Raw genomic sequence first — 249,286 nt, forward strand, 5'->3', positions numbered from 1 at the left:
AACAGTGATAATGTACACAAAGTTATGCAATTGATGACAAATGCTCCCGAAAAAAAGTTGCACTTTTGTATATGTGCAAGGTGAGTGTGAACCACAACTTGCATGTATACAGAAGTGCAACTGTTTTCGGTATGATTTGTCATACTTTGCATAATTTCGTACACATTTTCACTATTTTGGGTCAAATAAAGAGTATGACTGGATTGCTAAGGAATTTCTGTACTGATTAGTCGTTTGCAAATTTTTGATTTTTGTTGGCAAATATGATTCATAATATTGTGCTGAAATTATAAACAAAAAATATTAACTTTAGTTGTCTCTACATGAAAGTGGTTTATTTTATTTCATGATGTGTCTCAATTCTTTTAAACACATGGTTTAAGTTTAAGTAAGCAAGAATTTAAAAATGAATTTCAAATATGACTCATTCAGACCCACTCATTTTCTGTTGAAGACGATCAACTTGCATCCATTCACACAACTGAGCAATCGACATTGTTGCAAGTAAATAAAATATCTGTTGGGTACGATCAGTGGAAATGCGTTATCGGTCGATCCTGTAAAAATTCTCAGGCTTTACTTCCTTTTTTCAAACGCAAGTTGGAAAGAAAATGAGATCGATTGATGGCGGTGATATCGACCGATGAGGGCACGATTGACCGCTCACGTAGAATAGATCCATCGATCGCGTCCAACATATCCAAACATTTTTTTTCATAATTAATGCGTACATTGGCATAATTTAAAGATACAACACAAAATAAGTTTACTTTTTTTGGGGTGGGGGCGAGGAGAAATTTGGAAGAGTACTTTGAACATCTTTTCACATTTCAAAAATGATTATGTACAATTCATCTTTACAGAGCACAACTATGCCCCAACCCCTTCCAAAACTGGTTTCAAAGGCACTTATTAATAGAAATAATACAGGTGACCTTCCTTGTTGCTCAGGTACAAAACTATGCCCTCAAGAGTTGAAAAGATATTTCTGTAAAATGAAAACCAGGATATTGTGACTAAAAATGCATCATGTATTGTGTTGTAATCGAGTCCATCACGAGTCCTTATTAACAAATCCTGAAAAGTCTCTTCCAGTCTCGATCAAGTCAAATAACAAGCTATTCAAATGAACTGTGACAAAATAAATTCTTTGTTATTGTCCATCACATGTCAAACTTGTAACTGGACTTCCAGACTTGTGATGGATTTGACTAGAACAATTCGATCAAGTCAAGTACATGTAACACGATTTCAAATGAACTGTGACAAAATAAATTCTTTGTTATTGTCCATCACATGTCATTCTTGTAACTGGACTTCCAGATTTGTGATGGATTTGACTAGAACAATGGAAGAGACTCTGAAGCTAATCCCAAGTTTTGGGGAAGATATCGCCGCCATCAATCGATCACATTTTCACGGAAGTCTTCTCCCAAAGCTTGGAGTAGCTTCTGAATCTCTTCTCATGAGGTTCTAAACTTTCAGCGATGTAAAATCACAACCACCACGACCGAGATGATGATTTCATATCTTCTGGGCTGGAGTCTGGCCCCCATTTTCCCTCGCTGTGCAGCGACGCAACCTGCATGTCCTTAGTGGAGGAAACAAGCTGGAGGAAGGGGTTGCTCTCCTTCGGCTCCACTGGCGTTGCACTCTTCTGGCGTCTGCCACCGTGTGTGCCACTAGATCTGCTGTGGTGTCTGTCTCTCTGTGTGTTGCCGTGCCGGTCTCGCTCATGATAGGGTCTGTCTACCGATTTCTGCTCATAACTCCTGGGGCCTCTGTGGTGATGTCTCTCGGGTGCAGATCTGTGATTTCCAGGGTGTCTTCCACCGACTCTGTCATGATGTCTTCTCTCATATCTGTAATCCATCTTCTCATCACTCGTACATCTCTGTCTCTCATGGTAACTGCCACTCTGTCCATGCTGATAATCAACAACGGGGACCTTAGAGGCACTTTTATTTGCATCAACATTTTTGCTTTCACTGTGGTCATGTCTTGTGCCATAAGTCCTAAAATCTGAACTCTCACCCCTCGGCCTGTCACGTGACCTTTCACCTCTGCTACTGTGATGACCTCTGTGTCTCGGTAAATCCTCACTTATTTGGCAACTGTGCTCACGTGATTCCTTGATCAGTTTTTCTATTTCAAGCGCACTGCCTCCTGTACAATCCATGCCATGTGTCTGAATGTGTCTTACAGAGCCTGTTGGCAAGCCTGAAACGAATGCCTCTCTCTCCCGATAATCTTCAGGTTCAATGTCAAAGGAGGAGCTGATGTCTTTTCCATGTTGGTAGTCAATTGAAATCGGGATGGGTTTACTATCAGCAAAGAAAAACTCACTTCCTCCTAGATGTCCAGAATCAAAACCTCCGTCTTCGGGTATCTTGACGTCCCATCTACCAGTACCTCTTCTATTTCTGGCGTGGTGATCATCAAAAGACGGATTGGTTCCATCAAACGTTTCCTGATGGTTATCGCTTTGCCCAAATATATCACTGGACCGATGAGTCATAATGACCCCTATTTGATGACCCTGTACTGGATTTGTGACCTCTGATGACCCTTGAACTTGATCTCTTTCATGTTTTTGATGGTACTGTGCAGGGTTTGCATCAACAGGCTTCTCTGAAGAGGCTGCGTGTGAAGTTTCTTGACGAGTTTGGGCCAGCTGTTTTGAAATAGAATCTAAGACAGATAACTGTTCCGGAGTAAATGTTTGAGAGGGTTCCACCTCGTAAGCCCTTCCAGTTGAACTTCTGTGAGAGGTTATTATTTTATCCTGGAGAGACATACCAGCTGGTCCTGATCTATGGCCCTTCGATCCAGAGGTGAAAGGCTGTTGGTTTTCAGACACTGAATGCTGCTGCTGCTGATGGATCGTATCAGCTCTTCCAGCTATATGTGGAAATCTGTCAAGTACTGCTGGCTGTTCTTCAACTTCTTGTTTCCTTTTAGCCGACTGGTTGAGGCCAATAATTGGAGCTCTTGACTGAGCGATGCCGACATTAGGACCTGGTGACTGATGCTGGACTGCTTGTATATGAGGTTCTAAACCCCGGTTGGGTGCAGGCAAAAGAGATGAATAAACACTAGCTGCGTGGGAACTTTCTTTGAGAGAACTGACGGTGGCCACAGTCCTGGATGGAGGAGGCAGATGTACATTTACAGGAACCTTAGAATCACCTTTTGGAGGAGGGACAGCTTCTGACCTGGATCCCTTTTGTGACTCCTTTTTTCCATGCGAGAAGGAAGCTATCTTTTCCTTCTTGTCATCGTCAGAAGTCTCTTTTCCTCTCCTCTTTTCAGGCTTTATCTTTTTGTCGCTCACAACTTCATCCTCATCTGATCTCAATCTCTTCTTCCGCTTCAGGGGTGAAACATCATCTTCCTTCTTGAGCTGATAGCTCTTGCTGTCCATATACATTTCCAGATGGTCCCTGGAGATTTCATAGATACCGGTATCCACATCGCTATCACTGTCATCTTCTTCATCGCTGCCTGGTTCATTTCTATATCTGTCTTCTCTCACTTCGGATGTCTTTGATTTCGATGCAGGTTTGTTGGTTTGCTTAAAGCAGCTCTTTGATTTGTCAGACTTATGTCTAGAGTCCTTGCGACTGTCATCCGAGTCGCTGTATGACCCTGAGCTGCTGTAGCTACTGTAACTGTAGGAGCGGCTTCCAGATACACTGTAACTGGAGTAGCTTGAGTTCGAATAGCTTCCATCTGATGAGAAGCTCCTGGATCTACTTCGACGATGGTGATCTCCAAGGCTTGGTCTTCTGTCTCCTCTTCTGTCATGGGACTTTGCACCTTGAGAGCTTTGTGCACTGTTTTTAGATCTATCTGAGGTAGAATGGAAAGAGTGCTGAGAAGCAGTTTTCCTAAGATGCTTCTTACTCTGATCCTTATCACTCTCTTTACTGCTACTTTCTGTGTCTGAGTGAGTGCACCTTCTGTCTAGACCTGTCCTTTTCTTTTCCACCCTTGCCCTTTCTCCGGTTTCAGTTGTAGACTGGTGCCTATATTTGCCGTCTTTAAGTTTCACTTTGTCAAGTTCTTCACTTTCCTGGAATTCTCCCCTCTTTTTGAGTCTCCTAGAAGCTTTGTCATCATCTGAAACATCATGTACATCTTGTTTTCTTTTTAGAGAGGAACTTTTCACGGTGGATGTCTCAAGATTTTTGTTCATTTTACTTTTGAATGTCCCATCTGTGGGATTGTCTTCTCTATCATCTGTTCTGGAAGAGTGCTGTCTGGAATCTGACTTGGATCTTGATTGGCTACTTTCTTTTGTTTCTCGAACACCCGATGCTGCTTTAAGTTTCTTAACCAACGAGTGTCCACCATGTGCTTTCATAGAGTCAGTTTTACTACTTCTTGATTCTTTAGAACCTCCAGAAAGAGTTCTATGTCTGGTTCCTGGAGATATGGAATGAGAGGGACTTCTTCCAGTAGTTTTAGATTCATTTCTAGTACTTCTGCTGCCTCGCTCTTCTGTCCTACTCTTTCTTCTGCTACGGTCAAGACTTCTAGATTTGGACCTCTGAGGAGACAAAGAGCTTTCACTGACTGTGTATGGTGAGCGAGACCTACTTCTTGACACAGAGTGCCGACCTGTTGGTTTTACCTCCAACTTTCTCTTGGATGAAGATTTTGTATGTTTTGTACTGGCTATAAGGTGCCGATTTTTGGATCTTGATCTAGATCTGTAGCGAGGGGATTGAGAACTACCAGAGCTACTGCTCCTTGAGATTGAAGAAGACCGCCTGCCTTTTCGTTTCTTAGCATGTTTGGAAGCCTTCCTTCCACTCAGCTGGTGACTCCTTGATCTCAAACTCTGAGATCGGGACCTATCAGAGCTGCTGCTTCTGGAATAAGACGCAGACTGCCTGCTTACTCTCCTTTTGGCTTCTTTCTTGCTCTCTCTTGAGAGCGACTTGTCATATTTTCTCCCATCTCCTGAATCCTTTTTACCACTTCTATTACGACTTCTTGACCTCGCGCTTGGAGTTTCGGAAGACTCAGGGCTGGAGTACCTCCCCTCCTTTTTGACAGATCTGCTTTGACTCCTTCCTTGTTTGTCCTCTTTATCCTTCTTCCTGGACGATCTGTCCTTTTCATGTTCTTTCCTTTTCTTCTTCTTCTTGGTTTTCACAGTGCTTTTCTTGGCCGACTTTGAGACCTCATTCTCAGGATCAACTAGTTGTCGGAGGGCTGCTACTGACAACTTAACCTCAGGTGAGTTAGGGGAGGGGGACGAGATGGATGTAGGTGAGGTGACCTTTTTTGCAGGCCTCTACCAATGCATGGAAGTTCAATATGAGAAAATCACATACCGGCACACCATCAGTAAAAACAGTTTGGCATAAGAGGTGTATTCATTAACAATACGGATTAAAAGCAGTTCCAAGATTTAGGCAAGTGTATGAAGTAAGTCATATATCGATACACAAGAACATTCATTGTAGGTATTTCAAAACAAATAATATGTAAAATATACCAATTCATTTTTTTGGAAAAATTAAACAAAAACAAAAATAAAAATCATAAATGGGAATTTCCCAATTTTTTAACACAAAGGATACGTGCAGATCATCCCATAAAAGTGTTGACAATAAACGCATCAGAACCAGAACCCATACGTCAAAGGTTGCAAGGCAATAGGTCAGAGTTCAAAGGGTATTATGAGGTCAATGGTGTTTGAGGGGGTACATCGCAGTCCAACGTCCAATGGTAGATTCCAAGAATGTTGCCATGCGAAAAGACAAGAGAAACAAAAAGAACACAGTGTAGCAAGAAAATACAAGCTAGGATGGTTTCTGTAAAGTCTACAAGGAAATTAATTTTGTCTAAGTGGAGCTCATACATGTGTCGAGGAATTCAGTGAGAAGAAACAGATTACCAGATTTTGGATGCCATCAAGTGCACAGCTGATAGCATCTTAGCTGAATTTTGCTAAGACTTGCCAAGCGTTCTGCGCTTTAAGCTGAGGTATTTCCACGAGGTCTTTCTTTGTTTAGAAGTGGATTCTCACCCGTGTTTTATTGATGTTGTCCAGGCAAAGCTGTGCTTCTAGAAAATCTGGCTTGATGTCGACGGCCGTCTGATAACATTCGGCTGCCCTCTTTTTTTCTCCAGCTTCCTCGTGCCTAAAATAGTAGGATCAAAGTCAAAGAAAGTGGTTGACTTTTTGGCACTGAAATGGTCTGTCCCGAACATGCCACACTTTCTTTTTCCTTGTAACACTTTACCAGAATGGTAGTTTAACCCCAGCTAAACATAAAGTGATAGGTTTAAAGTTTGATGGATTCAAAATATCCCTGTTCATAAATCTCAAGTTAACTGGTGTTACAAAGCGACAAGGAAAATATTATTTGGACCTGATTTCCAATTTTCCTTTTTTTTCTTCTAAATTTCCTTAAAAAAATACAAAAATATTTTTTTGTCCAAAGACATAATCAAAAGCAATTTAGCAGAAGTTTTTCTTGACACTCACTGTTTTCCTCTTTCGACGAGAGTCTGGCACATGTACCTGTTGGCGTTGCGATGGTTGGGATTGATCTTGAGTGCTTTACCAAAGTCTTGGAGAGCCTTGGAAAGCAGGTCTTTGTTTGCATAGCTGCGGTCATGGGAAAAAGCAAGCAAGAATGTGACATATTTTACTGAAGTGAGGAACTATCAAACACAAGATTGCCTTGAGCTCCTATTGGTAAACAAGGCTAACATTTTCATGCGTACACAACATGTGCAATGTACTTACATTGTAAATTGACATGGGTTTAGCTACCCAGTACCCACAATGCACAGCATTTCCTTTACAATCCTTGAATATTAAGTTAGGGGAGAATGCTACATTAAACAGGCCATAACTTGGGGTTCCACAAGGTTTTATGAGGATTTACAACCCTTGAGGTTTCCTTGAGGTTTCCTTGAGGTTTTTTTAAGGCTTTTATGTGGTACCTCAAGAGTCAACCTCGAGTTACTGCTTGGTTAATTTTCCATCTCCCTTAGCAACTCACAGAGCTCCTCTTGCCACTAGCGCTTCCACGTTCTCCTCATCAATCTCCAAGGCTTTGTTGAGATGCTGCATGGCGTCAAGTAACCGACCAGCTTTGAAATGCTCTACTCCTTTAGCAACACTACAATCGAGATTAGAGAAAAACAGTTTGGAATAAAAATACAAACAGTAAACAACTCACACAGCTTAAGCACAGAACAACTGAAAAAGTTTCCGATATGGAAATTTATGAAGTTGTTCACGTTGAAATAATTGAATAGCGATCTACCTCTCCATTGACCAACGATTCGTCTGCCATTTTCTGAGCGGTTCTGCATACTCCTTCTCCGGGAAGTTACTCCTGTATTAAAGATGCCAACAATTCATTTCAATGACACTGTTATGAGAATATTTAAAAAGCAACAGTTAAATATGGGAATCTTTTTAACCCTAACCATCCTCAATCTTCCAAAATCCTCCAGGTGTTTTGGACGATTTTGGAGGATTGAGGCTGAATGGCTAAAAAGTGTAGGTTCATTTTGGAAGATGCATTGTGTTGAGTCGGTAAGCTATCCAGCATTGCTTATGTTCAGCCATGCATAACTGAGCCCTGCATTATGCTCGATTTCATCCGCACTGCTTCTGAATGTCATCGGCACTGCCTCAACGCATTATGAGTGATCGTTGGAGGATTTCGAAGGATTGAGGCAATGGTCACCCCTCCACGGAACAAATTCAAGAAATAAGGGATGGTTTTAGAGGATTGAGGTTGAATCCAATTGTACATGGTGGTAATTGGAGGATTTTGGAGGATTGAGGGTGGTTCCTAGCCAAAAGGGCCTGGGGGGTTAGGGTTATTGTGAATTATCCAACCTTTGTAAGCCTCTCATGAGGGACAATGGGCAGGTGTCTTTCAGCCCAAGTTTGTCCCCGAGGTATGCCACATTGAAAGGGTTGTCGAACCCGACGGAGTTATGCAGCATGTCTTGGTACGCCTCTTGAGTGTCTATTTGCAGCACGCTGCGACGGTAGTAAACCGGAAGCTCTGATTCTGTGATGAGGCCCTGTGGATGGGAGAAAGCAAAATGGCAAAAACGGAAAGTAGAGAGTATTTTGATTGAAAGTTGAAACCTCACTCTTACATGTAGTTGGGTCTCCAACTTTGGCCTTTGGCTTCAAGAGATTGACTTTTTTTGGGGGGGGGGGGGAAGGGAAATCTTGCTAAATACATGTTGCTAAATACATGTATCATGAAAATTAAATCCTCCAATATGAGGCCGAAGTTTAGACTTCATATTAACATCTGCTTTGATATGATTTATAAAATGGAAAATTTATACTCCCATTGAAAAATCTAATTTTGACTGATGTAATGAAAGTGCTTTAAACAGTTTCAGGTAGACACAGGTTAAACTCTAAAGGACGGGTCACGCAAGAATGATATGAAGGGTACTTTCTTCGTAAGTATGAATGTTATAGTGTCTTCTCACCAAGCTTCCAACATCTTGAGAATCGTCTTTGGCATGCAAAGAAATGATGACTTTCTGCTCCTCAGCGTTGACCTTGATCACTAACGCTCGCAGGAGGTCGCCAATTTGAAAATCGTCGATGGATGCCACGTGGGAAAATTTGTCCCTCAGTTCCCCAGTTGGCAGTAAAGCGACGACCTCACACTCGTCCAGGAAGCGTGGCGTATCTTGGCACAGAGCCAGGAGCTTGACGAAGATGCCAAAATTCTTCGTGCTGAGGATTTGACCGACGACGGCATCACCTACTTTGAGAATGTCAAAGAGTCTCTCTTGGGAAACATCCGGATCGACTTCCAGAAACTGCTCTAACGGAGGGAGGATTGCATAGTAGTCCAATTTCTCAGCGTCTTTTGCTGATGGAATTTTATCAGCGATTGCATCTTCATCATGTTCATCATCGTTTTGTTGTCTAAATAGCAGGTCAGCCTTTTTTGCAATGAAGCCGTGTAGTTTGTTTGTGAAGTCGTCTCTGGAAAGTGGAATAGAAATAAATTAAAAGAAAATTTAATTTAAAAATGTATGTAAAAACGGTAAGACCTGTTCACGCCATCACGGCTAGAATAGCTAGATTAATAATTTGTTCTTTTTGCCGTTCTGATATTGACAAATATTTGTTTTACCCGAGTTTTTCATCTCTGCTTCTTTTCCTCTCAGCTTTAACTTTTACAATTACAGAAGAAATTGGCAGTCCCTTTGATTTAGTATTCTCATCGTTGAGGGCGCCCATTACATCTTCGGTAACGTTAATTTCTTTCACATCGTCAAGGAAACTCGCCCCTTGCTCTTCTTTCACCAAGCGGTCCAACTTCAAACCATGCAGTTTTACCGCCCCCTCAAACAAAGACCGATCCATGGTGAGTTTCACCAAATGTTAAGTTTCAAAAAGACTAGAAAATGTCCGTTTTGACCGCAACGCTTGATTAGTTCCGACGACGTGGAAAGCGCCATGTTTTGGTTTTTCGTGATCATCAAAGTGGTCGCAGGATACATAGATCAAAAGGTGGTGCAAATATCTGCTTATCGTATTATTATTCATAATCCTTACGCAGCATGGATTCTAAAAAGCTCCAACTGGCTTCAACAAATGGTGGCGCCCTTTCATCAACACCGCGCCGCTGCTGCTTAAACTTCCACATCATCAGATTGAGAAAAATGTCCTTTATTCCTAAAATGAAATGCTATATTAGCCCTGTTTAAGGGCTATCCTTTAAGTTGAAACATTAATCAATTGAGGCAGAGAGATGGTAAGAGGTTTTCATTATCAGTAGTAGGCCCAATCACATTTTGAAAAGAGAATGAAAATTAAACTTGGCCAAGTTGGTGGGGGGGGGGGGGGGTAGAGGGGGGCGGGGCCGGGGGGGGGGGGCGAGGGGTGGTTCACGTCGTGAGAAGCCAAATCAAAATTGCATAGTAAATATGGTAAATGCATGTATTACATTTGATTACACCTTTCTTTGAAGGATTTCTCCAAGTTTCTGGATGCTAATTTTGATGCTAAAGATTGGGTGAATGCTGCATTCAGAGCCCAAAAAGATGCTCCTGAACAGAAAGATGTAAGTATAAAACTCATTAAAAAAAGACTGAATAGATCTATCCTTTTTGACATTTAAGTTTTAACGTCAGGCCTGATCGCTTCATTTTTGTTGAAATTGACTCATTTGCTTTTGTCATCACAGGCCCATGCTGCAACACTGGTCATGAAGCTACAGCTTTTCATTCAGGTAATTTAAAAAGTGTCAAAAGCCAGGCTTTTGAAGAAGCTATCGAAAATGTATAAAACATAATTTTTACTTTGAACAGCTCCATCTCTTGATTTAGGATCCTGTACCGTGTTCAATCTTTATCCATTTCCAAACAAATCATAATTTTCATCATTACTTTTCTTGATATCTTCTTCATCTTCTGCTCCCCCGCCCCATCTCTCCCCTCCCCTCTTTCTATAGGAGGTGAATAATTCTCTTGAGGAGACGAGTCAACAGGCGGTGCAGAACCTTCCTCGTGTCTTGAGGGAGGTAGAGGCAGTCCGACAGGAGGCGACGTTCCTCAAGGATCAGATGCAGCTTGTCAAGGATGACATCAAGAAGGTTCATCTTACGATTTATTTTTAGTGAACATTTGTAAGATACTGTTACGGGAACATCAATTTAGGGGTGGAACAAACATGCAAACAAAATGGAGAGAGTGTGTTTTATTTGTTTGTTTGTATTTTACAGGTTGAAGAAGACACATCCCAATCCATGAAGATGCTGTTGGACATTGACGCCATCAAGTCTCGCATGAAAGCCGCCTCGGATGCATTGCAGGTATAGCAGCACCTAGCTTGAGAAACTCCAGCTCAATTGCTCATCGGGAATTCGACATGTAGAGCTAGAGGTCAATGTCGAAATGATTTCAGCGGCTGTGTTGAGGCCAAATTTCATGGCCTCCGCCATTTTTGGAGCGCTGGCTACAATGTACATGAAACTCCAGCTCAAATTAAACTCCATGTCGAATTCCAGATGAGTATTGGAGCTGGAGTTTCTCAAGCTAAGCAGCACCCATAAATACTCATAATCAAACCAAACCCCTTAACTCTAACCTTTCCAAAGTCTTCAAAGCCTACAAGGAGAATGTTACAACATCCAGAGAAAGGTACAACATGTAGAGCCAATCCATTATTATTTTACATGGGGCTAAATGTTCCATGAAAAGATGAAGTATAGAGAATGTAATGTTGGTGTCCTTCACAGTGGTCGATCTTGAAGGTTTCTAGCAAAAAATTCAAGGAGTAAGGATTTATTAAATCTGTCTTCACATTTTGCAATTTCTAGGAAGCTGATAATTGGACGACGCTGATGGCTGATGTTGATGAAGTCTTCCAGAGCAAGAACACCCAAGCGGTAAGATAAAACAGTTGCTCTTATTTTGAACTCCTAATTAAACATTTTCACAATGTGGCAATTTTACTCTAGCTGGACTGAATTTGTAATTTTAATATAGGCCTGCCATGTCATTGAAAAATATTTTTTTTCTTCAGTTTTTGATCACTTCTACTTTTTTTTATTTTTGCAGATTGCAGATAAACTAATGGCGATGCAGCACAGCCTGGTAAGTTGACCTACTGGAATATAAAGAGCCAATGCCTACTAGACCTCAGGCTAGACTGGTATCCTGTTGAGATGCACAATAGGAATGAGATGGCAGTTAGGTTGCCGGTGCAAAAAAAATCTTTTAACAGGGGGTGGAGCGAACCATTACCTGAGTGGTCTTACAATTAACAATATCAGGCAGCAGCCCCCAAAGAGTTCATGCACAAAGTCAGTAGAGTTTTTTTGCATAACATTTTACTTTGTGTCACAGAATATGTTGGCGCATTGCGGTGACTATGAGGAGAGATGCCAACATCTTGAGACACTGAAGAACCGTTTGGAAGCCATGCTGAGTCCGCAACTCGTCAGTGCCTTCAACACTCACTCACTTGGTGAGTTTTGAATTTCGAAAATAAGGACTGATTCATTTTTGCTGGAAGCTAAGGCCAGCGTGTAGTCCTCTGACCGACTGAGCCACTGACTGACTATCTTATATCGATAAATAAATGTTGTTGGTCCCATCTCCAGAAGCTGCCCAGAGTTACGTGAAAATCTTCCTGGACATCGACAGACTGCCCCAACTCTACAACTACTACTATAAATGTCACAAGGCAAGTAATGTCAGTGTATTTGTTCAGTGTCAGCGTATTCAAAGCAGTAAACCCATTAGCACTTGTGTTATAATTACACTGTATAGCACTTAGTCCTGGGCGAGTAACCCGAGTTCTCGAGAGTTGTGTTTGCTACTCCTTGTTCAACTCGTGTTTTTTTATCTACTCGAATACTCGTCCTGGCGCGAGTAGAAGTTGGTACTCGTGAGTACTCGACTACTCGCGAGTAATTTCTCTGCGAGTACTCGAGTAGGAAAATACACTACTCGCCCAGGTCTAATAACATTGTATTTACTTCTTGATGAATCCAGAAAACCATAGAGTGCACGGGCGTTTTGGGGAGGTATAAGGAGTCGTTTGGGCACGTGGGGCCGCTACAGGGACTAACGGGTCATTCAATTACTATACTATACTAAAATTAATCCAAGGGGGTACCATTTTCACTTCTCAAACTTTTCTTGAGCATGTGATAGTTAATGTGCTTAATTGTCTTCCCATTCTGTTTCAGAGCTCCTTGTTACAGCAATGGCAGCACTTACAAGGCGAGAATCTTGACAAGCCACTCACAGAATGGTTGCCCAACTTCTACGATACGCTGCTGTCAACGTGGCACAAAGAGGTAGGAATCTTTCGGGCATCTTCAATTTTTTTTTTTTTTTCAATTTAGCAATTTTCTCTTTGATTTTGTTTTGCTATTTTGTCAATGTAACGCTCAGTCTTGAAGTCAGGAAATGCAGGCTTGGGACGTAGGAATGAAAACAGAGTTCATTCTGTATTGTTGTCTGTGTTTCATCAGGTTTGTGTAGTGGTGACTTTCTTTGCCTTCCACATCTATGACCCAGGTTCGATTCCCACCCAACCCACATTGAAGACTTTCGTTCCTTTGAAATCCTCGGACTCCTTAGGAAAATAAACCCGTCGTTTTCTCTCCAAAAGATCAAGTGGTGTGAGCAGGTTTTTCCTGAGGCAGTCAGGGTGGTGAGCGAGCTCCTAACCCAAACACTGATGGGGCTACAACCGTCCCTACCAGCGTGTATGGACACCGCATTGCAAGACAACACACTGCCCAACTTGCTGGAACTAAGACAGGTTAGTGTGTTTTTTTTTCTGTATCTGCAGAAATCTTTGTCAGTGGATTAGGCTTTTTTTAACCAGTTCGCGCCGGATGACGTGTTTACCTTCAAAGGTTTTACGGTACTCGGAACATATGACCGATAAACACGCAGGGAGCGAGGCTGGAAAATATATGTCAGCGACCCGCTCGCAGCGAGCGAGGCTGGAAATATGAGTGAGCTGCCCGAGGGTGATGGCTTCAACCCGCCTGGCTTGAGGTCGAGTGAAAAGTAATCCAGCGCCTCGTTCTGTTATAATCAAAATAATCCCGGCGTGAACTGGTTAAAGAATCTTTTGTGAATAATTTATCTTGAGTTCTTAGCCAATGCGTCGAGTCATTCTTCCTGTTTCTACGGGAATTGTGAGTACCTTGCTCGCGATTTAGGTGCAAGTTCATGGAATTTAAATATTTTGGTTTAAACCTCCTAAGGGTGTGTCTTCTGGCCCATTTTTATCTGCAACTCAAACCAACAAAAGCTCTGAAAGGATTTTTTTCAGAATCTATCAAATTCCGCACTGTGCAGTAACCTAATGGCAGAATCTTTGCTTTCACTTTATCATTACTTTTTGAAATATTTGTTTCCAGATAACAAACAGATTTACCAAGAATCTTGAAAGTGCAATCCAGACGTCTGCAGGTGAGAGTCAAAATTCGTCAAATTTAAAGAAAAGTTTTCTTCCAAAGACTTTTTAGCAGTATATGAATACCCTTTTGTCATTTCCCATTTGTAATGATCACTTTTAAGTTTCTCATGACATGACAGGCACCAGACTATTTTGAATTTTTATTTTTTCAGTTACTTTTGTCCAAAAAAAAAATCTATTTAAAAGCTTGCATCTTGAAGAATGTTTTTTTTTTGTTTTCTGTCCTTTAATAAGGCTCTCCATCTGGCCGGCATTTTGAGGATTTGGTGAATGCCATTCATGCTCCCTATGTTCCTTATCTGTTGCAATATGGCCGGCTGGAGAAGGAATACTTACTGCAGGAGCTGAGCTGTACTCAGATGGTAGGTTTAAATTACCAGTAATCTACCTATCTCAAATTTAACGTCATAGTTGAGAATGGGAATATTGAACATTTGGTCTAAGTTCAAGATTTCTAACAGGTCTAACTTTGTTGCAAGCCTTCTACCCTTCAACATAGAAGATTACGTTATTTTTAATTCAACTTGAAATGTTTATTTTTCAGGAAAGGCGCGACTTGATAGACTGCGCCCAGTTCTTGTCCGATTCTGTCAGTAAACTCTTCAAAAATGCACATGAGGTAAGATAAGTACAAACTGCTATAAAACTCTGCTTGGTTCACGACACAATAAGCCTCTGTACTAATGACGTCACACTTTGTTTACATGTGCGCTTTCCTATATGGAGCCAGTGGGGGCCCACGGTCCACTGAGCACCATAGGAAAGTGCACATGTAAACAAAGTGTGACGTCATCAGTACAGAGGCTTATTCCAGAGTTGTTAGAAATGACCATCAAATGTGAGTTTTACATTATTTTACAAATTTTGCAACTGCTTTATTTCTGTAGGCCGTGGAGAGGTGTATGGGTCTTACGGATGGCTGCGGCATCGTAGGATTACTGGATGCATTGAAGGTGGGTGGAATATGTCCTTGGGCAACGTACTTAACCTGCATTGCTTCTCAAAATAAGGATAAATTCATGTACCTGGAAAGTAGGGCTGTCCACTTTCGAATAATTTAGTATTCAATTAAATCTAAAAATTAATGTGGCCTGATGTTGCGAACTTAGCAAGTTCTTCTTCAGAAGAAGAACTTGCTAAGTTCGCAACGTCAGGCCACATTAATTTTTAGATTTATATATTTCAGGTCCATCCAGTCAGTAAGTAGTTTGCAGCAGTCTTACTTTTTTTCATAGTATTCAATTACTCGAAACTGTGTTTGACCAAATATTCGGATATTCGAAACTGCCTGCTACAACTGTGTAAAAAGTTACACCAGTTGAAATTTGCGTGCGACGATCATTATGGGGCACTAGAGTGTTTTGCATTAAGTATCCAAGTTATAACCGTAAAAGGGCTTTAACCTGCTAAAAGGATGTGAACAATGAACCGCCATCAAAAAAAAGGTAACGTGAAAGTGGCACCTGACAATAAAGCGCTGCAACTTTGCGATAAATGACATCACAGTCATGTGTGCGTGTGTGGGTATTTTTTTTTATTTTTAAATATTTAAACCAGCAAAAAGCTATTTGATTATTCGGTTGAAGATTGAAATCATAAAATATTCAACTATTTGGTATATTCGTGACAGCCTTGAAGAGACTTGACAAGAATTCAGAAATGATTATAAGCGTGACAATCAGGAATAGTAACAGCCACGATTGATATAAGCGTATTAGTGGGGGTAATAATATTTCTTGTGATATACTACGATCTACTAGTTGTAACACTGTGTTAAAATTACTAATTAAAATTCGATTTATTTTTTGTGAACTTTGCAGGCAATGTTCCAGAACTACTGTCAGAAGTTCCACGCGGCACTCGACACCCTACACACTGCTGGAGGGCTCGATAGCACAGCGCCCTCACAGGCCGAGTTGGGAGAGGACTGGAGCAAGTTCCAACACGCGCTCAAGATCATACAGACATGTGGTACGGTATATCAAAATGCGGACTTTTCAGTCAGTTGTCACTGAACCAGTGGAGAGCAAGATGTTGCAGGTTTGGAAAAAAATGAGAATATTCCTCAAAATATGTTAATTATTTTTTTGTTTGCAGGTGAACTTTTACTTCAGAGTGAAGAATTTGAGCTGGAGCTGATTGGCTCAATATTGAACACGGCGACCAATCACGTGGCAGAAGCATTCTCACCGACCAAAATCACCAGCATCAATCTCACGTAAGAAAGACGTCAACAAATTTTTTTTATAAAAAAGTCAATTACACTGCAACTCTTTGAAACAGTTTTGTTGTTTTTCGCTTCCTTGAACATTTTTTTATTTTTTATTTTAATAACAATGTATTTCTATTTTGGGTATTTGTGTGTCTAGCCCGCTTTCCGCCAATCCGTTTAAGGAATACAACTACTTGGTCATAGAAGATCCAGGTCAGCATGCAGCATTTGTGGATCTTGTCGTCAAACTTAAACAAGGTCAGATGATTTTTTTTTTACAAAATTTTCCAATCGTTAACATTTTTAATGTGACTTGTCAGGAAAAATATTTGAAAATATATGAAACAGTTCATTTTTGTTAACAATTTTTTTATTTTGTAAAAAACAAACTTTGCAAAGTTAGACACAATTTCTTTTAATTTTTTTTTTAATAGATGAGGTGTCTCTTTTGAAAGAGGTCACGGACTACATGCAGAAGGTCAACGAGCATGCTCACAAGTTCACATTCAGCATCGTGTTCCATCAGTTGGAGGCACAGCTGATGCAGATATCTGACATGGAGGTAAAGCAGTCGGGGTACCAGACTTGAGTAAAGTGTCATGAGTTGCAACATAATTACACTGAAATAGTGGGCATATGGGCAGAAAATGGAATTTTGCATTTTAGAAATGTAACGTTTTTACTGGGTTTTATCCTTCACCACCGTCGTATGATAAGTACTGTTTACTCAGTGACGTCTGAGAAATGCCTAACTTTGGATGGGACTCGAACCCATGACCTGCTTACTAGTGCAGATGTCTCAACCACTCAACCAACGAGCTTGCTGGGTCGGCTGGCTGGTTCATATCTGATGTAGGGCCAGGTACTCACATTTAGTGAATTAAACATAAAATGGGCCAATAGTGCAATATTTCAGAATTACAGAAACTCAACGAATTTTCTTTAGTCGTTGAGTATCATTTCATTTGTCAAGGTTTGGACAGCAGAGGGAGGTATGCTAGCTGCTGAGTTGCCTGAGTACAGTCTGTCGCCGCAGGAATACATCACCAAGGTAACAGATTATTCAACTCCAAATTGTGATGATGTAAGTCTTCACAAGGCATTTATTTTTCAATGAAGTGGCAAACCTTTGGAGTTCAATATCAATTGTGGCAAAGGCATTCCTTTGTCTGGAGTTGTCACATTTGACTTGTGCTGTCACTTGTGATTGACTCAATTACAACTCTTTCAAAGTTCTTTATCACACATTTAACTTCGATTCTAGATTGGCCAATACCTGATGACCCTACCACAGCAACTGGAACCCTTCACCTCCCAGGAGCATCCGAGCTTAGAGAAGGCCCTGGAGACGGGCAAGCTACCCTTCCCTCCAGAAACAGGTATGAGATGGAGTAGACAACATTACTACCCCTGACCAGCATGCTTACAAAAGAATAGACCATCTTTCATCCCAGGAACATCCTGGGCCCGAAGTCATGATGCTGCTAAGCACACGATTTTCTGCTAACAGGGCCTCCGCCTATTTCATGGAGACCGCAAGCAGTAAGCACAGAAAAGGCATGCTTACCTCAGAAGAAAGCAAGTTGCTGAAATTAGTGATGCAACAGTATAAAATGTCCATGCGCGCGCAACCGTTTGCATGTCCACGCCATGAAGGAGTGCTAATTAAGGTTAGCACAATTTTCTGCTATGGTAAGCGCAACTTTTCTGCTAACTGTTGAGCAGCGCCATGAAATTGGGCCCTGACGTAGAGGAAGCACCGAGTTTTTCAAACTATCCACCCCCTGCTGAAACAGCTAAGTGACGGAGGATATGTATTTATTACCCCGATCATCAGGATTATATGGAGAATTCCTGAGAACAGCACAGATGCTAGTAAACACACAGAGCTTTTGACTGCATCCGAATCTGTGAATCGCTCAATAGCTGTTGTCTAGGCCTTCACCCATTTACAACTATATGGCAACATTCTGACAGTAAACATAGCCATAGCTCTAGACATAGTCTTTTGACTTTTCACTTTACAGGCTCGGCCACGCCCGATCACCTGGCCGACTATTGGCTGGGAGCCATAGCCCGGGGAACCATGCACACCTACGTGGAAGCCATCTTGAAGATCACGGAGCTCACACCTAATGCAACAAGGCAGCTGGCCACAGATATTGGTAATGGTTTAAATAGACTTGGGGTAACTAAAACAAAAAGTATTCCAATACAAAACAATTCGTAATTTTGACAGATTTGAGAATTACTATTTTGCATGAGGTGACTTTCACTACATTTTAACGTTGTACTTAAAAATAGTGCGTTACTCTGTTTAAAATTTCATCTCTATGTAATTTTTTATTGAAAAAAAAGTAAGACTGCTGCAAACTGCTTACTGACTGGATGGACCTGAAATATATAAATCTAAAAATTAATGTGGCCTGACGTTGCGAACTTAGCAAGTTCTTCTTCAGAGGCTAAAAGAAGAACTCTGAAGAAGAACTTGCTAAGTTCGCAAAGTCAGGCCACGTTAATTTTTAGATTCAATTTTTTATTGGTTCAATTCCCACTGAATATGATTTTTTTTTTCAGACTATCTGTGCAATGTATTAGATGCATTGGGAGTCCACGCTTCAGAGTCGCTGAGACACATCGAGACGCTACTGAAATTACCTCTCTCACAGTGAGTACAGCCCATTGTTGAAATTGGTTATTTTTTGGACTGTCCCTATTTGCAAATGGGCAGGACATTTAGCCCATTTGAGAACACCGTATCAACCCTTTAAATAATGTTTGCAATTTGGAAAATTTGTTTTGTACAAGGCGCTCTACAAAAGTGCCCCTTTAATTTTGAAAAACTTTGAAAAATTCATATTTTGGAAATGTTTTTTTTAGGTACGGAGAGACAAGAGGTACGATGCCGGATCGCTTCGTTCACATCATTGGATCCATCCGAAGTGCACATGAAACCTAGCCAGTGATGGCTCTTTAAATGAATACACTCTCACAGGAGAAAATAGTTGTCCTGAACTAGGGATTGTCTACCAGCCCCCCCCCCCCCCTCCCTAGCCACACCCCCTATAGACCTATAAGCCATAATGATGTCAGGGGCGGATCCAGCAATTTTTGCAGGGGGGTCAGGCCTGTCAGATTTGTTTATGTCCGATTGTTGCGGACAGGCAGACATATAGGTTATGTAGCACATTGTTATAATTTTAGTTTTTTGGTGTCAGAGCGGGGGGGGGGGGGGGGGGGGGGGGGGGGGAGGGTTGACCTTCAAAACCCCCTCTGGATCTGTGCCAGCTGTGTTTACATGTGCCCTTTCCTATGGGAGCCAGGTGGTGACGAGAGCTCCACCTGGTTCCCATAAGAAAGTGCACATGTAAACAAATTGTGACGTCATTATGTCTAAGGTTGATTGTACCCTTATTTCTGCCACTGCACATCCATGACAAGTGCCTCCCCCCTCCCAGTAATTTACAACCCATCTCCGCCCCCTTACTTTTCCTCGAGTTGAGATGTTTAATAATACATTTTTGGCATCATGGGAATTTTGAACATGGTATTTGATCAGAAAAATAACTTTTCTGCTTCTTGGCGTTAGTTGGAGAATTAAAGTATCTGTAAATTAACATGTCTTTTATTAAATGTATTTAGACACAGATGTTTATTTCTTTTCATTATTTTACTACCCTCATTTTATTCAGATGTATATTTCATTCACATAAATGAAATCGACACCAATGTGTTCACCATGCTGCAGATGTACATCCCGAATCATAATACCCACATTTACCAAAAGGTCGACAATGACGACACGGATATAAAGAAACACAGGGGAACGTTTTATTATATTTGTACAAAAATCAACACCGATCATCGCGTACAATACTGATATACAATTTAGAATATTTAGGCTTCTTGAGAACCAATAAATCTCAAAATGTTTAAAAGGATCGTCTTTGACTTGTTTTTATTCCTTCATAGTATCTGTTATGTTCCCTTATTCACTTGAGAGATAAAGCCATAAAATACAAATCATGATTCATCGCTAAATAAACATTACTTGAAATAAAACATCCAGAAATATCTTTCTAACATTTACTGACACCAACGCACTACACCTGTTTATGCATCGATATTTTCTACGTTTTCCCGCCAAGTGAGACTTCCGTTATTTAAAGATCAGACTCGCTATAACGCCGGCGAGAAATCAATTTTCTGATCCACGTTCGGAAATAATAAGTTCCCTGCAAACTCTTTTCGCAGTTTTTTTTTTCGCTGTCATTCACAATCTACGATTCCAACTAATGCACGGTTCACACTGATACTCTTTTATTACTTGCAATAAATTACACTTCTGTCGTCTTAATTCTTGCCTAAACTATCTTCGACGTGTACACGTTCAGAACTGAGAACAGAATACCGCCGAATTGAAATTTACAGTGAAGAGTCAAACTTTGAAATGAAATGAAATTTTTACAAGAACTGCCCGTAATTATTAATTTGCTAGATTTCACAAATTCTCGAAGGTTTTGTGCTTTCCTTTCTTCACAATATAGCAATAATATTAATATTCACAATTTCGACTTGTCTTTATTTTTTTGTAAGTGAATGTGTTAATGTTATCGTGTTACATGCTTTAGTTTAACCTTTATACCCATAATTTCGTTCAGACTATATTTACCATGTTTTTTTTTTTTTGGTTTTTAAGAATTTGTTTCTCTAAATGCTTGTTATTCTACAACATTTTCTATCTTGGTTGTAAATGTGAAAATAATTAGGTCCGTTGCAATATTGCTATTTGCCAATAAAACTTTTACATAAATTGCATATTATTACAATTATTTACTTGTCAACAATAAATATACTTATACAGTACTTGTTACACTGAGGGTACATTCAAAAGCTGGGTAAGTATATTATATATTTTTTGTCGAGTTGCAACTATTAACTAAACGTCAAAAACAATTTACAAAAATTATGTTTCTACACCAATTCCTGCACGTTTCTTATCAAAGACGAAAACAATTATATCAATAATTGTGAGGGGATTAGCTCATTTTCTTAATCCAGATAATATCAGGTTTAAATGGAATAATGCATACATGTATACTGAAACTTAATTAAATTGTAAGTTAATTGTAAGTTAGCCCACATTTAATGAAAATCATCTTTCAAAACTTAATCCCATATTTTAACTCATCACGGGTATTGACACACAAAAATTATATCCTAAACAGATCAGTAAATGATTTCAAAAAAATATCACATCTCTATGAGGACTATCGCATTGCTGGGGATTACTAATTAATCTATTTTCATCTTTCATTACGACTAATCCCTTGGATTATGAATGAGTAAAAATTAATATCCTATGATACACCACAAATGGAATGACTTCAAAAGAGGATTACCGTATATCCTTGACAGGATTAAGCTAATCTGAGGATTATCCTTAATCTATTTTCATCCTCTGGCTAGTCATCCGGTAGATGATCGTGTCTCCAGGATCCAAATTCCATAAGCTGTAAGCCACTGCGTAAATGGCTAGGGCTAGGACTATGGCAAACCATAGGATTATGTTGAAGATGACAGGATAATCCTCGTCGTAGGGCGTGGCTTTGTTGCCAATTTGCCCCTGTGATGGTGGGAGGCTGGTAGCGGCAACCTGAAGTTAAAGCGAAATAAGCGTTAATGAAAGACGAGAAATTAAGGATTCTCCCTCGGAAGCAAATATTTAAAAGTGGGCATAATTTCATGAGCTGCTTAGCTGAAATATTCTGCAACAGATGTCCATGCTAAGCGTGAATGAGAGGAGTACCAGTCATCAGGATACTCAATGTACAGAATACAAATCTGAAATGTCCAAACGCCGAGTAAGAAAGCAGATCTTTTTTGTCTTATCCCTTACACGCTCTCAGCATTTTTCTTGTTTTAATCTAGATAGGCCTACCTACCTGTAGTAAAGATCTACTCTGCCGATTCACGAACGGTTCTTCGTGTGACGTCATCACCTCTACCAGCAAATCACCGTCATATAGGTTGGCCATTTCGGTCGAAAACTGAAAATAATGACAGGAATGCCACGATAACAGTCAAAATCACGAAAAGTTGGACATTTTGTTTTTGTCACCTTGGTTACGTTTGAGAACACTATTAATAAGCGTTGCCACTATATAAATCATGGTCATCACACAGAACCAAATTTGGCCGTAGTTTTAAAAATGATCTGCAAGTTATGACTAAACCATTGTAAGAATGAAGGGTTTCTGTAGTGCCGAGAATACATTTTAAATTCTACATGTAAAACTGTCTCTTTAAATTTGCTGCCGTATTGGAAACAATCTACACGAACTTGGTAATAACATTGTGCAAGCGTGCGATGGATCAGCGGAGAAAACATTCCGCGGCGTGTCAGCAAAATGTCACAGGTTTTCATTTCCAACTTAACTGTCGTCAATTTGAAGCGTGGTACATAGTACAGTATAAATGATCCATATGGTACAAGCAAAACATGTTCGCAAACCTACACCGATATAGAAAAAGCAGCATTTTTATCGTAATCGAAACGAGCCTTTGGGATACGTGTGGTTTGAAGAGAGGATCGAATTTTCTAAATTGACACTTAACTGGGCATGTTTAATAGGGTTTTGCAATTCACTTACTATATACGAGAGCCCGCGAGAAAACGGTGCGTTGAGGATTGTACAATCTCCGGGAGGCTCGTTTAATGAATAGCTAATTAAGATAATACCCCACGCGAACCAGGTACATGTACACGTAGTCAATTAATGGCAATTATGAGGGTTCGCGCACATTACAAATTGCTGTGTTAAAGGAGGATGCACACAGCTGGTTCTTTCTTTAAGTACATGACGCACACGTTTTAATTGTGAAAAGACTCGTAGTTTCTGTATCAACCCTCCTATATGCAAACATACAGTCTGCGCTAAGTTGTCCTTTCAGTCAAAATCATTTCAACAGTTAAGAGCTCCCAGCCTACATAAAACAGGCTTGACTGGCTGTGACTGTTTATGTAACTTGATACAGCTGTGCCTTGACTGTAGGTGATTGATAAGCCAGCGGTGCCATCAGTTTCCTGCTATTGTCTGTTGACCGAATTTGACTAGTCACAGTGCTTGCTTAAAATATGACTGTTGGTGACTAGCCTGTAGTAAAAGGCATGGCAGGGGAAGTAGATGGAATTTTTGACTGTCTGTGACTGTTTAAACAGTAAGAGGGTTCGTCTTAATAACAAAGAATTTCAAAACCCGTTGAAAGTTTTCATTAGATTTTCATTTATTAATTTGAGATCCCCCAACCGAAATGGGAAATGGCGGAAATTCCGTTAGTCGTGACATTGCAATGAAAGTGATCTCCATAATTATGAAATGGTTATTTTACAGGGTACAATATTATAGTAGGCCTACACAGCTCTCTGTTATTTTTTTTCCGATTATTTATTATTTTCTTTTGCAAAATTTCTGAGGAACAACTCCTGTCACCGCCGGGCACCGCAAAACCAATCACTCTACATTGACGGTATAATAATGAACTAGGGGCCTACAGTGTATAACTTTCCTCTTTTTGCGTGTGTAATAATTTGAGCAATTTTCAATTTGCAGTGACATGTTGGCGCTGGACCGTCGCGGCGTAAATAATTTTGCGATCTTTAATTCTCTTATACTGTCTAAAAGAAAAAAAATGTTTCATTTTTTTCATTTTGATTTTTCTTCTATTTGTTTTCAGTTTTGACACTTTTGTATACTTGGATACTTTCCAAACCAAACGGTCACACTCAAGACCGATTTATTCATACGCACTCCGAATCTCAATGACATGAAATTGACAAAACGAGGCGCTAAAGCATCGGTGATTTATATTCTAATTTTGACATCGATTGGTGACGTCAGTGTGTCGCCATAGCAACCGCTCTGCCTTGGTTACCAAAGCGCGGAATGTCTGGTTTTAGCGCGGGAAACGAGGACAGAATGGAATTGGTAATTGGTTTATGTTGCGTGGACACACACACACACACACACACACTGCGGGGATAACAACATCGTGAATAATGAAAATGATCATGATTTCGATGTTTCGATTAAAGTAAGCCGGCCGACTTTGATCGGCTGATGTTTCCGTCAAATTTAACGTAGATGGCTGCCAACGATTCGCCGATGCTCTGAAAAGTCGGATACAGTTTAACATGATTATTTATTCGAACACGATTCCAAATAATGTGAACTGACAACTCGGAAAGAAAAGAGTGAAATCAATCGAGCAAACGCAAACTAGCTGCCAACAAAATCTTAACACGATTTAACAAAAAACAGCTGTATGCTTTCAACTCCGTTTTATAATTTAGCACGCCTTGTTTGCATTTTGACAGGGATCCGATGATTTTGAACTGGAGAATTTCGAAATACATGTAATTGTTTTCACCTTCAAATTCAATTAATTAAAACTTCACCACTTCATGCAGGCCTATCACTTCCAGCAATGGTAGCTTATAATCAATTTCACATAGTATAATTTTTAATGACAAATTCATACCCGTATAAGAGTTCACAAAATTACGAGCGGACGTTGCACTGTAGATGACGTACGAAACTTGCATGCCGATTCAATCATACTGTTTGTTTTTCTTGTAGTATTTTTGACACGTGCGTGACCAAGACATTACGGTAAACGCGCCGTGTTTTCTTGATCAATGGCCCGCCGTATTAGGCCCCCGAAATGGACGATCGCCGCGAGCATCGAAAGCCAAGAATGATACTTTGCGGCGTGCGTGCGGTAGACGTACGTACGTATACCGACAGCGTCTCATCAGTGGGCGTTTTTAAAACCGTGGCTTCTTCCAAGTTCGGGTTAAGATTTTTCTTCTGATATACGGGGGAGACTAGCTTAAAATGTTCCGTGTATCGTTCAGAAACATCAAACCTTAGGCCCCCCCCCCAAAAAAAAATAATCGGTCTCTGGTCAGACCGAAGTTCCGGAATTGATGCGGTGTTTTTTTTTTTCAAGCTTGTATTGTACAGACAAGGTGGGTACTATTTTGCTTTTTTGTGTCCTCATTATACATTGGTGTCCTCCATAATTTGCCTTGGTGCCCTTTATCATTTGCTTTGGTGCAATTTCCCCATTCCTTGATGCTCCTTGGTACAAAAATTTGAGAAGGCCCGGCAATAGAGGGCGCTGTTGTAGCTTCCGTGTTAATTTGAAAAAAAAAGGTTGACGCGCATGATTAAAATCGACGCGCGCGCTGACCAGAGACCGAGTATTTTTTATTTTGGCCTTAACTCTCTATATTTTTTTAGCGTAGAGTATTCACGTTTGATTCGGAGATGTAACAGTTCTGTGATTCTAAGCAAGTGATGTAGCCGATACCGGAACGAGGACATGGTTTCGTAATCGACAATTTATGAACCTTACGTATGTCTCGCCTCTGTCTACGTGACGTGAATGCCCGACCTTTTAACACACACGCAGCATTTTCCCTTGCGGCGCCTCCATAGGTATTTTTTGTCTATTTATAAATCGATTTACGACGAATAGAGTGTATAGCGTGGCCCTGGATTAACATTAAGTGGTCATGTTGTCGTTGCTGAAGATGATAATGATCTTCCCAGACCACAGTAACTTAACGGTCGATATTCTGAGGTTCCCTGAAGAATTTTATGCAGTTCTCTTCTAACTTTAAGAAATCAAATCAACGATAAGGTCGGTGTAAGAAAAATAATGTTGGAACCGACACCTCATCTCACCCTGCTCCCTCCAAAAAAAAAAAATCCACACCATTGTCAACAGACAATTTACAAAAAAAACAGAAAAAAAACCCTCTTCATTCAAATGTTAGTCATCACTTTCCCTTTAATACTCTAGGCTCTTTATTGAAAACACACAACTTTTAAACGTTTTAGTTCCAAAATAACAATTTGGTATATTTTATACGATCATTCACAGGAATAAAGAAAAATAGCTCAAACGAATCGTTTTGAATCAATCATGCCTTTGTGCTGAAACGCTAGTCACTTTTTAATGTTGTCAAAGCCACAACGCGCAGCCCAGTTCATTCAATATTAAACAATGCGGCAGAATCGAAGTAAATGCGATGCGAGAATGAAAAGTGTATACTGCCAAACAACATTGTTTTTGAGGAGCCACATTTTAATGCGGCAATGAATCTAAAAATAGCCACCGCGGCTGTGCGCGAACTACATGTACAGCTGGCTAAGCCACATGTATGTCACTGTGCGACTAGTTCATTTTCTAGATCCATCATTCCCATATCACATTTCGTAGCACAAAAAAAACAAGGCTGTGCCCTTTCCCCTCTAAAGACTGAAAGACCAACGTAACAGGTGAAATGCTATGTGACAAGAAGACAGGGTACAAGATAGGTGATCTGTCTGAGGTCATTTGGGGTCACGGAGGAATATCCGGTGTCAGATAATGACTTGGGTAGCAAGGTCTTGGGTTACCGATGAACACGAAAAAAAAAACTGTTAGAAGGTGAGGGAAAGTTGATAAAGAAACGAGGCTTCCCAGAAACAGAGTGGCTATATTTGGGTTAGTAAACAGCAAGATTGGGCAATGAGAACGAGGGAAAAATGGGCTTTATGCAGGAGCTTGGCATGTATAATGATGAGATTCTTTTGGTGTGCGAAGTGATGACCTATGTACGTTTACACCAAGTCTATAGGATTGCACAAAAAAGGGTTCTCTTTAGTTTTTAAAAGCTCAAAAAGAACCTAGGTATCAAGTCGATGTGTCTTTTCAGTAATTAATTATTGTCATCAGATTTTTTTTAACAATAAATGGACCAAGAAAGGCTTTACACTACCAACAAAATTAAGGTACAAGTCTGGAAAGCCTTTTGTAGCAGCCATGGAACGGTCCGTATTTGACCATAAGCCCCGCCCACTTCTGGCTTGCGGACATGGTCACGTGACCAAAACTCATGATCTGATTGGTCAATGTATTTGATCGGCGGGCAGGAAGGTTCCATTATGAAGCACTCACCTGGGATATGAAAGATTCCACCAACTTGGCTGCATCTTGGGCCTGTATGGAGTCGACTCCGTACTTGCTCTGAATGACTCTTAAACCAGCCAGCGTAAAGGAATAGAGGTCTGGAAAACCGTCTGTCACTAGCTCGGGGTTCTCTCGCAGCTGTTCGGGGACAAAGACCCAAAACAAATTGTCAATCAAAGACAGAAACCTGATAAAGTCGTCTTCAACATTCCTTTGAAGAACTTTATATTTGTACGTCAACCCGAATTGCCACCATTTATATCAAGTATTACTGTACCTATAGAACATGTCCTTTATAGCCATTAGTAAAACAACTTTATAGTTATTAGCCCAATGGCAGCTTAAGGTGCAATCTTCAGTCATTTTGATTTTTCGCCGAGGTCAAACTTCATTTTGATCAAGAAAAAAACTTTCTAGATATATTTGTTTTACAACGAACCTTGTGGGCAACCTCTCTCAGGAACTGCAGTTCGCCAAGCAGAGCCACATCAGCCGAGTTGGTCAGATTTAGAGAGCCCAGTTGGCTGTCAGCAATTACGGACCTATCGCCCTTGAGTAGCGGCAGCACATCGCTTAGCGTGTCCGGCAGAGACTTAAAAACACTCTGGTACTCCGTGGAAACGTGGACGCCCTAAAAAGGGATTTTTTTAAAAATGATTTATTTCCATTCTTTCATTAATGAAACTATGGGTTTCTCAGACGTTCACGGTGATGTAGCTCGCAAGTCTGAGACACCGAAAGAAAAGGGAGATGAAGGAATGTCTAGTTTTGCAGGAAATCCAGGGAATGTTAATATAATTTTCCACGGAAAACCAACATAATCGGCCAGGAGCTGAACATTCCCCATGTTGGCCCAGGCGGGATTCAAGTAGGATTTAAATAGGAGTCAAATAAAATACACCAAAACAACCCAGAGAATGTCATATTTTGAGGTATGGACCCGGGTTTAGTGCGTCTCGGACAAAATTCGTGGTCTTACATATTCGATTTTTCTTTTCATCTTAGTTGAGATTATTTGACATTTACGATTACAAAAAAGTTCAAGATGTGCCAACTTTTTCTTTTCAACATGCTGTATACATTCTTAATCTTTGTCTGACAGTGCTGGCCATCATAATTATGCGTAACTCCACTGCAACTGTTATCAACTCAACTGAATTTTATTCCCCAAACACTTGAAAGATTCACAACATCTGAAATTTGCATTGTAATTTATCGTCTCGCCGCGGCAAAGCTCCTTCAACTTAAAACCGTAACTCCTGGCTATCCTTATAAAAAAGCAAAGCTCTTTCCACATGGGAGAGCTTTCGACATTCCTTAAAAGCTCTATGACTGTCTTCAGATCCCTTAAGAGAAGGGTTTTTCACGACACCTCGGGTTTGTTTGACGTCATCATGACGTAAGCTTACCTTTACTTCTGGGGTGAGTTCAAGGAACAACGGCCGATCGCCGAACATTAAAGTGAGTGTGTCAGCTAGCGTCTGTAGGCCGACCACTCCGCTCTTCGGATGTAAACAACATAAAATTTTGTTTATTTTTCAAATTTGCTCAATGGCTTACTGTCATAATAGTGACACAACAATGAATTACAAGACCTGGAAATTTACGAAATCAAAAAAAATCCAAGATTCTGGCAAGCTTGCGCTGTAGTTCTGCCTTCAGTGATTTCACACGTTTGCTCATGAATATAGAAATTGAATTTGCATCAAAACCAAAAAGGTCTCAAATGCCCCCGAAAATGGCAACATGAAGATTGAAAATAAAGTTTCAAATTCTGGAAATCAAGCAAACGGACTTACACCATGCAAGAGATATTGGAGTTGGGCATCACTTCCTAAATTTAGAGACAACGAATCGTCTGTGGTCTCAACGGTGATAAAGACGTTAGCTCTGGGTCTACGGAATAAATCCCCCACCGCTAACCCTGTCCATTTCAACTCCTGACAAAAAACAAACGAAAATTATAGAAGATCGTTAATACATCTCCCGCGAAATTCAAGGAGAAAACATACCTAACGCTGCACACATTCGGTTCGCCAATATAAAAACATGACCTTATTTGTAATTCGATTCCAGAGAGAAAATTCGACATCGTTCGTTCGTTGATCTTCGAATACATGTACTTTTTAAAAGTAATAAAAAATAATCTCGACTTACTTTTGAACTTGAGAATCCCAGGGCTAGAGACAACATATCCGGGACTTCTGTGACGTCAATCGGCCCGGCGTCTTTCTGAAACTCTACATAGCTAGGTGAGTGCGTGATGTACAAAGTGTCCTCGCAATAAACTGTCAAAGAAATTTATAATGCAGTCAGTAAAATACAGAGCCAATATTAATCAAATGAAGGCTCGGCCCATGGGCGTCGCGAGGGGGGGGGGGGGGGGGGGCGAGGGGGGGGGGGGGGTACTTGCCCCCCCCCCCGGAAAAGCAAAAACAGAAAAAGAGGCGCGAAGACAAAGTGGTGTAAATTTAATGAGTTGGGGGGGGGGGGGCAAAATGTCCCTGCCCCCTCCAAGACTGATAAATCGATGTGTTGAGAAATACAAGCATTTTTTGTCCCAAATTTTTTTTGCCCCCCTCTAGAAAAAAATCCTGGCGACGCCCATGGCTCGGCCGCCATTTTTTTCACACGAAGTTCGGCGAGGGCACACATACACTTCGCAATACAATCAAACATCATTCAAACAATCAGAAACCATCGCAGCGCTTTCATTAAATCATGCTTTTCCCTATAGACTTGATAGGTTTTGCAGCGTGAAAACATTTTTTTTCTGCGTAAATTTAATTTCCTCGCAGGCGGTAGACCTTGCCCTTCGCCATGGCATTGCTGGCCATTGCCCTAGGTCCGTAACCCCAATATAGGCCTGACACTAAACAGTATTCCTGAAAGGATATGATTGCAACGAAGTGGCTTGCTTATGGACAATGAGCAGCCATTACGGGGGGGGGGGGGGGTAACGATGCCAATGCAATGTGCGGCACGTGTTTTGCAAGTAGAAAACGTGCTATATGTGCTTGGTTGGAGGGGTACCGAGTGCGCGCGTACGTATAAAGCGTGGTTCAACGCCATGCCCAGTGATGATTCCTGCGGCTGGATTATAGTCTACAACAGTGTTTAAACTATGCATATCGAACCACTGGCCTGAAGCTTGCTGGTGACCACAGCGTACAAGTATAAATGCATTTTAACGCATTAAAATGCATTACGCCAGGGACCAACGAGATGGTCATAACAACATCTCCACACCATTTTTTTTTGGCTGTTTGGACATCTGCCAATTAGCCACTTCTACTGCCTCATTAATTCAGCCGGGGATATATGGCTAATGCTTTAATCGCTTCGGGGGTTGCTGTGTTTTGACCAGTATTCCGATCGACCGAAACCCCCCGAGGTGATATACATAAAAAATAATGCTCAATTATGTTTCTCGGGGAGTCTTTCCTTTGAAAAAGGCATGCAGATAATCCTCATCTCCCGAGTAAAGGGTATCATTGTCAGTGGGGCATTCAATTGTATTTGTTTGTAGCGTCCCCGAATAATTTTATTTAAATTTACAACAGTAAGCATTTTTTTCATGTAAGATAAATTTGTCTAAAATTATGTCGGCATCCATTGATTGAATTCCGCTTGACGGCTGTCGGAAACAACAACTAATAATACAATTAAATTTTACAATTATAAATAAGTGAAAATAGTAAACATCAAATCAATAAGTATTTCGTACAGGTGTGTTATAATTTCTTTGAACAATTTTGCCGATGATATATTTTGATAATTTGAAAGTGGTACTTTTTTCAGCAGTTTACTTTTTAAGTCAAGTTTGTTACTTTGTAAATTATTGCTTGAGTTACTTATTTTTTATACTGATATTGTTCTTTTGCAAATAGTACTTTATTCGTTTTACTTTATTCTACCCCAATATTGTTATTGCACCACTCGATTATAGTTAGTTTGTTAATACACGTATTTTTGTTCTTTCTGCGTTTCTCGAGTCTTGTCAAATTGTTTTCTATTTTCGTTTCTTTGAGTCTTGATATTGTCTCTGTGTATGTTGATGTCAACCATGAACTAGGTTGCATTTTTTTTATTGGATTTAATCTTGGTTCGTGGTTGTTTAGTTTTTGTGTTTTATTTTGCATTGCATGTTCATAGTTTTTTTCATAATTTTATATATAGGCCTAATGTATTATATTTTCCTGTTTTAATAATAATTCTAACGCGATTGTGGAGTTTTATATGGATTATGTAACCTTTTCCACAACCCGCGACAGAAACGTGAAGTAAATTAATATAAATACATGTAATATTGTACAGCCAACTGTGGCTGCAACTTGACTCAAAATGGAAGCGTTTTGTTTTGTTTCATGTAAAACAATGTTCGACAGGTTTGGGTAATGAACTTGGTGATTATCGTACATACAGAACGGAAACCGGATTGTCACAGATAGAAAAGCACACGATTAAAACCAACTCTGGTGTATCAATAAAGATGGCTAAGGGATTTTTGAGGGGGTTGGTTCTATTTTCTGAGCTGACGTTCACGGGATGTGTGTGTCAATTATGGCATCCGGAAAGGATATTTGATTTGGCTCACACACAACACGGATCACAGTCAAGTTTCAAAACAGAACTCCAAATTGAGGAGTTTGATTTCGAAAAACAATTACAATATGTTATCAAAAACGTGTCTATTTTTTTTAGGTCAAGGCAGGGGACCCAGACCCCGTCTGTGGGATAAAAATCTATTCAAAAATATAAACATGTAAGAAAAACATCGACAAAATATGTTATGAGCGAGATGGAATCACTATTTCACAATATCCTTTTTACAATTTTTTTTTTGCAAATTAAATCTATGTCATATTTACAAAACAAAGTAAATATTACAACTTTTCTTTAAAAAAAGCTACGAATCACAATAGTGGGATCTACAATTAATGTTGTTTTTTTAAGGACTGAATATTTAGCGATCAACAAAGGAAAAATCCCAAATTTATATAAGTAACAGATCATGTAAAAAATAAATCGCTTAAAGGGAAAAGATACATCATAATATATTGCAGCTACATATTAAAGTCTGAATACTTCGATATCACTAGGCTGTGTATTTTTTGCTTTACTAATGTTCTTACTCTTAAGCTTCCACTGAATAATTAAATCAAAATAGTAAAGGTTTTAGTTTCAATTTCAAAGAATAATCAAGGAAACCGTTCATTATGTTTATACTTAATCTGTTGCAAATCTGTTGAATATGATATCTAATTTTCCCCTTAAGATATTTTAGTTTAACAACAAATCACAAAACATTTTCTGCCTGGAAACATTCGGAATCCTCCGAAATCCTCCACTCTGCAGGAAACCAATGGCGCCATCTTTGTACCTACCAAGTTTCAAGTGGTATCAAGCTCTACGTAATGAAATAGTGACTGGACTCTACCTTCCTCAATCCTACGAAATCCTCAACTGTCATTGAAACCAATGGCACACTCTCTGTATCTACCAAGTTTCAAGTGGTATCAAGCCCCATGTAATGTTGTAGTGGCTGGGCTCTACCTTCCTCAATCCTACAAAATCCTCCACTGTGCAGGAACCAACTGGCACACTCTTAGTACCTACCAAGTTTCAAGGAGCATCAAGCCCCATTTAAGTTATAGTGGCTGGAATCTACCTTCCTCAATCCTACAAAATCCTCCACGTGTATGAAACCAATGGCACACTCGTTGTATCAAGCCCCATGTAATATCATAGTGGCTGGGCTCTACCTTTCTCAACCCTACAAAATCCTCCACTCTGAAGGAAAGCAATGGCACTTTCTTTGTACTTAAACTTTTGTTTGGCATCAAGCCCCATGTCCAGTAATGGTGGCCAGGCTGTCCTCCTCAATCCTACAAAATCCTCCAACTCCAGCTCCAACTCTTCCCAGTAGAATCGTTGGATCTTACAGGCCTGACTGGCATCTAAGGGGTACTCTAATGGCCTTTTCACACTACACAAATCTTGGGGTTGATGCGAGCTTGGCGCAGGGTTGAAAACATGCGGCATTTCACACTTGAAAATTTTCAGCCCTGCGTCAACCTTGAGGTTGATTTTGCCCTGGTTTGAACAAAACCCTGCTCTAGACCAGGGTTGAGATTGTCAACCTTGGTTGAAACTCTCGCCACAGCTCAAAACAGTACTTACTTAGTGAAATAAGCTCGGTTTGCATGATTCACGAAGTAAGTGCAAAATGATGCGGGGTCGAACGCAGGGTTGAAAAATTAAAAAAACTCAACTCGGGTGGCACCAGGTTCACCCAGGGTTGAGTTCGACCCCGGTTGAGAGGCTCTAGTGTAAAAAGGTTTTAATACAGTCTGCAACAAACAGCCTGGTCGGGCTAAGTACAATAATACTCGAAAGCGGGGATGTAGTAGAGTCCACCACAAATCCAGTCACAAGTAAATTACAAACTTGTCCACTCACAAATCCAGCACGAGAAACAGTGGCTGAAGAACAACAAAGCAATGCTTTGTCCATAGCTCATTTAATAGCTTGTGAGTTTCATTGGAACTGAAGGACTTGTGATGGACTTGCAGGGACTTGCAGGGACTTGTGACGGACTTGTGATGGACTCGACTACATCCCTGCTTGAAAGGGTTCGCACTGAAGCACTTGGGCCGATGTCTAAAGCTAAATGCCTCGTCCAATCCATAAATTGTGAAACAAATTTGAATTCACGAAGGATTTAAAACTGCCGCAATCTCACCGTGTCTAAGATTGAGACAATTGTCAATCCAAAATCTAAACAATTCGTCAAGTCTTCATCAAGTTCATGCTCCAAATTTGCTTCCAAGTAATTGCGCGAACACGTTTAATTATTTTAAAAAAAATAGAGACAAATTATGGCATTAAAATAATTATAACATTAACATCATCATGCCAATAATAATAATATAGTATTGCTGAATTTATGAATATTATAGCATTCAGCTCTGAGTCTCATTCATGTTTGGTTTTACTACCATACATGTACATATCATGACATGTACATGTACTGTACATGTACATGCACAATATGCGTATACGTGTGTATTGTACATGTACAGTCAGTATGAGTATATAGAAAAACACGTAAAAAAATTTACGTCATTTTTACACCCCGAATTCAAAGTGATCAAAACAGAAAATACCCAGCCAAACGCATGGACTAAAAAGCTATATATACGATACGCTTTAATCCAAAATATGAAACTTTTATACCCACCGAATGTGCAAAAACAAGCATAAAATGCGAAGAGAATGTTTCTCAATCGAGCGGCAGCCATCTTGCTTGTCATGGGACTGGTCACGTGATGACACACACGCAAGATATCCGTCCTAGCGTTTATGCAGCACGTTCGACTCGATCGATCGTCCAGTTCCGAAACTCCGTGTGATTTTACAAGCAAATGAAGCCTTCTTCTGGCGAAATTGTTTCAGATAATGGCAGCTTGGTGGTCCAGCTTCGGGTGACTAAGTCATCCCCGGTCCAGAAATCTGTCAAAGTTTTTTGTGGACACCCGGAAACTGGAGTCGTGGTAGGAGTTGTGTAATGACGTCACCGCGGAGGCCATTGAATTGTATTAACACAACGTGTGTGTTGCCTGCTTTTGTATGACACGATGTATTAAAAACGATCGTTCGGCTTTGCAGTGTCGGTCTCGTTAAAAGAAAAAAACCGAGACAGCTCGAGAGAGACAATATCGACACATATGTTTCGGAACTGATGGAACTTCCCCCTTGGTTTCATATTGTGAAACCATGTCGGCTTATGTTCCAAAGGAGGCGGGGGTAAGCCTGCCAGTGCCCGGGGGTACCGTGGGGACCGAGGCTAGCCATTCCGCTGGGGTTGTGTCACCGGGTCTCGAAGCGACGTAAGTTGACCGAAATGCTCTTTAGAGGGGGATATATATCCCGATTTTCCATTAACTGTGTTTTGACGCCGGATGTTTCGTTTATCGATGTTCGCTGACAATGTTTTCAGTTCCGTGAAAATTGTGTCAGCGTGTAGGTTTAGGCTTTAGCCTAGCCTATCCTCCCTAGCCCAGGCTCACCATACCAGCGGAAACACCAATCTGGCAAAACTCGATGACTCAATAAATAAGTTTCTTTCGATTCTCAGATAATCTTTCAAGACTTTGGTTTCGATTTCAGGGTTTCTTCTAAGTCGGGAGATTCTAGGCCTCCCCTGCCCCCCGGTGCAGAGGCGGAGTCAGAAAATGGCAGTTTGCCGAAGACAGAACGTATTGGACAGGAGGAGAAAGTACCAGAACCTGACTCCGGAAGTCACGAAGAGGTGTGTTGTGTTCGAAATAATTTCGTTGTTAGTGACTATAGTGCATCCATTTTGCTTGTTTCTGTGCCATTTTGCACAAGAGTAAACCGTACGGTCTTTGAACTTCATAAATAATATACGCCAGATGTTAACACGTAAAACAGCTTCATGGCGGTTCGGTTATGCGGGGGAGGGATTCGGACCACCGCCCAGTTCTATATTCAGATTCAAGGTGAAGCGCTGTTGTTTATCCAAGATTTCGTGACTGTCGTGACTTAATACTCGATCGGGACCGGATTTTCAGCACCACCGGTACCGTTGAAAAAATCGTGCATAATTCAGTACTAGCTTGAGGCATGATTTGCGTGATGATTGTATAACTGAATTTATCTCCACGCTGTCGTAGGCCTACTCAGCAAGCTGACTGATGTTTTGTTTTATGACACTTGTGTCCATGACCCGTATTTCCTTCCCCCGTTAAATTGAGAAATCGTGCCGACCCAAAAAATAATGATGGATATTTTGAGACGGTTGTCGTGTGCGGGTATATGGACCGCGAGGTTATTTTAATCTCGATGTTGAGTATGAAGAAGTCTGCAGACCCACGGTCAGTCATGATCAAACACAAGCCTTATATTAAATAAGTCATCTTCATAAACATATTCTCCCCATGATTTCAAAAGTTTCCGAAAGTGCAGTAAATAGTTATACGTATATTTTGGGCTACCATCGGCGACCAGGCCCATACCCAGTCCCCCTTGGAGGAAACAGAAGAAACTTTTCTCTTCGGAGTTTTACAAAACAATAAACTTACATAAAACAGAGAATGGATCCCATTTCACTTCAAGTTTAGCAAATTTACCATTTTTAATCACTATAAATGTTTCTGTATCATGGTACATTTTACCGCCGTGTATGTCATTCGTAAATAATATAAAAAACGGTTTATACCATTCATCTTCATTTCATAAATATGGTAACGGCATAGGAGAAGAATTAGGTTAAGGGCAATCCAAATTTTGTTATAAGTAATTATGCCTAATAAAATCGTCTCATGATCTAAAAGTACATTTACAAGATGTGTATTCAAGATCTTTTTAATCCATTCACAAGTTTGGGTCCAGAACAATAAAGAAATCTCGCAAGTGCGAAATAAGTGCATTGACGATTTGCCAAGTTCTACTCGGCAGAAGGGACACATCGAGTCCCCTTTCTCTATCGTTACTACAACGCCCAAGACTTCAACTACTCCTAATATAACGCCACATTTATTATCTGACCGTTCAAAACCGAAGTTCATCAAACCATTTACAGTGAATTGGCCCCATCTTATACAGTTATAGATCGATCCGAGCACGCTTCATCTCCAGTACGGTGGCCCCCGTCCATGGCGAAAAGCATTGAGCTAGCTGTTGTTCAGATCATCCCATAATCCATCACGGGCGGTTCACAATGGTTACACCATTAAAGGGCCGGGAGCCTCGTTAGGGAACCGTGATCAGTCGGAACGTCTGTACCCGACAGCGATCTTTTTGGACAGTCACGATAGTTCCTTGATTAAATCTTCTTGGATGTCCCAGTTTACATAATACACTTGCCGGTACGAATCTTAAATCTCTTCATTCTCTGAAGTATCGTTATTTTTTTCCCCTTATTTGCTCGATGTGACATTGATTAATGTTCCACATTAATTTCATTTGGATAATCAGGAAAGTTTATATACATCTGGGTTTCCCCGAATCCGTCCGTGGCATATCTGTCTTCGTTGATCAATAATACATTTTTTAGCGACGCCTGTTACTGTACATGTATAGGCCCTTGCAGTGTTACTATCTATAGCTACGCTACGTAGACTGGTTAGCTATAACATAGCTCCATGGTTATACTTTTATCCATGTGCAACCATGCATGAAGTACCGACCGTGGTAACGTCTAACGACGTTTAGAAAACAGTCCCAAGAGCAATGAGATTTTAAGGACAGATCTGTAGAATGTTGCATGTTTAATTGCAGTTTCAGAGCCACTCTGTTTTGAATAGAATAAACCATTTTTCGCGGTATCTGCCGGGGTTGACTCTTTTTGTGTGGGTATCCACAACGACCGACTTTGTGGTCCTGAATACATACGTAAATATGTACAAACGACGATCGAGTGCATTGTATGCAGTCAGCTAGCTATCGGCGAGATTGGAATGAGGTCATTTTACACACAGCTATAGTGGTCAAGGTTGTCGATATGAACGTATATCGTGACGGCCATTTTTCTGTTGGCGTAGGAATTAATTGATTCTAACATCTCTTGAATTAGCAATTTCATATCAGATTGATGACAGGTGCAGAACCACAAAATAGAATACGTGCAAGAAATTGATGGCAATGACTTCTACTGATAAGTGATCAGTGCTTCATCGCACACAAGGAGCCACGTACAACATGATATCGCTCGATCGCTGAGCTGAGCGTGGCTTCTCGTTCGCCGTCTGAATTTTTATTGATGACATGAGCGTATACACGCTGTCTGGTGGTGCGTATCGATGCTATTAATCTCATTTATACATTACAACATGACGACAATGCGTAGCTAATATAAATGACTAACGCAATGAATGTATTCCGCAACCGCTGAAAACAAATCCCACTCGTTCAAATCTATCGAATTGAAGGTATAGCTTCAATTTAGGTTCGTATCCTGCATGACCTTGAATTCCTCGGATGAAACTACCCGATGAAAAATAAGCAGTATTTCCGACTTACAAACATTATTAGACCTACTGATTTTATCATTATAGTTGGTTCCGTCGGCATCTTTAAATTGACGTCTAATTTTCTTGCGATCATCAAGGTTCACCTTTTATTACCACCTATTTTATAGGCCCACATAGCAGGAGTGTTCATCCTTTTATTAATTTGGGCCGGATGGGGCGTGTCTAGCCCAACACGTAGCTTCCTCGCGAACTGTATCTGGGGCGTCTCGCTCTAAATCGTGCTATGCAAGATATCTTAAAGGGGCTGTCATGCACAATTGGATCTCCTTGTAGGTCCTCTCGCTAGAGAGAGCCCTCCCTCGTTTATTTTAGGAATCGTTATGTAAGCCATTTTGTTTGACTGAATTGTTGAGTGCAAGTCCCAACGCCTGTTGCTTGAGTAAGATTTTGTTTCTGCTGAGGAACATTCATTAAGTGTCTGTTTGTTTATGTTCGTTTGATTGTCTGGTTTCTTGTTGTGCGGGGTGCCAGTACAAAAAACCCCCAAAATTCCGAATCTTTTTAAATGTTGACTGGAGCGTGATAGCTGTATGATTTGTGATGAAGTGTCAACCATGGAACGTTCGATAGCTCCTTAGTGCTAACTGTGGCTGGAGCAGACAATGTCACATTTTCCTGCAGGGGACTTCAGCGTTGTGACTCAACTCGCGGGAATGTCTCGTTTCCTCACATGTCGTGCTGTATTCTGATTCCGCTGCTAAACGCGCGGTGACGTCATCTGTGGTAACCATCACTGGAAAACCTCTACGGGTTGTGGATTTTTCTCTGAAGAAAAATAATAACACGATGAATCGGACACGCGATCTGATGGCCAATATAGTGTCAATGTCAGTTTTATTATGTGTTTTCAGTGGTGATGTACATGTTGCTATAAAATACACAATCACCTTTTTTCTGCATTCTGTAGAGTATGATAGTTCCAGATTGTACACTCAATGGTGCGTGTATGCAAGTCCGCCACACTTTTTTTTTTATATTTGATGGGTCCGGTCTGGAAATAAATCTGGCACTAACCGTTCGCTTATTTTTAGCACTGCGCTCTCGCCGGGTAACGCAATCTTCTCCACGATAACAATCTTGGCATAAAAGCTGTGTTTGGCCGACAATTTAAACTAGGATCCTAATGTCGTTGGTAACTTAGAATAAGAGTGAAACAAGACGGGATTTTTTTCCAGTGGATCAAGACGTGTGTTAGTTTGTCCTTAGGAAGTCGTTATGCACAGAAGATATAGGGCTAAGGCTGTGAAAATTAAACGTTGAAACTTTACATTATTGATATCCGTTTAGAGTTTTGTTAGCATAAACGTTTAAACACTTGTTTGTATATCGACACCGTTTCCGTAAAATCCTTGCAGATTGCGTGGAGTTGCTAATATCATGGTTGTTGATCTGTCGATCCCGGAAGTAAAGTTTGTGCACTGCAAACGACAAAAAAAGCCACGTCAGATAGACTTTCCTCGTAACCAGGGGTCAGTACCACGGTTCGGTAGCTCACGCATGTCAGTGCGTGACGTTTCATTAAACGTACGAGGAAAGTCAAGGTGTGAATGCCTGGTTAGACTGGTACCATGCCTTTAATGCATAACGCGGAAGTTGGTACAAAGTCCGCCGACGAAACGCAAACTAGTTTACACTTCGCTGTATTTATTGTTTGTATTCCTCAAGTCATCAGTCACTAGTACTACAGACGACTGGAGGCAAGTCTAATCTAGTTACACGAGTGCTAAAATTTACGTAATAGGCCTACTCACCATTGGAATTATGTCATCTGATATGGCCTTCACTTATGTTTGGGCATGCAATCATTACTGTGAACGGATTACAGATTGGAAAAAAAACATTGAGCAACTACTCGGGTGGCTGAGATGTTTTTGTCAGCTTAATTCGGTCGAACTTTTTTAAATGAACGATCATAGGGCTAATAATTGTAGGCCGTGACGCTGTGCTTGATTTTTTTTTTTCACGAATCGAACGAACAGTGAACTTTCCCGGTTTCAGAAACGAGTTGTCGTTTTATTGCAGAATATAGGAATACAAGTTCATAACATTGTCAAAAGAACAAAAAAAAAATGAGGAACATCCGTGGAAGTGCAAAATAATTATATAATCGAATGTAGACTCGTGAATCTGTTTTAGTGAAGTCCGATAATAATGTTTGCAATTTTTGCAATCACGAAATAGGAGAAATTGTTAGTGAGTGGATCGTGGGAGAAATCTTTTAATTTGAAAATAAAAAATAAAAGAAGAATCTTTCACTGTACATTGCTGCTTAACTCAGTTAACTTGGAAATAAAAGTCTGTTCTAAAAGGATCCGTGAACAATAACAGGGCGCCACCAAGAGTTTGCCCCTGAAGTCACTTTTCAACTAGAAGTCGTCCGACACTGCCACGCAAACACAAATGCGTTCGGAAGCGCGCGTATATAAGGTAAAACCTGCTCAGTCGTGATCCTCGCTTCTTTAAAGTTCAAAGTCAGTATCGCTGTCATAATCGGACTTCTATGAAAATCGGACTTTACCCTACTATCTCATAAGTGACCAGTCACTCTCCTAATTATCCTCACTTAGGCATGCGCAATGAGTGGAAACAAAAGAAACGTGAATAAGATAGGAAGGCAGAAAGACCAGGAGATCTCGGCAGAGTTCATTCTAGAGGTAACTGGGGGAAGCAGGATTTTCAAGAAAAACTGTCCGTATTTCATAGAGTCCTAAAATCACGCTATACTTTTGGCAACGGGATTGCTGCGGGTAAAGCGCCATCAACGACAGGTTTTTTTACCGTCAGTGCGTGGTGTTGTGTTAATAAATCTGTAAGGTCTTGTTAAAACAAATTCATTGGCACACCAGTAAAGGTTAGCCTTGCCAATTTTCTGTTATCTTTCATTATCTTGTCAATTACTGATACATGTATGATACAAAAAAATAATAATAAAGTGTCCCATATCGCTCGTGCCGTTGTCGTGGGATACCGTTGCCAGACAACGCCAGTTCCTCTTCATTTTGTCCTCGCGGATATAAACGACAAGAATTAGCCCTGCTAATTTTTCTTGTTGGGAGATGTATGCTGTCGTTCATGTACTTCGAAAGGCATTTTGGCAACTGACAGAGCATCCTGTTTAGAAAAAATTATGATGCAGCACTTCCCTTAATGAGCTGAGCAACATATTTTGTAAAAACCTTATTTTACGAACAGTCATAGAATCTAAAGAAAGAAAGCGACATCGCATATATTTGTTGGAAGGCGCATTCCTCCTGGAATTTGCATTCTCAATGCTTTAATAAAAAAAAATACCGATAAAACTTCCAACTGAAACCAACGCGCTTATTTATTTGTATATATTTTTCTGTATCTTCTCAGATAATGTTACCACTTTAACCACTCGATAACCCTGCTTATTTTTGAACATAGAGAGCTATCGAACTTCAACATCAAAATTATTTGAACGAACTGTTCAAATATCGCACTTATTGTTTTAAAAGTGTGTGGCAGTTAAACTCTCAAGTGATAATTCCTAAACGTAAAACGCAATATGATTTATTTCCGCAGCCGCTACAATTTTGACAACAAGCTTTCCATAATAATGCCCATCTTAAATGTTATTTAAAGCCATTAAAGAACCACTTTAGCTTAAGTGCGAGTACCGAACCCGTCATGTCAAAACTGCCCTGGATACGGCGCGCCTTTCATTATCCGCCATTGATCCGTGGTTGCCTGGCAACCAGGCTATTACGTCATGCGACGTGACGATCTCTTTTACCTGGGTGATGATTGTAACCGGGCATTGTGTCCCGTTGTTTGTCGATTTCTGTTCCTGTCTGATGATCGTGGTCTTATAAATCAAATCTACGTTGAGCGTCACATCAGAACTTACAACACACGATATTTCGTAAATTCGAGGGGACTATAGCTTTTGCGGGGAATGAACCGTTTTGTAATCCATGTTACAGAATTGAAAGGGAATTTTACTTCCATTAAAAGGAAGAGTTCGTGTTGCATTAACATCGTTCCTGTTGCAGAGGGTTATTTTCAACTTAAATTATATTTTGTTCATGATCCTTAGTACAACGTTCGTTTTCATAACGTATAGGGCCTACAGATTGCGTTGCGCAATGTCTTTGTCCCGAAAACTACCCTTTTTTTCAAAACTGCTTGTTGAAAAGTGTACCGAATGGATTATGGAAGAATTAAGCCCGGTTCATACTTCACGCGAAAGGCATAGGCCTACAAAGGGTTACCACGTTTTCGCGTTGTACAAGGGGTACATTAAATGGTGTGCTGGGGTGGGGGCAATCGACTGAAGCGCAAAAAAAAATGAAGCCTTTGCTACGTGGGAAATGACGCATGATCGCATTGTAGTTGAAAAAAATTGTATGGCAAAATACAATTAATGTATAGGGGGCCTAATGGCTGACTGATATTTGCAATAGCGCCCCTAGCTTTTGTACGCGTGACCTTCGTGAGAGAATCCGGGTGCTTTGAAGGGTGAATAATAATACACGTATAATGGTAGTGTACATGCCGAATGGTGAGTTATCTTGCACGAACCGAATACATGCAGGCTTGTACTGTCATCCGTACCTAATATAAAATACGGATATAATTCAGGATTGATGATTTTTGAATACCGTCTGTCAATACAGACATAATGAAATGCATAATTAATTTCGTATGGATAATAATCGGTGGTTGTTTTGCTATTTCTGTCCTAGTAAGCAATATTTTTAATGCAGTTGAAACTGAGTCTTGGTGTAGCATTTCCTTCGCATTTCAATGACAAAAACCAGCAGGATAGCCTTATTGTATAGACGCACGGAGACGTGGATTTGCACATAAAAATTATAGGTCTAGCCGTTCGTTTTGGAGTCATCGAGCTGTGTTTAAAACAGAATCGAACGTGCATGTAGCTTAGGTGATACTCAGTTGCTTGCCTTAACGGCCAAAATGACGTAACCATGCAGAAACCTGCACAATGCGGCCAGTCTGGCCGTTTTGGCTGGGACCATGAACTTGAACACAATGATGTCATGTACTTTCCTGTGTAACCGTAAATTGCATCATTATGCGCGTGAACAACATTAATAACAGCTAGTATTTCATAGAAAAGTACCATTAGTTGCCCAATTTCCGGCTTGTATTTGATGCTAATGATCTCCTTTCTGTCCAATTACTCGTGCAGCACTATGGAATGTGTAGTTGAAAACTGACGCATGCGCGTCATGATCATACGCACTGTTAACTTGGTTGCAGAGAAAAAAAATCTGGCGGAGTAGCCAACTTTTAAGCGGTATGAAATTAGTACATATATCTTTTTTCGTTTTGTACCCATAATCGACAGGAATCCCGTCGCCCTCAAAAATGCTAGTTTTCCTTCGTGATATCGCTGCGTGCAGTGCGTCAAAAATCCCTCGAGAATACATGACGGAAATAACATATCGATTTCAGAATTATTTATATATATTTTTTTTCAGACTCATTTTTGGATTTATTGGTCACATAGTCCCATTGGGACCTTTGATTTGACGTAAAGAGAGCATAACTGTCGGAAAAACTCCATCTCGAAATGTCAGTGAGTTGAGTTATAATAACGAGTTGTTTTGCTGTCATGTACGTGCTTTTGCCCTTTTTGAGGAAGGAAAATGAAGTGTTCTATATTCGTCCCCTTTAATCAAATAATTGTATTCCTTGAGTTTCTTAGTTCCCCTCGGCCTCAGAGTAAAAAAAAAGAACGATTTTCCATCGAGAACCATGAACTTCTGGCGGGTCAAACAGTCATTTACGTACCAAGGTCAGAATTAGGTGATGGATTTTAAAGAGAAACCCGCCTTAGCTTAAAAAAAAACTATTATGCACAAATCGAAATGGGGCATCCCCTTCATACAGGGTATCCCCCAAAAAGTTGTGCGAGCAGATATCCTTCTATTTCTCAAAAACTACTTAACATGAGTATTTCATGTTAGTGGAGCATATTAATTATACTCTTGTGTATAATCAGTGAAAATTCCCTGGACATCCGTTCATGCAAACCGGAGATCTAACAATTGTAATGGGTTAGTGATATCAGTGCATCAGATTGTCATGCGCCTTTTCACTCCGAGTGTGAATTAAGTTAACTGTGTATAAATCCCATCCCACGGATTTCCATGGCATTTTTAATGAATATACACAAAGAGTATAATTAATAATGCTCCAGCATCAAGATGAGATACTCATGTTAAGAAGTTTTTGAGAGGCTGGTTTTCGTTCTCTTTAATTTCTAAATTTCTGATACACTTCCAACTTCCCATCGATCAAATTTTATACACTTGTCATATTCATATTGTTATAAGTGTTCGTCAGTTGTGTGTCTCAATTTTACGGTTGTGACCTCCCCTTTAATGTCTCTGACGTAGGCCCAGGCTATATCATAATTGGTGACCAGCGGTTGTTACGCTGCTGTGTGTATAAAGTTACATGATAGGCCTTCGCGTGATGTTGTCTAAACCTCACTAAGTGTTACGCTGATAAAGCAAACTCTTTTCCCCTCACTTGTTATGTCTGTGTTTATAACATTACAGTCGACTCTCGTTAGTACAAACTCTGTTAATACAAAATTCTGGTTATAACAAACATAAAGCCTTGGTCCCGACTGAGCATTTATATGCACAATGAATGGGACTGATTTTCCTCTTAATACAAAATTCTGATACAATGTATAACAAACAATTTGGCTAGGTCCGAACGAGTTTGTTATAATGAGACTCGACTGTATATTGATCTCATGTGGGATTCACATGCATTGAGCCTGTTTTGCACTTGGATTTAAGAGCTTTTCGGTACCTTTTCCACTTAATGCATTGACACTTCCTTATACCGTGAATTGATTCTTGTATGCTCAGTTCAAACATTACAATGGGATTAAACATTAATGCTTTCAAAAGGGGATTGGCACATCAGAGTTCATAATATAAGCGCAATAAAATTATAATGTTTATCTGTGAATTTCTTTTATAGAGTATACAATCATGGTGCATTGTAAACAAGTTCCGTTCATCGATCAGACTTCTTGGATTTTTGTTCTTCCCAATCTCACAATTTCACGCCTCGTATTTCACCTCCAATTTTCTCCAAGTTTCATTCGCTAAATAAAAACCGAAATCGCCGCGGGACACACTTTGCAAGCCACGCGGGAAGTTTCGTCCGTACTTGTATAGCTTTTCCGACAGTTGACTATTTCTGCCGCGAATTAAGATTCTCCGCTGTGTGTTACAGCAGTTACCAAGCAAATAAAATAACCTTTTATCTACGAAATCGATAAAACAAAATTTGCTGTCTTGGAAATGTCATTTCATGATTTCTTTGAAGTCAATCTGTGTCTTTGTCCTTGCGTCAGTCTTAAAGCCCCCTTCTTTCCTTATGTTCTTAACGACATCATTAGGCCTAGGTCATCTGGGAATTGGGAGGATTTGTATTTTCCCCCATAACATTCCCTTGCCAAACAAATCTGTTGAAGACGGATCCAGTTTTGCTGATACATATCGGCGAATGCTTCACCGGAAATATGAAGTTTGGCGAAGGTTAAACTGTATCCGTGCATGGGTCGAGCAGTGCGAAACAAGGAAGTACATTGTAATTATTGTGTATAGGGTTCGCCTCTGCTGAAGAGAGCCATACATCTTCCTTGTTCACTCATAAATGTGACGATGTTCATTATTCCAAATCACATTATCGATACTACTGGTCGATTATGTGTCTGTCGTGTGCAACGCTTCGGACACTGAGGTACTGCCGAAGGAGAAGATTATCCCCTTCACTTCGCTAATATCTTTCAGATCACGGACTGTCAAATTGTAGCAACGATCCGCAGACGTGGCATTATTGTGCACGCGATATTATCGACAATTCGGCGATCTGCAAGTTATTTTTAGACTAGACTCATACTATTGTGGAATAAATGCACTTGGCCTCCAGTGTCGCCATTTCCGACATCGAGAAGTTGCCCCTTTTATCGCCATGGTGATTATCTCGTGCTCTTGGCGGTCACCGGGCAACTGTTTCCCGTAGCAACTGCGCGAAAGGTGTGGTATGTGAGCGATTTGGGTGGTTACGTGCGGATGCTGCAACATTTCGTGACCCGTGCACGCGCGCCCCCGCGCGGCAAGAATGGAGCAGGGCTCCCGGATGTTTACACACCGCCGATAGTGCAGACTGATAAAACGCTGTCATTACCATACCAAAGATGTCCGTTTTACTATCACAAAATTTCGAGCGCAACCAACCAAGGCCGTTACTACTAAATATGGAAACCCAGGCATACTTAAACAGTATATTATCCATAGTTCGTTACAAAATATCGCTTTATGTCCAGCTATGCCTACCTACGTTAGTTCAGTGTAAAAATCTGAACTCATTGTACTGCATTCAATGATAATGGAAATCGATTACTTCGGGGAAACCAAGAATTCGAGAGCCACGCCACCTAAAAATCCCAATCAATACTATCGATTGAAGTTATCTAATGCATATTGATTACCCCGAGGAAAATATACAACATCAAGTGTCTATTGCAGTCAACAACGTAAACTGGATGGGATTTCGAAAATTGAAACTGTTGTTTTGGTGTTGCGTTCCTTGTATTGCTAAGATATGATTTTACAGTAAGTGCATGCTCTTCATTGTGGTTCAGCCTGAGGCATTTTTTTGGCAATCAGCTTTCAATAACGTGCGTGTGAAATGACATTTTCTGTACACATTGTTTGTAGCAAATGTTTAAATGTCATCACAGGTTGGATGCCCGTCTTTATAAGGAAGCGAGCTTTTATGTCTGTATCGTTTTAGGTAGGCAGGGGCAAAAAAAAGTTATGTGTTGTGCATGTTGTATCATCAGTCACACTCAACATAACAAACACGGTTCCGCTTGACTGCGTGCTTTGAATGCAATTCGCCGCTTCTTTTAGTAAGCCAATTATGGTCATGCCTGATCGATCACACGCAGTGCACCGTAATAAATGTGTCTCCTTACCAAGGACAAGGTCTGTAACCTACCACAAGCAATCCTTAAATAATATCCTTCTTTTTTTTCTGCAATTAAAAAAGGTCGAGAAGAAGCAACTTTATACAAAAATGTTCTTACAACAATTTTTGCGCAAAATGAACAGGTAAACATCGTTTTTTTTCCCGTGAGGCTGACGCCCACAGCTCCAAAACGAGCTCCTATACTAATGGGATACACTTGTGGTAATTGTAATTTCATCGCATATTGCTGGTATCGCCGTTGGACTCATATTTACTTGCTAAATAATAAAACAATTATGGAAAAAAAGATGCGGGTTTCAAGCAAGACGGAATCAGTTAAGCGATGACTGAAAAATTAACTGAACGCGGACGCAAAAGAAAAACATTTGAGAGTCCTCGTTCGAAATTCATGCATAGATCGGTTGATTCGGGGCATGGAATGTATTAATCGATATCCATCAATAATATCGAAAGTGGTGTTTGTGGGCATTTTAAATTGCATGCTTGCTTTGTTTTGGTTTAATACATGGCCGTGGATTTTGGTTCGATCAGTGATCGATGACATTTTCGTTGGAAAGTACGAACGAAATGCTATACCATGGGAGCTGTTAAGCCCCCCCCCCCAAAAAAAATAATAATAAATGCTTATTAAGTTAGAAAAACCAAACGAGTACCAGTTACAGGATGCATTCATTGCATTACATTCTGATTGGTAACCTGGGTTTGTTTTCCTTCTTGTTTTGCTATGCAAATTTATGTGCTTAACAGTTCCGTTTGATATAGTGGTATTACTGTGCAGATGACGAACAAAGACGCGTCACTTGTCTGTCGTTTTTTTTTTTTTTTGATTATTTTTATTACTAGTATTTTTATTCATTATTACGTCTAGCCATTGCGTCCTTGGAATTTTAAAATCTCCAGGGACAGGATTTTTTATTACACTAATGAAATTTAATTCGGTCCTATGTAACGGCCGTGCCTTATGGATTTGGTGATGGCCTAGGCATACGGCATACTGAATGGGAATTGAGAACCATGGCTGACAAAAAAATAACGTGTTTTTGAAATGCTTGTCCTCAAAAAATCTCTAACCTGCGATGTAATCTAATCAGCGCTCAGCTCACGCCTACTGTCGGTAAAAATCGATTTTAAAATGCTGTAGGTTTTTTTTAATTTAGTTTTTTTGGGGGGAGGGACAAAAATGAAAAGCAAGGTTGGCGCAGCTTTCAATGTGTTTAACGCAAGAGTGGACATTATCTCATTTGGTTTTCGTTAAATCCATTTCGTTTCAACAGCTATAGCGAAAATCCAAGAAGCGATGCCCTAGTGGATTGAATACCGTGAAACATTCGTGTTGTCTTCTTCAATAGTCAGGATATCATATTGTAAGAGTTGCAGCAAAATACTCTCACCTTTTTTATTTTATAGATTCAGTGCCAGCCTGAGTGTGTATGTGTGAACGCATCTGTGTAATTGCTTAACTCGCGTCCGCATAAACCAGTGAGTCTGATATCTCGCCGCTAGGGGCTAGATGTGAAATGATTATCATAACTACTTTCCAGGGTCAAAATGTATGACATACCATCATAATTATCTGATTTCCCAACTGCAAATTACATGTACTTAATTTTGCCGCGCTGAACGTAATGTCATTGTGTACATGTTGTGTGGTAGAACGACTTTCTTTGTTATGCAGTTTTTTTTCTGTGTAGGTTTGCACCCAGTATGAACTAGGTTCAGACGGGTTGTCTGTGCCGTATGAAGTGAGGGTGCCGGGTACAGCAGCCCTCCTGTACCCACGGACACGAGACCTCAAGGTTCACTTGACAACTAACCCTAAATCGGCATTGTTCGTTTGCGGATTACCAACCACTATACAATGATCGCGCCGCACGGCGGCGCGCAGTACCCTAGGGACTAATTTCGGCGGTAAACCATCGCTCTAGTTTTTTTTGGCTATATCTCTCAATGGGTACGGCGGATGGACGTCATGACGCGTTCTGCGAGTGGTGTGTATTTTATACCCCGGATTGTGATGTGATGACCAGCATCGACTTCAGAATCTAAAAATAGATTTGGACGGCTGTGAGATATCTTACGGTCTGGGCAACTGCCGTTCTAGCGGCTGTTTTTAGTGACTTCGCGGCGACCAAAGCATTTAATTCTTCGAGTCTACTACGAAGCGTGCTACAAAGGAAGGAATACGCAAAGGCAAGTGAAAACTAAAAAAATGCAGTCTGTGTTTCGGCGTGTGTACATTGGGGGGGGGGGGGGGAGACAACGGGGACAGACTGGATTGATTGTGGCGGTTGCACAAACACACGGCGGCCACGTGCCGTGGTTTAGCGGTGACCGGCCGTTTGTCACGATGTGTATAATGTAAAATCGTACCGCGGCGAACCAACAACAGTACTAACGCTTCAATCTACGATCATAAAAAATGGAGGATTTGGTCTTGATATTTCGCGCTCTTTCAGTTGCAAATGTCATATTATGTCGAGGTTCACCTTTTTATAAGTATCTTTAGGGAAGATTATCTTTTCAGTAAATTGTCGTGACATCTGCGTTGCGGCTAAGATCGATCCTACAAATGGATCCTATCATACAGCTTTCCTTGCTTTAATAGTCCTTTTGTGACTAATAGCCATAACGTTTGTGTTGTCCAAAGCGTTTCTGAGCAGAACAGACGCGTGTGCCTTTAATAAATATCGTTGCGAAAATGGTTTCGGATGATTGACGAACTCGACACAATAGCAAAGCTGCCAGCAAATTTTGGCGAGAGGCCAAATTAATTCTTCACCCGAAATTAATAATGGCATACTATAATTCTACGGTTGTTCTGCTATCGAATGTAGATCACAGCGTGGAACCTAACAAACGGGCTCCCAATTAAAGTTTATATTCGAATCGCACGAAATGGCGCGCTTATACGATCTTTTGGTAGGTAGTTTCTCCACAATTTCACTATTTTTGTTTTACCATAGGTAGATATATGCTTCTGTATATCGAGTTACTTTGCAATTCTTATCCGTCTTTCGGTCTGCTGTCTGTCTGTACCCAAGGAATCTAGTTACATTAGACCTTGTTTGTCGCGACATTAGGTATAGCATTTCTCATCACGTTACCTGTGACGTCATGCCTATTGAATACCGTCTGGAAAAACAGGCACCAAACTTTGTCATTCTCGTTTTTTCCATTCTCGTGTTTTTTAAACCACTCATATTTCAACAGATAAACATGCAATACCGGGTTCACGTTTTTTAGGTTAAAGCCGGCGTCACGCGACCATAACTTGCAATTTGTGTTACCCAAGTGAGACGTGATCTTCGTGCAGCGTGGTCCTGTGGCTTTGTTAAATGGCTCCGCGTCACTTGATTTTATTTGAAAGATCTCTCTGTTGTTAATTTTTTCTTCGCTTTGAAAGTCACGCCCACAAGCTTGAACGTATTATTAAAACCTCTTTAATGGACTCTGCCTTTGTCTGGGAACGAGACGAGGAATTGTATGAGTGATCACAAACCGATGTGCCAATTCGTGGATTCTCGTCCCTCCCTAGGGCACTGACACCGAACATGAACTCTGAAATGTGCAAGCATGCGCAAAAGCACCAGCCTCTATTGTCTATGCACAGAGCCAAACCATTCATCTTGCCACTCCTAAAAATGATGTTGTCGTTTGGAGTCAACCGATACGCCGTGTGCTGTTCGATTCAGGTTTTCATTCGAGATTGCAGCGTCACAAAGCTACTTTTATTTTGACAACATAGCTTTGTATAATAAGGCTGCACCGTAAAATCTGTGCACATAGTCGCCATATTTGAAAAATCATATCGAGGCTGTATCTGAAGAGCCAAGGCTCTTTCGTGTCTTTACTATTTAGGTCTGCAAAGCTATATTACATGAGTGTCCATTCATGTAACCGAACATTCTAAAAACTCACGGGTCAGAATGTTGACCCGGAATCTGGGTCCTGCGGGGCCTGACACTTTTTAAAAAAAGTATTACACAATTACACTTCTTTACCGGGTCATTTTGAAAAGTGTCATTTTGACCCAGTAAAAGTCATTCTGACCCGAAGAGTATCATATTGACCCGAAAAGTGTAATTTTGACCCGGAAAGTGTCATATTGACCCGGAAAGTGTCATATTGACCCGGAAAAGTGTCAGGCCCAATAGAACCTAGATTTCTCGTCAAATCTTATGTGGGACTTTTTGGGTTGACAGTTTCGCCTCGCTTTCATCCTATCCCCGTAAAGGGTCCACAAAGGTATAGCCGACCATTTGCAGACTGGAGACGATTCGATCCACAGAGCTCAGCTAAGCACAGAAAACACTTGCTGATTAGAAATGGGTTACCAGCGAAATTGTCATGCATGTACATGTATATTAATCGTGGCTGGTTCTCTGCGGATTTTTGCTTTGCACATAAATTTGCTAGGTCCAGATCAGATTTGACCCAGAATCCGGGTCATTTATGGGGCCTGACTCTTTTGACACTTCTCCGGGTCAAAATGACCCAGAAAAGGAGTCAAAGGGTCAAAAAAATGTCATTTTGACCCAGAAAGTGTCAGGCACTACAGGACCTGGATTCCAGGTCATATTTTTTTAGCGAATGTAAGCAAGATTTTCTGCTAAGCAGCTCCATGGAATTGGGCCCTGCTTTTAGATTGTTTTTATACAAGTTTTACTGTAAAGGTATAATGTTTTAATGGGAAGGAGAGGGCCGTTCGGATTACTCGACGTACTCCCTCTGCGAATGGCCTTTGCAATGTGTGAACACGATCGGGAGAGAAAAATCGGAACTTCGATTCCAATCGCTCGAGTGTTGTCGAGATCAAGTATCGATTATAGTAGCTCGAAAGGTTGTTTCGGGCTTGGCTTGTTTTGCATGACTCGTTCGATCGTGAAATTAAAAAAAGAAAGTTGTTATCAATTCGTGATGCGACGTTGCAGATAATGGAACTTGGTGGGGGTAACAGCTATAGCGTGCGGGATCGTCTTGTTTGTATCGAATGGTAGCAAATTAATTAAGTCCTCGTGATAATTTTCAACTTCAGAACGAAATCTCAGTGTCAGTTCTTTCCTGTTTACCGCTTTAGTTTTCCGTTGGTGCAGGTGAAGTCATTATTAAGTCACAACGCTAGAAGCATGGATGCTGGAAGTTAGCTCCTGAAAAAAACCGCTTCCTGGGCATTACATGTCGCTCTTAGGTTGGCATTAAGTCTTGTTTTTCCCAATAAGTCTTTTTTTTATCAAGTAAGTGGCGCTGCCACGCTTTTTTCCTCTCTTCCCGTTCCAAGTGTTTTTCCACGTATTCATCCACGCTAATCTGTTTTCCCGGGGAGATGTGTTTCGTTGCCTGGCAGATGGGAGTCATTACAAAACATGAGGGCGTTTTGAGTTCAAGGTTGAATAGACATTAGACTTAATGCCCAGTCCTCTGACTATCGGGGTTTATTTTAAACGTGTGGTGACGCAACGTTGTTTTTTTCACCTCTGCTTCATTCCTCAATGGTTTCACCGACAGAAAGTGAATTTTTATGCGTGGGAATAAGCGTAGGTCATCACGGTTGAATCACCTTGTCGCAGCTATTATTGTGCTTTCAAAAAGACCTACCATTGTTAAGAAGTCATGAACAGGATGGAATCTGCAGCAACGCTAACAATATCGGAAACGATTTCGCCAGCATTTTCTTTCAGCTTAGTTCAAGCTAATATACCTTCTGCATCTGGGTTCAGCGCGTTGAATTACAAACTATGAGTTTCTCAATAGGGGTTCATTAGAAAATCTTGTTTTAACTCAAAACGAAAGTCCTACATTTTCAGTGATTTAAGTGTTTACTTGTTTTTCGTGGTGTTAGATGCTTTACGAAAGTCATGGTTATTGGCCTAGAATCTCAGTTAAAAAATGGTTATGGCTTCGAAAGTAAAGCCATAGCCAGAAACGACATTCTGGAATTTAACGGTGTTTTGTCTTTTTTAAAATCATTGGAAATCGAGGTGACTCGTATTGATGTCATCACGTGATTTCATACAGATTTCTGAAATTGATTTCTGAAATTTTGACGATTATCGTCATATCTCACGAACACACTACATTATGATAAAATTCAAATTCGTGTAGTAATAGGTTTGTGAGGTCATAGATATTTGCACAAAAATGTGGAAATGTGTTACGTCATCATGACGTCATAAAAAACACCATTTTTCAAAACACATATAAGGGAAGGTCCGATCGTCTTGAAACTTGATGGAAAGTTAGATAATCATATACAAAGTTCGACATGGCGCCAAGATGACGTCATCCACTGATTTGTAATACATGTCAAAACTTTTTTATTTTATATTGAATGCACTTTGTACACAAAATATAATTTACATGACTCCACATCGCCAAAAAGGCATAAACTAATTTTAAAAAATCATAATCGAAAAAGCCCTTTGTCCTGTTATCAAAATAATAAACATAAACATCTAGTTTGTTTTATTATCCTCTCATAAATCTAAGCAAGAATGTACCCTTCGTTAGTAATTTCCCAATAGGCAACTTCTCACTGGTGTTCGCGTCCGTCAGGCTTTGTATATTGTCAATTGCCGCAACGGCACAAATAGACACAGATGTCGATTTTTTCCGACAGTTGCCATAGAAACATGTAGATGTGTCCACCAAAACTGGGCTGAGGTAGTATAATTAAACGATGCACGAACTGCGCAGTGGTGCGTGTGACGAGTTTTATAATCGGCAGTTGCCAATGACAGTGTGGGTAATAATGATGAATTATGTCCGAAGTACGCGTGCGTGGTTCGCCGCACCCATTTTTTTTTATTTTGGGGCCGAAATCTCGGGATTTAGCTCTCTATAAAAAAAAAAATCCCTTGAGATCCTGGAATGGGCTCTTGTTAGTCGCCTTTCAAACAAAAACAATGATTGGGACACCCTTTTAGGTATATTGATAGAAAAAAACCAGATAGACAAGAGAGATATAACCACAGCAAAAACCCACATATCCCAGCAACATTTGAGACCGAAGCGATTGCAACAGCTTCAAAGATTGTGCCCTGTTGAATATGCATGGCCACAATAATTAGCATACAATCCAATGGCCTTCACTCTATAACTTCAATGGAAAGACTAACAAACAACACACATTTACAAAAGACTCACATTTGCAAATCAACGATTTTTTTTTAATGTTCACATTTCTGGCCCTTTAAGCGGTATTGTCTTTTTTTCTGTCCTGTTCCTATTATGTTTCACTATCACACATAAAACAGACGGTATTCTAATTATAATTTTTGTTAGTGTTTCATTTTGTTTGGGGCTGCATATTGATATGAGATAGGCTCACAGACGTTATAGGGCTTGATGTATCTGATGGCATCAACATCATTTAAAGGTTAATTGACACAATTTGTATTAATATTGGATGCAAGAATATAAACAAAAATGTCAGGCGAGCGACAGGAACAAAGGCCGTTGAAATATGCGGCTTAGTTCATGCGTTGCTTAATCGTTCATGGCTGTTCCTTATGTTTGCATTGAACGTGCAGCTTTATAGCCATTTACTCTTTTCCTCATATGTACGTTTTTGTTTTCTCAAATTAAAGGGGTCCATGTAATGTTATTTTCTTCAGCCCTTGAAAATGCACCGTTGTGCCATATTTAAGTGTTTTTTTTTCAATTTTCGTTTTGTCATTTTCAAGGGTATTTTGGTGCATTTTTGTTTCTTATGCTAATGGGAAATTCTGTATTCATGAGCAAAAGTGTGATTTCATTTCAGGCAGAAACCTCCATGTTACAGCTATATCAGCACTAAAAGTTACCAGAATTGGAAATATTTTGCTGTCAAGAAATTCGTTCTTTTGTGATTCATTGTTGTGTCAGTACATGGCAGTAAGCCAATGAGAAAACTTTTCTCAAAGATATCTTCAATGAGCATTTTTGGGGGTTCACAATGTGATCAGAAACCCCTAAAACTGAACACTGTCAGTGTCCTCCTCAAATGACATCACAGCAACAGAGCCCTCAAGTGTCCGGAAAAAACATGGACACTTTTAACATTAATGTTTAAAAAAGTGCAATTTTCCAAATACGTTAAGCAAACAGGGATGTCAATAGTTTCCATATATTTAATAGGAGTAGAAAGTTGCACAAATTGTGTTCCTAAGAAAAACTTACCTCTCGTACCCTTTAAATCTAAACACAAAATTATAGTAAATACGTCGTCAAGAGTAAAGAGTTAACTGGGCCTATATGCAAGTTTATGGATTTTGTCACATAAAATCTAATTCTGTTTCACAACCCATCGAAACATTCCCAATGTGGCGCCGCAATTGGATCAATATGTTTTTAATATAAGAGTGACAGTTATTCCAAATGCTGTATTATTGAACGTTATCAATAATTTATGTCCGGGTACGGTGACGATTTCACCATCTACCCACGAGGAAATTAACGATATTAATTACTTTGTATTATATTTCCTGGTACGCCGAATGGAGGATCCAAGCAGTGTGACCGGGCGTGCTGTCTGCAAGTATAAAAATTGGACGAGACAATGTGTGTAATACTTCGGGTGTCGCATCGGGTGTGGCTATGGACCTAAGTACGGAGTACTGTTACAGTACCCGCTTTATGTTGCTCAAATTTCATTTCAGTGGAACACTCGAATTACCAAGTGGATCTGATGCCATACGAAATATCGAACATATGGTAAATAGTCCGTGTTTACTTTTTTTTTGCCGGTTACATTTTATAACATCGACGATTTGGGAGGATGCACTGGAGTGCCTGACAAAAAAAACCGGATTGTTTTGAGTCTACTTACGGGCGTATCCGACACGCTTCGCTGCGAGCTACTCGTTTCCGTTGCACGTTTTTGGCCTTTGTTCCAGTGGTACATCGTTTCTATATCACTTGCCTTTGCTTTTATTTTTTGACTGGTGGGAGAGACAACGCTAAATTCATCCGATGCTGCCTTGAAGAGCAGAAACTGGTCTATTTTTATCACAATTGGATACCATTTTGGCGTGCCTTATACAATGGTTAAAATGAAAATGATTACTTTGGTTGAGACGCAACGTCGGCGTATACAAGAGTGTACAGTGTGTCGCTGATTGGTAAGATATTTATTTTTTAAAAAATGTTACATTAGTACGCAGTCATACATTTTCTGATGGGTGATAGTAATTGTTTTGTTCGTGCATTAGATCATTGTCTGCGGTGTACTGCATAATCATACCCACGTGCTGTATAATCTTGGCTTCCATTAAATGATGTAAGACACTTACGCGTTTCAATTAGATTACAGTTCGGTGTTCACATTAATGATAATTATACTCGGTATAAATCGAGCCGAAATGCATCCGCTTCCGCCTTTTTGGCGTCGAGATGCGCCAAGTGATTATTTACCGCATTAACACAAACGGCAGTCAGTGTAGGGTGTCACTCAAAACGAATCGCGATAACGGTGCGAGAACATGAGGATATTATCACTGGGAGAATAACATGCATTTCTGGCGGTATGTCTCGGAGACGATTTCGGAAAATTGCAACATTTGATATCGACTGGTTTAGGTAACAAAGCAGAGTGATGTTTACGGAGCGAGCGCGACCGGTCGATGGAATGACGTCATCGGGAGCTTAGAAGAGGCGTTTGGCCTGGCCGGCTCGTGTTGCCTCGGACGGGTAAAAGAAAAAACCACGGCAATTGCTTCATGAGACTTGAAGCCAGGAACCAAACTCGGAATGCGCGTGTGTTTGTGAAGACGTGCCGAGGTGACCAATCTAGACCGTGTTGGCGAAGATGATATGATCGGTCCCGCTAGGCGCGAGCTTTATCTTCTGAATTACGGTAACGCATGATGGCCTTCTATAACATGCGAAGGGTAAGTCAATGGCGTTCGACATCGATCTTCTAAAATGTATAGCGCGTGTGATTGAATCTCCAGTAGATCCTAAGGGGCATCGGGCGGACTTGTAGGCTATATGCACAGCATGTAGCGCGTGGAGATACTAAAACACTCCCTCTCCCAAATAGGTTCTTAATCGGTGCGTGGTGGCAAATTCCATAATATATTTTTTTTCGGACGGTGACGCATCGTGAATGTTGCCGATGTATTTTGCATGTACTGCTTCCGCGAAAACGTCCGAGGTTGTTTTTTTTCTAACACTCGCGATTTACGAGCTTTGGACGGATCGAAACGAACATTTTTGTTTTGCAGCTCGGATGTAATTCCCATGCTTGGATTTATTAATATAATCATGGAGATTGATGTTGAAACTGTTGGATTCATTACAGATTTACCTTTTAAAAACACAAACAATGTAAACCATGTTCCTGAAGGCATCCGTTTGTTTTTCAGGATAACGTGCCAGATGTGTAAGCTGATTTAACCTCTCTTTGTTTGTCTGTTTTGTTGACCTATTTCCTATTTTTTTTCTTCGTTTTTATCAATATTCGCGGCATTGTCCTCACCGTAGGCGGGGAAAATAATTGTTCCCTCATTTTCCGCCTTGCGCAATAATGCACCGCCAAATATAAATATGGGCGAGTTTCCTTATATTTTATGACTAAACATTATATGAAGTTTTTATTTATATGTTAATATTTTTAGATAACAAGACAATATATTTGTTTCACTTTCATTTTTAGAGATAACAAACTAAATGTCAAAGTGATAATGAAACATTTTTACGGATTGATTATACCGATAACCATTTCCGTCTTTGCCATATTGATTTTTTTTCTTGAAGTATTTTTGTTCAACCCTGAGATGACGTCTTACGTTGTATTTCAAATTAAAACCTCCGTTTTATCCTTTGTTGACCTTTTGCCTGTTATTTTAACCGTTTTCGTTTTCGAACTCTTTGTTTGAGCTATCTATATACACGATATTGTTTGTTGCCGATCGCATTAGGTCTTCAAATATGCTATCGTCCTTTTCAACTTTACTGTAATGTTTGATTATACTCGCGTGTTTATTCCTGTAATGACCATTTACCTTTTAGTTTCATTAACCTGTGGGATATTAACATAATATCATTCAATTTAAAAATATCATGAGTTCGTGCACGCCTTATTGATAAAAACGCTCTTGAAGCATTTGCGAGGGTTTTTCGCAGTAATCTATAGTTGTGGCATTGGAAATCGTCATGTCCTTTCTTCATAAAACGCTGCGCCGTTAAATGCACGGAACGGCGCATAAAGGGAATGATGTTTTTATAACTAATGCGCCGTTCGGTGTATGGGTAAAACAGCGCTCATAGGTAGAATTACATGAGGACGAAATGCGCCTGTCACAAAGACGTGTACATCGCGCAGCGTGCAATGCACATCCTGCCTCATGTGGGGTTGCGGCAATTATTACGTGCCCTGGCATATCACGTGCGAGTCGTGCCCGATTTTTATATAAAGACATAACCAGTTATAAAACCGCTTCTCTGCACAATGTTAAAAACTGCTGTTTGCAGTTTATTTCCGCGTCTTTGCGCTTGTTACATACCCAAGCAGTATTTTTTTTACAGTGGAGTGCTGGACTGTATGGGTTTCGATCGTAAGTGCTATAAGCTTTGATTAGTATACAACTGGCGTTAAGAGCTTGGTGAGCTATAGGGCTTTTCGTCGACAGTGCCTCGTGAAAATGTTCACTGCTGCCTTCGTTGGCATATAACGAGTTCTAATAGGTGGCTTTGCCGACTATGTCAACGCCGTGAGGGACCGTGAACATGATGTGATGACTGGCGTGTATAGAGGTAAGCGATCGCCGTGGATCTTTTTGTCTTGGTAAGACGGTTCGGATTGAACGTTCGTCCTCGCCACTTGAAACAACAGAGGTTTCACTGATGTGGTTAGATGTCGCGAGGTATGTTAATTGACTTTTACGGCTCTGGAATGTTGGCGATGAAAACTGTTCATTGTTGCAACATGGTTTGCAACGCCGCTGATGTTGTCAACATTGTTTTGAGCCCGGCCATTTCGATGCCGAATGGTTTAATGATAAATGTCCACAGATATGAATTATTCTTTGGTTGGTATTATTGTATTATCACCGATGAATCAAAAAGAAGGCTCTGGGGCTGAAATCCTCTCAGAGTTCCTCCTAGTTGAGTTTGAGACAAAAAATAAATTAAGAATGTTGACTTGAAGATCATTGAGAACACTTTTTTTGTCATTAAGATGGAGATTTAATACGCCAGTTTAGTCGGCCCATTCATCTCATTTCGGGCTTTGCCATGATTGCCGTTAATTTATAAGTCATGCATGCATTTTGATTTTAAATTTTCACCACCAAAACCTCATAATTTCTTGTCACTTATTATTGTTTTTCGTTCCTCGAAAATTACGAATACAATTTGCCATTTATGTTTCATCTATTAATCCCCGACTTCCGTGATTATATCCATTCCGTAAGAAACATTCCACCGGAAATGCGACATCAATCCGATAATAGCAACACAAGGGTATACGGTCAATCGACGTCACGGGTCTCGCATTTGGTTTCAAGATTTGGACGAAAGAGTCTAACCAGGTTTCATGCGCTGCGGGAAGCAAAGGGGAAAACACATAGGTATTCGATCGTACAGTAAAAGAAAGAGGGAAACCATAAGCATCTTTAGTAATGTACACCGCATCGCTTGTATCGTTTCTGTTGGAGGGGAAATCGATTTTATCGTTTCGGTAGAGGACAACTGTGTATACACTTGTGTAGGCTATTTAGGAGCGGAAAATATATACTGGTTGGTGTTTGACGACAGTAATTATACATCTTCTGATTGTCTAGCTTCCTGAGGTATGGCTCCTCAGATCGTCTAAAATCAACCGCAGGGGTACCAGCCTGTGTCTTTTAGCAAGAACCTCCGTTTGAGCTTCGTATTACATGTATTGACTGTCATAAGGAAATCACTGACCGTCAAGCAATAAGGAAATATAGGCCTACTGGGTGTTATTCAATTCAATTCAATGCAATAAACATTTATTTCATACTCCTTTAGAGAAATACATCAAATAAAAGATATCCCGATGTTCCCCATTACAATACCTAACCTATGTTCCCCAATACCTATGTTCCCCAAAATCCTTAGGGTTAGGGTTAGGGTTGGGGAACATATAGGTATTGGGGAACATAGGTATGCACCCAAATATATAGACGAATGGAGAAATGCATGCCTATACTCTTCGTCATTGTGCTGTCCTTCGTACCCTGAAAGTGGATGTTATCTTGAAGAGATGCTACATGTACTTAGAAAAATGACCGCCATGTCCTTTGCGATATATCCAAAAAGGTTAAACCTGCGCTTGCTTTTGTTGTTTTTAATATGCACTTGTCAGAAACGGCACGTGCATGGTTTTCCTGCCATCAAAAATAGCACATGATATGCGATAACCTCATGAACTGACCGCTTTTTTTTGTCTTGCGAATTTTTTTGTTCCTTCTGATTATGATCAAAATAGAATCGGGCACGATCGTGACTGCTAGGAATTCAGTCGACAAAATCTAACAAGCAGCTACCTTCCGGCTTAGTTTAATTTCCCTAAAGCAGATTTTGTTTTTGGTCACGTGGTGCGAATGACGTCACGGGTTGCTCTGCCGCGCAGGTGCCTGTGTAGCAGTGACATCCAATGCAGCCTCACGGCGATAAGTGTTATTAGAAAATGTAAGGTCACTCATTAAAACTGTCGCGCTTGACGAGGATAGCTGTTAAACAAATTACCATTTGAAACCGGCTCGAGAAGAGTTTACCCTGAGGATATCCTTGCAGCAGGGCGAATGTCACTGCCCTTTGTGATGTGCACGATTTTTCCCATAGAGTTGCCTCCTTTCCTTCCGTTTTTAGTAGAATAAATCACCGGTCGCGGTGCAAAAGACGCATCAGGAAGATGTCAATTTATACGGAACGCTGATTATTTTGGCCAGTTATCGGGAAAAACAAGCCGCCCAAAACACAAACGTCATCGACCGTTGTTTGTGAGGTGAAAGACACGCGTTCTTATCATCTCGTAAACATGCCTCTTTTTAATGCAGTGATTTTATTTATTCATCGTCTTTTGTCATGAGAATAGATCAAAATACATTGACGTCACAGTATAGAGATAGAACAGTACCGTCGTCATCTTAACTTTGGTTTTTGCTTTACGAACTTACAACTTCAAGCAGGAGGTTATCATGATATTTGTCTTTGTTTGTTCCAATACATTGGCAATGAAAGCCTGCGTACACTTTCAATAACCTTTTTTTTATATAAACCTCTAACAACTTGAGGAAACCATAAGTGACGTTTTCAATTCAAGACCCATCAAAATGACCGTGATGTTATTAATTCTCTCGCCGTTATATCGCCATCCACGTCACAAGTGGACGCAAAGTTAGGTGCGCGAACACTCAGTTCTAATGCCTTTTCATAAGAAACAGTCTAGAAAAGCCGGAAGTGCTTGCGAAGCCAGACATTGCAGCGTCTCTACAATCTTTTGAATAAATCGTTATTGCTTGATAATGGCTGTCGTGATGGTATTTCTCTGTGAAAAGCACTTCCTCTTGTTTGAATTTACGCCAAAATTGTCTCGCACTTGCAGCATATTAGATTAAGTTTCGATTTTGGGGAGATCATATTATTTTTGTAATGTCCTGCAGAGCGAACGGCTGGTGATTTCATGCGTTGAACGCACATGGCAAACTTGACAAAAAGTTGTTGTGTTCCCTTCTGTTTGATGTCACGAACCCGCCATGCGGTAAAACACCATGTTGCCTTTAATATGTGCGTCGTAAATACGAAATAACATGCTTGACACCCTCCAAAGCCTTTCATTTCTCGGAAGCAAAACCACTTTTACCTTTGAAAGGAAGTTGGATCGTTTTTAATTCGCACGTCAGGAAATTGGTGCTTTGGGCAAATTAATGGCCCAGCTACCAAGCAGAAAGTATAGTTCTGTAAATGGGTACGGGTCACCATTCACATATGACAGGCCAATTGTATGGTGCTGACCACGGCATGCCGTGCTTACGGTCACCGTTTTGAGCTAACAGCGCTAGCAGAAAATTCTGCGCTAACCCTGTATTAAGCACAGAATCCTTAGTTAGGGGATGTACGCTTGCGCAGAAGCAAAATTCCTTGTTAACCTATGAAATACGCTTAAGCATGGATTTTTTTCGCTAACGGTTAGCAGAGCCATGGAATTGGGCCCTGCTATTGGTGTAAGGACAGGAAACATTAGCAAAAATAGGTTACCAGCCAAAGCGCCACGTGATTATACGTTGTGTAACTCTCGTAACTGGTTCTCACCAATTCTGCGACAAAGACATCGTACGATGTCTATATGTTCTATGCAGTATTTTTGTGCATGCTTACCAATACCAGCCCATGAAATTTGGCTCTCTGTTTATAAGCACAACTTCTGATTATTTTTTGTGCGTATATGCATTCATAGCAGCACCGTAAAATTGCCCCCTGTGGGTAAAGAAGTAAAAGCCATCGACTCTCGATGTGTCATATTTCAGCGGATCAGGTTGCAACTCGATATTAAATCCATCTCCCGCGTTAACAGAAAAGATAGCCAAACAATCACGGACACCAAGGAAATAACGTTAGCAAATCTATAGCAGATGGAAGTGTGACTGTTAGTTCATCAAACAATTTACTGTTTCCCGAAATCTGTTTTATATTATTTTTCATGAAGGTATTGGTTCGTGTGTTATTAGTGAAGGAATGATGCCCTCCCGACGGGTTTTTATGACGATACGTCTGATGTTTAACATAAAATGCACGCGGAAACTCATTCTCAAGTCTTGTTTTATTTCCTTTGAGGCATAATGGAAACGAATCCATTTCTTTCTATTTACCCTATTTACGACCCACGCCCGTGGGATCATCACAACGCTGATACACAAAAGCAGTAACGCCGATATACAAAAGCAGTTTCGCATTACCCACGTCATGTAGTCATCTCTAATTGAAATCGATACTTATAGCATAAATACGTCGCTATAAAGATGAGTGGTTTATGATTAATTTTCCAAGACGACCATAAACCATGTAATTGTTAGCATCAATGTTGTGCCTTACGTGCGTGGTTTCTTTTTCTTTGTTTCTAAGACGTCCGTAAACTATGCCATTGTTCGCATGCATGTCATGTACTTCTTCATTTGCGCAGTTCCTTTTTTCTTTGTTTCTAAGACGTCCGCCAACCATGCAGTTATACGCCCTTGTGCTCGTTTTCTCTTTATTTCTTAGACGTCCGCAAACGATACCAATATTCAGCGTTCATTTTACGTTCCGCGCCACGCGCGTGGTTTCCAGGTATTTTCAGACCAGCGCTGCGCGAGCGATTACCTCCCTTCGTCTCGGGGATGCGGCGTTGCCTAGTGATGCCTCTTGCTGCATTTAGCCTTGCCCGGCTGTTTCCTTATAATCAGCGGAGCATGAAGGCGATGCACGATCTTCTGAATGCCGAATGCCGACTCAGTGGGCTTGTTATCCATCTACAGTCGATATTCTGGTGAAGATTGTCATGCCATTTTAAGAGTGGTATTGAGATATGATGATAGCACGTAAACTCAATGCCTGAAATGTGCCCGTATAAGAGAAGTCGTGGAGCACTCATAAAACCTATCCAAGCATACAGTCGATATATTACCGTGATGATGTTATCATGTCGTTTTTATGACTGGTGTTTTAGTATGTGATCGTAAGCATGCACCCGTTGCGTGAGTTAAGCTTGCAAGCAAACTCGTGGAACATTTTTTTAATTTCTTTCCAAATTTGACTGTATAAAGTAGCAAAACATGAATTTAGGTACATTTATACTACATAACCCTAGTGGACCGACACACAAAAAGGGAGACCAAAAGATCCTTTCAGTCCTCGAACGTTGGGGCTTTGTTGAAAGCGGTCCTTGATCGTACGGTTATGTGCTTAGTCTATGGGAGAGTGTTATACTACAGCGACAAAGGGAAATACAAAGCATTGTCCTCGGACGTATAGGAAAACATGACTGTATGGTCTGCTTATTGCAAGTGTATCTGATAATCATCAGGCTAAATTATAATGATTCTAGTCAGAAGATTGAAACGTTTGGCGTGTGAATGTTTGTTTCTGCATTCAATATGGGACGTTGAACAATAGAGGACAATAGGGTCCCCAATTCCCGACAGGTTCCCAATTTGGATTCGTGTACAAAACATATGGGAGGTCTTCCTAAAAAAGTATAAACAAAAGAGGGACAATATGGGGGTCCCCGATTGCAGGCAAATACACACCTGTGTGTGTTTTGTTGTTGTTGTTGTTGTTGTTGTGTTTTTTTTTGAGCGGCTACGTTAATTTTTCATTCGAATCAGGATCGCCTTTCTTATTATGCCTATGGCTTTGACGCTTACTTTGTCGTACAGCGCATGCGCGGTTGTAATCCATCTGTCGAGCACGGTGAAGTCCAAACGCGATCCATGTGTCACGACGATAATTCGATTTTCGTTCCGATCTCGGTCATACCGCGGGACCCAGAGTGATTTGTTTTGTCTGGTGCGTGCTCCGGCTGCGCCTTATTTTTATGCGATATTAGCGTTTATCGCGCGTAATGGATTGAAGCATCGCGAGTCGGCAATGACTCATGCAATTTTATGCCTGTAGTTCAAGCGGACGGGATTGTAAATCAGCCAGCGGAAACGAACACCATCGCTTACTTAAGAAATTCGTCGACGCGTTCGTGATCTTTGAAATAACATTTTTCACCGAGATCGTCGTTTGTTGTGATAATAAACTAGAAAACAGTTTTATTGATTAACACCAACCGATTTAGTATTCGTTGCACATGGTTGATACTGATTCATTAATTGCAGATCTCTAGCGATATATAATCAATTTAAATTTTAAAAATGTCAAAATTAATAGAACATGCTTCCCATATTTGTAAGTGCAAGATGCCGTTCAGTTTAGGTAATGATGAATGAAAATGTTACTTCGAGCTAAAAATCGCTCGTCACACCTTCTGCACCTGTACTCCCACGCCTCACCCTATTGTTGACAGCCTTAGGTTCGGGTCGACGGAAAGTAGAGTATTGCACTTTGACTGACACGCTTCGTCACAGATTCGTGGGCCCCGGGTCTAAACCAAGACAATAATGCATTGTCTGGTTTTGAGTTAACTCCTGTGGGCGGGGCTAGTGCCTGCAGGAAGGGGGAGGAGGGCCCACACTGCAACAGTCCTGACAATCGGTAATTATATAATCTCATTTTGTACCGGTTGCAATTTTAGGTTGAACAGAGCCGACTTAGGCCTAATTGTCCAAACTTAAAGTTATGAATAATTGGCTTTGAGTGGATTTGAACTTGCGACCTCAGGAAACTTGAAAAGTAAACGTATTTAAGAGTCTTTTGCAGTGTATACCAACACTAAACAATTTTGCTTGGATCAGATACGCATGGGGGACAATGGAAACTATAATTTTCATGGTCCCAAAGTTTATCAAAGGTGTCCTCAAACACCATCAATCATTTGCTTTCTGTTGAGTAATATTTTGATATAATATCTGTGCCATCAAAGCACAGTAGTTGCCTTGAAATCAGTAGACTTTATCCTTCACTTGTTTTCCCCCCAAAAGTAACCGCATGTCGCACGAAAGGTAAAGGACGATTTCCTCTAACGAACAACACTGGACATGTGACTGTTCGCGGTATTCGAGCATGATCGCCGTGACGCGTCCTATAAACTGTACCAACGAAAAGTATTTCTGACTGAACAGTGCTGGCGTAACAGGGGTTCACTTTGCAGGAGAGGGGGGCTGATTTTGTGGAGGGGCACCCAGTGGGGATTAAACAACTCAAAGTTCGTTTCTGTCTTGTCCCCATAACTGAGCATGGGGGGGGGGGGGGGCTGGGGGCACAAGGAAGGGGTGTTGCATTGCTTCGAAGGGGCCTTGCCCCCCCCCCCCCCCCAGCTTAGGTAAGCCACTATTTCAGTGAAACGGATACCGGTCATTTACGGAGTGATATAACCCTAATTCGATCTGCTTTCCTTTCTCTAATCGTGTTCTAATTTTACCATCGGCTCAAATACATCCTCCTGTATAATCTCGTTAATCCCACCCCCAGCAGTACCGCAGTGTTTTCATATAGTTACGTGAGACTGAGTCGGTCAAGGACTCCGTATTTACGGAGTTCCGTTTTTCCCACTACACCGTCAGAGGCAAAACCACTCAAAGGAAAACTTTGACAACAATGGGGTTTGATGGAAACCGCATCACACAAACATTTCATCAATTTGGAGGAATTTCTGTCTTGTGTCTTGTGACTCAAAAAGTATAATTATCGTTGCATGTTAGGCGCCCCGAACTTGACCTGTTGCATATGCATGAGTTGAATTCGCCGCGTCACCGTGCAGCTGAATACAACCAATGAAGCGTGAGGAATGTCAAGCATGGTGGGGCCCCCCCCCCCCCCCCCCCCCAAACAAAAAAATCTCGCCTCACCCCTCGAAGTTTAAAAGTGACAAAAAGCAGCTTAGGCCCAAAAAAAAAGTCTCCGGTTTCTGGTATGGAGCTTGCCCAAAAAGTGGTGCGGCGACGCGGTTTTTTTTTTTTTTACCTGATTTTTTTGCTTCAAATGTCTGCTGATGACTGCAAATGGTGCCCGACTAAACTTAGTGCAAATATATGGGAGTCCAGAGAGGCCACATAAAGCTTATTCTCGACCGTAACCCAATCTAAAAACATGTTAAAATTGTGCAGCAGCAGGATTCCAGTCAAACCAGTGAGTTTGGCGGTTTTGAGACATCATCTTTCATTGAAAAAAAAACTTTTTCATTTTGCCGACGCGCATGGCTACGGCGACGCGCCCGCATACCAGAAACCGGAGACTTTTTTTTTTTGGCCTAAGGAAGGAAATGTGTTTCCCATGCACGCAAACCTATTGTAAAGCTTTAATGGCCTCACACGAATGATCCTAACTTGACTGTTGTTGTTTGTCTGTGAACTGCATAACAATATGTTCAGACAGTGGTAGTCGTGTAGTTCCGGGTTCGGTGCTAGGTCCTGAAGTTTACATGGTTTAGTCGGGTTTATTGTGGATCTTTAAAGCACACGGATTCTACAAGAAGTTCCTGATAAGTTTTAACGAAAATGTAGAAGTTTGCGGATGAAAATCATTTCAATTATTACTTCTCTTCTACAAAGAAATATTCGTTCTGAAAGAACCAGCGGTTCGAGTTTATTTTTTTTCTCAGAACCAACGTTTCTTCATTTAAGAGCTAGAGGTTCGTGTTGATAAACCTAATTCTATCATCCATACCACTTTTTGTTTAAATTCCGGTTTTGCGAGCAGCTAGCGAACACCAGCCTATCTGTCTGTAAGCCAAGCCGACACGCAATCTACAAGAGGCGTTTACCGTGAACTTGTTACCTGTCTTTCAGCGTTTACCCGCGCGACCTGCCGCCCGCCGCTCGCTACAACAATAGCACACACGGTGATTCATCATCGCGCTAGCATGAGTCGCCTGGTCCAACTGACCTTTTTTATATTCCACGCTTTACATATTTTGTGTCCCGGCTGCTGGCGTATTTAGGATGTACTCGGGATCTGATATCGAACTTCAGGTTTGAAGATGGACTCGGGAGATAAGATTTAAGGGTTGGTCCAGTTTCGTGATCTCGTGATTTTGCCATAAGCTCCGCCCACATGTGGTGCGTGTGTATATTTTCTCACAACCACGGTGACCGAGTTGGATCGAACTACCGTAGTCACCTGACTAAAAGTTTGATTGACGGAGGGAAGGGTCCGTTCTGAAGACCGATTTAACATGTTACGTAAGGCGATCTGATTCATGATCATGTGGTCGTCGGCAGTTGTCGCAGACAATCGGCAACTGCTATTTAATTTAGATGTTCGTCTTTGTCAGTCCAATCTGTCTGCCATCGACCCCTGACACACTGTTTCCATTATCAGCGCTGCGATATCTGGGCGTTCCCGATGACGTCATTGTGAATTAATGCAACTTATATTAACACGACAGTGCAGGATACGGCACAAGAAATTTTCCCGAAAAAAATACATTTCCCGAAGTTAATTTGATTTTCCCAGAAATAAGCTGAGTAAAGTATTGTCAATTTTTGCAACGAGATATCTATCCTTTTTTCTTTCTGGTAATTTCTTTAAATTAAGAAAAAATGTCCTCGCAAGCACAAAAAGGCTGGGAAATCCCCTAACTAAATGTTCCAGGGACATCCCACAGAATCAGGCAGGGACAGAAACCCCAATCCGCAAGTCAACCCGGGCGGTATTCGAACCTAGGTCATGGCGGGGGAAGGCGAGGAAAGTACCGCTATACCACCTTTCTTCCCACTCCTCAATTAGTACATGTAATTGATTGTGTTGGTTTTTTTACACCTTTCCTTTCAGATTCCTGAGGCATTGACCAAGTACAAAGTCGAGGACAACGGGGACCTCCACGGCCAGGACATGTTGCATTACGTGGGCCGACCGATGGGAGAGGAAATGGAGTATGTAGTCGGCACAAACGGCGAACTCACAAGGTAGGACAACGAAAAACTAGATAATCATTCATATATATATGAACAGTCTGGGTGTGGTGCCCGCTGCTATATCAGATTCGAACCAACCACCCAGCCCTGGCAAGCTCGGTTTTCGAGTGGTAAGACGTCTGCACTAGTAAGCAGGAGGTCGTGGGTTCGAGTCTCACCCGAGTGGTTGTGAATTTGTATCTCAAGCACTCGGACAACACTGAGTATATAGTGTTTATAAAATACCTCGGTGACGGGCATAAGCCAATCTTGAAGGAAAAAAAATTGAATCATTGGTAACTAAAAGTAATTCTGCACGATCCACATTGTTTATATCCGACCGTGCTGCGTAAACCGTCAGTCTTGGTGTATATGTTCAAATTGGAATTTACGTTGATTTCAAAGTGAACTTTGGGCTCACTCGAATTTCCTCACATTTGTGCTATTATACAATAATTGAAACATAGGAGGCAATCACTTACAAAATTGACGCACTTAAATGTACGTCCAGAAATGTACCTAGACCTACCATGGTTTAGTTCCATCCTTAAATACACGATCCTAAAAAACATCTTATTGTGATAATTTTTTTTCAACAAACTGCATTCGAAGCTTCTGTTCTTATAAATATCACGTGAAAAAAAAATCATCTATACCCAATCCAACTCTGCCTGACAAAATAATGACTAATTTATGAAATAAAAAAATGCCTGGTACTTTGGAAATTGACGCAAACCATATTGTAAATATGTAAATGAGTTCTTTGTTCGCTTCGCTATACAAATGACCTTCATTCGCCCTATCCTTCAGTGATATAATCCTTCAGTGATATAACATTATTGGTCACGGACAAATCTTCATATATTATACACGTACAGCCTCGCACGGTTCCTTAGTATGATTGCGTGAATGCCAAAGCAAACGATTAATCAAGTATTATACCCGAAAGGATCGAGTAGTTGAGGTATTGGTTTACTGAGTTTGTTGCATGACGAGCATCGAAGTGCAGAAGAGATTTCTTGACGAACATGGCGTCGGGGAGCACTCGGTAAAAAAAAACAATTGTTATTATTGGTTTTTTTGTAGGAAACTTACCATTTTCAGAACCTGGATTTTAAACACCACAAAGAGGAAAAATTTAGTGTGCTCGCCTTTTGGTTATAACAATCTTTCTCAAAAAAACTTTTGTTTTTGAGAATTTATTAAAGCCCGAAAATTGTTCATTTTTGGGGGAAAGGCGATCTTACACAACGCAATGACATTTTGTTGATTATTAGTTCTTCAGTTTGCGTTTAGTTTGAATTCATCTTGTTTGTACTTGGTTTATCAATTATTTTCAGTACATTTCAGTTTTTATTTGATTTTATTCACTGTATATTTTCGTTGGGAGGGGCTATCGGCCCTGAACCCTGAAGCGAACTTTACGAACAGAGAGAACCAAAAGTGGTTTATACGTGTAAATATCAAGCAAATTGTTTGTTATTTGCCCTTTTCCCACCACTATATTTTCACCTCTTTCTCTTGCTTTTGATTGATTGTTTGATTTTCGGTTGATTGCCCAGCGAGTTCCTGCAGTAATTGAGTTATTTTGTTTGTCAGCCATGGTTGTTTTTTTCCCCTTTTTTCTTTTATCAAACGACGGTTGGGATACTTCGACCTCTACGACCCTCGCCCACGTGATATTGATACCAGTGGGTGCAATCGTCGACTCTGGAAATGTCTGTGCCAAAAAAAATGATATCTGTCGAATGCGTATAAATATATGTCACTCTACATCACAACCCATTTGAGTATGCAGGCGTTATTTAGGCATGTACCGCTAATATTGTACATGTCAGGAAAGTTCCTGTTTTAGTTTGTGTTGTTGGCATCAAAGTACGGGTCACTACGCCCAGGCGTACATTTACTCTTTGAAAGCACCGTATTAGTCTGTGACGAAGCAGAAATTTTATGGATAGTCATTCTGTCAGCTTAATTAATAGACATAGTGACGGACGGCGTGGCTGTGCTCGCGGCGTCATCAGGACAAATCGAGAATAAACGGTATAAATTACAGAGTACTGTTCGTTGCTGTGTTTTTATTGCGTGAGTGGTTGTCTCAGCAAAACACAGTAATTTTGTACATGACTTGTACAGAGAAACTTTGGTTTTGGAGTCAGTAACTTTCCAAATCAGGACAGAGATTGTACCGGTCGTACAATTTTGCCGCGGTGGAGCTAGTGAGCTACTGGGAAATCGGTTCTTCAATGCATGCAAACGGCCCTGACCGCGTTGAAATGTACTTTGTTGAGCGGCCTGCGTATTCATCTTGTCAAACCCTGCCGGCAGTCTCTTTTGTTGTGGAATTTGCTGCTTTTTTTTCCAAATGAGATCGCACCATACAGCAAATGACGATAATTTGGAACGACGGTGTTTTTTGGCTGGGTGAATATGGTGCCATCATAATCGCTGCTTGGAGGGCTATTTTTAGCGTAACCACCTGTTTTCCAAAGTGACTGCCTCGCTGTAAATTAATTGAAGACTATAGCAATAATGGTTATTGCGCTATATATAAATACAGTGTATCGTTCTTCTAATATATTTTTGGTATTTGTGTGTGTTTCAGAGAGCGGCTCCGGCAGTTGGCTTCGACTAGGCTGGCCGAGCAGGGACGCATAGGGATGCAAGAAGCCAATCTAATGTATCACAGAGAGGCTGCGGCTATGCAGCACAAAGTAAGCACGGTGATTATGAAGCGTCCTTTCAATGAAGAACCGCATTTCAGCATGTCAGTTCAAACAAGTAGAAAGCAGAAAATAAAAACTAAGCAAAAAAATAAGCGACAAATTAAAGAATATTCATCTGAGGGCTGAAGCATGTCAATTTGTCTGCCAGTGCTTGGCAAGATTAAGACTACTTGAGCTAAGCAGATTGATCAAAATGGTTCCAAGGTTGTTTTTGTAATTGGGTTATTTTAATATAAATTGGGTATATTCTCATATTTTTGTGTCTGATACCGGCTTTGTACACATTTTAACCTTGAATTTGGGGAATTTTCCGGTACCCGGATGTCCTGAATGCATGCATACACAAGTTGGAACCAGTGCCTGTTTGCTTAAAATGAAGTAGCAGATGTTTCTACGTGTATTTGAATCTTTGTGAATCCGTGGGAAAAAAAAGTTAATCCACCTTAATGAAAGTTTTGTTAAATTTTGAACAAACGAACTATTACCGTTGATAATACATGTGTAAAGGTTTGACCCCGTGCATTTTTTTGATTGTCTATTTCCGAACTTAGATATCTATAGCCTCATTCAGTAAACTTATGTAGGCAGTTCAAGATATTTACCAACGGAAGTACAAAATGTCAGTTGTTTGATTATCGTTTAGAATGTAAAGTCCACAAATATGGGCATAAGCGGTGAAACGCATTCCAACGGCCGGCGTTTATCATTTATTATTTTTAAAATGACGACAAAGACTAGTGTGTCGGTTCAAAGTCCGCTCTCAATTGATATTGGCGTGGTACTATACAGTGGAATATGGATATAGCAATACGCTGGCCAGCATTCACAGTGCCGTATCGATTAAGCAATTAACCAACATTTATCGAAAGAGGTACGGGTCATACGAACAGAACTGCCCTGCGACCTTTTGCTGACAACAGAAAATTCTCGCGTATTTTTTTCCGAACGAATGGTCCAATAATCCATATAACAGCAGCCTGTGAATAGCAGTTATGCAGTAACTCGGAAGCTATTGATTATTGTACGATAACATTGGGTAGTGTATTACATAAAGCTCTTTTATTTTATTTTTTTTCGTTTCGTGCGCACAGTTCAATGCAGCCGTTGCGGCCAAGCCTCTGTATTCCATCGGCGACCCACAACGCATCAGAATGCCGAGGCCGCCTCCGCGATTCGCCGAGCAGCTCCCCCGCCATCCCCTCTACGATGGCCCGTTAAATCTGGTCAACCGACACACCGTGCCGGGCCACCTGTACGCCGGGGTCACCCACCCGTCATTGGACGGTCACATTGACCTCAGCAAGCCGCTGGATTTATCCATGAAGTCGCAGAGACTGTCTGTGTCCAGGCCGCCAAAGACAATGGTAGATCCCAGGTTGATTTCAATGGCGAACGCCGAAATGCTTGCAAAGCAGTCGCACTCTGTCAGGAGCAATGGACACGATGTGACGTCAAAGGTTACGTCAGCGCCGACTATGTACAGACCCCCACCCATGATGAGCTACAGTAAACCTGGTCGGCATGGCAATGGCATCAACCCAAGTCAGCTAATGCATGGTCAGCACTCAGTCCTCTCTAAGGAGGTGACGATGACACAAGGTCATCTCCACCCGCTCTCGTCCTCAGCCAGCGTGGCCTCACATATCCGACTGGGCCGTACTGCGCTCAAACGGCCTCCACCCGTCCTGGCGCGCTCCGCATCGGACATTCCTTTGAAGCGCGCCGTCTTGGACAAACTCTCGACAGAGCGTCTGAAAATTGCCCCGTCTTCCAATCCCCCTACCTCTGTGGGTGTTAAGACTTACCCAGACGCAAGCAGTAGGGCTGCGCTGTTAGCTTATGAGCCTGGAAGAAGTCACGCAGTTTCAATGATCAACCAACCGGAGTCTGAATCCCAATTACGAATCACGGACGTTCGGTCTATTGCATCCCGCGCGGGTACCAGTCATCCAGCCCCAGTGCCAACATCGACGCCTTCCCGACCGCGTACGAATAAAGCAGACGGGGCACCAGTGTTTCACCACATACATCACCACCACCATCACCACCACGTACCGCAACCGGACGAAGAAGTGTTACGACAGGGCACCAATGGAGCACAAGTAGTTCACGCGCATGGTGCAGTACCAGTGCATGGAGGAGTGCTGGCAACGGGTGGTGCAGGACCAGCGAATGGTTTACCAACTCATGATATCCCAAGTCACCGATTAGCGCCTCGTATGGTAACCGGCCATGAGGTACCAACAATGGCTGCACCGAACATGGCGTCTTCACGCGGGGATCGTCTGCATGGCGTCTTGATCAAACACACTACAACCCCAGTCTCTACCATAACTAGCCCACACCTGAGACGAGCTCACTACCACACCCGACGGCGCAGCGCCAAGAGCATTAGCCCACCGACTCTGGTCTCTCATGCTGGCCTGACGCCGCTGCGATTAGACTCAACGGGCGTGGCGTCTACACCGATCCGCGCGCACCAGCATGCCCGCGCCACCTCGCCTCTCAAACTGGTCGCCTCGTCCATAGCCGCCGGGGCCAAAATGAACGAATTATTGAAACCCTTGGACGGACCGGAACAGCCATCGGCGAGTGGACACAACGTGACAAACAATAACAACAACAACAAGGTTGTGTTGCCCGAGAAGCTGGCGAGACCTTTAAGGGTCGATATACCGGATGACAGTGCTTTCGTCAGCCACTTAGGCGATGTATACACGGGGCAGTCTAACCCCGTGCCTTTAGTACGACAAGTCAGCAATGCAGCAAATATCACAAAATGTCCGACGAGCGAGGCATGCTCGTCCCCTAAGAAATCCAATTCATCCGGCAATGAGTCTCCAACAATGCCGGTTTTGACGCCGCAGAGTGTCTACTCACCCTGCTTCGCTACTGAATCGGCAACTAATCTTACTCACATTTCCTCGAACGTCGAACCTCAACCAACATCCTCTCCAATGTTTTACAGTGCACTCACCCTTCCCCTGTATTCGCGCAAACAGGACACCGAAGCTGTTCAGAAACTGCTCCGAGCTAAGGACGAGTCACCCCCTAATCTGAACGAGACAAGTCCGGAGCAGCTTGTACCCGATCAACGGGTACCGAATACAATGGATAGGTTTGGGACTCTTATTCAGCAAAAAATCGACATACACGTCCTAGAAAAAGCGGCTGCAGTGGATAAGAGCAAACGAGAACAAAAACTACAGAGGGAAAGGATGCAAGAAGAGCGTGATGTTTATCATCGTTATTTCCAGGAGTTTCGCAGAGCCCCCTTGGACAAGCCAAGAAAGAGGCGCATGCATGGGCACGGTTTGAAAGCAAGTATGGACAGGCTAAAGGCTCAGCAACCCAAGCGGGTGAGAGAGAGAATCCAGCCAACCGGAAATCACGATGACAGGAACATCTTTGCTGAGTTGATGTTGCAACGCCATTGGTACGAAGGCAAGATGCATAGTAATCAAGCAAAGGAGGCCCATAGACAACTCCAACATGCAGACGTGATTGATCTGACCTCTCCTTCCTCCTCGCCAGCACCAGATGCTCCAGGAAGCTCTGACAACAAAACTGGTGGCAGCGGTGGGATAGGTAGGGAGAAACCCAAGACAATCGATAGGAATGTCAACGATTTTTTTAGTAAACGTATAATCTCTGCCTACGAAGAGGGGAGGACAGTCTCCATGAGTGACGCAATTGAAGCAGTCTTAGCAGCTCATATGCCAATCATCCCCGGCGATACGCCCGACATGGAGCAGAAACATCGAGACTCGAGCCCTAAGAAGCTCAATCCTGACACTCAACAGCTTAGACGAGTGCCTCAAGGATTGATTGATCTGAAAGATCAACCGCCAAAACTCGTAAGGGTTCAGGAGTCTCCATTGGTTTCCTCGTCCGTCACGGCACCGGTAGCAAACGCATGCGCGGTAATTACATCAGCCAGGAGTTCAACAGTACCTTCTCCTTTTTCCACAACCAACGACTTCATCAAATCCGAAACTGCCTCTGTGATATCTACCAATCCCTTGTCGTCGACCAAACAGACAGAATCCTTCCTGACTTCCTCACCATTCTTCACCAACTATCATCTCTCCACAACAGTCGCGGAAACATCCCAAGCTCTTCAGTTGGGTAGCGCACCCGCAACGCTTTCGACCACATCATCGTTGGCATCACTGCCCCATCACTTGAGATTCTCTCCAACGGAGAAGACGTTCTCCCACGATCCCCGGAAGAAACTCCTGGCCGCCATGAACGTCCAAACCTCAGCCGTGCCATCGTCAGCTGCCGTCTCGCCAGCATCTATAGCTGCTAGCCTCTGTTCAACCGTCAGTCCCTCTAGCGGAAGGAGCACACCGTCGAAGGGCTCCTCTAGAAAACGATCGTTAGAGATCAGTCGTCTTGAGAACACGTCTAGCTACGTCGCTGCAATACCAAAGAGAAGACAAAGTGTTGACCCGTCGACGGATCCGGCGCTGTTGGATCGTGAGGAACGAGCGTTACAAGTAAGAAAATTCATTAAACAATATTATTATTATTATGTATTATTACGATTATAACAATTTGTGTTGATTACGCTCGCTGAAATCTTTAACAATCACAGCAACTATATTATTCAAAAACAAATCAATGTAAATCTATGGATGGATTATAAAAACATTACGAACGCGATCGAACTTAAGGATATTCAGTTGGAAGTGTTATACAAAACAATACGAGGAATGATCATAACATTTTGTGTGATTTTAATATTCCTGTCGTGTAGCGAGCGATGAAACGGTTCAACGAAATGGAGAAACGAGAAAAGGGAATTCCGTCAGACACACAGACAGACCCCCTGATAGACCCCCTGACAAACAACAAGAAACATAACCGCTTCATGTTCAGCAAGCACTCCCCGATCTTCAGAAAGGGGAGGGGGCGTGGTCGGAAGTTCATGGGTTTTCAGCGGAAGCATCACACTCACAAAGGTAAACGAAAAGTGGTTCTTATCAAAATTCAAAAGTCATAGCGGGTACCAACGAAATATATGTGCACAAACTTGCTTGAGTGAAAATTATCTGTTGGAAGATGCGTCTATAAATAGTATTTAAAAATATGCAGTATCATTTTCCCCTTATATCTCATCTTTGTTTATTTGGTTCACAAGCAGATGTTTTCTCGTCGTCTCTGTCTTCGCACAAGGACCGGCGCACCTTCTCACGAGGGATGCGCCGTTTGACAAACCAAGGCGGTAGAAGCTCCTTCCAAGACTTCGTTCCCATGGTGCTTGAAGAACGAACCAGACACTCTCTAGCTACAAGTAAGTGAAATCAAATATTTCAGTTTGCTGAAATGGGAATCAAACCTACGACTGCTTGCGTACCAGTCTCAACTACTCGACCGACGGCATTGCTTGGGATCGTTTGCTAATTTGCATCTGATAAGGCAGTGGCACGCGGAAAAAGAGAAGAAAAAAAGAGAAAGGAAAACTTAAGTTAAAAATATTTTCGAACGTATTTTAAAAGCTTTTTAAAAACGTTTCCTGGAATCTTTTTTAATTACAATTTGCATCGCTACAGGATCGAGCGCGAGAGAAAGAAAGGTTTACCACAAGAACGCCCGCTACGAGATGGAAATCGAGAAGGAGGAACGAAAGTACCTGGAACGGAAGCGGCAGAAGCGATCTCTGAGTGGTTCCACGAGTGGAGAAGACGAGGCATCTTCCGTGAAGGGTAAGAATGTGCCCGGACGACGCCGTAAAGGTACCGAAGATGTCACCAAGAAATCGAACGACGACACCTTGATGACAGAGAAATCGATGGCGCCGGGCGGCAAACCGAACGCTTCCGGCGAGTGGAACTCTTCCGGAGAAGCTCCGGAAAAGACCGACGTCTCGGCCGAGAGTGAAAGCGTGGTTAAATCGCCCGGGATGGACGCGCCCCTTCATGTCGTTCTCGATCCCACCAACCACACCAAGATGCGGTTCATGACGTCCTCGGCCTACGAGCTGCACCGCAAGGACTCTGGGAAGGAGAACAAGGACATCGAGGCCAAGCCAGGAGGAAAGCGAAAGTTTAAGGCGAAACATATTGGCCCTGCTACAGAGGACGATGTACGGCATGATGACAGCGTGACTGTGAAGACAGAGGTACGGGGAAAACACAGGGATACCATTTGAAGATGTTTCATTGCCGTATGCAATATTTGTCAAAGGTGTTTGCTAAGGCCTTTGAAGTCCAGGATTTTGTCAAAATTGCGTCAACATATTGGCCTACATTGACTAAAAGGCCTTAGGCAAGTTCCAATGAACTTACATTTTCAATAAAGCATGATGTTATTGATAGTAATAATTATATAAGTTTTTCAGTGTGTAAAAACTTACTATGTTAATCATTTTTTAATTATCATTTTTAATAATCACCTTTTTATTAATTGCAATTATGCCATAGGTCTTTGAGAATCTTCCCATCGCGAGCCAACCGGAGCCTAGTCCCGTTAAAGTGGTCCGACCAGAGCCCCCTGCCGGTGAGTAAAGACCAAAGTTTAATAAGATGGCACCACGGCTATCGCACGCGTGTGGTACACGCGCACTCAGTGCTCCTTCGACCAATAGGATTTTCATATTACACACGCGCATCAAAATAAAGAACGCGTGCGACATGCGCGTGAGCGTGAAGATTCGGTGATGGAAATGGCCGGATTAAGGTCTAATTCGTACTTCACGCAGAATGCGAATAAGAAACGAATTAGACGTCGCGAAATGCTTGCGTTGGTATTCGCCGGAGTTGAAATCGCAGCGCGGAAACTTGTTGTGACGTAACGAATTTGCTTTTGAGTTCGCTTCTGCGTTCACTTTCGTACCGATATCGAACAGCCCTTCACAACCAACGGGAGGAGCGGATAGCACTCCAACTCCCGCCCCCCCCCCCCCAAAAAAAGATGAGGAACCCACGCACGTTACATCATACTTTCCAAGTTTTTAATACCGTCAATTTTATAATTCATAGGACTACTACTTGCCTTGGATATGAGCACGTTCGCTGTTCATGATCAATGGGATTTCATGATCGACCATAATGAACGGAGTGATGAATGTTCATGATGAATGTTCATGATCAATGGGAAAAATTGGTTTTTGACATTTGCAACAACTCCAGGTCGACCTTATCTGATTCCTTCAAAATGTTTGGTTTTTTTGGACAGAGATGAAGCGATTAATGGTCAACAAGAAGTTGGGTGAAACGATCCTGCACCGAGCCGCCAGGCTGGCCTATGACGTGAGTATATCAGTGGGCTACACTGTACACTGTACACCGCCATGAAAAATAAACACATCGTTGTACGTAATAAATACACTTGTATTAAAAGGTCGGAAAAGAACTGTTCTCAGTCAGCCCATGCTGAGGAAACAGGACATAAACACCGGCCTGACTAGTCATATTTTACTTGACACATGACTCAAGAACCGAATTCTATTGTTTTGCGGCCATATACGGAAACGGAGCATGAGCTGTCGTTCATCACGAGACAGATAATTAAATTGAAGGCCAAATTCATGTAAAATTCTGACCTATTCCACCTTCAATATCCTCAGTTTCCTGAAGTCTTGTACAGTAGATTATACATGTGCATGTACGTACGTACATGATAAAGTAAACACTCCTTTGTACTCTAGTTTCGATCTACGCGGTTTAATGAAAACACTTTTTTTGGCGTTTGCTGACACAGGGCTATTTATACGCCAGGATTATCCACAGTCGGGCCGCCTCAGTATATGCGTTTGAAATGCGATATCGACTTTATTTCCCTAGGTGTCTGTGGTGTGTTTATGGTGTAAAACGTAGGTTTTGCTATAATATATGACACAGGGGGTCTATATCGGTAGGTTCTGTATACGTATGTTATTGTAGCTATCGTAGTTCATCTGTGTGTGGAAACCCTGCTATAATTATCTTGAGGTGAATTTTCGAAACAAATATTCTGAACTGATCGACTGATGGCTTTGTTGCGTTAGAAAAAATCCAACTTTTTTAAGTGCCTTTAACTTCTGTTGTGTGAATATTTTTTTTATCAAAATAAGGTTTTGCCCTTCACCGACGTATAAACACTTTATACTGAGCTTGTTACCTCCCGAGTGAAAGTTGGAAAAAATGCTTACAGTTCGAATTTCTCTTCTTTTCTGACCGTTTTCATATTTTACCATGAAGCAAGCACATTTTATATTTTACGCAATATTTATTTCAGTGTTATTTTAACACTGTGGAGTATCTTTTTGACAGACGAGGTTTTTTAATGACAAAAATACTACACCGTAGGCCTATACACGAATTTAATTTCAACAATGTATTCTAGTATTTTCACACGCGCGTTGACCTCAGTGGTTTGCCCTCGCCAAGTTTCCCGATTCCATCAATTCCTGTTCAGAATCACATACAATGGGTCGTAAAGCCGCCGTATGCTTCAGTAATTCCCCGTATTTCTGTTGTGTCATGTTCCCACATTAGGGGCCTCTGCAAGTTGAATTTATACCAGTTTCCTTCCTCATTGATATGAGAGAACTACATATTGTGTTTGAACCAGGATATAAAAACGGGATAACAAATGTGCTTCACTGCAAAATAAATCATACGTATGCATTGTACCAAAAGGTAAATAACGAATTGCAGTCGTACAAAGAGGCATACACGTTTGACCTTCCTGCAAAGGGCATGCAGCTGCATTTTCAATCGATTAAAGGGACTTTTGAAGCTTTTTTTTTTAATTTCTTGTGCTGCAAATTCGTTGGGTAAATTACTACGGTTATTCTACATGCACACCCACAGGAAATCGGTGTGTTTACACCGAGTGAATGATGAAATACTCTCGAAACCGAAACTAAATTTCGTGCCGCCATTTTTTCTTGATAGAAATTGTTTGCGATTTAGCGATAAGTTGTGGTTATCATTTGTACAGAGAAAAATTGCTTTCGTTTTCGTTGTAAAATTCAGTAAAAGTAACTGGAACTAAATCCAATATGATGAATTGTAACATGTTCGATCGAAATTACCTTCTTCTTTTTTAAATTGACCACCAAATTTTATCGACTTGATGAACGAATGTTTGGAAATTCTCGCTAAATTTATTAATAATTAATCGATAAGACATAAACAAAGCATGTACACATCACAAATGCTGTGAGAATAAAACCATGGTGTATTTTCATTTACATGTAGGACCAATAACACTTGTAGTGTTTAAGGTATGTAGCGTATATTATCAATTAAATATCGATATTTTTATGAGGACGTTGCCAATTACTGAGCACATTGGTGTTATTTAACACTCAAGCTTTTGTGGTGCATGGTATCAATTAAGAAATCGATATTTGTATTTTAATCAGGACGTGGCCATCTACTGTATCGATTATGACGTGGTTGACATCAATGCGAAGGATAACGCCGGGTATACGCCGCTGCACGAGTGCTGCGTGCACGGGCGTCTACGGGTCGCGTTGTACCTGTTGCAGCATGGTGCGGACGTAAATGCTAGTGCGTCAGACGGCACGAGGTAGGTCTAAATACGCCCTCAGCGGTGATAAGGAGAGATTGAAGGACAGTTTTAGCACCATTGCAGCCGTGGACTTGCATTCCTCTATACGTAGACGCCGTGCACATTCAGATTACTGTGTTTTAATGGTCGTGCGTACTGCGCGCGTCATAATACGCATGAATGCATGCGCACACCGTGTCCATAATTCACGCACCGAACCTCGTGTCCTTTTAAACTGGTTCTTAAACACAGTGATAACTGCTTTTTCCTAGACGGAGTCAACTCATTTTAATGGACCTGGGAAGTAATGACGTCAAGATTTGTTTACCGGTGCGCTTTCTTATGGGAACCAGGTTTGGACGAGATCCACCAAACTGCCGTAAGAAAGCGCACATGTAACAAAACATGATGTCATAACATCGTATAGGTCTTTAGATCAGCTTGTATTAAAATTGTCAACATTTTTGTTGAAGTACGTGTACTTCAACATAATTAAGCGTGATTTACCGGCCGGATAGGAAAGGGACACAAATATCAGTTTGTGAAGCAACAAAAAAAATAGAGAAAATGCAAATACATGTACATCTCTTTTGTGGATACATTATGAGAATGTCTCCCGAAGACGGTTAGAGTATCCTGTCCGAAACGTCAACTTAACACCTGTCCACTTGACCCGTTAACTTGACGTTAATAACCCCCTCTTCTTCTTTTTTTCTGGAGTTTTAGTCTTTTAACATCCTGTATCAGAAAATCTCTTCAAAAAGTGTTTTTTTTCCCTCAGACCAATTCATGATGCGGTTGATAACAACTGGTTGGCCCTGGTGCGTCTGCTCCTGACGTACGGCGCCGATCCACTCATTTCCACCTACTCCGGAAGGACGACCATCAAATTGGCGCGGACTCAAGCCATGAAAACATTCATCATCGGTGAGTTAATCAGCAAAACAAAACCGTCGTCATGGCAACGTGCTGTTGAACCTTCAAAATGGCTTACAAAATTACCGCATCATCCAGCAATAATATTATGAAAGTGACAGTATTTTGAATGTAGATACATTGATTCGTGACTTTATGGTTTCTTGTGATGTCTCGACGTCACATTCTTATTGCAATGAGAGATTAGCCACTATTCCAATGCCACGCGGTACAAGCTTCGCCGTTTTTTTACGTAAAAATAATGTTGTTTTAGTAAATTGTTGAGCTTGCTTTTGGTGTTTATTTTGTCACTTCGACTTTTCACGCCGGCATATTGGTTTCGTATCCCTCCGCAGGTTATCTCAGCGATATAAATGGAGACTGGGATCTAGACGAGGGTGATCCGTATCAAAGCAATCTGGACCTGCGCTGGCACCTTACCGGAACACATTCTTTTGGTACGTCAAAGCCAAAGTAGTCAAAATCGCTTCTGTACCGGTATAATTATGTGACTTTTAAATCACTGCTTCACTTGATACGCACAGCCCATCTTTTATAAAATTCTCTGATTTATATTCGGTCGTTTTAACGTGATTTTTCTTTATAATATTTTTTTCACCTTTCACTATAAAGATGCAAATGGCCTGCCGGTATCTGATATCTTTCAAGACGTTCCGGAGGAGAAGAGAGAACAAAGTAAAGAAGAGTTCTTGTTTGAAGTCAGTGACACGCCGCATCTCACAAGCTACAACTTTAGTCTTCCAAACGACCGAAGGTATGTGACTGTATTATCAAACTGACAAGTTGTACCAAATTGTAATCAAATTTGTGAATACAAAGTTTATACATTGTATAACAGCTAGTCTTTATTCTCAAAGTACTTGAGTAATTAGGACAAAGATTACTAGATGAATTCGAAGCAATCATAATGCTGACCAATAGTAAACTCTCTTTGTTTAAACGAACCATTCTTTTCGTTTGTACAGGCCTCGCAATTGGCTGTTGCTGCCTGACGTCACCAACCAACTGAACACCACGCGCGCGGACTTTCTGGCCAGCAACCGGAGCATGCGCAGTGCCACGCTGACCCTGACAGAGTTCACGGCGGCCATTAGCAGATCGCAGCTGAACTGTACCCCTCCGGAGAAATCAGGGATGATGCTCGACGAGACGTCAGGGGACCACGTCGTGGAGTTGCTTGAACTGACGAGCGAACTCCGGAAAACTCTTCAAATTGAAGAGGTTTATATTTAGGGGGAAAATTGCTTCTCTCATTATAAGGTGATGTCAAGTGTCGGCTTGTCTGCATTATTCATCACTCTGCCGGGATTTCGGTAGTCTAATGATCTACTCTATGTCTTCATTGTTCCTGCTTGTTGATGCTTGGAGTTGGAAAAGTACACCTTGCCAAGATTTGAAAGGTCTTGACTTGGAATTGTATGATTTCCTGAGAGATCTTCCAACTTAGCCCAATGAAATGAGGCAGAGATTGTTTTAATCTTCAACACAAAGCGTCATCACTCGGTGTCCATGCTTTATGCACAAGTCTATCAGAGTCAGAAGGAAGCTACTGGACCAAATAGGCTGGTGCTTCCAATGCGGTGTTCAGCTCCATTGCAATGTGCACTACGTACTAAGGGTGCATGACCAAGATGGCGTCAGAGGATAATAATTCTTTCTTGACGTCCCATTTTGACATTTTTGAAATTGATTTGGGAAGACTACATGTGATTCATGGTGCTTTCAAAACTAGTTTTCTAAACGGTGGAACTATAGCCGTACTTCTTACAATTACAACTTAACGATCGCTCCAAAGATTTCACAACTTTGGTGATCGTCACTGTGATAAGGTTCACAAGTCATGAAAATGGATCATGTATAGCACGACTACCACGCGTTCTCGCGTGAGTCTACGAGACTTGAAACTTGACCCGAGTGTCAAAAGTTACTGGTAACTGGTTCAGACTCCGTCGACAGTACTAATTGGTTGCAGTTGTATCATGAAAAGAGGCTGCTGCCGGCAACCAGTGATCAACGAGGAAATCATGAAACGCAAAGTTTGTTTTTAAAATGCAATTTATCTTTTTTGTTTAAAGGTTGTCAATTACACAGTAGTATACAATATTTTTGTAATAATTTCTCATTTTTCAGAAGTTGATTTTTTTTACTTGTAAATCTGGGTTTTTTCTACTTTAATCCGTTAATAACCTCTTTGGGTTTTTTGTGTGGAAAACGAGTGGGAAAATGGCTCGTTGGATGATGCAGAGAGGATAGCGGGACAGGATAATTATTTTTCCTTTTTGTTAAACTCTGTGCTTCCTCGTTAATTATAACGTGTCAGTTCTCAAAATATTAAGAAGCTGTGCTTATAGGACCGCACGAACTATTTATCGCACTTATCATTAAAACTTAAAAAAAAATTGGACCTAATGTTCAGTGTTCCAGGGCTTTAAGCAAAGATATCTATTAATTTTAATCACGCATTACGCAAATATTTCTAGTAATGTTATTAATCACTGTTATCATTTTGAGCGGTATTCGTGTGACGTTTATGTACGTGACACCAGTTTGTATTCCAACGCATTAAGATTTAGTCTTTGTTTCAATGCAGTGTCCCAGACATTATGGAGATTTAACTTACCCAGATATAGTAAGGAAAAGACAAGTTCTTGCTCATTGTTTGTATGAATTCTCACGGCCACGTGTCAGACCATAAAAGGCTAACGAGACCTAAAGGGGACTTTACTTTGTTCATGTTATCATTCAGATCTATACGTAATTTGCAGCCGAAAGTTGTGTTTTCCTCACTTTTGCTGTTAGGCTTACCTATATTTTGCCTTCTGGTGCACAAAATCTTTTCACTGATGCATGGGCAAATTTTGGAGTTTTCATTCGTATAGTAAAGGTTATATTAAGATGATTATGGAACGGGCCCTGAGAAGAAGCCGGAGCGGAAACCGAAGCCCAGATTTGAGAAATGGCTTTCAATTAAGTAGGTCCGAATTATGAAAAAGGAATAGTTGCAAAACCAGCAGCACCTAAAATGCAAGATGGTAAGAAAAAACTCGATAAACGATTATGCCAAATTTTGATTGCAGATCGAGGTCGGAGATTGTTTTGTATGAGAGCAAACAAGTTTTATTTTCATCGTTCACTTTCAAACACATAACTGAATATATATATACATTAAAGCATTTTTCTGTAACTTTTGTAAAAACGTTCTTGTTATTGGTTTGGGAAATAAACGCTAAAGTTGTCCCATAATGGGTGTTTTACAACAATTGACGTTTTGTTTGTGGTTTGATTCTCCTACATGGAATTATATGGGAAAACTTTTACTTTATTACTGTCCTACGAGGTTTCTTTGCAAAGTTGGGGGGGGGGTGTTAAAGGTGGGACCGGAAGTGCTGGGTAAAATTTCAAATTAGTTCATATTTTAAGAAAATAAACCCACGCAGGCAAGTGGGATTAGGCCTAACTACAAGAGAGCGAATTAGTTTTGTGTCAAGCTCGTTTTCCCAAACCCCTTATCGCTTGCAACCAACGATCTGCAACAAATTTAGACCAAGAAATTCCACTTTAAATGACCCAAAATTGTGGTTTATTGGAGTCAGACTTGATGAACAGGACTTTGCCAAACTAAATTCGTCTAGACTTTTTGTGTGCAAAATTAAAAATATCGACGACACACACAAGGGTGCACACCTGTAGGCTTAAACCCATCCGCCAAGCACATGAATAACAGTTATACCCTCAGAATATTCTGTATTAGAGAGTTCTGAAAGCCATAGAATTGGGGAATTGAAGAGATATGACAATTAACCTCTGGTCCGGACTTGGGGCTTCCAATTCTGAGCATTTTGGGCTCGAAAGTGGAGCTATTTTACCACGTCGTAGAGGGATCGTTTTTCAGGACGGCTATACTTTTCCGCTTTGGGAAAAATAGGGGTCGTCTTCTTTTGGTGAGAATTTCTCGTAAAGTCCATGGTCAACCCACCAAAAATTGAAAAGAAAATGAAAGATGACATGTTGATCATCCTTTTCCTGTACAGCTTAAATACCTGTGAGAGTTCTGAGTATTTTTTAAAGAATTTTGAAATATGGGCATGTATAGCACTGGTGTCTATGGGAATTTTATGACGGGGTGCATCCACAAAATGCACACTGCAAAGTTTATTTAGCGCCCTCTATTGGTCAACCAAAGTCAGTATCCACCATTTTGTTTTTCGGCTGCAACTTTTTGGAAGCCGGAGGGACACATGATTGTACAAATTTGAAGAATTCAACACTTTAAGAAACCGCGGTACTGACGACAAAATGAAGTTGACATCAGCAGGTATGGTTTTTTTATATCATTTAAAAATATGTGTTAGAATAATTAGAGGAAAATAAATAACCGTGTTTTTATGTGGAGCATTTTTGCCGTGTCTCGCTGAGTCATTGGCATTTGCACATGTACATTGTGCACCATTGTGCGATTCTAATCTTTTCATTCAATAATTTCACTTCTGTCATTGCCAATGCCAAGTTACTTTTTAAATCGTTCTGATTTTTAACCCATTTCGTTATTTTACAATCAACATAGCTTATTACTTACTGGCGTTTCTCTCTTTTCTTAAGACTATCTCTGTCAGTATGCCTGGCTACTTTACTGGGTCTGGGGCAATTTTTGGGAATTTTTTGTGAGGAATGCAAACAAAGCTCTTTGGGCATGTTGGGTAATCATGATCGTGTATTTTAGGACCTTGATATAATACTAGTAACAGTTAATACTAATCAAAATTACCAAAACCTAGAGTTAATGTAAATAAAAAAGACTGTTTGGGCCTTAAATATTCATTTTGGAAAATTTGACACTCATTTGCAAACATCATTTTTGAACGGAACAAGTACAAATAAAAAGGGAGGTGTCCCAAACTACACAATTACCACATTACCGCTTTTTGGTTGTGTTCAAAGTTCTGTGCTAGCAGCAGAAGTCATCGTAGAACAAAAGTGGAAATTATTCTCCCGTTTGACTCAATTTACAAAGATAATGCATTTTTCCAATCTGAAATTAATAAGAGGTAATTTTAACCATTACAAATTTCAGGTTTTTTTTCCTTACTCAGTTTTGTAGTTGGCAGCTTAAACAAACGGCAGTTGAATACGGCATTCTTTCCTGTTTCTGTACCCTCTCTATCCATCATTAACTTAAGTTTTTTTTCCAGATATTTGTGGATTAAAGTCTGTTACAATTTGTTTTCGTTTTCCTTTTTTTTTTAGGGGGTGTTATTTCCCTCCTTGATGAACCAGATACAAAGCTAAAGGTATTGTGGAAATTTTCTCTTGAAAACTTTGTTTCAATTCATCTTGAAATATTTTAATGTAAATTACTTTTACAGTATCTGCCCTTGTTTTATCAATTCCTCTGACAGAAAAAATAGAGACATGATAATTATGATGTCTGACTTTTTGAGTAACATATCCCTTGATACCAAAATATGTCTTTTGATTTCCATCTAGATCTTTGCTCTGGAGAAACTCAATCTACTTGTGGACGACTTCTGGGCGGAGATCGCTGATGCTGTCGAAAAAATGTAAAATTTGGGGGGACAACTTTTAATATCTAGAAAACTTAATTAGGCAGTGGATATTTGACCATGAACCTGTCCCCGATCGTTTTCAGTATTGTACCGGCGCGGCACTGAACACGCGCAGCGACTGTTTTTTGTGGTGACTTAGAAATTTTTACCATGATGAGGCTTAGTCTGGTTCCACTCTAACATTGTCATTGTGACTTCGTGTTAAAGAGATGGGAATCAGACCTATTACAATTTTGGACTTTATTTCCCTTTAAATAAAATACTCCAGAGCCACGAATCAGAAAAAGAAGATGAAATACTTCGGCAATTAAATGTAGGATTCGATTTAAAACAACAAAAGAAGACGATTCTTACATTTTGGGACACAAAACAAATCGGTCACGCTGGTACTCGAACTCGAGTGGCGTTGCTTGCGAGGTGTTGCTTGCGAGCAGCGTGCGAGGTGTTGCTTGCGAGCAGTGTGCTATCCACGGCCATGCGTTCTCTCTACGTGAAATGCTAATTTAATATCTTAAATGGTGTACATTGTAGGCCTACTTGTATACATGTGCATGAGGGCGCTATAAGATCTGCCGGCTTATTAACGGAAAAAACGGAAAGTAACACTTCAAATTAATTAACCCAGATTCCCTAGAGTGTGTGAAAAATAATATCAAAATTGGAAGATTCAGGACAGTTAATTATAAATGTAGTTTATATGTTTAATTACACAGACAATAGTGACAAGTTAAACAAGCAAATTCTCTTTTAAAATTACAATTTTTGTTCCCAAGACGTCAGAATTATTAAAATGTTTTAATTTTCTTCTTGTGTCATTCCAGTGAGATGTTTTATGAAGACACCACTTTTCCAGAAAGAGAACTAGCTGCACTGGTTGCATCTAAGGTAAATCTTGTCTCAATATGATTCTCATTAATGGTGAGGAAATGCTACAATAATGCCCTCTTGAATGACAAAAATATAAGTATCGATGTTTTAATTAAAGTTCTGATTATAACCAAAACCAGACCTTTTGTATATTAAAAATTCTACGCACTATTCAACTACTTTTTAAGAGGCAAAGTGAAGGAGAGTTCCTTTTCCTTAAAGGGAAAATACAACATTTGCAAACATCAAAAAATAAAACTACCAAATCATTTTGAAATACCTTGCTGGACTGTTAGTGAAGGACAGTGTAAAGCATCCTGTAAAATCATGGCACCTGGTATACTGTCATTTTCAAGAAAAGTGGTATTTTTGTATCAATTTCCAAAGCTGATCGGCCGACCAGCGTTGGAAAAAAACTGGCTTTTTTTCAAATACTGGCCCCAATTGACCATCGCACTTGTTTGCAATCGATTACACACCTATGAACGGGTACAAGCCAGCTAGACTAGTTCCCTGACCTTACAATTCCCCAATGTATGTAAACTGCTCTGTTTCTTCTTAAATGGAGTCAGGGAACCAGTCTACAGGAAATGATTGTTTTTCTTGGTTTTTATAGCATTTTTGAACCCAAAAACCTCAAAAAAGTCAGTGTTACTATATTTGCTTTATATTTCCAACCCCCAATTCCATCCATTTCTGAAAATTACAGCAAAAGCAAATGATGTATATTCCCTTTAAACCCATTGTAGTTGTCTTTGTGTTTTTGTTCTCAGGTTTACTATCATTTAGGAGCCTTTGAGGAATCACTGACGTACGCTCTAGGTGCAGGGAAGCTGTTTGACGTGAATGCATCCTCCGAATATGTAGACACCACAATATGTGAGTAAAGTGAAATTTGATTGTTTTTCTTTCTTCTATTTTGTACACTCATTTTTTTCCCAGAAAAAAAACTAATGAAGAATTAATTTAAACTCCCAAGATTTTTTTTCTCGGTATTGTCCTATGTTCAACAATATTGTATGAGATTGACGTTTTTCCTCCAAATCCTGTTTAATCTCACATCAAATTGTAGACAGTCCAAAATCAAATTAAATTTTTTGCTTTTGAAAATTCTTACGGCCTGACAATAAATTTTTCTTTTTTTTAGCCAAATGCATCGACCATTACACCAAGCTGCGTGTGCACAACTTGGAGCACGTGGACGACCCTAAAGACATTGACCCACGTCTGGAGAACGTCGTGGACAGGATGTTCCAGCGTTGCTATGACGACATGGAGTTCAAGCAGGTGGTCGGGATCGCGTTGGAGACGCGGCGGATCGACTCCTTTGAGAAGGCCATCATGAAAGCGGTAAGACTGCAAACTGGCATCACAAGTTTAATCAGAAGCCAATCACAAGCTAATCACAAGCCTATCACAATCCAATCACAAGGCAATCACAAGCCAATCACAAGCCAATCACGAGCCAATCATGAGCCAATCACGAGCCAATCACAGGCCAATCACAAGCCAATCAAAAGCCAATCATGAGCCAATCACGAGCCAATCACAAGCCAATCACAAGCCAATCACAAGCCAGTCACAAGTCATCCAGTATACTGTTACAACTTGGGCGTTCCTTTGTCGTTCTTCCACTGTCACTTTTAAATTGACCTAAGGTCTGAAAAGTTTTTTGACTTATGATTGGCTTGTGACTGACTTGTGACTGGCTTGTGACTGGCTTGTGACTGACTTGTGACTAAGTTGTGACTGGCTTGTGACTGACTAGTGACTGGCTTGGGAATGGCTTGCGACTGACTTGTGATTGGCTTGTGACTGACTTGTGATTGGCTTGTGACTGACTTGTGCCTGACCTGTGACTGGCTTGTGACTGACTTGTGACTAAGTTGTGACTGGCTTGTGACTGACTTGTAATTGGCTTGTGACTGACTTGTGACTGATTTGTGACTGATTTGTGACTTGTGACTGATTTGTGACTTGCTTGTGACTGATTTGTGATTGATTTGTGATTTGGTTGTAATTCCTCATTAATTGGCTTGTGATTGACAACCCTGATTGAATCAGGATAATGAGAAGTAAAATTTAAATTTTCCGCAGGATGATGTTGGCGGTATGCTCAGTTACAGTCTGAAAGTCGTCTTGGCGCTCCTCCAACAAAGACAGTTCAGAAATGAGGTGAGTTTTCGTTAAATGAAGATTTGAAATATTTTCACTGTCAAGTTGATTATGGTTGGATAAGCTGGGTGGACTTTAGAATGTGTGCAAGAACAGATTCAAAGACATTATGTTTAAATGTTGAAGGCTTCCATGAATATCTTGCTGGAGGCGAACCATAGTCAGTGCCATAGTTTCGTAAACCCCTATAGACTCAGCTCAAGCCGTTGCTGATAACTCTCACTCTTCTTTCATTCCATCTGTTCAGGTTTTACGCATTCTCCTGCGTCTGTACATGAACCTGGCAGTACCAGACTACATCAACGTCTGCCAGTGCCTCATCTTTCTTGACGATGCCCAAGCTGTCGCAGACATCCTCAGCAAACTCCTCAAGGAGAGTCAAGTAAGTCATGGAATCCCACAACTTCTGAACAAAGTCGCTAGAAATGTGACAAATGTTGAAGACAAAAATAAATTTGCGTTAAAATTTTTCGTAATTGAATGTGATTTTTTTCTCCAGTCAGTACATGGAGTGTAGTGTCGTGAAGCTTACTTTGCAGAAATGTTGCTTAGTAAATTTTTGTGCTAAGTGGAAATATGCATAGAACCAGCCAAAGGCAGTGTTAAATAAAAGATGTTTTGGCTGGTAACCTGGTTTTGCTTAGCAATTATTTTCCGTGCTTAGCAGACTTCTATAAGTTGGTTTATTGCTTAAAAATCATATTGCAGCCAAAGGCTGAATTACATAAAATATACAATGAAACTTACAAGGACACTCTATGCTTCCTTGCTCCATGATGGTACAAGTCATGTTGGTACAGCGCCAACAAATATTAAAATGAAAATTAGAATTAATTGTATTTCTTTTTCCCAGGACCAGACTTTGATGGCATATCAGATTGGGTTTGACCTGTACGCTAGCGCCACTCAGCAGTTCTTGGCCAGGGTTCAGGGCTCACTTCGCTCCTCTGGTCCCGTCTCTGACACAACGAGTAAGACAGAAACAGAGACCAAAGATGGGTAAGGTCCTATATCTCTGCCTAATAGGACTAAGCTTAAAAAAAACCTGCTTAACAAATCTGTATGCTAAGCCAAATCAAATGCCACATTGGTAACCTGTATAACCTGTTCCTGATTCAATCATGCTTATTCTCCACTTTGCTAACCCACCAGGGAAGAAATGGAGACGGATGATACAAAACCAGAAACAAATGGCACAGCTGATGAAGGCACATCTGTGGATGGCCCTGCACCTGCTCATAAGGTAAACTAGCCAATCTTTTAATTGGGAAAAACACCTGTTGTTGCCCTGTTTCGATATTTTGTTAAAGAACCACCAAATTCAACCTTTCTCTTGCCTTTTACAGGCATGAGATTTTTCAGACTTTTGTGTGAAATCAGACTTTTGAATCTGAGCCAAGGATTCTATCAGTATAGAAGGAAATGCACCTTTCAGATCTTACATCCAATTGTCAGGCTTCTTAAAAATGGACAATATCCTCCTTGCATTCTCAGGAGGAGGACAAGGTGTACGCAGATCGGCTGAGCAAGCTGATGGAGATTCTCAGTGGGAGCATTACCATAGGCATCCACCTACAGTTCTTGATACGCAGCAACAAAACAGACCTACAAATCCTGAAAAACACAAAGGTAAAGATCACAGAAATTTCAATCTAAATCGGTTTTGAGTCGTCTCTTGTTTTTGAGGTTTTAAGATCGAAATTGAAGACTCTAGGATTTTTGGAGGTTATATCTTTTCACTAGAATAATATTCTAAGTAGACTCGGAAGAAAACCTGTACCAATTCATATTTTCCAATGCCTATCCCCTTTTTCTCTAATTTCCTGTGACGGTCTGTTTTCAATTCAATTTGAAAACTGTTGAGACGCTTCACTCATTTTTTGTTTGGTTTTTATGTTGTATTTTCTACGGCAGGATATTGTGAGGAATTCAGTATGTCACAACGCTACCGTCATTGCCAACTCCTTCATGCACTGTGGCACCACGTGCGATTCTTTCTTGCGGTAGGACGTCAGTCTGTGTTTTATTACACCGTGCCGATGTGGTCCGTTCACAACTGCAACTAGCAAATTTGAGCAATTATCTGAAAATTCCTGATGTCCCCTAATTTTTTAGTCCCTGATAAAGAGTTTGATAAATCTTTGGGTCAATGCTAAAAGTCCTTAGCATCAAGCTATTCCTGGCCGACACTTTTATCTTCGCTTCAAGCTTGAAAAAAAAGTCAAAACAACTTCCAGAATACTTAAAATTGTGAAGTGATTTTGTTTGTTGCAATTTACCTACATAATTAATTGCTGTTTTTAAAATTTTGCTGCTTAATTTGACAAATCCAGCATAAAGTTGCCTTTCTTTCTATGGCCTTACAGAGCACTGGGGAACAGTATTCAAACTTTACAAAATAAATCTTTAGTGGTAGTATATATTAATAAGTTTTTATTATTAATTTTTGGAAACCAGAGATAATCTGGACTGGTTATCCCGAGCCACCAACTGGGCCAAGTTTACGGCCACGGCCAGCCTAGGGGTCATCCACCGCGGCCACGAGAAGGAGGCCCTAAGCCTGATGTCCACCTACCTGCCTAAAGACACGGGGCCTGGCAGTGCTTACCAGGAAGGGGGTGGTCTGTACGCGCTGGGGCTGATCCATGCTAACCACGGCGCTAACATCATTGAGTATCTGCTGGGGCAACTCAAAGAGGCAACAACAGATGTGAGTAGTAGACTGCTCGCTCCGCCCACTGAACAAAATAGGCAACAACACATGCACCTTTCTAATATGCATATTCATTTTAGTATTACATATTCAAATAATTGACTGCTCTGTTTCGCCCCGCCCACTGAACAAAATGGGCAACAACCCCTGCACCTTTCTAATATGCATATTCATTTTAGTATTACATATTCAAATCACTGACTGATCTGTTTTGCCCCGCCCACTAAACAAAATGGGCAACAACACAAGCACCTTTCTAATATGCATATTCATTTTAGTATTACATATTCAAATAAATGACTGCTCTGTTGCCCCGCCCACTAAACATATGGGCAACAACATATGTGCCTTTTTAATATGCATATTCATTTTAGTATTACATATTCGTGTTGAGTATTCATTTCTTTTTGATGGTGCGGCATGGTGGCTGTCTAGGGGTGAGTTCAGTTGTCGTGGCAAGATGTCAATGGGCAGCTAAAGTTGCAAATTTTGCATGTTTGTGTTACATATTCATGATGTACTGAATATTTATTTTTTGTAGATGGTACGGCATGGTGGCTCTCTGGGCTTAGGCCTGGCAGCAATGGGCACAGCAAGGCAAGATGTGTACGAACAGCTGAAGTTTAATCTTTACGAGGATGATGCAGTCACGGGTCGGTATACATTTCCAATAAAATAAACTCTTCACTAACTTCCTAAGCATTCAAAAGGAAGAACCCTTAAAAATCAAACACTCCGTAGTGGAGGAATGGCACATTATTTGTACAGTGAAATCTCGATGAGTCAAACTCTGATAACTCAAAACAACTGTTAAGTCAAACAAAGAATCCATTGCCTTCAGTAGTATAACAATGATATACAACCCTGCTTAACTCAAAACTCTGCTTAAGTCAAATTTTGAACCTGTTCCCTTGAGGTTTGAAACAAAAAAGGGACAGTAACAACAATCGGGCTGTCTGCAGTTCTTGATCTTTCAGAATCAGGATGTGGATTTTGAAGAATTTGTGGTTGTTTTATTATTATTATTATAATTTATTTAGCCATTCTTAGAACATAACAAAGAAAGGCAAGGAACAGCAAATTTAAAAGCACAAGTGTACTGTGGTCCGAGGACCTGCTGCACCATTTAGAGTTAACCAAATGTATCCCTCACTCATAAACATGAATCTTAAACTCCAGAAAGTATTCAAAGCTGGTGATAGTTAACAATGTATTGGGTTCAAGCAAGAGCCATTTGCTGCATTGTGTAGTCCACGTTACCACTGTGCAATCGTGACTGCCCAGTGTATCTTTAGAATCTCACTAACTGAAATAATTATTGTGGATTTTGTTTTCTAGGTGAGGCTGCTGGGTTAGCTATGGGCCTGGTCATGATTGGCTCCAAGTCAGCATCAGCCATTGAAGACATGGTCAGCGTAAGTAATCCAAGGACAATCCTGAACAAACAGTTGAACTTGAAGAATGTCTGCTACATGAAAAGTAGATTTGTGAAGTTTGGATAACCTGGATTTGACTATTGAAACAAAGGAACTTTAGTCTAAAAGTGTAGGCATTCTTTAGCTGGATTGACAATTGATCATACTGTGACTGTATTTTTGTGTGTTTTTTATATTTCCAGTATGCACAAGACACTCAGCACGAGAAGATCCTACGTGGTCTCTGTCTCGGTATTGCCCTGGTGAGTAATACTTTATCCCTTAACTAAACTCCCAAGGAATTGTGTGCAAGCAAAAGTCCTCCGAAATCCCCCACTATTTTATTTTATTTTATCTCTTTCTGGTAATGAAACCAAGGATCCCTCAAAAGTGCCCTAGGCACTGTAGCTCAAAAGCCTGACGAAACCTGTAGAGAGAAGACAATGAGAAGAAATTACAGTTTAAGAGGTGGGAGGAAAAGCCGAGAGGAATTTTCTGAGGAAGACCCACGGAATCAGGCAGGGACTGAAAACCTGTGCAGGAACCCAGTGTTGCTTGGCTGGACCTTTCTCCATCTGACAAACTCTTCAAAGACCTTGGAATGTTTTGAAATAATAGATTGTCCCATTATTTCCTGTATTGCCCCAAGGCAACCCTTCCTGTGTCTGTTTATGCCACCCTAGACTGCATCAGCACTCTATGGTTGTATGGGTCCATCAGGGAATAAATACAATGTAATACAATGTAATACACTGTTATACAATGTAATACAAGTGCTAATGTGTTTATTGCCAAGTACATTAAGCATGAGAAAGACTCAAGTTCCAACAAAGTCTTTCTCTTTTATTCGTTGTCGATCTCAGACAATGTACGGCCGACTAGAAGAAGCCGACACCCTAATAGAGAGTCTGTCTCGCGACAAGGACCCAATCCTGCGACGTTCCGGCATGTACACCATCGCGCTGGCGTACTGCGGCACGGGCAACAACCAGGCCATCCGCAGGCTCCTTCATTTCGCTGTCAGCGATGTTGATGATGACGTGCGACGGGCAGCCGTGACTTCGCTGGGATTCATCTTGTTCAGGTAAGGAATTTTTTCGGCTCAAATCTTTACCCCCCCCCCCCCCCCCTAAAAAAAAGAAGGAATTCTGACTCTGTATCTGAGTGTGATATTGAGGCAGCATTTGAAACCACATAGCAGTTCATATGCAATGATGAAACATTGTGATGTCACGAAAGATTCGTGGTGGAATTCACTGGAGTTGAAATGTGCTCCTTTTTTTTGGGGGGGGGGGCATATTCAGAACATGATTGCTTGCGATGATATCACAAGTCTGATTACAATCTTGCACATGGAAGACTGTGCCATTGGTTTGGGTTTTTTTGGGGGGGGCGGGGGTTGTCTTTGACTTTAAAACTGGTTTGTGTGAATGCACTTGTTGATGTTTTCCACTACTCAAAATAACATTTTTTTTTTTTTTGAAGTTTATTGTCCACAAACATTTCTTTGGTGGATCATAAGAAAAACATTCTGGCAACTATAACATTTAAACAGCTGCAACATTGATGTTTTCGCCTGAGATGGCATTGCCGTTTTTGTCATAAATATGTAAATTTGTACTGCAAAAAAAAACCCGAAAAGTCCTTGAAAAAACCCAGAAAATGAAAGTGAACAGTACAATAAACTATTCCACAAACGAAAATTGAATGGACCTTTAAGTACATTTTCCAGGAAGATATCCGCAGTGAATCCAAATAATTCTGCAGTGAGTCGACAATAAGAGGCATGGTGTAGATATCCAGTGTCTTATTCCCTTATGAAAAACTAAAACAAAATTCTTTATCTAACAACTGACCTCGCAGTGTTCCTTGAAACCTTCCAATTCCCTTTCATTGAGCCTAAAACGTGACTCGTCATGACGCGTCAAACGTGACTCGTAATGAGTGAAACTATTCTTCAGAAATTGCGATCCAGACAGAAAATGTATAGACGAAGGGCTGCGGGCAGATTTAATTGTTAATTCTTGCCTTTTCTTGGTTTCAAATGAAGACGTGGAATTAGGGAATCCCTTTCAATGCTGATTAAGCATTCCTGAAGCCAGCCTACAACACGAGGAATCGTTCTTAGTTTGGGAACATGTGCATGGTACACGTGACATTAAACATCTTCTTTTTTTTCTAATTTTTTTAGTTTCACGTTTGAGATCAAACTTAAATTTTTTACATCATATTCATCTTTATTTAGCTGAGGGTACAACTTCTGATTGAAGAATATAAAAACAAATCTTTTACTACTTCAAAAAAAAGGCTGATTTTTAATTATAAGAGTAATGACCAATTTCCCCATTATTTGACAGCCTAAGATTGAAAATAAGACAAAATTACACAATTCAACAATTTCTAAACCCATCAATATCAGACTTGAATGCAGTGTTATGTGAATTGAACGTCGACTACATTTGAACCATTTTGTCAGAAGTGTAATGACAAAAACCAAAGATTTCATTTAAGGGTAATATAATGCCCCCAATTTACCAAACTGAGTTTTAGTCCACATTTTGTTTGCATTCGGAATACACACCCATGAACAGGTGCAAGCCAGCTAGTCTGGTTCCCTGACCTGACAATTCCCCGTCTGTAAATTGCTCCGTTTCGTCTGAAGGAGGGTCAAGGAACCAGGCTACAGCATGTTTTTTCCTTGGTTTTCCAGCATCCATGAACACAACATTTTAAATAAGTCAGTGTAACAATATTTGCTCTATAATACTAACCCCAAATCCTTCCATTTCTGAAAATACAGCAAAAGCAAATGTTGTATGTTACCTTACAAAGCATCATTCGAAAAGTAACACCTGTCATTTAAGTGTTTTGAAGACTGTACATATCTACCTTGGTCCCAATTGATCAGACTTTTTTTATAAGAGTGCAGTAAACATGATTTATTGTCACGATTGGCACAGGAGCTTGATATATAAATGCCACGGAAAATTGTTTTGTCCTTGGTTAGCCCACGCGAGCTGCGAGACATCCACTCGAGATGACTATTCACGTATAATCACGTAGTTCACGTCAGTACCTTAATCGTCATGAGAATCCTTCAGGGGAATAATTGATCAGGTGATTTCTGGGCAAGGACCCAAAAAAAAAAAAATCATGCAGATATTATTTCCTGGCACTATTACCCTCATTAATTTTGTAATAAAAAGAAATTGTTGTTCCCAGGAAAATTATTTTGTAGAGTTGCTTTCAAAATGTTTATCTTGAAAAAAAAAAGAGGAATTTATGGTATTGTGCCTCATCCAATTTTCTAAAATTAGTTGGGGAACCGCCAACATAGGGCTGGATAGCTCAGTTGGTAGAGCACCAGAACGCCAGTCCGGAGGTCAGAGGTTCCAACCCTGCTCCAGTCAATTTCGTTGTTCAACTTTAATATTACAACTTATTGAGTAATTTGAAATAATTTCAAAAGTTAGCTGAGTCAATCCTAGATGTCTCTCTTCAAATGATTTATAAACAATTTTTTTTCCCCGTTTTTTTTAATTCAGGGCATTTAAAGTTTAATACAATTTGTATATTTCCAGGAATTCAAGTGTGCTAAATGGTTCTCAGCGTTTCTTTATTCCTTAATTGATGTCATAAAAAAAAATGAACTGACACAAAAACTCCTTTACTGTTGTTTTTATTCATGAAAGCTTTTAATTTATTTTGATACAAAATAAAGCTCCGGACAAACTGGACCATTGATACAACATTCTGTTCTTTCATAGATTATCACATGCAAATGTTACATTTGAATTGTAAAAATGAGCAGTTTGAGGATGTTTTAAAGGAACAAATACTTCCTGGCAACAAACAAAATATAACAAAATGTGTGGTTATGTGCACTGTACAGGGTCAAACTTTTGCAAGAAACTATCAAAAGATTTACATTCTGTGGCCCTGAAACTCATAATCATCTGTATATATTCATGTTTTAATGATTGTTTACGTACTTGTACCCACGTACATGTACATGCATTACAAATGTGCATAATCCATTTTGTGATGAATTTTTATATCACCTTTTCCTCTCTTTTTTTTCTGGAAATTGTTGGGTTTTATCAGGTTGAATATCACATTAATAATAGAATTCATAAAGTAATGCACATTTGTCTGTAAGATACACCATTAAATCGAAGAATGAAAACACTTAAATACTTTTTAAACCTTAAATTTATGCAAGACAGAATATGTATACACACAAATAACACACATGTAAATGTTGCAGAAATCAAGTGAAAAAAAAATTACGGACATAAAATGAGCCTTACATAACAGCAACAAAATCCATAAACAGAATAAATAATACACATGCGCATACACAAGTACATTGTTGAAATAAAATACACAACTTATCACACTCTCCATTCAATGGACATTCTTACACATTGCACATTACATTGATTGTCAAAGAACATACTTTTTTGTGTACACAAATTTATTTTAGTTTTTTTCTGACATTTAACCAGTTCACGTCGGATGTATGCACGCAAAGGTTTTGCGGTATTCAGAACGGATGACGGATAAACAAGCAACGAGCAAGGCCAGAAATATCTGTCTGTGTCCCGCTCGCAGCGAGTGAGGCCGGAAATATCAGGGTGTGCTACCCGCAGATGATGGCCTGAACCCGTCTGGCATTGAGTTTCATGAAAAACAATCCAAAGACCACTTCAGCCCTCCCTGCTACTTTTTTTTAAACCCCTCTCTCCCCTAGTCCCACCCCCCAGTTCATTCCTCGCGCTGACTCTTGCCCAGACCTTGGCGCTCCACTTGGCTATCAGTCCCTACCAAAGCTATGCCAAGGGCAAACATGTGACACTGTTGAGCCTTTTACCATCCAAAACCAACAAGATAGGTGCGGATGTCATCAGAGGTATAAATTTCCTCCTGCCTTCTAATGGCTCTTTCACCGTCAGGTGCTCAGTGCCCAGACAAGGAAGTAAATTATCAATTATCTGGTGGATGGAGTGATTTCCTCATAATCCCTTCTACACGTAGTCTTGAAATCAATCCTTGTCTACTTAACTCCGCTGTTGGTCAAACTGGGCAGGCATTGAAAGAGATACCCCCACAACAAAATGTGATACGAAATCCAAGCAACTTTCTCTTTGGTGGTCTATCACAAAATGTGTTAGAACCCTGAGTAAAAAAGTAAGGCTTGATCAGTCCAACCTTTTGAGTTGTAGCCAAGCACAAATTTACAAGTAAAAAGTATGAACACTGAAAAAAAAGTACCCCCGAATAACTTTTTGGCCGTGTAGAAAAATGAATAAACGTTCCGCTAAGCAAGTCCATAAGTTATTGTTCAGAGCACTTTTGGCAGTTTATATGCCTCAAAAAGTGTTAGTTGTTTCCAGCTTTTTTTGTGTGCCCTGCCCCCTTTTTTCCCCAATTCATAAAGCGTGTAAAAACTCACTGTTTATATAAATTCTGACGTTGTTTAGTATGTCATTTACAATAGACTGATCATATATATATTTTTTTACCAAAATTATACATAAATATAAATATATACATGTAGTATTATATACATAAATGCAAAGGCAAATATTATATTCAGGAATTGATTGTACAGCATCTTGATACAGTTTTTATACTCAAAAATTGCTTCCAGAGAAATCGTAGGAAAAGGATCTTTCCAAGTCTGAATTTTGCATTGCAAGTTAGCATCCTTTCTTGCAAGCACTTTAACAGCGCCGAGTATACAGTGTTATAAGATCTCTTGCATCATTTTTAGACCGACTCAAGTTTCGGACTCTGAGGCTTTACATCTATGATTATAAACGTCCCCCTCTTGAGACTGAGGTGGCGAATTCCCTTTCTTCGGAGACGGCAAGTTAGGAGTTTCCAAAAGGTCTTCTGGAAGGTCTTGTTGAAGATGGTGTAGATGAAAGGGTTGACCATGCTGGAGGACCAGCCCAGCCACTCGAAGATGGAAAACAGTGTGGGGTCGATGTTGCAAGACGGGCACAGTGCGTAGAGAAAGTTTGTGACAAAGAACGGCGTCCATCCGATAACGAAAGCCGCAAAGACAAGCCCGAGGACCTTGCTGGCCCTGCGCTCTGTGTTGATCTTGGAGCTGTTCCCCTTGCGTGTTGTCCTGGAGGTGGATCTTCTCATTTCCAGGACCTTCTTTTCTGGCGCTGTGTCCCCATGTCCAGCATGCCGGAGAATCCTTGGACTTCTGTTGAGAGTCAGAGTCTCTGCTTTCAGACATCTGATTTGGTCATTGTGAGAAGCCGGCCTCTCGTCGTCCTGTGGGAGCTTAGCCGAGGAATCATCTGAGCTGTACTCGTTGATACTGTTTGCGTTGGCATCCAGGCACTGGAAGAAGCAAGGCAGGGCCTTATGGAGGATGCAGGGGGTTTTATGATTCATGCTTTCGCTGGACTCCTGTGACAGAGTCCGAGTCCTTGGTTTTGCAAACGCCCGGGCTTTTTTGTTCAGCACGTGGGCCGTCCGGCTGTAAGTGACCACAATGATCACTAAAGGGATGAAAAAGGCAATAATAGAGCCGTAGATCATGAAGAGACGGTTGGTCAGAGCGCAGACTCCAACATCTAGGACCTCCGCGGTAGAGATGAATCCTAGAACAAAGATGGGGCTGCAGAGCAGGATGCTTATCATCCAGACAATGACAATCTTGCTTGGGGTCTGGAAGCGGGAGTGACGCTGTGTGGAGAAGGGGTTGCAGATGGCCAAGTAGCGGTCTAAGGAGATGGTGCAGATGTGCATGATGGAGGAAGTGCAGGAGAGAACATCCAGCATCACCCAGATGTTGCACATGGATGGGCCTAGGAGCCACACACCTACAAAACAAGGATTCAAGTACAAGTTGTCACTTCAGTTGTTACTAATTAGATTAACTTGGTCACTGAGCCACTGTCCAAGAATTCAGTTTTGCATTTGATGCACTTGTTAAGATTGCATTGTGCCAAGGTAGTAGTAACATCAGTAGTATAACATTAGTGTCTACTCAAGAGTTCTACTACAGTTTGTGGACATATAAAGATCTTTGGAAGTACAAATACTCACCAGCTATGTACTTGACTAGCGCCATCGGCATTACCAAGAGCGCCACCATGAGGTCAGCGACGGCCATGGACAGGAGGAAGTAGTTGGTGGCGCTGTGCAGTTTCCGCTCGGTCACGATGGCCAGACAGACCAAGACATTCCCGATGACAGAGACAAAGATAATTGAGAGCAGTGACAGGAAGATCCAGTGGTCGGTGGGGACATGGACATCCGTCATCGTCATGGGCTCCAAGGTGACATTTGGGGGTAGAGTCACATCGTAGGGAGGGGCGGCGGTGGTGATGGGTTGGAGGCTGCTCATGGCTATGATGTCTGGGAGGTCCTCCAGCGGTGCCTGTGGTTAATTCCAAAGAAAAGGAGTGGATGATTAATTTGCATCATTTACATAACTGACTGATTCAGCAGGTGGGGCAGATGCTGCCCTAAGTGATGTCTGGGCGGTGCTCCAGGTGACCCTGTGGTAAATAGGTCAAGAAAGAGAGGAAGATACATAATTTGCATACATAATTGATTGATTCAGCAGGTGGATTCCTTTGGAGTACAACCACATTGTACTTTGCTTGTTCAGTATCTACTCATCAGGTGTAAGTAACACGTGCATTCAGTATACAGTGTTCAATATATGCTCCAGATTGTTATCAACTCTGCCTATAGTTTTGGTCCTGTGTCAAATCAATATCCCCTTATCTCATCAGTGATATTACGTTCCACCTGTGGTCATAACTTTGTTATCATGTGGTGTGGAATGAGTTGATCACAATCAAATAGGTCGTCGGGGTGTGCTCTGCACAGGTTATATAATCTAATCTGCATCCATCATGAGGTGGGCAGGTGCAACTTGCGGCCCAATTTACCCCAATCACACACTGAGAAATTGGATTTCATAACTTAATACCGGAAACTTCATTTCTGCTCTTGTTATCGTCTCTGCGAACACTCTAATCTAATACATCATTTTACTCAGTGAATCCCCTGCTATGAGGTGCAATTTCTTTTCCAAGGTTTTCTCATCACAAATTGATAGGACAGTACGAAATAAGATCAGAATAAGTTATTAACTAAACATTATGTGGAGTAACAAGTCAGTGGGACAGTTTGGACACACAGTTCATGATCGACAGGGCAACATGTGTCACAAGCTGTACTGTGTGCTTGAAAATTACAAATTTTAATCGTTCAATATGGGGTTTTGCCCTTCACCGACGTATCACCTCTGCTAATTCCGTCTCATTAATATGGAGACATGCATTCTGAGCCATGCTGTTACTTGGGTCAATATTGGTCAAGTGACCCATTGGTGTCTTAAAAGTATACCAGGGGAAGTGGAAGGAAACTCTGACCGTTTGTGACCTTTTAAACAGCAGGAGGGTAATTTTAATGAGCAATTTGTTCAGGGTTTTTTTGCATTGTAATTCATACAAGTGCTTATTGTTCAACCCTCATAACTTTCTATGCAAATTGTGTCAACTACTTATACATTCTTTAATAACCTTAAAGCCCCAGGTGCACTTTTAATGACATGTGCATTAGAATCATATTGGATTAGTTAAGCATTGTCAGGGTTCTGACAATTGGGCCACCGAACCTTATGGAAAGTAATTGTGGCTGCACAGTCACAAGTAAATTAAAATATGCCACACCTGCAGGGCCCAATTTCATAGAGCTGCTTAAGCAGAAAATTTGCATCAGCACAAAAAAACATTGCTTAGTAAAATTAGGTTACCGGCCAAAACTCCATGTGATGTACATTGCTTGTGACTGGTATTTAGCTTAGCATAACAATCGCATTGAGTTTTGGCCGGTAACCTGATTTTATTGAGCAAGACGGTTTTTGTGCTTAAGCAATTTTGTGCTTAAGCAGCTCTATGAAATTGGCCCCAGGTGTTGGATTTAAAGGTAGATAGTTAACACGAATGAAGGTCACATAGGCTGAGTAAGGTATATTAGTTACATCATACTAATAAATATGTCAAAACATTCCAAGCCTGTTCTTAATTTACATGTACATCTGCAGCCCATTTCAAGCAACAAACATCAAGGGTATCCAGAATTCCTAAAGTAGGGGACGGAAATTTTTTGACACAGTGCCTTTTTTTTTATAATTGAGTGTGAACAATTTCAGATTTCAGGTGTGCAGTCGGCAAAATCTCGGCATTGAAAGCTCAATTATTGCAGGCTATCCGTGACGGGAATTTCATTTCTTGCATTCCTGGTGCGAAGCCAGATGTTTCAGGCATCCGTAACTATGCAATTAGTCGACCTGGACACTATCTCGCAACTTTATAGGTCGTGGTTCGCGCATGTGGCACAACAAATATGAAGTGTTTTAAATAAGGAAAAAGTTAAAGGACATTTGATATCTGGACCAGTTTACTACAGGGCCAAACAGCCACCGCTGTGTCTTTCTTAGAATTAAATTAGTTTGGTTTCTTGTGTACTTGGGACAGTGTCAAGTGATGCGGTGCCTTTTCGAAGAATTTAGTATTTTATTTCTCTAACTTGAACCTGGTCGAACCATCAAATATTCGAAATACGCTGATCAAGTTTAACATGGGCCAGCCTAAACTGGCCAGCAAACTGGGATTTTCTTGCACTTTGCTGTTGGAAATTGACAGAGAGCTTATTAAAATGATGTAAAAGAACATCAGTGTTTTGTAAGTGAAGCATAAATGTATTTTTTCACTTTCCGAAAATTGTTCAAACTTTGTTCCTGTAAGCTATTGTTCAAGCTGAAATGTATTTATGTTTCGAAAGTCATCAATTCCCAGTTCTGTTTCAAAACTCATAAATTCCACTACTACCTATTTAGAGAGGAGCATTTCACTGAAGTAGCAGTCATCCCAACACAATTTCAAAATATAGTAAAATTTAAAGTTGCACTGTTACAAGCGCAGGCAAATTACTCACCAACTCTCGCGTCAAGAGACTCTCCTGATGCACCAGTGCCTGGGGCAAAAGTTCCATGTTAATACAACAGTTTACTAATTCCACAAATGTCCCGACGACGAGACACTACCGGTACGTGCTGGCATCTTAAAATGTTTACAGAGTAAGCAGCAACGGAAGGTCAACGGATGCGCAACGTTGATTCTCTCGGATCGCTAATTGTAGAAGTACATTGTAGGCGTAAACTGTGTTGACTGTGAAAGGAGCAATGATGAGCTGGAATCAGTTGTCGTTTGACAAGTCAAAAATCCAGGCACGATATCGAACTTTGAAATTCTCCTGGTAGAATTTGTCGAGTTTTTCAACACCAGCTATGTCGTGAGGTCTTGGTCATTCCACTGTAGCTTGGTAAATGCAGTAAACACTGTTCTGGCATCCAAGGTTCTGCATTAATTAACTTAATTGACCATTAGCCTCTACGTGCGAACTCTCTAATTAGCTATCCTTTTGCTTCAATTAAAAAACAACAAACCCAGTCCATATGTGAGCGTGCTGGTACCTTTTCATACACACATGAATGTATTCATATGTGCACATGATTGTATGTCCGAATAACTTTTTTTTGTTATCAGCGAAGCGCGGAATGTTTACAAATGTGCTTAACCGCAAAGAGGATTAGGTAACCGCACAAATCCTGGTCCAGTATTAAAACGGATGTCATTCAATCACAGCACACGGCCAACTCTTCGTCTGCATTGGAAAAATCTAGGGACGAAGTCTCGCCTAATTAAACTGTTTCCATGGTTACAGCTGACTTTGTCTCCACTCCAAAGAAAGCATCCTCACAGATTGACACCAGAGTGGCAAGTGTGTGAAGCATCCTACGTGTGCCGGACCTATTCTTGTGTGCGTGCGCCAGCGGTCAGCAGTTTGTTGATACACAGTAATCAACCGGACACTCAAGACTTTACACGCTCATCAGCCACAGAAAATCACAAACGCTGGCACCGTATGAGTTTACAATTCCCCGGACTGCAGTGCCATTGGTCCAGCTACCCATACACGTCACAGCTCTATTGCAGCGCCGGCCAGCAGACTTCATGGTCACTACTTGGCTTTGTTTCAGGACTGCCCATCTGTGCTCAGCTTATATTCCCATCATAAATTATTCATAAGTCACTGTAGTCTCAACAATCTTTGTCATTTCCAAGAACAATAGTATTTTAGTGTCTCACATCAGTCTTCGTCAGAAGCTACCCTTTTGTCATTTCTCTGAAATTCAGTTGTTTTTTTTGTCAGTTTTTAAAAAGATGTCTGTTTTTTTAGGTTTTTTAATTGCTGAAACAATTTGATAATTGCAATGATTTTTAGATTTTTTTTTAAATGTAGGAACAAATAATATACCGTACTTAAATGACAATAAATAACACACAAACAGTGCACGATGGTCCATGATGGACGTGATACATGTATTTCCATAAATATGCACAGGTTTAATTTGCTTTCGAAATTGGATGATTTCTATTTGGTATTTTTTTTGGGGGGGGGGGGCCTGGGAGATATTAAATGAGAATCTTACATCTCTTTCCCAATGACTATAATTTTCCCATGTACTCCACTCTTGTCCAGCCAAAGTGCACTTTCCATGACCCCTTATTTTACGGCAAATATCCAATTATCCTCGGAACGTCGGCGGTTGGAAACAAGGACCTCCTCAGAATTGATTTTCATGACAGGAGCCTACGGTCATGAAATTTCAATTTATTTTGGTTTCATGGTGTAGTACATATAGAATTCCATTTTCATCATCACGTTTTTAAATAAGATAAAGATTCACGGTTTCACCACGTAACAATTCTCATTTGTGAGCATGGGCGTCGCCAGGATTTTTTCTAGAGGGGGGCAAAAAATGTTTTGCCAAAAAATGCTTGTATTTCTCAACACATTCTCGATTTATCAGTTTTAGAGGGGGGCAGGGACATTTTGCCCCCCCCAACTTATTAAATTTACACCACTTTGTCTTCGCGTCTCTTTTTCTGTGCCCCCCCCCCTGCCCCCCCCCCCCCCTCGCGATGCCCATGTTTGTGAGTTGATGCGGTTCTAAAAAGAACCGGGGGAAACTCATGGTTTCAGACAGCATGCTCTGCCTGTCATCAGGAGGGAGAAATTATGGTTTCTGAGAAAGTTTCCAAGTTACCAAAATATGGGGAGTTGTTTGCTTTAATCTCTTTAATCAAGGTTAGGGTGACGAGTACTTGAGTAGATGAAACATTAATCCATGAGTAAAACGAGTAGCTATGCATAAACTACTCTCGAGTAATTGAGTTACACGCCCAGCAGTAATCAAGGTCACCTAATGTTTTCCTGGATGATTCGTATTAGTGTTTGTCTTCAGACGTCTGCTAGGAGTCAGCCCACAGATTCCCTCGAGTCATCATTAATTTCACAGTCAGAAATGTCAACAAAGACAGACTAGCTTTGAGAAAGCTTTGAGAAAAAATTCCTAAAAGCTTTGAAAAGGCAATTTAAAAGGTATAAGTTGACCATATCCATAACGTCAGGATTGCATTCCGCATAAGGACACCCCCAAACATATCTCGTAGTAGATAAATAATCGTACATGTATATATCAATTTTTTTTATTTTTTTTTTTTTACAAATCTGCATACCTGACAATTGAACATCGGTGAACCACGGCTACTCCCAACACCATTGTCAAATCTCCCCCCCCCATCACCGCTGTCAGTATAAAATTGCCATCTTTCTGGCCATGTATTTACAAAACAAGTCTGCAAATAAGCCCACTTATGTACCTTTACAACTAGCCACGGTTCTTATCCATACTTGTACTATGTAGATATGTGTTTTGAAATACAAGCTGTCTGTTAAGAAATCCTTGATCACTGAATTTTATTTACAATGCGTTATGGTTATTTACGTACTAAGTAGATATGTGTTTTGAAATACAAGCTGTCTGTTAAGATATCCTTGATCACTGAATTTTATTTACAATGCGTTATGGTTATTTATGGTAGTTTTTGTTGCACCTTGAACTAGGCCAAGGAGAACTACGTAAACGCTTGTGATTAGCAATGTACTCCTCAAGGGGATGACTATGGTAAAATCATTGACCGCTGTTCGATAAATATTACAAATATGAAGAAAAGAATGACTTGCCAGCGGGGGGACTTATTGACATGTGTCCTCTCGTGAACGCTGTTATGTTCTGTGTCCTTCTTGCACACCATAGACATTCACAGAGCAAAGTTTACAAGTCCTCGCAAATTATGGGTCCATCACAAGTCAATTGACAAACTTTTCAAATGAACCAGCTTACTGAGTATACAGTGCCTCTAAATTACGTCAGTGAACCCTCCCTTTGTTTGATCAGTCACAGACAGTCAAAAATTCAATCCTGCTTCCCTGTCATGCCTTTTAAACAGGTCACCAACGGTCGGATCATTCACTGAGACAGTCAAATTCCATCAATTGACAAAAGCGGGTGACTGGTAGGCACAGCTTGCTTATCAATCTCACAGTCAAACTCAAAGCATAGCTATATCAAGTTTTATAACAATCACAGCCAGTCAATCCTGCTTTATGAGGGCAGGGAGCACTCAACTGTTAAAAACAGTCAATGGTTTGTTTCTGCTGCTGGGCTGACCTTTTGAAATTCCAGCCAGAGAGGGAGGCTATGGTTTCAGAGGGTAAAACCCAACAATAAAAAACAGGTTACCAGCCAAAAAGTCATGGTATTTCTTGTTAATCATGTGACTGGTTCCCTGCAGTATTTTAACTTTAGAGAAACATTGGCAAAAGCCCAAGATGAATGGCGCAGTCTCCATCAAACAAAATGTCTCTCCGAAAAAAGTTAACAAACGATTTCATTTGTAAAGTAAACTAACATTTTCACTATGAGTGAAACAATCCTTGCCCTTTGTCTAGAATATTGATTTTCCGGACAGCCGTGAGTCGCGTTAATCATCGTGTTATTCCCCTCAATTTCAACGGTCATTAGAATAAGGTCCTTGGTGTTACGGTACGTGTGTGTTTTTAAGGCTTTAATTAAGTGCAGCGCAGACCGATCGAGATGTAGTTATAGCGTTAATGACCGGCAATTCTTGACCGACGCTACGAAACGTGTCGGTGTAGCAGCCGGAAGAAAATCAGGCGAGGGGGTGTTTGTTGGTTCACTGTCTGGTCCAGCAGTTTACCCACCGCGGAAAGGAAGAAAATATTGACTTAGCTCATGTCGGTCTTTTCTCTTGTCCATAGTCACAATATTAGGAGAAGCTTGCCATTAACATGATTAAGTACAAGACTGTGCCAACTGAACCAGATGAGCTCAGCGGTTGAGTGTGGTTATGATAAATCCTTCAATTCTTCGTTTCTTCAAAAAAGGAGGTCCCAAAATAGGAGGTTATGGGTTCGAGTCTCTCTGGGGAAAGGTTGCAAGCCTGGTTTTTGTCAAGCAGGATCTGAAATCTTAAATTTTATCCAGAGGGTCAAATTTCAGGGAAATTTTTGAAATTAAAATTTTTCAATTTTATCTAGCCTAAAATCTTGGAACTTGTTTCACAAATTGTTAACATTTGTTCCATCATCTGAAGAAGTTTTTATAAAAAAATATTGAACTTCCAAATCGAATCAAGCTCCACACAATTTTCTTTTAAATATGCAGCCTTAATATTTGAAATATCAGAAAATGCAGAAATTTTTTAACGACAGACAATATGGACTTAAGGCCATATAACTGTCCACAATCTTTCTCTCTAGTACTGTCTTCTTTTTAGGTCTTCCAAAATGCAACATTAAAAAATATGTTTCTTCTTGGAGCAAAAACATTTGTTAGTTTGCTTTTGCAAAGTCCATGTCTTCACAAGATATCAGGAGTATTTGTTCAATGATTTGCAAGACAAACAAATGCCCTTATGGACGTCCCCAATGCCTCAAACCCCCTTGGCTTTTCCATCCAGAAACCCTTCTGAATAAACTCCCAAAACAAACACAACTGTAGTGTTTACATTTGCACTTGACAGTTTTTACCCATTAGCAATAGCAGTGTGGCACATTCTTTATAGCGAAAATAGGGACATCAATTTCCATGAAATAAGTGACAGCTGAACCTTCTTCAGCACATTATCATGTAAAGCAGTTCTCTTTGAATTACAATAACCGTAAAACTCAACTTAGGGTCTTTTTCATTCAAAACAGGTAGCGTTAGGTACAGTTTTTATACTAGGTCTTTGGTTTACTACTTTCAAACATGAAGTGTGTGTCAAACTCAGACAAAATTTGTTGTAATTTTGTTTTTTGTTTCTTTAATGCCCTGGCTTTATATAATTTGGAAATGTTCAATTGTAGAACCTTCGTTTATCCCAAATATTCAAATTTGATACAATTGTGGGTTTGGAGTGAGTTACATTTTTGCCCCAACCATAGTAGAAAGCATGTTTCACTGACAGTATTCACTATGAAGTTAGTTAGAAACTTACAACCATCTAGGAAGGGGAAAAATCAAGTTATACCAAGTGAAGATGCAAGATCATACTCACAAGCGCAGTGGAGTTTCCTGTTGTTTCTAGATTAATTTCACCCTGTTGTCTTGAGATATGGAGGGAAAACAAACACATGACAACCCATGATGATACAGTTACACCACAACTCGGCTCTTGAAGCAACTACATGCATCTTCACCATTCCCTACCCCCAATCAGAGGAATGTCTCCACACAAAAGAAACATATTCCCAAGAGAGGGACAGTGAGAGACACCCACAAGGCCAGGGTTTTTTTGTGAGAGGAGATCGCTCCCAGCAAAAATAAACACCAATGATAGGGAGGGTTACTCCTAGGGCCTCTTGCGACCAGAAATAATCACCTCTTTGCCCCATAAAAGTGAATAGTATAAACAGATGCCCCTTTGCCTTGTCTGGAGTGTGGGGGTACTTCAACCCATACAGAGAATCTGTAACAAGTCCAAGAAGGGAGTGTAATTTATCTGGCAATTATAGGAGTCCCTTATTTTCCTGGAGGCAGCGTAGAGCTCCCACCCGCTTTCAAACAGGTTATTCTTTTTCTTGAGATTGATGGGTTTTGCAGATGGACATCTGCCCATTGTTTGTTTTGCTCTGGGTTTTCTGGTAACAGAGGTTTTACTTTTTGGAATGGCGATTCTGCCTGGATGGACGTTTGTTGCCTTGTTTTTAGGATTTGCAGGGGAGGATTTGGTGCTGGCGAGCTAACCACTTTTTTATGTAAGGGCCCCGAAAAATTTTTGGATTCTAGATGCTCTGTGGTGCGATCTGAGGCAATTTCTGACCACTTTAACCAATGTATTTTTGAGGAAAAGATGGTGGTGTACTCATTGCCTGCCTTTATTGCGATGTCACATAAAAAAAAAATTGGTTTCGTTTTGTGGGGGGGCCATGGCCCCCTTTGGCCCCCCTGGATCCGCCCTTGTTTGTCCCGAGCGTTGTCCATCTCGGCAGAAAGACAAGTCGGTGCTCTGGTTTTTGTAATTGTCAACCTGAAAATGAGGTTCAAAAAAATTGAATTGTCGATTTTTTTCTTGAAGAAATTCAGCATTACTTTTAAAAATTTAGTGATTTCACTACATGGGTGTTTTGCCATTAACAACTTACTGAATGTGTTTTTTTTTCAATCAGAATCTCTCCGGGGATTTTTTCCTCTTAACACTTAAATGATGTGGAGTTGAAATCTTCTTTCTCTGGAGTCTTGAGTTGGATAATAGTCGTGTAGCGCATAATGTACCTGTAATTAAAATTATTAACTGAAAATATCTCAGTATACATGTAAATTCACTGCAAGGCCTAATTATTCTGCATACTGAACATGCCAAACCATGGCTCTTGTAAAAAAAAAATAAAGGAAAGAATTCCATTTGTACGTTAGAAGACCTCGCATTTTTAAAATGACATTGAAATCACTAATTAACAAGTCATGCATCTAGTAATTGAGTTTTTTTTTAATTCAGCTAAGAAAAATTAAAGAAACAGCCAAACAGTTTTCAAAGTCAAACAATTTTAGAAAAAACCATAGAGCAAGAATCATGCAACCCTTTGGCAGTGTTTTGAATTCCCACCGTCTCAAATTGATCCTAGACCTTTGAGAAGATGTAGTTAACATGATGTGGTGATTGCAGAGGATTTCATTGTAGATGACTTTTTTTAATGATTAACAGACCTACATGTACAAGACAAAACATATTGTAATTAGTTCTGGAGGGGCAGGTGTAGAAGTTCTAAAGGCCTTCTGATAATTACCCAAATAATTAGGTCTGGGGAGAAGGCTGTTATGGTGATGTCCATTCATCACTGACGGCTGGTCCCTGGTATAGCTTACACCCTGCGTACATGATGTCGGAATTATGTAGGGTCCTAGTCTAGCGACCTGACTTTAAACGCGTAGGTATTTTCTGGCACATTAACACCATCATCTACATAAACCCATTATTGGTGTTGTATTCAAAATCCTTTTTTTCTGGATCTGAACCCCTTCAAAGCCGGGTTTAGTTTGCAGAAAATGTCGAAATTTGCAAAAGGCAAAATTTCCCAGCAAACTTCTGATATACAGCCAAAGGCCACAAAAACGGATTCACAAGAGTGATTTTAACAGTATTTGTACGATTACTTCTTGCCGAAACCTCATATGTTTCAATACTCCAGGGTGTAAAGCGTTTAAAACTGACGTAACACACTGAGTATACAGTGTTTAAAGGTCGGTGAAGGGCAAAACCTAATATGATTTATATCACCCCAATGCAAAATTCCATCTTAAAATAGTTTATGCAATACCCGCTGCTTTGTACATCAGATTCGAACCAGCCAACCGATCCCGTTAGCTCGGTGGTCGAGTGGTAAGACATCTGCACTGGAAAGCAGGAGGTCGTGGGTTCGAGTCCCACCCGAGTGATTTTTTCCAACTTTTACTCGGGAGGTAACACACTGAGTATACAGTGTTTAAACGTTGGTGAAGGGCAAAACCTAATTTGATTTACTCCAGGGTGTGCACTGAAGCCTAAATTGTACAACAATAGGCCAAGCTTCAACATCAATTGCAAAGTGTTCAGGCTAAAGTGGGTTTTTTTCATCTTCCCCCTCCCCCCTCCCCCGCCCCCTGATTAATTGAGAAAGTCTGCATATGTTTGCTACATGCATGTCCAATTTTGTCGCCCATTGTGGCAACCTGTCCATTGTGGCCATGTTTAGGCGCAATCCTGTACTCGTTAGGCAATTCTCTACGATTCACCAGGTTAATGAACCACAAACGGATCTTTCCCCTTCGCTGTGAACGTGACGTAATAAAAAAACCTGACGTATTCCAGCTTCATTATTAAGCTCCGTCTAATTAAGCCATTGTTGTGTAATTCTAGCATCGTTAGATTGTGTAAACGCCAATTGTCACATTGTCTTTGTCCTCATTAGTTTCATTTGTTTTCTTCCAAAACAATTTGGTCAGTGTTTGACGTCATTTGCACTCGTTCAAATGAGTAGTGACTTGGGTTGTTTGGGTTGGCTCTTTAACAAGCATTCTTCTGACTTCAGTTAGTTATTTCAACAGGTTTTTATTAGCAAAGGCACAGTTTAAGTTTCAGCTGCCGGTACATTTAATGAACATCTATTCATATTCATTTATAGAATTAAAAGAATGATGCAGTGTGTGCAGGCTTGTTCCAAGCAAGGATGTTAGCAAAAGGTTATTTTTTTTTCCTGAATTGCATTTGTTTTTTTGCTGTCAAGGCGCTCTGCAAGAAATAAAATTCTCCCCTTCAAAAATCATTCTAGCGAAAATTTATCTAGACCACACTTTCCTATAACTTTTGAAAAAACATCATAAATATTGTGTTAAAGTGGCAAGAATATGTACCAGTATAACAAAAATCACTTCAGCTCAGCTTAACCCTAACCCCAAAGAGTTCATTTCGACCCAAATACTAGAAAATACTATGAGTGCTGTGCCCAATTATATGCTGAAGTACTGCAAACTACAGTTTATTACTAGTAGTATGTTGTGGCTTTAGGTGAGATTAGGGTTAAATATGTACCAGTAAAATATAGCTGTGCTTAACTGGTATATTTCCATAAACACTTCAATATTTCATTTCCAGGAATACTTACCAGTAAAAAAAAGGACGTTATTTCACTCTGGTGTTTTATAATCTTCATCCAGCCTTGATCTCATATCAAACCCTGACTGTGACCGAGAGACCTTTTCATCATGCCCAGGTCATTCACACATCCAGCTGACCAGCCAAAAAAAAACACTTACATTGTAAAAGAGGCTTTTATAAACGCATACAAAGTATACACACCTCAGTCACACTTTTTGCCTCCGACTCCTACCCAAAACCTCCCAGCCGAACCTGAACCCCACTCTTTCTCCTATCATATCTTATTTACACTAAATCCTGGACATGTTAGCTGAGAACCTTTTAATCCCTAAAACAAAAGTCCTCCGCTTTGCTGGAAAAAAGTGGAACAATCTGCATACATGTACATGTACGTATTCTTTCACTTGGGAAAAACACAACGAATCAGGGAAAACTCAGAGAATTTGAAGTGACCCAGAAGGGAAAGGTTTTCATCAGTTTGGCGTCATAATTGTGCTACATGTCCAAGTTGTGTCCAGTAACTGACTGGCTATGGTGGCTTTTGAGTGTTTATGCCGTGTTGATACATGTCAGTACCTCTATGCTTTGTTGCAACCACTTCTTGACTTCCCAGCAACCTCATTGAAGTGAATATATTTCCCGAGGAACTTTGGAAATTTCTCCGAGAAATATCAGGGAAAGTGAAAACAGGGAATGTTGTTTTCATGAAGTGCTGTTTACTGAAAATCTTGAATATATTTATTGAAATTAATCTTGAAGGGTGAGAAGTAATCACATGCCATCCCTCTCAGTCAAATTACAATCCCTCCATTTTTTCGCTTCTGTGTCGCAGGACTCCAGAGCAGGTCCCCAGCGTCGTGTCCCTCCTGTCGGAGAGCTACAACCCCCACGTCCGGTACGGGGCTGCCATGGCGCTAGGAATCTCATGTGCCGGGACAGGAAATAAGGTACGAGTATTCATTATCTGTGGAATGTGTTCTGCTGGCGACATCTACATTTTTGAAATGATGAATTCTTTTGTTTTCCTGAAGAAAAGTTCGAGTCATTCCGTAATTGTGGGGTCCAAAAGTGGGACATTTTTGTGTGTGTCCTTGTTACACATGACCTGTGTATGTTGCCATGCAAGTATCATTAAATTTACTTCACAATATTTCGTATTTGTTGGCAGGTACTTTGCTTTACATATCACCCTTGGAGATAGAAGGCTTTTTGTCCTGAATTTTAACAAAATGTTATATACATGTCAGATGTAACAGGGACACACAAAAATTGGAAACCAAATTTATGAAATGACCCACTAATTCCCCGACATGAGAATCAAAAGATCATCCCTAAATATTGGCCTTCCAAATTTTGTTAGTCCGAGGTAGTTTTGAGACCCATTTTCCTTCACCACGGTATCCTATTTATTGCTTATTGATGACTGTACACTACATGTATATGTTGGTCAGTCTCGATCATTTTTGGGATTGATTCTACCCATGAGGAGATTCAGTCACCTATGTCAGGCAATTGATTAATTATTTGGTTGATCGATAATTTATTATGTTATTGATCGGTATTGATTTTTGTGATTGATTTCTGTTAGGAGGTTTTGAGTCTCTTGGAGCCGATGATCAGCGATTCTGTCACCTACGTCCGACAAGGCGCACTGATCGCCTCAGCCATGGTGCTCATCCAACACAATGAGAACACCTGCCCCAAGGTAAAGTCAACCTGCAGCATCTTCTTAATTGATTGATTGATTGATTGATTGATTGATGGAACAACACAAAACTGCCTGGGTGTTTGTTGATAGAAAACTGCCTGAATCCTCAAAAACCCTCCACTTTCAATTTTGCATACTTTTGCTTTCAAGGGGTATCAAGTCCTGTGCAACGTAATTCCTATTGGGCTGTACGTCCCTCTATCCAACAAATCCTCCAAATCTGGTGGATTCTGTAGGATTTCAGAGGGTTTAGGTTTAAGTGTCATTGAACTACTGCACAGTGGTGGATTTGGGCATTTTCAAGAAGGTTTTAAAGACATTTTCTGAAAGGGTTTCACTTAAACACTTGTGTATGTTGGGTTGTTAAAGACCAGCTTGATTTTTTTTAGTACAAACAAAAGCAACTTCAGAATTTAAATGTCGCCGAAACCAACCCCACACTTCCCTTAAAATAACTAGCGCAAACTAACGAAACAATAAATAAATCAATATTAAATTAAAATAATGTTACACAAGCAGAGCAATCTTAATATTTTATCATATTTTTCTGCAGGTGACCACATTCCGTAATTTATATACCAAGACTATCGGCGACAAACACGAAGACGTTATGGCCAAGTTTGGAGCCATCCTAGCCCAGGGTATAATTGATGCAGGTGAGATCATTTGTTTTCTATTCATTTAATTTTTCTTTTTGCATTTTTTTCCCTGGCAATCAAGCAAAGAGTTCCTCAAAAATACAGGAGCACTGTAGCTTGGAGGCATGAAGAAACGAAAGAGAGTAGAGAATGAAGAAATGTTTGATTTTAGAGGTGGGAGGAAAAGCTTGAATGCTATTCCTGGGAAAATCGACAAACTGACGAAATCAGCAAGAAACAGGAAATACTATAACACTTCCCTGTCTACATAACTGCCAAGTTTGAGATCAATTGGTCCAGAAGTTCTATAGTTATAAGACTGTAAAAACAACAACGAACCTTTAAATTAAAGTTACTTGACCCCAGATGACACATAAAATTCACTAACTCACTTGTGTGGGATTTGAGCCTCGGCCCAATGTCATTGAGCTGTTACGCAGAATATTACTGTTTAACAAATTTATGTGCTAAGCATTAAAAAGGTGGGAACCAGTCTCCAGCTTAATGTACATCCCATGACATTTTGGCTGGTACCCATTTTAGCCAGTATTCTGTGCTGAGCAGATATCTGTGCTTAGCATCTCCATGACACCTCCCCCCCCCCTCCCCAAAGATGTGGAAGGGAGAAAAACCTCTTTACGGAAAGAAATATTTTGTAATCATGATGATAGTTGAGAATGATAATTACAAATTTTGGACATCTCTCCAAGGAGCTGGGTATTATTTCCTGCGTGATCAAACAAAATGTGTTTGGCCAGCAAGTCGTTAGTGTAATGTTGCCGTGGCTACGGCCTTCCAGCGTGTCGTTTTAATGGTGTTTTGTAGGGCTTGGGAAAGGCTGTTTTCATGATTTGGAGGGGGAGGTGTTTGATTTGTCTAGGAAAGTGAGAGGACAAGGATGTCTTTTAATTAGTATTATATGCACATGGGGGGAGGGTTGCAAGGTTGAAATGGATGTTTGTCAGTCTATTTGTCATTTCTTTCTGTCTGGTCATTGAGCACGGGTGCATGTGAGTTGTTGATTTCAATTCAGAAAAAAGTACACGAATTTGTGATGCCCCATAGCAAAACCAGTCTGTTCATGGAATCAAAGTAATGGGAGGGGAAAAAATAGAGGGGGGGGGGAATGGAAAAATGGGGGATTTTTTTTTTTTTTTTGTGGAGCCCGACAGTTGCCATACCACCCCAAAATGCCCTACCTGTAACTTGCCTACCTGTGTCGCCATACATGTAGACCACCCCATCACTGAATGATTATGTGGATTCATCTGGCAATAAATACAAACTAGTAAAGTGTGATACAAGTACAATGTAGTACAGGTTAAAGACAAACAGGTGAAGTGTACAAATAATAATTGGTTGAAAAGTACCTGATTTTGGCATGGGCTGACTTATATCGTCAGTCGCTTTACCCGTCAGTCCAGTTTCTCCAGCATCCCCACTAACCCGTCTTTTGATTGACAGGTGGGCGTAACATGACCATCAGTATGCAGTCTGCCTCAGGCCACACCCACATGTCGTCTGTCGTGGGCGTGCTCGTCTTCATTCATTTCTGGTACTGGTTCCCCCTGGCCCATTTCCTGTCTCTCTCCTTCACCCCGGCTGCGGTCGTCGGACTCAACGCGGACTTGAAGGTGAGCATAAACCCCAGCGTTGTCAATCGCAAAACCATCACGTACCTGTCACAAGTTCAACATAAGTCCATCCCAAGCCCATCACAAGCCTGTCACAAGTTCAACATAAGTCCATCACAAACCTGTCACAAGTTCAACATAAGCCCATCACAAACCTGTCACAAGTTCAACTTAAGTCCATCACAAGCCCATCACAAACCTGTCACAAGTTCAACATAAGTCCATCACAAGCCCATCACAAACCTGTCACAAGTTCAACATAAGTCCATCACAAACCTGTCACAAGTTCAACATAAGCCCATCACAAACCTGTCACAAGTTCAACTTAAGTCCATCACAAGCCCATCACAAACCTGTCACAAGTTCAACATAAGTCCATCACAAGCCCATCACAAACCTGTCACAAGTTCAACATAAGTCCATCACAAGCCCATCACAAACCTGTCACAAGTTCAACATAAGTCCATCACAAACCTGTCACAAGTTCAACATAAGTCCATCACAAGCTCATCACAAGCCTGTCACAAGTTCAACATAAGTCCATCACAAATCCATCGCAAGTCATTCCAGTCCATAGAGCTATATTAAATTATTGTTGATAATAATAATAATAATAATAGTGGATATTTATAAAGCGCACGTATCCACCAGGACTGGTGCTCAAGGCGCTACATCATTATTACCCCTTTATTACATGAAACATTCCAAATACCATCTCAGCTCCCTGGGGAGTATACAGCTCGATGCAGCCTGTTAGGCGCAAGGAAGCTAATTCAATCACAATAACCATCTCTGCCTACAGGTACCCATTTACTCCTGGGTGGAGAGAAGCAATGAGTGACAAAGTGCCTTGCCCAAGGGCACACGCACCATGACCCTGCCAGGACTCGAACCCACAACCTGCAGCTTTACCCGCAGACCACAAATCAGTGCCCTTAACCACGAGGCCACAGTAAAAATAGTTTATCCAAATACAGTACCAAGGGAGTTCTGGTCATTTAATCCTTGATGAACTTTATAAATATCTCACTTTGCCCTCATTAAATGGACCAACGGGAATGATTTGTTCTCAATTTCAAATACTAGTTTGTCATTCATTCTCAGAAATATCAATGACACATACCAAGAGCTTTATTTTGGTCATTAAATCTTGACCAACTTCAAAAATAACCTAATTGTTTTCTTATAAAATGAACTAATGGGAATCTGTCCGATACATTCCCGAATAACGTTGCCTTTATTTAAAACAATGACTTCATGTTTTCATGGTTATTTGATGTTTTGCTTTGAATGGAAATAAATGTTATTGAAATTTAAATTGAATGGAAATCCCTGACTTAATCCAGAAACCGACCCAGGGAATGGAAATAAATGTTATTGAAATTTAAATTGAATGGAAATCCCTGACTTAATCCAGAAACCTACCCAGGTTTTTTTAGATAATATCAATGAACATGGACAAGTGGTTTCCCAATTTGTTTTCCCTCATTAGATGCCAGTCCTGCAGATCCGTTCCAATGCCAAGCCGTCTATGTATGCGTACACACCCCCTCTGGAAACGCCCAAGGAAAAGGAGAAGGAAAAAGTGGCCACCGCTGTCCTGTCCATCACGGCAAAGGCCAAGAAACGGGAACGAAAGGAAGCGGAATCCAAAATGGAAGTGGTATGTACCCCTAAATAGTCCCTGTACTGCCCTAAACTGCCCTGCCTGTTACTCTCTGTACCGCCCCAAACCAGCACAGCACTGTATGATTTTCGACGTAATAAACAGGACTCCCGATGCAGCGTAGTATAAACGAGTCCTGTTCATTACGTCACGATTTACTATGGTTTGTTTGCTGCCCCCAATGACGACTTTTACAAAAATTGCACGTTCGGGTCGAAACAGGACCTGAAAAACAGCTCTCAAAAGTACATTTTGTACTCATTTCATGACAGACGCAATAGTCGTTTTTATTTCATCACACCTTAGGCTACATATACACGAAAAATGACGGAAATGTTTTCGAGCATTCCACAACCTCTTTAAGATTCACTATGCAATAGATACAATGTAATACAATGTAGTACAGTTAATTTTTGTTTCAGATTGTGGGCTCAATTTCAGCCTGGGGTTTGTGGTGTTTGTGTGTCCTTGGGATAGACACTTTGCTGCTATAAAGTGCTTCTGCCTACCCAGATGTAACATTGCAATTAAATTCATATTTGACTGAAATAAACCGCAATTAGACATTTTTCTAAAGGTTTAACATATTTCCCTCTTGTTGAAAATTGACCATTGATTTAAAAAAAAAAAAAACGTTTCGGCTTTTTCAGGATGAGCCAATCAAAGAAGAAGAAAAAGATACAGACAAGGACAAGAAGGAAAAGGAAAACAAGAAGGAGAAAAAGGAATCCAAAGAAATCGAGAAAGACTCCAAGGATAAAACCGAAGAGACATCGACGAGCAAGGAAGGGGAAACTGAGGAGAAGAAAGAAAAGAAAGTGGAACCCCCCTTCGAGATTCTCGCCTCGCCGGCGAGAATCATGGTCCCTCAGCTCAAGGTGTTGTCCACAGTAGAGGGCGCCAGATATGTGCCTGTCAAACAGGTTAGTGGGACAAGGGTTGAAGTGAAGTCAGTCACAAGTCATCACAATCACAAGTCCATCATAAGAAATCACAAACAATCACAAGTCAATCATAAGTGACACAAAAAATCACAAGTCAGTCGCAAGTCATTTAGTCCGAAATCAACTCGCAAGCAATTCAAATGAAGTGTGATAATTAAAGGCATACCTTTGTTATTCATCCTCGGTTTGCTTGTGATTGGACTTTGTGATGACTTGTTCTTTTACTCTGGATTGACGTGTGATTTGACGTGCGACAAAGTGAGATTGACTTGTGACTGACTTGTGATTTAATTGTGATGAGACTTGTGATTTGAATGTTTTTGTGATCTCCTTGACCGAATAAGTGTTTGCTATAGACCTTTATCATGCTGCCACCATTTCAGTCATGTTCCCTGTATCCAATACCAATACTTAATGATAATGTTTTTGTGCAAAAAGGCACCAGACTGTTTTCCTTCCAGCCTCGCTTTGGTTACGTTGATTTGAATACGAAAAATCAAGATGAGCGCAACATGACAATGGTTTATAGAGCGCTATCAGTATTATCGAAATACAATTGCCAATTACTAATTGGCGATGACGTGTGTTAATCTGTTTGTTTCAGCTCTCTGACGGTGGCATCATTATGATGAAGGACACGGCAAAAGATGAACCAGAGGAAATTGTACTCAATGTCCCAGGTCAGTTAATTATCAAATAAACAGTCGAAGGGGTTCGAGGAAGGGTAAACAAAATAATTGACAGTTATATCACGATCCTCAAGTTAATGTTTTGTTGTACTTAATGTCTCCATACAATTTTTTGATTTGAATATTTTTTGTAGATGTTGATAATGAATATTTACTGAAGTTCGTTTCAGTGTGTTGAGTTTTGTTTTCTGACTGAAAACGTCTTGTTTCTTGGTTTACATCTTCAGCTGGAGGACCCAAGATGGAGGAAGAAGAGGAAGAGCCTGAACCTCCTGAGCCGTTTGAGTACATTGAGGATTAAGATGGGCTAAGAAGGGGATTTGAATGGGATTAAGGATCAGATTAAGTCTACATTTGTTTCAAGATTAACTTGAGGTGGAGGACCCAAGATGATGCAGAGAGACAGGACCTGAATCTCTTGAGCCATTTGAGCACATTGGCGATTAAGGGGATTTCAATGAGATTAACGATTAGATTAAGAATGCATTCATTTCAAGGTTAAAGCTGGAGGACTCAAGAGGAAGAAGAGAGCCGGATCTTCCTGAGCCATTTAAACGCATCAAGAATGGGATTATAATGGGATTAAAAATGGGATTTAAGATCAGATTAAGACTGCATTCATTTCAAGGTTATCTCAAGCTGGAAGACTAAAGATGGAGTATAAGAAGAGGAGGAATCCTTATCCTACCATCCTGAGCTGTTTGAGCACATCAAGGATTAAGAATGGGATTATGTTGGGATTAAGGATCAGCTTATGACTGCATTAATTTCAGTGCTACCTGGCTACTGGATTAGTCCCTAGGCCCTCTGGCTAGGATGCAACCTCAATCCTGCAAAAAAACTTCAAATTGCCACCAAGAAAAAATTGGATTCAGCCTCAATCCTCCAAAATCATCGTTTTTTTCTTCAATTTAGTCTATGGAGGGTGACCACTGCCTCAATCCTCCAAAATCCTCTGCCAATTACTGCTATGGTTTGAGGCAGTGCAAATGGTGTTTAGAAGCAGTGCGGATGAAATACGAGAGAAACGCTGGGCTTATTTGTGCATGGCTGAGTATAACCAACGCAGGGTATGGCCTACTGGCTTGACGTAATGCATCCTCCACAAAAAAGCGATACATCTTTGCCATTCATCCTCAATCCTCTAAAATCATCCAAAACCAGCAAAGGGATTTTGGAGGATTGAGGAGAGTTAGGGTTTAGTAACATTATACAAGCGGATACTAAGCAAAACTAACAGCACTTTTTCCCTACAAACACATACAAATTGGCCATTTATTTAATATAGGAAACAGCTGCAATATTAAGGGTGTGTTTTTCACTTCCCAAAGTCGTTCTCTTTAATTCCTCCAACCATCCTTTCCCCCATTGTTCTAAAAGTTATCACGGTTTTTTTTAATGGTTTCTGCAATTTGTCAGGGTAAGCTTGAATCGAATGATAAGTAATCAACTTGGAAACAAATGTTTTGTTTATGTATGACTGTTCTTCTGACAAATGAAATTATGAATATTTGTACTTTGTCATTTACTTAAAACTTTAAAAAGTACCAAAGTACATACATGCAGGTGTTGAAAATAAATGCAAACACAGTAGGTTTAATTGTGTATTCTTATTTATTACTGAATTTGTGACTGAAAATACAAACATAGCTTCTCTTCTTTTGGATCTGTAGTTTCTAGGAATCTCTGCAAGTTTGGTCATTATTTAAAGTTGCGACAATAATGTTTATAACTGATATAATTTTGTCAATGCTAAGATGCACGTCAATGTCTATACAGCTACCATAATTGGATATAAAGATACAACCGTTGATGATGATTCCAGTTTAAAAAAGAAATAGAGAAACTTGGGTCAAATTTTGGTTATCAGAAAAATTTTCTTGAAAATTTACTCGATATCGTGCACAAGCAATGTCTATTTACAAGTTTTCTAAAATTTATCTTCCAAATAAGGTCTGTTAATTTGTCGTCAGTGATATCATAAATGTATTGAACAATGATTGGAATAGGCCTATGCTTCAGATCTAAAATAAGTTTAAATCGGCATCTTTAGCGATGCCTGTCTCCTTCCAAGATCACCATCATTCCATTTTTCCCGCTGTTCCTAATGCCTTCCGTGGTGGTGCCTACCACCGCGAGGTGTATGCCGTCCAGGCCCGCCGTGACCAGGCGTGCGTCTACCAGGCCCGCCGTGGCCGTGCCCACGGGTCCGTCCGCCGTGTCCGCCCCGCGGAGTGTGCCCACCGTGGCGCGGTGTGTGCCTACCGGGACCATACCCGTCGTAACCGCTCTGGTAGACCAGCCAGTCGTAGAACCAGATGTAGGCCTGGTACTTCTTGAACTTGAGGAGCTCAAAGGCATGCCAGATGTAGTTTTCCTTGCGGATGTCGTCGGTGTTAAGGTCGATGATGAGATCGTACAGAACGCGCAATTCCCATGGCTAAAAAGAAAGAAAAAAAAACAATTAGGAAAAATAACAAGTCGCCAGAATCACAATTCTTATCTTCTCGTCTATCAAAAGCTATAATAGACTGGCCAAATTTATTCCACCACAAAAACATGTTTTCTGAAAATATTAAGCAAACGGCTTTGCGTTTTGCCGAGATGAGTGGGTTGAATGCTATTCAAGATAGGCCTATATCCACCACTAACGAATTTTAGATGAAAACTGTATTTTTTACGAAAAGGACAGTGCATTGCGCACTGAATTTCAACTGTGTCTCAAAAACACTTCTAATTCGAATTTTTTTGTTGTTTGTGAATACGTAAGCAGAATTTCTTTGGATACCAATCAATCATGTGACTTGAAAATTAACTTCAAAACACGGAGTGTAAACGTCATGAAACACGTCATCTTCATCGAATAAGTGCTTGATTAGCATTCTAAGCGAAGCCAGTAAAGTAACAGTTTGAATTTTTGAAACTTGATACACTTTGAGAAAAAAACTTACCAGCTTATTCGCCAGGACAACAATGTCAGTCTGGCTCAGTTCTTGTGGCTGCCTCGATGCCGGGGACGCCCAAATGAGGCAAGCAAAGGAGGCTATCAGCAATAGCCCTGAGAAGAAGGACGAGCACTTCATGGTTGTCATCAACTCGCGTCTCGGAAATTCTCGGAAATTCTCGAAACTTCTCAGCACTGGAAAGGATGCAGGTGCTCTTGAAGTTGGAGTATGGAAGTGATGGTTTGAATGATGATGTGTGGTCGAGTGACGCCTTTATATGCATTTCCCAGATTCTCTCAAATCGGCATTGTTTTGAATGTAAATAAATGCATTATTTTTGTTTGCATAGTCCATGCCCACACTTGGAGGGATGGTCCCAATTGTCATGCAATTCCGGTGTTTTTTGTCATTTCATGGCCCATCCTCGGACATCAGACACCAAGAGTGTTGTGACAGTTCCATGGGAACCAACACCGTACTTCCTTGCCGAGTTGACTTTGGACTTCGGAGCAGACTTCCGCAGAGCCGGACCCGAGAAATGCACTTTTCTTGAGTAGGCTGGTTTGTCATAACAAAAATGACAAACTAAACCTATTATGCAGTTGTGTTTTGTGCTGGGCAGTTGTGAGCCAAAACTTGACCAACAGTTTTTACACGTTTCTCTTTTTTCTTTCTCTCACAATCGGCTATTTCATAAAGAGTCGGAAAACTTAACTTGGCTCTCATATCAAGGACATCTGACAAAGATAGGAAAATCTAGCAAATAATAGTCAAAATCTATTACAAGGTATGACCACAGCTTGGCCCAATTGCTGCCATTCCTGCAACTTCCGTGCAATAATAGTACACGCACTTCCTGACTTTCCCATCCATAGAACTTAATCGTCACTCGACACTCACTATTACCGTCGCTTCAAGCTGTTATAGAAACACTCGCATGGAATTAACAGCCTGACTGGACTAAGTAAACATGGTGATATGGGATTGTTCCTCTTTTTTTTGGCCACTGCACTGGTCAAGGGTACGTGAAGGTTCAGGACTAATTCCCGTGCAAGGGTGACGTAATGTCTGCACTTGGCACGTCATTGGGTTGTCTTTATAGTACCCCAACCCCAAACCCCCAAATCACCCCAAAACACAGTGGCGTTACTGAAAGGGGGCGCCGGGGGCACGCCCCTGATTGAAGTCTATGCCTCTCGTGTCCCTCTTCGGCCTCTTCCCCATCAGAGTCTTGAGATGGGGAAACCATTTTTTTTTTAGGTGAGGCTTTAGACAAGGCACACTCAATGAGCACCGCACGTGTGGGGGACACGTGAACACTGTTGTTCTATCCTGGCATTGGGGGTTAACCCTCCCCAGGCCCACCGCACCCCCATGTCACCCACCATAACCCCATCCTCACCACCACACCACCACCACCACCCCTCCCCCATTGGTTTGTTAACAGTATGCCAGGGGGTGAGGAAGGACATTTTGACCGTTTGTGACCTCTTAAATAGCAGGAGGGTTTTAATAAATGGTTACATTGTAATCTTCTCTGCTTTAGTGTCATCATTGAATCATCGAGGTCTAAAACCAGGGGCCTATCCTTACCTCTTCAACCGTATACCCACCCACGCACCCCACCCTACAGAGATAAACAGAAGCGACATATCATCCCTGTTGAAAGTGTATACAAAACATAACTGCTACATTCCTATTAATATACCCGAATCACCCTGTTCGTATTCTACGTGTATGAGTTGCACAAACCTAACCCAGGAAATGTCTGCAGGGAAACCCTGCGTCATAATCGGCTCGGTAAGCAAGGAGTGCCCCAAATTCCTAGTCATAACTTTCCTTTCCGTTACCCTATTTGATCCATTGAATCTAAAAAATCCTATAAATATCGGAGTCTCTTCTGTCAAAATTCAACCAGCTTGATAACTCCTCCGTCATCCAGAGCTCAACTGGAGCACTTTCCAACATCGTCAAAAGTTCCAAAACTTTATACCAACTCTGCCGAAAGACAATCGAAATCGTTCAAAACTCTATACTTCATTCCCAGTACTATATAATTTGTTAAGTGACACAATCATCCAGTCAGTTTTCCGATAAGCCAAACACGATCTTGAAAATGAGTGTCAAGATTATTCTCCTGGTTGTCGTCGTCGCTGTAGCTGTCTTCATCGTCACCGGAGGCTGCATGATGTTCTTCACCGATCTCTTTGGTTGGAAGAACAAGGGAGATGTCGACTCCGTGAATGCCACAGAGGGCGCCCTGCTTCCTGGTGGAGATCCCACAGTAAGAATATTTCCATTGTCATTTTCCCCCAAAACAAAAACCCACCGTTGTTAATTGTCCTCCCTGCTTTCAAAGATATCTCATTAAAAAGTGATTCGAATTCTTAACTCCCTTTTATTTTCGCTTCACCATTAAAGTACGGTATCACTTCGCTCGTAGCCCCGCCCTGCAACGAGCGAACGGTATCACTCGAATGAAACTATCAACTCAATAGTCAATGGTTCTTCCATTCTCAATTAAAGGGGGTTTTGGGGCATTCCATCAATTACGATTTCTCATTTGGAAATGAAGAAGATTTTAACGTTTCTCAAAAGCTCATTCAGTCAGACATCTTTAATTTATCATTTCGGCAGAAAAAAATACGGATGACCTGTCGTTGTTAGCTAATAATGAAGCACATGCTGAGAAAATAAAAATTGTTTTATTGTTGCATTTCATTTTTCATATCTTCACCATTTTAAAATGTTTTCCCTCTCAGTTGACACCAGATGAAGATGGAATGGTCGGCGGAATGTTCCCCGATCACATGACCGATGACCTCAAGCTTAAACTCATTCTCAAGGCTCTGGATATATTAAAGGTAAAGAGACACAGACAAATGCCTAAACCAACAGACACAAATGGATGGTCAGACGAACAAACGGAATTGATGCCAGTGCACAGAAAAATCAAAATGTATTAAGCAAAAAGCACACATCAAACCCGTTTATATGGCTATTATTTCAGTTAGATCTGAGGATAGTGAGCTGAGCTCACCGTTAGATAAACTAACAAGACAAGTAACATAATCTTTAATTTATTGTAACTGTCAATTTATTCTCTTTTCCAGACGCTGGACTTTGAGGATCCGGACTACGTAAGGACTCTACTGCCCGGCTGGGATGACATGACCGACGAACTCAAAGTGCGACTGATATTGAAGGCTATTTCACTGTTGGAAGTAAGTTCAAGTTGACCACTTCTCGTACTTAGTCCCTCAAAGCCTAATCACTTCCCCCAAAGTTTGGCGGTGAAGAGCAACTTTAATAGTCATTGCCTCTTTTCTGTAGACCCTAATTGATGACTACAAACTTGCAGATTTTAAAAGCGATTTGACCAATTACATTTTCAAAAGCTCTGCAGCCACATTGAGGTCATTTGGCAGTGATAATCATCCTTCTTTTTTTCCCTTTCCAGGATAAACCACTGACATCGATGTTTGCTGGTCACGTGGTAGCTAAACTCAAACTTACCCTTCTTCTCAAAGCCATCGTAATTCTGAAGGTAAGACAGCAATTTCCTTTTATAATAATATTTTTAATATTTTATTCGGCAGATGGACATAATTATATACACTCAATTACAATAGATACAAAAAAATTGAAATTAAAACAAAAAGATAAACAAACAATAAGAAACCAAGTAAACACTACACACGAAAGACAGAACGTGGACAGTGCAGGGCTGCCAAGGGGAAGAACAAAAGTGAAAAGAAGAACAAAAGTGAAAAGAAGAACAAAAAGTCCCAAGAGTTCAATGCGTTTTCATTATTAATTGAAGCCAGTCTGCCCCGACTAAATCGCACTTCGCAAATGGAAACATAATTATTTTTAAAAAAATCACATCATAAGAAATATCCAAGTCGAGTACATAATTAATCTAAATCCATTAGCAAAATAAGGCTTCTACATAATAGTTGTCGATAGTATTCATTAATTTTTTTTCTCTTTAACTTTCAGGAGGTAAAAGTGGACCTAAGTGAAATTGCAGACGACCTCGACGACCTGAAGTTCAACCTCGTTATCAAGGCGCTTCACATTCTCAAGGTAATTCACCCCACACGGCATGTCTTGCAGTGTATTTCTCTAATGTTCATAGAGTCTGACTGAAAAAAACCCAATATCAAACAAAACTGATAACCAGTTTAAAATCCATTATCCGTTTATTTTGAGCTTCTGAAACTTATTTTCGTCTGTTTCCTGACAGGTGTACCGAGGGGACTTTGAAGACACAGTTTTCAACACGAAGAGCAAGCTCCACCTCAAACTGAAGCTGACACTAATCTACTTGTCCCTGTACAAGTCGGGAAGGCGCCATGCCCGTGACGTCAAAAACATCTGGCCAGTCAGCGAAGGCGAGGTGGATTTGGACAGCCAATCAAAACCGTCCGTGCGCGTGAGGATCGACAATGGCGCCTTGATTCCCGAGCCAATTACGCCAGAGCAGACGACACCAAAAGAGCGGGAAATTCCTGGCAAGAAGAAGAAATTGATCAAAATCTTCAAGTTCCTCAAGTGGTTACCCAGGGTGCTTCACAAGAAAGGACATTAAACTCTAGTCTACATACAATAAGAAGTCTTGTAAAAAAAATATATGTAAATGCTCATTATCATCGAACTACAATGAATAAATGTACCACAAATTGCACAATTTTGCAAAAAAATGACCCTAAGCAACTCATCCAGAAGGTTTGTTGAAATTCACAAACAATGATGACAGCAACATTATTTTGTTGAAATATAGCGGTGGTCCTGTCAAAGTTTCGATGGCCTATAAGATATGGCCTACAGGAACATGTGTGTAATCTAGTGATCAACCTAATGCAAAATAATACATCAACAAACCGTATTTATTGGTACTCAATTATGTGTCAAGGACACATGAATGTGTTTTTCACCTTTTTCGTTTTACATTAGACCATTCACTCTTTTGTCGCTTATTAACAGGAACAAATAAAACACCTTTAAACCATTTATTTTTAAATTCATGTAGTTTGAATTATTAATTTTACTTAACTAATTTTACATTTCGTATGTGTATCTAATCTAAAAGTAAAACATTTCGACTTTTATTAAAGATTTTTTGTCGGGGATATAATTAAAATAAAAACACCTGCAAATTCTAAACTTTTATCATAGCAAATCACAATATGTTTTGAGATAGGCCATATAAAACTTTTCATCGACTGTTTTTCCTTTGATTGTTTTTATTCTTTTTAATAAGTTGTGTAAATCATGTACGATAAAATAATAAAACAAAAAGAACGAATCGAAAAGAATTTTGCTTTTTATTAATTTAGGCGTTTGTTTTGGGACCTCAAAACCATCCCCACTTTTCTCATTAATTGTAAGCAGATTTGTGACAATCATAGTGCGCATGCGCACACACCACAACAAACCTCTTCCTGCGCGTGCGCAACTAATGCATGTGCGGCGTCCTTTAATTTTCTGAACAGCAAGCGAACTGCGAAGTGCTTGACGAAAAGCTCGGATTTCTGCTGTTTTAAACGTAAGTTAAAGGAAATATGTGGCTCATTATAATAACTGGTTTTCAAGGCAATAATGTGGGTAGGAAATAAACGTATTTAAAAGTATGTTTTTGTAGAGGAATTATCTTCAAAACGCCACACACGACAAAGGAATTTTGTTAGAACTGTCGAATGCCTGTGATGTGTGGGGTTCTGATGTGTCACACGTGTTTTGTATGTCATTATGGGGAGGTGTAATGAAACTAATGGGCGGGCGTATATTTCCGACACATTGTGCGGGATTAACTGAAGTGAAAAAAAAATTGTGGAAAAATTAATAAGGCCCTTATTAAGGGGAAGTCGATTCGGGAAAAGAATGAAGTGTGTTCATGCAAAATGGTGGTTGTGTATCAGCTATGTCGAGGACAATTGAAGGAGTCAAAATATCAATTTTGAAAATGTAAATTGAACTTAAATTAATTTTGTTGAAATCTTGGACATGTTGGAAATATTTCTCAGAAAATTCATGTTTTTTTTCTCCCAACTTTATTGCAATGGCTGAAAAAGGATTTCCAAAATAAGCCATGTTAATATTTTGCTCATCATTAATATGCATTCATCCATGCGCCAACTCGCCGGTCACCTTGGCAACCATATGCAAACCTGTCTCAGTGTCTGCCTGATATTACAACGCATGTAACTGCAAACAGTTTTCCCCACTGTATTGTAATTTGCTGTAAATGTCCGAATGCATAAACACGTAATGGCGTGCACACACATGGGTTTGTTAACCCAATTTCTATCCCCCAATCGTTGTGCGCCCGAGACTTCGATAAGGCTTTTTAACCCTTTTTAACTGTCAGAATTTTGTTCAGAAATAATGACGCAAACTATTAATGAATGTGTTCCCTTTTCAGCTAAGAACACAATATCACGATGCCTGCGGCTGAACATGACATCCCCACCAAGATCTTCCTTGGAAATCTGTCCTTCGAAACAGATGAGGATAAACTCCGGGACGTTTTTTCCAAAATGGGTCCCATTGATCAGGGTAAGTACAAGACCGGCAGTTGAAACCTCTGTCGATGGTAGGAGATTTTCTTAGAAATGGAACAGAATTAACTTAATTCATGTTTTGAAACTTGAACCTAACGATCCCCAACCCGCCAAACTCCCAACACCAGGGTTTGTTGGGATCTGCTAGGATGTGCACTATTTAACTGATTTTGCTTTACGTGGGATTAGGCATACCAAAACAGAGTCCAACTGTTATGTACACAGTTTACCATATGGTGTTGGTGTTGGGATTTGCAAGAATGAGGAAGGATCCTAATAAATTCCCCTAGGGAGTCGAGGTTAATTCAGCTTTTGGTAGGCCCCTAAAACCTTAATACAGTGTTTTGGTTGGCCCAAAACATTGAAAATAAGTTGATCAGAATTTTTTTTGTGGGGGGGGGGGGCTTTTTTTTTGGGGGGGGGGGGGGGGGTTTGGGGGGGGGACATTTTTTGTGGGGGGGGGGAGGGACATTTTTTGTGGGGGGGGGAGGGACATTTTTTGTGGGGGGAGGGAATCTTAGGTTATCCCCTAACTTAAAAAAATATTCCACCTCTAGCGTACTAGGATTCTGGCCTGGAACGCCAAGTTAACCTGCTTCATTATTGTTTCAATTTTTTTTTATTTTTCCGATGCAGTTTTATTGATGAGAGACAAGGAGAGTGGTTTGTCTCGTGGTTTCGGATTCATCACTTACCAAAACCCTAGTGATGCAAAAGATGCAGTCAGCCGGATGAAAGAAACTGTAAGTTGCGAATAAAAAAAAGACATAAGGACTTGATTGACTTTAACTGCAACCCTATGGAGTACCGAAGTGTGACATCATTTAGAACCAGTAAGTGTAGTGCAAACAAATGGAGTACGCGCGCGTGTTGGTTCACGGGCTGAATCAAGCGCTAATGTCTTTCACACACATTTCGGTACTCCATTGGTATTGCATGTTGCTTGTCGTGTTTACTTGCGTAAAGATTTAGCAATTAACAGAGGGTTTAAGTTAAGGCAAGAAAAAGTCGCCTATGTATGGGACCCAGGCTCAGATTCCGCCCATGCCGTTACACCTGTCGGCTTTTGTCTCACATTTGATTGGCCGTGATTGGTCCAAAACATCGTGGGGATGGGGCTTAACGGATCGGTCAATTCAACTCTCTAAAATTACTTTTCAGGAACTTGATGGGAAGTTCATCAAGGTGGACATGGCTCTCAAGGGCATTAAGCAGCAGACATTGGCAGGGAGGGGAGGCCCCAGCCCGCGTGGCATGGACAGAGGAAGGGGTGGATTCAGGTGAGTCACAATTACAGTCCGAAGTAAATCACAAGTCCATGACAGTAAATTGTGAGTAAATCCCAAATCTGGTCACATCTGGAGACCCCTCCTCTCAGGACCCCCAGGGCGGGGAGGCGGTCCCCCATCCCGCGGAGGTCCCCCTAGCCGCGGAGGTCCCCAAGCCGTGGGGGACCCCTAGGGAGGGGAGCCCCAGGAGGTCACAAGTAAATCACTAGTCACTTAGTGGTCACAGATAGCAGGATAAACAATAAGATAGAATGCATTTGTCACAGTTCATTTGAATTGCTTGTGACTTGACGTGGGATTGGACGGCTTGTGGGTTATGACGTTTGTTACTTTGAAAATAAATGCTTTTCATTATGTTGCTGTTTTGTTTTGGTCCAAAGGGCGAGGCTATTTTCCTCTGGGTCGCTGAGAATAAAAAATGTCCTCAATGGATGCTTTTATGTCTTGATAGATGCTGATTTTTTTTTGATTTTTTTTGTTTTTAGGGGCAGAGGTGGGCCACCAGGCCGTGGACGTGGCTTTGAATCCTCCATGGAACGACCCCTCCTCTCAGGACCCCCAGGGCGGGGAGGCGGTCCCCCATCCCGCGGAGGTCCCCCATCCCGCGGAGGTCCCCCTAGCCGCGGAGGTCCCCCAAGCCGTGGGGGACCCCTAGGGAGGGGCGCCCCAGGGAGGGGTGGCCCTGTGGGTCGAGGGGGCCCACCAACCAGAGGTGGCCCTCCGTCATCCCGTGGTGGATACCCATCGAGGGGCGGCGGGCCTGGCCACCATGCTGACAGTCCGTCGTCCAGGGATGACTTTCAGTCTGTGGCTAGGGCCTGCCCACCAAGGGGTGGAAAAGGTACCAACTAAATCATATCTCAGACTGGTATTTCAGAGCCATTCTAGTTAATAATGAAAGCAGATTTATATACTAATTCCATAGACGAAACCCTGGAGACATTTCAAACAACTTGCCACAATTGATCTGAACCTGTGTAGCAGCTCTGAATAGTATACAAATAATGAATGTTCATGAGTGCAATGGTAAGAATAATTTCACGAGGTGACAGATGGAATGGAACTACGAAATTATTCCTTCCATTGCACGAATGTGAAACATTCATTATTTGTTTTATACAACACCTGAATAAATCCTCATCATCTGATTGGTCAGAACTGCTCTAAGTGTGACTGTGCACTGGAACTTCTGTTTTTACCGTGCGGCCGTTTCGTGCATTGGAACAAATACTTTAATGACACGTCATCAACGACCCACCAATCAGCTGACGGGCATTTATTCAGGTGTATAATCTCAAATGGCAACTTGACCTGCTTGACCTGGTTGATTTATACTGATCCTTGTGTTGCAGGCATACGTCAAAGTGCGAATGTCTCCTACAAAAATTAAAACTGCTACCTCTCCAGTTGAGGTTATCAAAACCCATTTATTTGAAAGATCGGAATTATATGTTAACATTATATTTCACCTTGCTTTCCCCACCAAATGTAAAAGAAGTGTTCTCTCGTTGCAAACAAGAGAAAGACTTAAAGTTGTATATAATATTTGTAATTTTCTCAGAGCCACTGCTGTCTGCTCCGCCTACGAGTGCCATGGGCGACTACAGACCTCGTGGCTATGACAGAGGATTTGAAAGAGAACCAGAACCACGTAGAGGTAAGGAGAGCAATTTCTTTTTGTTCGTCGTGATTGTACGTTTAATTGTAATACCATGTCGTATTGTGTTTCTTGTGTTGTGTTATGTGTACATGTATTTATTACTCGCTACCCTAAATCCACAGAAATCCAACATCTATGACTTACAATTGGACTTGATTTCCGAACATTGTGGATGTACAACAAAATATGAAGTTGGTTGTCTAGTGGTGGGAAAACTCAGGTTGTCCAAAAACAAATTTTCAAACCAAATAACAGCTATCCGATTTCACCGGAAGTTCGCATTCAGCTCACAGTCATGCCAACAAAATGTGACGAGTGAGGTGCGGCAATGGAATGCCGTTCATGATTTGGTATATTTTGCAGGATTGAATGCATTTTACCAAAACACTTGAAAACTGTGATGTTGCAAAAAAAGGGTAGGAACTCTCTGATCAGTCAAATGAGCAGGCTATTCATGAATCAAGAAGTCCACTAGCGAGTGAATGCAGTCACAATCACAGACCATGGAGCAAATTGGGGGATATTCCAGTTGTTTTCTTTAGCTTCTGTCGCCCAAAAAATGGAACACCTGACTTGTTTAAGGTTGGTTTCGAATATCCGGTTTCCAAAATCCAAACAGAATACTGAAGTTCAAACCACATTTAAAAAATCTTTATTTTTATCTCACCACTATTTAATGCACATTGTTGGATTTTGGTGGATGTAGGATGGTTCCAAGTAGAGCTGGATTAAATGCCACTGATTAAATGTAAAGTGTTATAAAAACATTGTTCGAGCGTTTGAACATGTTTGGTCCTGCTGCAAGCAAGTTGTATTTCGTGAAGGAAAGTTCCAAAATAAAACTTCTTAAGGAAATGTTGAGACGATCTCTTGAAGCCAATAGGTTGTTACAGTGTTAGTTTTTTTCTGACGCCTTTTTGTAGAGCCTTTACGTGCGAGTCGAGGTGGTCCCTATGCCCCCGTGCCTGAGTATGGTATGTAAGCAAAACGATTTGTGGAAATCACCTCTGTGTGTTTTGATCACAATGATTGATTTCTAAAATATGATTTCAAAATATCTGATTTTAATTTCAAGCATTTTTCAAACACAAATCTCTACTTCTTGCAGCAGTTTTTGTGTCTGTCAAACTTCCAACTGTTTGAATTTACCTAACCCTAAATCTCAATCTCAATCTGATAAAATGTAACATTTGGTTTTGTATGATTTTCATGGAATTGGGACCACAAAATCCATCCACTCTCACTTTGCATGAGGTTTGAAGTCCGAGTTTTAAAGGGAATATACAACATTTGCAAACATCGAAAAATAAAACTACCAAGTTTTTGCGAAATACCTTAATAGGATGTTGGTAAATGACAGTCTAAAGCATCCTGTAAAATTATGGCACCTGGTATACTGTCATTTTCAAGAAAAGTGGTATTTTTGTATCAATTTCCAACGCTGATCGGCCGATCAGCGTTGGAAACAACTGGCTTTTTTTCAAATACTGGCCCCAATTGACCATTGCACTTGTTTACAATCGATTACAAACCCATGAACGGGTACGAGCCAGCTAGACTGGTTCCCTGACCTTACAATTCCCCAATGTATGTAAACTGCTCTGTTTCTTCTTATATGGAGTCAGGGAACCAGACTACAGGAAAATGATCGTTTTTCTTGGTTTTTATAGCATTTTCGAGCCCAAAACCTCAAAACAGTCAGTGTAACTATATTTGCTATATATTTCCAACCCCCAATTCCATCCATATCTGAAAATTACAGCAAAAGCAAATGATGTATATTCCCTTTAAGTACACAGAATGTTTTATTAGTTTACAACTACTTCTGCACAGCGTTGGTTTCTAGCAGATTCAGGCGGATTTCTAAATAACTTGGGAGTTGTGGTTCATTAACCCTAACCCTTCAAAATCCTTTGAAATCCACCAGAATTTTTTTTTATTTCAGAGGTTTTGCTGGAAGGAGGAAGAAAAGAGCCTAGCCATTTTAACTTTAAAAGTGTGAAAGTCGAAGAACTGAAAGTTCTCCACTTGATTTCTGCATAGTGGTAGATTTTGAAGGATGTGGGAATTTTTCGAAGAAGATTGCGTTTAGAGTTTGGGTTTACCCTTACCCCTCTGGGCCCTTATAGCTAGGAACCATCCTCAATCCAAATTCTCCAAAAAAATCCTCTGACAGTCCTGCCTCTCAAAATGCATTCAGCCTCAATCCTTCAAAATCATTCTTTTCTTCAAGCACCATTCATCCCCAATCCTCCAAAATCAACCGGTACTGAATGTGCATTCATCCTCAATCCTCCACACTCCTCCCGGGTTAGGGTTAATAGATTGAGCCTTGTTTTCAGATCATGCTCCTCGTTCAGCGTATGATGCAGAGGAGCCAATTGCCGAGCCTCGTCGCAGGGCCTACCCAGAAGAGGAATACGGAGCAGGTACAGGCATCACGTCAATTCTTTCCAAACCATTTATTTGATTTAATATTCAGATTAGCATATCAGATCATGTCGATATGAGCATATTGGTAAATTATTGGTTCGGCCAAAAAGTATTAACGTTGCCAGTATATTCTGTCTATTATAAGCCAAATTCACTGAATTTGTAATCCTGATTCCTTGTTGTTGGATTCTGTAACATTCAGCAGTTGCCAAGAAAAAAACCCCAATAGGGGTTAAGATTTACTAAATGTGTTGCGAAGTAGTATTTCTTGAGATGGGTTTTATTTACCGATGCACCATGGCGGTCTTGACTTATTCTTACTTCGATTCTAATTTGTAGCTCCAGCATCAGCCAGGCCATCTCGCAGTGGCTACGATGAGGTAGCACCAGACCCCTACGCCCGTGAGCGCTACCCCCCAGCAAGAGAGGAGCCCCCACGCAGAGCTTATCCTGAGAGGGACGGGTATGAAATTTAGTGATTTGTTGGGGTCTAACATCATCCGTAATTTTTCCAAGATCCTTAAAGATCATATGGAAGGTTTTAGAGGATTGAATATTTGAATACTGTTATTAAAAAATGAATTTGAAAAAAAGGAAAGATTAACTAACATCTGAGAAATATTCCCTAAAGGAATATTCATAAAATTAAATAAAAGTTTTCAAGTTAAAGACTCATCCTTCATGATGTGTCCTTCTTTCTTCCAGTTATGCCAGTCGCGAGTCTCGTGATCCCTACGCCCCGCCCGCCAGGGATTCCTACAGCACTGCCGCAGCCTCCCGGCCGTCCTACGACTACAGCTTGCCGGCCAGCCGCGACGCCCCGGCCGCACAGCGCGATTACACGCCAGCCACGGCACGCACTGCCAGCCGCTTTGAAGAGGAGCGCGGGGCCCCGCCACCAGCGCGGGCGTACGAGAGAGCGCCACCAAGGGAGTACGGGGATCGGGCCGAGGCAGGCTACAGCAGGGAATACGAACGTAAGTGGTTGTCAGTCGAGACGGGGTTACTCTACTAATTATCATTTAGGAGGTTATGTTTTCATCGGCGTTGGTTAGCTTGTTGGTTGCTTGGTTGGTTGGTTTGTCTGTTAACACGATAACTCAAAAAGTTATGGACGGATTTGCATGAAAAAAAATTCAGGGGTGGTCCTTGCTACAAGTACAACTCCATTAGATTTTGGAAGTGATCCGGATCTGGGTCTGGATCCAGGATTTTTTTTTTAAGGGGGGTTCATCATTTATGCGAGTATTTCCTTTGGGTGTACTGACAATATGGCAGGGAATTATCTAGCCTTGGTGGATGTTTGCGCTCTCTGAGTGCTTTCTTGTTTCAAACTAAACGATTGAGGAATTGTTCATATCAATGTGCTGCTTGGATTGTATTGATTATTTGTTGATTGATTGCTTATTGATTGTTTAATTGATTGCTCACTTGATTTGGTTAACAGGTGAAGCAGCACCTAGTCGTTCATCAGCCTATGCTGAGCAGTACCCCAGATCTCAAGCCAGGGCCTCTGAGCGTGACTATGCAGGTAATGTATTCCATACATCTATATCATGTCAGACAAAATCTTTTAATCTACTACGTTGCTAATTTTGGATGGAACTTAAACTAAATCTTGATTAACATCACCCCGACGCACAATTCCATCTTATGAAGAACTAAATCTTTGACGGAAAAAAATCAGTGAAATTGATGGCTTTTTTTTGGCTTCACAGCTGAAGAGTCTTAGCATAAACGGGTTCACTGCCTTTCTTGGTATGTTGCCAAGCCGTGAAAAAGCAAAATACTGGTTTTTAATGTTTTATTCACGGTTGAGTTTGCAATTCGCACACATCAATCCTCCAATTCCATTACAGAGCAGAAACTGGAGGTCTTTGCAATGAAAATTATCTAATTCCTTTTTTTTTTTTTTGGCGAGCATCGCATAAGTACACATGAGGAAGTGTAGAAATAACTCGTCAGAATTGGCAATCGGTCATAGTGAAATATTTGGATAAATTAGTTAAATGCACCTGCTACATATCTAAAGTTACAAAGGAACTTGAATCAAATACATGTACTTTAACAGGCATGCTGCCTTTCCTCGAAGTAGCATTGAAAACAAAACACTTATTGGAGTACAATGTAGTGATTTTCCTTCTCGTGTTCGGACAGCCCCGTTGCTTGGGTGTTTTTTCCCCTTTTGCTGGGGTTGAAATATTGAATACCTAAATATTTTCTGTTAAAATTGAAACATTCTCGTGGTTAAGCTGCACGCTGAATATGAAATGTTTGTTTTTACCTGAGTATGAAGCATACACAAAATGTAAATTGTTCCCCATGTTGGCATAAAGTGTTTATGATAACAGAAGTATTTGAAATTCAAATATCTGAACTCAAGATTTGAATTGAAAATGATAGATTCAATGGGAATAGAAAGGAAAATTAAAAAAAATCTTTCCGTGTGATTTTCTGTATTAGCTAAAAAAAAATCTGAAAATAATCACTCAATTCTGGCTAAATACATACAGACTATTATATGGTTATACAAAAATTTATGTCCATTTCAACAGCTCATATCATGTGAAATTTGAGGTAAAGAGCAAAAATATTTTTTTCCCATTACTCACGTTTCTTGAATGCTCGGATAAACCTCCTGCCTGACAAAATACAGATTGCCCAGTATAAAAACTTTTAAAAAAATGTGTTGAAAAAATTTAATTCAAAGTATTGAATTGCCAGATTGCTTCATCGAAACAAAAAAATAAACCAAACAAGTAAAACAAAAATTACATAAATATATCAAAAGATTGAGATGAAATGAATGTTTATTTGACAAAATAGTTAACTGGCAGCTGTTGCTTGTGTAATGAAAATATTACACACCATGGAAGTATGAAAGACTCAAATGCTAACAAGTTACATAAGGGGGGGGGAGGGATAGAAATATATTGGCATCGCTGATCTACGAATAACCACTGAAACCCTGGTTATTTGTTAACCGATATTTGCAGTTTCAAAACCAAATTGTGTTGAAGTACCAATATAAGCTGCAAAGTCTTGAACTTCTGTATGCCACACATTGTTTTTTTTTTAATTGTAAAATCAAGTGCAATTTGACATTTTGTTCATATTATAATGACTCTCTTTGTCCCCAAAATACAGGAGCTTCCAGTGCGGCCCCTCGCTATGACCCATACCCCGCCCGCGATTCATTTGCCGACGCCCGCCCCGCCCGCCCAGCCGAGAAATCCCCTTACGGGGCGCGTGACTCATATGGCTCGCCCTCCTCTGCTGGAGGCCGCGGGGCGTACCCCGCTGAGCGTGCTTCCCGCCCCTTGGATCGTAACGGTGGTGGGGTAGCACCGGCCGCACGGGCCCCACCTACCTCCCGCCCCCCACCCCCAAGCAGGGGTTACGAACGCTACTAAAAATTTGGCCCACTCTGAGAAAAAAAAAGTGAAGCCAGAGATCTGCAGAGAAACAAAAGATTTAAGTGTATGTAAATAAAGGCCAAATTTGAATTACCTCAAAGTTAAAGTTCAAACAGGTGAAAAGTTCAAACTGGCCAAAGACGCACAGAAATACAAATGAGCAAGTGTTTATAGGAAAGGCCAAGTTGGAAAAGACCTGAAGTTTAAAATTCTCAGTGTTGACTTTTTAAACATTTTTTTTTAGTTGACTTGTTAAAGTTTTATAGTGTTGGAAGAAAATTAGTAGAAAATGTGAAAATGTATTTTTAATGCTTGTTTTATAATTTGTTTCTACTTTAAAATGTACACGTGTAAAATATCTTTTAATGGCTTGAACAACGCAAAATGATGACAAAAATCATGATTCCTTTTAATTTTTTTAAAGATCGGTGTGTTCATAATACATGTATTCAACCAAAACATAAAAATCACCGGAAAAGACTCAGTTGTACAAATTTGGCTTTAAATTCTGTTAGTGTTAAAACATAAACGAGAAATCATTTCAGAATGTACAAGTGTACACACTACACCTTAATTGTAAAAGTCTGTGTGTCAAAAAAATCTGTGAATAATTAAGGGGGAAGATATCGAAGCATTTGAGCAGGTATGTACACCTCTTCACCTGCTTGAAGACCTTTGCCAAAAAGTAATTTCTACCTAATCATGTATCTTCATATTCATGAACCCGCCACGGTTTGCGATTGTCAAATTACACAATAGCAGCAAGGTATTGCAAATTAAAATTCTCCAATCAATCGCATCATCGACATGAAGGCCTGTAGAGAAGGCTATCTACATGTACATGTACTTCTACAAACCAAGTCATAAAATGGTGTTGAAATTACTGTTTGATACATTTTTCCCTTTAATGTGGCTACTTACTCCAAAAACAAGAGCTAGGTGTTTTTCTTCTTCGTGTGATTTTGAAGTTGGTTGGTGATATATTTTAGTCAAAAGTAAGCAACCTGCTGTTTCTGACAGTTACCCCCACCCCCAGTAACATCGCCAGTTCGTTTCTTAGGCCATATTGTTGAGGTACATGTAATGAGTCGGTGATTATTACAAAAAGGTGTGAAAAGTGTTTGGGAATTTTTGTAATTGATGAGACCAAGAATGTTCCAAAGTCGACCAGGAGGGATGTATCAATCTGGATTAAACAAAATACTTAAAAGCTTTTCGTGAAAGAAAAGGTTCAAATATTTATTAAAACGTCAAACATGTTTTTAAAAATCTGCACGAAAACTGCAACATTACCTGTCGCGACAGGAGATACGCCAGAATTACGCGGAACATGGAAAATATAACAACATCCAAGGTCAGAGCAATTTGAAAAACATGTACATGTACAATGCACACCGTTCACGTTTGTCCAACCTTTGCATCTGTCAAGTCCATTAAATTGAAATAATGACTTCATTTGTTTCAAGTTCATTTTGTTTAAAATGAAAAAAAATACCAAAGTGTACATACAATCGGTTATCTTGATTAATTAAACCACCCCCGTAGAAAAATTATATCCACTAAAGAGTTTTACCATTTCGCTGCTCAATTTAAAATGCGAAATCGTTTCAAAGATTATGCTGTAAATGCGTGCTCAGGAAAGATAATTGCGCTCGTCATCGCATAAATACACATATACATGTATACATTTCCATGGAAATGCTGTTACCTATAAAATACAAAGTATGTAATTAGAACTTGTTAACCAGATTTGATACGTCCCTGTATGTTTTGTTGAGAAATTTCATTTAAATGTCCGCTAGGTATTGTCGCTATTAAAAAGATAGAATTGTTGTAATTATTCTGATGAATGTAACAAAAAGCACATGTGTGTTTCCATGTGCGGTACAGTAACGCTTACCCCCTTGAGTGATTCACCTTCCTCACTCTTGTAAAATCATACACCATATGGTAAACTCTACACCCAAACTGTTTGGCTCTGATTATGGGTGGTATGCGTAAAGAATCAGTTTACCAGTGCAACAGATTCCAACAAAAAGTGCAGTTAGATTTTGAAGGGTTGGCCGTGGTTAGGGTTAAGTAACATACATGTAGTGGATAAAAAAAAAAGCTCAGCGGAAACAATCCAACTGCTGTCAATGTAAAATGAACTGTTGCTAGTGCAGGTAAATACAATCATTTATTACACGAATCATGTTCAACTACTACTAGTCCAAATCTGACCGAACCGTTGAATGGCGAACGTTCATTTACAATGATCATTCGTCATCTTGCAGTATTATGCCCCCATGATAGATGAAGATGACCTCAATAGGAGCAGGTGTATTTAAAAAGTGTTTGAAGTCCGTCTGCTGTTGTCCTCGGATCAACTCATTTCCCCCTCGTTTTTCGCTTCGTCATTCAAAATTGAAAAACACTGTATAAAGTCTTGTAAAGATTGGAGTTTCCTCCTTTTTTGTGTATTACTGTCACGTTGCATGCCTGATCACATCGTTATCAAATGAAGTCTGAGGGGCTTTTGAATCTGTAAAGCCAGGACAATTAGTGCCAGAAATCTCGCTGTTAAAGTAGCCTAAAAAGAAACAAGCACAAACTTGCCCAGCCCTTTGAGCTATGTGAATTGAAGTGAAATGTTCACTGATAAAAATAAGTAGCATTTAGCAAAATCGTACCCATTCAAATGGGCCTACCAGTACATGTACATGTATAGACTTTTCCGAATACAGAATATTTTGCTGCAGGGCAGGCGACGCACGAATTCGTCAGGCCAGACATGTCAACGGACAAGGTATGAAACATCACAAATGGATCTGAAATGAAATGAAATGAAATATTGTCGTGGAAGGTTCGTTATCACAGAAGCAGCTTTGTTTGCTATGTGAAAATTCGGTTCGCATCACCCAAAGGAAAAACCGCATTGAGCAGAATTAACAGGTGCCAGGTTTTTAGGGTCCGTTCAAAAACGCTACTTTATTTTATTTGTACAAAAATTAATATTGCTTTCTTGTGACATTGTAAAAACTACTTTCTCTTCTCCTTCATGGCTGTTAATGTATGGTAAAAGTTGTTCTTCAATTTGTGATTCTTAAATTTGTGAACTTCCCTGTAGTAAAATAAAATATAAAAAAATAGAACGAAACAAATGCTAAAATTAAAGTTTCAATTATTGAATAACTCTTGACGACTTCAAAACTAACCCACACTTTTTTAAGATTTAAAAATGCTTTTCTTTCAATGATACAAAACGATTGAGAACGTTTTCCGGTAAAAGGGGATCCTCATTTTATTTGTCTAATTTTTTATTTTATTTGTTTGCTTTGTAATAGTGAGATTATGAACTCCTTTTGTATGTTATGGGGACCACCTTTCGCGCATCATTAGAAGCATTGATGTTTGTACAAAATTATAGGAAAGGAAATCGTTAATAAAATTGTCAGAAAGGAAAGGTGTTTTTTTTAAGTTGACACTTGTGCAAAATTATCAGAATACGGAAGTGTTGGGGAAAAAAGCAAAACAGTTAAAGGCACATTGTTTGGTTCAGAAATACATGCACAGTCGACTCTGGTTAGTACGAAATCGGATAGGACGAAATTTCGGTAATAAACACTTATGTTCGTCCAAGAAATATGTACACGTTTCTATGTGGGGAAATTTGCTAAGACGAACTCGGATAGTGCTTGTGGTAATTTGTAGTCATTTTAAATAAGGAATTCAAGCATAGAGCTATTCATTCAATCGCTCTTCTCAACACGAAAGTCTCCAAGTTGAAGAAGTCAGGGGTCTAAAAATTGATGGAAATTTCCACCAAACCGAAATCAAGAAATGGCCCCAATAATGATGAAAGCAAGAAAGTTTAATTCATCTGCTGGTGGAGATCAAGAGTTCAGTTCCTGTTCTGGTAAGTTCTCGGGAGTGGAAACTCTACCAAGGTTTTACTTTAACATCAAAAAAAATAAAATGTGAATGACTAATTTTCAAATTGACAGTTGTTAATGTACAAAGCGTTCGAATCAACGGGATCAAAAATTGATAAAAAACAAATTGGTATAAAAAATTGAATGAGTAACTGAAATGAGAAGAAAAAATACCTGAAATTAAAACGAAGATTTTTTATTGCTTTAAAAAATAATGAACACAATAAATACCCCAAATGTTATGCACAAACTTGTTTTCAGAAAAAAATAAAGTACAGTACATGCAATTGAAATGTTTGCAGTAATACTGAAAGTTGCTACATGGTACATAAAATAAAAGAAAATGTCGATATATCATCAGAAATTTGAATTTTTTCATTGAATTTTCGGTCCTCTTGTGTTATACAGTATGATATTGCTGATTTGATTTCAATGTGCTTATTACATGTACATGTAATCGATAGTTGAATAGTCTTTCATGTCTTATTCTTGCATTATGCGGAAAGAATGTAGTAACCAGACACACATCAACGGTTGTGTACAAAGTCTATGTAGAGTCAAGAAAATTTCGAAGTATTTCCTAACAAAATTGGAAATGTTTCTCAGTCCCAGATTCATGCTTTTTCAACACTTTTTGCAACGACTGTCCTGTGTAGAGATGATTTATGATGAAAACTTTGTCGTCAGGATACAAGTTCTTTTCCATTATCCTCTTCCCGATTTATAATGGGCAATGCCTTTACCAAAATTGAAAAATTGCTAAAAAAGTAAATCAATTAATTGTCCAGCATTGAGTTCTAAGTGAATTTTTCTCTAGGCCTATATTGAAAAAAAATGTGATGCAATTTGTAAAGCGCAGTTATCACACTGATAACTGCTCAAAGTGCTCGAATTGCTGAAAACATGACTAAAACAAATGGTGGGTGAAACCCGTCAGAATTTTTCGCTAAGATCATTTTAAAGTAGCGAAAATGGATTGTTGTCGAAATGAAACAAATAACGATTTGCTGAAGCTGCTTAGTTAATCATCCTGCGCGAAAATATGTATTGAAACATTGTACTACACTGTTAAATAATCAGAGAAATAATAATCTCGACAGCGTGAATTTGGTTGCAAAAAGTAGTCTTTAATTGTAAATCAAAAATCTCGAACACGGATCCTCAACACATTCTCTGTATTTGAAAGCTATCAACCACATTATCGGCAGATTCAAGTCATTTCCATATGTCACCTTTAATTTAGACGTACAGTTAAATAGTTTTTTTTTTCAAAATTAATAAGTGGCCACCAAATATTTGTCGATTGCGCGATGCGTCTTTCACTACGCGTTCTTTATTAAAAGGGAAAGTAAATCCACTTTTCTGACAAAACAAATTCAGTAGTATTGGTTCATTGCCAAATAACATGAGTTTACATACCAATAGTTCTCTATTCCTCACGGCATTGCTGCATATAGCGCCTTCAATTGGTAAAAGCATGGGCAATAAAGTGATAAACGATGTACATGTACCTGTACATTGTAATTGAAATTTCGTATTTTATTGGAGGTTGTTGATAACCTCCATCTAATTTCTCACTTGATAGATATTTTGTCAAACCACCGGCCCTGAATTTCCGTGCTTTAATAGATCATAGCAGCAGTGAGTATACGGATTCCGTGCGCGAATAAGAAAAGAAAGGACGTTATTTTACCACTTGAGAGCCTATGACGGGACACACTGAATTTCTCTAGCAGTGGTCTCCCCTTACTCTCCCCCTTGAGAGGGAAACTTGTGCGTGGAGTTCATTCCAAAGAGTCTGCATTTGCGGTTATTAGTATTCCGACATATGGCGATGGGTACAAGCAAGTGATAAGGTGAATTTCCTATTTGTTCCTCTCGGTAATTATAGTTTTCTTTTTGGTCCCAGATATAGGCTGGTACGAGGAAAGACTTCAGAGATGCGTCCTCCTGTGCAGACGATCGAGCACCCTGACTCCCCACTTTGCTATCAGCGTTAGATAGCCACATGCAGGTGAATTGGTAAAACCCTGTCTTTAGGCCTACATCTTATTCTTTTCCATATTCGTGATACAGTCGAGCCCTGATAAGAAGAGCACTGTTAATACATGGTCCTGTTTATAACAAGCAAAATGTTAGGTCCGAAGTCTTTGTTTTTCTTTGTTTTCCTTTGTTTTTCATTACTGATATAACAAGGTAATGCGTAAAGTCCCAAGGGCATTTGTATAAAGGTGTTCGACTGTTCTCTAATTGGCAACCTTATAGTTCACTGTTACATGCCTCAATAGACCGATCCATTATTAGCCCCGCCCCATTGTGTTGTGACCAATCACAGCCGTGATTTATGTCCGACGTGCGCCATGCACGCGCGTATGACGCGCGCGTGGCTGGACCATGCAGTGTGGTGAGGAACACGTGTTTATTCCCCACTCGCACAGTGGGCGGGACTTTCTGGATCGATGTACATGTACATGTACATGTATTACTATAATGTGCCCACTTATAATGAGGTGTAGTCTTCATATATATCAGAACGGCGTTTTCTACCAATCAGTCGCCATATGTCTAACGTTCGATAAATTAGTAAAACAAAACAAAAATAACTGAATCTTGGTATTCATGTCTCTATAGTATGCTAATTTATGTTATTGTATAACAGAAATATGCTAAAATATTTATTTCAATATCACATGTTAATCTCTTAACACCAACGACATTGAAAAGTTTATATTAATTGCCAGTTAAAAGTATTTTATTTTGTGCAGTGCAATAACGATTTTGATATTTTATATTTTTTATATATATACATTATTTATTTTGTATACATTACAAATAACTTTATACCAACCGAGTGTTATACTTGTACATGTAAACCACTCAATACAAAGTGATTTTGTTTAGCCACACGTTCCACAAAAGAAATAATAAAATTTCGGAGCAAAGTTTGCGATGCCGTTTCCTTCCTTGCGATGTTTTCTTTTAGTTTTAGTACCTTAAAAATGATTCGCATTTGTGAGTTGTTTCGAACTGTAAGCACTGAAGTATTCCGAACGAAATCCTGCAGAATAGATATCGCTGCAGCATAATATCCCAAGTGAGTTTCTAGTCTGTGGTGAGAGGTCGGCCGGCCATCTGGAATCATGATGTCCTAAAAGATGACTCGTGACTACTCTAAGACGTGACTTTCCGCTCCCGATTCTTACACGTTCTTCCCACGCATCTCGCAGATGAATGGGTAAGGGTTGTCGCACCCACGGTCGTTCCACTGATGCCCGTTGCGCAGCGAGCCGCAATCTTCCCCATTGCCAGACGGCTCTCCTCCGGCCCACGCCTCGTATACCACGGACGGACTGCCATCCGTCCAACGGTAGACCAGACCGTCTCCGACCACCGGGTCCTTCTCGTATCCGATCCAGATGGTCGAGTGACCGGACAGCTGAGCGTACGCCTCCACCGCGTCTTCCTCTTGCTGATCGGCGATGGAGACAAGATGCGACTCTCTCCCGAGTCTGGAGAGTCGCTGGCAGTACGCCTCGGCATTCCAGAAGGACTTGGGCTCCTCCACCATCAAGTAGCAGTTGCCGTTGGTGCGATGCCAGGACAGGCCACAGTCAGAGCACTTGGCGGTTACCAGGCTGATGAAGATCACTCCAAAACTCGCTACGTAATAAAGCCAATTTGCAGCCATGTCGGTTTCAATTTGTGTTTTTAATTTCTATCAGTCTCGACTGCTTTTAATAATCTCGCACAGTGATCAGTTCATGGCAGTCAGTGATTTAGAAAACTAGTCTCACACCACTGGTAGTGAACAGGTTTTGATTCTCGGCAGCGTATTGTATATGGCCCACAACACACTGTCAATCCTATCGAGCGTGGTTTCGCCTAATGAACGTCTTGATGAACAATCTTGATCGTGATGTAACGTAGGCACACTTCCGAAGTACCCATAGCAACGGTCTTGTTGCGTTTGTTTTGGTGATGAATTGATCGATAGGAAGAAGAGGAAACGATATCTAACGGGCCAGCAAGTTCATTGTTTAATTGTGTATACACGGTGTGGCCATTTGCGCTACGGCCATCGGAGGTTGGCATTATTAAAAGTGTGCTGGGAAAGCCTTTCACTTAAATAACACGAAGGCATCACTCACTATTAATGGAGGTTGTGATATTGCGGCCATGGTACACGCTACTCCGACTGGTGTCCAGGTTTATGATCCACACAATATTGTCTTCACAACGATTGGAAATTTTTGCGTCGTGCGAATTAATTGTGGTATATCTCCGTTAATAAGAATACGTACTCGTGTAAAAAAAAAAGAAGCATTGGTTTGGAAAGGATATCGATGGCCTGATGAGTGACGATCAAATAAGAAAACGTGAAAAGATGTAAATTTAAGACGAGTATATTGATGCGTGACTACGCTTCTCTTTATTATATTAGGCCTATTGTGCTTCCATTCAAGATATTGGACCAGAAATTATCGATTTGGCCGGTATGGCTTTGTAGCTCGTGTTGCAACAAGGCAGAGTCAACGTGTCAAAAAAGGGCTAATTGACCTATCGCTGTTTGAGAGTTAACCACGCCCCTTAGACAACCATATGGAATTTTTGTACACTAAGTTTTGTTTGTGTCGAGATTTTGCGCGTTCCGCATCCATTAGTATATCATGTAATTGGACAATATTTCACAAGCTGCGTTGACGCGATTCTAACGCATTCTAACGCGAAAGGTCAATTAGGCGTTGCTCCTCCCATTTCCAATTAACACATTTTGATTGCACGCTGATATCATACCGATACAAAGTTAAACTGTAGATATTATGTAGCGTTTGTACCAAAACAAACGCCATGGCCATGTGTTGTTTATGTTCAAATTTGGAGCGTAACTCATTTTACTCAGTTTCACCATGCATTAGGCCAAACGATGTTGTTTTACATTGTATTTCAACATTAAATTCCAGTTTGATGACGTCATCGATAATGTTTGGTTCAATATGGGGGGAAAAGTTGCGTTTGATGAATTTTAGTATAAATTTCACTTACACATACACGCCATTTCAGGTTAGATGACGTCATCACTTAAAATATGCAAATTCACGATTGATTAAATTCAGAGAGAATACATCTCATTCTCTGAGGAAAACCCAAGACGTATTAAAGATGAATTAAAAATAGTCTTAGGTACAATGTGTGCCTATTTGCGATACCGTAAATTTAAACGTCCTTCGGCCTTCATCATTACTTTATTATGAGACACATGCATGTACGTCAGATACAATGTAGATTGAAATAAGGACTGCACGTTAGCACAGACGTTTTAAATTTTAATCGTAAATACCATCTTGTTTATTGCTCTTCAATTGAGCCGAGGAATCAATTTGGAGCAGAACAACGAGACTGATGGGAAGAAATCAATATTGCGTGGGCACCTTTTCCTGAATTCCAAACGAATAGGAATGTTGTTTTTCTCGGAATATACAGCTGAAGCTGAGCTGAAACTTCATCAGGTTAGTTGTTCAGTATCCTTCATTAGATTTTGAACACATTTGTTGCTTCAAACGAACAAAATGCACAAATTACAAATGATGGACTATATGTTTTTAAGGAGAATACACGAGTAAATCGTGACGTAATAAACAGGACTCCCGATGCAGCGAAGTATAAACGAGTCCTGTTTATTACGTCACGATTTACTATGTTTTGTTTGCTGCCCCCAACGACGACTTTTACACAAATTGCACGTTCGGATCGAAACAGGACCTGAAAAACAGCTTTCAAAAGTACCTTTTGTACTCATTTCATGACAGACACAATAGTCGTTTTTATTTCATCACACCTTAGGCCACATATACCCGAAAAATGACGGAAATGTCTTTGAGCATTCCACAACCTCTTTAAAATACGAATGGTTCCTGATACAACTTACCAAGGATAACACTTTCTCAAAGCTTGGCAATCATGTTATAGTTTGAGTGAATGGGGGGCGCTCCAGTGAGTCATTTAATTTTTTTATTTTTTTTGGTATCAAAAGATGCGCAAGGGCTCGAGGTTAAAAAGTCATAACAGCTCGGGTCGCGAAAAAAATGTTTTCAAGGCCACCGCGGAAAAAGTCAAGGGGGGGGGGGATTCCCGTTCGGCCCTTTTAGGGTTAAGGATTCCTAGTTTTGGTTTCTCAATTCAGTGAGAATGCAAGTAAACTTAGTGTCTACTAGGCGTATCCTGTCTCACGAGAAGAAAATGTAGGTTTCTATGATAATGTCAGCTGTGGGAGCTGGGACTGGTGTGGAGGGGAGTAACGCCTATAAAATAATAGGATGATGCTCAGTGTACAATTCGGGCACGCTGTCAATTCTATCACGGAGGCCCTCTTCAATGGCGAATGCATTGTACTAGATATTCTGTCAGATAATTCGTCACAGGGTAAAGTTGCTTTGTACCACCGGCAAAGCCGTGGGGGATCGTCGCACCCCCCAGTCCCCCCCCCCCCCCTGGGGTGCGATTTGTCTTAACTAAATAACTAATAACTAACGGGTGACCATGGTTAACGGATTTCACAGAAATTCCTATCCCCCCCCCCCCCCATGGCATTTTCAGTTTGGTTCAGTGTTATTTTGTTTTTCAAGATGGCAACTTTTCTGCTTTGGGGAAAATAGGGGTCGTCTTCTTTGGGTGAGAATATCTCGAAAAGTCAATGGTCAACCCACCAAAAAATGAAAAGAAAATGAAAGATGACACATTGATCATCATTTTTCTGTGCAGCTTGAATACCTGTGAGAGTTTTGAGTATTTTAAAAAGAATTTTGAAGTATGCGCATTTAGCACTAGTGTCTATGGGAATTTTTCTTGCAGGGTTGCACCCATAAACGCAGATGGCGCACTTTCATAAGGGGCGCCCTCTTGTGAAGTACCTTTTTTTTAAAGAAAGAAATACTTATTATTAATATTATCGATTTGATAATTAAAACTAGCTTTTGTTATTAATCTTTCCATTTAAAATTTATTTTGATATGTTTCATATTTTTGTCAATCCGTTACATGTCAAGCTTGTAGTGCTGATGATTTTATAATGACACATATTATTTCTAACATTTTGTTAGAGCCTGTTGCTAAATTAGGCCCGCTGCGTGCTGTGTCTTTTCCCCAAAGTCTACCAAATCTCTCCCCGAAGTTTCGCAGATTTATCTCAAAATTCCCCTAAATATTATTTAGTAATGAGTAATGGAGGAGGCCATGGTCCTGGTCTAGAACACCAGGTAAAGTATTATTTTGTTTAGGACTGTTAATCTTTGTAAAAAATGAGTTTAAATCAAGGTAATTTTGTTGGTTTGCGAAACCGATCACAAAGCAAGAAAAAAACGTGGGCTGGATTTTTTTTGGTGACCAAGGCCGGCTAGGCTGCCTAAGACGATAATGGTCGTGCCAAAATAATTATTTGAATCATTGTAAAGAAAGTTTTAACATTTCAGAATCATTTTATCTTGCACAACATTTGTACATTTTGATTTTTTTTGTCATTTTTTAGCAGGGCATGTTTGGGTTATTTAAAAACTTTTTTTCAGTGATTGTTTTCAGTTTCTCTTTTTGTTTTATTGAATTCACTTTTCTTGGAAATCGGAAGGGGGGGGGGGATCGTGTATCTATGAGCCGGGTTCCTATAAGGTAACAAAATCCACTTTTAAATTATTTGACCAACCAAACTAGTTGGCGACATTAAGAACACATGTCATAGTCCGAGTAACTTGCATGACTTGGACCCAACTTATCGCCTTTTTTAACATTCGGACATGATCTGGCGATAGTAGGGTCAAAGCTGATCCATATATGCTGAGCAAAACAATTCTGTCATAAACCCAAAAACCCAACATTGCCCCCCAAAACAACAGATTTCACCCTCGAAACGGCCTCCAAATTAATTACTAGATACGCAACAGACATCGATGATTAAGGTGGTTGTACTGCAGTTTACTTACGATCCGGATGAAAAGTGAAATTTCCCGTTCAATTCCGAGAGCTCCCCTCGCGATCGATTTCCAACTCGCGTTTGAGTTGCGATGTGGTCATTATGTCAACATGGTGAAGCGTTCATTCGATGGTCCCCGTATCCCGAGTGCGATTCCGTTACCGAGCGTGCGCGATGCATGGATTATGATAATGAGTAGACTGGATTACGTTTGTAAACACAAGTGCATTTTGAACGATAATAGGGAGTTGGGAACTAGGGCAGCTTTTATAGACGGAAACCAGTTCAAGCTAGTTCCCGACTCACTTTCATTGTTCGAAATCCACTTGTGTACATGAAAGTGTTCGGCGATATGTATTTCGGGAGATACTTATAATCAAAATCCACCAGTCTTGACCTGTGAAGCAACATCTTGCATATTTAGAAGACCCCGAAGCAGTTTTGTAATGGCGACATTTCAAGACCGATTTTAAATGAGAGCTAAATTACAGCCCTGTGTGTAGGGCTAGTTAAACCCTAACTTTGTGAAAAATTCAAAGAGCTACATGTACAATATTAAATTACTCTACAGCGCTGACCCATGTACAAAGTGATGACTGCTGAGCACATCCATGTTTGTGCACAAACATATGGAAAACTCGAAATTTTGTACGGCTATTTGCATAGTATTTTTTATAGAAAATAAGTTTGAAAATTTGGAAATTCCTTTTCAGAACTTGATTAACTATTACATTCGAATTGTGTAGCTTCCATTTTTTAATTTATAAAATGATTTAATTAAAATATATTTTAAAGCTTGCCACAGTCGTAAATATGTCCATGCGTGGTGTCTTGAGAAATGAAGAACATTTCAAGCACCATGTGACGAGCTTGCCGCCATCTTTCTTGCAACTGTCGCGTACTAATCGTGAGAAGTCTGGGCTCCCGGCTGTATTAAAAAGGCTAGGTTCATTAATATGCATGATGACGTCGGGCGGCTTGATTCACACATGAGCCAGGGCATATGTATACAGAGGCTAGTCTGCTTCCCAGACCAAAATAGTCTGACTATTTCTGATGTCATTTCAAGACTGATTTTAAAGCGAGTCAAATTCTAGCCCTGTTTTGTAGGGCTAGGGTCAAACATGTTTAAAAAACTTTTTATTATGGTCTTGTTACTTACTCTAGTTTCTACTACTCCTTTGTCTCTCAACAGTTTGCTGCCTTAGACATTAAGGATGGAGGACGACCTGAAGGTATTTTTTCAGTCCGAACTGATTATTTTGGAGATTGTGTAGTGTAAGGCCCTGCTCTATATAAGAGAACAAAAATGCCACAGAGCAGGTTTTTAATTTTTTGAGGGAAATTTTGGGGTACAACGGTGATGAAGACAACAAAACGCAACACTGAAATAAAGATGGCGATCACCTTGTCGCACAGTAAACATGCAACAAGCATGCAACTTTTCCTCGGATCAGCTGATTTCCTCGTTTTTTTTACTTCATACTTATGCCTTTGAAAATTGAAAAACACTTTCCAAAGTCTTGTAAAGATTGGAATTTCCTCGTTTTTTGCTAAGTCCAAGTTGCATGCATGATGGAAAACCATGTTAATTTGCAGGGCACCAAAAAGAAATAACTTTAGGTTGAAAAAAAAAAGTAATTTGGGAACGATAAAAAAAACACCCTTAACTCTAATTTGATCAAACCTAAACAGAGGCCCTACACTACACAATCGCATCTTTTTTTTATCAGTCGTTGCGCTCAAATTTCAGGAAAAATCTATAAGAATTCAGGGCAAGTTGCTCAAAATTTTAATTATGACCGAAAGTATTTTGACGAGACAATGTGATTGACCGCATTGACTTGTGATAACTTTATCACAACTTTTCGAGTACAAGTACAAATTAATTTGGGTCAACTTAGTTTAGAACATTTGTGGCTTAAATTAACATGCTCTCTTTCTTTCTTTCAAAAAAATCTAGAAAACAATCTTTATAGAAATTTTTCCAAGTGGCAAATTTTGTTTCTTTTCCCACCATAGCAAAGCGATACATTCCGCCCCACATGCGCCAGGGAGGGGAAGTGAGTAACAGAGGTATGTGTAAATTTTGTCCTTTGGATTATTCATTGTCATGACAAAATAATCTTTATGAGACATATTTCAACAGATTGCTCTATCCATGCGACTCATTGTATACTGCACTCCTTTTGGAATAACGGACTTAACCCCTGACTCTTGCAATCCCTCAAAATCCTTGTGGAGTACCGAAGTGAATACGTCACGTGCACAAAATGTGTGTGAAAGACATTAGCGCGTGCTTCAGCCCGTGAACCAACACGCGCGCGTACTCCATTCGTTTGCACTACACTTTCTGGTTCTAAATGACATCACACTTCAGTACTCCATAGAAGTTTTGAAGGATTGTTTGAAGGATTGAGGAATTAGAACTCAACCACCATTACTTGAAAGTTCAACGGTTTGGTGCCATTGATTTTCTGACAAAAGGAGGAAATCTTTCGGGAGTGAAGCCCGGTTCATACTTCACGCGAAAGCGAATGCGAAGCGAATTTGACGTCATGAAACATTAGCTGCGAAATTCGCTCGAATTGAAATATGTTCAACTTGCGAATACTTGCCGTGACGTCACAAATTCGTGTTTGCTTTCGCTTTCGTGCCGAGTATGAACCAGGCTTTAGGGTGAACGGAACACCAACATGTTTGTATACAAGCACTGACATGTTGACGGCAGGACTAGCATGCAGGGAACTGTCAAAGTGCGCCCTCTATTGGGAGTGCAGTGGTTAAATATCAGTCAAGAAACGTGATGGCTGCACACTCATGAGGCCCCCTTCAATGGAGAAACCATTGTGCATGCTATTGTACAGAGCTTCCGCCCGTGAGGGATTATCTGAACAATAGCTAGCCCATGCTTTTGCCATTGAAAGGGGCCATCATGATAGAATTGTTACTACCGTGGCCAGATTGGTCGATAGACAGACTTTGTGTCGCATACTGTCTCGGCCGGTATGACTAAAGTCTTTCCGCATCCTTCTTTCCCCCCAGGTGGTTTCCCCAGCTATCCAGGCAGGGGAAACTTCAACAACACCTTCAACAGAGGTAGGTATCGGAGTCTGAAACAGGAACTCCATCTAAATAGCCATCTAGTTGAGTTGTAATTGAGAAAACAACATAAAAAAAACTTAATTATGTTTGTGGAAAGCAGTTTTATTCCTTAAGATATGCATTTAAGGACTACCTAACTATTATCTGCCTGACTTGCAACTAAAATGTCTTTTTTTTCCTCAAAATCAGTTAGATATGGAAAGTGGTCGAAAAAATGCCTGATTTTCTACCATAATTTTGTCCTCGTGGGTCTAGATGTCTACTTGTGGAAGTGTCAATGTTTTGTGTAGATTTATACCTCAGACTTACAGAGTTGTTTATTTCTGTCTACCATCACAGGCCCACCTGGACCACCACCAGTGGGTAACTTCCCCAACCCAGGCGGTTTTCCTCCTACCCAAGACTTTGGCGGTGGCTACAATCGCAGCGGCGGGGGCTCCACCCGCGGCAACTTCCGTGGCAACTACCGCGGCGGCAGCAACGATCGCGGAGGGTACAACGACCGCGGCGGTGGCGGTTACAACAGCCGGGGCGGCTTCAGCAACCCGCCCTCCTTCGATCGCAACCGGGGATTCCAGGACCGAGGAGGGTTCAACAGCCAAGAGCAACCCTTCAACAACCAGTACAGCGGCCGGAACTTCGGAAGCTTCAATCGTGGGGGCGGCGGTGGCGGCAGCAGCTTTGGAGGAGGGCGCTCTGACAACTGGGGTGGCAGCAACGGGGGAAAGGCGTTCCAGAGAAGCCGAAACTGGAACAACGACGATTCGTACAGTCGCGGCCGACCAGAGGAGATCTCTGAAGTGGATTGGACCAAGCCGCTGCCAAGAAATGAACGACTGGAACAGTAAGTTCAGTTTGGAATTTTGTCTCAATTTTCTTTTATCTTGTTTGTCAGTAACAAATGAAAAGATTGACAACTTTTAAAAGGTAAATTGTAGAATTACACACAATCAAGGCCCTATCTGACACATTCACGAATTGCTGTCTTTGATTTGCCCAGAATTGTTACCTCATCAATATGTTTACTTTTTGTTACCTTTCAACCCACTTTCACAGTGACCTTTTCGGATCTTCCAACACTGGTATCAACTTTGACAAGTATCAAGATATTCCGGTCAAGGCCACAGGGGAAGACGTTCCGGAAAAGATTTCCAATGTGAGTAGTTTGTGCAGATCTTAGTCCTTAGTTTTAGTTAACAGCAGTGTTGTATTATGACTTATCCAGGAAACATAAAACAAACAAATTGATTGAAAATCAGACATTAAAATGGCAATCTTTCAGGGTTTTAAATTTTTATTTTTTGTAATTCTTTCGTCATTTCAGTTCGCCGACATCAATCTTGGGGAGATTATCAGCAGTAACATTACCCTGAGTAACTACGCCAGCCCGACTCCAGTACAGCAATATGCCATCCCTATCATCAAGGGAAAGAGAGACCTCATGGCGTGCGCCCAAACAGGTATTTATAAACTCTGAAAGAGCTCGGCCTCGTTTTTGCGGCCCTTGACCTGGAACATGTTTCTGAAGTCGCAGCCGTGACATGTTTCCAGTGCACTGCGACAACGCCTGACTAAACATTTTTTCATAACGTCACCTTGTAAACAAACCCAGCAGTAGTGCTACTTAAAAGATACTTTCGCTCTACTTTTCCTAGGCAGGGTAATAAATGTTATGTATCAACTTTACCCAACAGACTACAAACACACTATTTAAATCTCTTTTGTGGTAATAAGGGAACGTCGTCTGCTAAAAATGGTGTTTACCTTTTCGCCATTTTCAAAAGTAAGCGAACCGATCGCAAGTTTTGGTTCAACTTTGGTTGGAATAATTTCAGTGTAACCGAAGCGCTGAAATGGTCTCGAGCCAGAAACATGTTTACGGTCACAGTACCGAAACGTGGCCCTGGTGTAGTCCAGTCCATCACAAACCCATAACGAGTCCATCACAAGTCTGGTCCCAAGTAAATCATGAATCACAAAGAAAGACTTTGGTTACAGTTCATTTGAATATCTTGTGACTTGACTTGGGTCTGGAAGACATGTGATGGACCCGTGGAGGACTTGCTTACGGGACGTATGATGACCTGGGGAAAAAAGTGCTACTCCCACAAAACAAGAAGTAGGCACCTTAATAACATTCATAAATCATACCTCCAAATTTCACGGGTGATATCGAAGTCCAGAATGCAGAAGTTTATACCCCAGCCAGTGAAAGAATTTGACAAATTTTAGTCGCCATCATTTTTTTCCCAACTCAATTTTCACTCAGGCTCTGGTAAGACGGCCGCCTTCCTGGTGCCCATCTTATCACAGATCTACGAGGGTGGACCCTACAAGTCCACATCCGGAACTGGGGTACGTCCACCAAAACGTTTCACTCAAAATTTGTTGTTCAGGAAATCTCTCTCATCTCTCATTCCAACTTCACATTGTTCTTGGAAGGCTTTCTTCTCAAAATGTGGCGAGGATTAAATCAGACAGAGTTTTGAACAATGGCTTTAATAGAATTTTGACTTGGATGCTTCCTTGAAATTGGTCTATCAGTGTCTTTGAAGTTCTGCCGGAGCAGTGGTTAATGTTTTAAATCTTTCTGAACGGCGAGGCAATATTTTGGTTCAAAATGGCGCCCCCTAGAGTCGGCAAGCCAATAATTGTTTTGTCTTCAATGTTGAAGCGCATTGTTTTAATTCCTTGCTATAAAGACTGCACTCCAAGAGTTAAATTTGTGATTCTTTTGTTGTAGACCAATCGCCGTAAGCAGTTCCCGCTGTCGCTGATTCTGGCCCCGACCAGAGAGCTGGCCTCACAGATCTACGACGAAGCTCGCAAGGTAGACAGGCGGGACTTGTCAAGCTTATCTCTAACTCTTATACTTTAATGGCTTGTATAGAAGTATAAAAGCGAATTTTGCAAATAATATTTGAACCTTTGTTTAATCGTGTAATCATTGATGAGTGGAAACTATCTGCTCTTCAACTATCGATCTGCAGCGGTTATTCCCCCTCCCTCCCCTTTCTCCTGAATAAAATGTGAATTCTGGTGATTAATTAGTGATTTTCGTAAAAGGAATAGTTCGTTTTAAATCTTGCATCTATTCAAATTGTTTTGAAAATAAGTGTTAAATCATAGTTTAAACATGGATTTTTACACATGTGAGTTCATTCATGATAACGTCATTCACAAAAAACGTCATAACTCCAGAAGTCAGAATTGTAAGGAGTGGAAAAGACCTATTCGGATGTGTTCCTTTAATTTTTGTATTGTTTGATTGACACTAGTTTGCCTACTGTTCCCGCGTGCGTGTGTGCGTGGTCTACGGTGGCGCGGACATCAGCAACCAGATGCGCGACTTGGACAACGGCTGCCACATGCTTGTGGGTACGCCGGGACGACTCGTGGATATGATGGAACGCGGCCGCGTCGGAATGGACAACATCAAGTAAGTCACAGCCACAGTCTTACCCACAATTCCGAATAACCCCCTAAGCCCTCTGGCTAGGATTCAGCCTCAATCCTCCAAAATCATCCGTTATTTTCTTGAATTTAGTCTGTGGAGGGTGACCACTGCCTCAATCCTCCAAAATCCTCTGCCAATTACTGCTATGGTTTGAGGCAGTGTGAATGGCGTTTAGAAGCAGTGCGGATGAAATACGAGAAAAACACAGGGCTGATTTATGCATGGTTGAACATAACCAATGCAGGATATGGCCTACTGGCTTGACGTAATGCATCCTCCTAAAACAAGCGATACATCTTTGCCATTCATCCTCAATCCTCTAAAATCATCCAAAACCGGCTGGAGGATTGAGGAGGGTTAGGGTTAATTAACCCTTACCCTACTAGACCCTCCAACGCATGCCAATATGTGCCTCAAGAAAATCTCCTATGTTTCTTGCATGGCCCTCCAATATCTGCCATGTCATTTCAAGGGTAACTGGACAGGCACTCCAATACATGCCACAGAGAACAATGAGAGTCCTCTGATAACAAAGTGAGTGCCCCCAGCTGGTCAGTATCAGGCACCCACCAGGGCCTCCAACTCCTGCCAATTGGAGCCTTCACTGTTAAGACAAACTATCTGCCAATAAACTGCAGCTGGAGGGCATTGGCATAACCAACTGACATGCAGTAAACTACCCTCAGAGAGTAATAGTTAAAGTGCAGCCGCAAACTCTCAGTAATGCAAGACTCTACCACATGCCCTGCGAAAGCGATGTGGTCTTACTTTATGTTGCCATCCACACAGGTGGCTGGTTCTGGACGAGGCTGATCGCATGCTTGACATGGGCTTTGAGCCGCAGATCCGTCGCATCGTGGAACGAGACACCATGCCCAAGACCGGGGAACGTCAGACCCTCATGTTCAGTGCCACCTTCCCTAAGGAGATCCAGGTGAGTTTTTTTTTTGGACATTTGTATTGCGCATATTCCATAAGAATATGATCAAACGCGCATCACAATTATTATCCCTGTTCATCAGGAATGAGACCCTGCCGCAGCTCGGGATCTGCGCAATATGGTCTCTACCTTCACAGGTACCCACTTCTGGGTGGTGAGAGGCTTGACTAAGCCCACAAGCACCATGTTCCCTGTCAGGGTTAGAACCCATGTACCACGGCACACGAGTCGAACACTGTAACCATTGGACCACAGCACCCCAGTCATTTACTAATAACTGGCTCGATGGTTGGGTATTCATTGAGCATTTTACCAACCTCACTGCAGTTGCCAATATGTCAAACAGCCGAACCAAAAAGCGTCCAAGGAAAATTCCCATGTCTCTCCTATCTTTCTCTTTATTATCAGGCAATGGTTATTGATTGTTGGCTTTTCAAATGTGGGAAATGCTGTTTTGGGGGTTTTTTTTGGGGGGGGGGGTGCATGACACCGGAGATGAAGCAGGGGTGCCGTGTACAGCAGTAGACAGGTGTTTTGTTTTGTCAGGCTAATGAGTCAAAGAGATAAAAGTTGTTACTTCCTCCTCATGGAATGAATTGAATACTTTGCCATATAACCCTTGGTTTTATGTAGCTTTCTCGCCAGATGTTAAATACACTGGCAGCAGCACTTTGTTAAATTAACATGCGACTGCTTTCAACCAATGAAATGCAACTTTCATCTGCCAACCCAGATGCTGGCCCGAGACTTCTTGGACAACTACATCTTCTTGGCGGTGGGCCGTGTGGGCAGCACCAGCGCCAACATCACCCAGAAAGTGGTCTGGGTGGAGGAGGGCGACAAACGCTCCTTCCTCCTGGATCTGCTAAACGCAGCAGGTAAAAAAGAAAACATCCAAGGTAAGGCGCTTTCTCTCGGCTTTAAGCCAAAAACTACCGCACCGCCCAGCATTTTGGAAATTTTTTTTAAAACGCTACTGTGTCTGGCAACCCTTCTGTTTATATGATAGTTGTGGATGTTTCATTTGCACATCGAAAAGCACTTTTTCCATCTGTAAATCAAACAGTTGGTATTGACCAATGAGATCATGATTTTTGATCAGGTGACCACGGTAACTTGGACTTACGTGGATACAACACTGTCAGAAATTTGCTCAAACTTAAAGTGGGCCAGTCATGGCTTAATCCGGACCAGTCCATTACGATGTCTATTCATTTCAAGATGAGTTATTTGCACGAGGACATTTGAGATGGCGTTCCGAAGTTCTGTCTGCAACAGCTAATGTCTTACCTGATCTGTTATGGAGGGGCATACAGTTTTGCTGCCTGTCAATATTTTCAAATCCAATTTTTTTTTCCAGTCCATACTCCTTCAAAATCCATCTTTGGACTTTAACTTTTGCACAAAAAATTTGTAGGCTTTTAGAAACATCCTTGTGATTTTCTCAGACTATAATGAGTCTGCTAAAAGACACAGTGGCCTTTTAAAAAACAAGATGCGACACGCACCAGTAACCACAGCCTTTACTTGACAGGAGATCTGTAAGGTAAGTGAAGCGATGGACGAGAGTTGGTTTTATTCATCTTGCTCCATTGCCTGCCGTTTCCTCATTGGGGGGCCTCACATGTTGATGGACTGATCATAAGATGCCACCTGCCTGCTAGCTGTAGAGATCGGCGTGGGACACTTTAAAGATCAATTGAAAGCACTGCCGATAATGCTCACACGAAGATGCTTTGCGTTTGTGCACATTCAGAATAGAATGAGTTGTGGCATTGGTGCGCCAACTAGTATGCTCACGGCGTGTGCCCCCTCCCACCCAGCTTTTGAAAAAGGTCACAAAGAGCATCTATTTTTCACGCAAGGTGTCCATAGTCAGTTGCTGCATGGCGAAACAAAAGTAAAAGTGACTGAGCTCTCTGTTTTTTGAAACCGTCAAAATACTGCAACGTCCAGTGTTGGATTTTGTATGGGTTACCCTACCCTAATCCTCCAATTGCCATTATGTAAAAATTGGATTCAGCCTCTATCCTCCGAAATCATCTGTAATTTCTTGAATTTGTTCAGTGGAGGGGTTGACCATTGCCTCAATCTTTCAAAATCCTCCAACAATCACTGTTAATGTGTTGAGGCAGTGCTGATGACGTTCAGAAGCAGTGTGGATGATATCAAGCATAAGGCAGGGCTCAGTTATGCATGGCTGAACATAAACAGTGCCTGGTACAGTTAACAAACTCAACACAATGCATCCTCTAAAATCAACCGACACATTTTGCCATTCAGCCTCAATCCTCCAAAATCCTACCAAACTGCCTGGAGAATTTTGGAGAATTGTGGAGGGTTAGGGTCAACAGAATTATGGTTAAAAGCAGCCTATGAAATGCTTGCATGAGACAATGGATCTGCAGGTCGGGGCTGGTTTTCCAGCACATTATTATATTTTCTTCCGTTTATTCACGCATTTCGCTTCATTATTGGTTTGGTGTTCGACAAGACAAGCTAACAGCAAGCATACCACCTTTCAGTCATTCTTTGCCCTTTTTGCAGCTAAAATGTTCAAAATGCCAGCAATCTCATTTCTAACAAAATGTTGCAATGCCAACGGAGCTAGTTTTAATTGCAGAGAGTTCTAATGCACAAATGCAAAGCATTAAAAAACTTTTGGAATGTCTCAAAATGCATTTGGCAAAAACACATTATTTTCTTTTATTGTACCGCCGCACCCTCCTGTGCACTTCAGCTTTCAAAAGAAAGCCCCACGTTTACTTCATAAACTTTAAATTTTGCACCCAGTTTTTGACAAAATGCAATTTTATTGTTTCTTTTCATTATCTGGCAGTTTTCCTTACCTTTTTTATCTTTTTATTTTAAATTTTACATACTAAATTGATTTTATTCATTTAAAAATTTGTTGCATTTGCAACCTTTGCATGTCATGTATTCTTTCCGCAGCCATAATCGCCATTTTTATGATTTCATTTTTATGATTAAAAAAAGCTTTGACTTTCACCCGTCTGAATCCAACAGAATCTAAATGTATTCAACAGATCTGTCAAATTTTGCAATCAGCAAGTTCTGCACAAAAAAATTTATCCTGCATTTAGATACGGTTGGATTAAGCGGGCTTTACACGCAACCAGCGCCTGATTTTTGCACGATACAACACACTGCTTAAATCAGTTTTGAAAGGAATTTGGGTTTGAAAACCAGTTGACACGGGGTTTACTGAATCTCGGTTTTTCTTCAGATGTGGCTTCAAGCTCCAACTAGTTATGATTTGAGGTCCCTGACATGGGGGACACAAGCTCAATATCTGGTCCATTTTCTGCCAGTGAGCATCAAGTCCTAAAATGATGGCAAAGTATGTTTATTTAAGTCCGGCCTTTATAGGCTGCTGAATTCGTCACAGGTTTTCAAACTGACGTGCGCGCTGTATGCGTGCACCTCGTGAACTTGCGCGTATGATCATATCGGTTTTCACGAACTGACACGCAAGTGCTGTGGCGGAAACACGATTCAGGGAAAACGCTTTGGAAGGTTTGACACGACTTTACTCCATCCATGTAATTGTGGGGTTATAGAATAATTCAACTTAAACAAAAATCTGTTAACTGGTGAAATGCAATCTCGACTTGAACAGATGCTTAGCTAATTAGAAATTCAATAACTAAGACGGGTTTCAGTTTGTGAAACGAAAATAACGACTCTAGACTTGTGTGTCAGTTTGTGAAAAACCAAAATTGCTTGTAAATAATGGTGCGCGCATAACTCATAAACTGAGCGACCACCGAGTGTCAGTTCGTGGTGTCCATGACGAATTATTCTAGAGTCTAGGATAAGCCGATGCTGTAGAGAAAGCTGAGGTTTTGAAAATGGCCCCAAAGTTCCAGCCCTTCCTAACAGCGCCCCCAGGGGGTAATGCATGGAGTGGATGAAATCCCTAATTGGGGGGGGGGGGACATTTTTTTATTCATTGCTTTGCATGCAAAAGTTTTTCAGCTCATTTTGCAAAAAAAAAAAATCGCTGTTTGAATATTAATACTTCCCCATCGTTTGGGTTTCCTTGAATGACATCCTTCTATTTTTTGTCTTCCAGGGCCGTCATCGCTGACCCTCGTTTTCGTGGAGACCAAGCGCGGCGCCGACGCCCTGGATGACTTCCTGCAGATGCAGGGCTATCCGGCGAGCAGTATCCACGGCGACCGCTCGCAGCGTGAACGCGAGGAGGCGTTGAGGACCTTCCGTACTGGGAAGACTCCCATCCTGGTTGCTACGGCTGTAAGTCTTCAGTTTCGGTCAGCTTAACTTCTGTGGTTTAAAGATATGGTCCATCATTTGTTATTTGTGCATTTTGTTCGTTTGAAGCAACAAAAGTGTTCAAAATCTAATGACGGATACTGAACAACTAACCTGATGAAGTTTCAGCTCAGCTTCAGCTGTGTATTCCGAGAAAAACAGCATTCTAGGATCTCAATTTCAAATCAAAAGTTGCTGAATCATGTTTTGAATTGTTTTGAATTGCAGCTATACGCAATGTCGCGCACTGATCCGACGAATTATAGCAACCGCGCGCGCCTGTGCGTTGTGCCAATGCTTGCGTGCGCTGCGCCGAATAACAAAATGAACTACTAATTTAAATTTTCCTACGGTGCGTGATTACTTCAAAATGATAGCTTGCCAGAAAGATTAATTTCACAGGGAGTTTAGTCCACTTACTATCTTTCAACCAAGTATGTTTTTCAACAATACTACGCCAGTTACTTTTTCGGATGGCTGCAAATGATGGACTATAGCTTTAAATAGAAGGACAATGGATGAATGGTTTTGCACAACAATCCTCAAGCATTTCACCCATCATGTAAAGTTTGACAACACCGCAAGTGTATTTTTGGCACGACGAGGCGTACTACTTTAATTTGTTAAAACAGCCAGTATAATTCTTTTATTGTTTCAAATTTTTGTGTGTGATTTTTTTTAATTCAGGTGGCAGCTCGTGGTCTTGACATTCCCAACGTCAAGCATGTCATCAACTTTGATCTGCCCGGGGACATCGAAGAGTACGTTCACCGTATCGGCCGTACCGGTCGTGTTGGCAACCTCGGTAAGAACCTCAGAACCTCACGTGAAGAACTTCCTGTACTCAGGTCAACCTCAATAGATTTTTGGTTTCAGACCCGTGAACTTTCTGTATAAATTTTCCATTTACTGGACTCTGCAGTAATTCAGAATGATTGCAGCAGTTAATCTTTCGACGTAGTCGATCCAGCTGTTGCAAACGACGGCATTTTCATAGACTTGTAATTCAGATGTTTGGAATAGTTTTGTTTGGTGCAAAACATAACAAAAGTCTGAAAGACGAGAAGTATTGTCACTTCTGTAAATTCACGGGGGCTAAAGTGTGACTCTTTCCTGTTCCTGTTACCTTTGTACTTTTTCAGTATCATTAAGAATTACTTCAAACAAAATTTGTTTATTTGTTGGGTAGGTAGCATAATCACTCTTGGAGGACGACTGCATTAAGAAGTGCATCAGAATTATGAAATCAAACATGTCAGATTATTGGGGGCAGGGAAAAAAGTGGACGCCAAATCTATAGAGTCGACCATTTTTCCGCATTATCAGTATACTCAACAGACCTAGAGGACTTAACTTCAGCACCGACTTGAATAATACTCATCTAATACTCATCACTTCCTTACTTTTTCCCATTTCCCCTTTTTGCCCATCTTGCCTGAAATCGCAGGCTTGGCCACGTCGTTCTTCAACGACAAGAATCGTAACCTGGCCCGTGACCTGGCTGAGCTGATGGTGGAAACCAAGATGGACCCTCCTGCCTGGCTGGAGACCATGGTCTTCGAGGCCAAGCAGAACTTCTCCGGTAAACGTGGACGCAAGTAAGTTGTCAAAACAACGTAGGAAAATTAGACAGCCGTAGGTTGTTAACTAGTTCGCGCCGGGATTATTTTGACATTTTTGAACCCAGGCATGGGATTGTTTTTCAAGAACTTCGATGCCGGACGGGTTCAGGCCGTCATTTGCCGGTAGCGCGCCCTGATATTTCTGGCCTCGCTCGCCGCGAACGGGTCACTGACAGATATTTCCGGCCTCGCTCGTTGCGTGATTATCCCTCATCTTTTCCCGATGACCGCAAAACCTTTGCATATGTATACACGTCATCCGACGTCAATTGGTTTATCGTAGCAGAACCTCTGCTTCTGACAAAGATTCTGCTAGGATTCCAATCATAGGCTGTCTAAGTTTGTTTGATTTGTACATTTCAGGTCAATCCAGTCAGCAAGCGGTTTGCTGCAGTTTTAGTCATTTTCTTCATGTATTCACTTAGTTATTGTTGTTTATTAAAAAAAGAATTATAAAGCCGCATGTTAAAATGCTGAAATTGTTGAAGACATCTGACAAAAATAACAGGCATGATATGTTTCGGACTTAAGCTTCAAATCTGAAATGCATCTTTCAGACCTTGCTTCCAATTTTCAGACTTTTCATGACTTCACAATATCTCTGAAAATATTCCTAACATTTGATAGAGATTCACACTTTCATAAAAACTACAAAAACTTTTAGAAATGAAATATTACATTACCCCTAACCCACCTCACTCCTCCAAAATCCTCCTGGCGGTTTTGGAGGATTCTAGAGGATTGAGGATGAATGGTGATTGAATCAAATGAGGATTCTGGAGGATTGAGGATGAATGGTGATTGAAGCACATGAGGATTTTGGAGGATTGAGGATGAATGGTGAATGAAGCACAAGAGGATTTTGGGGGATTGAGGACGAATGCATTTTGAGGCAGGACTGTCTGATGATTTTGAAGGATTTGGCGTTGGTTATCCTTCATTTAAACACGAGTGCAAAGTTTTGGGATGAGGAGGATTTTGGAGGATTGAGGATGAATGCATTTTGAGGCAGGACTGTCTGACAATTTTGAAAAATTTAGGCGGAGTTGAAAAATTTTGGAGGATTTTGGAGGATTGAGGATGGTTGTAAGCAACAAGGGCCTAGGGGGTTAGGGTTACAATAAGTAAGGTTTTTAACAAAATTATAGGACAGAGTTATCTGCTTTGTTTTTGTGACATTTCTCATTTTCTTGCTTTGAAAAGTACTTCTTACTTCAACAAATATTCTGTTAATCCTTCAATGTTAATTCCCCACTTGTATTGTCTTCAAAAGTTCATTATTTTCCATTACCATAGTAACACTAAAATCCATGAACATTTAAATTTAAAGCCTGCTTGCCCTCACAGATTTGAATAAGATCCGTGAGTAAAATAGAGAAAAAGTTATTCATCAGATATGAACAACCTCCAACAAAAATATAGACATGTTTGTCTAAACTCCACCCAATAAAATCTGACTCATCCAATTTCTGTTAATTTTCTTTTTTTTAGAAGAAGCTACATGCATGACACTGTTCTTTTTATATAAAAAAACCCTGAAAAATCTTATAATTTTTGCTGCCTGTATTGATGTGAATGTTACACGCCCTTCGGGTCATATGACTAGATGGTTGGTTAGGCCTGACCGCACATAGAACTCGACTCTTTTTTCTCATTGCTAAATAACCCAGCACAGTATTAGTGGGTTTTGTTTATGAAAACTCGCTGTAGAACGTGGGAGTGCAGAGAAACAAGTGCAGCGAAACGGTGTACATGTACTTGGGCTGGGTCTTTGTGGGTGAGCACTGGGGCGCGGTGGGTTCGTCATAACTCATCCCCATTGCATAGTGGGTGTGGGTGTCCCCTGTGACAATGACTCAGGATCGGATAATCAACCATCAAGCTTTTGGTTGGATTTTTCATTCAGCGTTTTTGTGACCCCAAGCCTTTAACTGGGCGTTAAAGTTCATCTTCTTCATGACTGGTCGATCAGACTATAATACTTTGATTCCCTATTCTTCTTTTTTTGGGGTAACTTGCAAAAAAAAAAAATCCACAGTTTTTCTCAACACTCTCCTCAATATTTCATGCATGCAGAAATCAATGTGTTTTCCACATTTATGCATCTTGTTTGTCTTCACGTTACAATTGTTCCTTAACTCCACAGAGAGATTTTGGAGGATTTCACAGGATTAAGATTTAAGAAAGTTGTTGTTATTATTGTCATTATTTATTTTTGGTATTGAATGAAACCAAGGACTCTCAAAAGCCCCCTAGGCACTGTAGCTCACAAGTCTGAAAAAAAAACCTGTAGAGAGCAGACAATGCAAGCACAATTACAGTTTTAGGGGTGGCAGGTAAACCCCAGAAGAATATTCGGGGAGAAACCCTCGGAATCAGGTAGGGACTGAAACCTCAATCCACATATGGACCAGGGCAGAAGTCTAACGCCCCTTGAAAAGTTGAAAGTACGAGAAAAAAAAAGGGTGGGATTGGGTTCCCACACAGTGGTAAATTTTTGGATGATTCAACAAGGCTCTTATAAAATATTCGGAGAATACTCCTAAATGATATAAAAGTTACACGTACAGTTGTCTATGTACCTTGGATCGAGGGCCAAGGTAGTCTATTGTAGGAGACGGATCCCATGTAAAGCACTTTGACTCTACAGGAACACGTCCACAAAAAGTTCAGTGCCAAAGAAATACCCCTGAGGGTTCAACCCTGCCCAGTTATGCGTTCATCAACGACCAAAGAAAGCAACCCACCAGAAGCATTCAAGCACGACCATCAATCCGATTCAATTTTTTTTGCTTCTTTATTACCAGCTGAGTGGAATTCTTTTCCTTTCATTTTTCAGCGCCGCAGCAATGCATTGTGCCATTTTTTTGCCCTCTGCTCCGTGTTGTTAGTTGTCGCTGTAATATTGTTGGTGGTTTTTTTTCTGCATTCTTTTGAAGGTTGTACTAGAAACGAAAGTACAGTGCGCCGTTTAGACTGCAGGGTCATGGAATAATACACCTGCTAAATATGAGACAAGAATTTATATAATGATTGAAAAAACAAATCCAAGGATTGCTGATTTATTTGCAGAACTTGTGTAATTGTGAAGCTTTAGTTTATTAACACAATTATCAATTCTTTACCGTGTAAGGGTGAACGAAAGTTTTGGTTACTGTGAGCAGTTTGACTAATTTTGTGAAAAAGAGTATGATGAATCAGATTTTTTTTGTTGCTTTTTTGCTGTTGCTTCTGACGGTGAAGCCTTAATTTTCACAAAGTGGTTCATGATTAATCAAACTGAACAACTGTATCTTAATAATCAACAAGGATTGATTAAATGAATGACTGAATAATCGTTTGGGGGCTTGTTTGTAATAATAATAGTAACGGCAATTTATAAGGCGCTGGTATCCGCCATAAATGACGCTTATGGCGCAATACAAAAATTAAATCAAATCAGAAATAACAATTGAATTTAACTAAGCAAGAGTATTCAAGTGATCTGAAACAAATAGGTCTTCAGGGCCACTTTAAATTCAGAAAGCGATGAGATATTGCAAATGGCGAGGGGTAGTTTGTTCCAAAGATGAGGACCTGCGTGAGAAAATGATCGATCACCCCAAGATTTGTGAGTGCGAGGGACAACCAGCAAAGAAGCATCAGAAGATCTCAATCGCCTGGATGGATTATATGGAGTTAATAGGTCTATGTTGTAGTCAGGAGCTGAATCATGCAGGCAATGAAAAACAAGCAGTAACAGTTTGTACTTAATCCGGTCAGCAACAGGGAGCCAATGCAGAGACTGCAAGATCGGCGTGATATGGGTTCTAGAGGGTGTCAGGGTCACAATTCGAGCAGCAGAATTTTGCAGAACACAAAGGGCCAGGCTGTTACCAATGACTGACCGACTGAGTCACTGACAGACTGACTGACTGCATATAAATAATGTCCCATACTGAAACGTTTTCGTTCAAGCTCGACTTGGCAATCCTACTCTTGTTTCCTAGTATAGCTATAAATGTGCCCTGTTGTCATTGTCAATTTCAGGAACTTTGGCGGTGGCGGCTTCGGCTCTCGTGACTACCGCCAGGCCAACCGTCCCCGTGGCGGTGGTCAGCAGGGGATTGCTTTCGGGGGCGGGCACCACGGACACACCCAGGTCCCGTTTGCCGCCTTCCCCCAGTACCAGGCCTCCTACGGTGGCAGCTATGCCCAGCCAAACAGCGGCAGTAGCACGGACTGGTGGGGCAACTAAACACCCCAACGGTCGGAGACAGAAACGGTAAGAAACATTCAGGGTTGATGGACCATTCCTGAGAAAAAAAAAGTGAACTCACACCAGAATCTTTACAAGCTGATAAGTGCTTTCCAAAAAGAAGTATGAATGTTAAAAAAAAAAGTACCAGTCAGTCCTGGATAGGACTTAACAACTATATAAAATTGGCAAAAAGTTTTGATGGGATCTGGTTATTTGTGAAAATTTTTCACCAGGGAAACGCTTCTGTGGTGTGTCGTGAAATATCATGGCATCACCAGATTAAATGTGAGTTTATTAAAGAAGAAAAAAGGAGACCAATTTTATTTCTGAGTTTTATTTGGAAAGCTCAGGAATGTCACGTGATCCAAGAAAATGTTTTAGAGAGAAAACCTCAGTAAATGATGATTGAGGATAAATTTATATTTATCGCCAAAAAAATTGAAAAACAGGATGAACCAAAAAAAACCCAAAAAACACTTACAAAAGTACATCTTAACATTTGACGTTAAGGACTGTAATAAGAATATGTATGACGCAGTCGGACGTCATAAAGACTGGTACCTGGCACTGATACCCTGAATGTAAGATAGACGATGACAGTGGAACCAGACAGGACAGGTGGCAAGGAAGAATCACCTGTTTGTCATTAAATAATTAATTAATTAATTAAGTGGATGTTAAACTTTAACGCATAGTTGATGTTTTTTGCCGTAGTTTTTTTTTTCCTCTAGGAGTTGTGTTAGTAATGGCCCCTGCAGCATGAGTGTTGATTATTGTTTTAAGATATAAAAAGTAGCTGACTTGAAGAAGTGGATTAAAGGTAACATTTGATTGAAGTCGTTGTTTATCGATGACACTAATGAGTAATTTAAATAGTAGGACGCACAAAGTGGCAACGCCTACTCAAATGAAGCAATATTGGAGGGGAAAAAACTGTGACTTTTTTGAGAAAAATAATAACTGAGATGTGAAATATCCGCAGACTAATGTATTCACATACTTAATTTTTGTCACATTTGAAAATGAGACATTCATTCCAGAAACCAACAATTATTGAGGTGATTTAACTGTTTAAAAACTAATTTGGACTATATTTCAGCCATGATCCACTCGGAACCTGTGGTGTAATTATAATCGAAATGTAAGACCTAAACTTTAGTATAGTTGGAGTGTTCCTGTATCGAACAACTCCAGTAACTGTTCAAATTTTTTCGTGCATGCTTTTTTGTTTTCTTTTTCTGTGTTTCTTTGTTCTGCAGGGGCCGTAGTTGTTTTATTTGGTGTTTATTGTATTTATAATCGGTGCATATTCTGTTGTTCCATACGTTGTTTTTTTTCAAGGAACTCTCCAAAAGATGGAAATAAGAAACCAAAAAGAAGCGTTTTTCGATTTTCGTCTCGTAAAAAAAAAAAATTGGATGAGTGCTTTGAGCTGTCGCCCACAAAGATGAGCAAAAAATCATTGTAATTTTTTTTAACATACCAAAGGTATCCAACATTTTAAATCATACTTTCGGTTTTGTATGTTGACAACATAAAAAAAATGGTCAACTATCTCAAGGACAACAAGAGAAACTTAAACTTTCGACTTACAACAAATTCTGACAGAAAGACATCCAGTTTTTGACTGGACGACCACATGAATGAATAGCAACAGACGTTGCATTTTCAAACTGAAGTGTTTTCCATCTTTTCGCTTCGTTGTGAAAAACAAATTTAAAATGAGAAAGTATTGTTCAGCCTGTATATTTTTATTTATAAATGCAGATTGTCAAATTTGCATATTCGGCATTTTTACATGACTACATAGTAAAAAGAATTGTGCTGTTTAACGAAAAAGGTTTTTGCCAATGCTCAAGAAAGATTTCCAAGTTCAAGATGCTTATTCAAGTTGGCTGACGTCCAGAAAGTTGGTCTTAGAGCATTTAATAGAGAGCATGATCTGATAATTAAAGGGCCAAATCCATCATTTTCGAGCCAGGAAAAACAAAGTCAAAGTAAGATGTCATTCTCAGGTTTGGTAATTCCATGGTTCTGTTACTTTTTTTTTTACCGTTTTTTGAATGATGAGAATGACATCATCATGACATCATACAATGACCGTTATGTTCGGGGATACTCTCTCCGTCCCGAACGCAACGGTCGACCGATTTTTGTGATTGGCCTGGCCCTTTAATGACCTCCCAATCGGGCCCACACAATGCTGAGTATATTTGGGTCTTTGCTTAATAATCGGTTTATCCAAATAAGAGACTAACCTCCGGTCTCAAAAGAAAAGAAGTGTGGCTTTTGAGTAGGAATTTCCTGCCTCCGTTTTGAAGCAACTAACCGAGGCACGTCATAACTTTGTAGAAAGATTTGTACGACCGACCTCACAAATTTGGTCTGTGTACATTTTTTGTTAAACATTTTTAATCAAAGGGAGAAAAACTGTATTAAATAACCATTTGTAAGTGCAAAGATGTTTTCTGAGAGATATTTATCAGTCAAATTTCATTTCTCGCACTGGAGACATCCAAAGATAGACTGGGATTTTTTTGTATTCTCTCAACGTAGAAGGTTTTTTTGTAAATGGACCTCCAGTTATTTAATTGATCAATTTTCGTACTCTGATGTTAAGTTAACGATGGTATATTAATGGAATTTGACACTTACTACTACTTAGCAGACAGGGTTTTGGCAATTGTATTTATATATCTTGAGACAGGAGTTATAAACTTGTTTTTAAGAAGTCTTCAGGTATTTCTCAAATGTGAAAAAAAAGGACAACAGATCTTATTGAGAATTAGAGTTTTTGGTGCTTTTAACCTGAACTCTGGATCAAAATTTGATAGTATTAGTTGTGTGTATATGATGCAGAGTGGCAGTTATATTCAAGTCCATCACTAGTCAATCACAAGTCAAATAAGTTCGGTCACAAGTAACGAGGATAAACAACGGTCCTTGTCACAGATCATGTGCATAATTTGTCGCATGATTTGATGATTATTTGCATAAGTTGTCACATGATTTGATGATCATTTCCATAACTTGTCACATGATTTGATGATCATTTGCATAACTTGTCACATGATTTGATGATCATTTCCATAACTTGTCACATGATGTGATGATCATTTGCATAACTTGTCACATGATTTGTGACTGACTTGTGAGGACTTTAGAAAACGTGACAACTCTAAAACTATTTTTTTTTGGCTGCACAAGGCTACATCAGCTGTGTAGTGTGCTGTCACACACCACTATTTTTACACAGCGAAAGGAAGGAATAATATTTGACACAGTTTCAGAAGAAACAAAAAAGAGAGAGAAAAAGCATATTTTTTATAAGCTCATTTCCCTGTGCCTTTGAAAAAAGAAATCTTTGATAGCTTGGTTAAAAAAGTGAGGGAAATCACATAAAATGGGAACAAAGTTTTTGTTTTTATCTTTCTACCAAAAAAATCAACACTGTGGCACATCGTCACTGTTCCCTGATGCAATATTATAAAGAAATGACACATATAACAAAGTGCTAAGATGCATTTGGAAGAAAGGATGAGAGATCGTATAACAATTCGACTAGATTAACTGTAATAAGATATTTTTTTGTTGTACATATAATAATCAATCACAGATAGAAAAGGAAAAGATGTACAATGTTATTAGATTGAAACACTTGGCCCCGCACGCACAAACTCAGGACTCGTCCGCCGGTTTTACAAACAAAAAGTGTTACGAAAAAATTTAGCTTTTTTGTTTAATCACAATGGCTACGTTTTTTCAAGAACCTGTTTGCCTTTATAGTGGTTGCCGATTTTCTATACTTCATTGTGGCAATGCTTATTTATTGCATGTACATGTTTTTACCCCATTGTAAAGCATTTGTCCCCTTTTGATTTTTTTTCCAAAAAAAGCAGCCTTTGAAAAAAGGAAGCAGGCAGGAACGCCAAAGATTTTTTTAATATTTTTTTCCCCCACTGCCTGGGGTATAAAAAAGTTTGCAATATTATTTGACCTCGCACTCTATACAAATGAATGTATTGAAGTTGAATCCTTTCAAAAATTCTGAATCATTTAGAGTACTTTACACTAGTTTTGCTCTTTTTTTATATTTTCATTCCTGCCAAGGTTGTTTTTATGGAGGGGGCGTTTATCAGGGATTATAAAAATTTGGGAATAGGAGAAAATCCACTTCTCTCCACACACTGTATGTGGAAAACAATGTTCATAACGCGTAATAAGAGGAATTTTTTTAATGTCTCTGGCAAATTGTAAGTTACCATAAAAATTGGGACATGGTGTTTGTAAATAATTTAGAAAAAAAATAGTTCGCTGGAATCGAACATCTCTTATGTGACGGCTGTTTAATTAACTACCAGTACCAGGATTCGATATGTTTGAATTATAGTGCTGAACTGACTTTTTATAATGAACGGACAGGAGAATTTTGAAGAGTTTTACCGCAACTTTACTTTTTTTTTGTCCATTTAAAAAATAATTTTTGAACACAAGACAATTTTTTACTCATTGAAATTGTCAGAGACATTTTCTTCCTTTTTATACGCCTGTTAAAAAGAAAATTATTTAAGTATTTGTATAAAAGCGAAACACCTCACAGCATTCTGTAGACCTTTTGATAAAAAAAAATCGACTTTTTTCCATGAGCCAGATTTTTTATAGCATCTGTGATATATGTATCTAATATTTATACAAGTTTTGTGTTTTTCCAATATGTAAATTGTTTTGTTGTCTGAAAGGAAGCTCTTACACAAAGACGAGTGTGAAGGAAAATGTGTGTGCTGGTTCGAGAGTGGGGGATGTTTTTGTGAAGATTTTTTTTGGTGTGATTACTGCGGGACATTCCTTTCCCGTGTTGGACATGGGAAAACCTAAGTGCAGTAATTTTTTTTTTCAGGTTTAACTTTTTAGGTGTTTGTTACCGCTTTGCCTCAAAATGAGCCCTGTTGGTAGGCTGAATTACTTTCGAGCATAAAGAAAACGAAGACAATTTCAAAAAAAAAATATCAACTTTTTAATTTTATGCTAGATGCAGCAGGAAAAACTTCAGCTCAATTTGGTTCTTTAACAAAAAATATTTCTTTTTGTTTTGTTTTTTAGAAAGCTTGTTGCAATATTACAAAATAGGAATTCCCTTCTAAAAAGAGTTGACATGTCCCTATACCATGCATGCACTGCAGTCTTAGGAACAAACAGTTTTTAGCTGTTCAATTTCCGAGGAAAAAAAACAACAGATTTCCAAATAAGCTATTTTTTCTTTCTTACCTTCGAACATTTTTGTTAGAAGTCCGCAGTTCCAGTACGTACATGTATATACTTTGTACAAATAATGTCAGTATTGCACAAAACAACCATTTTCTTTAAGTGGGTATAGTGCTTCCTGTGCCCGAAAAAACATAAAAGCCTTATAAGCAGTGCAGTATTAATAATGGGTTTAAAGATGAGCTCGTGTGCTAACTAACAACGTAAGCTTAAGAAACTGTAATTTTTGTGCTTTTTTTAATCTTCAACTTTTTGGATTTGTTTTTATTCTGATTTGTTCGCACCCACCCCGTAAATTTATCCTAGGGCACTGGAAAGGGCAAAGAAGCCATCTTTTACCAAAGGCCATATGGCGGTGTTTTTTTTGCGATGACAATTTTGCTATGACATCTAATTTAACATGCTTAGAAGGTGCCTGCTTGATTAGATTCTGGTTTCAAAGTTTATCACTGAGTAAAATGAGTAAAATAAGTAAGAATATTTGACTGCAGCTCTTTTGTTCGGAACGCACATTGCGTGCCAGCTGGCTTAATATCTCTATATTTTTTATTATTTTGATGTTTTTTAGTTATTTCTTTAAACCGGTCGGGTGCAGTTCGTCACAGGACTTTCTTTTTCATGACTAATTTCTAGGTGTGACTGTTCCGCCCATTGGCCGATCAACCGGGGCATTCACAGTGTGATTCCACCCATGTCAACAGCGACCTTGATGCACAGAACACAAAGTTGTTCTCCATGTGCTTCCAGTGCCATTTCCATCACCATAAAAACATGGTGTTTGATTTGTTTTTTCCTGAAATTTTCCGCAAAAAAAGGTGCTATCTGTCTAATTAGAAACCGTAGGACAGGCGCTCAGTAGTATTAAAGCATTTTTTTTCAAGCAATTGTTTACCTTTGAAAAAATGGATAGATCGCCTTCGATAGTTGAAGCATTTTGTGTACAAAGTCTTTGTACATGTACATGTATACAGTTTCTAGTTCTTAGAAAATATCAGTTATAGGGCTTGTGAAACAAGATCGGATTTTTGGCTTCAGTAAATAGTGGAGGGTTTTTTCCTTCAGATTTTGGCTTGTAAGTAGGGGAATATTGTTAAGGTTGGGTTTGGTAACTGACAATTGTTTTTTTTTTCCTTTACAGCCAAGAAGTTAAGTTTTGGAACGTTACGGTGCCTTTCGAACAAACAATCGTACATTCTTATTTTAAGATGGTCGCTCCAGTTTCTACCTTAATCTTGCCCATTAAAGTACTGTACAATTTTGCAGGTTTTAAAATTTTTACTAACTAAGAAACTGTAGATTTATACCTCATTTTTTTTTATGAGACAAATCACCAAGTTCAAAGATTGTACAATTTCTCAGGTGTATCACTGCTCAAGTTCAAATTGAACAAGGCTAGTGTAGTTTAAAAGTTGGACAATTCAGTGTGAATTGAATGCTCAGAGTAAATTGAACGTTCTTTGTGTGCAATTTACAGAACATGGGGTACAATCAACACTTTGGACATTTAGTGTAAATCTTACACGCACAAGTGTTTACTTTACACTAAGTAGTGTACAGTAATGCTAAGGAGTGTATATATTACACAATGTTGTGTAAATTCGACACTGCATACGCCATTGAAACATGTACATAGATACCATTTATTTTTAATGAATTTTTGGACCAATTGTGTAGAAGCCAGCGATTTCATACTTAAAATATGAAATTCAAACAAGTTTCAGAGCAGTAAGGAAAATTGTACTCGTACAACTCCCAGAATTGTGTTCCTGGATATTTTTTAATGTACATTCAAAGGATGACTAATCTTTTGATAACTGCACAATTTGGCTTTGAATAAAAACATTTAACATTTTATCATGAGCCAGCACTTTTTATACTTTATCCCGCATGTGGAAACTGTTGAAGATATTTCTTGCGGTAGTGTTTCTTACGGACCAAACTATTTGTAATAGTAACTTTAACTTAGTTGTGCACACAACTAAGAAACTTCAACCAGTGATACAAAAGGCGCTTTACAATTCAAAATATCTATATGTGTGCCATACGACTGGAATTTTTAGGTTAAGGTTGAGTGTGTGACATATTTTAACGCTTCTTTTTTATCCTTTTTTCTTCTTATTTTTTCTGAAGAAAAACAAGTGCTCCAATGAGTATAGATACATCCATGCAATGCTCGTAAAATATGTCCAAAGTGTTATGTGTGTGAAATTTGAGTGGTTTGATTGAGTATGTTGCAGGTATTCAAAGTTTAGCTGAGGTTTCCTTCATTTTTTTTCATTTTTTTGAGGATGATAAAAGTTGAACAATATGTACTGTACTTTTTCTATTCATAAAGAAGATATTTGATGTTGAATCGTTCATATTGTACCGTTGCAATGAATATAAGTAAATTTCAACATCAATCACTTGTATTTTTTTTGTTTTTGTTTTTTTTTGGAAGAGAAAAATAAGCATTGTAAACTTGTTAAACGTAAATCGCTGATTATTTATTGGAAAAAATGCTGTGAGGTATTCCTTTTTAATTTATCCAAAAATCTGTAAAAAAAAAAATAAGACAGAAATCTGTGTACAAAAATATTGTCCTTTCGAGTGCGGGGCAAGTGTGTGCGTGAACAAAACCAAAACTTACGAGTGTAGGAATTCCAAGTGTGATTGAAAATAACATATTTTTTTTTCTAAATTTTAACATCCAGTTGTTGACAGGGATAGCTGTATACAAAATGTTATTCATAAACGAGAGAGAACATATACAACTGTAAAATGAGTATTATTATTCCTGTGTCTTCTACTTAGCCAAAGATTTGGGAGAGAGAGAGGTTGGAAACTAGACTTTGTATATGTATCTTATATGACGGAAGTCTTTTCTAATATACTCAGCACAAGTGCCCGAGGGAGAGTAACCATGCTATTTTTTGGTTTTAATTTAATTTTTGTGTTCAGGCGACATGGGACAACAGAGTTGTGTAGTATTACTACTATTATACCTATTGTTATTATTGAGAATTTAAGAAAAAAAAGTAATGAGCATTTTCATATAGTGTGCTTTTGCTGTTATTTGGTCTTGCATTGTTCAATATTTGGGGAGACTTACTGAGAAAATGTATTGCATTATGAAAATGTGTTTGGGAAACTAATGAAAAGTTAAGATGTGCAAGTACGAGTATGTGAAGTGCAAGGTGAAGTTATTCAGCCAACATGAAAATAAGATGGTATTTTTCTTACTTCCATACGTCGAAACTTTACAAGATTATTGTTCATGTTGAAACATAAGTAACATCCGAAGTGCAAAAGTTAAAAGCCCGAATGTTCTTTCATGCATTTTAAGACCATAAGTTTCGCCTTGTAAACAAAAAAAAGAGTCGTATTTCTAGGAAAGTATAACTTTGCCTTGAATTTCTTGCGAAATAAATTAGAAATAGACTGATGAAAATTTCACATTTTGCATCGTATTTATGCGAAGACAATGTAAAGAAAATGCCATCCATTGTGTCCTCCGTGCACCGCCATCTTGGTCTAGTTTCCTGAACGAGTTAGTACTGTGAACTGGACATCTTCGTCATGGGCACCAGTCTGTTTTTAGGTACGAGCCTAAATTATTTTTTTAGACTCGTGTGTAAAAAAAAAAAAGATTGCTGAAAAAAAACAAACATGGATGGCATTTTCCACACCTTAGAATTGAGGGAAAACAAAGTGAAAAATGTGTTTCCCCTCTTACAACTAAAGAAAAAAGTGAAATAACTGATGGATAATACAGAGGAATTCATTGAAATAATGAGGGCATGTTCACATTGTTAACGATGTATCTTCACCGATATTTGTACTGAATAAAAAGTGAAGTAGTTGCAAAAGCAAAGATGTCTTGTCTTTGTGAGTGTTATTACATGTTGTGGTTGTCTTTACTATAATTATCTAAAAGACTAATTAAGCTGTAAGGTACTATACACAGCTATTTTGAACAGACTGTGCAGGGTGAGTCAAACGAAAGTGACCGAATTTGAAAAATATTTTTTAAATATTTGGCTTTCTCCATTTCATAAAAAATAGGGATAAAGTATATCTTGTTGACTTTTAACTGAAAATTTCACGTAACTTGCATACTCTATATTCCCAAGTGATGTCTATTTCAATAAAAAGATCACAAAACTCGGCGGTCAGCCACCGATCATTATACGAACTGATCAATACCCACTGAGTACAATGAAACATGGACGTTTTCCCACCTCCATGAATGAACGAGAAGTTGCAAAGGAAAACTGACGAAAATCGCCGTCAGTATATCAGGAAAAAAGAGTTGACTTGTTCCTTATATTCAGAACATAAAATCTGACAGTAAACATAATGTTTCAGTCTTGATTTCTATTATTAAAATCTCATTTGTATTTGAATGCTTGTGTGTAATCTGTAATTATCACTAAGCTCAATGGCTTCCAGTGCCATTCCATGGATAGCTTTAAAAATGGGTTCTTTTAGTTAAAAAGAAACTTGATAGCATACATGGATCAATTTCAGTATTTTTGTTTTTCAGATGAGTGGAAGAACATGCACTTTTTAAAACAAACTTCATTGGTGTATCAAATTTGCTTCAAAAAAATCTTTCATTCAGTCCACTTTCTTTTTGACACACCCTGTACATTGGGAACCAATTTGAATCTGGTGCACCGCCAAAACACTATTTTTCTGTCTGTAGATAAGAGTTGTTCGCCAAACTGAAAAGCCAGATGTTATCTTTTTGTTTATAAGCTTTTTAAAAAAACACAATGAAGAAAAACCCTAAACATCAGTATAATGCTGCAGCGTTATCGTCTTTGTTAGTACATGTAACATTTAATATATATGAACTTTGTTGCTACAGCATGTTGCTGAAAATATCAGCAGCTGAAAATATCAGCAAGTCCTGTGTTCTGTCTGATTATTAAAGAAATAATCACTGGAAATTCGACAACTAAAAGTCGTTATTGAAATAAGTAAAGCAATCATGTAACTTGGACTTGAACTTGGAGTTAAAAATGTGAACTTGGAGTGGTTCAAAACACATATTTTCATTATTTAGCATCAAACAAGGCGTTTTTACTTTCATAACAAGATCATGACTAATACTTCCCTACACCCTTTTTCCGCATGAATAGTCGGCAAATAATCCTCTGTAATGTTATGGGAGTTAGGTTGGAAGCGAGCCCTTGAATTTTGGCTATGAGCAGTCAACCAGTGGTTTGACTAAAACTGTTTTGTGGGAGACACAATAGAATTCAGCCCGCTTTCCAACAATAGGCTTGTTTGTGCAAGGATTTTCGGGTACAATTCATGACCCGAGCATGCAAATTGCTATGGACCCGTACGTGAAAGGGCGTTAGTACTGCACTGTGGGACTTTACATCCTCCATGTGATCGCTCAAGCGTGAAGAACAAAAAAGCGACCCTGCTGCCTCCATGTTGGAAAGAAAATCGCAGGCGGTGGATGAAAACCTCATAAAGTTCGGCCTTGTTTATGACCTGACCGCGTGAACAATTGTACCTTTCTGGGTTTTTTTCTCTCACAGTTTGAGTCACACCCGTTGTTCTTCGTGGCAGAGAACTGCTGGGAAGAATCTCAGGAAAATCCTATTTTGTTTTTGTGCTTGTAGAATTTGTGGGTAAAGAAAGACAGTTTGAAAGCAGAAGACGGGAAGAAAATGCTGTACGAACCGGAATACGGAGTTGGTCGTAATTATGGGGGGAGAGACCCGCGTATGATGCCAGCGTCGCGGATGATCGGCCCGCCGGCCCCACTGTACGGCACCCGTCCGGCACCGCCTCCCGATCCGATGTACGGTCGGGTCATGCGGTACGGAGCACGGCCCGAGTTCCGGCCCGAGCTCCGGCCCCAACCCCGTGGTTTCCCGGAGTTTCCCGTGGTCTACATGGGCTCCGTACCGATGGGGCAGCAGGTCCAGCAGGGCTCGGAGCCCAGTATGGAGGATGTGGCCCGTGTGGTGTTGTACGTGCTGAATCGTACGGACGCCTACCGTCGGGAAGGGACTCGCCTGAAGCAATACATTCTCCAGATTGGGCTGGACAAGGTTTCCTTCAAAATGGCCGGTAAGTAACATAAACTTGAACATACCAGGGAAATATTTATTTGAATACCCCCACCATTGATAGTCAGAAACAGAAACATTTTAAATTCTGAAAAATATAAACCAATAATGTCCACTTAAAGGGAATATACAACATTTGCAAACATCGAAAAATAAAACTACCAAGTTTTTGCGAAATACCTTAATAGGATGTTGGTAAATGACAGTCTAAAGCATCCTGTAAAATTATGGCACCTGGTATACTGTCATTTTCAAGAAAAGTGGTATTTTTGTATCAATTTCCAACGCTGATCGGCCGATCAGCGTTGGAAACAACTGGCTTTTTTCAAATACTGGCCCCAATTGACCATTGCACTTGTTTGCAATCGATTACAAACCTATGAACGGGTACGAGCCAGCTAGACTGGTTCCCTGACCTTACAATTCCCCAATATATGTAAACTGCTCTGTTTCTTCTTATATGGAGTCAGGGAACCAGACTACAGGAAAATGATCGTTTTTCTTGGTTTTTATAGCATTTTCGAACCCAAAACCTCCAAAAAGTCAGTGTAACTATATTTGCTTTATATTTCCAACCCCCCAATTCCATCCATTTCTGAAAATTACAGCAAAAGCAAATGATGTATATTCCCTTTAATTGATCATCACTATCTCATCTTAAAAAAATCATAGAGCACGTGTGGCAGGGCCAAGTTTTACTTGTAGTTTTTACTGTATTTTTTGTAGTGTTTTAGGATAGGAGTAGGTCCCCTGAATAAATCACCCCTTTTATTAGATGTCCCCTACCCTTTCATAGAAGTGTGTACCCCTGATTAGCTTTCCCCAGTAACAGTTCACATTGTATGTAAATTGTTCCCATGCCATTGGTTCCCCCTGTCTCAAGACCATGTGCCCTGCCCACCCTGTAAGACCACAGACCCCTCATGATCAGTAGCAGACCAGCGGCAGTAGAGAGAGGACCGTGCATTTTATTACCTCTCTTTCCCCCTTGATTTTCTTGGGTGCGCTTTGCCCTGTGTGAGAGTTTATCTGCTCGAGTTATTGGTGAGTTCTGATATATGTTTTTTGTATTTTCTCATTAAGTGTATTATTAAGTTTTTTTAGAAGTTTTGATCTGGTTTGGTATTGTTCAGAGTTTTGACAATCAAGTTTTATAGAATTCCTGAACAGCCTTGTAAGTTGTAGGAATTATCACTTGAAGTTTTGAGATTGGGTTTATTTAGAAATTACTTGAAGAAAGTTAGCTTGTATTGTTTGATTTTGATTGATCAGGATCATTAGACATGTTAGAGTTCTGTTATTTTCGAGGAAAACTGTGTTGTCAGAAGTTTGATTTATTTCATTGACTTAATTTCCGAGGAATGACTTGGATAGATGCATTGCATTGCCTTTTTCTTTTGACATCTGATTTCAGTATTTTGGATGGTGTTTTCTTCATTACCTTTATTGTTTTATTGTACATGTATAAAGCCAAGAGGAGTGGTTTTCCCACAGACTTCTTACTGATTAGTTTGCCATGTTTATTCATTAGTTAGACTTGTCCAAGCTGTTCGTTTACTGTAGATTTGCTTTTCCTTTATTTTGTATTTAGCCACCTGTTCCATTTAGTTATTCTTATCTGCTTTGGACCTGTTCAAGTTTACTATTCAGGAATGTTGAATTACCCCCTTGGTGATTAGTCCTGCACCTGGCATTCAGAAGACAGGGACCACTGTTTATCTTGCTCATTAGGTATTCACGAGAAATTTTAGTGTTCTTGGCAAGACTGTATAGTAGTTCCACATGGCATTGTTTATATTACTTTAGACCTAGTGTAGCTTGAGTTGTTTGCATTGTTTACTGTTTCTTATTATGTTCTTTACTCTCTTATCTTGTTTTACAGATTTTCTGCCAGAAGTGTCTTTAAGGTCTACTAATATACACACTGTGTTGGTTTGAGTCTTTGGTTTTAGTCTTAAGTTTTTGGTCTTCATCTTTTGTTTTGATTTTGATTTGAAGTTCTTGTAAATAAATTCCTTTTGTCTTTTTTTGTTCGAAATCTAGAATTGTGTCCCTTGTCCCTATTAATTCAGTCTCCTCGCGCCTTTTCTCTTCAAAGATCCTGAGTTTAGTTTGGTTAGAATCCCCATAGTTGTATTAGTTTTCGCGAGTTCCCCAGGTGTGTCATTTTTCCAGGTTACATTTTTTTACTATTTTTGGTGGAAGATCCGGGTAGGGAATATATTTTTTTTTAGTAAAATTTAGCCAGGAATTGTTTTGATAGGGACGACAGGCATTTTTTCAAAGTTTTTTTTCTGTCTTTGGTGGTCACTTTAGATAAGTCAAGTAATAGAGTCTATAAACCAACACAGTGTTGTTATATTGGTGGATCGGACAAGTACATGATGGTGGATGTCAGGACTCCACTCCAGCTCTGTGGTTTCGACCCAGTACCTGCTGAAACCTGCAACCTTGAAGTCCCTGATGTGCAGCCACAGTCTGAGATGCTGAGACTCCTGCAGCACCAGTCCAGTATGCAAGAGGTTATTCTGCAGCAATTTCGGCAGATAAACGCACTCAAGGAGATGATGCGGCAGGTGATGGGCGAACAGATGAGGCAGAGATGCTACATACATAGTCTGGAGTGCGCCCTGTCAGATGTTAAGGTGAATCAGCGTCCCCCAAATCAGCCAGTTCCAGAAGTCCCCATCCCACATCGGCCAGTACCGAAAACCCCCAACCCGCAGCCAGTGCACGAAGTCCCTAAGCCCATCCCCCAGCCAGCGCCAGAAACACACGCAAGCACCCCTGATGAGGCGACACAGGCCAGCTCTCAGGGAGGTATGAGTTCCGAAAGGATAAGCCTCAGGGAAGCTCAGCTGAAAGATCCCGCAATCAGGCGGGTTGTTGAGCTCAAGACGGCAAGCCCCCTGATGACAAGGAGGCAAATGTCCCAAGAAACCAGAGTGGTGCAGAAGTTGCTAGGAGTATGGCGTCGACTAGAGGTGAAGGGAGGACTTCTGATGTACAAGAAGGGCGGCGGGAAGGCTACATGTAGATACCTGGCAGTGCTTCCCCGACAGCAGAGAGAGGAAGTGTTTCATAGTCTCCACGGAAGCATGGACAAGTTCGGCTATGGAAGAATCCTGAAGCTTGTCAAGGACAGGTATTATTGGCCTAGTCTTCATAATGAAGCAATGGCATACATGAGGTGTCATCGCAGGGGCGTACAGCGAAATGGGAGGGAAGCGTCCGGTGAGATCTCACCGCCTCCAGAGTTCCGGGATGACAGAGGACCCTGATCACTGTATTTTTGTCTAGTTTAAATTTGTGGTTGACTTAAATGTCCTCAATAATATATTGAAGTGTATTGTGTATTTTAGCATTTTGTTTGTTTGTTTTAATCATGTTTAATTGAATTAAGTTGATTTTTATTGCCATTGCTGGGGACAGCAATATTTTAAAGATGGCGTGAGTGTGGCAGGGCCAAGTTTTACTTGTAGTTTTTACTGTATTTTTTGTAGTGTTTTAGGATAGGAGTAGGTCCCCTGAATAAATCACCCCTTTTATTAGATGTCCCCTACCCTTTCGTAGAAGTGTGTACCCCTGATTAGCTTTCCCCAGTAACAGTTCACATTGTATGTAAATTGTTCCCATGCCATTGGTTCCCCCTGTCTCAAGACCATGTGCCCTGCCCACCCTGTAAGACCACAGACCCCTCATGATCAGTAGCAGACCAGCGGCAGTAGAGAGAGGACCGTGCATTTTATTACCTCTCTTTCCCCCTTGATTTTCTTGGGTGCGCTTTGCCCTGTGTGAGAGTTTATCTGCTCGAGTTATTGGTGAGTTCTGATATATGTTTTTTGTATTTTCTCATTAAGTGTATTATTAAGTTTTTTTAGAAGTTTTGATCTGGTTTGGTATTGTTCAGAGTTTTGACAATCAAGTTTTATAGAATTCCTGAACAGCCTTGTAAGTTGTAGGAATTATCACTTGAAGTTTTGAGATTGGGTTTATTTAGAAATTACTTGAAGAAAGTTAGCTTGTATTGTTTGATTTTGATTGATCAGGATCATTAGACATGTTAGAGTTCTGTTATTTTCGAGGAAAACTGTGTTGTCAGAAGTTTGATTTATTTCATTGACTTAATTTCCGAGGAATGACTTGGATAGATGCATTGCATTGCCTTTTTCTTTTGACATCTGATTTCAGTATTTTGGATGGTGTTTTCTTCATTACCTTTATTGTTTTATTGTACATGTATAAAGCCAAGAGGAGTGGTTTTCCCACAGACTTCTTACTGATTAGTTTGCCATGTTTATTCATTAGTTAGACTTGTCCAAGCTGTTCGTTTACTGTAGATTTGCTTTTCCTTTATTTTGTATTTAGCCACCTGTTCCATTTAGTTATTCTTATCTGCTTTGGACCTGTTCAAGTTTACTATTCAGGAATGTTGAATTACCTCCTTGGTGATTAGTCCTGCACCTGGCATTCAGAAGACAGGGACCACTGTTTATCTTGCTCATTAGGTATTCACGAGAAATTTTAGTGTTCTTGGCAAGACTGTATAGTAGTTCCACATGGCATTGTTTATATTACTTTAGACCTAGTGTAGCTTGAGTTGTTTGCATTGTTTACTGTTTCTTATTATGTTCTTTACTCTCTTATCTTGTTTTACAGATTTTCTGCCAGAAGTGTCTTTAAGGTCTACTAATATACACACTGTGTTGGTTTGAGTCTTTGGTTTTAGTCTTAAGTTTTTGGTCTTCATCTTTTGTTTTGATTTTGATTTGAAGTTCTTGTAAATAAATTCCTTTTGTCTTTTTTTGTTCGAAATCTAGAATTGTGTCCCTTGTCCCTATTAATTCAGTCTCCTCGCGCCTTTTCTCTTCAAAGATCCTGAGTTTAGTTTGGTTAGAATCCCCATAGTTGTATTAGTTTTCGCGAGTTCCCCAGGTGTGTCATTTTTCCAGGTTACACACGCATGACTTTATTCAAGACTTATGTAAGTAACTGTGAAGGAGTCGACAAATAACTTGTATAATTGTGTAATGTAGGCCTACTTTACTGTGCAAACTCCTGATCCTATATCAAGGAGTTTGCACAGTATTTTACAGGTGCAGATGAATGCACACTTCATGTTTCATTCCTTGAATTATTGTCTTGAAATCAGGCAGTACATGTACCATTACCGCGTGTTCTGAGAAAGGTTGATTTACTATCACTTCCTGCAATTCTATGGTAGGCATGTCAAGGTAACATCTTATTATTAAACTTTCATATTGGCAAGGTTACTTTGACAAAGCGGTAAACCTCTCAATGTCAAAAATTGTATACCGGAATGGCACAAATAGTTTTTGAGATATGTACATGTATTTTTTATCTCTGAAAGAAATGCGTGTGAACGAGTTCTATGAGTAGGTCACTAATTTAAAGTAAAATCTTTCTTCGTAGTACTTTTTAGAATGATAGAATTAAAAAAAGGGTTACCTATACAAGTGGTAAAAAGCCCCAGAATAAATGGTTACAGCCACTTGAATTTGAAAGGTCTATATATTTCCTCTTACAACATTTTGAAAGCTGGTGGAAAGTAGAGTGAGGCTCGATAGATTAAATAAAAAGTGAACCAACATTAAGTACAATGAAATAAAAACATGTTAACAACATGAAAAGGTCATTTGTTTTTTGTTTCAAACAACCTTTACTAAAGTTGAATACTACTGTGTCCGCCATTTTGTAAGATGTCCGCCATTTTGTAACCAAAGTGGAAGTACATCACTACATGTAAACTAAACATAAATTGATTATCGCTGTTGAGGTAGTCTATTGATACCCTTAATATGTTGGTCATTATCGAACTGTAGATCACAAACAACTTTTGCACCCAAATTAATAGGGCTGGGGACATCAATGGCGTCCCCCCCCCCCAATAATTAGGCTACCCAAAAGCTGCACAGTATTTTTGTTCCAAAATGGTGTTGTACAGTGGAATCTCAATAAGTCAAACCTCAGGGCAATGGGCTCAAATTTTGAGTAAAGCAGAGTTTTGAGTTATCCAATGGATTTTCAATAATTCTATTTAACAACTATTGACGGGACTAAGTTTTTGCTTTGAGTTAGAAGGGTTTTTGAGTTAACAGATTTTGACTTCAAAGTTCAAAGGTTTTGCTTGTGCACCGCCCTTTTCACAGAAATCGCACATTATGTAATATATGTACATCTTGGAAAAACGCCCTCTATAGTCACACTATCCGCCACCCCGCAGTGTTGTCAGATTCATTCTTCACCGACTGCTAAGCAAATGCAGAAATTTAAACTTCAAATCGGATAACTGCCTTCAATTCCACTATCAAAACCAGTGAGTTCAAAGAACTTCGAAAACCGGAATTTGAAAGTTTTCACACAATATAGAGGGTATGCAATTTCCCACAGTAAACATTTATGCGAAATTTGACCCCAGTGAAGTCATATTGTGCATCTCTCTACATGACTGGTGACATCATTCGCACAAGGTCAGCACTTTCATATAATAAAAGTGATGACAGGAAGTTGTACTCGTGTTGGTGACAGTTACATCTGGAAGAAAATTACCCTGTGTGCATTTTTGAAAATAAAAAGTTTGTCGAGAAGACAATCATTGACCCTAACGTATTCAAACATTTTCAGGCTGTGTTTTGCGCATTCCAAACGCATGAATTCCTCGTGGTTTCGATATTAATAATAATTCCCACGCTGTGTATGTTCTGCCGAATTGAAATGTCACAAGTTTCAAGGTCCTTTCTTTTAGACCTACGAGTGCAATGTCGAGTACAATGTCGCAATTCACAAGAGTATGCATTTTAAAGATGGAGCTATATATTTCACAGAAAATAATACTTAGGGCTAGCCATATCTTTTACTTGTGTAAATAAAACTATAATGTCGTTAGAGAGTATGTCTGCATGATGGGGTTTTCGTTTGTTAACTTATTTAGCTGTATTAAGTGTTTCTGTGTGATCAGCAAAGGTTGTGTGTCTCCGAGTCAAGTGTGTCACGAAGAAGTTTTCAATTTCTGCACGGGTTTGCAGTTGGTCACTACATAAACTGTTTAGTGACTTCGTAGCATAACTGTAACAGTAGCATCAAGTAACAGGGTTATTATGTGTTTTGGGTATTTTAAAACGGATCGAAATGGCCGATAGACCTTTCTATTGTTGGCACGTTTTGCCAACCACGGTTGGCAAACTAAGGAAGTTCAACGTTGCAAAAATGAAAGAATAGTGAAAAATGTTTTCAATCATTATCATTTGATTGTTGGAAATACAAAATGACCAACAAAAGCTATACCCAAGATTGAATAAACATCCTCTTTATACATTATGAGGGTGATAATATGCGCGACGAATTGATTGTGTTTGTAGCCCAGACATCGAATACAAAACCAAACGCTAGTGTAACGTACATACAGGCACCAGACTATTCCTCATTTGCAAAACGAAACCAATTTTTTTTTTTTTATGTGACATCGCAATAAAGGCAGGCAATGAGTACACCACCATCTTTTCCTCAAAAAAAAATTGGTTAAAGTGGTCAGAAATTGCCTCAGATCGCACCACAGAGCATCTGGAATCCAAAATTTTTTCGGGGCCCTTAAGCGGGCCCCGAACCCCACGCCGTAATTTTTTTGACCCACTTTTTTGGGGGGACCAACATTTTTTTTTGCCCCCCAAAAATTGTGTTCTGGATCCGCCCTTGGATGCAACTTCTGAAATGGTACGAGAAACATATTTATTGATGCGTGAGGCCATTTTTGTATATGAACCTCGTCCAAACAAAGCAAAGAATGCAATTCAAGCGCGAAAATCCCAATCGAAGTTGGCAGCGTATTGTTGGGAATAGAAACCACAAAAATGTTTCCTGAAAAGATGGCCCGGTGTTCTCGGGAACGGATGAAGGCCTTGCTTTTATCGCCGTTTTCCCCGCCATCGACATCCGGGTACGGGTATGGGCCTTTATAATTATGGCTGACCAAATAAAAATAGGCGCAGTTTATACTTTTATAAGGTGAATAACATTGCCCCAGATGTGTACGGTTCCTAAGTTGTAAGTTTCTGATTCCACCTCTGACAAAAAACATTTGCAAATATAATAATAAATAATTCTTTACGCATTGTTTAATAAGTAAAATTTCTCTATTTTATTACACAACCAATGACAATTTGGAGAAAAAAGTGCGAGTGCGCAATAAGCTCTGGCGAAAAATGCGACGCCGATGGCACATATGGAACACCATACTTGTCAATTTGCATTTCCTCCCTCTGGATACCGTCAAACCACTACAGAAAATACCACGTGACTATAACAATACTGCACATAGTTTTTAATCTTGCCTCTCTGGGACACCAAATTTGGTATCCCGTTACACGTGAAATCACTGGGTGTTTTTTGTCATAAAATATCCTGCATGATTACACCAAAAAATGCCGATTGCACTTGGCGTCGACAATTACCTGTTTCGTACTCACCAAAGCTTTCACCCAAAACTTGAACATTCTTTGGGTTTTATTCAATTTATTTAAAAGGAACCAACCAAATCTGTAAGGCAAGTTATCAGTCCACGCACCATATGTGGTAATTCACTTCATGCATGGCTTTAGTCGGAAACCATCAGCATTATGACGTCACCCTTAGAATGCAAAGCGTAGAACAACAATTTTGAAATCGACATCGCATGCCAGGGAATTACCTTCTAGAACAATTCACAGTTGGATCGCTTCTGCGCTGGCGTGACGGATCCGCTGTTTTGCGTCCTTGCAAAAAGACTGTCAACAAGCTCCATTTTCCCCAACCAAATTGCTATAGGTCCCAAAATCATGGCTCATGCCATATTTTCAATGCGGAACGCCAATAAAATCATAAAATCATTCACACTGTATTAACTAATGCACCCTTGTCACGACTATTTCTTTAGGGGGAAACCGTTCGCATGTACATCACAATCGGCTTTTTGCTAATGCAATTTTTTTTTACGGAATTTATTTTGGGGGGGCTAGACAAAATTGGGGGGGGGGGGGGGGGGGGGCTAAAGCCCCCCTTAGCCCCCCGTAGAACCGCGCCTGCTACCTGCATACGTTTGTCGATAGATGCATGTATAGAGATTAACTATTTAAGAAAGAAGTGATTTTGAGAAGAACCATAGGTGTTTTTAAGTCGACGTTTCGGCCATGTGCTCCGATCGTCATTAGGAAAAAAACCACCGAACAATCGACAAGTGATGCCATGTTCTGAATCTCGTTAAATTTGTTGATATTAATCATCATCACATTGAGATGGATGCGACTGACGCCCAAAGGTACTCCCCCGACGCCCACGATCCAAACGGTAGAACTTGGATGATACCAGGCTATGTCCCAAAATGCCTTTTTTTCTTAGCCAGTGAGACGGAATTTTGCTATAAAAAAAACTCCATTGTTCCGCACTGCATACGAAATTTACCAATAATCCCTGTGCGATTGAGGATGTCACGGTTCACCTCGGCAACACAATCGACGTCCTACCTGTCGCACTAGAACTTGCCTGCAGTCTGCAACTTCTGGGTTTTTAGGGAAGCCATTTTGAACCCCGTCACACACCTGTATACAAACCGTGTTCTTTTGTGCAAGCCTGGAACTTCTTGTAGTATAGGAGTGTTGATTTTGACAAAATCACTGCGGATTTCAGACACTAAGCTACTTTCCATCTTCCAAGAGGACCAGAACTTACCGAAGAATTGACGAAGAAACTTTCTGCGTCATTTTCAAGGACTTTTTTGGAGTGGGCTTTGCGCAATTCGCTGTCAGTAATGAGTAACACGATGTACGTGCGGCAGAGCCGGAACCGACCGAGCGTGAGGCCTGGGGGAAGCCGGCGGGGCCGGGCACGGTCCATGTCGCGCTCCCCGACCCGCTTGATCCTCACCCCGGCAAATCGCTCTCAGACGCGGGACGACAGCGGCTTGGGACGCGCCATGCCAGCCCGCTTGAAGCTTCAAGTCCGCGAGCCCGCTAACGGCCGACCAGCACGTCAAAGCAGACGGCCAGCCGCCCGGCCCACCGCCCGGCCCACCACCACCACATCAGATGAAAACGAAATGGCCAACACCAGAAGTGCCAACCCAGAGAATTTCTCCAAGACCTTCTTCAGGATAGTCTTTCTGGGCGCCACCCGAGTCAAGACCTCTGAACCGAGTATCTTGGAGCTTAACGCGCTGGTTGAGGAGATCCGTACTCGTGCCAGGGTGTACAGGGAAAGAGGCGTTGCCATTCCGCTTTATACCGTGCACATCAACGCTAAGAGCGTAGCCCTATTAGAAACCCGTAAGTTTGAAGAACTATCGAAATTCACCTCGCCGAGTTTAGGCAAAATATTCACTCGGCGCACACTCGCGTTTAAAACCAATTATTATTAAGATTACGTGAAAAAATAATTAGACATGCTGCAAACTGCTCACTGACTGGATTGCAATAAAGACGTATTAACCTATTTTCCACTGCGTTGATTGGTTGCTTTAAACTGCTCAGGACATTCCTGTTGAGCATTGTGTCAAAGGTCATTTGTGTCAAAGGTCATATTGTGTCAAAGGTCATTGTCTCATGTTTATGTGATTGTGTTTTCTTTCCTCCAGAGACCCGAGACGTCCAGCACATCCCAATCAACCAGGTCCACTTCGTGGCCGCTGATCCGCGCTACCCTTCCATTTTCTCAATGGTAGCCCGCGGTCGTGGTAACCGCTTCCTGTGCCATGTCTTCGAATGCAGCAGCTACAAGCAGTGTGACACCATCACCAAGACGGTCTCTGAGGCGTTTCGCGTTGCTTACGAGAAGTGGCTGCGCGTGGAGGAGAACCAGCGCCGTTTGGAGGAGCGCAGGGCCCGCGAGATGGACATGGGAGGCCTCGGTGAGTCACTAAACATTCTCGAACTCGTTCCTTTTGGCCTTAACCTTTACAGGTCTTTACAAATACACTGTCCAGTATCAGGGTTTGAAAACAATTTCTAGAGCAAGAACTGTAACAAGAACTTGGACAATTATTTTCAGCTTTCGTAATCTTGCCATTTTGTTTTTAAAATAATACTTCTATTTTGTGTTTCAATATATAACCGGAATATTTGGCCCAAACTAAGAACATGCCTCAATGATTCGAGTTAAAATATTGCAAATAAACAACTAAAACTTTGATTTGAGACATTTGCCCGTTCTGATCGAAAGAAAATTACGTCATGATTTTGGTGTGGTTTTCATCCCCTCAGAATACTTCCAGGAGTGGGATGACCACGCCCCCCGCGGCATGCCCCTCTACAACATCTCCAGCTACTACAACTCTGGCCACGCTCGCCCCCGCGAGTACCTCCGCCCTCGTGACGAGCTGCCTGGCCTGCCGGAGCGTCTGATCGTCTCCCGATCCAACCAGGGCAACCGCGAGCCCGAACCCGAGCCGTACTCCATGCGCTTCAACTTCGATGACGATGATTATGACGATTCGCCCCAAGAGGAGGTCCGTGGTTTTTTGTTTATTTTCTTTATATTGTCACTTCTCACTAGGCCATATTGTGGACGCTGTTACTACATTTTCGGTGCACAAACAATAGAACAAAAGTCTTGCTTTTTGAAGCAATTAGATAACCTCGCTTCAATCTAATACAATCGTCAAATCGTAATTTTCGAATTGTTTCAACTTTTATTGCAATAACCTGGGAATCACATCTGTTTGTGTCCGCAAAATGGCGCCCTCGATGATTGAAAATGGCATATGAAAATTCCACATCAATGCTACAAACTACATGTTGAATTATACATGAAGACCCTGTCTTATAAGCACACCATCAGTATCACTGTCCTTCAGTCAGTTTCACTCTCAGTGAGTTAGTTAGGCATTTTACTCAATGCGGTCCAATAAGCGACGTTCAGATCAGTATTTTGAATTGTAGAAATAGTCAGGACAAACAAATTATAACTCCAAACAACTAATGAGTGTGATCCCTTTCCCCCGATAGGTTTACGTGCGGCAGGACGTCAACAACGGGCGCCGAGGACGGCAACAGCAACAGCCGGTGGTATTCGACATCCGCCCGGACTGGGAATAAAATCCTGAAAGTCGGTTAAAAACCACTAACCAACCTTTGGTTTTGATTTCGTCAAGTAAGCGACTTTTAACTGTCATAAATATCAGATGACCAACCTCTCAAAACCAGAAACCAATTTCGCTTGTATTGCCGTCTCCCCCCCCCAAAAAAAAACCCCAATGATTACAGACAAAAAGTTTGAAGTAGGCCTACAGTCATGTAGCTGTCGAAGATTTCTGCGCGCTACAATTTTAGTAAGTTTTTCACATAAATTAAATTGTTTTTGAAGATGCAACCGTCATCTTTGGAGTTGTACAAATAAATGTTTAAAAAGAACACAAATCTATTTCTGCCTGGTTTTGGGTGGTGGTCACATTATATTTTCGGCATATTGATTTGTATAAAATATGAAAGATGAAGTACACAGTTATTTTTGTCATACTGGATAAAGTAGCAGCCAGTGCTGTAAAAAAAATAAAGGAAAAAAACGTGAAAAAAGTCGTTCAACATTTCTATGCGTACTTAGACTAGAAAACTTTGAAGTACAGAAATACTCAAACACTTACTACATTGTGATGAATTTTTCATGACTGTGCCAAACTAGATAAAACTTTGACGCGCATTTCAATGTTTACATGAAAGCTGCTTAAAATGTTATTTAATACCGCAAAACAGAAATTAGGGGCACTATATACGGCCTTTTAAAATCTCAGAAATGATCTGTAGACGTACATGTATTTTCTGTAAAGGAAATCTAAGCTGTTTCCTTTGTTTGCAGTTTTTCATTGTTATTATTCCATAAGTTTCTCACATAAAAAGTGGGAAAGTACCAGGCTAGATACTCGAGGTCATTTTGATCGAGGACGTACGACAAAAGGTGTTTTGGTTGGGATGGCAGTGGGTCATGAATAAACATGAGGTGAGTGGATGATCAGTGAAGCGCTGAATTCCTATTGGACGGCTAGATTTCCATATCAATTAGTGCCTCACCCTTGGATTTTCTTTTCAATCAGGCTAACTGTACACAGAACCTGTGTATAAAATACATGTAGAAACTATAGTAAGTAGGATTCTACAAGGATAAGTTTCATGAAGGCTGCTTGTCAGAAAGAATGTTGTTTTTTTATCCAGAATTTGCTTTGCTGAGCCGTAAAGGGTTACCAGCCAAGTGTCATCAATGTACATGTATACTTGGTCGTAACTGGTTCCCAACTTGATCAAGGAAAACTGCTGATATGTTATTTCCATCTGAGCGCCTCCATGAAATTTGTCTTAGCTTGTTTTGGACTTCGACGAAATCTGGGCTTAGCAGTTTTATGTTTTAAACAATCAACGAATTAAAACGATTCAAAAATATCGTGCACTGACGTGTATAAAATGCGCCGATTTTGCTAATTTAAAAAAAAATCCGATAAATACAAGTTTACGATAACACAATAGAGTTTTAATGACATTTTTTTTTAAATATTATTATTGGCCATGTATTTTATCTGTATATGGGGTATGAATTTGAGGGAAACAAACCAACTTGATATGTTTTAACCAACTTTTGTGGGTATTTAAAGTGGAAAGGAATGCATAAATGTGTGCCACTTAGGAACTAGAGAAGATATTGATACTGTTGTTCATGTTTCTATGCATTACACAAAAATGGAGTGTGGTTTTACATGTACATGTACATGTATATATATAAACATGTACATGTACATGTCTTATGAGGTTATAGTTTTTTTTGCAATTTTTATTTTATTTTATAGCAGAACAGTAAGCGTGAAAGGATTGTGGAGAAAGAATGATCAACAATAGCAATTACAAATTTGTAATTATTTATAGTAATAGTTGTAGCCGTGTTAGGGTATTCCTCGCTTTTATATTATGTTGAAGACTATTATGTTAAACTTGTTTGAGTAACAATATGTACACGTAACATTTAAACAAAAATGATCGTGAGTTTGGACAATGATTTGGTATTATGTCAAAAGGCATGTGTTTTGCATGAAGATGACCCTGAATATAACGACCGAAACGTTGGCTTCATTCCACGCTGTTTGTTTAGTTTCATCAATCACAGTTTCCTTTTTTGGAATTATTCTAAATTGTACATAGCATTTTTTGGGCTAAAAGGTTAATTTTTCTTTCACTTAAATATAAAGCAAATTGAATATTTTTATGGAAACCATGCATAGTAGGGAAATGTAATTTTCGTATTTCTGTTCCTTAAAACACTTTTAATAGTCAAAATAAATACCGTGTCGCATTTGTATGTACATTAACCATTTTCCCGGGATTTTGCATATGCTGAAATAAATGCATTGTGGATACAGAAAACGTGTATTTCGCATACTCAGAAAGAATATGGGTTTGAATCCTACCGAGACTAGCGGCTGTAGTGCCGCATTCTCCATCTGAAGGTCTCACGTAGAACCAGCAGTATAGACGAACGTAGATGAGAACAGGACAAGTTCAGGTTTGTGGCTTCTAAAAGCTTTCAATTTGATGGGGTTTTTTTGGGGGGGGGGTTGTTAAAAAAATGTATACAAACTTATGGGAAAGGAGTTATGTCCATCATATAAAGCTCTGGGTGTCCAATGCTCTCAAATGTTTCTCTTGTTGGATAGGTTTTTTTTGCCAAAAGTTGGTCAAAGTATCACCTGGCTTCCCTTTGCAGGTATTTTTTGATGCAATATGTCATACCACATTGTCAGTAAGGCATGTTAAAAACTGTTTTATTATCGCCATAAAGTTCACCGTGAGTCCTTTTTTTTTGTTCGAATGAGTCTTCTCGACGTTTCGAGCAAGAGAGTGAATATGTCTTCGCTCTGTCATTGCCATCATCACTTACATATGTTCGTCCTGCTGACAGCGTAGACTTGAAGACTGAACACAGACGCATCCAGATATTGCCAACCGGGCACCACGGCGTACATGTAAAAAGATCCAGATGGTGGAGACTGAAGTCAGGGTCATAGCTTTCGGCACCGAAAACAATCCACCATTGCCAGGGAAAGTGTCTTTTTGCCTGAATTAGCATATCGTTGTTTCCGTGGCAGATGGAAAAAAATAGACACGAAACAACACTTTCATTCGCTGGATACAAACCGACAATGGACATAGGTATAGATCTTATTCTCCTCATTCCATTTCACGTGGCAGTATTAAAAGTCACAAAAGATTCCATTCGACGTAGTGAAAACCGAAGCTGTTGGGCAACGGTTTGCAAAAAAACTTATGTTTTTGTTTGTGTGACAAGAAACGTAGATTCATTTCAAACCAGTAGCCCTACCATTTATAATTGATCGTGAAGTGGCCTAATTAAATATGTGATTTATAATAAACGTATGTAGAAAACTTAGAGCCACAACGAGCCAAACCTAACCATGATGTACGCCCTCAGTATTACAAAACGTTCGAGGGGCTAAATGTCTTGTGCATAGTGGTGGACCCTTAATTTTTAAATGTTGAAACTAGGCCTACTCTTTCTTTCCGACAATACATATGTTTTTCATTAACATTTTGAGAATGAAACTTACTCCTTGATTCTCCGTGATGGCTGGTTTACAGTGGCGTAGCTACCGCCCCCCCCCCCCCCACTGAGATTTTTAGTTTCTAAAAAAATTATCATTGATCTACATGACGCCATGGGCGTCAATCCTGGGGGGGGGGGGGACAGGGGACATGTCCCCCCCCCCCCCCAGCCCACACTTTTTGAAGGGTGGGGGACACAATATCAAATGTCCCCCCCCCCCCAGATTTTTGAACTCGTGTCTCATTTACAGGGCCCTATTATGTACTACAATGTATCTTTTGCTTAGAAAATATTGGTTAAAGTGGTCAGAAATTGCCTCAGATGGCACCACAGAGCATTTAGAATCCAACATTTTTCGGGGCCCTTAAGCGGGCCCCGAACCCCACGCCTAAAGCTCAGAATTCTGGTAGCTGATTCAATGACTCCAACCTCGAAGGCAATGTTCAAAAAATTTTCTTATGCCTTTAGCTGACAAAACCTCGAAAACTATGTTTAAATTTTTATCTTTTGTGCTAAGATAATTATTGGTTAAAGTGGTAAGAAATTGCCTCAGATCACACCACAGAGCATCGAGAATCCAATTTTTTTCGGGGCCCTTAAGCGGGCCCCGAACCCCACGCCTGTAGCTCGGAATACCGATAGCTGATTCAATGACTCCAACCTCGAACACGATGTTAAAATAATTATCTTTTGCTAAGAAAATATTAGTTATCTTTTGTGCTAAGATAATTATTGGTTAAAGTGGTAAGAAATTGCTTCAGATCACACCACAGAACATCTAGAATATTTTTTTTTTCGGGGCCCTTAAGCGGGCCCCGAACCCCACGCCGTAAGGGCTTCGGGCTTCGCGCTCGCATCCATGAAATGTTCCAGTCCCCCCCCCCCCCCCCCCCCCCCCCACTGAAAAATTCCTGGCTACGCCATTGCTGGTTTAGCATCGAGATGTCACATCAGTTGTCTTCTTGAGGCGAAAAATATGAAGTTACAAAAGTCACTATGATTTTGTTTGCACTTACCTTTGAGGGTTGCGGTTTCCAGTACGAACTAGTGCAGGCTGTCAGACATCCATTCAATATTCGTACGACGATTTCTTGCAGAACCTCATTTTTCAATACTCCGAGGTGTGCACTGGATCTGACTGCAGCGTAAATCGTAGAACAAATGGTCGTGCACAGCGGCCAATTCAAGATCAACACACGGTCCGCCTCCACAGACTGAGGTGACTTTGTGTGTGTGTACAAATTATTTTAGACACGCGGGATTAGCGCGTTCAGACGTCATCCGGATCGGAGGCACGAGCGCCTATGTAAATCAGACAGTGCGTGTTATCACCGTGAACACGTCCTCCTCCCGCAAACGGGTTGATGGATTGACATTTTGTCACAATTTTCCCTCGTCACTGCAGGGGCCCCTACAACTCCACAAGACTTTCTTAAACTTTGAAATACTTATGAATGATGCCTCCGCCACCACTGATCGAAAAGGGCGCCCTCAAGAAAAGATTGCATAATGCACGTCACACCGCCATGCGTTACGTGTGTTAAAATTGTGTGCGCAACCGGGATTTTGTGATGAAGAATAGCAGTTTTTAGAGATAAAATTGCAAATTCTTGGTTGTAAAAGGCAAACTTCTTCTTCTGTCATGGGCTTACTCCGATTCACATCCCTTCTGAATGAAGCAACTAGACGCAATGTGAAATTTGCTTTCGACTTCCGAAAACAGGTGATAGATTAGCGTTGTTTGGAACGGTTTACCGTGTGTTTCCGACAGCGGATTCATGTCATTAACTCGTAACTTGTTCCATATCAAATGTGTTTTTCTTTTATTCTCAGATTTTACCTACAAGTGCTTGTTACCGGCATGCATCCTCTTCAACTGGAAATGTCGTAAGTGTGCTTTCGTTTGGGCATTGTTGGGCATTCCTATTTTCTGTCAAAAATTTTGGGACCAAAAGATTTTTCAAATTAGAAAGATTCCCATATCTGGCCATTACTTGTCATCCTGTGCACAAACCCTATGAGACTGATCTGAAAATTTTGAAGTGTTTTCTCAGTAAATACCTTAATATTTTCCCTGCTATTGCTAAATTTGACTTTTTGGGATATATTATTGATTATCACTTTCATGACTTTCTGATGGCAGATTGGTCACTGAACATGCTGAAGGGAAAAATTAGTGATGCCTGGCCAGATATGCGAATCTTTCCTTCAAATTTCTTGAATTATTTTTCTAGATAGCTTGAAAGTGTAGGCTTTATTTGTTCTTTTTTCTGTATTGGTATTTTAAGAAGTAATTTGTATTCTGTTTATAGGATGTGCGAAAGATACGCAACATTGGCATATCGGCCCACATTGACTCTGGAAAGACGACCCTCACAGAACGGCTCTTGTTCTACACAGGCAGAATCAAACAGATGCACGAGGTACGTAATGCCAAAATCAAGTCCCTCCTTTCCCTGTCATTCTATTGACCACTCCCCCCCCCCCCCCCCCCCCCCCCCCGGGCAAACTTACAGTTTGACATTAACACCATAACATTAACGACCATTTACTATTTTGTACTGTAACTTGGTGTAAGTGCATGTGAGAGTTTGAAATTAGTTCAAGGTATTATTGTGCCAGATTTCAACAACTGCATCTTTACCATAGTGTTTTTGTCAGCATTTGCTAATATTTTCATCAAATGATCCTGGTGCCAGGCATGCAGTAAATCCAAAGCTGAAGATGGAACCATAGTTTGAAAACCTCCAGCACTTTTTGTAAAGTTGCTGTGATTTAGTTTAAAATGATTGATTGTTTTGTTTTTTAATACATATTTTTTAAGGTGAAAGGAAAGGACAATGTTGGTGCCACGATGGACTCCATGGAGCTAGAGCGACAGAGAGGAATCACCATACAGTCGGCTGCGACACACGTTGAGTGGAAAGACTACAATATCAACATCATTGATACACCAGGTGGGTCTGAGCCCCAGGACCTCATCTCATAACACTGCTTAGCAGGAGATAGCTGCTTAGCAAGTTAGAAAATTGAATTATTTGGGATGAGTGCATACCGGAAGGCATGTTATAGGTACTTAAATGTCCAATTTTTTTTTATCTGAAATTCCTCAGGGCATGTTGACTTTACTGTAGAAGTAGAGAGAGCCTTACGCGTACTAGACGGTGCCGTGCTGGTTCTGTGTGCTGTAGGAGGAGTCCAAAGCCAGACTTTCACTGTCAACAGACAGATGAAGCGATACAACGTGCCACGCATCGCATTCATCAATAAACTGGACAGGTGAGTTTTATGGAGTACCTCAAAACTTGGGGTGTTTTTGAAATCACGTCTTCAGCTCTGAGCACAGCTTCGTCGTCTTGGTTTTTTTTAAAGGGTACATTTTAAAATAAATTATTAGCCCGGGTCAAGCTAATGTATGATCTTACATTGTGGGCACGTGTGGTCCAGCGATGGAAAACAATATTCGTGATCGTGAGGTTGTGGGTTTGAGCCCCGCCGTGGCCATGCGTGTTGTGCCCTTGAGTAAGGCGCTTTACCTCAATTACTCCTCTCAACCAAGGTGTTAAATGGGTACTGGCATTATTCAGTGCTGGGAAGATAACAGACTTGCTGTGGAGGAGGTGTGGCGATCCCCCTACAGCAGCATATGAGTCTGGCCCAATCGCTAACGAAAGAGCTATGAGCATTCCAGTCCTGTTAACACAGGTTTGTCCCCTTTTTTATAGCCATGTGTTGGAATTGTTTCAGAAATCTTTTGCTCACTGTAACATCAGATACTAAAAAATGTTTCTCCCCAACAGGCTCAAGGCGAATCCACACCGTGTGTTGTCCCAGCTCCGTTCCAAGCTCAACCACAACGCAGCCTTCTTGCAATTACCCATTGGCCTGGAGTCCAGTACTAAAGGTGTGGTGGACCTGATCCATCGACGAGCCATCTACTTCGAGGGAGACCAGGGGTGAGTTGACGGGGGAAACAAGGGCCCTCACAATCACTGAAACATTTTTTACAGTGAAGGACACAATGCAGTGAGAGATCTTATTGGATCCAGGCATATACTGCTGATGGAACTGTTTGTCCTATTCAAAGAATTCTGATGCTATGGCCTTGGGCAAGACACTTGACTGTCATCGCCTTGTCAACATTTTTAAAACGTGCTACCGTAAACTGGCATGTTCTAAATCACATAAGGAATTATTGTCTTATTTTCTGTGATAATCTGTACAGGCAGAATGTTATTCAGAAGGAGGTTCCTGAGGAATTGCAAGCGGAAATGGAAGAAAAGAGACAAGAAATGATAGGTAAGGAATCCTCTCAAATTGCATTAAAACCAGGACATATTGCTTGTAATAAGATTACGTATAATTTGGTCAGCACGTACATTTGTTAAGCAGCATCTTCCGGATAACAGCTCCAAGCATTTGGACTCTTCCGATTGCCTCACAACTGATACCATTGGAATACACAAATTGCCGTTTCTGAATTATTTCCATCTAGTCTCAAATTTTAATTTGGAATTGTGAATTTTGCTTATGAATTGATTAATTTTCTTGGCTTTCCAGAATGTGTAGCAAATGTGGACGAGGAGCTCGGTGACATGTTTCTCTCAGAATTGGAACCAAACGAAGAGCAGATAAAGGTTTGTATTTCCTATTCTGTGTTAGATTTTTGACCAAATTTAGAAGGTCGCGCAATATTTTAAATAATATTTTTCCAAAAATGTATGAGTCTTTAAATTCCCGGCAACAAATCTGCATAAATTGTCCCATTTGAGACATCAGTAATAAATGGAATTCCTGAAAAATAAAAACCAAGACTATGTTTTCCCAAAATATCTCTTCCTCTTTTTACATTTTACAGGCAGCCGTCCGTCGTGCGACCCTCAAACAAGCCTTCACTCCAGTCTTTCTCGGAACAGCCCTGAAAAACAAAGGAGTACAGGTACAAAGCATTTGATATATTACATAAACAAATTACATTTCATTGTTTGCCTTGAGTTAACTGGATGGTGTGTATACACACAAAGATTTTGCGGTATTCAGAACGGATGACGGATAAACACGCAACGAGCGAGGCCGGAAATATCTGTCAGTGACCCGCTCGCAGTGAGCCGGAAATATCAGGATGTATTACCCGCAGATGACAGCCTGAACCCATCTGGCATCGAGATTCATGAAAACAGCCCGCGCGTGAGTCCGATCAATGACAAAATATTCCTTGCGTGAACTCGTTAACACCCATCACTATAACTGCATTCTTTCAATGATTTTATGTCCACTCAAATCTATGACTTCAAGAGATAAATTATTTTCTTGTTTCTTTGCTTTTCTCACAGCCATTGCTTGATGCAGTCTTGGACTACCTCCCCAATCCCACTGAAGTGGATAATTACGCCTTTGACGAGTAAGTATTCAATTTTCAGCATTTCTAGAAGAGTGAATTGTTCAGAGCATTCTAGGTTTCTTCATCAAGCAGATTCTTGTTTCTGATATCCTTTCCAGGGAGGATCAAAAGTTGAAGATGGATCCAAGGAGAGATGATTTGAACCCATTTGTCGCTCTCGCCTTCAAACTTGAGGTATGTTGCTCTCCCTTTGGTTGACAAATCAATGTAGCAAATAAACCGTAGCAAATATAGTACAATTTTAACATAAAAAACAGCCGATAATTGTACACAAATCAATGAGGACAGTGGTAACAAACTGCAATCTGAAATTTGTTGCTTTCAATATACTGTTGAACAGTCCCAAATTTTTAGTTTTTTTTGTATTAGCCGATAATTGTACACAAATCAATGAGGACAGTGGTAACAAACTGCAATCTGAAATTTGTTGCTTTCAATATACTGTTGAACAGTCCCAAATTTTTAGGTTTTTTTGTATTTTAGAATCGGGATTTTTCTTCAGTTTGTATGATTTTACATTCAAATAGTGTAAAATCTGACATGAATAGCGTCCAAGCTTTTTTGAGCTTGCCCAGTTCAAATACTAAACCTAATAACTGTAATAAATTCAAATAATGAAAGGTTTGCGGAAACACCATGTGCGAATAATTTCTCAACTAAGAGAATGGTTCTGAAAAGAACCAGAGGTATAAACTCGACGTTCCGGTCAGTATGCTCTGACCGTCTTCAGGAGAGTGCCTAAACTTGTAATAAATTCATAAATGTATGCGTGCGTTGGATAATTGTACAGGCTGGGCGGTTTGGTCAGCTGACTTACATGAGGGTATACCAGGGCCATCTACAGAAGGGTCAATACATCTACAACACGCGGACAAACAAACGAGTCAAGGTGTCTAGGCTGGTACGCATGCATGCTGATAAAATGCAGGTGAGAATCTGAAAAATCCTCAATCTATTACAGTCGAGACTTTTTAGATCTTTCAAGACCACATTATTTTTCATCAGGTGTTAAATTTTTCTAAGATGAAATAATGAATGTCATTTAATGAGTGGAATACTGTTGTAAGCAGTCAACTTCACGTAAAGTTTTTATACAGGCATGACAGGTTTCACCAAGATCTGTTTCAGACCTCTTGAAGATCCACTAAATCTGCAAAGTGTTTATATAAATCCTCCTTTTAATAACATGTAAAAAGCCAAAAAAAATGTTGGTACATGTTTATTCAAATTTAGAGCATTTGAGTCAAATCCATCACCAACAGCAAAACATGTACAAACATTTTCCTGCATGTCAGTAAATGTTCCAGAACATCTTGGAAGCGGATTTAAGAACTGACCATTCCAAATACCATTCTCCCTCCTCAAAATAGTCTAAGATCTTGTGGTTTATTTTTTGGTTTTTTTTCTTCTGGCAACCAGGACCAGACTGACATCTATGCTGGTGACATCAGCGCCCTCTTTGGCATTGATTGTGCCAGCGGCGACACCTTCGTCTCCAAACCCAAGTTCCAGCTGTCCATGGAATCGATTCACGTCCCAGAACCTGTCATTTCGCTTGCCATCAGGCCACAGAAAAAGGTAGGATCATGTCACGACAAATCAATGCACCTCCAATTTTAGGAGATTTTTATTAAAGTTTTTCGTCGTTAATTTTGTAAAAGCACAAGAACAAGTATCCCTTGTTTTTACATCTGTCCATGCCTAGTTTGTGTTTGCAACTGTCTTACCCCCCCCCCCCCCCCAATATGGATCATCAGAAAATTGTCATCTTTTCCAACTTGATTTATCTTCTTGTCCTCAGACCGACATTGATAATTTCTCCAAAGCGATCAATCGTTTCACCCGTGAGGACCCGACGTTTACTGTGCACTTTGACAATGAGAGCAAAGAGGTTTGTGTTAATCCATTAGCTCATGTATTACATTGTATTTATATTGTAGTTGCTTCACATTCTCTAACATTTCATTTACTCCTTGATAAATCCTTAAACCGTTCATTGCTTGGGCAGGCCTTAAAATCGTACAGTGCTGGGGCAGATTTGGGCAGTATATGGAGTAATAGGCACTTTGGCCTAGTGGAAAAAATAGGTTGAATTTGACAACTCCACTCTGCCTTTTGTGATTGTTGAAAACCTTGTTTTCCCTTACCTGGATGATATTTTGACATGTTTTATTTTGCAGACGATAGTGTCCGGCATGGGAGAGTTGCATCTTGAAATCTACGCCCAGAGGATGGAAAATGAATACAACTGCCCTGTGGTTGTAGGCAAACCCAAAGTGGCCTTTCGGGAGTCCATCTTGCGACCCATAGAGTAAGTAAATCTTCACGTCCGGATTCTGTGATAACCCAGACAGAATAATAACAGTTTGCATTTGGATCGGTCTCATCAGGAAATGACAACAGTCATCGAAAGTTTCCTGAACCTGTGATATTCAAAGAGTAGAGATTCTACTTTAAACCTGGGTTCGATTTCACTGATTTTCTCACCATAAATGAAAATCCTCGCAAAATCTAATCGAAATCGAACATATTTCAGGGGTCGCATAACCATGGGCAGGAGTTTTCTGCTTTTGCCATTTGTACATCCCTTAACATAAAGGATTCTGTGATGATTTGGTCATCGTCCAAATTTCTGCTTCAGCACGGTAAGCACGTTATGGCGAAAACAAGCTCAGAATATGGATTTGATCAATTTTTTTTGTTGTTTTTTGTTTGTAGATTTGACTACTTACACAAAAAGCAGTCGGGCGGCGCCGGCCAGTACGGTAAAGTTATCGGTGTGATTGAGGTGAATGCGAATGAATATTTTAAAGAATCACATGTAAACTGTGCTTAACACACTTGACATATGGAGTTTTGTAAAACCCCCTTTATGTTAGATTTTTCACTTAATGCAAACTAACCATTAAAACGTACAAATAAAACACTAAACATACACTGACACGCTTGATTTGTAATTTTCTAGCCTCTACCTTCGGATTCTTACACCAAGATAGAGTTCGAAGACGAGACCTTGGGAACCAATGTCCCCAAACAGTTTGTTCCAGCAGTGGAAAAGGTGAGCTTCAATATTTTCTTCGACTATTTCATGTACAAAATGTACTCTTCTTTGACTCCCTGGTATCTGTTGCTTTTAACTGTGGCTGCATTGAATTTGATTTTATTATGCGTACTTGCCTGTGCCTCTCCTTTTCTTTCCAAGTTAGGTTTCGACCCCTCGCCACTTTCTGGATAAAAAATCATTACCTCCATTTAATATTTTATTCCCTTTCATCCTTCAAGCTTAATTTATTTTTTCTTTATTGTTTTTTATTTGCCATTTGTAAATTGAACATGTTTGCTACCTGCCTAATTATGAAAAGTCAGTGTTCCTGTTTCCAAGAGTCTTTCTTGTTATCTTAGTTGGGGAGATCCTGTCTTTTTTAATTTTTTAAAATAAAAAAATAAAACCAAATTGTAATGCTGATGTAACACTTTCCATCGTATCAACAATCTCAAAGCGCTTTACAAATATTTCCAATGAACTTACCTGACTCTTTAAAATGATCAAACACCTGTTTCTTCATTTCTTTTTCTTTCCTTTTTTTCCAGGGTTTCTATGAAGGAGCAGAGAAGGGCCTCCAAATAGGCCAGAAGATCACAGGTATCCGCATGCGTCTTCAAGACGGTCAGCATCACATGGTGGACTCTAGTGAGCTAGCTTTCAGGTTGGCTGGTCTTGGAGCCATCAAGCAAGGTCAGTTTTATAAAGTCCTTGTCTCAATTATATGCTTTTGATGTAATATGCTTTTGCTGCTGCATAAGATTCGAACCAGCCAGCTGACCTAGGCAAGATCAGGAGTCAAGTGGTAAAGACATCTGCACTCATCAGAAAGAGGTCTTGGGTTCGAGTCCCACCTGAGCACACTTGGGATTCTGTTTAAAAACGCGTTTCTTGTAGCCCAATTTGGCGCATTCTAGTACCTTCAATGTTCCAACACCTGGTTGGTAGTACAAAGAAAGTAGAACCCCATAGTTGGCTCCTGAACTCACAACCGAAAAACATTTTTCAACATTTTTATCGGTATTTTTCCTCAGCAATGAGTGAAGTAGCATGCCACATCTTGGAACCGATCATGAACGTGGAAGTGACAGCGCCCTCAGAGTTTCACGGTACCGTCTTGGCTGGCATCAACAAACGCAACGGGGTGATTTCGGGCTCGGATGGCGGGGAGGGGTACTTCTCCATCAGTTGTGACGTGAGTCTGTAATTGATTAGAAATTGATTACAAGGATTCAATATAGGATACCGGTCTAGGGCATGTGCTTGTAAACATTCGTAGTTATAATCAAATCTATCATAACTTCATTAATTTATATTTTCCATGAAAAATCTAGACACAAATGTCATATGGTATCAACTGGGATAAGAAATATATTAGCATTCAATTAAGAAATAGATTACTCTCAACAATAACAACAATAATGGCGACAGCGGCCACAACAACAAGAACAATGACAACAAGGACAACAACAACAACAGGACTCAAAGAAAAGAAAACTGTGTTTTATAATATCATTAACACCACAATGTATGGCAAAATTGGCAATATGACAAAACTTTTAAAAGACAATTGATAATTGATTAAAAACATTAATAATTTAGTTTAAAATATTGAAGCCTGTCAGACCATAATTACATTTCGCTTGCACTTCATCGATGGAACATCATTTCGATAATATTGGCCAAAACTTTTCTGACCCTTATCTGCAGGTGCCGCTGAACGACATGTTCGGTTACGCTACCGAGCTCCGGTCTGCCACCCAAGGCAAAGGCGAGTACACCATGGAATACAGCCACTACCAGCCCTGCCGACCCGCTGTGCAAGAAGCACTGATCCTACAATATCAACAAGAAAACGGTCTGGTCAAAACGGCCAAACGCTCAAGATGATGAAGGTATTGCTGTAAAAGAAGTGTATATTTATTATAACTATTGTCTGCAATATAAATAATGACTTTGTTGTTTTGAAACTATTGTCTGGGTAATATTTCAGACATTTTTTATTTATATTATTTTTAGAGTGTTAATAATGTTTTTAATTAAATACTAGAAAATGAAACGAAATTTCAAAGAAAAGTATCCGTAGATATTTTCCAGAGCTAAAAGTACCTGGAAAATCATGTGTAAAGTCCACTCTGTGGAAACAAGAAATATAAGTGAACATGTTCTAAGGTTCACGGAAAGGACTTGAAAGTTGATTCAAATATGACAGGAAGTTGATCGATGATGGGCCAAGTTTTAACTTTTAATTGAGGTCGGGGGTTCAAGTCCCAACAAAGTTGGTTTCTTTCACTCAACCTGATATTTATCAAAATGAAAGTAGGAAGTTTCCTTTGTGCTTTGTTTGAGGATTTGTCAACAAGTTGAGTTAATTAAAAAAAAAAAATTGCCAGTTTAGCCTAAACTATTCCGATGTTGCAGAGACTTCAACAGTGAGGGTTCGAATCCTTCCAAGGCACATAGAACGAGTGTCCTTGAGCAAGGGATTTTACCACACTTTCTTTACCTCTTGTGATGAACTTGGTTGTACATGATTTGATGAAAAAATAAAAATGCCATCGCACTTGCTTCTCACAATCACTCGGGTAGTGATATTTAAAATGATTTAAGCGACAAGAAAACTCACTGAGTGCAAACCAAACAGCTTGCCGTCTCAAGTAGGAGTCATTTGCAGTGTGTGCCAATTTGGATTGCAGTGTCATGTTGCAATACACTAGTATAAGCCTTATTACAAATTTGTAGACCGTAATTATAAGGATAATGTTAATCAGTCATCCCATGTTGTACTTTTTTTTCATCTGTGTTTATATTATCAGTGAGAAATAAAAACAAAACTGATATCAGACCAATGTTTTTGGTTTTCTTAACGTTCTTGAACAGATTGAGCAATATATCAAGTGAAGTTACCGTATGTTGTGTATCTGTGATAAGTTTTCCTTTACATGTGTAAAGATATTGTCAAATGTTGTGAGTAGTGTCTGCCCCCGTGTTTATTCTAGATATAGCCAGCACCTTGATCGATTGCATATTTATGTGTCGTGTGTGCAACTTGAAAATGTCATGTACACGTCCTTTCGCCGTTTGCGAGTTAGCCACGCCCCTATGGAAATGTGTACGTTAAGTTTTGTGTCTCAGATTTTGCGCGTTCCACGTTCATTTGTATATCATGTAATTGGACAATATTTCACAAGCTGCGTTGACGCGATTCAACCGGGATAGCTTATTATTATAACAGCCTTGCTATTATTTTTTTATGGTAACGAAAGCAATATACTGCGTCCAAACTGAAATGCGGTCTTTTTCTTTTGACTGTCCATAGACGCATTGCATCTGACGTCACATCTGAGGGCAGGTGTTAGATCCTATGTAATCCACACGGGTAGACGCACTGTGTTATGATTCTTACTGAATTTTAAGCGATAAATATCTGTCCATAGTGAGTGCGTTCTGCTGGTGAAATTTGTGTCAATTTCAATGTGGCATTTGCGACGCGCATTTATACAGAGATGGTTACGCGCGCCCAAGTGACATCCGCTAAACCATATAAGCCAGGTTGGCGTAGCGGTACTTTCGTCACCTTCTCCCGCGCGCTGTGACCCGGGTTCAAATCCTGCCTGGGCCAACATGTGGGTTTTCCCCAGAATATTCTTCTGGGCTTTTCCCTCCTATCCTCCAAAAACGTAGTTTCTTCTCATTGTCTCCTCTCAGTGCAGGTTTCTTCAGGCTTGCGAGCTACAGTGCCTATAATTATAATGCGCTTTTGAGGAATCCTTGGTTTCATATTCAGAAATAAATAATGATAATAAATGTTGGCCCAGTTTACACCAGACCCCTTGTGGTTTGCCATCTCCCTTTTTTTCTTTGTTCTCTCATCCACCCTCCCCTGCATCTTTCCACACCTTTCCCACCTAATCCTCCTTTAGTGTTTCTTCTTTCAGCCCTGCATGTTTGTGTGCACCCCCATGTTAATTTCTGTTTTAGCCTCTGAAGAAGAACTTGCTAAGTTCGCAACGTCAGGCCACATTAATTTTTAGATTAATGATAATAATAATAATATTAACGTACAGTTACTTTTTGTAAGACAACTGGATTATTAAAGCGAGCCTGGACGAGACATGTACAAACGGCACCTGTGAAAAAAAATTACAATATGCCAGATCTCATTGACGCGTGCTTTACATATCACTTAAATGATAATGCAAATCGATGTCTGTATAATCAACAATCTATGTAACTGTGTTATCGGTCGCACTGCAAATATTCAGTATCCACTCATTCAAAATTCCATCCGTGTGTGCCGTATTTTATTGTAAAGCCACTCATTCAAAATTCCATTCCCAATATAGTATTGTTCATTCTTTGTTATATTTTTTTTTACAATGCCTTAATTCATGAATAATGTTGTTATCACTGTGTTTTATAGAAAATAAGTTTACAGTATATGATGACTCGATTGAAACAACTGTGTTCATAATTATTTCCGTATTTCCTCAAAACCTCAGCGCAGTAAAATAGCCTATCAGGGTCCCACTTGGCTGTTGGGGCTCATTGTTAATAATTATTCGCGAGCAGTTGTCATTGCCTATTAGTTCCCACCACGCCTCAGGTAGAGATAGTCATACTTGAGGCATGTATACACCAGACAGCTGATGATAATGCAGCGTACTCTTACGGTACTTGAGGTCGGCATAATACGCATTCCTGCTGGTATCCGCAACGACTGGGCGATCCAGTCACGGACTCGAGATGCGTGTATACTGCACTGTGTGAATATGAGAGCGGGCTTGAGTCCGATTACCAGCGGCACATAATGTAAAGCCAGCTTACAAAAGGTCAGCCTTGGCCACGCGTGATTATGTACCGAGCACAAGTACACTGCGGTTATAGCCGTGCATAATAACCATACTCGAGTGTCGCCAACAATACAGGGAGAGTGTGCTGCACAGAACGTAAAATATTGTACATGTACATGCGGAAACTGAATGTTGACCTCGAGCAGTAAAAGTACTACTACTATAGCTCAGCTCAACGCGACTGATACTCTGCTGTGCTTGATAACATCTTATTCCTCCATGATAATATGGAGTCTAGGTCGAAAAGGTTAAACTTCTCGGTGCTGGAGAGGGACGTCTTGCTACGTCTGATCGAGGCGAACATCGAGATCGTCGAGTCGAAGAGAAACGACGGGATGACGGTGCGACGGAAGGACGCAGCCTGGTCTCGGATCGTGGCCGGGTTCAACGCTGAGCACAACGTGGTCAAACGGACGCACCGCCAGCTCCGTAAATACTGGAACAACCTCAAGATGCGGGCCAAGAAATCCATGAGCTCTAACGGGTACTCCACGCTCAACTTGCCCACCGCGGGATCGGTGGCGCTGCGCATGGGGAAATCTAACTCCCGGAGTCCTGGTATCCCTAACAAGACACCGGATGGAATGGTTTCAAACGGGGCTTGCGCAACCACCAGTGGCCGTATGCCATCGTCCTCTCTTGGGACGGTTGTGGTCAAAAGTGAGCCCAAGGACGCGTGGTCTTACCAGGAGCAGCAGAGTCAGGAAGGGAAGGATGGAGCGGAGCTGTGCTCGCCAGTTCCGCTCACCGAAGGAGGCCAAGATGACGAGGAGGTGGACGAACATCCCGGGAGAAGCAACGGTGAGGTGACAGACCCAGAGGCGGAGTTCGAGGATGTGCATGATTCGGATGATGAGGAGATAGGTGTGCATTTCCCTTTTAATTTCCATTATTTTGTGAACAATATTTACCGTTAACATTGGTGAGGGAGTAAAACTTGAACAGCTACTTTTGGTAAAAAGAAATTAAAGGTTATTTGTAAGTTGGTTTTATCAAGTGACGTAATCTTCAAAATTAAGTAACTCGAAATGTTTGTTGATTTAACCAGAGATTAATTTGCATTTATTAATTATTGTTTAATTGATGGGACACGTTATTATGATCATGTTAACGCATGATGCAGAGTCGTGTTCCTGAAAAGGCTTTATATTAGAAAAAAAAAGTAATTAAAGGTTCGATTTCTTGCCATCCAAAATGGTATATTTGAAAATGGGTGATTTGATGGATCTTATTTTATCTGTTTAATCTATATCCAGGAGAGGTTTTCCACTGCGAAGGCGACAGCGATTACAGACACGAAACAGCCGCCGGGGTGATGAGCGACTTCGACAACCCCAGCAGCCACCATCAGTGGACGGCGATGGACTACGCGCGCAACGAACACGAGGCCAAGATGGCGCTGCTGACCGTCCAGATGGAGACGGCTCACGAGCAGCGAGAGCTGGCCCGTGAGGTACGAGAACAGACGAGACAGCGCCACCGGCTCGAGATGCAGGTGCTGGAGGAGAAGCGACGATACCGGAGGATAAAGATGAACGCGCTGACTCCACACGGACACTCGCTGGTACACGGTACCCACGAACCAAGAGCCCTAGAGCCCAAACAGAAGACTTCACTGGATAAAGCTTAGACACCTACTTCCGGACAAGGGCCCAATTTCATGTCGCTGCTACGTACTAGGCACACGATTTTCTGCTAACAGAGCCTCTATTTTCTGCTAACAGAGCCTATTATTCAGAGCCTATATTCAGTGGAGCAGTAAAAGGAAAGCGCAAGCATGCATAACCGAACAAAGTTCATGAATTGGTTAGGTCACAATAGAAATCTCCATGCCCCCCCCCCCCCCCCCCCATACACACACACCAAAATACTGATAATGTCCCTTTTCCTTCCCCAACCAAAAATGTATTTTTTTTGTAAGTTGTATTTTTCTTTAAGTAAGCAAAATAATTTAAAATAGCTCTATGGGGGGGGGGGGCACATATTGCAAACGTCCTAAATTGCAGTTTTTCCCAGTTGGGCCCCATAATGCCTCGTTATATCCATTGACATAAGAAATTGTAAACAGTAAGCGTTTTGCTAACTTAAAAAAAAATACAACTTAATATAGCTCTATGGTGCCCCCATGATATTCGTGTGCCCCCCCCCCCAAAAAAAATTCTAGCTTCGTCACTGAACCGTTAGCACATCCACACCATGAAATAGTGCTTAAATTTAGCACATTTATCTGTTAATATTTTAAGCACAACTTTTCTGTTGTTAAGCTGTGTTATGAAATTGGGCCAAGGCCACAACCCCCACCGTACTATAATTTGCCATGCAAGCCGATGTTAACTTAAACGCAAATGCAGAAAGGGATGTCAACGATTTCGAAAGTCGATAATAATGGCTTAATCTGTAAATGATTAGATGGTTCGTTTAATGAGTAACAAACTCGATGTAGGGCCTACTCTGTCGGCCAACTTGCTTGTGGTAAAACGCTTATACCGACAGATGGCAGATAAACACTTGTAATTAATTAGCGCAATGTCTGTACTTTATCATTCCCATATAGCGTACTTGTTAGCGTACGACGGTAGTATTTATATCTAGGCCTACTGTTTGAAAATAATTTTTAAAAAAGGTACAGAATAAACTGTGTGTTCAAGTTGAAAAGAAAATATTTTGTTGATACACTGATGATCCGTCGTCTCCCAAGTATCCTCGTATAGAGGGCGCACTTGATGCTTACCATGGCAGTGTGATATTTTCCCATAAGTCTCCGCGTTAGATGTTGACTGGGAAAACCCCGATGAGAAACAGTTTCAGGCATGCACAATACTAACTACCGATTACCGACAAGTCTGGAGGTACGCCGAGTGCAAATGCGGAAGTAAACCCCTGGTTGGACGTATTAGTGAAACAGTATGTATATCATAATACAGTTCACTTATTTTTGTAGGCCTAGGGTAGGCTAACGTATACGTACGAACGTATCCTTAAATGGATCGTTAGACGCAATGATATATCAGCTCTATAAAAGTAGTCACCGTAGTGGATAGTACGGCATTTGCTGACAACATGGAAGATATAAGCTATATACAGAGCACTATTTTCTGCAGGAGTATGGTCGTCAACTAATAGCTCGTAAGGCTGTGTAGTCAGTATTTGTGAAAAGCAAACAAAACATGGTGAAATGTGACGACTGCATTACTTTTGCTAGTTTTAATGTAGTTGGTCCCAACGTAATCTATTGTGGTTCTGTAGCTGAAACCACTGCGGTGCCATCAAGGCCATTCCTCAAATACTATATGCCATGTATGTCAGGTGGCATAGTGTTGTATTGTTCCGCACGTGGCACTGCATTCTTAGTTTATTAAGCTCTTGAAGAGGATGCTAGACATATTTGTTTGAAGAATCTTTTTGTAAAGCTTTGAAGGTTATCCAAATTGGAAGCGACACTTGAAGAAAAATAATTCTGAGAATTAAACGATTATATAGTGTCTTTTTAATATTCAGCTGCTTTATGTGAACATCAATAAGGCCAAATAAAAAAAAGTTTAGCGTCCTGCCTTTTTGAAAAAAAGGAAGGAGGCCATTTTTTCTTCAAAAATGGCCGCCCGACCGGGCCATTTTCAAGATGGCCGCCAGCTTTTTTTTAAGTGGCCGTCATGGACTCGGGAAATGGCATACCAGCTAATGGGCTAGTTGCAACAGAGACAGAGGCCAAAATGATGTCACTGTTTAAAATTTATCATAATTATCAAAAGAGGCGGCCTCCAAAAAGGAAGTGGGCGGGGAGGCTTAACACTTTTTTTACTTGGCCTAATTATTGTAACTGGCGATCCAAATTCTACTGAAGTTCCTTTAAACGGACAATCCTACATTGATTTTCCCACCTGTTTTCCCTTTAAGTGTCATCAGTCAACCATCAAATCTCCACAGTGTGTTTATCATGAAATGCGAGAAGTGTGGTGTGGCTAAACTCTCCAACGAGTTTCCGCCGTGGACCCTGACGGAGTCCTGCAAACACGCTGCCTTGCACTGTCTCCGGGTAAATGTTATTTCATCACTATGATGATTATAATGATCAATATTACCATTAATCTTTCTCACTGTACGTTCGTTGCCCTTGCCTTTTCTGTTTTTGGTGTGCGACAGCAATTGCATTTTTCTAGTATCATCGAAGTTAAGCCTCCCAAAATGACGTAAGAATCTGCCACGATTAAACAGATGTCATGTAGCCTACACATTTTGAACACGTTTGTCATTCTTGCGGCACGGAGTACATTGATGGAAAATTTTTTTTGGAAGATGGCTACCAAAAATACAAGTCTTTTGGTAAATGCATTTTTAATGCAACTTCATGAAATACAGAAGTCTAGCAAAAATCAATATACCGAGAATGCATGGAGATATCTTGAAGTTAGTTTGCTGAACATAGAGTGACAAGGAGGACAACTATAATAGTGAAATTTAGGTATACTACTTTAAAGGACAAGTTGTGTTCACATTTCACTTTCAACAAGCAACTTAAATTTTCTCAAACATCAAGTAAAATCGATGTATTTTTTTTTAAAGTGTGTTACAGATCACGCTGAAGAACACGGCAAGTGCTCCCAATGTGAGAATCCAGTGAGCAAAGACGCCAAGCGGCTTCAACGATGCTACGAGCAACTCAATGTGTTGTTTCCCGAGTACGAGCCGACGTCCGCCCCTCAGACCGACACGCCGACTGGTGAGACGGGCTACGTGAGTGTGGCCATGCTCAATGGCGACAGCACCAGTGTGGAGCTCAAGCCGACCATGACTGTGGCGAGGTTGAGAGAGATTGTCAGGAAAGATCTTGGGGTGCCACCCCAGAGTCAACAGCTAATTTACAATGGCACAGAGATGAAGGTATCTCGACAGTTTCGCCATTTTCCATTGATGATCCTTGCTGATTTGTATATGAAATGTAAAGATCATAATAAACTCCATAAATAGATTTGTGTAAGGTCTCTGATGTAATGTTCAATTGTTTGTATGATTATGAATAATCATTTAGTTATCTATTGTGTATTAGCTGTATATGGACATAAATGATTAAATGTCTATTTGAATTGAATTGAATTGAATAGGAAAAGTAATAAAACTATAATAAACAGTCCTCATACGGAGTACATGTAGGCTTATCACAATTTGTAATGTCCCTTCCCACTGACAGAATAAAAAATCAAAATATAGAAAGCATGCCAATTATTGTTCTGGTTATCTGCTAGCTTAACATAATCAGGTTATGAGTTCAAATTCAAGTTGCATATAATGTTCGATAAACAAACCCTGTCATCAATATTATTCCCCCAGCACCTTGAAATTGGTTGTCCTCTTGGTTTTGTCTTACTTTCTGCGTGCTTAATTTTTTTCCATAACTCTCCTTGCTCTTTCCTCTCTCTGATTCCTTATGGTAGGAGTTTACAGATGACAAAGCGGCCGCAACTCTCCGCCACTACAAGGTAGTGCCGGCTACGACCGTCTACGTCAGGCGCCTCCTGTACGCAGCCCCGGACAACAACCTCAACAAAGTGGTGTTCGACCTCCACTGGGGATACCCGTCCACCGGAAGGGACTACCTGGACGCCACGGCCATCATCTTCAGCGGCACTGAACTCGTCGACTACCTGGATTACCGGAAGCTGTCGCACGAGTCTCTGCGACACTCCGGCGACGAGATGAACAGCGTGACAAGAACAGGCCACCACCTGATGAACGTGGACCTGCACCAAGTCCCCAGCACCTTCACGCACATTTTCTTCACGCTGAGCTCGTGGCAGTCGCCGACCATTGCCAAGTTTCCAAACCCGAGTTTGCGGTTCTACGAAGAGTCTGACCCGAACACCATGCTCTGTGAGGACACCATCACCAAGACCAACCAGTCCCAAGCCATCGTGATGTGTTGGCTGTCTAGAAATAAAGGGAAATGGTGTGTGTATAGTGCCGGCAAGGCCTCGGCTGGGAACTCCGAGGACTACAAACCGCTGTATGCAACAATTACAGATATCATCGCAAATGGATTGTAGGAACGAATTACAGACTGCCTGTAATGAAACACGGAGATGATCGATGTACCAGTTTAAGCCATCCAAGTAATTCATGGCCGAGACATTTTGGGTTCGAATGAAATTGAAATGATATTTACATTAGCTTTCTTTCTCTGGTTGGTTAGAAAAGTATTAATTGATTTTTGTCTGTTCTGTTTTTGTGTTATATATTTATAATGATTAACAAGTGTGAAGTGAGGACACTTGCAGATTTTTTTTTTTCGAAGTTGAAGGTCCGAAGCCAGCCAGATGTGAGGCGTGGGTCCTTCTTAGTTACAAAAAAGTGGACCCTATTATTTACTAAGAAGCCTATAATTAATGCCGCAACTGCTATAAGAATCTAAATGGGGGCACGAGGAATGAATTTGAACCATAGCCAGTCGAATCAAGTACTGATTTTTTTTTAAATTTAGTTTGGGATTGTTTGAGATTAAAATTGACAGTTACATACAAGTGAACATGTGTCGAATTGGGGATGAGTTTGATCGACTCTTCCCTCAACCATAACTACACGTCTGATTTGGATAAAGCAAATGACTTAAATTATTATCAACCAAAAAAGGTCATAGATCAGCAGTCCCCACGACTCAAGTTTAGTACAACAATAGTTTCCAACATGCAAAACATATCCCTAAACATGTCTTTAAAAAGCATGCAGGCAAAATATGCACAAGTTATAACTAGACAAATAGGAGACGAAGTTTATACAGTTATGGATTTGGGAAAAACTGCCATCCAAAAAGAATTTGGAAACAAAAAGACGGGATAAATGATGTGGGTAAATGGCAAAACCAACATCAAAACATTTTATCAAAATTAAATGTGTAAATGGAGTTGAACATGATCCCTGCTTATGTACACAATACTATACTTTGTATTGTACCCGTGTCACGCCATTTCAGGCATATACTCGTTTCACAGTCTGGGAAAAACCCGAATGAGAAATCATTGACCTTTGACACCACTAGCTTATTTCAGGGGCTACGTGCGCAGGGACAAAATACATTATAATATTCAAATTGGCGGCAGTGAGAAATAACCTATTGCGTGTATTGTGGGAAAACCCGTGTTGCGAAATGGTCTCTCGGCGTATGGAACGCCAATTGAACAAAAATAGGGATTTGGCAGTGCACTTTACACTACACGGTATCATTATTGCAAGTGGCACGTTGGAGTATTTCCCTGCGGTCTTTACTCGCAGCTCTACTGTTTGAAGGGCAACTTGTTAGACACCAATGAATTTACGAAGACATACTGACAGTGACAAACTCTTGCAATATTGACAAGGCCAACCACAGCCCAAGGACACTGCATCTTTCACGGAATGAATCAAAACCCGTGTACACGCGGTACCCGAGGTACCCGATGAACGGGAAGTAGCGTCACCGATAACGACTACACAGACGGTTTCATCAGGCCCCGCCGATAGGTCCATTTTACCCACGATTTGCTGTAGTCTACGTGGTTCTCCTGAAGTATACGTAGTACCCTAGTTTCCGCCATGAAGTGTGACAAGTGCGGCGTCCAGAAACTCTCCCGTGAGTTCCCACCGTGGCCCTTGGTGGAATCCTGTGACCACGCTATTCTGCACTGTCTGAGGGTAACTATAAAATTGTCTCTGATCATCTGATGTAACGTACCTTGGTGTTATCTTATGACGCTACCTCAAAATAAATAAATATATATGTAAGCAGTGAGAACAGGCTCTTCAAATTTAGATGTAATACAATGTATTTTATTTTTTTCAGTGGTCAATGACAGCTGTGCCATTGCCATGCAGCTCTGTAAAACTCCAATAAGAGGCTTAACAACATGTGCTTTCTTGATGGTGGCTAAAAACTGAACCAAGCTAAACCACAGGATTTTGGCCTGGGCCTCGCATTCCTGGGCAAACCACACAGGGATCATAAATACACAGAGAGGGTGATAAAACAAAGTAACTAGTGTAGAAGAAATAACATAATGTACATGGTCCTTATATGAATAAAACTTAAACTGCATAACATGTACATAAAACAATGAAAAGAATATTAGAAAAATAATTTCAATATATGTAACATGCTTGAAAATGAAAACAATCCAAACTTGTCAAACTTGTGAAAACCATACCATGCACTATTGGAACATTAAAAATATAAGTAATCCAAAAATCTGCATCCAGATTATCTCATACAAATTAAGTAAATCATAGTAGCAGTAAATCATTACAGGATGACAAAAGCATGGTTGAAATATTCCACCGGTTACCTGTATATGCATGTCGCAAACAAATGTGTCTATCTCCTAAGTTGTTGTGATTATATTTTGAATTTTATATTTTTAAAATATTTGTTTGATTCCGATATTTTTGCAGTGTGTCACAGCACATGCTGAACAACACGAGCAGTGCTCTCAGTGTGAGAACAAAGTCAGCAAAACCTCCAGTCGTCTGAAACAGTGCTACTGCCAACTCAAGGCCCTTTTTCCCGAGTACGAGCCCACGTTTGTGCCCCAGACCACAGCGATGGCGTCCGGCGAGAGAGGCTACGTCAGCATGGCCATGTTGAACGGCGACAGCACCAGTGTGGAGCTGAATCCGTCCATGACAGTCTCCAGACTCAGGGAGATTGTCAGACAGAATCTGAAGGTGCCACTGGAGAATCAACAGCTGATTTACAACGGCAAAGAAATGAAGGTACATCAGCAACATTATCGTGTTACAAAAAAAAAAACCGTGTGTGTTTTGATCGGACTGGAATTGTCCAAAAGATCATGATGGCTGGCTCCATTATCCTGTGTGAATTTTTTTTTCGCCTCGCACGCGAGGCGAAAAACTCCCCAACTACGTGGCGAGCTATTAACTGTACAATGAAAGCACATAGAATTCTTGTTTATCGGCCGCGTGATTTCAAAAATGGGGACAAACGCCAGCAGGCTTTCGAAGAATTGCACACAAAATCACGTCAACAGAATATGTGGTTTTATTGGCTAGGTAATCTATTTCTTAGCACAAATTCCCGCATTTTTTAAAAGTTTTTTTTGCCTCGAGAGGTGAAAAAAATCAAACAGGATGGATATTTGCCTCACAATCTGCAGTAAACTCTGCAAATATTGACCGCACATGGGGATATTTTGAACGTTCTGAGCAAACGGCCTAAGTTCGAATTGACTCGATCATCCCCTATAGCTCTCTTTGGGCGGGCTTAATACATGTAGTATACTTTCAGGGACACTCTACTTAAGAGTGTCTCATACCTACATGTGGGCCTATCAATCATTGTACCAATAATCCTGATTCTATCGATTCAACACTTTTTAAGTTGTCAATCGGTCTGTGTTTTGACTGCATACATTTGTCTGTTATTTCATTTTGACAGGAAGTCACCGATTCACATGCCCAGGCGACTCTTGCCTTTTACCAGGTTGCTCCTAAAACGACCATCCACGTCCGGAGGCTTCTTTACTCGGTGCCTTCTGGTCTGGACAAGGTTGTCTTCGACCTGTACTGGGGGTATCCAGCAAGCGGACAAGACTATCTTGACGCGAGTGTTCTGATCTTCCAAGGGGGCCATTTTCTAGGTGTTCTTGATTACAGGAATAGAGAACAGTCCGCTATGCGGCATTCGGGAGATCTTATGGACAATTATGCACGTAAGGGTCACCACTTGATCAACGTGAATCTTCACAGCATCCCAAGTTCAATCACCCACTTGTTCTTCACTCTGAGCGCTTGGGCCTCTCCCACAGTCTCCAAGTACCCAAATCCCAGCCTGCGGTTCTACGAGGAGTCCAACCCTGGCAAGATGCTCTGTGAGGACACTATAAAGAAACTGAACTACTCCCAGGCCATAGTCATGGGCTGGTTGGCCAGGCAGGGCGGCAACTGGTGCGTCTTCAGTGCTGGCAAGCCATCTGCTGGCAATGCCATGGACTACAGCTGTCTGGTGTCAACAATACAGGGAATTATCACAAATGGATTGTAAAAGGGCAGAGACAGCCATGATTATAAGAATGTGCCAAGAAAAAGAGATGGTTGTTGAATCGGGAAGCGCAGACCAAAGTAGTTTACCCTATATGTACCTTTAAGGCCTACATTGAAATTTAAAAAAGTGCTAATTAAAAATATCTTCAAAGTTTCTGAATCTATAAATACATGTTGTTCAACAGTTGGCCCTCTTATTATTCACTATGCATGCCCCTGCCCCCTGCCAATGTAAATATTTGATGTTATTAAAAAAAAATATTTTAAAGAGAAGTAGATTTGTAGATCTGAAGGGGTTGCATTTGATGTTCAAAATTGTATGAAATTTAAAATAGTGGTTTTTTTTTCATTTTTCTTCAAAATAAGATAAACTGTTCAAGTTTTTAAGTTCCAAGTAATTAAGCATACATGCAATGCATACATTAACATGTTTTGAAGACTGAAGCTGGCGTAAAGATGGATTCGCAAAAATGTAATAAAACACATGTATTTGAGTGACTTCAACAAGATGGTAGTTCATCAGAGCATATAGTTTTCCATATACACGAGGTTACCTACGGAGGTCGGCCACTTGACCTCTCTTCAAAGCCCCTTTTGAAAAGGAAAAACAGAGTCGTTCAAAATTACCCTAATTTGTTGGGTCTGACTGACCCATGACCTAAACTCTTGGGTTAATCACGTTCGCGTACAATCGATATCAGGCTGACGGCTTCGGGTATACGTTGTAAATCTTGTCGAGCACTGCGGTGTGGCCCCTAGAAAAAAAAATCAGTATTCCAATTGTTTACAATGAAAAGTCATAAAGGCCAAAAGGTCAAATTAAGGCAGGGGAACATTTTAAATCTTGACCCGCGCGGTAACAGAACATAAGTATTTTGAAGAGGTTGTCATTTTTTTCAGTAATATTTTTGGTTCCATGGTTTGACCTTGGTGATTAAGTATATGTGGCCCATTTTCGAGTAGTAATAACTGGTGGTGCAAGGGGTGTAAGTGCCGCCACCACCGTCAAAATAGTCCGCCCCTTAAAAAAAACCCCAATTTTTTTTTAAAACAAAAATTGTGAGCCCCCCCCCCCGCAAATCTTGAGTTCGAAATACACCCCCTCCCCCTGGTTTGAGGCAAATATGTTCTCACCGTATAAAAGCACGTCGGCTCGTCGCTCGTTATTGCGCATTGGACCCGCCTATTTTCTGGAAAAAAAATACAGTATTAAAATACACCACTAAATATTTTCAATTAAATTTTTTTATTTAAGCAATTTTGGATTCTGGTTTCAACTTGTTGCTCATTGATACCTCTACATATTTTATAGCCCTCCCCCATACCCATACCACGGCCACCCACTGCCAACCATCGGGGCCACGCTGCATGTGTGTACATGCACCGCCGGGCCCTGCCACCGACCGATGAAATAAAATACTGGTAGGTATTGACATTTTCAGTGTACACGATATACAGTCAAAATATATAGCTCGAAAAATTCAGGCGACTGAAATGAACATGTCATGCATGTTGCTGGAGCTATACTCTATGCAACGGTACATGTACGTGTACAATGTACTGTACTGTACATGTACATGTACTCACACACTAGCAATGTCTTGACCTTTGACATCGTACACATGATTTATGAGGTAACCACCTGCGCATGCACGAACAGCGCAGACACGTGGGCTTGAAAAAGGGAATTCCCAGTGTGAGAAATTCTGGCGTATTTTCCAATGAGGGAGGGGCCTGCATGTAGTTCCACGCACCACGTACAGCTCTCAGCATTATTATGCAGTAGTTATTATTGCAGGCCTAGCCCTGTTGGGTCCTTCAACCGAAACCGCAAATTCCTGTGTACTCCTTGTCCCCCTCAAACTACAAGTTTCGTGTGATAAGGAAGGGCTAGCTCTCTCCACGACCACGTATCTACATCATGAGCAATCACAGTTAGGAACACAGCGGAGTCGGATTGCTACAAGTGGGTAATGGCTGCTCTCCCTCAAAGTCAAACGCGTCTGGAATGTCTGGACGGAATAAACGCCACATTCAAAGACGAGGGATCATAAGGAAAGGTTCAGCGCTTTTGGAAAACTGTCTTTGTGGACTGTTGGATTCAGGCAGCTGGATATGATGGATCCATGTCACCATTAATAATCATATCTTGTGTTTTCTGCGGCATGTTCTAATATCACATCAGGTAAGATATCACATTCATCATTGTTCTAAGGATATAGAACTGACCTTTTCACACTATTTGCACATAATTATTCATGATACTGGCCCAGTTTCGGATAATACGCTGGACTGCCAATTAATCGCTCAAGTAATTTTAGAAATTATTTTCTTTGCCTTTTTTTTTCAAATACAGCGGGTGTCAACAAAAATGTAGCAGTCAGTAGCAGTATTAAGTTATACATATTAAATTAGCACTCTCTTTTGTGCAAAAAACGTATCCATGGAGTCTGAAGGTATAGTAAATACTCTGCACTATGGTATTTAATTTCCATCTCATTTAGACACCCTAGTCCAGAGATACATCTATTTAAATCACGGAAAGAACTTGAATTCCAAGTTGGGCGACTTTTCAGATTATCTGGCATATAATGAAAGCCATTCACATACCAAGGAGCCTGTGGGAATACCTTTCATTAGATATCAGATAATCTGAAAAGTCGCCCAATTTGCCCCAAAAGATTTTGGCAGTCTTTACAAGCTTTGCCGTAACTTTTATACAAAAGGCCCACATCACTCAGAACAAATCTGTCAAGGTTAAGTACATATTCACACCAACGAAAAGATTTAGTTTCCTCAGAAAAAAAAAGTTGTGTGACTGCTGGTGCTACATTTTTTAGACACGCTGTATATCTCAGCAGGTAAGTCGTGATGTGACAAAGGGATCTGGGGAGGGGAGGGGAATGGGGTGGGAGGCTCCTCTCTGAGTTAGTCGATAATTTATAGTTCATATATTTAAAAGGATTTAAGTCAAGAGGCGCATCCTCTTCAGAAGAGCGACTGTTCATCTAGTGGGACAGACACGAGTCCATAATTATGAATCGGGAGTTTTTTCTGTTATTATAGGGACGGGTCCTGACCCGGCATATGCCCGGTTGATTTGCTTGGAAGGCCAAGGAGGGTAAATACCACAGCGTTGTTGGCAAGTTCTTTGTGGTTGGAAAAAGCATGGATAATCCATGTACAGATATCGTATTAATACATAATATTAATAAGTTCAACTAATTCAGTACCGGTATTTATAATCGCAATGCATATCTAACTAGTACATCCCTTTTATGTTTCTCCAGCAACAAATACGAAACATGGCATCTTCACAATCAAATCGACAAAGCTCGAACCCTAGAGGGACAAACGTTGACTCCGTAGCTAGTTCCAGAGATAGAAGAGGGGTAAGTGTCAGGTTTTTGTCGATATAATAGCACGCATTGACAATGTTTGTTCTCTGTGACGCTCCATACAAACCAGTCCGTTACTCATCGGGGGAGTCCCAGAGCACGCAATCCTTCCAGCTTGGCCACGCAATGTGTGTCGTTTCCATTAATCTCACCATAATAGGCGCAATGGTCGCAAACACCGATACGCATGATGTTCGTCAGTGCCATTTAGTTTGTGCGCATGCGCGATATTTTGCCGCTGTGAAGTGAAACCATTTTTCGCGTGATATTCTGAGGTTATTGGGTCAGATGTTTTCGTTTACAAATTGGGAATTATATACATATTCAAGGAGAATTCAATATTTATACATTAAATGAAATTTTAAGAACTATTGCGTCTGCAGAGAGAATAGATACTGCATGTGTGTAACTGTCCAATGCTCTCAACGTCTAAGCAAGACTATTTTCGCCTCTTCAGATAGTCCCTGGCTGTAATGGGTTCCAGGAACCTGCAGATTGTTTATTAACGACATGAACTAGCTTCGTAAAATTCATATTTCTGACAAAAACAATATAATTGCCGAGGTCAAAATACCGTTAAAAAGTTGCTTGATTGCGCTTTGTTTAAGCAAGGGGCTAAAATGTTGAAAAGATATCTTTGAAGGAAATAACATTAAAGAGTCACCAAAAAACCAAGGGTTTAGATTTTCGCAACCAGAAAAAAACTTAAAACCTATGTTTATCACGGTTGATATTTATGATGATCTTTTCGAAAATTCGATAATGCTAATAGGTATTGAACATTATATTCCATTTGGAATGATCGTTTTTGCCAAAATAAAACAGTGTTGTTAAGGCCCCCCCCCCCCCAAAAAAGTCTCCGGTTTCTGGTATGCGCGCGCGTCGCCGCAGCCATGCGCGTCGGCAAAATAAAAAGGTTTTTTTCAATACAAGATGATGTCTCAAAACCACCAAACTCACTGGTTTGACTGGAATCCTGCTGCTGCACAATTTTAACGTGTTTTTAGATGGGGTTATGATCGAGAATAAGCTTTATGTGGCCTCTCTGGACTCCCATATATTTGCACTGTTTATTCGGGCACCATTTGCAGTCATCAGCCGACATTTGAAGCCAAAAAAAAAAAAAAAACAGGTAAAAAAAAAAAAAAGCCGCGTCGCCGCACCACGCCGCACCACTACCAGAAACCGGACTCTTTTTTTTGGGGGGGGGGCCTAAGGTATAGGCCTATCTTATTAATGACGAGCTGATTTACCCGATCATAGATCGGGTAGAGCGTAGTGTTGGGGATGAAAATGTGGGGAGTTAAATGTAAATGGGGATATAGTTAAGGAGACATGCAGTTATAGAAAAGCAATTTCTGTGGTGTGATCTGAGGCAATTTCTAACCACTAAAACCAATTTCAGCAAAAGATCGTCTTTTAAAGTTTTGAGTTTTGAGTAATTGAATAAGCTACATGTATTCTGAGCAATAGAATCACTGTTGTAGGCTACAATTTTTACTCGGGGAAGAAAAAGTGAACTCACAATGCTCAGCCTTGGTGGTGGAAGCATGGAGCTGTATAGACCGCTTGCAGACGCGATCGATAATTGACGCGCGAAGGTGCGCGACGCCATGTTATGGGACAAAATGTGCATAGATAGATATACGCTTGTCCCACAACATGGCGTCGCGCGCCTTCGCGCGTCGATTATCGAACGCATCTGCAAGCGGTCTATTAAACACATTATGGAAGCAACAGCACTCTATCACGCGACGTCACATGCTTGGGCTTCAAACAGCGAGTACCGTAGACCCAACCTCGTTTCCAGGGTGTGGAGCAGGCTGCAGTACGCGTTGCCATGGACAGTTTTGCATAGCCCGGAAATACTACGCAGTGTAGACTTTCGATTGGTCAGACTGCGCAAGGCATACTAATGTATAGTCCTTCTGAGCATTCGTTGCACTCGGCACAGGGGCGGCAAGCAAAGCACAGGAAACAATAGGGACACTTGGTGGCCACGCACCATGGAGAAAAAATATTTTGCCAAGGTCACCCCATACTGCCATTTGGTGAATACTGTTGCAGAACAGCCGAGTAGAACACGTAAACGAAACCCCTACGTTGACCTCGCTGACCTCGCACAGTCTAGACACGCAGAAAAAGCCAGCACAGGGGGCGGACAGACAGTCAACATGAAAGCGCACACGACGGCAAATTCTTGCGCAAAACGCAGTCACAAAAAATCGAAGAAACGGATCGCCGGTCCGTACGGGAAAATCAGGACGACCCGAATGTCCGACCCGGCGGAAGACACCCTCCGCATTTTTCCACGGACGTGGAGCGATTTTGGCGCCGCGGGAGCCCGCGGTCTGGGATCCTTTCATGAGCAAACATCGTCTCGGAGGCCGAGTTGAACTCTCTCTTATATATATAGATATTTTTTTGCCGTCACCGCCGGGGCGTCGTCTGCTACAAAAAAATAAGCACCGTCGTCTGCTAGGAAGCCATCATACGCAAGCGCATCTTGAAAAAAAAAATGCCCGTTGAGTGAATATGAGACGCGAACATGTTCGTGTCAAAACATGACACCGTACTCCTGGCTGTTTCTTTAGCACCAACCATCGCCTACTGACAGCCACAACATGAAGTCATATTGCTGTAAATTTAATGGGTTGGGGGAATGTCCGTGCCCCCTGTAAAAGTGATAAACGAGAATATGCTGGGAAATACAGGCATTTTTGGGGGAAATATGTTTTGTCCCCCTCTAGAAAAAAATCCTGGGGATGCCCATGTTGGAAATATAGATATAAAAACCTCCAACAAGACTCTGCGACTACTCTGATCACCATGCAAACTGTTATATTGAAGCACTAGAAATATCAATATGCCGGCCAATGGGCGTTACATGAAAATTCAAATGTAGACCCTGGTCGTTTGTTCGAAGCTTTCGATTGCAATGCCCAAGACTATCTTGAACTTGCAAACAACTTGCCATAAACAGATCAAATGACAGGTCAATTGTAGCCGCGTATCTGAGGCCTGCACTGTAAAAAATAATGGGTCAGACACTGTTGGTTGGGCAATATAATTTTACCCAAATTATTTTACCAACAATTGGGAAAAATTTGCCCAAGAGTTTAACCTGTTCATATGTTGACCGACGTTGGTCTACATATCAACCCATTTTTCCCAACGTGTTTACAGTTTGGCAGACGGGAAAACCTGCCAAGAGGAGGGGCCAGAAAGACAAAAATGGACCACGACCTGAAGCAGAAAAAAATTGAAAGGGTGAAAGAAATGAAAAGAATCGCATCCTCTACTTTCGTTTACTTTTATTTTGAATGCAAAAAAGTTCTAAATAGAATGCGCGGAAATGAAACGAAAATAAGAATCTGATGCAAATAACCCTAAACCAAACCGACTGCTAAATTGAATGATCACTTAAATCGAATGATGACATAACTTCAATTTAGGATGTGTTAAACATGAACATGTCCGGTCTTAAAACGAATTTGAACGCCTGAAATTTAATACGAACCACGGGAATTACAGCAGGGCGCTACTTCGCTTCAAATTGGCCCCTATCAAGATGAATTCGAATGCTATTTTTGCGAAATTGGCCGGGGACACCTATATTTTAAATTATTTGAATCTGAACACAATTAAAAAAAATTCAATTTCAATACAAAATTGGTGGGAAATGTATTTCTCTCTTTCCAAACCACACCTTCACGAAATGTTTAAACCCAACTCTGTGGCGTGCTCTTTTGGGAACAATACGCGCTGCGCGCAACACTTGACGCGCACACCAGCACGCATTTGCACACAAATACCGCGCCATGGGTATAGTACATGGGTATAGTTGCTAATGGTATAGTATTGTGGTTGCTACGGGTATAGTACTTTTTGCTGTACATTGAAAGAAAGCAAAATTACCATGTTACTCGCTCTCGGCCAATCAAGACACAGAAATGGGTGAGGTGTTATAATCATATTTACTCTTCAAATATGCCATGAGTTTGAGTAATGAAATGAAGGGAAGGGGAGGCTTCATCCCGAAACTTGATTGAAAAATGTGCCGCAACAAATATTAAAATAATGTAAAGCACAAGGCACCTTTTAGTTTGTTGAGTTGTTTGTTTGCTGGGTTGTTGGGGTGTCGGGTTGTTTGCTTGTTCGGTTGTTGGAGGGGAGGGGGGTTGTTTGTTTTGTCGTGGATTTCTTTGATGTCTGTGTGTGGGTGTGTGTGTGTGAGTATATATATCGTCACCGACACCACGAAGTAACACTCTACCGTGTTAAACCATATTTTTTTTTCAATTTCCAGTTTTTAAGATTTTTAAACATTATTCATCAAGGCCTACCATTGCACGAAGTTTCAAAGCTTCAAGAGCTTTACTTTAATAATTACGCTACGTATCCATGACAGCTTTTGCACAGTGACAATTTTCGTTTTCACGAAGTAACACTCAAGTTCCATTTACCATTGCAATGCATGGCGCGCATTCTGCTCAAATGCGAGCAAAAACTCTTGTTGTTTGAGCGCGCGCGCGCTGACCTCCGTTTCCACGAAGTAACAATCTTCTAGTGTTGTAATACTTTGAAGCGTGCTACCTCGTGAAAACGAAATTTTACAGTTTCGCAGCTTCTTTGGTTTCACGAACTAGCACTCATCTATTTTTCTCTTATTTCTTGTTGTTTTAATACACAAACGGGTCAAAAACAGCAAATTTAATAACATCAATACATCAAGTGTCTACAACGAGAAACTCAACTGAAAATACTCTGTAGTTTTGATGCAAAGTGTTGTTCTAGAAGGTGTTCAACTTTAGATGCCGTTTTCTCCGATTGCTAGTTTTTACCGGTATGTACATGAGTGTTACTTTGTGGTGTCAGTGACGATATGTAAACACCGGCAATCGTGGGCTAGCTAAGGAACAAAAGGGTTAGGGCACGAACAAAGGGTCCACGAATGACCGATAGAGTGTGCTATTGAAATTCGTGTACAAAACCAATGAGAGTTGTTGCTAAAAAGTAAGTGTTCAAACAAAGGAATGAGGATTAGGGACAATAGGGGTCCACAATTGCCAGTATTTACATGAGTGCGCTTACATATTGTCACTTATAGGGTACTGGGAACAAAGGGCAACAATGGGGACAATTAATAAGATTCATAAGCACTAGGGACAATGGTACTCCGCAAGTCTGTCTTTAGAAATTGAAGTACCCCATAACTGTAACGCTTTGGGTTTTGAGATTTCTAAGGAGACAAAGGAGAACAAAAGAAGGGGATTAGGGTCGAACAATAGTGGTACCCCATAAACCCCATATGCTAAGTCTGTGTGTCTGTGTGTGTGTGTTTGTGGGTTGGGTTGTTTGTTTGTTTTTAACTATTCTTGCGTTCTTAATGAGCCAGTTGTACATTGTTATCTTTCCTGCTACAGGTAAAGTTCATTCTTCATACAGGCGCTGTCAATGCCTTCAAAGTTGAACTTTGCTTTAGATGGAGCAAGATGGACTTGGTAAAACACGGATCAAACCATATATGGTCGTGCGAAACATTTCCACCGTGGGATCAAATGTACCACTTCCGGTACTATTGCATTCCCAACAGCCCAACTGTCCACCAAAGGACAGAATCTTTCAAACAGCTTCCTTCTTGGCCTCGCCATGTTCACCGAGATGTTGTATCAGAGAATCTCCCTGCTGCCTACTTTTTGGGCCTGGTGTTTAATCTCCAAGAAACATATGTTGGAATCGATAGCAGTAACTTTGAAAGGAGGATAGCTGAATTGAGGCATTTGCTCTACCCAAGTGGTGGATCTAAACTGGATCTCCAAGAAAACCTTCCGGTGCATAAAGACGAACTGAAAAAGAACTCTTTGTTGTTATTTGTCTTACAATCGCTTTCTTCCGCCACCTCGACAAGTCAACTTACGTTTCTGTGCGTTCTCGTTGCCTATCTAAGTTACCACAAACTTGACTCAGAGTTAGATGTGATCAGTGTATTCGAGGAACCCGAACTTCGTAAACTTATCAGCAGTCTTCACAGAGCTCCACGCACCACTATTTCGGATCGCAATACCGATCGTAAGTTGAAAGCCCTGGTGCCAAAGGTACTTAAGGAGCTCGGAGAACACCACTGGCTCTATGTTCTGCTGTACTGTTATCCTCTCTTTGATAAATATCACATATTGGATAACGCATCAAAGTCAACGGATAGACCACCCTCAAATCAGTGTATTACAGGCACTATTCTCCCTCGTTTAAAGGAAGACAGCACTGTTCATGAAAACAGGCAACTTATCGCAAAGACCGAAGATGTACTGGAACGCCAGCAGAAGCATCAACGTGGCAGTGAATGTAAACAAGAACCCGTGAGTAACCCAACTTATATCCCGTGTCATAAGTACATGCAGTGGCGTAGCCAGGAATTTTTCAGTGGGGGGGGGGGGGGGGGGGGGGGGGGGGGGGTCGAGGGGCTGGAACATTTCATGGGGGGGGGGGGGCGTCATAAAGATCAATGATAATTTTTTTCAGAAACTAGAAATCTCTGTGGCGCGGGGGGCGACAAGGTTTCATGGGGGGGGGGGGGGCTGTCCCCCCTGGCTACGCCACTGAGTACATGTATAGAGTCCTGTTTCCAGAGGCGAAGGGTGTTCATCAATGGGTGTAGAAGGGTATATTCCCGAATATTGGGGTAACAAGGGGAACACTGCTCAAACGAGACGACACTCCCCAACCCTTCATCACCTCACCCCAGTTAAATATTTCACAATAGACTGTAATATATATGCATTAATCAAAACAGTGGTTTGTTTCTGATAGGATTCAAACATCATACTGGATCCCATACTCTATAATACTAAAAAAAATATTTGTTTTAAAATGTAACGTATAAATTGATTGTTTTCTGTTATTGAAAAGAACCAACACGAGGCTTCAACAACCGGTGACACAACAGCGCTTGCCACAGAATCTACGGACGGAGATATATCCACCCCTTCTGCAGAAAAACCACACATGTCAACCCAGAAAGTGGCATCTTCAGAGGCAAAGAATACTAAATCGACAGTAAATAATATGCACAAATTTTAATATATGATCTTTCTCCTAATTTGTTGGCATATTTATCCAAATTTCATGGAGTAATTAAGCACATAAACTATAAGTACAGACACTATTTGATTTAAAATGTCATGCAAATGACTTTTGGTGATTTCTTGTCATTTATTGTTGCTTTATAGCAAAAAACGTCGCTAGCATTAGACAGCTTGGGCCCTCTCCTTGACACTGTCTTTTTTTCACTTTCAGATGAAGGACAATGATACAAAACAGGAGACAGCGACACTGGATGAAGTGAAAACGTCTGAAATGGATTCAGGGAAAAGGGAGAGTTCAGTAACTACTACAAGGAAATCACCATGGGCAAATGACAGTCTTGGAACTCCAAAGTTTGCTGAGGAATGGGTAAATATTGGCAGTTTTATTTCATTGTCGTGATGTTAAGCATTTGCAAACGTTTGTAATGACTTTTCTCACGTTCATTATAATGGGTGGTACATGTATCAACTTATACTGTCCTCAGAAAAATTAGTGTCCGGAAAACACTAGGGTTTAGACATTTGTGCCCTCTGAAAAACATGCTCTTATGCATGGAGCATGCACCAATACAATCGTTGCAGCAACTTTATTTTCATTTTCATTTTCATCTTCTTATTTTAGACTTCGCACCAGTTTACTGTGCTGCTTGAAATTGAAAAAGTGTTGGACGTTCTACTCTACCTGTACGAGGATGTTGGCCAAAAACCGCACAAAATGGTGGTTCCTATGGCTTTTAAGCCCTTGAACACAAAGCTTACCAAAGCAGGTTGGACGACAGCTTTTTCGGAAGTTAAACTCCCCACCTGTCGAGCGTATCGGTATAAATATACCTATATCCATGAAGGCAGCCTCCGAACACTTTTCAGACAAGTAGAGACAAAAGAGCAGGAAGAAAGAACAGTTCAGTCAACAGTTAATGAGGATGTATTTGTAGACGCATCATCGTCCCTCGAAAAGGTATTCATAGGAAGGGTTCTGCATGAAATTGGGCGATGTAGTACAGTTAATACAAGAAACCTAGCAGAGTTACTCAATAGCGACCACGCCCATGAGCTGCACACATTAAGAGGCAACATCCAGGACCCACAAACTTTGAAAGCTGTGCAGACACATATCACAGAGCTTATCGACAGCAACAAGTCGGATGCCCAAAAGGTCTTCCTCGCACGCCTGCTGGGTAATTGCTGCTCAAAAGGGACATTGCCTAGTGTGAAGAAGGTTGCGAAAGATATTTTGCACGCCTTTCAAAGTTGTAGAGAAGGGATGCGTCCATTCCTAGACCATCCTAAAAACAAAGATTTGATGGATGATCTGCTCAACATTATCATGCATTCTCTGCGGAATGTTCAAGGCAGTTGGCTACACCTGGTCCAGTACACCTATCCTGAATTCATGACCGCCGAAGATCTGTGCAAGTTGCATCAGAGTTGGAAGAGTGACCCTCATGCAGCTGATTGTCAACTGAAACCAGTGCCGTATGAAGACCTTCTCTCCTGCTGTTGTACCAATTATGCCTCAGAAGATTCTGCTGAGCTCCTCTGCCTCGTGTTTCAGAGCAACATCCCTGTGAAAGTGCTCCTACGGGTGTTGAAACGACATGGGCAATCTCCAGTCTTCAAAGACGATGCTGGGTACAAAAACTGGGTAAAAAGCACTCTGGAAGAGCAAATACAAACACTCAAGAAGGAGAGAGTTGAAGGAATCCATGAAGTCTGGAAAATGGTTGCTGAAATGAAAACTCTTACCTTAGAACTACTGACGAGAGAGATAGTTCTCGAGGCTCTGACTAAATTTGGCGAGTGGTCTGTCAATGCAGCAAACAGTTGGTTTTCGGACGTTACCTTTTGGGAAACATCTGACGATGCAAACCTATCTGGCAGTTTCCGTACCATCTTAAAAAAGATGTTGACACAAAAAAATGTGCAAGATGGTATCGACTCCTTCCTTACAGTCGTATGCAAGAGCTGGGTCACCAAGTGGTCAAGCCTTGAAGTGCTTGAGAAGCTAATTGATCATGGCTTCTTAAGGCAACTTCAGATAGAGTTACCACCTGCTCGTCTCCTGCCGAAAGTGTACATCTTCCTGAGCACAGTTCACTCCACCAAGTGGCTTGAAGAGTTACCAGAGCTAATCAAAACTATGGACGATGAAGTGAAGAAATTCATCAGTAACAAAAACCAACTTAGCAATCTCATAGGAACAGTTTTCAGGAGTTCACTTGGTGATGGAAGCGAAGCCCACAACCATAAAGAAACAGCACTGATGACGGGGCATGTAATCTGGTTGATTCAGAGTAGAAAGATGCCCTCTTATAGTGCTTGTAAACTGCTATCGCCACATGCACCGTACGGCCAACTATGCCTGCGCTCAAAGTAAGCATCAACTTTGTCTTATTAACAAAATTACAGTTTCCATTTGATAAGAAGCTTTAATTGCCTTTGATTTTCCTTTAGGAAAAGGGTTTTTTTTAATGCAGATAAGAATTCATTTGTTGGAACTATTTAAGCTACAGCAAACTACTGAGGAACTACGGGCAGCATCACAATTTCATCACATTTCAAAATCACCAAATTGTCTTACAAAATGTATGTTAAACTCAAAAGTATTAGCATTGATGCAATTAAACACAAAGATAACCGCATGATCATGAAAATATATGTCGATGTGATGATATTTCTATTCCCCTTTAAACAGGCCTGTTGCAGACATCATTTCAGCCATTGTTGAGACAGTATCGGAAGATCGATATGAAGTATTCAAAGTTCTTGATGACTTCAAATTTTGGGAACTCATCTTCCAGGCGAAAGGAGAAGCTGCCTCAGAAATTCAGCATGGAGATAATTTCCAAGCCGTAGTCCAATTACTAAATACGGTACAGCAGTCTTTTGTGGAAATGTCTGTCTCGGTTACATTTGTCCAGAAGCTGGTTCAGGCAAATGGTTTGGACATGTTACCAAAGTTGTGTCAAATGGCAACTTCTGATGGAGGAGGAGAATCTACCATGTGTGACCAGTCATTCAAAGATGCATTGGAAGTGATCAACAGACACATATGTGTCTTAAAGAAATGCGAACAGTTTCTGGCATTTTACGAGAGATTTGCAATGAATATCTGTCAAGACGACTTAGAAGCAACAAGGAAAGAAATTCATCTTCGCTGGCAAGATATCAATTCCGATAGCGACGTGCAATTGAAGAATCTCATTGCTGAAGATTACTGGGGTGTCTTGGAACCAGTTTGTCAAATATCTGAAGCAGTTTCTACTATTGCACCCTCAAAAGTCTTCTTCAATATGTGCCTTTACATGGTAGAGGGTGAAAGTTGTGACACTGAAGAGAGAGAACCATTACAAGTCAACCCATTTACTGAGCTGGTTTCAACAAATTGCTTGCCAAAGTTCAGAAGTCTTTCTTTGGATATTGCCCAGGGGTGCGAGGTTGTAATAGGTGATATCAAAGGTCCATTTGAAGGGGTCTCTGAAAAAGAACTTTCTGGCGAGTTGGATATCATGTCACGGTTCATTGATAAAACTATCGATGGCCAATCGAAGGTGTTTCTAAAGAGTTGGGTGAAGCTGGAGCGCATCAGACAGTATGCCAAACAGTTGCAATGTCTTTTCCGAACATTCGAAGTACCAAGTAAAGCTAGTTGTACTCTTATCGGGGATGTTGAGAAGCTGCTCAGTATATTTGAGCCTACGAATGCTGAGACGCCATTGCAACAGGTACACCTTGCAGTAACGAGAATTGAAGATGTAGATCGCAAGTTTACAGACGAAGACTGGCGAGCGATACACGAACTGATCAATTCTGAACAGTTAATTCAGTTCCTGAGGCCAATCATAGATGACGATCTCCGAAATCTTACCGATGCTGTTGAAGAGAGGTCCGATTCTTTCGTCAACGAGTCAACGGTGTCGGATCTTATTGAAGTTCAGCGTTACATGGGATCTTTTCTGCGGGTCGAGGTTCTGGACACACCAGAAAAGCTGATAGAGGCCATTGCAGAAAGTAGAGAACTTGGCATAAAGAAAGTATCAGACAAGATCAAGACCTGCAACGATCATTTCCATGCTCTGAAGAACTTGTACAACAATATTGCACAACGGGGAGAAATGACAAAGAAGATCATCCGCAATGCCATTCATGGTGGTTCTTATACCTTTCTGTTGAAAGAGGGTGAAGAAGTTTGCAATGTGTCTATGAGCTACGAAAGAGAAGATAATTCTTCGGCAACATTTGAGAAAGATGAGCTGAATGACTTGCGGAGTAGAGCTTTACTGATGGTGAACTCAAGAATGTCTTATCAGCCCCACAGCCAGGGAGAAGGTAAAGAAGAAAGTATGTCCAAACTGCTTGAAGAATTCATATACTGTGTAGATGAAGTGATTGAGATTGTTGACCTTTGTTCGGGACTGGCCAATTCGGGTCAATATCTTTTCAAGAGCTTTCAAGAACGTGTCACCGGTTGGGAAGACCTCCTCCTCCTCAAGCAGGATTTGAAGACAAAGTTCGACTGCTGGACTGAAATTCTCGAGTTAGCAAGGGGTGAATACTACTTCTTGAACTTCTACCATTCGAAGCAACTATGGATGCTGGACCAGTTTTTCAGGGGTGAGATTGATGACAACGTCGAAATTGTCAATCTTTTTCACTATGTTAGCCCAGGCATAAGTGTGGGCAGTCAACTGATCCAGCATTATGAAGAACCAGAAGACCTTGCTGACGTCAAGGCTCGTGTGTTTCAAACAGGCAGGGCTTTAGATAAGATCTTTTCCAACTCGTCATCAGAACCGAGGGATATCAACTGCCTGAAATCAAGCCAGAAAGCATCAGTCGACAACACAGTCCAACCCGGTAATGTGTATGTCGCAGAGCTGGACACTAACAGCACAAACTCGGTTCCAGTCCTTATGACTTTGCTGAAGAACACAACAGGGAAATACCCTCAAGCAAACCAGGTTCTATTTTGCCACCCAGAGACGGCTTGGGATGAGGTTTACCTACTGTTGCAAAGATGTCGCAAAGCATCAAAAAGAAACTCCAGTGCCCTCTACGCTCTCATCAATGTCGAACAGCTAACAACTGAATTCCAGTTTATGTTGGTGGATGAAGTAAAGGAACTCCAGCAGAATGACAGAGCTTTTCTGTTGGCTATCATTTGCTGCGGAGGGTGTCATCATCACATCATTGACCAGTTCTCTCCTCATTACACTCATCAAATTCAGGGAATGACTACGAACGAGATGAGAGACTGTCTAGAGCAGGGATGTCCGAATGTTGAAGTAATCACATCTGAAGTGCCTGGTCTTGGGAAGTCAGAGTACATTGCTTGTAAGGCGGCAGAGAAGAGGGAAAATGCCATTTTATTTGAGATTGGAGGCCCTTTGACGAAGACCGATCTGGTACGACAGCTACTCCAAAAGTCCCCCTCTGAATACCAAGCGCTGCACATAGACATAAGATCGACGTCTGATGTGAACCTAGTGGATTCGTTCATATTCGAACTCTTGGTTGTTGGCATGGCTGTGGCAGGTACACATTTGTGCGAGTTGCGATACAGTAAAGTCTTCATTGAGATTGCAAATGCTCATGAGCATCATCTTCGTGACTCTCTGATAAACTGCTGTAACTTTAAGAGGCACCACATAGAGTGGGACAATTACAGTAGTTTCTTGGTGAGTCAGGAGGCCAATAGCCCAGTGCAGGTAGTGTGCCACTACTTGAAAGCTGTCAAAGATGGTGCTGTTGACTCAAAGGAAATACACTTTACTGGGCCCTTGAAAGATAAACTCCTCTCCGATGACCATTGCAGGCAGCTACTAAGAGATAACTTCTCGCCAACATCAAAAATGGCATTTACCACCGTCAACATGTTTCTTAACGTCCTTGCCACAGAACTGAAGAAGATGTCAGCATCTCACTATTTCACTATTGAAGCTCTACGGGACATGTTAGGGACAGGTCCACATTGTGTGCGGTCTGATCTTTTCAAGGCCCTTGAAGCAGTGGCACGAGAGTTTTCGTCAAGATCGGTTGAGTCCAGTGGAAAACAACCACTGACTGGTAGAGATGCTGCTGAGGCTTTAAGCGAACTTCAAGAGGGTGCATCTGTTACTGCAGAAAAGATGGTAGAGCGGGTGAAAGGCATGGTGCAGTGGGCAGACAGTAACCATCTGATGGTAGTCTTTAACCAACAAGACACACAGACCTGTTCAACCCTTTATCGTTTGCTTAGCCAAGTTCCTGACAGCGTCAAGAATCTATTCGAAAACCAGCTCGACAGTAAACTTCCAGACTACCAGCTTATGTCACAGGCTGAGCTACAAACAGTGCTAGAACGAATATCCAGAACCACCCGTGATGAGTTTGATAGAAGCAAGCTTGGCCACTTGAATACTATGTATGCTCTGACACCTGACAACATGATGAAGATGGTGTTAATTCACATGAGGGTTAAGTCACGAGTCCCAGTTGTCATCATGGGTGAAACGGGATGTGGTAAGACCACTCTTATCACCTATCTAGCCCGGATCTGTGAGGTTCCTTTCCATGTCCAGAATTTCCATGCCGGCGTAAGTAAGGATACAATCATCGACTTCATCGCCAAGATCCGAAACATTGCTGAGGCCAACTTGAATCAGCAGATATGGTGTTTTCTAGATGAAATAAACACATGCGATCACCTTGGGCTACTAAGTGAGATTATCTGCCATCACACCTGTCTTGGTGAGCAACTGCCGTATAACTTGGTGTTCCTTGCAGCCTGCAATCCCTATTCACTGCGGAAAGGGAAGTTAAGCACGTCTGGGCTAACTGAAAAGCTTGTCTTGGACGAGCAGTCGAAGTTAGTGTACAGAGTACATCCACTTCCAGAGGCTTTGATGGATTATGTCTGGGATTATGGGGCTCTGAATGCAAAGGATGAGGAAGCATACACAAGACGGATGGTCAATGACATCAGGGAGGATCTGATTCCTCTCTTTGTTGACCTGTTGATAATGTCACAAAATTTCATCAAGAGTAACATGGAAAACAAGTACTGTGTTAGCCTTCGTGACATAAGCCGCTGCAAATACCTTGCGAAGTGGATGACAGAGATGCTGAATGAGAAAGGTCTTGCAAAACTTCATCTTCCAGGCCATGTCTTTGACAATGACTCCAACATTCGAGCTGTTGTCCTTGCTTTGGCTCATTGCTATCACTCGCGTTTGTCGTCAGCAGAGGACAGAAAGAGATACAGAGAAGAAGTGGCACAACGTTTTCAGAAGAAGCATCACAACGTGACTGAAGGGCTCATTGAGGAAGTCATCAAGACTGAGCAACTTGATATTCTCAACAGAATGGAGCTTGAGGAGGGGATAGCCAAGAATGAGGCACTGCGGGAGAACGTTTTTGTTGTCCTTATATCCATCCTCAACAGGATACCAGTATTTTTGGTGGGGAAACCAGGTTGCAGCAAATCCCTTTCGATGCAGCTTATCAGGAGTAATCTCAGGGGACCAGACTCAAAAGATAAGTACTTCAAGACATTGCCAGCCGTCTATGTCGTTTCCTATCAGGGATCTGAGTCATCAACTTCGGAAGGGATCATCAAGGTCTTTGAAAAGGCAAGACGCTACAAGGAGGCCAATCCGGACATCATACCAGTTGTCCTCCTAGATGAAATAGGCCTGGCGGAAACTTCCTCATTCAATCCACTCAAGGTTCTTCACAGTTTGTTGGAACCTAGCACGGGTGACTTCCCTGAGATGGCTGTAGTTGGAATATCTAACTGGGCACTTGATGCTGCAAAAATGAATCGGGCTGTTCACCTGTCCAGGCCAGAGCCAAACGAAGCGGATTTGTTTGAGACAGCAAAGTCAATCCGAGATGAGAGTACACAACGAAGAGCTTCTGAGACTGATGCACACAAACCGAGAGATGACCAGCAGTTGAAAAAGCTAGCCAAGGCATACTATGACTACCAGCATAAACAAACACATGCCAACTTCCATGGCTTGAGGGATTATTATTCTCTCATCAAAAGTATGGCAATGCCACCGAGCACACAAGAAGGGCTAAGTTCTTTAGAAAGTGGACTTCGTCGAAACTTTGGAGGAATTCGATCAGATATGCCAGACATCATGAACACATTCATGGAAGCATTGGATGTTGCTCAAAACCCTGAGAGGCATCCGTCAGCTTTAGACCTGATCAAAGAAAACCTAGAAGACAAACATGCCCGACACCTCATGCTGATCACAAGTGGAGACTCTGCGCTGAGCATCATAGAGAAAGTATTGTTTGAGTTAAACAAGAAGCCCATAATACTCCTCGGAAGTAGATTTGATGATGACGTATCAGAAGAATACAACTACCGTATCCTAAGTAGGATCATTCTGTGTATGGAAGAAGGCTACGTTCTTGTGCTCCGTGACTTGGAGAATGTGTACAGCAGCCTGTATGATATGCTGAATCAGAACTACACAGTTGTGGGCAAGAAGAGACACTGTCGTGTGGCTTTAGGGGCCTACAGCAACCCGATGTGTCAGGTACATCCAGACTTCCGTTGCATAGTCATCGTCGACCAGCAGAAGGTCGATTACTCAGATCCCCCCTTGTTGAACAGATTTGAAAAGCAGACGCTCACGTTTATGGATATTGTCAGCGATGAGCAGAAGCGGGCAATAGACACCTTGCGTAGGTGGGTTGAGGACATATCCACAGTAGAAGAAATGCAGTTTACTCCAAGTGAAGCTTTCTTGGGTTATCATACTGATACCCTTCCTTCTCTGGTTGCTTTTCGCTGCCAAGAGATGAGTAGTCAGACTATGGACTTCAGAGAAATTGCAGACACCTGTAAGCAAGACCTGCTGAAGATTGCGTCAACTGATGCAGTTCTACGAGCGACAAAGTCACACTTGGCAATTGAAGAACAAGAGGAAGTACTCTGCATCCAAAAGAAGTACCTAGATCTTCCACTTAACGGTGGACTAAAGCATTTCCTTCAACATGCTATCTTTGAGCAAGCTCCCTCTGCATCCTTAGTGGATGGTGAATTCCAGATACGTCCATGTAAGCTGATAGTGTATACTTACTGCACTATTCATGTTGACTTGGACCAATGTATTGATGGTCTGTTAACAATGCAAGCTGCAAAACTGAGTCAGTTCAAATCAGAGAGACAGCTTACAGAAGCACTTCAACGATTCGTCGAGAGCGATGATCAGCTTTTCATTCTTCAGTGCAAAACATCTCTAAACGCACAACATATGCTCTTGGCCAAATGTCAAATTGACAAATGTTTGGAGGAGTATACAAAAGCTGGATCTCCGCAAGGACTGAAGCACGCTTGTTTTATAGTCCACGTAGAAAGGGATCAGAATATTGGCGGAATGACCACGACCTTTCCGTGGCAGTTCAACTTCCTGTGTGGTTGGCAACAAGTCACAGTTGATTCACTGGAACAACCAAAGCTGCAAGTTGACGAAGTTATCAAGATGTCCATCTCCGACATCTGTGCCAAGTCGGTTGACATTGACTCGGTCATTAAGGATAAGCTTCTGTGGTGTTTCTCTTGCATCTCATACGACCATCGGTCAAAAACTGTAGATGAGATCCTCCAATTAATTAGAGGGGTGACTGAGTGTCCCGAGTTGCTACAGTGCCTGTCAATGAAAATCTTAGATGACATCAAGGAAGAGGTTGTTGACGGATTTTCCATTGACAAAATGAGCTGGCAGGTGGCTGTTGCATGTGAGGTCGAACTACTGTTTGAGTGTGCCAGTTTCATCCTTGCACTGATTGAGCATGTGAAACGTAGAATTAGCCAGCCTCTCTTTAAGATCGTGTTCTTTCTTGAGGCACACAATGCATGGAACAGTTACTTGAACCGAGAAGAGTGCCAGATAGTCTGGGAAACCATGCTCATGAATCCAGCAGTTTGTGACGTTCGGTCAACATCCCTTCCAGATCCAAAAGGGATTGAATCATGCAAGATCGATACACCTCCACCTGCGCTATGTTTTCCTTTTTTCCACAAGCTCTACACCATCATTGAGGAGCACATGAAGTTTCTTCGGGCAGATGCAGTGGCAAAGCTTGTTGCAGAACAGTCTTTTGTACAGTCCGAAGAGATGGTTGTCCAGTTGACCAGCATCTTAAATGGCGGGCTTCCGGAGGCTATCACATACGACATGGCACAGGTTATTGATAACGAGTTCTTGTTGCAGCACATCCAGTCCTATCTGAATGACTTATGTAATGTCTTCTCAAGCATGTATGTGAGCCAGATGTCACTTGACATGCGCATCAATACCACAAAGTTGCTCGTACAGCATCAAACGTTGGGACTTGGCGAGGTGTGCTCAGCAAATGAAGAACTGTCTAAGTGGCATATTGCTCTCCTCATGAATTCTGAGCTTTTTGCTGCCCAACTTCAGCTTTTGAACATTTACCATCTGGCTACAGGCAACGATTCCGTGCAACTGCTATTGTCAGTTCTTGGTACCAACTGTAAGAAGAGTGCGGTAAGCATCTTAAGTCTAGAAAACGGCTTGGATCCTCATGAAGATGAGCAGAGTGAAACATCGGAGGAGTTTGTGGCCGCCAGTGATGAACTGCTAGATGACCTAGATTCTGACAATGAATCTTTTGAGTCGGCACTTGAAAGTTACTATGGGGAAACAGATGATATGGCATCATTTGGTGGAGAGACTGAAGAAAGTTCACTAAAATTCCAACTGGTCTTATCTGTATGCCAGTCTTTGCTGCCAAGCACAGGTATTCTTGAGAAATTCAGCGGTCAGGAATCATGGGTGCGGTTTGTCAACAACATTTTGTTATCTGCTGCAAGTATTGAGGTTCGGCCCAGGGAACTCCATTACTTACACTTTTGCAAGGACTTTGTCAACTTGATCGCCTTGCCAAGTCATCTTCCAGATCATTTTCTAGCTAGACTTGGTGAGCTGATTGTCACCACCGAAGAGGTCAACGTTTTGGACAGCGAAAACATTCTCAGTTTCGTGGAGGAGACTATCAAGTTCATTCAGCAAGAGAGCAGCAGCCAGTCTGATACAAAAGAACACCACCTATTTCTTTCCAAGTATTTTGGTCGTTGCATCGAAGCAAATGTTGAGACTCCTTTGTTGAAGGACATCTGCAGATCTCTGGTCACTGATGATGGAAGTCTCATCGAAGGATCACGACTGGTGATGTGGCGTATCATAAGAAGTGAAATTGATGATACAGACCAAGATACAGTGTTCACAGAGCTCATCAGTGACGATGTGAATCGAGACAAACATTCGGACAATCTTGTCATTTTAGACGACATGCTTCAAAACCAACAAGATGGGCTGAACTCTCATTTTGCAACCGTCTGCTGTGATTTGATTGGGGAATGTGGCTTCTGCAACCTAACAAGTCGAGGTTTGATGGAAGGTCATTCTGGTTACAAGACCACTTCCATCTTTGCAAGCCGAGTGTTGGCTACTTCCACTGCATGTTCGCTGAAGTTTGTTTGTGCGTTGGCATTTCTGAGTAAGCTGTTCCGTGTTTTTGCAGAGATATTCACCGACAACAGCCGTTCTGGGAACTTTCTTCGAAGCGAGACTGCGTGTTCCCTTATTCAAGAACTCAAAGGTTTGGCTGATTTCTTAGGCAGCTCTGAAACACCAGTCGATGTCCATAAGTGGATCTTGAAGTGTATGTTTCATCAGGACATCAGTCTGTTTAACCTGAGTCAGGCAGTGTCTGTTCTCTCAAAGTCGGGCGTGATCTTCCAAAAGATCCATTACCAAAGTCTTCTTCGTCCGGTTATTGGTTACAGCCCCATGAATTACATGGAGAAGTACAGTGACGTGAGAGATGCATTGGCACAGCTTCATCGTCAAGATGATAAAGCTGGAATGAAGGCTGTCATCAGTAAGCTGGAAACCTCCCCAAAACACCGCCTTGCACTCATGGCAGTGCTTGTCGATTTCTCCTACCTTGTCTCAACAACACGAAACCTCAGTGACTCTGAGAAGTGTCAGGCTCAGTGGATCATCAAGGAAATTGAAGGTACAAACCTCCACAAAACAGCATGGTATTGCCTCATGAGAGGTATTTCAGGGGTTTCCGACTTCAAAGGTATACTGCAGCTGTCAAAAAAATCTGAAGTGCAGGATGCGCAACTGGCCTCCGTGCTAATGCACCTTGCCACTGTCATACTAGGTTCTCTGCAGCCGGGTAAAGAACAGGGTATCTTTCACCAGCTCTTTTCATCACAAGCTGTGGCCAAGAAAGGGACCTTTTTCCCGGGATCACAGAAACAGTCTTCAACTGAAGCTGCACGCACCAGAACAGTGGTCTGCCATTGTGGACTGCAGTTTGTGCAGGATCTACGGTATGAACGGTACCAAAACTGCCCAACTTGTGGTAATTTGATATTTGGTAATACAACGCCTGATGGGAATGTAAGACAACACACCCAAAGGCCAAGTGGATACAGCTATCCTCCTGTACTTCAGTTGTGGAATACCCTTCAGGGAAACAAAGACATGTCCATTGCATCGCAATTAGTCACTGACTTCATGGTTCATGGGTGTCTCTATCTTGCAGCTGAGGTATTCCCAGATGATTTCAAGAAGGTTTCCTTTTGTGAGGGTAACATGTTGGAGGCCAGATTGCTGGAGTTGTGGTCAGTCTTGCCATTGGTACTAAGAGCAAATAGCCAAGACACCGCCGTGCTACTTCACTGCATCATAACGGAGTCTTCTGATGTTTTAGTTTCTCCACAATACACGGGTGCCTCAGCTTCCGTCATAAATCACCAAGAGATGGAAATACACAATGTTGTTGAGAAGGTACTACAAAATTCAACACTTGCCAAACGTCAATTTTTCGAAGATTCGTTCAACATGTTTGGTACACCAGCTGAATCGATTAATCACCACATGCATGAGCTGGATAACATTGATGAGAGTACAAGCAAGATTTTACCCAGATCATCTCGTAAGAAACGCGAGCCATCACTTGAAGACCTCCGAGCATGCTTCTGTAATCACAGCAGCAACAACTCAGAGCGCTTTCCCTTTCTCCATCTTGTACTGTCACGAAACAATGCTCTAAAGTATGTTGCCTTCCTCCCTGCCTTGTTGAGATGGAATTTGCTGGTGAGCAGTCACATGAACCTTCAACGAGCCACACACAAATATGGCAACAAACCCATCAGGGTTTTGCTTGATGCTCAGCCAAATATGTCCGAGCCTTGGTCAGATTTTAAGGAGGCATTCAACGAGGTCTGTGCCACGTGGACTGAGCTCACTGGTGAAACGACCCGTCCAGACGACATCACACTTGACTCCCAGATCAAGGAGTGTCTCATTCCAAAAGTGACAGAGGAAAACACCTTGAAGCGAATGATCAGGACTCTTCAAGAAACGCAGAATTCGTTTTTGATGCAGGCACTCAGTATTGCTGCAACCACGGACTGTCCAGCAATCAGCTTCCTCGTCAAGGACAGCCATCTTGTTGCTGCTCCAACCAAACCTCTGAACCTTGTGAGAAGGAAGGATGTAATTCTACCCCCGTCTGATGGATGTCTCTGTTATCACGACATCAACACAGAGTATGGACATGGTACGGAGATATATTATGACCTGAACCAGATTGAGATGGAGGTGGCATTAAGCACTGTACTGAACAAAGTGATCATTACTGATGGAAGCACCTTCGAAGGCTTCATCTTTGCTGATGACTTGTACAGTTCATCAACTGGCATTCTTGATGAGGTGGCATCCAAGGTCGGGCAAGAACCCTTGCCAAAGGACATTGTCAATCGGGTCATTCAAGGGGATAGAAAACGGTATGGTACGTTTACAAATGACTTGCTTCAAACGGTAGAGGTACTCATGGGTCTTCTCAAGAGAACTAGTGGTGACCCAGAGGCTACATTGGAAGATTTCATCAGCAAGTGGAGCTCAGTTTTCTCAATTCAGTCTGCAGACCTGCTAGGATCCATCAAGCTAAAGCACATAGTTGCCCTTTACCACCGTTTGGAGGTCCTTCTGTCAGCTGCTGTCATTCAGACCCTTGGTAAAGAATATCGTACAAAGCTCCCTACAAAGTCTGAGCACGAACTAGACAAATGCTGCTCTGACTATCCTCCGGATGTTGTCACTCAGTTCAGAGACATCTTGAAGAGGTTCGTTTTTCGCTACCTCAGAGCAAGACGGGACTTTCACCCAAACCGCAGCGAACGACTTAGAGATCTTTTGGGAGGAATGGCTGGATATGACCGTGTGATCCCTCTTATTCACAAAGACACTCAACTTTGCCACATCGTGAACCTCTTAGAATATTTGGACAAGACGATCCAGGTATGTTGCTAACTTTTTGAACAGGTTTAAATTTAAACACATTTGAAGTTTTTAAAAAGTAATTTTGAAGATGCAAAAATCAGAATTCTTTAAAGGCAGTCACTTCTTCTTCACTACCCGGGCTATTTCAAGATCCGTATTGCCTCTAGATGGGCAATGAAAAGATGTTCCAATTTCTTGTTACCTAGAGAGACACATCTGGACAGTCATTTGTTGTATGAAATGTGATAATTTCAAACTTCTTGGCATCTTATCTCTGCAGCGTAAAGAGGAAAAAGCAGTGAAGGGAAAACGCAGAGGAGCGAAGAAAGCAGCACCGTCAGCTGGCTTATACTGATGCGGTCACAAGGGTAATTTTACAAATATTATGTTGTTACAGCATCTGATTCAAAAGAGTCATTCATGTATTTATCAATGTCAATCACACAAACTCCAGGTGTTTTAATAGCAGCCACAGAGAAGTGAGATACGTTCATTGGTGTAGGAAGGAGGGGCTTCATGTCCACCCTCCTTTAGTTAAAGAGAAATGTCGAAGCATCCCAGCCGTCCCCATTACTTTAAGATATATTTTCTGACCTAAACTATTTTCTAAAATCCTGCCTTTTCTGAAAGGTGCATGCACATACCTCCCCACCGCCCACCTCCTCGCCCAAATCTCTGATTGGATACCGGTATGTCTTGCTTTGAACCTCTTGGACATTTTACACATAACCTCAGAAGATTGTATGTACATGTATGTATGTTCATTCATTTCTGTTTTGTCTCTCACATACGACTTTTCCTCAGAACTTGGCACAGGGTACAAAGCTACCAAGAGATTAGGACCGAGTATCTACCAAGTTGCCTTGGAGTAATGACTAAGATGCTACTGAAGACTGAATAGTATCCAGTTCAATTTGTAGAATAATAAATGATAATAGCTTACTTGGACTTGACTTGCACTTGGACTCTAGTAGACAAGATGTTGTCAAAATGCAACACTGTTAATATGCCAAATAATATTGTCACTTGAAGTAAACAGTCATGCAGATGATGGCTTGTTAAACATTTTTACTATAACAGGAGAACATGTAATGATTTAGGCAAGTGCAGTTAACATAGTTGCTATGCATGACAGTGACTGATTAATGTTAAAGTGTTATTGACTTTCTAAATTACAGCAAATGACACCTGAATTCAGGTTTTTCTTTTTTAAGATACATCAATTGGGAGATTTGGAAAGAGGCCATGCGATTTATGGCTCTTAAATCTCAAACTGGAAGTTTCAGTATACTAAATGTTTTAAGTAGTGTTAGATGTGTTAAGCCCTTCCACAATAATTATCGTTTACATGCCTGTAGATAATGGCTGTAAATACTGAGTATTGTAGTTTGTGATTGAATAGGAGACCATGCAGTTGGCGGCTCCTCCTTCTAGTTTGTGATTAAATCGGAGACCATGCAGTTGATGGCTCTTCCTTCAAGTTTCAAGTTATATACATGTATTTGTGTTTACTTCCAGCAGATGCTAGCTATATACGTTCATGCATGTACATACTTATTAATTAATACATCTTATTAATTCAGACTTTAAGAAATCCTATCTTGTGCCTATAGGAGGCCATGCAGTTGATGACTCCTCTTTCTGTATTGAAGTTGCAACTTTCTGTGTTTTGGAAAGAAGTGTAAACATTTTGAACCAATACACTGTCCTTTACAGGCATGCTGACGATGGCTGTATACATGCATTACCTTTTTTTTTTTTTCAATGATGATTATAGCAGATGATACGGTTTATTACTTAGGGCTATGTGATTGAATTGGAGGCCATGCAGTTGATGGCTCCTTGTTGTTGAAGCTGCAAATTGACATATTTTTGTAGGTAGTGCAAATTTTTTTTGCCATAAAGGTTTTTCATAATAGCCTATCAGTCATGCAGATGATGACTGTATATCATTTAGTAGAGTGAACTCTTTTCAAGTCTTTAACTTTTAGTATCCTGAAGATGATGATTGCATTTAAGTATATTTTCAACAAATAAGTACTTTGTCAGTGACTGAATTCGAGGCCATGCAGTTGATGGATCCTTATTCCGTAACAGAATGAAACAATTTACTAAACATTTTTGTAAGCATTGTTAGATGTATTCAGCCATTCCAAAACTACATATAGATAGTCATGCAGATGATGGCTATATATGTAGTGAGTACAGTGTTTTCTGGGATTGCAACTTGCACATTTATTCTTTCGGGATGTAATAGTCATATTTTTTTTTAAAGGAGACCATGCAGTTGATGGCTCCTCTTTCTTGTGAAGTTGCAGTTTGACATTTTTTTGTGCACCTGCAGTGCTGGATTTTTGTTGCCATAAATGTTTTCCATAATAGCATATCAGTCATGCAGATGATGGCTGTATATTAAGTGAGTACCGTGTTCTCTGTGATTGCACTTCGCAGTTCTATTTTGGGATGTAATAGTCATAAACTTTGTATCTTGAATAGGAGACCATGCACTTGATGGCTCCTCATTCTTGAAGTTGCAATTTGCTAGATTTTTGTAAGTAATGAGTAGATGTGTTTTATCCCATTTTTTCATACTAGCCAGTCCAGTCATGCAGATGATGGCTGTATATTACGCGAGTACAGTGTTTTCTGTGACTGCAATTTGCAGTTCTATTTTGGGATGTAATAGTCATAAACTTTGTATCTTGAATAGGAGACCATGCAGTTGATGGCTCCTCATTCTTGAAGTTGAAATTTGCTAGATTTTTGTAAGTAGTGAGTAGATGTTTTTTATCCCAATTTTTTTTTCATTCTAGCCAGTCCAGTCATGCAGATGATGGCTGTATATTATTTAGAAGAACAAACTCTTTTCCAAAGTTGTTAACTTTCGATACCCGTGCAGATGATGGCCGCGATTGATGGATCTTCATTTTGTAACACAAAGTAGCAAATTTACTAAATATTTCTGCATTGGTGTATGGTGTCAGCCATTCATCAATAATAATATACTCAACACTGTTAACGGAGCACAGTGTATTCTGTGATTGAAACATAGTGTAAGTAGTTTGAGATGCCTACCTAGTCATGCAAGTAATGGCTGTATATTGCTTATAAGTCATTCCTGGATTCTTTAAATCCATTTAATAACCGAAGCAATCATAATTGGTTATGTGATTAAAAACGAGGCCATGCAAAAATTGCTGATTGCCGCTTATTCCGCGATGAGGTATAGAAATTGACAAATAATTCTTTAAGAACCGTGTCTCTACTTCTGCCTACACAGTGATGCAGATGATAGTTGTGTAGACTTACTGTGTAGGGTAACATTTTTATCATTAAGTGTATTGTAGTTAAGTCTTTGGTCTACTTACTCATTGCCATGCAGTTGATGGCTGAGGGGTTTTTTTTTTGGGGGGGGGAGGAAGGGTCGGATGTGCAGACCACATTCAGCAGTAATACAGTTTGAGATAGCTGTATTCAACTCTTAATTCATGATTTCATAATTATTATTATTCAGATAAGCATGAGGCCATGCAGTTGATGGCCCCATGACGTTGAAACGTATTAGCAGTGTTAGACGTGTGGCATAACATTTTAGTGTGATGTATATTGTAAAATCTGATGTTTGTTGGAAGTAGCAAGCTTTTTTATGACTTTGCAGCCATGCAGATGATGGTTGCCAATATTGAAAAATTATCTCTTTAATGTGAGACAGTGTCAGAAAAAGGGATGTTCATTACACCTAGGCTAAGCAGTCGCGGTCACTGTTGTTATTTTGTTTAAAGCCATGCAGATGATGGCTTCATTCATTTATGGATTCATTGTGTGTTTAAAAGTCATGCAGTTTGATGGCTTTTAAATTCTTCTTAATGTTTACGTCAGCCATGCAGTTGTTGGCTTTCAACTTTTTCTTGTTTTCACAATTGGTTTGGTCATGTTAAAGTAATAGTAAGTTAGATGTGGAAGAAAAGTTGTAATCCGAAATATGCTCAGAAAGCATTGTGGTGCACAAATGGCTTATGATCATGAAATCTAATGACATTCAAGTAACGGTTTACATAAGAATCGAGAAATGTTTTACGTGAAATGCGTTAATTATGCCGTGGAGTAAATGGCAAATTTACTTAGTTTCCCCTTCCAATTGTCATGAACATGATAGCTAAAACAACATGAACAAGATGTTGTTTTTTTGTGTATTTTTGTGGTTTCATGTTCTTTCTTCTGTTTATGACATTAGATGAAGGTTGACATATGTGGGCGACTTTACAATATAAACTGGGTCATGAAAAAAAAATAATGTTGAAAGTAAAGTAAGTATTCTGATTTTTGTGTGATTACAAGGCCATGCAGTTGATGGCTACTTTGTGATGTTTTATTTGACAGTCATGCAGATGATGGCTGTACCTTTATGTTGGGATCGTAAAAAAATATTAGTTACATAATATGTTGTAATAATGTTTAAGAGAGAATTTATAAGTAGCGGCAGTTTATTCTGACACCTTTTTGTATTTTTTCTCAAACAATCAAGAGGCAAAAACAACTACAATTAGCACAGATTGAATCGTTGGATTGAAAGTTATTAACCAAAAACCCGTGGCAAAACATGTTTGAAAAATACTACGTCAAGTAAAAAAAAAATCATATTATCTATACACTGAAACAGCAATTTATGCAAATGAAAAAAACACAAAAATAAACAACTTTGTAAACATGGAGGATACTGACAGGATCACAACAGGCGTACGCGTAGGCACGGATTTGAACGCATTGTTAAAACTTTGATACATGTACCATTACTTCAATTTCAAGAAATTGAACGATTAGTTTGGTTTCTTGTTCTTATCTGGTGATAAAACTGTGTAAACCACTTGGTGTCACTAATATAATAAAATTCTTATTAAGCATCTACTTTAATTCAAATTGTCATTTGCATTTGTATTTCATGGTTTGAGGGCCAATTAGCCCATAAGTTAATGTTACAAGTGCAAATATCAGTGTATTTGCACTTCTAGTGTACAGTGAAATGCACAATGATCCCTTTAAAAGGCACCTGAAATATTTTTGTAGTTGGCTATGTGAGTGGTATGTGGGTGCAGATAATAATGGTTTATCAAATAATTAATCAACTTTACAGAATGTGTGTAATGTTAACGTGGGATTTTGCGAGATTTGACAATCTTGTGTCCAACTCCCGTTCCGGAAACAATCGTTCTTGAATTTCTGACAAAATGTCACGACCCCTAAATTGTCCTGAAAGGTGAACAGCAAGCAAAGTAACAGTATTTAACCGATTAAATTTGAAGTTTCTCAACAAAGCGGATTGGCAACACTGCACGATGAGGAACATATTGAGCCAATACCTAAAGGG

General features: G+C 40.6%; 19 protein-coding genes across 26 annotated transcripts; 14 read left to right on the forward strand and 5 right to left on the reverse strand.

Annotated features, from left to right (window-relative positions):
- Positions 1-1,255: 1,255 nt before the first annotated feature.
- Positions 1,256-9,537, reverse strand: LOC119723484. Its single transcript, XM_038194159.1, has 8 exons — positions 9,156-9,537; positions 8,497-9,004; positions 7,880-8,070; positions 7,296-7,367; positions 7,029-7,148; positions 6,506-6,628; positions 6,044-6,158; positions 1,256-5,305 (listed from the first exon to the last, which is right to left on the reverse strand). The coding sequence occupies exons 1-8, from the start codon at positions 9,386-9,388 to the stop codon at positions 1,496-1,498; spliced, it is 5,172 nt and encodes a 1,723-aa protein (XP_038050087.1). The 5' UTR covers positions 9,389-9,537; the 3' UTR covers positions 1,256-1,495.
- On the forward strand, positions 9,289-20,125 carry LOC119723485 (conserved oligomeric Golgi complex subunit 7-like). Of its 2 annotated transcripts, none has more exons than XM_038194163.1 (24): positions 9,289-9,389; positions 9,996-10,088; positions 10,212-10,256; positions 10,479-10,619; positions 10,749-10,838; positions 11,346-11,414; positions 11,587-11,622; positions 11,875-11,995; positions 12,132-12,214; positions 12,723-12,833; positions 13,151-13,303; positions 13,914-13,965; positions 14,207-14,334; positions 14,517-14,591; positions 14,860-14,925; positions 15,793-15,943; positions 16,070-16,190; positions 16,342-16,442; positions 16,619-16,746; positions 17,158-17,235; positions 17,449-17,563; positions 18,212-18,349; positions 18,762-18,852; positions 19,065-20,125. In XM_038194163.1, the coding sequence occupies exons 1-24, from the start codon at positions 9,387-9,389 to the stop codon at positions 19,141-19,143; spliced, it is 2,268 nt and encodes a 755-aa protein (XP_038050091.1). In that variant the 5' UTR covers positions 9,289-9,386; the 3' UTR covers positions 19,144-20,125. The 2 variants fall into 2 exon arrangements, with proteins under 2 accessions (XP_038050091.1, XP_038050090.1); XM_038194162.1 differs by lacking the exon at positions 9,289-9,389 and adding an exon at positions 9,624-9,779.
- LOC119723486 (renin receptor-like) lies at positions 19,994-34,595 on the reverse strand. The gene is made up of 8 exons (XM_038194164.1): positions 34,450-34,595; positions 29,364-29,494; positions 29,006-29,146; positions 28,616-28,708; positions 27,646-27,837; positions 27,195-27,344; positions 22,130-22,234; positions 19,994-21,840 (listed from the first exon to the last, which is right to left on the reverse strand). Exons 1-8 carry the CDS (start codon positions 34,520-34,522, stop codon positions 21,628-21,630), a joined length of 1,098 nt encoding a protein of 365 aa, XP_038050092.1. The 5' UTR covers positions 34,523-34,595; the 3' UTR covers positions 19,994-21,627.
- Positions 34,596-34,955: 360 nt separating this feature from the next.
- LOC119723978 lies at positions 34,956-49,137 on the forward strand. The gene is made up of 5 exons (XM_038194901.1): positions 34,956-35,098; positions 35,379-35,520; positions 39,187-39,189; positions 46,926-46,931; positions 48,967-49,137. The coding sequence occupies exons 1-5, from the start codon at positions 34,986-34,988 to the stop codon at positions 49,135-49,137; spliced, it is 435 nt and encodes a 144-aa protein (XP_038050829.1). The 5' UTR covers positions 34,956-34,985.
- A 7,646-nt stretch (positions 49,138-56,783) lies between these two features.
- On the forward strand, positions 56,784-85,186 carry LOC119723487. Of its 2 annotated transcripts, none has more exons than XM_038194165.1 (14): positions 56,784-57,141; positions 68,636-68,769; positions 71,363-71,471; positions 72,575-75,985; positions 76,246-76,450; positions 76,633-76,782; positions 77,042-77,610; positions 77,912-77,987; positions 78,666-78,739; positions 80,842-81,008; positions 81,772-81,917; positions 82,262-82,363; positions 82,539-82,680; positions 82,892-85,186. In XM_038194165.1, exons 1-14 carry the CDS (start codon positions 57,115-57,117, stop codon positions 83,157-83,159), a joined length of 5,580 nt encoding a protein of 1,859 aa, XP_038050093.1. In that variant the 5' UTR covers positions 56,784-57,114; the 3' UTR covers positions 83,160-85,186. The 2 variants fall into 2 exon arrangements, with proteins under 2 accessions (XP_038050093.1, XP_038050094.1); XM_038194166.1 differs by lacking the exon at positions 56,784-57,141 and adding an exon at positions 58,773-59,008.
- Positions 85,187-86,100: 914 nt separating this feature from the next.
- On the forward strand, positions 86,101-122,630 carry LOC119723488 (26S proteasome non-ATPase regulatory subunit 1-like). Its single transcript, XM_038194167.1, has 25 exons — positions 86,101-86,241; positions 87,171-87,214; positions 87,411-87,484; positions 88,312-88,375; positions 89,131-89,236; positions 89,505-89,707; positions 90,455-90,532; positions 90,780-90,914; positions 91,386-91,531; positions 91,685-91,775; positions 92,027-92,161; positions 92,447-92,535; positions 92,990-93,242; positions 93,787-93,898; positions 94,584-94,660; positions 94,864-94,923; positions 95,524-95,744; positions 114,584-114,698; positions 115,340-115,456; positions 116,013-116,115; positions 117,562-117,731; positions 119,224-119,394; positions 120,048-120,320; positions 120,946-121,021; positions 121,258-122,630. The coding sequence occupies exons 1-25, from the start codon at positions 86,223-86,225 to the stop codon at positions 121,329-121,331; spliced, it is 3,006 nt and encodes a 1,001-aa protein (XP_038050095.1). The 5' UTR covers positions 86,101-86,222; the 3' UTR covers positions 121,332-122,630.
- LOC119723489 (5-hydroxytryptamine receptor 2A-like) lies at positions 99,285-105,198 on the reverse strand. The gene is made up of 3 exons (XM_038194168.1): positions 104,642-105,198; positions 101,735-102,068; positions 99,285-101,508 (listed from the first exon to the last, which is right to left on the reverse strand). The coding sequence occupies exons 1-3, from the start codon at positions 104,696-104,698 to the stop codon at positions 100,433-100,435; spliced, it is 1,467 nt and encodes a 488-aa protein (XP_038050096.1). The 5' UTR covers positions 104,699-105,198; the 3' UTR covers positions 99,285-100,432.
- A 325-nt stretch (positions 122,631-122,955) lies between the features above and the next one.
- Positions 122,956-124,316, reverse strand: LOC119724071. Its single transcript, XM_038194991.1, has 2 exons — positions 123,982-124,316; positions 122,956-123,470 (listed from the first exon to the last, which is right to left on the reverse strand). The coding sequence occupies exons 1-2, from the start codon at positions 124,120-124,122 to the stop codon at positions 123,135-123,137; spliced, it is 477 nt and encodes a 158-aa protein (XP_038050919.1). The 5' UTR covers positions 124,123-124,316; the 3' UTR covers positions 122,956-123,134.
- A 1,775-nt stretch (positions 124,317-126,091) lies between these two features.
- On the forward strand, positions 126,092-129,064 carry LOC119724072. The gene is made up of 6 exons (XM_038194992.1): positions 126,092-126,259; positions 126,738-126,839; positions 127,089-127,199; positions 127,436-127,522; positions 127,945-128,064; positions 128,225-129,064. The coding sequence occupies exons 1-6, from the start codon at positions 126,092-126,094 to the stop codon at positions 128,567-128,569; spliced, it is 933 nt and encodes a 310-aa protein (XP_038050920.1). The 3' UTR covers positions 128,570-129,064.
- Positions 129,065-129,426: 362 nt separating this feature from the next.
- On the forward strand, positions 129,427-141,918 carry LOC119723490 (RNA-binding motif protein, X chromosome-like). 2 transcript variants are annotated; one of them, XM_038194169.1, is made up of 12 exons: positions 129,427-129,526; positions 130,403-130,536; positions 131,178-131,284; positions 131,703-131,821; positions 132,316-132,671; positions 133,392-133,487; positions 134,414-134,464; positions 135,833-135,919; positions 136,263-136,386; positions 136,629-136,900; positions 137,371-137,454; positions 139,071-141,918. In XM_038194169.1, the coding sequence occupies exons 2-12, from the start codon at positions 130,422-130,424 to the stop codon at positions 139,334-139,336; spliced, it is 1,677 nt and encodes a 558-aa protein (XP_038050097.1). In that variant the 5' UTR covers positions 129,427-129,526; positions 130,403-130,421; the 3' UTR covers positions 139,337-141,918. The 2 variants fall into 2 exon arrangements, with proteins under 2 accessions (XP_038050097.1, XP_038050098.1); XM_038194170.1 differs by lacking the exon at positions 134,414-134,464.
- Positions 141,919-146,452: 4,534 nt separating this feature from the next.
- Positions 146,453-146,941, reverse strand: LOC119723979 (snaclec agkicetin-C subunit beta-like). The gene has a single exon (XM_038194902.1). It carries the CDS (start codon positions 146,939-146,941, stop codon positions 146,453-146,455), a length of 489 nt encoding a protein of 162 aa, XP_038050830.1.
- Positions 146,942-150,346: 3,405 nt separating this feature from the next.
- Positions 150,347-177,988, forward strand: LOC119723492 (putative ATP-dependent RNA helicase Pl10). Of its 3 annotated transcripts, none has more exons than XM_038194171.1 (16): positions 150,347-150,506; positions 152,409-152,448; positions 153,236-153,289; positions 154,259-154,312; positions 154,658-155,162; positions 155,375-155,474; positions 155,643-155,778; positions 156,588-156,673; positions 157,062-157,148; positions 157,597-157,757; positions 158,565-158,709; positions 159,449-159,614; positions 162,812-162,993; positions 163,699-163,816; positions 164,459-164,609; positions 168,663-177,988. In XM_038194171.1, the coding sequence occupies exons 1-16, from the start codon at positions 150,465-150,467 to the stop codon at positions 168,868-168,870; spliced, it is 2,235 nt and encodes a 744-aa protein (XP_038050099.1). In that variant the 5' UTR covers positions 150,347-150,464; the 3' UTR covers positions 168,871-177,988. The 3 variants fall into 3 exon arrangements, with proteins under 3 accessions (XP_038050099.1, XP_038050100.1, XP_038050101.1); XM_038194172.1 differs by having other exon boundaries at positions 159,449-159,593; XM_038194173.1 differs by lacking the exon at positions 154,259-154,312.
- Positions 177,989-179,521: 1,533 nt separating this feature from the next.
- Positions 179,522-194,596, forward strand: LOC119723493. Of its 2 annotated transcripts, none has more exons than XM_038194175.1 (4): positions 179,522-180,210; positions 190,831-191,103; positions 191,456-191,700; positions 192,200-194,596. In XM_038194175.1, the coding sequence occupies exons 1-4, from the start codon at positions 179,805-179,807 to the stop codon at positions 192,287-192,289; spliced, it is 1,014 nt and encodes a 337-aa protein (XP_038050103.1). In that variant the 5' UTR covers positions 179,522-179,804; the 3' UTR covers positions 192,290-194,596. The 2 variants fall into 2 exon arrangements, with proteins under 2 accessions (XP_038050103.1, XP_038050102.1); XM_038194174.1 differs by lacking the exon at positions 179,522-180,210 and adding an exon at positions 189,465-190,522.
- On the forward strand, positions 180,886-185,171 carry LOC119723494. Of its 2 annotated transcripts, none has more exons than XR_005270549.1 (2): positions 180,886-184,030; positions 184,869-185,171. XR_005270549.1 is itself a non-coding variant. In XM_038194176.1 (2 exons), the coding sequence occupies exon 2, from the start codon at positions 182,591-182,593 to the stop codon at positions 183,488-183,490; it is 900 nt and encodes a 299-aa protein (XP_038050104.1). In that variant the 5' UTR covers positions 180,886-181,253; positions 182,092-182,590; the 3' UTR covers positions 183,491-184,062. The 2 variants fall into 2 exon arrangements, 1 of the variants encoding a protein (XP_038050104.1); XM_038194176.1 differs by lacking the exon at positions 184,869-185,171 and having other exon boundaries at positions 180,886-181,253; positions 182,092-184,062.
- A 2,690-nt stretch (positions 194,597-197,286) lies between the features above and the next one.
- On the forward strand, positions 197,287-207,209 carry LOC119723496 (elongation factor G, mitochondrial-like). Its single transcript, XM_038194177.1, has 20 exons — positions 197,287-197,517; positions 197,628-197,681; positions 198,107-198,217; positions 198,619-198,751; positions 198,908-199,073; positions 199,595-199,750; positions 200,020-200,093; positions 200,355-200,431; positions 200,653-200,733; positions 201,128-201,195; positions 201,294-201,369; positions 201,986-202,123; positions 202,615-202,773; positions 202,997-203,086; positions 203,376-203,506; positions 203,914-203,983; positions 204,161-204,253; positions 204,787-204,931; positions 205,273-205,433; positions 205,949-207,209. The coding sequence occupies exons 1-20, from the start codon at positions 197,437-197,439 to the stop codon at positions 206,126-206,128; spliced, it is 2,244 nt and encodes a 747-aa protein (XP_038050105.1). The 5' UTR covers positions 197,287-197,436; the 3' UTR covers positions 206,129-207,209.
- A 1,827-nt stretch (positions 207,210-209,036) lies between these two features.
- LOC119723499 lies at positions 209,037-211,493 on the forward strand. Its single transcript, XM_038194181.1, has 2 exons — positions 209,037-209,955; positions 210,348-211,493. Exons 1-2 carry the CDS (start codon positions 209,319-209,321, stop codon positions 210,719-210,721), a joined length of 1,011 nt encoding a protein of 336 aa, XP_038050109.1. The 5' UTR covers positions 209,037-209,318; the 3' UTR covers positions 210,722-211,493.
- Positions 211,494-211,868: 375 nt separating this feature from the next.
- On the forward strand, positions 211,869-215,994 carry LOC119723498. The gene is made up of 4 exons (XM_038194179.1): positions 211,869-211,995; positions 212,986-213,124; positions 213,652-213,969; positions 214,521-215,994. Exons 2-4 carry the CDS (start codon positions 213,026-213,028, stop codon positions 215,127-215,129), a joined length of 1,026 nt encoding a protein of 341 aa, XP_038050107.1. The 5' UTR covers positions 211,869-211,995; positions 212,986-213,025; the 3' UTR covers positions 215,130-215,994.
- An 86-nt stretch (positions 215,995-216,080) lies between these two features.
- LOC119723497 lies at positions 216,081-219,618 on the forward strand. Its single transcript, XM_038194178.1, has 3 exons — positions 216,081-216,750; positions 217,504-217,824; positions 218,507-219,618. The coding sequence occupies exons 1-3, from the start codon at positions 216,652-216,654 to the stop codon at positions 219,110-219,112; spliced, it is 1,026 nt and encodes a 341-aa protein (XP_038050106.1). The 5' UTR covers positions 216,081-216,651; the 3' UTR covers positions 219,113-219,618.
- Positions 219,619-231,821: 12,203 nt separating this feature from the next.
- On the forward strand, positions 231,822-248,832 carry LOC119723500. Its single transcript, XM_038194182.1, has 4 exons — positions 231,822-231,967; positions 232,290-243,939; positions 244,202-244,289; positions 244,726-248,832. The coding sequence occupies exons 1-3, from the start codon at positions 231,858-231,860 to the stop codon at positions 244,274-244,276; spliced, it is 11,835 nt and encodes a 3,944-aa protein (XP_038050110.1). The 5' UTR covers positions 231,822-231,857; the 3' UTR covers positions 244,277-244,289; positions 244,726-248,832.
- The last annotated feature ends 454 nt before the right edge of the window (positions 248,833-249,286 follow it).

This window comes from Patiria miniata, unplaced genomic scaffold (genome assembly GCF_015706575.1).
Source record: "Patiria miniata isolate m_02_andy unplaced genomic scaffold, ASM1570657v1 HiC_scaffold_17, whole genome shotgun sequence".
Lineage (NCBI taxonomy): Eukaryota > Metazoa > Echinodermata > Asteroidea > Valvatida > Asterinidae > Patiria > Patiria miniata.

What these genes read in the sequence shown, in the direction of transcription:
- LOC119723497 (XM_038194178.1), top strand. Translation starts at nt 216,652, where the DNA reads ATGAAGTGTGACAAGTGCGGCGTCCAGAAACTCTCCCGTGAGTTCCCA. An exon ending in CTATTCTGCACTGTCTGAGG is followed by an intron (nt 216,751 to 217,503) that starts GTAACTATAAAA and finishes ATATTTTTGCAG; the next exon opens with TGTGTCACAGCACATGCTGA. An exon ending in ACAACGGCAAAGAAATGAAG is followed by an intron (nt 217,825 to 218,506) that starts GTACATCAGCAA and finishes TCATTTTGACAG; the next exon opens with GAAGTCACCGATTCACATGC.
- LOC119723489 (XM_038194168.1), bottom strand. Translation starts at nt 104,698, where the DNA reads ATGGAACTTTTGCCCCAGGCACTGGTGCATCAGGAGAGTCTCTTGACG. An exon ending in GTCTCTTGACGCGAGAGTTG is followed by an intron (nt 102,069 to 104,641) that starts GTGAGTAATTTG and finishes AATTAACCACAG; the next exon opens with GCACCGCTGGAGGACCTCCC. An exon ending in GCTAGTCAAGTACATAGCTG is followed by an intron (nt 101,509 to 101,734) that starts GTGAGTATTTGT and finishes CTTGTTTTGTAG; the next exon opens with GTGTGTGGCTCCTAGGCCCA.
- LOC119724072 (XM_038194992.1), top strand. Translation starts at nt 126,092, where the DNA reads ATGAGTGTCAAGATTATTCTCCTGGTTGTCGTCGTCGCTGTAGCTGTC. An exon ending in AGGCTCTGGATATATTAAAG is followed by an intron (nt 126,840 to 127,088) that starts GTAAAGAGACAC and finishes TCTCTTTTCCAG; the next exon opens with ACGCTGGACTTTGAGGATCC. An exon ending in AAGCCATCGTAATTCTGAAG is followed by an intron (nt 127,523 to 127,944) that starts GTAAGACAGCAA and finishes AGTTGTCGATAG; the next exon opens with TATTCATTAATTTTTTTTCT.
- LOC119723500 (XM_038194182.1), top strand. Translation starts at nt 231,858, where the DNA reads ATGACGGGGCATGTAATCTGGTTGATTCAGAGTAGAAAGATGCCCTCT. An exon ending in CAACTATGCCTGCGCTCAAA is followed by an intron (nt 231,968 to 232,289) that starts GTAAGCATCAAC and finishes CCCTTTAAACAG; the next exon opens with GCCTGTTGCAGACATCATTT. An exon ending in ATTTGGACAAGACGATCCAG is followed by an intron (nt 243,940 to 244,201) that starts GTATGTTGCTAA and finishes TTATCTCTGCAG; the next exon opens with CGTAAAGAGGAAAAAGCAGT.
- LOC119723499 (XM_038194181.1), top strand. Translation starts at nt 209,319, where the DNA reads ATGGAGTCTAGGTCGAAAAGGTTAAACTTCTCGGTGCTGGAGAGGGAC. An exon ending in TTCGGATGATGAGGAGATAG is followed by an intron (nt 209,956 to 210,347) that starts GTGTGCATTTCC and finishes ATCTATATCCAG; the next exon opens with GAGAGGTTTTCCACTGCGAA.
- LOC119723498 (XM_038194179.1), top strand. Translation starts at nt 213,026, where the DNA reads ATGAAATGCGAGAAGTGTGGTGTGGCTAAACTCTCCAACGAGTTTCCG. An exon ending in CTGCCTTGCACTGTCTCCGG is followed by an intron (nt 213,125 to 213,651) that starts GTAAATGTTATT and finishes TTTTTTTTAAAG; the next exon opens with TGTGTTACAGATCACGCTGA. An exon ending in ACAATGGCACAGAGATGAAG is followed by an intron (nt 213,970 to 214,520) that starts GTATCTCGACAG and finishes TCCTTATGGTAG; the next exon opens with GAGTTTACAGATGACAAAGC.
- LOC119723486 (XM_038194164.1), bottom strand. Translation starts at nt 34,522, where the DNA reads ATGACAAGCAAGATGGCTGCCGCTCGATTGAGAAACATTCTCTTCGCA. An exon ending in TGCTTGTTTTTGCACATTCG is followed by an intron (nt 29,495 to 34,449) that starts GTGGGTATAAAA and finishes TTTCTTTGACAG; the next exon opens with TTTATTGCGAGGACACTTTG. An exon ending in TGAGAGAGGTTGCCCACAAG is followed by an intron (nt 27,345 to 27,645) that starts GTTCGTTGTAAA and finishes GTCCCCGAACAG; the next exon opens with CTGCGAGAGAACCCCGAGCT.
- LOC119723978 (XM_038194901.1), top strand. Translation starts at nt 34,986, where the DNA reads ATGTCGGCTTATGTTCCAAAGGAGGCGGGGGTAAGCCTGCCAGTGCCC. An exon ending in TCACCGGGTCTCGAAGCGAC is followed by an intron (nt 35,099 to 35,378) that starts GTAAGTTGACCG and finishes TTTCGATTTCAG; the next exon opens with GGTTTCTTCTAAGTCGGGAG.
- LOC119723488 (XM_038194167.1), top strand. An exon ending in AAAGACAGTTCAGAAATGAG is followed by an intron (nt 90,533 to 90,779) that starts GTGAGTTTTCGT and finishes CCATCTGTTCAG; the next exon opens with GTTTTACGCATTCTCCTGCG. An exon ending in ACGTGCGATTCTTTCTTGCG is followed by an intron (nt 92,536 to 92,989) that starts GTAGGACGTCAG and finishes TTTGGAAACCAG; the next exon opens with AGATAATCTGGACTGGTTAT.
- LOC119723493 (XM_038194174.1), top strand. Translation starts at nt 190,009, where the DNA reads ATGAGTAACACGATGTACGTGCGGCAGAGCCGGAACCGACCGAGCGTG. An exon ending in CGTAGCCCTATTAGAAACCC is followed by an intron (nt 190,523 to 190,830) that starts GTAAGTTTGAAG and finishes TCTTTCCTCCAG; the next exon opens with AGACCCGAGACGTCCAGCAC. An exon ending in ACGATTCGCCCCAAGAGGAG is followed by an intron (nt 191,701 to 192,199) that starts GTCCGTGGTTTT and finishes TTCCCCCGATAG; the next exon opens with GTTTACGTGCGGCAGGACGT.
- LOC119723484 (XM_038194159.1), bottom strand. Translation starts at nt 9,388, where the DNA reads ATGGATCGGTCTTTGTTTGAGGGGGCGGTAAAACTGCATGGTTTGAAG. An exon ending in CTCATGAGAGGCTTACAAAG is followed by an intron (nt 7,368 to 7,879) that starts GTTGGATAATTC and finishes TCTTTAATACAG; the next exon opens with GAGTAACTTCCCGGAGAAGG. An exon ending in CTCGTCGAAAGAGGAAAACA is followed by an intron (nt 6,159 to 6,505) that starts GTGAGTGTCAAG and finishes CTACTATTTTAG; the next exon opens with GCACGAGGAAGCTGGAGAAA.
- LOC119723490 (XM_038194169.1), top strand. Translation starts at nt 130,422, where the DNA reads ATGCCTGCGGCTGAACATGACATCCCCACCAAGATCTTCCTTGGAAAT. An exon ending in CCCACCAAGGGGTGGAAAAG is followed by an intron (nt 132,672 to 133,391) that starts GTACCAACTAAA and finishes TAATTTTCTCAG; the next exon opens with AGCCACTGCTGTCTGCTCCG. An exon ending in AGAACCAGAACCACGTAGAG is followed by an intron (nt 133,488 to 134,413) that starts GTAAGGAGAGCA and finishes GCCTTTTTGTAG; the next exon opens with AGCCTTTACGTGCGAGTCGA.
- LOC119723492 (XM_038194171.1), top strand. Translation starts at nt 150,465, where the DNA reads ATGAGTAATGGAGGAGGCCATGGTCCTGGTCTAGAACACCAG. An exon ending in AGGGGAAGTGAGTAACAGAG is followed by an intron (nt 153,290 to 154,258) that starts GTATGTGTAAAT and finishes CTTTCCCCCCAG; the next exon opens with GTGGTTTCCCCAGCTATCCA. An exon ending in CCATCCTGGTTGCTACGGCT is followed by an intron (nt 162,994 to 163,698) that starts GTAAGTCTTCAG and finishes TTTTTAATTCAG; the next exon opens with GTGGCAGCTCGTGGTCTTGA.
- LOC119723494 (XM_038194176.1), top strand. Translation starts at nt 182,591, where the DNA reads ATGATGGTGGATGTCAGGACTCCACTCCAGCTCTGTGGTTTCGACCCA.
- LOC119723979 (XM_038194902.1), bottom strand. Translation starts at nt 146,941, where the DNA reads ATGGCTGCAAATTGGCTTTATTACGTAGCGAGTTTTGGAGTGATCTTC.
- LOC119724071 (XM_038194991.1), bottom strand. Translation starts at nt 124,122, where the DNA reads ATGACAACCATGAAGTGCTCGTCCTTCTTCTCAGGGCTATTGCTGATA. An exon ending in TTGTCCTGGCGAATAAGCTG is followed by an intron (nt 123,471 to 123,981) that starts GTAAGTTTTTTT and finishes CTTTCTTTTTAG; the next exon opens with CCATGGGAATTGCGCGTTCT.
- LOC119723487 (XM_038194165.1), top strand. Translation starts at nt 57,115, where the DNA reads ATGATGGCCTTCTATAACATGCGAAGG. An exon ending in GCGTGACTGTGAAGACAGAG is followed by an intron (nt 77,611 to 77,911) that starts GTACGGGGAAAA and finishes ATTATGCCATAG; the next exon opens with GTCTTTGAGAATCTTCCCAT. An exon ending in CATGAAAACATTCATCATCG is followed by an intron (nt 81,918 to 82,261) that starts GTGAGTTAATCA and finishes ATCCCTCCGCAG; the next exon opens with GTTATCTCAGCGATATAAAT.
- LOC119723496 (XM_038194177.1), top strand. Translation starts at nt 197,437, where the DNA reads ATGGGCTTACTCCGATTCACATCCCTTCTGAATGAAGCAACTAGACGC. An exon ending in TTGACAATGAGAGCAAAGAG is followed by an intron (nt 203,087 to 203,375) that starts GTTTGTGTTAAT and finishes TTTATTTTGCAG; the next exon opens with ACGATAGTGTCCGGCATGGG. An exon ending in TTGTTCCAGCAGTGGAAAAG is followed by an intron (nt 204,254 to 204,786) that starts GTGAGCTTCAAT and finishes CTTTTTTTCCAG; the next exon opens with GGTTTCTATGAAGGAGCAGA.
- LOC119723485 (XM_038194163.1), top strand. An exon ending in CTTCAACACTCACTCACTTG is followed by an intron (nt 11,996 to 12,131) that starts GTGAGTTTTGAA and finishes TCCCATCTCCAG; the next exon opens with AAGCTGCCCAGAGTTACGTG. An exon ending in GCAGCTGGCCACAGATATTG is followed by an intron (nt 18,350 to 18,761) that starts GTAATGGTTTAA and finishes TTTTTTTTTCAG; the next exon opens with ACTATCTGTGCAATGTATTA.